Source organism: Schistocerca nitens, chromosome 6 (genome assembly GCF_023898315.1).
Source record: "Schistocerca nitens isolate TAMUIC-IGC-003100 chromosome 6, iqSchNite1.1, whole genome shotgun sequence".
In the NCBI taxonomy this organism is placed as follows: domain Eukaryota; kingdom Metazoa; phylum Arthropoda; class Insecta; order Orthoptera; family Acrididae; genus Schistocerca; species Schistocerca nitens.
In genome coordinates, this window is record NC_064619.1 from 597786702 (window position 1) to 598075059 (window position 288358).

General features: G+C 43.1%; 1 protein-coding gene across 2 annotated transcripts; it reads left to right on the plus strand.

The window, feature by feature from the left end:
* The first annotated feature begins 13368 nt into the window (after positions 1 to 13368).
* On the plus strand, positions 13369 to 130034 carry LOC126262904 (monocarboxylate transporter 1-like). Of its 2 annotated transcripts, XM_049959808.1 has the most exons (9): positions 13369 to 13465; positions 13582 to 13713; positions 47499 to 47593; positions 70933 to 71059; positions 76976 to 77119; positions 79282 to 79707; positions 95245 to 95562; positions 109179 to 109370; positions 129417 to 130034. In XM_049959808.1, the coding sequence occupies exons 3-9, from the start codon at positions 47507 to 47509 to the stop codon at positions 129539 to 129541; spliced, it is 1419 nt and encodes a 472-aa protein (XP_049815765.1). In that variant the 5' UTR covers positions 13369 to 13465; positions 13582 to 13713; positions 47499 to 47506; the 3' UTR covers positions 129542 to 130034. The 2 variants fall into 2 exon arrangements, with proteins under 2 accessions (XP_049815765.1, XP_049815764.1); XM_049959807.1 differs by lacking the exons at positions 13369 to 13465; positions 13582 to 13713 and adding an exon at positions 18032 to 18398.
* Positions 130035 to 288358: the final 158324 nt, after the last annotated feature.

Sequence of the window (288358 nt, forward strand, 5' to 3'; positions counted from 1 at the left end):
TTATGGACTTGCTATATTGTCCGCAAGACTCTTCGATGGTGATTGTGCACCTGCACAGTCGCAACAGATGGCTGCTGGCCGTCTCTACATGGACTACAGTGGGTCTGCATCTTTGATGGCCCACCAATACCATTATTTCTACAAGGACTGCAGTGGGTCTGCACCTCTGGTGGCCCACCAATACCATACTCTCTGCCAAGACTATAGTGGGTCTGCTCTGTGATGACCTACCTACCAATATTCTTCGAAACTTCGAATGACTCTGATGTGGGTTTGCTCTGTGGTGGACCATTACCTGTCTGCATGTCAAGAGTCAGCACTGTCTTTCCGTTGGAAGGACAGCACTACTTCTTCAAGACTGCATGGAAATCCACTACTTCCATGTGCATTTTCTTTTACTGCTCAGACTATGAGAAAAACACTGCAATTTTACTGTGATGAATGATCAGGACTGTCTTTATGGACTGTGAGAAATTTTAGCTTTTGACCAACATTGTCTCGATAAGTGTGTGCATTTCATTTTCAAATCTGTATTGGCCACTGCCGAAAACAATTTGTAAAAATTTTTGTGGGGAGCATGGGGGCTATGTAAGTAGGCTGTTTAGGTTTTTTATATTGGTAACGCCACGTAGCGCTCTGATGAAAATCACTGGCTGTGCTGTGTGCAGTCAGTGGCTGGTTGGCATTGTTGTAATACTCGCCATTGTAGTGTTGGGCAGCTGGATTTTGACAGCGCGTAGCGTTGTGCAGTTGGAGGTGAGCCGCCAGCAGTGGTGGATGTGGGGAGAGAGATGGCGGAGTTTGGAAATTTGTAAGACTGGATGTCATCAACTGTTATGTATATTATGATTTCTCAACACTATTAAGGTAAATACATTGTTTGTTCTCTATTAAAATCTTTCATTTGCTAACTATGCCTATCATTAGTTAGTGTCTTCCGTAGTTTGAATCTTTTATTTAGCTGGCAGTAGTGGCGCTCGCTGTATTGCAGTAGTTCGAGTAACGAAGATTTTTGTGAGGTAAGAAATTTGTGAAAGGTATAGGTTAATGTTAGTCAGGGCCATTCTTTTGTAGGGATTATTGAAAGTCAGACTGCGTTGCGCTAAAAATATTGTGTGTCACTTTAAGCACAGTCATGTAAAATTTTTCTAAGGGGACGTTTCAGTTCTGCGCCCTCGGAGTGTGTGGTCACACGTACAGTACTGTGTTGCCAATCTCCTCCTCCCCCTGTTGTACTCACAGGACTTAGATTTTTACGTGGTTGGTTATATGCACACTCCTAACTCGTTGAGAGCGGTGTTAATGAATATGTGTACTCTAACGTCTGTTGTTCCTAAAAGAGTGATAATACAGTGGGGGCCTTTGTACCTAAAAGCACTCGGATGATCTAGTTTTCCATCTATCCTGCCTGTCTTTTCACGATATCCTAATATTATGTGGTTCATGTATTCTTCTCATCGACAAGTACAAAGAGGTTGTCGATAAATTCCACGTGATGTAAACGTTTTTTGAAACGACCATGACTGAATTTCGTTCGTGAAATGGTTGTATAAAAACCTCTTGGCATCATGTGCTTCAACACCAGAGCGTTGACTCCATAACTTTCCCTTTGTCGTCGATTCGTATGCACCACTCCTCATCCCACCACATTCGCATCATTCTTTTAAACATTGTATGATGTCGATGATGAAGAGATAGAGAATGTATATTGAAGAGGTAATTCAGTTTGTATAGGAAGATAAGAATTTAATAGTCAAGGCGAAATAGAATGTGATTGTATGGGAAGGAGCAGAAGAAAGGGTTACAGTAGAAAATGGGCTTTGCACTAAGATTGAGAGAGGGGAAAGAGCAATTGAGTTCTGCAACAGATTTCATCTAGCAATAGAGAATACTCTGTTCAAGAATCGTGAGATGAGGAGGTATACATGGAAAATGCCGGGAAAAATGGGTAGGCCTCAGTTAGGTTACATCATGGTCAGATTGATTCCGAAATCTGACAGTGCATTGTAAGATGTACCCAGGAGCAGATATAGCCTCAGATCATAACTTAATTGTGAAGGAGAGTAGCCTCAATTTCAAGAGATCAGTTACGAAGAACCAATGCGCGAAGAAATCGGTTATGGAAGCACTAAGGAATGAAAAGATACATTCGAAGTTCTCTGATAGTATAGACCCTGCAATAAGGAATAACTCAGGAGGCAGTTCTGTTGAAAAGGAATGGACAGCCCTGTAAAGGGCAGCCACTGAAGTTGGAAAGAAAGACGTAGGTACAAAGTAGGCAACTGCAAAGAAACTGTGTGTAACGGAAGATATACTCAAGCTGAGCAATGAAAGAAGGAAGTAGAAAAATGTCCAGGGAAATTCAGGAATGCAGAAATTAAGGTCACATAGGAATTACATAAATAGCAAGTGCAGAGAAGCTAAGGCGAAATGGATGCATGAATAATGTGAAAAAATCGAAAAAAAGTCAGTGTACGGAAGAGTCAAAGCAGCGTTCTCTGATAATTAAAAGTGATAACATTAAAAGTGCAATAGGAATTCAACTGTTAAAAGCACTGCAGATTGCAGGTAGGAGACAAGAGTGCATTGACGGTCTGCATGAGGCGCGAAGAGCTGTCTGATGTATCTGAAGAAATGAGTAGATATGAAAGAGATAGGGGATCCAGTATTAGAATCATAAATGAAAAGGGCTTTGGAAGACCTAAGATTGAATAAGGCATTGGCAAGTATATGTGGCAACATTGTATTTTTGACAACAAAATCCCCACTCCTGCTCTCTCCCCTCTCTAACTTATGAATTAGTGAAAATAAGACTCAGTCTGTACTGAGCTGCTGGATAAGAAGGGTGCAATGTACAGTCTTTTTCATATACAGGGTGATCCATTGATAGTGACCGGGCTAAATATCTCACAAAATACGCATCAAACGAAAAAACTACGAAGAACGAAACTCGTCTAGCTTGAAGGGGGAAACCAGATGGCGCTATGGGGGGCCCACTAGATGGCGCTGCCATTGGTCAAGCGGATACCAATTGCGTTTTTTAAAATAGGAACCCCATTTTTATTACATATGCGTGTAGTACGTAAATAAATATGAATGTTTAGTTGGACCACTTTTTTCGCTTTGTGATAGATGGCTCTGTAATAGTCACAAACGTATAAGTACGTGTTATCACGTAACATTCCGCCAGTGCGGAAGGTATTTGCTTCGTGATACATTACCCGTGTTAAAATGGACCGTTTACCAATTGCGGAAAAAGTCGATATCGTGTTGATGTATGGCTATTGTGATCAAAATGCCCAATGGGCATGTGCTATGTATGGTGCTCGGTATCATGGACGACATCATGCAAGTGTCCGGACCGTTCGCCGGATAGTTACGTTATTTAAGGAAACAGGAACTGTTCATCCACATGTGAAACGTCAGGCACGACCTGCAACAAATGATGATGATGACCAAGTAGATGTTTTAGCTGCTGTCGCGGCTAATCCGCACATCAGTAGCAGACAAATTGCGCGAGAATAGGGAATCTCAAAAACGTCGGTGTTGAGAATGCTATATCAACATCGATTGCACCCGTACCATATTTTCATGCACCAAGAATTGCATGGCGACGACTTTGAACGTCGTGTGCAGTTCTGCCACTGGGAACAAGAGAAATTACGGGACGATGACAGATTTTTTGCACGCGTTCTATTTAGCGACGAAGCGTCATTCACCAACAGCGGTAACGTAAACCGGCATAATATGCACTATTGGGCAACGGAAAATCCACGATGGCTGCGACAAGTGGAACATCAGCGACCTTGGCGGGTTAATGTATGGTGCGGCATTATGGGAGGAAGGATAATTGGCCCCCATTTTATCGATGGCAATCTAAATGGTGCAATGTATGCTGATTTCTTATGTAATGTTCTACCGATGTTACTACAAGATGTTTCACTGCATGACAGAATGGCGATGTACTTCCTACAAGAGGCACGTCCGGCACATAGCTCGAGTGCGGTTGAAGCGGTATTGAATAGCATATTTCATGACAGGTGGATTGGTCGTCGAAGCACCATATCATGGCCCGTAAGTTCACCGGATCTGACGTCCCTGGATTTCTGTCTGTGGGAAAGTTGAAAGGTATTTGCTATCGTGATCCACCGACAACGCCTGACAATATGCGTCAGCGTAATGTCAATGCATGTGCGAACATTACGGAAGGCGAACTACTCGCTGTTGAGAGGAATGTTGTTACACGTATTGTCAAATGCATTGAGGATGACGGACATCATTTTGAGCATTTATTGCATTAATGTGGTATTTACGGTAATTGCCCTGTAACAGCATGCGTTCTCAGAAATGATAAGTTCCCAAAGGTACATGTATCACATTGGAGCAACCGAAATAAAATATTCAAACGTACCTACGTTCTGTATTTTAATTTAAGAAACTTACCTGTTACCAACCGTTCGTCTAAAATTGTGAGCCATAGGTTTGTGACTATTACAGCGCCATCTATCACAAAGCGAAAAAAGTGGTCCAACTAAAACATTAATATTTCTTTACGTACTACACGAATATGTAGTAAAAAATAGGGGTTCCTATTTAAAAAACGCAGTTGATATACGTTTGACCTATGGCAGCGCCATCTAGCGGGCAAACCATAGCGCCATCTGATTTCCCCCTTCAAGCTAGACGAATTTCGTTCTTTGTAGTTTTTTCGTTTGATGCTTATTTCGTGAGATATTTGGCCCGGTCACGATCAATGGACCACCCTGTATATGCAGACTGTCCTACAGCTACCTCTACTCCCCCACTTGTGAATTGCTGAGAAAAGTTCAGTCTGCATTGAGCTCTTGGTGAAGAAAGTACTGTGTGTGTGTGCTCAGTGTGATAATTGACGAGATGTGGGCACTGATCATATTGGCGTTTAATAACCACATTACAAGAAAACATACAGTGATCATAGCTTCACACTTGATGGTTAGAAAGATTAGGTTATGGAGGAGCATAAAAAAACACTTTTCGCTATATAATTGCTATGCAGCAGAATGGCATGAAGACGCATTTCGCAACTCACATAGGCAGTAGCTGGTGCTCGAACTGTCGTCCTCCTCCTTTGAAATGGCTACTCGACCTGCCTCTTCCACTGTGCAAGGGGCGATTGCCACCACCAGCAGGTATGTAATATTATTCTTACATGCTGATTTTTTTGTAGATGGTAGCATACCCACAGTAGTAATATGCTGCACTAATAATGGTTCTCTCTGCAACCAAAGAGATGGGTCTTCAGTAGCCTGCCCTCATCCACAGCCCGAGACCAGCTGGCCTAGTTGACAACTCAGGCGCCAGAGGGTGATCGAGATTGTTATATCATGGGTGAAAAGAAGGCGGGAACCACGACGTCGGGGATATAAGATGAGTAAGGCAGCTCACTGGTCTCATTCAGTCAGTTGAAGGACTTTGAGGTAACGACTGGGATCGTCATCAGCCTCCGCCTCACAGAAGAAGCGTAAAAGTAGAACATGTGGTTTAGTGCCATGTCTTCTTTCAACTCCAAGTCTTTGTCTGTGGATAGTTATTGTTTCTTCTTCTTCGTTCAGCGACCTCTGGCTTGTCCAGAAGGGGAGCAACCTTCAGCTTGCAAAGTCCTGCAGCTACCACCAGCATGTCCGAGCCAGCAGTAGTCACTGTTGGCTCGTCGGGACCTGTAGTAATCTCCAGTCCCTATGGGGCAGCAACGACAGCAGGACCATTCGGATCCTGTAGTGGACATGATCAGCATGTTGGAGCAGGAGAATGTGCTGATATTATCCATCCCGCTCGTAGATTTGTTTTTCCCCCGCGCTGTTCGGGAGTGGAATGGTAGGGAGATTGTATGATTGTGGTTCGATGAACCCTCTGCCAAGCACTTAAATGTGAATTGCAGAGTAATCATGTAGATGTAGATGTATATGAAGATAATCTGCCAATCCCAACTCTCAGAAGAACTGTTCAGGAGGGCCTACAAAATACAGTGCAGGTCAGTGCTAGTCTCTGACATATGCACGATCCCAGAAGATTCCAGCGTTACTGCAAGGTCAGACTGTTGATGTGGTCGATGAGAGCTGCCGGTTCTTCCCAGTGCTCCACTGTTTTTCATTTCAACTTATAATTTAGCAACTAGCGGTTCAAGTGTATAATGTTGGTATAGAAGCATCAGTGGACAGTAACTGGCATATTGTATTAGAGATTGAAAATTGCTTCCAGAAGTGTTATCAAGTTCGGCTTATGGAATTGGATGGGACGAACTGTGTCATGTAGAAAATCAATAGATGACATCTGAGTATCGTCCATTTCATTCACCACGGGACATTTACTGTACTGGCCGGACACTATCTGTAACACCACTATACGATGGCATCGCACTCTTGATGAGATATGGAGGTCGATCAACTTATCTGCAACACTCGACGGTTACAAACCTGTTTGGGCTGTAAATTGTGCTATCCGTTGTGTCAGAAAGACGGAACAGATGGCTGCCTTGTGTTCAAACTTTGTATAAAGACACTGTGAACTACCTCTGTACATATAGTGTACACGCAAATGCTTTCGAACACTGCATAAATATGATGTCAAAAGAAGAGGCTACAGGAACACCCATCAGTTTGAGGGAAATACGCGCTTAATTCTGTGCAGAGAAGAAAGCATTTGCTAAAGGCTGTACAGGTGTGAAGATAAATAAACAACCAATTGATTATTTGGATGTAGTGACCCAAGTGTATGGTTGTTGAATAAAAATATTGTGTATTACTGCACACAGTGTTTTATTTTATTCGTATCTCTTATAATAATGTTACCGCTACCAGTATTTTCACTGCAACTTCTACAATACCACAGCAGCACTAAGCTATCTCCATCACCTCACCAGTTTCAGCGTCTTCAGTCTTCGTTAAACTGAGTAACTGACAAACTTTCATGTGTGTGTGTATTCCCTGCGACCATTGCAGCTCAGAGCTCAGTTGGTGACACACACACACACGCACACACACGCACGCGCGCGCGGATGGAGTCCACTTTAACCATGTATGTGCATTTTCAGAAACGCTGTTCCTGCTGCAAACAATACTGCAAAGAGTTGATGGTGTAACATACACGACATTGTCAGAGCCGTGAAATACCCCTGCCAGAAAAAGTAATGCCAAACATCGTGTTCATACTTGACGATGTTGCTGTGGAAAACTAGATCAGTTTCTATGATATCTCTGTTTCAGTCGTCATAGGGATGTCGACGTACTGTATTTGACTCAAACATATAAACATATTCCAGAATCCTGAACCAGTTGCTGAGGGATAATGGAAACCTCACTATAGCCTCCCAACAAGACAATTTGAATTCAAAGCACATTCACCAAGCTCATATAGGAACTGATATCAGATTCAACGAATTTGTAATGAAACTTGGACATTAATAAAGTGAATATATATCGCGATGTGGCGCACTTCGCCTAAGCGAATGAAATATTTATTCTGTGACTTAGAGTTGCTCCATGGCGAGCGAAGAAATGTAAGAAAATCGGATTGTCACTGGACTTTGTTACGAGACAGGATAACGAGAGGACGTGCAGGAAGTTTGTGCAATGAAACAGTTATTGTTAGCCCCCATATTGTATAAAGGACTTCTAACATTTGGTGGTCGATGTTTGCTGTACAACCAGCTTCAATAGTCCGCAGCTCGTGGTCGTGCGGCAGCGTTCTCGCTTCCCGCGCCCGGGTTCCCGGGTTCGATTCCCGGCGGGGTCAGGGATTTTCTCTGCCTCGTGATGACTGGATGTTGTGTGATGTCCTTAGGTTAGCTAGGTTTAAGTAGTTCTAAGTTCTAGGGGACTGATGACCATAGATGTTAAGTCCCATAGTGCTCAGAGCCATTTTGAACCAGCTTCAATAACATGGTCAAAAGCATAGAGAAAGTTTTCTCTGCTAAGACAAACTCATTTCATTCGCAGACAATCATCAAATGACGAAATGCGAATGGCAGTGTTACAATTCGGAAAGTTCCTATAGAAGTTTTCTTTCTCTTACATTTCAAGAATTTTATAGGCAACCATCGAAGTCGGCAGGTGCTTCTCAACCACGAGAGTAACTTGTCTAAGTACACGAAATTACGTACGTTAAGGGGATCGTCGACGCCCCACGGAATACTGTACTCGACTGACATACAAACAGAGACACTACACATACTAGTTTAATAACAACTAGTTTAATATTACCAGCTTCAAAAACATTAATTTATTCTTTTGAGCAGCATCCCTTATTTCACCCCCGTATGGGAGGAATTTCCGACAATCCTTTCTTGATCAATGCCTACTGTATAAGATCCACACACTATCCAAATTTCAGATTTCTATCCTTAGCGGCTAGAGCTGGGCGATAATGAGCCAATGCATCAGGCTGACCCTATTTCACTCCCTCAGGGGTGAAGAACACATTTTTTTTAAAAAATTTATAACTCAGAGGCCAAATTTAAGCTTTCACAGACTTAACTTTAAAAATGATTTCATATAAAAACACTTTCACAAAAAGTCTCTATCCCTTAGGGATTCAGTTTCCGGAAATGTTGAAACAAGTATTTGTTTATTTCTGACCAAGACACCAAATACCAATTATCGTAAGTCTAGCTTCAAAACTACACTAGTGCCGACACTTTTAAAAAAACGTTTATCCTCTATTTCAGTCCTTTATGGTTGGAAATTCGAAAAATCCTTTCTTAAACGACGCCTACAGTATAAGATCCACACCTTCACAAGATTTCAAGTTTCTATCCTTAGCAGTTTGGGCTGAGCGATGAGTCAGCCAGTCACTACATTGCCTTTTATATACGGAGTTTTAAGATGCTCGTTGATACTCTAAATTCTCATGTGCATTTCCCGTTAAAATGAAAATGGTGTGAGATATCTCAGACATGTTTGAGCATTTGTTGCAGACAGAGGCGAATCGATGCCCACACAACCTCCAAACCAATCACGGTCGAGAGTTTTACAATAGATATTTCAAGAACATGATGTGGCTGCGTGGAATACAGCACTAAGCAACATTCACCCATCTGAAGGTTAATATCATGCAACGTCTGAACAGAGCAATAAAAACTCAAATGTGACTGCATTTTAATCTTCGTGGTTCATACAAATGGATGGATACTCTCCCACAAATTGTTGCACAGCATAATCGAACCAAACATAGCACAATAAAAATGAGACCAGTCAATGTGCATGATAACGGACTCATTGTTATGGTATTAAAATATTTGTTCAACATAAACAGTAATTTTGTGACCGATTTGGTGCGTATCTCAAAACACAAGATGGAATTTGAGAAGTCATACCTCACAAATTGGTTTAGTGAGATATTCACAGTTTCTAGAGTGCAGAGAACAAGTCCCAGAACCTACATCATAAAGGATAGCAGTGGCACTGAAATTTCAGGACGATTTTACACAGAGAAATTGCAGAGGAGCTCCTAACCACATGTGTTGTTCATAGAGCGCATCGTAAGACGTCGAGGGAATAGAGCACTTGTTAAATGGCTTGGTTTTGCTGCAGCGCAAAACAACTGGATTGACGCTGACGATTTGCTATATAATGGAATGCACAGAGCACAACCAGCACAGTGGCATAACATGCACGATAGGAGATACATTGTAGGAGGTGATGGTATTCTCGACAAATTTCCAGGTGAATTGCACAAATGGCTCTGAGCACTACGCGACTTAACTTCTGAGGTCATCAGTCGCCTAGAACTTAGAACTAATTAAACCTAACTAACCTAAGGACATCACACACATCCATGCCCGAGGCGGGATTCGAACCTGCGACCGTAGCGGTCACGCGGTTCCAGACTGAAGCGCCTTTAACCGCACGGCCACACCGGCCGGCGAATTGCACATTCCATGGTTTAATTACCGCAGACCTGATAGAAAGCTTCAGAAACTATTTTGGCTCGTGTTGATAAGGGGATTATGCTGCTTGATGAGGCGCGTTTGCAACACGACATTGCATACGCAAAACCTAAAGATCTCCCAGGACGTCACGCTGCCAATCGATTTTGACAAAGCCAAGGGAACATGTTCAAGGAAGGATACTGATATCGGGCTGAGCACTGCAGCATTTATAGTTGATAAAACCATGAATGCTAAAATTAAGTTGGGCTTGGGTGTTAATTTCAAGCAAGTTACAAATGCCCCACGTCGCGCACTGAAGAAGAAAAATAAGGAGCCATGGCAGAGGTGTTTAAAAATCTATATCCTGACAGCGATATATGCAGCTAAAAGCGCCCAGAAGCACGAAGGACTGGTTAAAGCACCTCAGGTTCTGCCAATGTCCAAGACGTTAGGTGGAATCATCACCTTCCTCATTCCCGCCTCGTAGGTCTCTCAGCGATGGGCTCAGTGGGTGGTGGTGCATCGACTATTGCCGGATCAGTCAAGGGCACACAAAAATCCCTGGAGCAACTTCAGAGGGCAGGAAGACATAACTACATTGCTCTCCAGTATCAAAATTCCTTGGAGACAACGGGACTCAAAATTAAGTGGCTTAATGATTTACACAAGAGCTAAATATAAATTTCGTTGTATTATAGCCTCTAATACAATAAGCACGTGCTTAATACTCTTAATTTTTTTCGGAGAGAATGTTCAATATAATTTCATATCCTTCTAAACTACTTTACCGCGCATTGTTCTCCATGTAGTTGTTATTATGTCCCACAGTCCTTCATATTTCCGATAAATGACAAAAAATTTTGATATTGCTTGCCTGACTCTTGCACACATTTCATTCCTGGTTTTTCATCATGACGACAAGGATACACAAACAAAACAAAACAAATGAAAAGATCAAAAAATTGTGCACCAAGCCTAATGAGACGAAAGCGGCTAGCGCTTTTGCTGTCACACAAGGCGACAACAGCGCTGCGTAGCGGTGGCAATGTCATATCACCGTTACACGCGGCTACTAGAACTCAACGTGCTCAAATCAGTCGCCGCCAGTGGCACATTTAAAATTTTTGCGCCTCTGTGTACGCCACAATATAAGTTTTAAACAATGACTGCATAGTTTTTAAATCACAATGTATGCGCTCTAAGATGTTAAAAAAATCACTTTATAACGTGAAATTTTTAAAACAAATGTAAGCAATAAACAAAACACACACAGTCAGCAATGTTTGTGTCCGGCTTTGATGGCGGTAGAGTCGTTACTCATATATTCATTGTTGATACGATCATCTATCAGGAGGTCAGCTTCGCTGTGAAAACTGGAAAAGGCATCACTTAACATGTTCTGTGTCCGACAGCAGGAAAATGCTGCTAGTATCTGTGTCGCTGGAACTTTCAGATGACTTCCCGATGGCATTAATTAATTCGTAAAAACTATCTTCCAATACGTATTCGTTCTTCCTTGCTTCCTGAATAAAACTTTTTGTACTTGCCGCAACACTGCTCTAATTTTCCACAGTTACTTCAGAAACAGCGTAATATAAAGGCCTTTCCAATCCTGAAAGCGTGAATTTCTTGTTTTCTAGTGCTATGTACGCCTTTATTTTGGCCCATATCAGCTCGGTAGCATCGAAGTGACAACGATAGGGCGATAATCTAATTACAGAATGTCCGTGCCTGTTAGAAACTTCGTCTACAACTTATGTGAAGTGTTGTGGTTATGTTGTGACACAAGTTCTAATAGTTCCATTTTCCTCATTCCGTCAACGAATTTTATATCATTTTGTCTTAACCACTGTGTCATTTCTTCGTTTCTAGAAGATACCGTTGGGGCTTTGTCCTTTACAACAGTGTGGTACGACGCATTATTCAGTTTTTCATTTAGTTCATGTTTGCTCTTAATGCGGCCACAGTCCTCCCAACTACCTTATTAACTGAAATAACAGGCCCTCCATTCTCCCTTTCCATCTCAGAATATTGTCTTATGCTGCAGACGTATTGACGTGATCATCCTCGCAATAGTATGATTTGTTCGAGATGGTTCTGAACTTGGTCCCACAGTGGCTATTTCGTTTATCACCATCTGTGGAGTGTGTGTTTTAAGTGGTTTTCATGCAAATTTGAACTTGTCTTAGGACATATTGACCGCTTTGGGACTGGTTGCGGTTGTGTACGCGCGCGGCAGCCGCAGAGTTAATGGTTTAATCATTAGTTACGGTAGGATTTGGTATGTTTATTTAATGTTGAAAGTGCCTTAAGGCAACTGGAAGTAATCTCTAAGTTTCCTACTAATTTACTGGGAGACGGGTAATGTTAGAGTATTGCTCCATAAGAATTTGGGGATATGCTTATTATATATTTCAGTGTGGCTGTGATTTGACTTTGTTTTCATTGCGCCGGCCGGAGTGGCCGTGCGGTTCTAGGCGCTACAGTCTGGAGCCGAGCGACCGCTACGGTCGCAGGTTCGAATCCTGCCTCGGGCATGGATGTGTGTGATGTCCTCAGGTTAGTTAGGTTTAATTAGTTCTACGCTCTAGGCGACTGATGACCTCAGAAGTCGCATAGTGCTCAGAGCCATTTGAACCATTTTTTTTTCATTGCAATCTATTTGTGCTGCAGGCCATTTGTTAAGTCAGCTCGTTTCCTGGCGTCGGTGTATGAAATAGCCGCCAATAGTAGCACTGACCATCCAGATATACGCTGTTGGTGTACAATAACGATTGTCATTGTTGAATCATCAAATACAACTTTTCCCTTTATTGCCACACTACATTTTATCACAAATTGAAACATACGTCTTTATCATTGTTAGCTACTTTAAATTATTGATCGTACACGGCCAGTATTGTGATGTAATTGGACATTTATGTTTCAGTCCGTTAATAATATAGTACTACCACCTGCTAAAAAAATCAAATGGTTCAAATGGCTCTGAGCACTATGTGACTTAACATCTGAGGTCATCAGTCCCCTAGAACTTAGAACTACTTAAACCTAACTAACCTAAGGACATCACACACATCCATGCCCGAGGCAGGATTCGAACCTGCGACCGTAGCGGTCGTGCGGTTCCACACTGAAGCGCCTAGAACCGCTCGGCCACTCCGGCCGGCTGCCACCTGCTAAAACAAGAAGTGAAAGTAGGAGAATTATTTCGTAATTACTTGCAAGTACGTAAATCAGTTAAAAGGCTTGACAATATTGCTTGGACAATACATGAATGTAGTTAGTCTCGTGAAATCTAAGTGTTACGGACTTTTCCACTTAACTCTAATGTCCTTCGAATGAATTACGTTATCATCTCAAAAGAACCCATTTCTGTTATCAGGTGACTACCAAGTTTGTTCGTTCACTTATCACAAAAGTAAGAATAAAGTTATCAGAAGCAGCGCACTGAGATCCGAGATGTATGACAGAGTTCAATGTATTTGTTTTCAGGCATGTGCACGTACAGGACAGACTTTAAGAAGTGTTTCCTGAAATCTATAGCAGAACACAGTGTTTCAGGTAGGATGCAACACATTGCAATAGACACGTATGTACTGTTCTCTCCATGTTGTGCTTGTGAACAGCAGTTCACAAAGGTTTTGCTGTGATTAGTATGGGTTCCAATACGTTTTCAGCTCATAAATCGATAGGAAAACCATCAAAACAGCCACAAAGGGTTGGTTTTTCCGAAGGTAGTACTGTGTCCGTCCGGATAGTGCGTAACATCTGCATAACGTGAGGAGACGCTTACTTCAGCAACAAAACAGGTATCGCCATCTTAATCCTGTGTGGAAATACAGGTTGATCTTGGGCTTTTTAATAGCAAGTCACTTCATAGTTGACAGTTTAACAGTCTGTGGTTGCAGCATGTCTTCGACACAATTCTCTGCCTATAACACAGCGGCTACTTTAGACGTTTTGTAAACACAAAACAGCTCTAGTTGCAATTTTGTTTATTTTCACGGCAATTTTTGAGCAGCGACTGTTTGTCAACAAATTTATTGAAAATTGTGCCTACTGAAAATACAGAACAATTGCTTATACATGTGTGACCTGTGAATCTAAAACCTAACTATTGCGTTTAGTGAAATACATTTCCTCATGGACTGCTTTTATTTAAATATTGTTTTTTTGTTGTTATGGTGATGTATGTGCTATTTATGTTTTGTGTTATACGTATGATTATTTTAAAAGATATGGATGCGCAGCTGTTAGTATCCTGCAGCCTTACAGGGAATCTGCAAGTTGTGGGAAGTAGTTAAATTACGTCTTTGGTCGTTATTGCTTTGTTTCAGCGATATTAACTGTTGCGCCAAATGTGGTTAGCAATTAAGATTATCCCAAATTGTCGACGTATAAAATCAGCAGTTGTGAAGGCACTGTTGATATTGAGTTGTATTACTTTTTTTCTTTTCTTTTCTCATTTTACATCACAGAAATATAGGTACATTACACTTTTCTTAGCCGGTTTACGTGTTCGTTTTGTAATAAAGAGTACTATAACCATTCATCACTTTTATTATGTTAGGCCATATATTGATTATTAACATGTTTACTTTTGGCTGGGCAATATTTTGATTGCATTAAATATTTGTGGTATCTATATTAATTGCAATGAATAAAATGAACTGTCATAGGAGATGGAGAGAGCGAGTACTAAATCGACAGTCGGAGAGTTGAACAGTAAGTGTATGTGTGAGAGAGAGGGTTCGCGTGAACGCGCAGAGACAGTAGCATGTCGAAGTCGTGTCGGAATGAACCGTACGCCAAGTAGAGCCCAACATCTACATTCTGAATACAGGATGGACTTAATATTGCCATGAACATTGTATGAAGAAAATGTCAGATAGCTTCAAATCGTATGAAAGGCTAAAAGCTAAGCTAACAATCTATATGCGGGGTTGCATTCGCTCTTGTGACGTAAGTGGCGAAATACTGATGTTATGTATTTTTCATTTACAAGCTAATGCGGTTTCGCTCGCTTAAGACCATAAAAGTAGTTATTTAAAGGGTGTTCTCAATGTGAGTTCACGGATGTGACTTGTGAGGCAAAACGAGACGCAATACATTTTCATATCCGGCAACTTGCCGTGATTCTGCATACTTTAAAAACTGTAAACCTGACATGTGGCGGACGAATCTATATCCTTCGTACATCCATAGTTGAAATGGAGGACAGTGGGACGTCAGCTGGTATAAATTTATATTAAAAAATGAAGAAATTCCTCCAGCTGTATTTAAGGTGTCGATTTTATTTTGGCAACCAGTTTCAACGTTGTAACAACGTCATCTTCAGGCCCATACACTTGTTGACGTCAACTGCGTCCGGCTGATACTAGAAGTCAGTGGTGAGAATTCGGACGTGCTCCGTGTGGAAGGTGGTTAGTAACTAGTATGAAGTTTCACTTCACTGACTTCTAGTATCAGCCGCACGCTGTTGACGTCAACAAATGTATGGGCCTGAAGATGACGGTGTTACAATGCTGAAACTAGTTGCCAAAATAAAATCGACACCTTAAATACAGCTGGAGGAATTTCTTCATTTTTAATATGAATCTATATCCAGCGGGAGTCAGAGGAGGAATATTATATCCACCGTATGGATTATGCATACGTCAAGGTGCACATATATATTTTCATATTAATGAACCATTTACAACTTCGCCAAATGGCCTAGCTCAGACGACGCAGGAAGGCATCATCCAGCAAGCACAAATAAGCAACATTATATTTTCGCGTCACTATAAAGCTCTCTCTCCGCAAAAGCTCTGCAAACCGGCCAAGTAACTGTTAACGTAATTTTAATTACACTGACTTCATCAAATACGTGCCGTTCAATAAATGTAGTTACATGCTAACTAAGTTCAAGTATTTGTCTTCACTTAAAACTTCCGGGCTGATAGGCCGTGGTCGAAGTATAAAACTCTCCCCTGACGTTTCGTCTCCGACTGCGGGAGACATCTTCGGAGATACAGCAGCGAACTGTTAGCCACATAGTTCCCTACCACTACTATTTCTAATCTTTGCCTGTTTTTCATTTGTTCGGCATTATATGTGCCTCTACGTGTTTTTCTGGGGTATGTGCACCGGTATGTACGTGTTGGATAATGAGGGACAATTTTACGTGTTTGCAAGTTGATTTTTATGAAACTTGGCGAGTTGTGGGTCCGCCATTAGGTTTCTGGCTCCGATCAATCAGTACAAAGTACGTTATTTCTAACTGATGTAATTGATAACGTTACGATGGTAGGAACTTACGTTTACGTTCTGATCCTCGTTTTATTGCAACATTCCCCAAGGCATGAGTTTACTTAGATTTTGAATTATCTAGGGGCTATGTTACGATCTACTTAACTTATTTTATCAAAGGATTACGATTGCAATATTTTTTGGATTTTGCTTATTACTTGTGAACATAACTTTTACAGTATCTGGTATCAAAACGGGATTTTCCTGTTCTCCAGTGCTCAAATGTTACTTCATTACAGTTCTGAGATAAATACTTTGGCTTACTCATGCTATAAATTCGGTAGTTTACTCACCATAAAGTTTCTTTACATAAGACTCTGGAATAACCAGGTTTGAAGTTTAATATCGTCAGAGCCACTTCCGTTACACAGTATTACAATGAATGACAATAAGAAGTAATACAATAACCACTGGTATAAACTATTAATTAGGTATTATGATATTCTGAGATTACCTTTTTTAGCAAAAATCTATCTGAATTGTTTTACTTGAGCTTTTGCCATCAGTTCAAGAACCTTTGCGTCCATAATTCTAACCACATCGCAAGTGGGATTGATTCTGTCGACTGAAGGAAACAAGAGTTAAAATTTTAAGCCGAGCCTCGAAGGGTTTCAGTTCTAATGCGGAGACAACTTTTATACGATGATTACTCACTAGTCGAACTGCTTCTGGAAATAAACCAAACTGAAAGTCCTAAAATAATCGTCCACCAAACAACTACAGTGTTATTTAACGTTTAAAGGCCATCTTCACGGCCTCTGCCACAGTTAGCTGCAGCAAGAAACGAAACGGAAGGCTGAAAACAACGCCAACAACGCCCGCAATAAGTCACGAGGAAAGTAAATATAGGTCACGAAAGCTCACAATATTACTAATTATTAGCTTTATTTATCTCTTTTAATAAGCAAATTGTTGCCTGTCACTTTCAGTCTCCTGCGCTGATTTTTACCTAATGTCTATAAAAATGGAGTCATTTTGTAAGAAAATACGAAAAACTTTCTTCAGTTACAGGCACATCTTATACACACTCCGCGTCGAAGTTAATAGACCGTTTATACGTTCTGAGAACGAATAAAGTTACGTAACTCTCTCCTGTTTTGTGTAGAGTTGCGATATAAATGGTTTTCTACTCTTAAATGCATAGTTTCCTTTGTTAGTTGTTTATTTATCCAGTTATCATTTTACATTAGTAGTAGGCGTGTCAGCTGAACACAGTAATGAAATGTAATTAACAAGTTGCACATACCGTTGCAGTTATCTATTGAAATTAATGTTAAACTATTTACCGACAACTCACCAAGAGTTGCCATCATTGCACACTTTAGACTCTTGATTTGGGACTGACAGCCGGCCGCGGTGGTCTAGCGGTTGTAGGCGCTCAGTCCGGAACCGCGCGACTGCTACGGTCGCAGGTTCGAATCCTGCCTCGGGCATGGATGTGTGTGATGTCCTTAGGTTAGTTAGGTTTAACTAGTTCTAAGTTCTAGGGGACTAATTACCTCAGAAGTTGAGTCCCATAGTGCTCAGAGCCATTTTGAACCATTTTTTTTTTTGGGACTGACATAAGGTCCACAATAATATTCCTGCCTCACCATTTAAATATTTTTGTATTCAAACTTGTCTGAAGAACTGAGGCACCATTGCTCTATATCGAACAAGTTTTTAATAGATCGATCTTAACTGCAATCGACAATTTGCACTTTCGTGTACCTGTTGCATACAATGCGTAATCTTAAGTGAGTTTCACAATTGGAAGGCACTGAAATGTAATTTTAAACGCGTGAATACTTACTTTCACACGCACGTAATTATTAAGAACGAACTTCTGTCAACAGCAATCATCTGAGGCCACATTCCGTGTCGGTGGACGCTACTGTTATCGCGCGAAATGGCTCCCAAGCACTCACGAGTGCGTTGCATATGGCGGCTAGCGCATGGCGTTGTTTACTTCACCTCGCAAGATTTCGTCGGAATTCATGGTGTTTTAAAAGAGTGCCGCATTTCCCTACGAGTGTCAAGTACCTTTAGAGCGTTGTTGCTTCTCGTGTAACACAGTGACCGTGCTCTACCGTCGTCTACAGCGCAAAACTGTCTAAAAACAGCTGTGTGGCCAGCTGGCAACGCGCCGGAATCGCAGCAGACCTTGGATGACGTCACTAGCTGTGGCAACGGTTCCCGCCACAGCGGACGCGCCGGGATCTGGGTAAGTGCGGCGGTATGAGATCCGCAAATGTCTGCGTAACCCTCTGAGTACTAATGATTACTACAGTTGTTTCCGCCTGAAACCACCATTTTATTACTTTGTAGTTTGAAGTACCAGTGCCTTTCGCATGAAACCGCCGATGCTATTGCAAGACAGAGACATCTAACGGTACCCTGATACACTTCTGCGAATACAGTGCATTGTAGCAGCAACTTTACAATGTTGTGCTACGTCATTACAGGAAACTGTGACGTGTTTTTTTTTTCTTTTTGTAGTGATCATATTAAGGAGATGATTAGTATATCTAAAGTTATACAGTGAGTCCAAAAAGTATTCGAGTAGCTGCATATCTTTTAGAAAACAAAGTCTGTGTAACATGAAAATAAATGTATACAAAATCTAAAGAGCCAGTCATGTAAGAAGTACCTCAGTAAGTCACTTTTGTTGAAAAGCAACGAAAGAAATACTTCTAAATCGACAGTAAGGTTAACAAATTAGAAATGTAATACAAGAGCTAGTTCATAAAGTATTCGTCCACCATCTGGACATGCCGAAATTCTACGCGCACTGATTAAACTATAACGCTGAACCACGGCACACACTAGAGTCAACCGTGCTCGGCCCCATTTTATCGCCTGTGTGGCTCTGAAAGGCGCCGATACAGCAATTACCGCTATGGGACGTAAGGGTAGTGAGACAACGCTGATCGAAGGGAAACTTATTCTGCGCTTACATAATGAGTTTGAATCTTCTTACCAGATTGGTAAAGTAGTCTATAAACCTAGGTCGACGGTTCAGTCGATAATAGGTCGATTTTACGCAAATCATTAAGAAACCAACCACGTACCGGACGCCCTCACACTTTGACTGATGCAGACGTGAGATTTATCGTGAGGGAAATGAAGAAGAAATCTAAAATCAGCGTTCCTAAGTTAGCTAGGACGTTAGAGGCTAGGGAAAGAAGGTATGTGCCAACGCAATCAGAAATATCAGGGTCGGGTTGCGCGCAGGAAACTTTGGGTTAGAGAACAGAATCGAAAGAAATTTCATTTTGCGGTGGAACATAGAGTCTAAAAGGAAGACTTCTGGAATAGAGTAATATTTTCTGATGAGAGTAAATATAACGTATTCGGGTCGGATGGCAGGCGAATGGTGTGGCATAAGAAAAATGTGCCAACGCTTCAACACAGTGGTGGCTCCCTGATGGCGTGGGGCTGTATGAGTGCTGCAGGTGTTGGAAAATTACATTTCGTAGAAGGTAAAATGAATCAACATTTTAGTCAAAATTCCAGCCTCTCTGACGGCAGACTAGATCAAGTCGATGCCCAGACGACTACAAGCAGTAATAGCTGCATGGGGAAACTCCACTAAATATTAATTTTCGTAATTGAAATCATATTTTCAGATTGTAAAATTTTAATAAATATGAATGAGCGATTACTTTTTGTAGTAGCCTTTGAATAAATTTTCCATTTTGTCGAATTTGTTATCGCTATGGGTGTTCAAATGGTTCAAATGGCTCTGAGCACTATGGGGCTTAACATCTGAGGTCATCAGTCCCCTAGAACTTAGAACTACTTAAACCTAACTAACTTAAGGACATCACACACATCCATGCCCGAGGCAGGATTCGAACCTGCGACCGTAGCGGTCTCGCGGTTCCAGACTGAAGCGCCTATAACCACTCGGCCACTCCGGCCGGCGCTATGGATGTATTTATTTCGTTGTCCATCAATAAAAATGACTTACTAAGGTTCGTTGCATAAGACTGGATGTTCACATTTTAAGTTCCCGTCCTTTCACGTGACTATATAGTTTTTTTAAAAAAAAATTACATAGAAATGAATAGTTTTTGGACTCACTGTAAGTCCTGGAAGGCTTTCGTGATGTCATGCTCTAGTTAAATCTTCTTGGTTTACAAGCCGCGTCGCTTCAAATAAAGCGCTCTAGCTTCCGATAGCTGTCTATGCCATTGTCTTCTCAATGACTGCCACGGCTGGCAGGGTGTTCTGCTTATATAGATGCAATGTCAATGTCGGGACCTTCCAGAGAGGATCCGGAGTCATACGTGCGTAGAAGGCAAGTTGGACAGTTAGTAGCGGATCAGTCCCGTCGCGGCACCGACTGACGTCACATGCCGCGAGGGGCCGGCGACACGTTTGAAACTTCCGCTCCTGCCTCCCTACAAGCGTCAAGCCTACGTCTTTGCTTTCGCTCAATGTCCAGAGCCCGTCCCCATGGCCTGCTAAGTGCGTACTCCTGGTATCTGTTAAAACAGTTGCTGTTGATTCTTATTCGGACCGCTTCTTTTGTAACAGAATCCAAATATAACGGTGTTGTTTGGACAAAAACTCTCGGTTTTCGAGTAGTATTTTAGCCCAGTTTCTAGACAATGTTCAACCGTGGCCGACTTGTCAAGTTCCCTTTGTCTGATATGTCACGAATGTTCTGCACAACGCTCAGGAACAGTGCGAATAGTTTTAACGTATGTAAATGCTACCACATTCACGGGGGCACTATACAGGGTGTAAATTTTAATTTGACAAATCAAATAACTCGAAAAATAAGCTTCTCACGAAAAGTTGATTACTTTCGAGTGGGACATCTGCTGGTGCTAAGATTAGCCCGCCACGCCAGCCCCCTGGGGGTGGGGCTGCAGGCAACTTTAAACTTACAAATGGGAACCCCCATTTTTTTATTGCAGAATATGCCAGGAACTCGAAAACCTATGTTGTCTTTAACGGGATGTAACATACCTCTTATCTTGGAGACGGGTCCGAACACTGGTCTCTGCACGTGTCTCTTCAGCACGTATCCTGTCTTGCTAGCAGTTCCTCCGCAGTATGGAGGGAATGCAGCTAGCTTGGTCCCTTCCGCCGATTCAAGAGATGTCTTTCGGCAGTGGCACCTGAAAACTCGGTTGTTTCGTTCGAAGTGACGCGGCTTGTAAACCGATAAGAATTTATTATATCTAAAGTTATTGTAACATAAATCTGAGTGTGTACTGCAGCTTTTGTGAGTGGTTTCGAAATGAAATCATTGGAACAACACGTACTTTTGATACAGATTTATTAAATTTTAGGTAAAATTTTTGCTTATTATTTACAACTGCAATTTGTTTTATGAATTATAAGTTCATGGAAGTTTCGAGATGGGGATTGTGTCTAGGACTAATCCGAAATTACTTTCAAATATATCTCATGAAATGATGGGTGGTTGAAAACTGTAAATGCCAAATGTATCAAAGTGAAACCACCTTGTTAAAAACATTAATTGTTAATTTTTTGCCAGTTTCTTCTTGAATCGGTTAATTTTGTGAAAAATTTTTATATTAGCTTGTAAGTAGGCTGTTTAGGTTTTTTTATTGGTAACGCCACCTCTGTATGAAAATCACTGGCTGTGCTGTGTGCAGTCTGTGGCTAGTTTGCATTGTTGTCTGCCATTGTAGTGTTGGGCAGCGGCAGCTGGATGTGAACAGCGCGTAGCGTTGCGCAGTTGGAGGTGAGCCGCCAGCAGTGGTGGATGTGGGGAGAGAAGTGGCGGAGTTTTGCTATTTGTAAGAATTTGTTATGAACTCCTATATATATTATGACTTTTGATGATTATTAAGGTAAATACATTGTTTGTTCTCTATTAAAATCTTTCATTTGCTAACTATGCCTATCAGTAGTTAGTGCCTTCAGTAGTTTGAATCTTTTATTTAGCTGCCAGTAGTGGCGCTCGCTGTATTGCAGTAGTTCGAGTAACCAAGATTTTTGTGAGGTAAGTGATTTGTGAAAGGTATAGTTTAATGTTAGTCAGGGCCATTCTTTTGTAGGGAATTTTGAAAGTCAGATTGCGTTGCGCTAAATAATATTGTGTGTCAGTTTAAGCACAGAAAATCTTGGTTACTCGAACTACTGCCATACAGCGAGCATACAGGTTAAATAAATAAATAAAATAAAAAATAAAAACTACTGGCAGCTAAATAAAAGATTCAAACTACTGAAGGCACTAACTACTGATAGGCATAGTTAGCAAATGAAAGATTTTAATAGAGAACAAACAATGTATTTACCTTAATAATCATCAAAAGTCATAATATATATAGGAGTTCATAACAAATTCTTACAAATAGCAAAACTCCGCCATTTCTCTCCCCACATCCACCACCGCTGGCGGCTCACCTCCAACTGCGCAACGCTACGCGCTGTTCACATCCAGCTGCCGCTGCCCAACACTACAATGGCAGACAGCATGCAAACTAGCCACAGACTGCACACAGCACAGCCAGTGATTTTCATACAGAGATGGCGTTACCAATAAAAAAACCTAAACAGCCCACTTACAAGCTATTTTTTTGTTTATTAGTGGGGCTCGAAGGGTTAACATCTGCAGGAACACTCTGACCCACATAGGGTTCACGTCACATTATTTTATAGTTCACTTTATTGTCTCCAGGATATTGCCAGGAAAAACATTGCACGTTATCCTGTGTGCAGAGGCCTTCAAATACACAGAAACAAATTTCGCGTGTGCCTTAGCGGTGATCGATAGTGCAACAATCTTCCATGATCCGCAGCACATGGTAGCACATCTAACATTTTAGCCTCGTATATCCTTTCACCCCGTCCGAAGACTGGTTTGATGCATCTCTCCACGCTAATTTGTTCAAGGGCCTCCCACTCTGTATAGCTGTTGCAGCCTGCATCCGTTTGAACATAGTAACAAGAATATTTTGAAATAACGACAAACAAGTATCCGTAATCTTATCAACCACTCAGATTAAGACGACAGTACTGTGTCAGCAAAGGTACGTATTAATTATCTTGTTGACAGTAGCAATTCTCATGCACGATTTTCGGCAAAACACATTTTTTTTTTCATTCATTCTCTTATGTAGACACGATCCCACGCCATCTATCTTTTATTTCTCGAAGTGCAAGAGTTAAAAAAATTGCATGTTGTTCTGAAGTACATAGACTGACAGCATGTTATCTTGCTTCGTTAGTTTGTTTTGTTTGATGTGCTCTTATAAGGAGATCCCACCATAAGTCGTTCTCTGATGCAATCGGAACTTAGCAGGGCGGAAGAAGGATGAAAATAACGACACAACTATTTTGACTTCGGGGCCAACACTCCAGACTTTCCGAGAAAATGACGGTGAAAGTTTCTTTGCCAATGCATCAGCCATTTTGCGCTGCGTAAGTAAAAGTGAGCTCGTTGGACAGTGGCTAGGAGCGTAGCTGTGAATTGTTGCGCCGCCAGTTCAAATACAATCTTATGTTAATTATTCTCGCATTTCTTGTCGCAGAGGTATGACGTCAATATTTTTATGACATAGCAAATACAGTGGAATTTTGACAAAAGAGCTAAGCATTTCAAATGTTATTAAAAATACCTTCTATAATCCGAATTCACGCTGATTAACAGTTTAAAGAAAACTCTTACCAACTGTGCTTGTTTCTCTCTAATAAGGTCCTCGAGAAGCAGCCGCAAAGTCAGGGGAGCTCACAAAATAAACTTAAATAATTTTGGAGAAAATTATCCGACATGACCTGAAAATGCTGCGGTTTCTCTTCATAATTGGCTAGTGGGAGGGGCAAAGCGATTATTTCTTATACGCTGTGCTATATGTCAGTGAAACTGGAACACCGACATCTTCATTAAATGTAATCCCGCCAATGTGTATGTCTTTTATGTCAACCCTGCGGCGTACACTTTTAATGACACGTGATGAATAACAGGTACCGATTACAGAAGTGCCCTATATTTGTCGCACAACAAAGGGAACTCACAAGTGGAAGCGACGCAATTAACATGAACAGCTAGGTCCATAATCAGCTGCAGGCTGCGGCTTTCGAGAAAGTGCTTCGATACGCGTAATTTGCCGCGAAATTAGCGCCAGATCGCGAGACGTTTAGCTACACCGTCGAGGATATTTTCCTAATATTCAAAAAATATGACAGTGCCTTATGTGACTTAGCACTTTGCTCGTGGTGGTCCGAATTTTTATGCTTTTTGAGTGGCAGCACTGGTTCTCTTGAAGCGTAAAAGTAAAATTCAAAGGAAAGAAAATGAAACATTTAACTTTTTATCGTTAATTATGTAAGATGATATAACTTATGTGATAAGAATATCTATTCGTATAATGATTTGAAGAGATCATTGTTTCTGTCATTTCACGATATCACGGCTTGGTCCATAATTCTTTTGTCATTTCACGATATAAAAAAACATTGATTTTACCTACATCCGGGACAGCACAAGAGAAAATAAAAAAAATAAAAAACCAACTTCAGACTTGATTTGAATGTGTACTCCTAGGCATTTTTGTGCACAAAGAGCACTCTACGGCTTTGACCCCTTATCTAGCTTGCATTTATCTTGAATCTCTCGCCCAGCTCAAAGTCCCAAGCGACTGGAAAAAAGCGTTGGTGACTCCAGTATATAAGAAAGTAAAAGAACGGACCCGCAAAATTACAGACTAATACCCATAACTTCTGTTTGCTGCAGGATCCTTGAACATAATCTCAGTTCGAATATAATAAACTGTTTTGAGAACGAGAAGCTTATGTCCACGAATCAGCGTGTCTTTAGACAGCATCGCTCGTGCAAAACTCAGCTTGCCCTTTTCTCCCATGATGTACTGAGAACCATGGATGAAGGGCAACAGGCAGATTAAATATTTCTAGATCTCCGGAAAGCATTTGGCATGGTGACCATTGCAGGCTCCTAACGAAGATACGAGCATAGGGAATAAGTTTGCAGATAAGTGAGTGTCTCTAAGACCTCTTAAATAATACAACCCAGTATGTTGTCCTCGACGGCGACTGGTCATCAGAGACAAGGGTGTCGTCATGAGTGCCCCAGGGAAGTGTGATAGGACCGCTGTTGTTCTCTGTATACTGAAACACGTATGTTCTGTAGCAGCGATGGCGAGGCATGACAGAATCTCTGACCAGAGAGTTATTTATCGTTGCTAGTCTGCGCTTGACCGCGCGAGTTGTTCAGTTGGAGTGTATTAGCGCGCGAGAGACAGTCGCAGTTGCATGTAGGGAGTCGGCAGTTGCGGTCGAGTTGCGAGAGAGTTCAGTTGTACGTAGCGAGTCGCGAGAGCATGTAGTAGCGCGCGAGAGACAGTCGCAGTTGTGTGTGAGGAGTCGGCGGGCGTCGACATGGCCCTGTGGTCAAGATTCAGGACGAGGTGTATTTTTTAAATAAGGTAATGAAGCAGCATTGCGCACATCTGAGAATGTAATGTATCTTAACTGTAATTAAGAATTCAAGAATAATAATTTTGTTTTCAAATCAAGCATTTTAACAAATCAAACATTTTATTGAAAGAAAATTTCCCATGCATTTCCTTAAAGAAAAAATTTACTTAAGTTCAAAGAATTTTTGCGATGCATTTCCTCCAAGCTATGGCGAAAATAAGAGCAGATGCAGTTTTACTGAGGTAAGAATTTGAGTTTAATTAGGGCCTAAGATCGACATTTCGGTCTATTTGCGTTTTCATTGTCACTGAGATTTCATTTTTTATTGAATTGACATTCATTTTTGTGGGGAGGTTACAATACATAAATGATTTGGAGGACAGGGTGGACAGCAATCTGCAGTTATTTGCTGATGCCGCTGTGGTGTGCGGTAAGGTGTCGAAGTTGAGTGACTGCAGGAAGGTACGAGACGACTCAGACAAAATTTCCAATTGATGTGATGAATGGCAGCTAGCCCTAAATGTGAAAAAATCTGTTAATGCGGATGAGTAGGAAGATCAAACCTGTAATGTTCGGATACAGTATTACTAGTGCCCTGCTTGACACAGTCAAGTCGTTTAAATATCTGGGCGGAACGCTGCAAAGCGATATGACATGGAACAAGCACGTGAGAACTGTGGCACGGAAGGCGAATGGTCGACTTCGGTTTATTGGGAGAACTTTAGGAAAGAGTGGTTCACCTGTAAAGGACGCTGGTGCGACCTGTTCGTAAGTATTGCTCCAATGTTTGGGATTCGTGAACGGTCGGCTTGAAGGAAGACATTGAAGCAATTCAGAGGTGGGCTGCTACATTTGTTACTGGTAGGTTCGAACAACATGTACGTGTTACGGAGATGCTTCGGGAACTGAAATGGGAATCCCTGGACAGAGGGCGACGGACTGTTTGAGAAACAGTATTGTGAAATTTTAGAGATCCGGTATTTGAAACTGACTTACTAACGATTCCACTGCCGCCAACATACATTGCGCGTAAGGACCACGAAGATACGAAAAATTACGCCTCATACGGAGGCATACAGACAATCGTTTTTTCCTATTTTCGACTGGAACAGAAAATAAAATGACAAGTAGTAATATAGGGTACCCTCCACCAAGCACCGTACGTGGCTTGCGGAGTACCGGTGTAGATGTAGATATAGAACCTCCCAAAGTTTAATCTGTCGTTGGGCGCGGAGCCAGGACCCGGTCCATTTCGATTATTAGACAAAGATACTACTGCGAGACCACGGGCTCGTGCATTCACGCCAGTATCAACTCACGCGGACAGACGCTGGGCCAGAGGACTGATCAAGTAGCGAAACTTTATCATTTTCTGGTAAACTACTGAGCCAGAATAGGTGAACCTTTATTTTCATCTTTCTTTCGTCCTGCCAAGTTTCGATCGTATCAGAGAGCGACCTATGACTGGATCCCATTGTTAAACTCTTGTTTTCACCACACACAAATTCAACAAAGGCTTTGCAGCTTATTTTGGCCGTTTTTGTCTCTTTTGTTAAAATTAAGGCAAGAACACCATTTTACAGTAGTATGCAAGACGTAAATTGTAGTAATTCGATCCAAACCATATACTTCCGTGCGTCTCGCAGATTTTCTCAGCTTGATTGATTAATAGTATGTTTCCGGTTTTCTTTTTTTTTTACTGAGTTCGTGATTCCATTTTATCCACAAAATTTCGACGACAGACTACGCTGTCTTTTTCACGTGCTGCGAGTTTTGCTGTTATGCGCAGTCGTTGCCTGGGCTCCTTAAACAGAACATATGATTTATGGAAACTCTGAAAGAGTTTATTTTTTGTTCACCTCTTCTCTAAATTAACGATGCCAGTAAAAAGAGAATTCAAATTCATCTACTTTCATTGTGTTCCAAGTGAGAGTACCTATTATGAATAACTGTCAGAAAAACACATTCTCTAAGTTTCATTAAGTGAGTTATCTGGAATTTGATATCATTCATTGCAAAACACTGCCGCATGTGAAAAAATGACTGTTACTGGTAAAACCGAAGAAATGTAAACTAGCAAACATTCAACGGGTAGATAGCAATTGCTGACATGTGCTGTATTTTTAATTTTTTGTGCTACATCTGTGTGTCAATGAATTAATTGTATCATTATTAATGCGTCGCAACGACACAGCACATTCTATGACTTCACTGTTTGTCGAAAATCATGTTGTACCGCCGTTTGCTGATATGAAAATCTCTACAACTGATGCCAGTTTTTGTTGTTAGTAATCGTCAACAGACACGAGAAGTTTTTTTTTATCACAGTATCTGTGTCGATACATAAGTACCCATCGTTAAATCCTTCTCTACATAATGTAAAAACCAAGAAAATACTCAATACACAGATGTTGTAAGGTGGTCAGAAGAGCCATTATGCTAGTCGTATAACAGAACTACGCATCAAATATATAGAAAGGTGTAACGCGATGGAATATCAGTTAGACATCAGAACATCCTCCAGTGTTACATTGTACAGTTAGGTCTCACAATCAGAGACAAATGGACAGAGGAGGAGTTTGAGAGAAACACTCAAAGAGAGCTGTGGCGCCTGTCGTCTTCGATCATTCATTTTCTTGTTCTTCCTTTGCTTCATCAGTGCAGAACCTGATACTGCTTCATAGATGAACTGCTGGCTCATTGGTTCAGAGACCTGATACGTAAAAGTAGCGTAGAAAAAGATGTGCAAAGATTGTATTTTGTGGAACTCTACAGACAAATGTCAAAACACTATTTTATGGTACGAGGTGAGATGTACCTTAATATACGCAGATTCAGACGCTAGTGAAGAGAATAAATCTTCTGTTGAGGTGAGACATACAACACAGCTGAACGTGAGAAGCTCTGGCATAATGAGTGTTGCACAATTGCACACACTTTGCACTCAAACATTCGCGGTCAGTTCACGTTATCGGCAACTCTCATTACTCTTTCCTATAACATATTTAACTGATTTTTCCAAGCGTTGCACGATTACGTTACAATCACACTGCTATATTAGGTACGAAACGGAAAGAAATCAGCCTATGGTGTAAAACCAAACTCACTCCATTTACGTGTTTTTGAAAGTAGTAATACGTTATAGCAGTACCTTTCGACTGGAAGGGGCCTGCTCGTATAGATACGAGAAACAGGGAGGTGCAGCCGACCCGGATTGAATCCGCAAGATGGATTAAAAACCGTAGTGCGGTGCACCGGCCAATACGAATGTGGTTTTTTGGTTGTTTCTTACGCTCCTTTAGGCAAATACTAGGCCGTTCCCCGGATTCCGCCTAACTGAATACGGGTACACAAACAATTAAAATGCGATAAGATTCAGAATAACGTTTAGGAAATTCAAGGAGAGATGCCGCACACGACTTCTTTGCCTTAAGTTACCTTAATGACAGCGGCGGGAGGGATGGCAACACTATATAAACAACAAAATAAAATTTGCCATATCTTGAAAACATGGTCCCCGTACTTCGAGGGCGTACTGTAAAGTTATGCCTCCGAATTTTTTATTCTTTTCTCATTATCGGTTGAGGGATCACACGTCATACATATTACTCAGTGGACTTCACGCTTCTTTGAGCCAAGCTGCAGACCTCTACGGAAATGTAGCGTGTAACATGACAATGTGTGACGTAACTATGTCGGTGCGGGAAAGATAGCGAGCTGTAATTGAGATTCCGACCGGAGAAGAGTTCGTTCACGCATGGAGCACTCTCTCTTTCAGCTTGACAATTCCAGAACACACACGGACGCTTTGACATCTGCAACGATCCAACGCCCTGAGTCGAGTCATCAGTCAACCTCTGTACAGACCTGACTTGGCTTCTTACGATTTTCATCTCCTTCCAGAAAAAAAACCTTGTAGGACTTCATTTTGATAGTGCAAGGCGAGGGTGTGGCTCCGTCAACAAAGTCAAACATTCTACAATGACGGCATCGGCAAAGGTGATCCTGACGAGGGGGAAATGCGTTCGTGTCCGTGTTGACTATGTTGAGAAATAAATATGTAGACATGAAGAACAAAGACTTAAAATGTTAATGGCGTGTGTTTTATTTTAAAAAAAAGTTAAGGGTTACCGCATAAAAAATTCAGTAGGCCTCCGTAGGCGGGATAAACGCTAGGGAAAAGAAAGAAAGAAACGTATAGAGAGGGACGGGATACCACCGTAAAGGCAAGGAAAGGAGAGCCTTTATCGCCATTCTCGTTCACCCTCTGTATTGAAAATGCCAGAAAAAACCTTTGAATCAGGAACACCAGAAATACGAGTGAACAGAAGCATCATACAGTCCATCATGTTAACGGGTGATAGTGCAATAGTTGATGGGAGCGAAAATAACATGCATGAAATGGTGAGTACATTGTCAAATATTGTAGAAGAATATGCGCAGAGATTGTGGTGTCACCGCCAGACACCACACTTGCTAGGTGGTAGCTTTAAATCGGCCGCGGTCCATTAGTACATGTCGGACCCGCGTGTCGCCACTGGCAGTGATCGCAGACCGAGCGCCACCACACGGCAGGTCTCGAGAGACGTACGAGCACTCGCCCCAGTTGTACGACGACGTTGCTAGCGACTACACTGACGAAGCCTTTCTCTCAGTTGCCGAGAGACAGTTAAAATAGCCTTCAGCTAAGTCCATGGCTACGACCTAGCAAGGCGCCATTAGCCTTAGATAGCTTGTATCTAAAGAGTCTCACTTGTATCGCCACAATCTCCAGATGTCTCATCAAGAACGATGTATAAAAAGGATGGATTAAAGTTAAGTATTCAAGAAGCTACGTACTTTTCTTTATAGCATTCATTACGTATCCTATTTCAGACCTCACTCCATCCTTCGTGAGTTAGCGCGTGCATCTTGGCCGCCTCTTTCAATTAGTGTGCGTAGTGTTGGCAAGTCTGCCGACACTACAGAGATTATAAAAAGAACTGCTTTGGCTAAAAGAGCATTTGCAGACAAGAGATAGCTTTCAACAAATAAATTTTTAAGCAAGGAGAAAAAGATCTTTGTCAAAATGTATATCTGAGTTACGTTATTGAATGGCTGCGAAAGTTGATTCCTTGTAGAGATTGATATAAACGTCTAGAAATAATGGATATATGCTCATGGACGAGGACTAGCCAAACTAGTTTTATACAGTATTAATAGGGTAAATGTACAGAAAAACCACACGAAAACAATCGGAAGAGGAGAATAATTTCCGCTGTCCTGGCGTTTACTCAGCATTCTTGCCAAATGACCGCCACTGTGATGTGGTTAAAACTGACACAAACAGCGGGACAGCTTGGGCTACGCATAAATGCTTGCGTCAGATAAGCCAGTAGTATCCGGTTTCCTAGTGATATCAATTACTCTTAGGCTCAATGAGAATGAATGTGAAGAGAAAAACAAGGAGAAGCGCGCACCGTACCTTCTGTACTCATTCCTCTATTCGCAGGCTGTTTAGTTCCTATCACTACATACAAGATATGTTAACATTATTGTAATGCAAGGCACACATTCGATGACGGTGGCTGACGCCAGACGTGGCCTGTAGCCAGATAACATCGGGAAGCGGTGGCTAGTGTTTGTCAACAGGTACTCTTGCCTAGGGGATGTCCCTTTAATTGAAGAAATTAGTTCAGTAAATGGGCAAAGAAGGTCCGGAGGTCCATTGACGGAAAGTAGATAAACTGCTGGCAGAGCTGCTGGCTGGCTTTGACTCTGAGATCTAATACACGTATACTAAATAGCGATGCTTGTTTACAATGCACTTGTTTGGTTATTTACACATGGGAAGCTTTATACAGATAAAAGGAGTAGTCATTTGTCCCAGATAAAGTACAGGGTGATTCAAAAAGAATACCACAACTTTTAGGAATTTAAAACTCTGCAACGACAAAAGGCAGAGCTAAGCACTATCTGTCGGCGAATTAAGGGAGCTATAAAGTTTCATCTAGTTGTACATTTGTTCGCTTGAATCGCTGTTGACTAGGCGTCAGCGTCAGTTGATGCTAAGATGGCGACCGCTCAACAGAAAGCTTTTTGTGTTATTGAGTACGGCAGAAGTGAATCGACGACAGTTGTTCAGCGTGCATTTCGAACGAAGTATGGTGTTAAACCTCCTGATAGGTGGTGTATTAAACGTTGGTATAAACAGTTTACAGAGAAAATGGGCGTTTGTGCAAAGGGAAAAGTTCTGGACGGCCGAGAACGAGTGATGAAAATGTAGCACGCATCCAGCAAGCATTTGTTCGCAGCCCAGGAAAATCGACTCGCAGAGCTAGCAGAGAGCTGCAAATTCCACAATCAACTGTATGGAGAGTCCTACGGAAAAGGTTAGTTATGAAACCTGAACGTCAACAACCCGAGGCGATGGATCGGCCGCCAGGCAGCCCGTGACAGAGCACTTCATCACTGGCCTCCAAGAAGCCCTGATCTTACCCCCTGCGATTTTTTCTTATGGGGGTATGTTAAGGATATGGTGTTTCGGCCACCTCTCCCAGCCACCATTGATGATTTGAAACGAGAAATAACAGCAGCTATCCAAACTGTTACGCCTGATATGCTACAGAGAGTGTGGAACGAGTTGGAGTATCGGGTTGATATTGCTCGTGTGTCTGGAGGGGGCCATATTGAACATCTCTGAACTTGTTTTTGAGTGAAAAAAAAACCTTTTTAAATACTCTTTGTAATGATGTATAACAGAAGGTTATATTATGTTTCTTTCATTAAATACACATTTTTAAAGTTGTGGTATTCTTTTTGAATCACCCTGTATTTCGTGCAAGAGTATTGATATTCTGAAATTTGGTTTGGATGAATATTTAAAGGCATTGTAATATTCTTCGAATTTTTGAAAGATGAAACTTCAGTTACGTTCCTCTACAGCTGTGCCAGATCATTCTATAATTTCTCTAGGTTTCACTTTGCGCTTAGCCCAGACTTTAAGAAAGTCATTGTAAGTTGTCCCTTCAGTTGAAGTCACATTTTATTTCCGTATTTTCCATCTTCACAATTTCGTATCGCTTTTGCAGATATCGTGTAGCATTCAATTAATAAAGCGGTACTGCAGAATGCACGCAGTCGGGACTAACATTTCGCCTCCAACGCTGGGTGAAGGAGCTGTGGGACCAGAAGGCATTGCCAGTGGACAGTTGTGTGAGGCTGTGGCTGGACATGAGAACTCCCGTTACGTCAGCAGCGAGGTACGCGGGAAAAGCACAGTTATTCTGGTGCGAAGCAATTAATCGTGCATAATAAATATTTGCTAATAAAAGTCACTTTTTTCAATACAAATATTAGACGAAGCTACTGGTGATAACTATTTTCTTGCAACAATGTTAGAACAATAAATCAATATTGTTGACGTTAACGAGAATGAACGATCGGGTGCGAAATTACACGAGTGTAAGCTGCACGCCATCGCTGCCAGTCGCCGACACGATGCCTTCCGATCTAGCTCTAAAAAGCCATACTCTCAGAAAATTGTTAGTTTTCAGTTACTCATTATTAATAGTGACGAAATTTGTCAGTGTATGATGTTTAGTTAATCAATACATCATAATTGCATCACTTTCGAACGTTATTCCGGATAATAAAGCTACACAGAAAGTAGAACTGCAGTTTGCAGAGAACCGAGATTCTGCGAGGGACATAACGTAGAAAACACAGAAAGAATCTTACACGGCTGCTCATTAAGATAGTGTAAGAACGGATTGTCTTAACCTCCGCAAAACTCGGCTGGAAAAGCTCGGCCAGTCATAGTGTATGCCTCTTGTACCATCCTTTACGCACTCACTAGCTGAACTGAGACATTTCTGGAGGTTTAGTGCAAGTGGGGGTTCTTGCAAAATCAAGTTAACTTTGTGTAGGGACTTCTTTTCAACTTTTTTACTAATTCTCGTGGAGAAAGGTAGTTACTGAATCAAGCTGAGACGTACAGTGCTATACAAAATTTCAATTCCGATCTTACAGACAGAAAGCAGTAGCACTAAAATGACAGGTAGCATACCTTTGGGAATGGCAAGGAGCTGTAGTCAAGATATTCAGAATGAAGACAGATTTCTTTTACGTTTATTCGCTTCAGCTGCTATCCCTCCGTTGCTCGCACGTATGACACTCGTCATCCACATGACTTTCCCGCTCCATTTTGTCTGACAGGGCTGGACTGAGTTTGCGCCATTTTCAGCACCCATCTTTAACTCTCCGGCTGTTAGCTCCAGTCATTATTGGCATTCAGTTACGAAAGATACATTGTTTCTGAAACATTATTACAGTCTGGAGGACACTGGTCATCCGTGCAATCTCCGCTGCCACCATCTCAAACAAAGTAAGCCTATTGCCTTCCTACACTCAATCGATATTTCATGTGCGTAAATTTAGGCCTATTGAAACTGCTGGCAGTTACCTTCCGTGTTGCTTAGTACTCTCTTTATTTTTAGATTGTAGAAGACACGTCAAAGGCAAAAAAAATTCTGACAGTGTTTAGTAGAGATCCTAATGTATGGCAGGAATGGTTCAATGAGCTGAGTGATAAAGGTGCACTAAGTGATAGCGCTGACACAGAGATGAGAACTGTGTTCATGAAAGCGGTCATGATTCAGGAACAGTACAAGAAGTGTCAGAAAATGATGAATATGAGTCACAGGAAGAAGTAGCTCAAGAGGATGCACGTTTTAGGGAAAGATGGAATAACTAAATGGAGGAAAAATAAATATCCCATCAATGTTAGAAGCAGATTTTGTAATATTATTACGCATTTGTCTGCACGAAAAAATCGAGATCTTATAAAAAGAGACAGATATAGAAATTCTGAATTTGTTCTGGGATGAAAACATAATACGCATTATCACAACATGCACTAATATATACATGAATGAAGTTCGTGGTAACTTTTCTAGGGAAAGGGATGCTAAAGAAACAGATACGATAGAGATCAGAGCTTTCATTGGTTTATTATATCTGTGTGGATCTTTGAGATGATCTAGGAAGAGTACATCGAAATTGTGGGATAACTCAAAGGGAAACGGACTTGAATCGTGTTATTTATGAATGAGTGAAAACCGCTTCAGGTTTCTGTTGAGATGTCTGAGGTTTGACAAAATCCGTGACAGAAGTGTTCGCAGAGAGATTGACAAGTTGGCTGGTATCAAAGAGGTACTTCAACTATTCAAGAACAATTACCAAAAGTATTTTTCACCTAGTGAATATATTACTGTCGCCGGATAGCTTTAGGCATTTAGAGGAAACTGCCCATTCAGGCAATATATTGCTAACAAACCTGCAACGTATGGGTTAAAAGTGTTTCCTTTGGTTGATGTATAAACAGCGTACACTTTGAATTTAGAACCGTACGTTGGTAAGCAAGTAGAGGGACCATATAATGCCAGTAATTCAGCCGAAGATATTGTTCTTCGAATGGTCGAACCAATACAAGGTACAAGCAGAAATATTACTGGTGACAACTGGTTTGCCAGTCAAGAAACTTCAGGCATACGTTGGAACGGTACGAAAAAACAAGATAGAAGTGCCGAAAGAATTTCTACCAAAAAGAGAAAGGGAGCCAAAATCATCTATCTTTGGATTTCAATAGGATTGTACATTGGTCTCATACTGTCCAAAGAAAAATAGAACAGAGTTGATGGTGTCAAGCAAGCATTTCGATGACGCTAAAGATCGTTCAACAGGGGATCAAAATAAACCTGAAATTATTACTTTCTGTAACATGTCAAAAGTGGGGGTAGTTCTTTTAGATCGGCTTTGTGAGAAGAACAATGTTTCACGTAATACAAGAGGGTGGCCTTTGGTAATGTCTTACAATATTTGGAACATTACATGCAAAAACGCTTTATGCATACATAAATACCACTGCATGGCTTCACATCAGGTTGTAAAAAAATTGATTTAATAGAAAAAATCAGCTGGAAACTAATAAAGCCTCAAATAGAGCAATGTTCCCTTATTGAAAGCCTTCCATGCGACGTACTGTTAGGCACTCAAGAAATTGTGGAACAGCCAGAAAAATCAACTGGATCACGTGGAAGGTGTTACATATGTGGAAGAGGACGAAATAAAACAACTTGTAGATGGTGCATTACATGCAACAACTGGACATGTGTAGATCATCTGAAAGACATATGTGTAAACTGTGTTGTCTAATAATGTGTTCTCTATTTCAATTTTGTTTGAACTTTGTCACTAAATTACTGTTTGCGGATGCTTATTAGTTAGGTCGTTGTTTTGAAATAGACGTTTTCATGTTCTTTTGGTAAGTAGTTGCATTGTTACACACACCTCAGTGCTTACATGGGAAACAGATGTAAATTTGTTATTTTGAAATGTAGCCTTATTAAATTATTCTTCAAACTGTTTCAAAGAATATTTTATACTGTGTAGGAATATTAAATGTATTATACTTAGATTTAATTTTTAAAAATCATAAAATCAGACATAAAGGCCATTCAAAGTATACAAATAGACCACGTGCTTTGTGGATGACACCTGTCATCCGCGAGAGTGACAATGTCACGAATTTTCGCGCGACTAACGGAGGGTTTTTGCAGTATTGACAAAAAAGGATAACAGAATTATGCGAAGATAATTAAAGAGCGATGATGAAGTTACTAATGAACCTTTCAAAAGTATTACAGATAAATAGCGTGAGAGTTGAAATTAACAGAATTTACAAGTATCACAAAATTTTCCTTTTTTCTATAGTTGAGTTAATTACCAGTGTTAAATCACAATTCAAAGATATGAAAACAAATGCATTTGGTTAATAATCAGGCACTGACATTAGATTGTGGCAATTATGCAACATACCTTTCACGTTTATTACATTTTTGTTGTTATATTTTTAATGCACATTATAGGAAAATTTTGTTACGGGAAGCTAGCGAGCACAGAGGATCACAAGGCAGACTCACAGAACAACGCGCCAAATGGTCACAGAGCGTGGGAACGATCGGGCTGGGAAAAGCCGTATCGCACTGGAGCAGAGGTAGTGGGTGGGAACCCACATACAACGCTGGGCCCCGAGTAGCGAATACTAATATACAGCTACAGCCGTTCCGATAACGCTACTTGCACTGAGAACTTGTTAATAATAATTTAAATATCACTCAGTTCATCAGGAAACGCCAATTACTAATCTCAGTTACCGTAAGTGCTTATTGATGAAAAGGATGGAGCAATGACAAATGCGCCGTGGTTTGCTGAAAAATTGTGTCTGATGAAGTACTTGTGTGATGTGTTGATCCAAGGTATCTACGACCGGTTTTCGAGGAGGCGACGCGTGAACTAGTGCGTGAAGTGCAACTCCGCCTAAAGACGGAATTAATTGTTAAAGTTGCCTCGGAAAACATATTTGTGCGATCTCATTTTGATTCTAAGATAGTGTGGAGATCTGTACAGTGCCGCTTGCGGTGCTCTAGGAATGATTATGACCCGGAAAATTTGTCATGAGTATTGATAGACGGTGTCTCAGAATCTTTTCCTTGATTTTTTGCTTCAGTAAGTAGAAATCCATTTACTGCATGCGCGTCAGAGCATGCGGCCAGCGGAGAGAAACCAAGTGGGACGATAGTTACATCTTTACGAGACGAGAGGTAAGCAATTTGCCTGCAGTTCTGTTATGGACAGTGCGTGAGGACATTATTTACTGTAATCACCGTGTTTGTTAATCCTGGCATAGCTTTTTTTGTGGGAAGTGTTATTTGCATCTATATGGATACTCTGCAAATCACACTAAGTGCCTGGCAGAGGGTTCATCGAACCACCTTCACAATAATTCCCTATTATTCGACTTTCGAACAGCGCACGGAAAACACAGACGTCTATATCTTCCCATGCGAGCTCTGATTTCCTTATTTTATTATGATGATCGTTCCTTCCTATGTCGGCCAGGTTCAACAAAATATTTTCGCATTCGGAGGAGAAAGCTGGTGATTGAAATTTCGTGAGAAGATTCCGTCGCAACAAAAAACGGTTTTGTTTTAATGGTGTCCATCCCAAATTCTGTATCATGTCTGTTTCACTCTCTCCCCTATTTCGCGATGAGACAAATGACGCTGCTCTTCTTTGAACTTTCTTAATGTACTTCGTTAATCCTCTCTAGTAATGATCACAGACCGTAAAGCAGTACTCCAAAAGATGAAGCGTAAGCTTTGTGTAGGCAGTCTCTGTAGTAGATCTGTTACATTTTCTAAGCGTCCTGCGAATAAAATGCTGTCTTTGGTTTGCCTTCCCCACAACATTGTAATTCCTAGGTATTTAGTTCAATTTACGACTTTTAGATTATACTGATTTATCGTGTAACCAAAGTTTAATGGATTCCTTTTAGTACTCATGTAGACGATCTCACACTTTTCATTATTTGGGGTCGATTGCCAATTTTCGCACGATTCATATATCTTTTCTAAATCGTTTTGCAATTTGTTTTGATCTCCTAATGAGTTTACTAGAGGATAAACGACAGCATCATCTAAAAATAATGTAAGACGGCTGCTCAGATTGTCCCATAAATCGTTTATATCAATAAGGAATAGCAGTCGGCCTTTAACTCTACCTTGGAGAACGCTAGAAATCATTTCTGTTTCACTCGATGACTTTCCGTCAATTGCTACGAACTGTGACCTCTTGGACAGGAAATCTCGAATCCAGTCACACAACTGAGACGATATTCAATAAGCACGTCATTTCACTACAAGCCGCTTGTGTAGTACAGTGTCTAATGCATTTTCGATTTCTAGAAATACGGAATCAATTGGAAACCCCTTGTCAATAGCACTCAACACATCGTGTGTGTAAAGAGCCAGTAGTGTTTCACAAGAATGATGTTTTCTAAATTCATATTGACTGTATGTCAGTAGACTGTTCTCATCGAGGTAATTTGTAATGTTCTAACACAGTACATGTTCCAAAATCCTGCTGAATATCGTCGTTATTGATATGGGCCGGTAATTTGTTGGATGACTCCTACTACTTTTCGTGAATACTGGTGTGATCTGTGCAACTTTCCAGTCTTTGGGTACGGATCTTTCGTAGAGCGAACGGTTGTATATGATTGTTAAGTATCGAGCTATTGCTTCAGCGTACTCTGAAAGGAACCTAATTGGCATACAGCCTGGACCAGAAAACGTAATTTTAGCAAGTGATTTAAGTTGTTTCATTACTCCAAGGGTATCATAAGTTACTCATGTTGGAAGCTGTTCTTGATTCTGATTTTGGAATATTTACTTCGTCTTCTTTGCTGAAGGAATTTCGAATGCTCTGTTTAGTAACTGTGCTTTCGCATCGCTGTCGTCGATAGTACTTCCATTGCTATCGCACAGAGAATGCAATGACTATGCCTTGCCGCTAGCATACTTGACTTGCGACCAGAGTCTCTTTGTATTTTCTGCGAGGTTTCGAGACAAAGTTTCGTTGTATAAACTACACACATTAAAAAAATGTTTCATCACCCCGGTACCCAGAACTCCTGAAGACGTTGACTGTGGATATTGTATCACAGACACAGTCCCTTTGACTCCTCAGAGATGTCACAAAACCCGCCCAAAGATGTAAACAAACATGCATGAGCAGCGCCTATTAGACGGAGGGGATCCGACAGCCGATCAGTTACAGTTATTTCACCAGGAAGGAGGTACGCGGTTCGTGTTGTCTGTAGTTTAACCGTGCCTAGACGAAAATACAGCGGTTTGATCGCTTCCGCTGTGCGTTACTTTGTGCGAGGAAGGGCTCTCAATAAGTGGAGTGTTAAGGCGCCTCAGAGTGAGCCAAATACGGTGTTGTTCGGACATGGAGATGAGACAGGAACTGTCGATGACATGCCTCTCTCAGGTCGCCCAAGGGCTTCTACTGCAGTGGATGACCGCTACCTGCAGATTACAGCTCGGAGGAACCCTGACAGCAACGCCACAATGTTGAATAATGCTTTTCGTGCAGCCACACGATGTGGTGTTACGACTCAAACTGTGCGCAATAGGCTGCATGATGCGCAACTTCACTCCCGACGTCCATGGCGAGGTCCATCTCTGCAACCACGACACGATTCAGCACGGTACAGATGGGCCCAACAACATGTGGAATGGACCGCTCAGGATTGGCATCGCGTTCTCTTCACCGATGAGTGTTGCATATGCCTTCAACCAGACAATCGTCGGAGACGTGTTTGGAGGCAGCCCGGCCTGGCTGAACGCCTTGGACACACTGTCCAGCGAATGCAGCAAGGTGGAGGTTCCCTGCTGTTTTGGGATGGCATTATGTGGGGCTACGTACACCGCTGGTGGTCATGGAAGGCGCCGTAACGGCTGTACGATACGTGTATACCATCCTCCGACCGATAGTGCAACCATATCGGCAGAATATTGGCGGTGCCTCCGTCTTAATGGACGACAGTTCGCGCCCCCATCGTGCACATCTTGTGAATGACTTCTTTCAGGATAACGACATCGCTCGACTAGAGTAGCCAGAATGTGCTCCAGACATGAACCCTATCGAACGTACCTGGGATAGACTGAAAATGGCTGTTTATGGGCGACGTGACCCACCTACCACTGTGAGGGATATACACCGAATCGCCGTTGAGGAGTTGGACAATCTGGACCAACAGTGCATTGATGAACTTGTGGATAGTATGCCACGACGAATACAGGCTTCTGTCAATGCAAGAGGACATGCTGAAAATGGCTGTATTAGAGGTGCCAGTGTGTAAAGCAGTCTGGACCACCACCTATGAAGGTCTCACTGTATGGTGGTACAACATGCAATGTGTGCATTCCATGAGCAATAAAAAGGGTGGAAGTGATGTTTATGATGATCTCTATTCCTATTTTCTGTACAGGTTCCGGATTTCTCGGAACCGAGGTGTTGCAAACCTATTTGCGATGTGTCTATTGTAAGCATCACGCATTCATTTCCGCTTTAAATTTCGAGCTTCTGTAAAAGATCGCCAATCTTGGAGATTTTGCTCTCGTTTAAATTTGAACCCAGTGTGTAGTATTTTAGGGTGACAATTTACATCTTTTGGAAATTATAGCTGACGTAAGGTGAGCAGCATGAGCCTAGCCCAGACATCGCTTAGTCCCATCATTCAGCTCAGAGTACGTATTCTCAAACATGCAGAGTGTAATATTTAAAATTACGTAGCCACAAGGTAACAGCAACAGAAACTAACTGCAAATTGCTCGCCGAAAGATTCATAAGGTCCTCTCCGATTTTAACTGTTAACAACATAAGATTTTAGGTGTCACCTCAGTAATCTTGAAAATAATTGTTCCAGTTTAGCGCACAACTGTTTAAAACGAATAAAACACTTAAAATCAGTTTTAACACATGGATCATTAAAAGGAGACACGCAATTTAAAAACATGTTTGGGACAGCAGCGACATAAAGTAATTGGGTCAGCCCAGAGACAGGAGCACGCCCGCTGGAATTATCTCGGTGGTCATGCCAACACTATGTTTATAAGATCTGCTGGCACACATATAACGCTGTAGAGGTCATAGCTTCTCAGTGTACTTGTAGTGTAGATTAGTAGCAAATACTAACCTTGTCCATAGTATTAGCCATTAAGAAAATATGCAGCTGCAATTGTTAATGTGGTAATTACTTTCTTCCTATCTTCTTTCTTTCACTTACGCCATAGTCCCGCAGCGATCGCAGGGTCGGCGTGGTTACAACGGGTTTGGCAGTGTTAGTGTTAGGGATGGCCGGATGCCCTTCCTGCCGCCACCGTGTACCCCCCGGGACGGAATCAGTGTACCCCAACTGTCTGCGTCCAGTGTAAATCGTGAAATAGTGTGGACGTGTTTCAAATGTCTGCGACGCGTTTAACTGAGGCGGAACGTGGGGACCAGCCCGGTATTCACCTAGCGGAATGTGGAAAACCGCCTAAAAACCACATCCAGGCTGGCCGGCACACCGACCATCGTTTCGATCTGGGGCCGCCTACCCGAGTCCAGGAAGCAACGCTTTAGCGCGCTCGGCTACCCTGGCGGGTTGTTAATGTAGTAATTTAAGACCCACTAACTAGCTTAGGCAGTAGGTTATGCTGTATGATTATTATATTTGGAATTTCAATTTAACTTCAACAAAACTCATTGGGAATGTCTGGCTCGGGAGTGTGAAATTCCTCCATTGACACAGGGTGACGTAAACGAGGCCCTATACGTCGAGTAGCCGGTGGGATCAGTAGTTAGAGCGGTGAACGCTGCTGCACCAACCAGGAGGAGAGCCATGGCGGCCCCTCTATCCCCATGGTCTGCCGAACTTGGACGTGTGTATCAGGCTGTAGGAAGGGCGAGGAGATACTACCAGCGAAATGTCATCTGGCGTGAAAAACAGTACTCGCCACAAAGGTACCGAGATGCCAAGGAATTGTTCCTGAAGGAACTAAAGGCAGTGAGAATGAAGAGCTGGGAAAAGTAGGTGGTGCACCAGCTAGACACTGAGCCCTGGGGAGTTCCTTACAAGCTAGTAAGGGAAAAGATAAGATCTCCCATGGTTTTGTCGACTATCACGGACGGCGGCCGCGTGACAGAGCTCTGGCAGGAGACTGCTGAGGTCCTCCTTCGGACCCTGCTGCCAAATGACGACGAGCTCGAGGACACAGAGGTGCAGCGCCTCATCCGCAGGGGCAATCTTGTTGAGTACACAAAGAACACCGTGATGTACTGATCCTCTGTGGAGGAGATGGCGATTCATATAAAATCCATGAAAAGAGGGAAAGCGCTGTAGCGAAGATCGTGCAGTTCCTCGCCCCCTCAGCTAATCGCCCCTGTTACTGAGCTGTATAAGGAATGCCTGAGACTTGGCAAGTTTCTTAAGTTTGGAAGCAGGTAAATGTTGTGCATTTTCAACTTGTCGCGGCGTAATGAATAATCCATTAAATTTCGGGCATGCAGCCGCGCAAATAAAATTTCTTCTACTGATATTTCGGCCGCGTATCGTCCGGCCATCTTCAGAGCGAGTCACAAGACTGACGACAAGGTGCCAAGCGCGGCCTTACATGCTCCACCGCGGCGGTACTGCGCATGCGGGCCACAGATGCTGGTCGGCGGCAGAGACATACGCTTACACATGCGCCGCCTGTGGCGAAGGCGTACGGACATTCGATGTGCTTATCGATGTTTGATCGGCGGCGGTGACACGATGACGACTTCTCTGCAATTTAATTACTCCAAGAGCCGGATTCCATGCTTTGTCCAAATTAAAACCATTATCTCTGTTTATTAAATTGTTGGCTAATCGAATTTCTATAGCTTCCTTGAATACAGATTCCCAAAAAGAAGAGGTGGATGTTAAAATCTTCACATCACTGTAATTCATGGAATGACCCGTATCAATACAATGTTCGGCCACAGCTGACTTGTCCGGTTGTAATAAGCGTGTGTATCGTCGGTGCTCCACACACCTCTCATGAACGGTGCGTGTTGTTTGACCTATGTATGACTGCTCACAATTTCCGCAAGGAATCTGGTACACACCCGCTTTACGAAGGAGTAAATCGTCCTTCACAGAGCCGAGTGAAGCCGCAATCTTCGTGGGGGGCCAGAAGATCACCTTAACACAGTGTTTCTCAAGAATACGGCCTATCTTTGAAGAAAGAGCACCCACATAGGGCAGAAACGCCCTAGATCTGAAGAAATTACTATCTTCTTCCCCATCACATACCTGCTTTTTAGGTTTCGCATCGAATGCTCTACGAATTTGTTGCGGAGAATATCCATTCGATTTAAAGATACTCTTGTGGTATGTTAGCTCTCCTTGTAAATTGTCTTCATCGGATATACAGTGCGACCGATGCACTAAGGTCTTAAGGACACCCATGCTCTGAGAAGGGTGATGGCAGCTACTGGCATGAAGGTATAGATTTGTGTGCGTTGGTTTCGGATATACGGCATGTCCTAATGTGCCATCACTTTTACGGCGAACGACAACATCCAGAAAGGGGACGCAGCCGTCTTTTTCTATTTCCATAGTAAATTTAATGCTAGCATGGATGGAATTCAAATGCTCAAGAAATCGATGTAATTCATCCATACCATGGGGCCATACCACGAATGTGTCGTCCACATGTTATGGATGAATTACATCGATTTCTTGAGCATTTGAATTCCATCCATGCTAGCATTAAATTTACTATGGAAATAGAAAAAGACGGCTGCGTCCCCTTTCTGGATGTTGTCGTTCGCCGTAAAAGTGATGGCACATTAGGACATGCCGTATATCCGAAACCAACGCACACAAATCTATACCTTCATGCCAGTAGCTGCCATCACCCTTCTCAGAGCATGGGTGTCCTTAAGACCTTAGTGCATCGGTCGCACTGTATATCCGATGAAGACAATTTACAAGGAGAGATAACATACCCCAAGAGTATCTTTAAATCGAATGGATATTCTCAGCAACAAATTCGTAGAGCATTCGATGCGAAACCTAAAAAGCAGGTATGTGATGGGGAAGAAGATAGTAATTTCTTCAGATCTAGGGCGTTTCTGCCCTATGTGGGTGCTCTTTCTTCAAAGATAGGCCGTATTCTTGAGAAACACTGTGTTAAGGTGATCTTCTGGCCCCCCACGAAGATTGCGGCTTCACTCGGCTCTGTGAAGGACGATTTACTCCTTCGTAAAGCGGGTGTGTACCAGATTCCTTGCGGAAATTGTGAGCAGTCATACATAGGTCAAACAACACGCACCGTTCATGAGAGGTGTGTGGAGCACCGACGATACACACGCTTATTACAACCGGACAAGTCAGCTGTGGCCGAACATTGTATTGATACGGGTCATTCCATGAATTACAGTGATGTGAAGATTTTAACATCCACCTCTTCTTTTTGGGAATCTGTATTCAAGGAAGCTATAGAAATTCGATTAGCCAACAATTTAATAAACAGAGATAATGGTTTTAATTTGGACAAAGCATGGAATCCGGCTCTTGGAGTAATTAAATTGCAGAGAAGTCGTCATCGTGTCACCGCCGCCGATCAAACATCGATAAGCACATCGAATGTCCGTACGCCTTCGCCACTGGCGGCGCATGTGTAAGCGTATGTCTCTGCCGCCGACCAGCATCTGTGGCCCGCATGCGCAGTACCGCCGCGGTGGAGCATATAAGGCCGCGCTTGGCACCTTGTCGTCAGTCTTGTGACTCGCTCTGAAGATGGCCGGACGATACGCGGCCGAAATATCAGTAGAAGAAATTTTATTTGCGCGGCTGCATGCCCGAAATTTAATGGATCAGGTAAATGTTGTTATCATAAAGAAAGGCAAAGACCGAATGGAAGCCGAGTCCTGTAGGCCTATATATATTTTTAGACGTTTTGGGGAAAATATGCCAGAGGCTATTGGCTGACAGACTGGGGGCACACAAGGTGCTGTATGGGATGACTGACAGGCAGTTTGGCTTTAGGCCTGGGCGATCGGCGACTGACGCAATCGCCCTGGCGGTAGAGTTCTGCAGCTCAAACCCGAAGACGTATGTGGTGGGCATCATGGTGAACATCACTGGCGCCTTTGACAACCTGTGGTGGCCTTTCGCTCTCCTCCTGCTTGCGGGAGAAGCAATGTCCAGGGCTGCTATACGGCTGCCGGAGGAGCTATTGTGTTGAATGGGAGGTCTGGTTATCATCGTCTGGCGGAAAACAAAAGAATCAATGGTACCTTCCGCTGTACACCAAAAAGTGGCTTGCGGACTATGTATGTAGATGTACAGTTGGGACTTGCAAGTGGACATATGCCTTCTGCCTTTTGTTGACAGTGATCAATGATTTGCCGTTAAATACACAAATTTAAATCCTTTTTCTATTTCCAGATGCCACAAATAATACGGATTGCAATGTAAACTATATGGGAAGAAGGTATAGTGTCACATGACTGCATTGATGTTTCACTAATAAGACACGTTCAGATAGTCGGTGGAGGAAAACCTTTTACATTTTTGTGACTGTAGATAAATCGAAAGCTTCTTGTAAATTCCACGTTAAGAGTCGTGCGCAGAAATTAATTTCTGTTCTCTTGATCTCAAGGATAAGGTCCAATGACACTGAAACGCCTTCGTGTTGTGCTTTGACACCTCTATTGTTTTGTAACCTATGGGTTTTTTTTTGTAAGACACACTACATCCAAAGACCGATTGGTAAAAAATAATCTCCGATAACAATTCTGGAAATTCATGTTGGTCGTCTTTTAGGTATCTCTGCGAAGCACAGTGGTTACGACAGTGGACACCTTTTAGAGAGACGCAGGGATCAAGTCTCAGTAATTTGCCATCCTGATATACGTTTGCCTAAATCGATGAACGCTGAGAGGATTCTTCCAAAGGACGCAGTCGATTCCTTCCCCATCATTGCCCAATTCAAGCTTCTTCTCTAATGATCTCGGACATGACCTGCACATTTATAATTAAGACGATGACGGCTAATGAGCCCTTCAGTGGAGATACACAGTGCCGCAAGTAATGAAGCTACTGAGCAGAAGCACTAGGTCAGTGGTGTGTGGTATAAGTTGAGAATTTGGGTCTGACCGGAGGCGTGCTAGGGCAGCCCATGCTGTTGTGTGGACCACTGTGTCCGGATGGCGTAGTGGTCACAGCATCTGCCTAATATCAAATCCCAGTTTGGCACAACTTTTCTACTTGCTCCACTGATATGAATCAATGTCATCTGTTAATTCCTTTGTGTCTTACTTTTAATTTTCCAAGTTGAAGCACATTGAATATAAATCAGGTATGAAATTGAGGACTGTTGCTTATGGGTGTACTGATGGACTATACAAGCACACATAATCTCTTAATATCCCTCTACTCCATGAGAGGGCATACGTCACTGGTAGGGCTCCAATAACGACAAAAAAGTGAATAATCTGAAAAACACGAATCATTCCTCCAGGATGCAGCGAGTTTTAGGAGACACTTTTCAAACGACCCGCTCGTAAACAGAAGAAGAGGACGGTGAATGATAAGGAAAGGTGTCTGTAATCATTCTACATCTGTTTTTCTGAAGATTGGTTCAAATGGCTCTGAGCACTATGGGACTTAACATCTATGGTCATCAGTCCCCTAGAACTTAGAACTACTTAAACCTAACTGACCTAAGAACATCACACAACACCCAGTCATCACGAGGCAGAGAAAATCCCTGACCCCTTTCTGAAGATTGTTGACGGTTTTGCTCACTTATTAATTTTGTGTCGTGTGAAATATAGATAAAAAAGTTTTTCTGGCAATTTATTTCATTACAGTTTCTAAACTTCTCGTGACTGGAAAATTCATGCTTTGCGAGAAGGGCATATGTACCAGTTTCCTTATATGTCACATGTCGGAGCAGTTTTCCTTTCACTACTAACACAGAAGATGATTGCAAAGCTCCAGAAACTTTTCCTGTTCAAACTTTGTGTTTGAAACGGTTTATGAATTTTTTTTGTGTCTACTGAACATTTTAATTTTTGTTATGTATGTGCTTTGTGCATCGTGGAGTTCATGTGGGAAATACTTTAGCAGAATGAAGGGAATGCTGAATTCGTCGAACTCAGGTAAACATAGAGAATTAACGTTAGTGAAAGAATGTGTAACTACATAACAGCTTCATCAGTATACATCGCGTAGTGTTATTGAGATTTTCTGTCTCTTAAGGAACCGTACATACAGCAATTATTCCCTCGCTCCATGCATGCGGTGGGTAATGCTTGTACAAAGTAACCTACCCCGTGTGCTGCACAGTGGTTGTCGCACTATACATGTACACGTAAATGTTCTGTCAACTCAGTTCCATTAATTTGTGTTCATTTTTTACGATCATAGGGAGTATTTTGTATGAGAATCATAGCACTTGTGTTCTAGAAGTGGCAACTTATTTTCCTTTTTCAGACGCAAAGATGGCGCCAAGAGATGCAGAATATGAACTTATTCCACCAGATGGAGGATGGGGCTGGATGGTCGTCTTAGGAGTAGCACTCAGTAATGTAAGTATAAATACAGCGTCCAGTACCACTGAGCAATATTTTTTAGTGACAAATACGGCATTGGCTCTTGTAATCTGGAACTATTTTGGCCTGTGGATGGCATTTGTGACAGAGAATCTTAAAGGGCATAGAGCGAAGGAGTAAGAAATCTGAGTCCTACTTCACAAGATGAGATCCCCAAGTGACAGGCCATCTCGCCTGCCATTCTTCCCGTCAGACACACCAAAGTACGGTGGCATGGTACATTAACGGTCACCCGAAACCGACTCTTGTGTACAGCATACACTGATGAGCCAAAGCATTACGACCACCTGCTTAATATCAAACTTCCTGGCAGATTAAAACTGTGTGTCGGACCGAGACTCGAACTCTGGACATTTGCCTTTAGCGGACAAGAACTCTGCCGGCTGATCTACCCAATCACGACTCGTGACCCGTCCTCAAAGCTCCAATTCCGCCAGTATCTCGTCTCCTACCTTCCAAACTTCACAGAAGCTCTTCAGCGAACTTGCAGAACTAGCACTCCTGGAAGAAAGGATGTGGTGGACACATGGCTTAGCCACATCCTAGGGGATGTTTCCAGATTGAAATTTTCACTCCGCAGCACGGTCCTGCGTGTTCGTCGAACAAGGACTGTATGTGTAAAGACGGGCTGTGTATAGACTAGTCATAATCACAATGTGCAGGAGATCTTTTTTCTTGAAGCTCCTATCGGTCGCCAAATCGAAACCACAGGGAAAAGCAAAAATGTTGGCAGCATTTAACTACAGCATCCAGTTGATTCTCTGTGTAGTCACCGCTCAGTTTTAGACGTTTATCGTAACACAGTACTAACTTTCCAGTACCCTCGTCATAACAGACAGTCGCCTATGCCTTCCAGCAAATCCCTATGCTGGTCTGCAGCTAGCTGTTTGTACGAAAATGCTGTCATAGCCTGCGGTTCATGCGAGCAAAGAGATGAAAATCTCAGGGAACCAAGTCCCGGATGCATGGTGGGTGATTCAGACCCTCCCCTTCGAAATCACATCTGTGGTCATCAGTCCCCTAGAACTTAGAACTACTTAAACCTAACTAACCTAAGGACTTCACACACATCCATGCCCGAGACAGGATTCGAACCTGCGACCGTAGCGGTCACGCGGTTCCAGACTGTAGCGCCTAGAACCGCTGGCCACACCGGCCGGCCGGTTTCGAGAGGGTGCGTTTCTGGATGAGGTATCGAATATATTTCTTCCCGCTACTTATACCTCCCGAGGAGATCACGAATGTAAAATTAGAGAGATTCGAGCGCGCACGGAGGTTTTCCGGCAGTCGTTCTTGCCGCGAACCATACGCGTGTGGAACAGGAAAGGGATGTACTGACAGTGACACGTAAAGTGCCCTCCGCCACACACCATTGGGTGGCTTGCGGAGTATAAATGTAGATGTAGATGTAGATGTAGAAAATCCCCATTAATGTACGAGTACAAAATAAATGCCCAGTCTTCGGAAGCGGTAACGTCCGTCAAGTATCTGGGTGTGACTACGCGAAATGATCTCAAATGGAATGATCAGATTACACAAGTAAGGCGAACTCTAGATTGCGGTTTATTGGTAGAATCCTCAAGCGATGCAGTCCTTCAACAAAGGAAATAGCTTAAAATACGTTAGTTCGTCCAGTCTTGGAGTATTTTGTTCGTCTGTGTGGGACCCTTACCAGTTGTGTCTGATTCAAGAGATTGAGAAGGTTCAAAGAAGAGCGGCAAGATTCGTGACTGGTACATTTAGCCCTCGCGAGGGCGTTACAAATCTCATGGAAAGTTTGAAGTGGGACACACTTGGCAGATAGACGGCGCGCTAAACAGAAGGGGCTGCTCACTAAATTCCGAAATCCAATCTTCACCGAGGATGTAGAGCATATACGATTACCACCAATGATCACCATTGAAAGATAAGGGAAATAAGAGCTCGTACTGAGGCGTTCAGACCGCCCTCCGCCACACACCGCTTGGTGGCTAGCGGAGTATATGTGTAAATGTAGAGGGAGTCGGAATTGACTCTAAACATAAGTAAGTGTAACGTATTCCGAATACATAAAAGAAAGATCCTTTATTGTAAGGTTACACAATAGCAGGTCAATGACTGAGAGCATTTAGTTTCATAAAGTACCTAGGACTATGCGTCAGAAGCAACGGCCATATAAAAGTAATTGCGAGTAAGGCAGGTGCTGGACAAATCCATTGAAAGAATCCTCTGAGAATGTAATCCATCGACAAAGGAAGTAGATTGCAAAACACTCGTTCGTCCAATACTTGAATACTGGTTGTCAGTATGGGAACCGTACCAGATGGGACTCATAGAGGAAAGAGAAGCTCCAAAGAAGAGCAGCGCCCTGTGTTACAGTTTCATTTAGTGAGCACGTCACGTAGATGATCAAACAGCTCCAGTGGCAGACGCTTCGAGAGAGGTGTACTGCATCAGTGTCATTTACTGTTACAGTTCCGACAGCGTATGCTCCTAGAAGAGCCAGCCAATACACTGCTTGCTCCTACGTACATCTCGTGGAGAGACAATCAAGATAAAATTAGAGAGATTCGAGTCGACACTGAGGCTTATCTCCACTTTTTCCAGCGAACCATACGCGACTGGAACAGGAAGGGTGGATGAGACACTGAAACGCAAAGGATGATGATGATGATTATTAGTGTTTTAGGACGCACAACAGCGAGGTTATCAGCGCCCGTTCCCAAAAGTTCAATTCAGAGCCGATCTTTGCGAGAATTGTAAATGCTAAAATTTCAAGATTGGACAAAGCACATCACAACAGGTAGATAAAACTAAAAATAAAATACCAGTACAAACAGGTAAAAATAATTAACGGTGGCTGAGTGACCACTTACAAATAATGGGTGACCAAACCACTGGACAGCACATTAAGACTTCAATCCCAATATTTTGGGAAGAAGGCCAGACATCACACAAAAACGTAAAACTCTAGCGACACTCGCCTCATTATTAGTTAAAAGAGAGGGTAGGTCTGGTGGGAAACTGAAATCTTCCCTCAAACCCGCATATAAAACACACTCAGTTAAAATATGTCGTATCGACAGCTGTGTCCCACATGTCTGACATGCTGGTGGCTCCTCACGACGTAACAGAAAACCATGTGTCAAAGGACAATGTCCTATCCTAAGCCGTGTAAGGGCTACTTCCTCAGCGCGTCGTTGTCGGAAGGAGGTGAGCCACGGTCGGACAGAATCCTTCACCGCTCGCAACTTATTATCCCTCACGTCCAGCCACTGAGCCTCCCACCAACGCATGACCTTCCGAGTCACGAAAGACGTAATGGCCTGCAGGGGGACGGAACAGCGAGCAGGAGGTGGGATGGAGCAAAGGATCCTCCGTCACACATCGTAAAGTGGCTGTAGATGTTCGGGGCACCCACGCACTTTCGTGACATCGTGTTAATGAGGAGGGTAGAAGATAGCTGTTAAAATCTATGGTAACGTCATTTAGGAATTCTCACGAGGGTAATACTACCTTGTTACGAAATTTTATATTTTAGGCAAAACATGTACGTGTTTCTAATCCACAGACGTTCCTGACTCTTTCTCAATATTGTCTGCATTTTCTTGGAAACATGTTTTCCAATGCCTGAAAACATTAGCGCATTTTTGCGGGTGTCTAGCAGTGCCTCGTAGTGTTAAAGGCTATGCTGTTCTTTCACAGAACCGAAAAGATGGAAAGGTGCTAAGTCGAAACTGTAGAATAAACTTCGAGATGCAGGATGATTCACTTCCCTGGGGCGTTAACTGTGTAATACGCGATGGAGCTTCGAATGTAGGTTTAAAGGACGGCACTTACGTAGTGTCAAGGTACAAAAAATGTCCATCGGAGTGCTATCATCTTCATCCAGAAAGACGTAGTCTCCAACTTTGCAAGCGTACTGTCGTCTTATAATTTGGTATTTTGTTTGACGAGCATAATGATGAACTATCGCTAGTCTCAATACTCATCCAAAAAATGCGTCCTTCATTCTGAAGTAGGCCTTAGATGATGGTTCTTCTCAGAACTTTGTTGCCTTTGGGCTATAAACTTACGATACAATAGGCACAATTTTATCTACAAACCAAGCTTCGAACACGTCCTGCAATAACCTGTGTCCTATTGCAAGTTTAGTAGCGTTTTTATTCATAGTGACACGTCTGTTGTCTCCAGTAAACTCGTCAACTCTTGCGTACCGAGCAGACAGTTCGAGGATGGCTGTTGCGAGCCTCAGCTTGCACACTCGTTTTCACGCCTTTGAGATGTTGTACCATCTCGTCTGGCGCCTATGCACACATGTCCATATTCAATCAGAAACCTGAATTGAATGTCATCAGCACAGTTTTCCTCATTAACAGGATATTCAATGATTTCGCGCTGTCGAAACGAAATACCAATTTCGGTAGGTCTGTGTGTTAGTAGGCTATAATGTAGTGATTTTTATTACATTGTTGGAATTGCTATTGTAGTCAAGAGTTGCTCATGATTTTCAGTATTTTTGTGCTATTTACAAAAACAAATGTCTACCAAACAATGGCTCTGAGCACTATGGGACTTAACATCTATGGTCATCAGTCCCCTAGAACTTAGAACTACTTAAACCTAACTAACCTAAGGACATCACACAACACCCAGCCATCACGAGGCAGAGAAAATCCCTGACCCCGCCGGGAATCGAACCCGGGAACCCGGGCGTGGGAAGCGAGAACGCTACCGCACGACCACGAGATGCGGGCAAATGTCTACCATCAGAGTAAACTACGCTGTACAATCATAAGAGGTTTACACTGCAGTGTTACTTAATTCATTATTTCGCTGAGCAAAGAACATCATCGTATCAAAACTGTCGTAAATTGTGTTTTACACTTTTGTGTTTCAGACATGTTCCACATTCTCGAAGAACTCATCACCAGATTGCAGAACGGAATATATCTAATGTCAATTAATATATGGACTAGTGTTAAGTACTTTATTATACCGGTTGATTCAAAAAGAAAGAATACAGACGGACTGTAAAAGACTGGAAACAGGAAGGTTCAAGATTTTGACACAGCTATGCTGTCAGTAGCAACATGGCGACCACACCACAAGAGAAATAATTTCGTGTATTTGAATTTGTGTGATGTCAATCCATTGTTGAACCGCAACGTGCATTCTGTCGTCGATTCAGCAAGAAGCTGCCGCTGTTCAAGCAGATTTGTGACAGACGTAAAAAAATCTTGGAAATTTGTTTATGTGCAAAGGAAAGAGCACTGATCGAGTACGCACATCGGATGAAAACTGCGAGTATATCCGAGATACTTTCACACGGAGCCCTCAGAAATCCACAACACGGGCAGACCAGGAACATCAACTTCCTCAAACAACGAAGTGATGTGTTCTGAAGCTATGCCTGCTTATGAAGCCCTTTTTCTTTTTTCATCAGTCTACTGACTGGTTTGATGCGGCCCGCCACGAATTCCTTTCCTGTGCTAACCTCTTCATCTCAGAGTAGCACTTGCAACCTACGTCCTCAATTATTTGCTTGACGTATTCCAATCTCTGTCTTCCTATACAGTTTTTGCCCTCTACAGCTCCCTCTAGTACCATGGAAGTCATTCCCCCACGTCTTAGCAGATGTCCTATCATCCTGTCCCTTCTCCTTATCAGTGTTTTCCACATATTCCTTTCCTCTCCGATTCTGCGTAGAACCTCCTCATTCCTTACCTTATCAGTCCACCTAAATTTTAACATTCGTCTATAGCACCACATCTCAAATGCTTCGATTCTCTTCTGTTGCGGTTTTCCCACAGTCCATGTTTCACTACCATACAATGCTGTACTCCAGACGTACATCCTCAGAAATTTCTTCCTCAAATTAAGGCCGGTATTTGATATTAGTAGACTTCTGTTGGCCAGAAATGCCTTTTTTGCCATAGCGAGTCTGCTTTTGATGTCCTCCTTGCTCCGTCCGTCATTGGTTATTTTACTGCCTAGGTAGCAGAATTCCTTAACTTCATTGACTTCGTGTCCATCAATCCTGATGTTAAGTTTCTCGCTGTTCTCATTTCTACTACTTCTCATTACCTTCGTCTTTCTCCGATTTACTCCCAAACCATACTGTTTACTCATTAGACTGTTCATTCCGTTCAGCAGATCATTTAATTCTTCTTCACTTTCACTCAGGATAGCAATGTCATCAGCGAATCGTATCATTAATATCCTTTCACCTTGTATTTTAATTCCACTCTTGAACCTTTCTTTTATTTCCATCATTACTTCCTCGATGTACAAATTGAAGAGTAGGGGCGAAAGGCTACAGCCTTGTCTTACACCCTTCTTAATACGAGCACTTCGTTCTTGATCGTCCACTCTTATTATTCCCTCTTGGTTGTTGTACATGTTGTATATGACCCGTCACTCCATATAACTTACCCCTACTTTTTTCAGAATCTCGAACAGCTTGCACCATTTTATATTGTCGAACGCTTTTTCCAGGTCGACAAATCCTATGAAAGTGTCTTGATTTTTCTTTAGCCTTGCTTCCATTATTAGCCGTAACGTCAGAATTGCCTCTCTCGTCCCTTTGCTTTTCCTAAAGCCAAACTGATCTTCACCTAGCGCATTCTCAATTTTCTTTTCCCTTCTTCTGTATATTATTCTTGTAAGCACCTTCGATGCATGAGCTGTTAAGCTGATTGTGCGATAATTCTCGCACTTGTCAGCTCTTGCCGTCTTCGGAATTGTGTGGATGATGCTTTTCCGAAAGTCAGATGGTATGTCGCCAGACTCATATATTCTACACACCAACGTGAATAGTCGTTTTGTTGCCACTTCCCCCAATGATTTTAGAAATTCTGATGGAATGTTATCTATCCCTTATGGCTTATTTGACCGTAAGTGCTCCAAAGCTCTTTTAAATTCCGATTCTAATACTGGATCCCCTATCTCTTCTAAATCGACTCCTGTTTCTTCTTCTATCACATCAGACAAATCTTCACCCTCATAGTGGCTTTCAATGTATTCTTTCCACCTATCTGCTCTCTCCTTTGCATTTAACAATGGAATTCCCGTTGCACTCTTAATGTTACCACCGTTGCTTTTAATGTCACCAAAGGTTGTTTTGACTTTCCTGTATGCTGAGTCTGTCCTTCCGACATTCATATCTTTTTCGATGCCTTCACATTTTTCCTGCAGCCATTTCGTCTTAGCTTCCCTGCACTTCCTATTTATTTCATTCCTCAGCGACTTGTATTTCTGTATTCCTGATTTTCCCGGAACATGTTTGTACTTCCTCCTTTCATCAATCAACTGAAGTATTTCTTCTGTTATCCATGGTTTCTTCACAGCTATCTTCTTTGTACCTATGTTTTCCTTCCCAACTTCTGTGATGGCCCTTTTTAGAGATGTCCATTCCTCTTCAACTGTACTGCCTACTGCGCTATTCCTTACTGCTGCATCTCAAGTGTTAGAGAACTTCAAACGTATCTCGTCGTTCCTTAGTACTTCCGTATCCCACTTCTTTGCATATTGATTCTTCCTGACTAATGTCTTGAACTTCAGCCTACTCTTCATCACTACTATATTGTGATCTGAGTCTGTATCTGCTCCTGGGTACGCCTTACAATCCAGTATCTGATTTCGGAATCTCTGTCTGACCATGATGTAATCTAATTGAAATCTTCCTGTATCTCCCGGCCTTTTCCAAGTATACCTCCTCCTCTTGTGATTCTTGAACAGGGTATTCGCTATTACTAGCTGAAACTTGTTACAGAACTCAATTAGTCTTTCTCCTCTTTCATTCCTAGTCCCAAGCCCATCTTCTCCTGTAACCTTTTCTTCTACTCCTTCCCATACAACTGCATTCCAGTCGCCCATGACTATTAGATTTTCGTCCCCCTTTACATACTGCATTACCCTTTCAATATCCTCATACACTGTCTCTATCTGTTCATCTTCAGCTTGCGACGTCGGCATGTATCCCTGAACTATCGTTGTCGGTGTTGGTCTGCTGTCGATTCTGATTAGAACAACTCGGTCACTGAACTGTTCACAGTAACACATCCTCTGCCCTACCTTCCTATTCATAACGAATCCTACACCTGTTATACCATTTTCTGCTGCTGTTGATATTACTCGATACTCATCTGACCAGAAATCCTTGTCTTCCTTCCACTTCACTTCACTGACCCCTACTATATCTAGATTGAGCCTTTGCATTTCCCTTTTCAGATTTTCTAGTTTCCCTACCACGTTCAAGCTTCTTACATTCCACGCCCCGACTCGTAGAACGTTATCCTTTCGTTGATTATTCAATCTTTTTCTCATGGTAACCTCCCCCTTGGCAGTCCCCTCCCGGAGATCCGAATGGGGGACTATTTCGGAATCTTTTGCCAATGGAGAGATCATCATGACACTTCTTCAATTACAGGCCACATGCCCTGTGGATACACGTTACGTGTCTTTAATGCAGTGGTTTCCATTGCCTTCTGCATCCTCATGTCGTTGATCATTGCTGATTCTTCCGCCTTTAGGGACAATTTCCCACCCCTAGGACAAGAGAGTGCCCCGAACCTCTATCCGCTCCTCCGCCCTATTTGACAAGGCCGTTGGCAGAATGAGGCTGACTTCTTATGCCGGAAGTCTTCGGCCGCCAATGCTGATGATTTATCAAAATTTAGGCAGTGGCGGGGATCGAACCCGGGACCGAAGACGTTTTGATTATGAATCAAAGACGCTACCCCTAGACCACGGGTACAATCCCTTACAAGCTTTACAAGTTGCAATTACTGTAGCAACTGCTTTTCGCCGACCATAATATAAGGTACGAATTTTGCATTTCAGTTCTCCAGGATATGGTAGAGGACACTTTTTCTGAACGACTCATCCTTTTCAGACGAATCGTCGTTCCATCTCTTGGGTAAAGTAAACCGCCATAAACATAGACAGAAAGACTACATAATATCAGGGGAATGACTGTGAGCATTTAGTTTAGTGCCATGTGGACCTTTTTTGTGGAGGAAACTGTGACTGGAATGCCATAAATGGACATGCTGCAAAATGGGTTGTTTCATGAACTTCGCCAAGATTCCAGTGATTTCAGATTTATACCTAACGGCATCCTGAAACCGGCCGTTGCGGCCAAGCGGTTCTAGGGGCTTCAGTCCGGAACCGCGCTGCTGCTACGGTCGCAGGTTCCAATTCTGCCTCGGGCATGGATGTGTGTGATGCCCTTAGTTAGATTTAGGTCCCCTAAGTCTAGAGGACTGATGACCTCAGATGTTAAGTCCCATAGTGCTTAGAGACATTTGAACCATTTCTAACACTGAGGAGCAGCGTTTCATTAACAATCCCACAATGCTGGATTGGAAGAGATGGACAACGAGCTCTTGTTCACTGCTTCCGGCCTCGCAGGTCACCAGACCTCACACCTTGCTTTCTTTTTTATGGGGTATGTAAAGGACAGAGTCTTTGTCCCACCTGTGGCATCTACTCTTCTAGAGCTGAGTAATCGAAATGTTGCAGCTGTCGATGCAATAAACAGGGACCTGTTGATTCGTGTGAGGAATGAAACGGAGTACTGTATCGATTTATCGATGTTTCTACAGCAACACATGGGTCTCATGCTGAGAGTATGATATACGAACATAAAAGGTTAAACCTTCTTCTACCCGGTGACATGTGCAATGTGTTTCTACAGGGTGTCCGAAAATTCTTTCCCTGATTACATAAATTGATAACTCAGGCTAGAAGTAAGATACAAATATGAAACTGGTGTCTAATTGTTTACAGACTATCAAAGTTTTTTTCACACATCAGTAAACTTCCACATGAGCACCCTTGGTAGTACGTAGCACATCTAGGCGATATTCAATTTCCGTCCACACTTTAGCCAACTTGGGCATTGCACCTCATCCACTACTTACATACTGCGAACCTAAAACAGAAAAAAAACTTTGATAGTTGTAAACAATTCGACACAAGTTTCATATTTGTATCTTACTTCTAGCCTGAGTTATCAATTTATGTAATCAGGGAAAGACTTTTCGGACACCCTGTATCTTTCATAGTTTGTCTGCAATAAACATTTCAATTATTTTCTTTCTTTTTAAAATCACCCTGTACTTCTAAATTATTTAAATAGAGACTATGATGGACGGTTGCTTATCACCGAGATCGGTCGACAGTAAATGAGAGCACCTTAGCCACCAGTGAAAGAAGCAATTATTGTTGACAATATTATAACGGGAAGAGAAATCTTTGTCACAAAGGCACTGCAAACATCCAAGCACAAGTCGACTGTAACCGCTAGCAGTTATTGGTCAGATTTAAACTACAAGCCACTGGTGCGCTGCACTGAAGGCATCATACGGAATAGAGGAAAGAAACAAGTGTCACAGAAGGAGCACTGTTTCTTGGTTCACGAGGCGCTTCAACTATTGTGATATAAAGTTTGTTTTCCACTCTATGTTTAGGCTGAGAGAACACGTGGCCTTAGGGCCTACTCTTGGTCGGTACTGTGCTTAAACAACCATATGTATTTGTTAGTTTTAGTTCGTATTGAAGTATCGTCCTATCCTCTACTACAGATTTGTGATACATGTGGTTTCAAAGGTTTTAGTTTTCCTTTTCTGTGTGTTGTGCCCACGTGCAAAGCAGGACTAACTTAGAGACAAAATGAGTTCGTAGAGCATTGAGTGAAATGTTTTAATCACTTAACATGCCTCACACACTCTCTGATTACCAACAGCTCACGTATTGATACTTCATAAAACCTCCCAACTCTTCCACGTGGGTTAAGATTGTCAGCATACAGCTAAGTGCATGGTACAGGGCACTAGACTTCACGACCTCGTAACAGCATTACATGCAATGTGTAAAGTACCTGTAGACAAAAATGATGTTTAATTTCATACTGTAGTGTCGCTTTTATGTTATTGATGATGGAAGAGAGGGGAGAGAGTGAAACCAGGTGCCGCCGCATAGTGCCACCATTAGAAGGTACTTTGCAGTTTGTATCACACATCCGCCACAGTAAAATTGAGACACTGTAACCTCTCGACAGAAAAAAAATATAAACATACTTATAACATTCACATTTATTGTAACCTCCCAACAGTCTATAATTCTGTAACCTCGTAATAATAGCGTGACTAACCTCCCAATAAAAAGTGTGACTCATATATAACCTTTCAATAATTAACTGACTGTAATTCTGAACAGGTAAATTTGGACGTCAGCAGTGCTGCGTCATGGCCCTGAATGATAATTCTGAGTAAACTGAAAATTCTTATCTCAATGAAGTCGCCAGATAACGCGTATATATCTGCTCCTATAAGAAATTTTTCTGGCACAGCCCAGTGCAACGTAGACCACTAGATTTGTCATGTACAAAAAGAAACAGCTGATTTTTCGTTACAATAATTGGGATGACCATGGATTGGAGAAATCAGTAAATTCTTTAAATTCAGATGAATGATTGTCAAAAGTTAATTTTTGTAAGAAAGATTATTATTAAAATATTTTTCAAAACATTTGCATGGAACTTGATATGACAATAGTAAAAATTTAGTTGTAACAAATTAGATATGCGTGCGGCTGCTTTTACCTTATACTACATCGCTCAGGCACGACCGGCCCAACCGCCCGACTGCGAGCTACCACCACTGCTGCCCACACTGCTCCTACTGCAGCCGACACTGCTCTCTGGCCTGTGATTCTCTTATAGCTTACATATCGCAGGCAGCGCGTGAGCAATCCATCGAAATAACATCTGCTCGAGTGCACTAGCAATAAATTTCTTAGTCATGGACCTCTTACAACATGTACATCACATATGGTTAAACGTCCATATTTGATAAATCTGGTCATTATTGTCTTCGCAACAAGAAATGAACTGACAGCGTAACACAATAGTAACTATGTATAGGTTACTATACTGCTGCAAAACCTACATATTATTATTTTTCTTATTGGTTGAAGAGCTCAGACACAAAACATATGCGCATCCATTACCAGTGCCACATGCCCTCATTGCGAGGGACAGTGCGAAAAGGTTTGGAATGTAATCCATGGCATTGACATCAACGTCTGGTGGGGCAAAGTTGTGTAAGAGTATGCAGTGTCCAAGAGTACATATGTTTATAACCGGTTAGGATATTTCATTGTTACTATTAGCAATTGTTGGCGGAACTGTCCGTACGCTGATGGCAGCTACAAGAGTACGAATGATTATAACCGGTTAGGATATTTCATTGTCACTATTAGCAATTGTTGGCGGAACTGTCCGTACGCTGACGGCAGCTACAAGACTACGAATGCTTATAACCGGTTTGGATATTTCATTGTCACTATTAGCAATTGTTGGCGGAACTGTCTGTACGCTGATGGCAGCTGCAAGACTACGAATGATTATAACTGGTTAGGATATTTCATTGACACTATTAGCAATTGTTGGCGGAACTGTCCGTACGCTGACGGCAGCTACAAGACTACGAATGCTTATAGCCGGTTTGGATATTTCATTGTCACTATTAGCAATTGTTGGCGGAACTGTCCGTACGCTGATGGCAGCTACAAGAGTACGAATGATTATAACCAGTTAGGATATTTCATTGTCACTATTAGCAATTGTTGGCGGAACTGTCCGTACGCTGATGGCAGCTACAAGAGTACGAATGATTATAACCAGTTAGGATATTTCATTGTCACTATTAGCAATTGTTGGCGGAACTGTCCGTACGCTGATGGCAGCTACAAGAGTACGAATGATTATAACCGGTTAGGATATTTCATTGTTACTATTAGCAATTGTTGGCGGAACTGTCCGTACACTGATGGCAGCTACAAGAGTACGAATGATTATAACCGGTTAGGATATTTCATTGTCACTATTAGCAATTGTTGGCGGAACTGTCCGTACGCTGACGGCAGCTACAAGACTACGAATGCTTATAACCGGTTTCGATATTTCATTGTCACTATTAGCAATTGTTGGGGGAACTGTCCGTACGCTGACGGCAGCTACAAGACTATGAATGCTTATAACCGGTTTGGATATTTCATTGTCACTATTAGCAATTGTTGGGGGAAGTGTCTGTACGCTGTTGGCAGCTACAAGAAGGGAAAAGACGCATTACTAATGCTCTGCTCCTATCATTTTAGTTATTAAGGGAATAAATGCATAGTTGGTTGTTTGATTTCTTTCTTTCAGTGTTATTCAGATTTAACAACGAGTGGATGTGAACAACTGTTATATCCTTTCTACGTAGCAGGAAGAGGAATTTCTTCTGAACACCACTACATAATCTTCAAAAACATGCATTGTAAGGAGGGCTTATGGTATTGCGAACTGCTAAAATTTACACTCGATGCAAGGAGTATGCCCCCAAGAGTTCGAATGTATAGTGTTGGACACGTGCGCCTTGTCACACATCATGAGAATTCCTGTTCGTAAATACTGTAAGAAATGTGAGAGGTTACGTACGTTATGGCATTCATACACTTAAATAAAATAAGGAACAATTTTTGTAGACCTTTTAAATATCAATTATTTACAAAAATTGTTTGCTCCTTTGCACACAAAGAAATCACTGCAGACATATGTGATAGATATTTACAAAGTCTATTAGAAAGCTAGGAGTTATTCATTGTGTAGCTTGCATGTTCAGAGTTTTTTTGTATATCAGTGCACTCTTCAATATGGAAAGGTACAAAAGAAAATATGATAGGAATCTGGTATTTCCAGAGAATATGATGGCAGAAATTAAGGATAGGTTGCTGTTGAGTGAAAGTAAATCAACTGTCCATTTGTGTGGGATGAATAAGGCTACGCTCAGGAAGAGATTGAAAGCTGTTGCTGTTGTTGGTTAACTAGGCAGCTGCAAATCAGTGTTTCCTGAGGAAATGAAAGAGGAAGTAGCTAAATATTGTGTTGAACTACAGCAACCACGGTATGGATTAGTACTTAAATATATATGTGAGCTTGCATAAACCTGTACAGAAGGAAATAGTGTTGAACACGGGTTTAATAGGCATGTACAAATAGCTGGGAAGAACTGGGCTAGGGAATTCTGCTAACACAGAAATCTTTCCCTACGGCAGCCGGGAACAAAATCATCTTGCAAGAACCTAAGGATTCAGTAAAATCAAGTTGGAAGATGTTTCAAGAACCTGGAGAAACGATTACCTGTCATCGTCGGTGGAAGCAGGGGGTGATCTCCTGTCTAATATCCTTTTAGAGCACTTTATTGCATAGATCGCAAGTTTGTTACGTAGATAACGAGTTTCAGTCATTTCAGATCTTCAACAGTCTACAACGAGATGTAGGTCAATACATTTTACCCAAACCAAAAATGTCCTAATACAGTCAAGTAGAGTATATAACATACACGGTAATATTAGTGATATTAAGTAACTAATCGTATGTTTGCGTGCAACACGCTAAAATGGTAATTTACGGAACTGATCCGATGTCATCACAGACACTACATTATTGTCCTATATGTACATTACTTACTCACCCCATAATCACAGAACTTGCAACATATTATACACCATATATAGTGCTGAGCACTCTCACTTGCCGAAAGAGAAATCCGGCGCGGGATTCCATGTGTTTGATGGTCTTACACTTTCTGAGATAATAACCATAAGCAATATAACACGCAATCCTTCTTGACATGGGAAACAGTTGAAGTAGTCTCGCCGATGGAAACAGGCAAAATAACTTCCTCAGATCATTAAACCTTAACTCAAAGCTATTCTCACGAGGTGGCATTACAGTATGACACATCTAACATATGAAGTTACACCAGTGCATTTTCATTTATGGATTAAATAAAATGCACCAGTTACCTAAAATCTATTAGTAGCCATTAGAGGAGGAGGAAATTAGTGTTTAACGTCCCGTCGACAACGAGGTCATTAGAGACGGAGCGCAAGCTCGGGTGAGGGAAGGACGGGGAAGGAAATCGGCCGTGCCCTTTCAAAGGAACCATCCCGGCATTTGCCTGAAGCGATTTAGGGAAATCACGGAAAACCTAAATCAGGATGGCAGGAGACGGGATTGAATCGTCGTCCTCCCGAATGCGAGTCCAGTGTGCTAACCATTGCGCCACCTCGCTCGGTAGTAGTCATTAGATTGCATGTCAAACATAACAGTACATAATAGAACATAATGGATCTTGTTAGAAAAGTTTAAATATTTAACGCACAAAGCTGCAGGGATATTTAAGGTACGAGTTTCCAACTACTTTATCAATTTTTGTTATATAAAAACGCCATGGGACAGTGTAATGTAAAAAATGTATACTAATAATCTGACATCCAATAATACATTAAAATACTTAAGTGGCTGGCACACTGTACAATGTGTAATATGTTGCAAGTTCTGATTTATGATCATTTCCATAAATTATTATTTTTTTTTACGTGTTGTACACACACAAAATGCTGTTATTTACTTAACAGCATTGATATTACCATGTATGTTATATACTCTACTTAACTGTGTTACAATAATGTTGGTTTTGGTAAGATGTATTGACCTGTATTTCATTGTAAACCTCTGCAGATCTGAAGATAGCCATTCAACTGACTGTAACTGGTTATCTGTGTAGCAATACTTTCGATCTGGGAAACAATATGTTCTAAAAGGATAATAAACTCACAGCCAGTAGAAAATTTATAAAGATAACAATTTCCCTGTTAAGTAGCTAATCGCATGTCTGTGACAACATGTAAAAAATAATAATTTATGGAAATGATCAGAAATCAGAACTCGCAACATATTACACATTGTATAGAGTGCAAGTTATGCATCTGACTCACCCCCTAACCATCTGCAACACTTGAATTAAATTACCCGATTTGTCGGTGTATCAGCACAGACTGTCTGAAGGGTCTACAACGAATGGTATACCACTCAGACCCATTTAAGACCACTTAAGAACAGTGGTAAAAATATCCTGCAAGTTCTGCATCTGATTCACCCCCTTACCATCTGCAACACTTGGATTAAGTTACCCGATTTGTCGGTGTATCAACATAGACTGTCCGAAGGGTCTAAAACGAATGGTATATCACTCGGACCCATTTAAGACTGCTTAAGAATTGTGGTTGTAAAAATATCCCACCCGACGTGAGACGATGTCACACCTCGTCAATGACAAAAATTTCAAAGTCGTCGGGAATTGGTGCAGTGACTGAATGTAGGTCCATCTCAACCACTTTCAGACGAAACGAGGGGAGCTGAATGCAACGTCTGTAGGTGGTCCGACTCTCGCAAAAGCCCGTTGGTGACAGCGCCTCATAGAGCCGCACATCTTGAATGGGGCTGTAACTGACTGGAGGCATGTTGTGTTATTGGATGGGTCGCAATTTCGCCTCAAATGATGCAAGGCGCCGAGGGTGTCTATGGCTCATTGAAGTATTTACCACGCATTGTGCGCGGCAGTAGTTCCAAACCTTCCTGAAACCATTACCACTGAGTGGCATCAAATATTAGCTGCAGTCGGCGACAGCGTTAATGGCCTGTGGCCACGTAGCTGACAAGCAATGCTGTGTTGCCACCTGGGGTGGAAGTGCACAGACAGCAACTACGTTACGTTCCTGCACCTTGGCAACGTCGCAGACCGGCTCGCCTGAATGTGCCTCATGTTTGACGAACGAGTACACTTTAGCCCATTGCTTCCCATGTCGTTTTTTTCTCACACTGCGTCCGAGATGCGGTCTGACTGATCGCTATGGTTAAACAGACATAAAAATTGCGTTTGGTGTTTCAGTGTAACAGTTCAATCTTTTATGTAAAACGTTACATTAATACCGCATGAAAACATATATTTAAATAAATTTTAAAGTTTATTTTTCTGCTAAAAACTGAACAAAATGTAGATAATACTACACGATAATGGTAATGCTATGAAAACTCAAATACCCTGTACTCTATATTTTACTTTTTGCTGTATTTTTATAGTTCATTATTCATGTAATAATAAAAACATAGAAACCCCAATAAAACATTCAAAAAACTGCACTACACTAGTAGTTTCCAGGTTTTTTTCTTCTCAGAGGTTTTTTCCACTCACTGGAAATTTTTGTAGAGAAATCAAGCTAGATTGGTTCCTTGCATCAATGAAAAATGTTAGAAGGCTTTCTCTTCTTTTTTTGGGTCACAGGTGGAGCATGTTTCGCTTTTCTCCAATCGTTCTACAACGACTCCTACTCTTGGTTGTGAATGGATGCACGGAGTTCTCGGGCTGTTTGACAACTGTTGACTCGCTTTTTATCTGTGGCGTCACGATCGAGTTTGCAAACTTCTTCAAAAAATTAAAGCAGCTCATCAGAGTATCGCTTTTGTAGGAATCGTGAAGGATAAACGGATTCACCCCACTTGGTCCAATAGGCGGAAAAATAATGCCATTGGCCATTGTTGGAAGAGCCTTCGACGACCAGCGATATTTATTTCAACGGAATGTATTTGTAGCAGAACCTTTAGCTAAAGATTCAGTCTCTACAAGTCTGTTTTCATCACTTACACTACATATTTCATTCAAGAATCTCACAGGTGGCAAAACAAATTCGTCTGCACTTTCGCATTGTTCCTGTTCTGAACCACGTTCGCTTTCAATTCGGCTGTCACTATCTAATCCAGTATCACTTCTTGAACAGTCCTCAAACCATTTTGAAACAGTATCCTAAAAGTGAGGGTCTGTGACATGAACAGCAGATGAAGACTTGGCTACTGTATCCATAACGCAAAGTCCCAGGTGCGTTGTCAGAGACCGCTACCACGAAAAAAGCAGTATTAGTACAGGTTCGCGTCTCGTTACAGTGGCTGCTGACAAAGGAAATCACTGCAGCTTCGGGAATCAACAACTAGATAACGCTGTAGTCCTCTACCCCATCCCTATGCATTAGCAACAGAGTAACAATAAACGGTAGCCGTCTGGGACGTTAGCTCTTTGCCTATTTGAAAAATACCTGGTGTCTTCTAGGTGTTTCAGCCATATGAGCTTACAGAACATACATAATTCCACAGAGATCAGTCCATCGTCGTTTCGCCCGACAGAATGTTCAAGTATGGCAGAAGTTTACACAGTAAGGTACGCGGAGACAGAAAGAGCGCTGATTGGCTTGCAAGCTGCGCAGCAGTCTACTGCGCACCCCTTGCACATCCCTGCACCTACGCCACGCTGCCCCGTCCCTCCCAATCATAGCTCTAACTAAACTTCAGACGATAAAAAACAGTTTTCTTTGTACACTTTTATTTTTTGAATGACGAAAAATAAACTGAATGTAATTTTTGTAGGTGTTTTGTTAAACCACAAACTAATGAGTCAGTGACACAATTGGTACTGCTTGTTTGTAATAGTCTTTTATTATAAGATGATGAAATAATTTCCGGAGCATCGAGAGTGCTACCTACAGTTCTTTCTCAGAAAAGAAAGCTAATTGTCCACATCGAGGGTAGCCGCTTGCTGCAAGACGTGCTGCCTCTGCACCACTCGTCTCGCTAGATATGCGAGTTGCTTCAGCCACGCCCTGCACCCCCATTTAAGTTCAGCCATATTAAAATGCCTGTACTGTACTTAATGCTTGTTCATGTGACTGCTGGCCTGCTTACTTCTGATCTGGCAGTAAGTGGAACACTTCAGGCTAACAACGATTTGTGTCTAATGACTGCTACCAATAATAATAATATGTAGGCCCTGCACCATTCTAATAACATTTACATAGTCACTGTTGTGGTGTGCTGTCACTTAGTTCATTTATCGTTGCAGAGTGAATAGACCAATTTATAGTCTATTGTAGTAACTGTTTACAACTCGGAGAAGACTTTTTTCAGGAGCTTTTTAACAATATGTGATGTACATGTATCAATGTTTCTGTTGCAGATGCGTGACACCATGTATAATGGCTGGGGCTAGGCGTAGCATTTTTGATTCATAATCGTCTTCGGCCCCGGGTTCGAATCCCGCCGCTGCTTAAATTTTAATTAATAATCAGCACTGGCGGCCGAAGACTTCCGGCATAAGAAGTCACCTTCATTCTCCCAACGGCCTTGTCAAAGACGGTGGAGGAGAGGACAGAGGTTCAGGGCACTCTCTTGTGCTAGGGGTGGGAAAATGCCCCTAACGGCAGAAGAATCACCAATGATCAACGGCATGAGGATGCAGAAGGCAATGGAAACCACTGCATTAAAGACACGTAACGTGTATCCACAGGACATGTGGCCTGTAACTGAAGAATTGTCATGGTGATCTCTCCATTGGCAAAAGATTCCGGAATAGTCCACCATTCGGATCTCCGGTAGTGGACTGCCTAGGGGGAGGCTACCATGGGAAATAGAGTGAATAATCAACGAAAGTATAGCGTTCTATGAGTCGGGGCGCAGAGTGTCAGAAGCTTGAACATGGTAAGGAAACTAGAAAATCTGAGAAGGGAAATGCAAAGGCTCAGTCTAGATATAATAGGGGTCAGTGAAGTGAACTGCAAAGAAGACAAGCATTTCTGGCCAGATGAGTATGGGGTAATATCAACAGCAGGAGAAAATGGTATAACGGGAGAAGGATTCGTTATGAATAGGAAGGTGGGACAGAGAGTATGTTACTGTGAACAGTTCAATGACAGGGTTGTTCTTATTAGAATCGATAACAAACCAACACCGACAATGATAGTTCAGGTATACATGCCTACGTCGAAAGCTGAAGATGAAGAGATAGAACAAGTGTGTGACGATATTGAAAGGGTAATACAGTATGTAAAGGGGGATGAAAATCTAATAGTCAAGGGGAACTGGTTCAAATGGTTCAAATGGCTCTGAGCACTATGGGACTTAAGATCTGAGGTCATCAGTCCCCTAGAACTTAGAACTACTTAAACCTAATTAACCTAAGGACATCACACACATCCATGCTCGAAGCAGCATTCGAACCTGCGACCGTAGCGGTCGTGCGGTTCCAGACTGAAGCGCCTAAAACAGCCAATTAAAATTCAAGGTGACAATGTTACGATTTGCTGATGACATAGTTATCCTGAGTGAAACCGAGGAACTTAACATCAGGATTGATGGTCACGAAGTAGATGAGGTTAAGGAATTCTGCTACCTAGGCAGTAAAATAACCAATGACGGACGGAGCAAGGAGGACATCAAAAGCAGACTAGCTATGGCAAAAAAGGCATTCCTGGCCAATAGAAGTCTACTAATATCAAAGATCGGCCTTAATCTGAGGAAGAAATTTTTGAGAATGTACATGTGGACTACAGCATTGTATGGTAGTGAAACATGGACTGCGGGAAAACCGGAATAGAGGACAATCGAAGCATTTGAGATGTGGTGCTGTAGACTAATGTTGAAAATTAGGTGGACTGATAAGGTAAGGAATGAGGAGGTTCTGTGCAGAATCGGAGAGGAAAGGAATATGTGGAAAACAGTGATAAGGAGAAGGGACGGGATGTTAGGACATCTGTTAAGACATGAGGGAATGACTTCCATGGTACTAGAGGGAACCGTAGTGGGCAATAACTGTTGAGGAAGATAGAGCTTGGAATACATCCAGCAAGTAATTGAGAATGTAAGTTGCTAATGCTACTCTGAGATGAAGAGGTTAGTACAGGAGAGGAATTCGTGGCGGGCCGCATCAAACCAGTCAGAAGACTGATGATAAAAAAAAAAAATAAAAATAAAAAAAATAAAAAATAAATAAAAAAAATGTGAGGAAGATGATGTTCGTGGACTCGTTTCATAATCTGTATCCTCCACCACATTGTATCAGGCGTAAATTATAGTACTAGAAAAAAAAGCCATTATTAGTGTCACCGTTATCAGAACCCAACAGTAAAACTGAACATGAACAGTGACAACTGCAAATATCTTCTTTTTTTATGAAGTTACGGGTTTCGGTCTGTTTTAGGCTTTCTTCAGACCTACGACCACGAGGGTGGACGGTGATGGGTGATGGTAAACGACTCCACAAACCTTAACTGCGTGTAGTCGTAACGCCTGCTCTATTCACCACCACCGTCTACTATCATGGTGGTAGGTCCGAAGATGGTCTAAAACAGACCGAAAGCGGTAATCTCATAAAAAAGAAGTTTCTTGCTGTTGTGACTGTTCATGTTTATTTTTAAGCGAAATAAACCGCAGGACTCCAAGAGAAATGTTGTTAGAATCATAACAGGAAAGAATTTTTAAGAAGTGATTTAGTTCCTTGAACGAATCACCATCGAAAGCTCTTGTTTTTACCCGTCGTAAAATTTAATTTTACCTCTCAGCGGGTATTAAGCCCCACAATGGGGCTCCTAGAGGTGGTATTGTCGTGTTTGGCGGGGGGGGGGGGGGGGGGGGGTGTTTCTTAGCACGACGTGTGAACACTCATGCAAGTTACCGTGAAAAAGTTTCAGAATGTTTACTTCAGCTTTCTCTGTGATCTGGAACACGATCGTGAAGAGTATGCTGTGGAGCTTTCCGTCTAACACGATGGCAATAGCCGTGCTTGCTGTCCTGCGCCTATACGTTCCTGGTTTGGTGGCGCCTCGGATATCCTGTCGCTTCTACACTGCCCGGTAATTTAGACGATCGTCATCCCTTAGAAAGTCTCTGGGATTATTAGGAATTGCGGGTGAAACGTAACAAATAGCATAGGCGAAAACACCGAGGGGAGGCTTCAGTTGCATATTGCATACATGAAGAAAGCTCCAACTCTCTTCGTTGGCGGGTTCAGTCCATCATCAATGTTAGAGGCGTTGTTGCATGGTATTAGCTCGGCGTCTCCTATGGGCGATTAAATTTTTGTCCTACGAGCTTATAACATGCTCCTTATATCTGGTTGAAAAAGAACATTGTTGTGCAGACTGAAGGTTTATCACGTGTTTTTTTAGATTTGGTCCCCTAGAAGATCAGTCAAACAGGAGTAATGCTTGATTCCAAATGCAGTTATTTCTGTTTTTGCTTTCTGGGATAAAAGTCGGTGTGAATAAAAGCAACCTGACTGTGTGCAGCTCTCACGTCTGGTGAACGTTCTGTATTTTCAATTTTGGTCGCATCAGTAAAATGTACGAATGAAAGAAATTGCTCTAGATAAGGTTTGGAGAACAGCGTTAATAAACCAGAGAAATACATTGTGCAGACATGGTTCACTAGTGCAAGAGCGATCCTGATAATTGTTGGTATCATGGATCGTTATGGAAAGTGACACTTTTAACACTATAGTCAACACTAACGCCCCCCCCCCCCCCCCTCGCCGGAGGTTCGAGTCCTCCTGCGGGCATCGGTGTGTGTTTGTTCTTAGCATAGGTTAGTTTAAGTTGTGTGTAAGTCTAGAGGACGATGACCTAAGCAGTTTGGTCCCATAGGAATTCACACACATTTGAACATTTCTGAACACTAACGTCGACTACACAGTTAAAGAAAATAGTCAGCAACCTTACTTAGGGAATCTCTGAACACTGATATTTCGCTTACTCTTTAGATGTCGGAATCAATAACGCAGTTTGGCAAACAGTTACAGTGAAAGTTACACATTACATTTTTTCACAGTGAAGACAATGGGGAAACCAGAAAAATGACAAACTCCGAAAGAAAATAAATGCAATAAAAACTATAAAACCCACAGCACATGGTAACAAGAAAGAAAATAAAAGCCCACTTATGATGCGGAAATTTCAGCGAAACATGTCTCGGAAATAGAAGAAAAGATACAACTGTTTTGTTCAAGGCGGACACCCCCAAAAAACATAGTGTGTATTGCTTTTGTAACTGAAAAAGATTTTTTTATTGACAATAGATACTCTTGTATTGCACAAGGCTACGCATGTACACTGCATCTGTATTCCATAGAATATCGCGCTGTGTGCAATACAACATTATCATTTCTATGCTTCCCATTACTATGAAACGTGCGTACAGATTAACAACTGTCATTACACTCAGGAATACTGTTTTAATTCTTTAATTTCATCATCATGGATATCACGTGAAACTACGAGAGGAAGTAATATTTTGTATCGTTTTCAGCTTCTGATTTCGAAAGTTATTGACCTAGTCTTGCAATGATACCTACAGCGCCACCTGCTAGATATTGTGTAGTCCTTCAGCGATCAAACTTCGGATACAAGAGCTCTGCAATTAACCTGCTTTTCTTTTTAGTTAGAAATTATGTCAAACTGCAACGTGAATCTGTTAATTCTACTCCAATTTGTCACATCCCGTAAAAAGTTTTGTGATTTAATTGTTATTGCTTTTTCGTGTTTCACGCCTTTTTGTCCCGCTATGCGTAGTGGGTAATGAAGTCTCAGTAGTTACCCTCAACTGGCATTTCTTGTTTTTACGACAGATGACCAACCAGTGCCTCAACACGATATTCAGCATGCTGTTTGGCGACAAGTTGCTGTCCTTGGGTCTGGAGACAACAAGCGCAGCCGTCATCATGAATTCGATGCAGGCAGTGATGCAGTTCTCCGGTGAGTACAGCAAAATCGATGTAAACACACAGTTATACCTAAGTGATTAAGCGACAGTTAGGGTAGAGGCAGGGACCAGGTAGTCAATCTACTCAAGGGTCACTACCTAGAGGAATGAAAATAAAATAAAGATATTTGGTCAAACAAATTTGATGGTAATATCGACGGCGGCAGAAAATGGCAGAAAGTGAGCTACTGTAAAGGGCGCACTGACAGGATTCTTCACATCAGAATTGACAGTAAACGAACGTAAACAAGAGTAATGCAGGTATAAATGCCCACATCACAAGCAAAACATGAAGTGTGTGTTTATGTGTGTATGTGTGTGTGTGTGTGTGTGTGTGTGTGTGTGTGCGAGAGAGAGAGAGAGAGAGAGAGAGAGAGAGAGAGAGAGAGATAACATATAAGAGTATCTGAACAGATTACTGAGTACGTACAAGAAGATGGAAATGTAACATCCATGGGGATTTGAATGCTACAGTAGAGGAAAACATGGGATTGTAAGAAGTATCCAGAAATATATGTAGACTCATATCAAAATTTACTAATGATGAAGAGAATGTTGAAATTTAAGAGAATCGTGAGGAGCCCAATGTGTGAATAACAGAGATGTTGAGGTATTGGGGAATTGCGCATTCCAAGTTCTCTGTGACTGTAAATTTTGCAGTTCAGTTGAAAAGATCAGTCATACAAGCTGGACACTCAAATATATTTATTTATTTATTGGTTATCTAGCCTAACCAGGGTAGGGCCTTAAGGTCCTCTCTTACATCCGACCAGGAACAACACATACAAAAAACATTACATTACAATCACAATACTAATAATAATAACACTAATAGTGATGATCAGTCAAGGTAGAAATTAAGAATGATATTGCTTGGTTATTATGTAGCAAACGCAATAATAATGACTTGTATTATTAATGAAGTAATAACTGGTGATAATAATAATAATAATAGCAGTAACATTAATAATAATACTAAAACAGTAGAAGAATTAGGAATGATACTGATTAGTTCAGCACTTCTGAAGCCTTGTTTGGTATTAGAAAAACTAGCAGGGTTAATAAAAGATGGTAAGACTGAAATGAAAGTGACAATAGCTACTAGTAAAAAAGAGAATTTAGACAGAGAAGTCCGTTGAGAAGGGGAGGGAATGGCTGTGGGGGTGGGAGGGTTGACGAGAGTGAGCTACAGAGAAGACAGCTATTGTGATAGGAAGTGGGCCATTAGCTGTCTTTTGAAGTTTCGAACGACTTTAATTTGCGTAATATTTTGAGGAAGATTGTTCCAAAGTCGAGGACGATAGGGCAAATGCTTATAATCGCTACGCTTTCGGCAGGTAGCCCTGATAGTTATTAATAGCCAGGAGCGATATGGTCGAAGTAGAGTACATCACAAATGTATCATACACGAGCATTCATTGCCAGTTCCAGCCGACGTTCTCATACAAAAGTCTTTGGAAAATGAGATTAAAGTAGTCAAGGATGGGGAGTAGCCGGCCAGTGGTGTACGGCCAGTGTAGGAGATCGCTCCCCACACCATGATGCCGGGTGTTGGCCCTGTGTGCCTCGGTCGTATGCAGTCCTGATTGTGGTGCTCACCTGCACGGCGCCAAACACGCATACGACCATCATTGGCACCAAGGCAGAAGCGACTCTCATCGCTGAAGACGACACGTCTCCATTCGTCCCTCCATTCACGCCTGTCGCGACACCACTGGAGGCGGGCTGCACGATGTTGGGGCGTGAGCGGAAGACGGCCTAACGGTATGCGGGACCGTAGCCCAGCTTCATGGAGACGGTTGTGAATGGTCCTCGCCGATACCCCAGGAGCAACAGTGTCCCTAATTTGCTGGGAAGTGGCGGTTCAGTCCCCTACGGCACTGCGTAGGATCCTACGGTCTTGGCGTGCATCCGTGCGTCGCTGCGGTCCGGTCCCAGGTCGACGGGCACGTGCACCTTCCGCCGACCACTGGCGACAACATCGATGTACTGTGGAGACCTCACGCCCCACGTGTTGAGCAATTCGGCGGTACGTCCACCCGGCCTCCCGCATGCCCACTATACGCCCTCGCTCAAAGTCCGTCAACTGCACATACGGTTCACGTCCACGCTGTCGCGGCATGCTACCAGTGTTAAAGACTGCGATGGAGCTCCGTATGCCACGGCAAACTGGCTGACACTGACGGCGGCGGTGCACAAATGCTGCGCAGCTAGCGCCATTCGACGGCCAACACCGCGGTTCCTGGTGTGTCCGCTGTGCCGTGCGTGTGATCATTGCTTGTACAGCCCTCTCGCAGTGTCCGGAGCAAGTATGGTGGTTCTGACACACCGGTGTCAATGTGTTCTTTTTTCCATTTCCAGGAGTGTAGAACTGAAGACCAAGAGAGAACTGCTCTGATTAAAAATAGCATTAAGAAAAGATGCATTCTTCCTAGTCTACTCTTATACAGCTGTACATCGAAGAAACAACCGCGAAAACAAGAGAAAGTTTTAGGACTGGAATGAAAATTCAGTTTAAATGGTTCTCATGGACGGAATGCTCTCGTCAGTGTATGAGGAAGCTTCACTGGATCTGTTTAATGGAATGAAGAGTCTGGTGAAAACTGAATTTGGTCTGAGAGTAAACCAAAGGAAGACGAAAGTAATGAGGAGTAGCAATAAGAGCTTAACCATAAACTTAACATCAAAATCGGAGGCAACGTAGTGGAAGTGAAGGAATTCTTACATTGCAAGCAAAGTGAGACAAAGAGAGCACTCTCCACTGCAAGAAGTCTATTTGTTTAAAAAATATAGCTTAATATGAGGAAGAGATTACTCAGAATGTTCGTGTGGAGCACAGAATTGGATGTAAGCGGATCATGGACTGTGGGAAAACGAAAAAGAAGTGAATCGCAGGTTTGACATGCGGTGTTATGGAAATATGTTGAAAATTATGTGACTGATAAAATAAGAATGGAGAGCTTCTCTGCAGAATCGGCGAGAGAGGAAGAGAGATTGAAATATATCCAACAAATAAATGAGGACGTTGTGCGACTCTGTTGTGATGCAGTAAGAACAAAAAAGGAAGTTGTGACTAGTTAGTCAGAATACTGATGACCTAAATAAAGAGGACAACAAATTATAAATCTGGTACGTTCTTTATTTCTACTTTTTCTGCCCTTTATCTTACGCCTTATTTTACTGAAAGTGACATAGTTGTCAAGGAACTGGTTTGGTATACAGTAGCACAGGATTGAAATGTCGAGTTGCGCATCCCAGATTACTTCTTCTGTGTTTTCCGCCACTGATTTATATTGGTGGTGGCTACACTCGGCACACCGCAGAACCATAAGAAGGAATCTATATATGAAACGTCTGTGCTACTGCCTCTAAACTGTAGTCCGAGCAGTCCACAGTGAGTAGGCGTCAGGTCGTCGAGCATTTAGTGCGACACTGTGGCATGCCAGTGCACTGCAGAAAATGTGATGGCCAGCATCTCAGAAAAGCTGTGTATGAGAGGGGAAGCCAAAAGTGCCAACTGTCGTCAGGAGCGCTTTGCGAACTACACTGTTGCGCCGAAACATTCATCTTTGAAACGCAATATGGCAGCGACTCTTCGTTGCGTCGATTCGATTAGGCATTCGTAGGTTTACTTAGATGTCTACGCAAAAGCCACGTAACTCGCGTAAATTAAAGCCGGTGGTTTACAGGTGCGCAACAGGCGCCGATAGCATCCAGGCTATATGCCGGGTTCACGTCAAGAACATTTGGTGGCCAAGGCATCAACGTGAGTTCAATACCATCCTCTTGAAACCACTGTAGCACTGCACTGAAAAAAAATTGGAAATTTGTGGTAAGATCTTATGGGACCAAACTGCTGAGGTCATCGGTTCCTAAATTACACTTTATCTAACTTAAACTAACTTACGCTAAGGACAACACATACACCCAAACCCAAGGAAGGACTCGAACCTCTTACGGGGGGAGCAGCGCGAACCGTGACAGGACGCCCAAGACCGCGCGGATACCTCGCGCTGCACTGCTCTTTCCTTGAGACGCAATTGTCCCACTGGGTGACACCATCACCGTCGGGGAAGCCATCAAGCGCGCAGGTGTGCAAGTAGTGCCGAATAATAACCACGTCGGCCGTGGTGTCTTCAATTACTATACTACCACATGTCAAATGGAAACCCAGGCGAATGTCGCTCAGAGTCTAATACTGTTGCTCCGCCGTTATCCGTGGAGCGATGCCTATTTCGAGGAGCTTGAATGACGGCGTATCTGATTCACCCAATCAGGCGACCAGTTTCCATTGATCTGCGGTTCAACGACGGTGGCTCACTGCCAGCCGCAATTGTAACTGATGATGTCATTAGGTCAACATGAGAATACGCAGGGGTCGATTACTGCAGAGCCGCACGTTCAACAAGTGCGTTGAACGGCCTGCTCGAAACACTTGTGCCTGCATCTGCATTGTCCTGTGTGGTCACAGCTGCCTTCAAACACTTTCCACAGATACGACAGTAGCACGCGGGCAGTGACGAGCATCGCCGTTTCCCAGATACTCGTTCTACGTGCGGACCCTTAACAATCTCTCGTTTACCAGAGTCGCATATGACAGTGTATTTCCTCAGTTGAAGCCTACTTCGTCGCTAAAATGATTCCTCATTCGACTCGGCTCCGCTTGTATACTATATATGTGCCCACAACGTCACCAGGCCCGGGTGGCATTCAGTCTCGCTGTGGTCAATGGTATGTATACAGGGTGGCCCATCTGAAGTTTCGGATGGGATTATCTCGAAAACTGTACATCGGGTAAAAATAGTGGGTAAAACAGGTTCATAAGCTCAAAGGGGGACCTCAAATAATACTATACATGACCTGCAGCCCCCGCTCTCTTGGGTGGGGCGGAGGGAAACTATGAAATATTAACACCAATTTTTTATTGCAGATTCGGATTCTCCATAAAAAAGTAATGAAGTTTTGTCTGAAACATTTTTAAACCATTGACAGATGGCGCTGAAATCGAGAAAAAAGTAAAATTGGGGAAGAACTCTGATTTATTTAGAATTATCGGAGAAAGACGCATCAAAACTATAAAAAAAATGTGCACCAATTCTCTCTTTACGCCAAATTAGTGTATTTTTGAACGAAATGTACTGTATCCTACTTTTTGCGTTACCCAAGAACAACGACATGGACGTAGTAGAATGATGTTCCCATGGGGTGCTTCATTAGTGTGAGTCCTCTTGCCTCTCACATGTTGGGGTGCTTCATTAGTGTGAGTCCTCTTGCCTCTCACATGTTGGGGTGCTTCATTAGTGTGAGTCCCCTTGCCTCTCACATGTTGGGGTGCTTCATTAGTGTGAGTCCTCTTGCCTCTCACATGTTGGGGTGCTTCATTAGTGTGAGTCCCCTTGCCTCTCACATGTTGGGGTGCTTCATTAGTGTGAGTCCCCTTGCCTCTTAGATGTTGGGGTGCTTCATTAGTGTGAGTCCCCTTGCCTCTCACATGTTGGGGTGCTTCATTAGTGTGAGTCCTCTTGCCTCTCACATGTTGGGGTGCTTCATTAGTGTGAGTCCCCTTGCCTCTCACATGTTGGGGTGCTTCATTAGTGTGAGTCCCCTTGCCTCTTAGATGTTGGGGTGCCTCATTAGTGTTTAGGGTGCTTAATTAATGAAATTAGACATGAAGAAATTGTTCAAAATTATCCCCATTTGCTTCAATGCATAAAGTCAATCGTCTGCGAAAGTTGTCCACAGTTTGAGCAGCAAATCCTGTGATATGGCTGTAGATACGACAGTAATTTGCCTCAGGAAGAAAACTGCATTACTGTATTTACGTGTTATTAATATCTTAAAGCTAAACGCCATTTCTGTGTGACAGCGTATGTTGCTTAACTTGATTACTATTTCTACTGTTTTCACAGGTCTCCTCACCGGGCCGTTGCTGAAGAAGTTCTCCATTCGTCAAGTCTCTATCGTCGGCAGTCTGTTTACTGCGGGAGGCATGTTCCTCACGAGTTTCGCCAACTCATTCACCCACATAATCATTACGTACAGCATGTTAATAGGTCAGTTAATTGTTTCAGTTTGTGAGTATACTTTATGAAGTTTTTTCTTGCGCCTTTTCTTTCCCTCTCCCTCGCCAATTTCTCTCTCTCCCTGTCTCCCCTTTGCGATTCCAGACTCTCCGGGACTGCCCATGAGCTTTTCTCCAAACTCCCTTACATTCTTTCTCCACTTTTACTATGTCTTGTATCTCATTTCGTTTGTGTGTCTCTTCGAATGTATGCAGCGTGGATCTGCACAATCAGTTCATGTTAGTGATATAACTACAGATTATAAACATTCACGCTGCTTCCAACATAGCTCTGAGATAGACTCTGGACAGGCCTCTCCTTGTGTCCAGGCCCGTCTGCAGCTCATTGTCGCTGCAATTGATGCCGGTTTGATCATTGATCTCCCGTCGGGTACCAGCGCTCTACCAGTGTGGCACCAGCCAGCCTGTGGCCAACATGACGTCGAAAAGGAAACTGTTGCTTGGCTAACCCAGTTTCTCGGTCTTGCGTTTCCCCATTGGTTTGAGTACTGGAATCCCGTCAGTAGCCAGCGCTCTGCTAATCTGCCACGAGCCAGCATGCACATCGACTGAGGGGGACTCTGTTAGGACATCGTTAGGACTGACCAATGATGCCAAGCTGGTACTCCAGTTGAGAAACTTTATCAATGCCCCTGAAGTGACTACTGTTCTCTTTTTCACATCATAACTGTGAATTGTTTATTATGTGTTCAAAAATGGTTGAAATGGCTCTGAGCACTATGCGACTCAACTTCTGAGGTCATTAGTCGCCTAGAACTTAGAACTAATTAAACCTAACTAACCTAAGGACATCACACACATCCATGCCCGAGGCAGGATTCGAGCCTGCGATCGTAGCGGTCCCTCGGTTCCAGACTGTAGCGCCCAGAACCGCACGGCCACTCCGGCTGGCTATTATGTGTTCACCAAGAAATTTGTTTCTTTCATTATATCCTGAAGCCGAGTTGATTACATACTGTCCTTGCCACCACTTAGGGACAAAAGACATAAATTTGAAATTGAATCTAATAGATGTAGTCCAATAGTAGTCCCATGTTTTATTCATTCAAAAAAGAAATTTGTTTCAGTTACGCATAATACTCGTTTAGAGGACCGATAAATATTTTATTCGACGAAAGTTTCTTCTCACCGTGCCTTTTGTTTAGGCTAAAAAGAAACAAAAGCATCCTATCAGGCTATATGTGGCAAACAGGGTGAATGAAGCAATATTTGGATGCTGATTTCCAGCACCTTTTAGGTCAGAATACGTCATTTCTGAGAAGGCGACGTTTCTCCATGCAAGAATAATCCTTACGCACTGAACCGTGTCCAGATGCATCAGTAACGCTGCTTAATGAGAGAAAATCACTGTTTTTCTCTTTTTTTTCACTCTGGATGAGACCATGTAAATCGCAAAACACAGTCACGATTTTTCCGCAAACACGACGATATTCATGTTTTTCAGTGCCTAATTCCCTTCGCTCTCCGACTGATAGAGGATACAGTTATTTTTCTACTGTCGTGCACCGACATCACAGACCCATCGTATTATGCTCCACCTTTTAAAAACACAAAACTTTGTCTTCTCCTCCTTGGAGCCTTTTATTAAGTAGCCAACGAGCATGGCACTTGCTTTGCAGTAAGTGTTTTCATCTGGAGCACTTCATGCAGCGTTTCACGTACTTGTGTACATTACATTCCTACCTCCTTTTCATTTATGTCTCTTTTCGTCTTCCAAATATTCGGTACAGACTTTCGCTGACTGAGGTGAGAGCGCCTAGTGAAGATTATCCAGCTGGGCTTTTGGCATGGGAACAGTTGACATGGAAACAGTTGGCTCACTGTATGAAAGACAAATTTTTAGCATTAAACATTGTTGCTACGGCATGGAAATGGTGAGTCTCTGAACACGAATTCATATTCAAAACATTCTCTGTACACTGGCCTCTACATGCTAGAGAAGTTTGCAATGGAAGCACATCAACCTGCCCCACCCTTCCCCTCCTCCCTGCTTGCCTTATAATAATGATCCTTACTACCAAGGCCCAATACATGCCCATTCCTTCTCGAAACATTTTCATTAAGCAAAGTTTCTTTTGTAGGCGAACAATAAGCCACATTTTAGCGCATCTGATTCGCCTGTACGATGCACAGGTCTCGGTAGCGGCCTCGTCGAACCGTCCGGTTTCCTGGCCGTCAAGAACTACTTTCTCAAGAAACGGGGCAGCGCCGTCGGCATGTCTACAGCGGGCGGCAACGTGAGCCTGATGGTGATGCCGTACCTGGTCTGGGTGCTGCTGGAGACCTACGGCTTCGGCGGCGCCATGCTGATCATGAGTGGCGTGTCAGCGCACGGGCTGGTGGGCAGCCTGCTCTTCCATCCGCTCGAGTGGCACGCCGCGCGCCGACCAGTCGCCAGCGAGCTGAAGCCGCTCAAGGGCGAAGCCGAGGGTGGCGCTCTCCGCTCCCCAGCTGAAGTTGGAAGACCTCAGGAAAAGCGATCGAGACAGGGCGCCTCTGACCCATCGCTAGCTACCTGTGAACTAAGCAACACAAATGCTGCTGCACCCAGCCATCTTGGTAAGTGGTGATTCTACTAACAGTACATCCACCAGAGAAAGTTATGATGCTATGTTATACAGCTGTGACCTGGTTATCAATAGAGTCTTGCTTTCTGTGCTTAAGTGTCATATATGCATATCCCTTTCCTCCAGACCGCACCCGCCCCTACAGGGATGAAATACGCACAAGTATTAATCTTTGAAATATAATGATGAACAATTGAACCAGAGGTAGATAGGATTTTTGCCACTTTAGCAAATGAAATAGTTAGGAAGAATACACGATGTAGGCACTTAGCTGCCTGTTCAGTTGCCACATTCGACTGAGGGATTTGGGATTGTTGCCTTCTTAGACTAGTGTGTGCATCAGTAGTATTGGCATGTAGGTAACTGCAGTCAATGGCACCTAGTCAGAGCAGCAATTGACGTTGTATCATCTGATCGCCTCTGTTTTGCAAGATTGAAATGCAAGATTTGTGTGTGCTTGTGTCATGTGAAATACATAATAAGTTCTGAATCTGTGAATTGTCATGATCTGTTACTACTGCTGTTTCACTTGTTACCAGTCCATGAAAAAAAGGTAACACATTTTAGTCTTCAGACGTAAACACTGCCTGTATTTGTAGCAGGTACTTACAGGATAGACATCATATGACATACTTTCACAATTGATCTGAGCGAGTTCAAAATGGTTCAAATGGCTCTGAGCACTATGGGACTTAACATCTATGGTCATCAGTCCCCTAGAACTTAGAAGTACTTAAACCTAACTAACCTAAGGACATCACACAACACCCAGTCATCACGAGGCAGAGAAAATCCCTGACCACGCCGGGAATCGAACCCGGGAACCCGTGCGATCTGAGCGAGTTCATAGGGATCACATGACCTTTTAAGTTGTACATACTTTGGGTCTTTCACAGCCCATTCTGACTGGGACCTACTGAGAGTATCTGACACTAATAAATTAGACATTCTCATGTTTAGTGCTCATGTTAAAAAATGTGCAGCTCCCAACTGTCACTATCAGTGAGCTCAAATGGTAAAAATGAATCGAGTGCTCACACATGTTCATATTATTTAGCTTAAGAGTAGTGCAATAATGGTTTATTAGCAAATTACTGTCCTATCCCACGTTATCAATTTGAAATACAGAGAAGTTTGCCTATGTAGACCTCAAGACCTAAGCTAAATATCAGATTTTGCTGAGCAATAAAACTGCTACCCTCTGGACTCCTGACCACGAGTAGGAGCACCTACCTTGGACCACCGACATCAACACTGAAGCATAGCGAACATACAGGGTGTTTCAAAAATGACCGGTATATTTGAAACGGCAAAACAAACTAAACGAGCAGCGATAGAAATACACCGTTTGTTGCAATATGCTTGGGACAACAGCACATTTTCAGGCAGACAAACTTTCGAAATTACAGTAGTTACAATTGTCAACAACAGATGGCGCTGCGGTCTGGGAAACTCTATAGTACTATATTTTCCACATATCCACCATGCGTAGCAATAATATGGCGTAGTCTCTGAATAAAATTACCCGAAACCTTTGACAACATGTCTGGCGGAATGGCTTCACATGCAGATGAGGTGTACGGCTTCAGCTGTTCAATTGTTTCTGGATTCTGGCGGTACACCTGGTCTTTCAAGTGTCCCCACAGAAAGAAGTCACAGGGGTTCATGTCTGGCGAATAGGGAGGCCAATCCACGCCGCCTCCTGTATGTTTCGGATAGCCCAAAGCAATCACACGATCATCGAAATATTCATTCAGGAAATTAAAGACGTCGGCCGTGCGATGTGGCCGGGCACCATCTTGCATAAACTACGAGGTGTTCGCAGTGTCGTCTAAGGCAGTTTGTACCGCCACAAATTCACGAAGAATGTCCAGATAGCGTGATGCAGTGATCGTTTCGGATCTGAAAAATGGGCCAATGATTCCTTTGGAAGACATGGCGGCCCAGACCAGTACTTTTTGAGGATGCAGGGACGATGGGACTGCAACATGGGGCTTTTCGGTTCCCCATATGCGCCAGTTCTGTTTATTGACGAAGCCGTCCAGGTAAAAATAAGCTTCGTCAGTAAACCAAATGCTGCCCACATGCATATCGCCGTCATCAATCCTGTGCACTATATCGTTAGCGAATGTCTCTCGTGCACCAATGGTAGCGGCGCTGAGGGGTTGCCGCGTTTGAATTTTGTATGGATAGAGGTGTAAACTCTGGCGCATGAGACGATACGTGGACGTTGGCGTCATTTGGACCACAGCTGCAACACGGCGAACGGAAACCCGAGGCCGCTGTTGGATCACCTGCTGCACTAGCTGCGCGTTGCCCTCTGTGGTTGCCGTACGCGGTCGCCCTACCTTTCCAACACGTTCATCCGTCACGTTCCCAGTCCGTTGAAATTTTGCAAACAGATCCTTTATTGTATCGCTTTTCGGTCCTTTGGTTACATTAAACCTCCGCTGAAAACTTCGTCTTGTTGCAACAACACTGTGTTCTAGGCGGTGGAATTCCAACACCAGAAAAATCCTCTGTTCTAAGGAATAAACCATGTTGTCCACAGCACACTTGCACGTTGTGAACAGCACACGCTTACAGCAGAAAGATGACGTACAGAATGGCGCACCCACAGACTGCGTTGTCTTCTATATCTTTCACATCACTTGCAGCGCCATCTGTTGTTGAAAATTGTAACTACTGTAATTTCGAAAGTTTGTCCGCCTGAAAATGTACTGTTGTCCCAAGCATATTGCAACAAACGGTGTATTTCTATCGCTGCTCGTTTAGTTTTTATTGCCGTTTCAAATATATCGGTCATTTTTGAAACACCCTGTATTTGGTCCAATATAAAGGGCAGTTCTTCTGTGAAGACATTGAAAGGACTTGAATACATAATCTTCTAGTGTCAAGATTATGCACATGTTACCTAGAGTCCGCAATTCGTGGTCTTGCCACGGGGTCCCGGCTTCGACTCCCGGTGGGTCAGGGATTTTTTCTGCCTCGAGATGAGTGGGTGTTGTTTTGTCGTCTTCATCATCGTCATTCATCTCCATTACGGTTGGAGGAAGGCAATGGCAAACCACCTCCGCTGGGACCTTGCCTAGTACAACGGTGCGGGTCTCCTGCATCGTCCCCTACGCTCCTCGGAGAATGGGACCTCATCGTCATCATCACCTATGAGAGGCACCTTCTTTGTCGTATTTGAACACAATAATTAAAGATCAGATTCAGAGGAATATACTTGAGAGACTTGTGGAAAATTTGACAAGGAGAACTCAAAAAGAGTACTAAGAACAGAAAGTACAAAATGTATGATACGTTAATAGATGCTAATATGGCATGAAATACGTGGAGAAATACAATCTGGAAACGTGTTGGTTATTAGGTTCAACATTATAGTTTAGGTGTCGCAAAGCCCTGTCTAATTCCGATGGATGAAATGTCAGAGAATACCAGAATTCTCTGTTTACTTCCCGGCATTTCAATCAGTTTATTGTCTGTCTGATAAACACAGACTCAGCTCTCCTAGAAAATTCATCTCCAGGAAATTACTACTTAACTATTTGTGTATTCGATTATTCCAAGCCGGCCGGGTTGCCTGAGCGATTCTAGGCAGTACAGTCCGGAACCGCGCGACCGCTATAGTCGCAGGTTCGAATCCTGCCTCGGCCATGGATGTGTGTGATGTCCTTAGGTTAGTTAGGCTTAATTAGTTCTAAGTTCTAGGTGACTGATGACCTCAGATGTTAAGTCGCATAGTGCTCAGAGCCATTTGAACCATTGTTCCAGAAATATTGCAGATTGTTATTTAGTATTTGCTATTCACTTATCGGCGAAAGAGAGAAAGCAACTGCTATGAGACAGCCATTGCAGAAATGAAAGCTGGATCAAGCTCAGTGCTTATTGTCAGATTGTGAGAAGTGCGAGGCTTAGGACAGACGACGATGACACGAGCTTCGGTATTGGACAATCCCAACTTCCGATTGAAGGTGAAGATGTAACACTGTATTTCACCTGCAACCCTCTTGCAGGGTTTTGTTCTGGTCCTTACATATAGGTACCATTAGTTGCACTAAATTTAATGGAACGTATTGATGCTACCGAAGTAACGATGTTGTTTATTTTATTTACGATTATTTTTGTTATTTTTTAAATTATCGTACCCCATTAGTCCTGAAGGCAGTGTGGCCATCGCAGAGTGAGCTAGGCACTCGCCTTTGTTGCCCAGGTTTCGGATGTGTATGTTTCAGAACTGCCTTACAATTTCTCGATATCGTACTTTCAGTCACAGCACATCAGCCAATCTGTGCAGTTCTCGCAAAGGACAGTCCCACGGAAAGTGAAGAGCCAGTCGCTGTATCCTGTCCTGAATTTGTTGCAGTAATCGGATGTGGGCGTCGGCAGCATTGGCCCAAGCAACTGCTGTATGTCTAACGAGAGCTTGTATGAGGCACTTATACAGGGTGTTACAAAAAGGTACGACCAAACTTTCAGGAAACATTCCTCACACACAAATAAAGAAAAGATGTTATATGGACATGTGTCCGAAAACGCTTAATTTCCATGTTAGAGCTCATTTTAGTTTCGTCAGTATGTACTGTACTTCCTCGATTCACGGCCAGTTGGCCCAATTGAAGGAAGGTAATGTTGACTTCGGTGCTTGTGTTGACATGCGACTCATTGCTCTACAGTACTAGCATCAAGCACATCAGTACGTAGCATCAACAGGCTAGTGTTCATCACGAACGTGGTATTGCAGTCAGTGCAATGTTTACAAATGCGGAGTTGGCAGATGCCCATTTGATGTATATATTAACACGGACCAATAGCCGTTGCTGTTGGTGGGGAGGCTTGCGTGCCTCAGCGATACAGATGGCCGTACCGTAGGTGCAACCACAACGAAGGGGTATCTGTTGAGAGGCCAGACAAACATGTGGTTCCTGAAGAGGGGCAGCAGCCTTTTCAGTAGTTGCAGGGGCAATAGTCTGGATGATTGACTGATCTGGCCTTGTAACATTAACCAAAACGGCCTTGCTGTGCTGGTACTGCGAACGGCTGAAAGCAAGGGGAAACTACAGCCGTAATTTTTCCCGAGGACATGCAGCTTTACTGTATGATTAAATGATGATGGCGTCCTCTTGGGTAAAATATTCCGGAGGTAAAATAGTCCCCCATTCGGATCTCCGGGCGGGGACTACTCAAGAGGACGTCGTTATCAGGAGAAAGAAAACTGGCATTCTACGGATCGGAGCGTGGAATATCAGATCCCTTAATCGGGCAGGTAGGTTAGAAAATTTAAAAAGGGAAATGGATAGGTTAAAGTTAGATATAGTGGGAATTAGTGAAGTTCGGTGGCAGGAGGAACAAGACTTTTGGTCTGGTGATTACAGGGTTATAAATACAAAATCAAATAGGGGTAATGCAGGAGTAGGTTTAATAATGAATAAAAAAAATAGGAGTGCGGGTTAGCTACTACAAACAGCATAGTGATCGCATTATTGTGGCCAAGATAGACACAAAGCCCATGCCTACTACAGTAGTACAAGTTTATATGCCAACTAGCTCTGCAGACGATGAAGAAATTGATGAAATGTATGACGAGATAAAAGAAATTATTCAGGTAGTGAAGGGAGACGAAAATTTAATAGTCATGGGTGACTGGAATTCGTCAGTAGGAAAAGGGAGAGAAGGAAACATAGTAGGTGAATATGGATTGGGGGGAAGAAATGAAAGAGGAAGCCGCCTTGTAGAATTTTGCACAGAGCATAACTTAATCATAGCTAACACTTGGTTCAAGAATCATAAAAGAAGGTTGTATACCTGGAAGAATCCTGGAGATACTAATAGGTATCAGATAGATTACATAATGGTAAGACAGAGATTTAGGAACCAGGTTTTAAATTGTAAGACATTTCCAGGGGCAGATGTGGATTCTGACCACAATCTATTGGTTATGAACTGCAGATTGAAACTGAAGAAACTGCAAAAAGGTGGGAATTTAAGGAGATGGGACCTGGATAAACTGAAAGAACCAGAGGTTGTAGAGAGTTTCAGGGAGAGCATAAGGGAACAATTGACAGGAATGGGGGAAAGAAATACAGTAGAAGAAAAATGGGTAGCTCTGAGGGATGAAGTAGTGAAGGCACCAGACGATCAAGTAGGTAAAAAGACGAGGGCTAATAGAAATCCTTGGGTAACTGAAGAAATATTGAATTTAATAGATGAAAGAAGAAAATATAAAAATGCAGTAAATGAAGCAGGCAAAAGGGAATACAAACGTCTCAAAAATGAGATCGACAGAAAGTGCAGAATGGCTAAGCAGGGATGGCTAGAGGACAAATGTAAGGATGTAGAGGCTTGTCATCAAGAGCTCAGATGGCAACCCAGTTTTAAGCAAAGAAGGGAAGGCAGAAAGGTGGAAGGAGTATATAGAGGGTTTATACAAGGGCGATGTACTTGAGGACAGTATTATGGAAATGGAAGAGGATGTAGATGAAGATGAAATGGGAGATAAGATACTGCGTGAAGAGTTTGACAGAGCACTGAAAGACCGGAGTCGAAACAAGGCCCCGGGAGCCTTGGGGGAGCCAGTCCTGACAAAACTCTACCATTTGGTGAGCAAGATGTATGAGACAGGCGAAATACCCACAGACTTCAAGAAGAATATAATAATTCCAATCCCAAAGAAAGCAGGTGTTGACAGATGTGAAAATTACCGAACTATCAGTTTAATAAGTCACAGCTGCAAAATACTAACGCGAATTCTTTACAGACGAATGGAAAAACTGGTAGAAGCGGACCTCGGGGAGGATCAGTTTGGATTCCGTAGAAATGTTGGAACACGTGAGGCAATACTAACCTTACGACTTATCTTAGAAGAAAGATTAAGAAAAGGCAAACCTACGTTTCTAGCATTTGTAGACTAAGAGAAAGCTTTTGACAATGTTAACTGGAATATTCTCTTTCATATTCTGAAGGTGGCAGGGGTAAAATACACAGAGCGAAAGGCTATTTAATATTTGTACAGAAACCAGATGGTAGTTATAAGAGTCGAGGGGCATGAAAGGGAAGCAGTGGTTGGGAAAGGAGTGAGACAGGGTTGTAGCCTCTCCCCGATGTTATTCAATCTGTATATTGAGCAAGCAGTAAAGGAAACAAAAGAAAAATTCGGAGTAGGTATTAAAATTCATGGAGAAGAAGTAAAAACTTTGAGGTTCGCCGATGACATTGTAATTCTGTCAGAGACAGCAAAGGACTTGGAAGAGCAGTTGAACGGAATGGACAGTGTCTTGAAAGGAGGATATAAGATGAACATCAACAAAAACAAAACGAGGATAATGGAATGTAGTCAAATTAAATCGGGTGATGCTGAGGGAATTAGATTAGGAAATGAGACACTTAAAGTAGTAAAGGAGTTTTGCTATTTAGGGAGTAAAATAACTGATAATGGACGAAGTAGAGAGGATATAAAATGTAGACTGGCAATGGCAAGGAAAGCGTTTCTGAAGAAGAGAAATTTGTTAACATCGATTATAGATTTAAGTGTCAGGAAGTCGTTTCTGAAAGTATTTGTATGGAGTGTAGCCATGTATGGAAGTGAAACATGGACGATAACCAGTTTGGACAAGAAGAGAATAGAAGCTTTCGAAATGTGGTGCTACAGAAGAATGCTGAAGATAAGGTGGGTAGATCACGTAACTAATGAGGAGGTATTGAATAGGATTGGGGAGAAGAGAAGTTTGTGGCACAACTTGACTAGAAGAAGGGATCGGTTGGTAGGACATGTTTTGAGGCATCAAGGGATCACAAATTTAGCATGGAGGGCAGCGTGGAGGGTAAAAATCCTAGAGGGAGACCAAGAGATCAATACACTAAGCAGATTCAGAAGGATGTAGGTTGCAGTAGGTACTGGGAGATGAAGAAGCTTGCACAGGATAGAGTAGCATGGAGAGCTGCATCAAACCAGTCTCAGGACTGAAGACCACAACAAACAACAATAGCCGTGGCGCGGTACGTTTGTATCGAGACAGATTTCCAGAACGAAGGTGCCCCGACAGGAAGACGTTCGAAGCAATTGATCGGCGTCTTAGGGAGCACGGAACATTCCAGCCTATGACTCGCGACTGGGGAAAACCTAGAACGACGAGGACACCTGCAATGGACGAGGCAATTCTTCGTGCAGTTGACGATAACCCTAATGTCAGCGTCACAGAAGTTGCTGCTGTACAAGGTAACGTTGACCACGTCACTGTATGGAGAGTGCTACGGGAGAACCAGTTGTTTCCGTACCATGTACAGCGTGTGCAGGCACTATCAGCAGCTGATTGGCCTCCACAGGTACACTTATGCGAATGGTTCATCCAACAATGTGTCAATCCTCATTTCAGTGCAAATGTTCTCTTTACGGATGAGGCTTCATTCCAACGTGATCAAAATGTAAATTTTCACAATCAACATGTGTCGGCTGACGAGAATCCGACGCAATTGTGCAATCACGTCATCAACACAGATTTTCTGTGAACGTTTGAGCAGGCATCGTTGGTGATGTCTTGATTGGGCCCCATGTTCTTCCACCTACGCTCAATGGAGCACGTCATCGTGATTTCATACGGGATACTCTACCTGTGCTGCTAGAACATGTGCCTTTGCAAGTACGACACAACATGTGATTTATGCACGATGGAGCTCCTGCACATTTCAGTCGAAGTGTTCGTACGCTTCTCAACAACAGATTCGCTGACCGATGGATTGGTAGAGGCGGACCAATTCCACGGCCTCCACGCTCTCCTGACCTCAACCCTCTTGACTTTCATTTAGGGGGGCGTTTGAAAGCTCTTGTCTACGCAACCCCGGTACCAAATGTAGAGACTCTTCGTGCTCGTATTGTGGACGGCTGTGATACAATACGCCATTCTCCAGGGCTGCATCAGCGCATCAGGAATTCTATGCGACGGAGGGTGGATGCATGTATCCTCGCTAACGGAGGACATTTTGAACATTTCCTGTAACAATGTGTTTCAAGTCACGCTGGTACGTTCTGTTGCTGTGTGTTTCCATTCCATGATTAATGTGATTTGAAGAGAAGTAATAAAATGAGCTCTAACATGGAAAGTAAGCGTTTCCGGACACATGTCCACACGACATATTTTCTTTCTTTGTGTGTGAGGAATGTTTCCTGAAAGTTTGGCCGTACCTTTTTGTAACACCCTGCAGATAGCGAGTACGGTGTGGGTTGGGAGCGTAGAGTGTGAGTTGAGGACTGGATATAGATCCCTGAGTCGTGAAAGGACCCTGCCACGGCTGTTTCCTTCACGATGACGGATGGCAGAACTGCTGGCACTATCCTCTTCGTTATGCTGATGGCCTGAGTCTTGTTTAGGTAGAAAGTTAGCCGCAGTTTTGTCTCCCAGTGGCCAAGTTGACTATCGCTGTCAGAAGTCTCTGCTGTAGTATCCGTGCAATAAGGCTTTTGGTGTACAACGCTCTCCATCGGCTTCACACATTATGCATGTAGGAGCAATCCAAACACCAACCTCTAATGTACCCTGGTGGCGATGGATGACGTGATGACACTGTCGACTGCGCATACATCGAAGTTACATCCATCCAAGTAGTTGCACAGTAGTAGCACGTGCAGTGCTGGGACTCAATGTGTTAGCGTCTTATACAGTTGACCCTCATCCCAAGGAGTCGAAAGCCATGGTGACAGAGAGCAGCAGGGCTCCAGAGAACTAGTGACGGTTAGCGGACTCCATTGCATCCTCCACCAAAAGCAGAAATTTGTGAGTTGTAGAATGACCAATTCGGAATTCGAGCTGGATATCAGGTAAAAGGTTTTTTGACATCTACATGGTCCAGCAGACGTCGCAGGAAGAGACGCTCAAACATCTTTGGTCCTCCCGAGAGTAGACTTATCATTTGATAGCTTGTCGTGCAATTGGCATTTTTCCCAGGCTTGTGGATGGCCACGAGTGCATAAATCTGTACTGCAGGAAAGTTTCCAGCCCTAATTTCTGCGTTAAAAAGGGCCACCAAGTGATCAACAGTTGGCGATGGCAGGTGTAGTAGGATGCTGTCGGAGATATGATCCATCCTTCCAGCCTTCCTTGCTGATAGGCAGTGAATCTGACAGTGGATCTCTTTAGCAGCAGCTGGTTCTAATGCTACAATTACCTGTGAACCAGATTTCCATCTGCTTTGTCCATCAGTTCGTCTATTGGCTGGAAATTGGCTGCAAAGGCGTCCGTCAAGACTCGCTGACTACCGCATTTCCAACTTGAAATGGAGGAATCCCTGTTGTTTAGCGTAGGAAGCACCGTGCCACCTTCTAGGCGGAACCATCACTGAGTCTTAGAGTGGCCACTCGGTTCTCTGACATTTGGTTCTTGTGCTCGTCGATCGTCTTATGTATTTTTCGCCTATGTGGTTGAGCAGACGCTTCGTTGAAGGGTTTCTAGTAAGCTAGCAGTCCAAAAAAAACCTATTCTTTTCGTAACTGCGACACACAGCTGTGGTGGTAGTCGATGACTACATAGTTGCTGTCTTGCCCCTTCCAGTGGTGAGTCCTCTCTGGCTGCGTCCACGACACTGCTTCAAAAATGTTACAGTGCAGTACCAATTCCTTCCCGTGATGGGCCAGGAAAATTTACGACACCCGCCGGAGACGTTCTGGAAAAATGTCCCAGACGGTTTTGTTCGTGGAAGTGCCCCTGCTTGGGATGAACATGGCCTCAGCGTCGAGCGTGAGGTGGACAACTCTGCTATTAGCTGCGGACATATGCTTGCTGCCGGAACTTCCAACCCGCTGCTAAGTAGTTGAATGTAGTACGACATGTTCTCACCTATACGATTTACGAATGGCCACTAATGCAGAAATTGGAAAATCGTACGAACGAAATGCCATAAAGAAGGGTAACCAACAACCGAGGTAGAACCATTACATTGTCCTTTCTAATTAAACGAGGGCCGTTCATTAAGTAATGCACTTCTCGGCCACTTTCGGTAGAAAAAATGGGGAATTTGTTCTGAGACGCCGTGGAATATTCTCGCTTCCGCCACTATACTTTCGTGAAGTTCTGAAAGGCAGCGACGCTATACGTACCTTCAAAATGGCGTATGTAACGAAGGTGGATTCCAAGCAGAGAGCTGTCATTGAATTTTTTTGCGGTAAACCAGAGCGTTTCAGATATTCCTAGGCGCTTGCAGAACATCTACAGAGACCTGGCAGTGGACAAAAGCACGGTGAGTCGTTGGGTGAAGCATCAGTCATCATCGCAACAAGGTCTCTCAGACATGTCTGATTTCCCACGTGCCAGCCGGCCGCACACAGCTAAGACTCCTAAAGTACACTCCTGGAAATTTAAATAAGAACACCGTGAATTCATTGTCCCAGGAAGGGGAAACTTTATTGACACATTCCTGGGGTCAGATACATCACATGATCACACTGACAGAACCACAGGCACATAGACACAAGCAACAGAGCATGCACAATGTCGACACTAGTACAGTGTATATCCACCTTTCGCAGCAATGCAGGCTGCTATTCTCCCATGGAGACGATCGTAGAGATGCTGGATGTAGTCCTGTGGAACGGCTTGCCATGCCATTTCCACCTGGCGCCTCAGTTGGACCAGCGTTCGTGCTGGACGTGCAGACCGCGTGAGACGACGCTTCATCCAGTCCCAAACATGCTCAATGGGGGACAGATCCGGAAATCTTACTGGCCAGGGTAGTTGACTTACACCTTCTAGAGCACGTTGGGTGGCACGGGATACATGCGGACGTGCATTTTCCTGTTGGAACAGCAAGTTCCCTTGCCGGTCTAGGAATGGTAGAACGATGGGTTCGATGACGGTTTGGATGTACCGTGCACTATTCAGTGTCCCCTCGACGATCACCAGTGGTGTACGGCCAGTGTAGGAGATCGCTCCCCACACCATGATGCCGGGTGTTGGCCCTGTGTGCCGCGGTCGTATGCAGTCCTGATTGTGGCGCTCACCTGCACGGCGCCAAACACGCATACGACCATCATTGGCACCAAGGCAGAAGCGACTCTCATCGCTGAAGACGACACGTCTCCATTCGTCCCTCCATTCACGCCTGTCGCGACACCACTGGAGGCGGGCTGCACGATGTTGGGGCGTGAGCGGAAGACGGCCTAACGGTGTGCGGGACCGTAGCCCAGCTTCATGGAGACGGCTGCGAATGGTCCTCGCCGATACCCCAGGAGCAACAGTATCCCTAATTTGCTGGGAAGTGGCGGTGCGGTCCCCTACGGCACTGCGTAGGATCCTACGGTCTTGGCGTGCATCCGTGCGTCGCTGCGGTCCGGTCCCAGGTTGACGGGCACGTGCACCTTCCGCCGACCACTGGCGACAACATCGATGTACTGTGGAGACCTCACGCCCCACGTGTTGAGCAATTCGGCGGTACGTCCACCCGGCCTCCCGCATGCCCACTATACGCCCTCGCTCAAAGTCCGTCAACTGCACATACGGTTCACGTCCACGCTGTCGCGGCATGCTACCAGTGTTAAAGACTGCGATGGAGCTCCGTATGCCACGGCAAACTGGCTGACACTGATGGTGGCGGTGCACAAATGCTGCGCAGCTAGCGCCATTCGACGGCCAACACCGCGGTTCCTGGTGTGTCCGCTGTGCCGTGCGTGTGATCATTGCTTGTACAGCCCTCTCGCAGTGTCCGGAGCAAGTATGGTGGGTCTGACACACCGGTGTCAATGTGTTCTTTTTTCCATTTCCAGGAGTGTATTAGAACGCGTACATATTCTCATTGGAGGTAACGGACGGATCACCATCAGATATCTCGCTGCATAACAGGGCGTATCTATTGGTCCACCAGCTGGGGTACTGAAAGGTGTATGCCACTGTGTTTCTCGCCGCTTAATGTAAGACCACAAAGAGCAACGAAGGACCATCTGTGCCGAATTGCGTGCGCGTCGCGAGGCTGATGTTTTGTCTAACATCGTCACAAGTGATGAAACGTTGGTTCATCACTTCGAACAAGAAACAAAACGGCAGTCAGTGGAGTGCTGCCACACCACACCACATTACGCTCGGGAAACTGAAGAAACGACGTCAGTGTGTTCGTCTCCACATAAATGTAAACAAACTTCTTCATGACAATGTAAGACCTCACACAAGTCTGCGCACCCGAGAAGAGCACACAGAACTTCATTGGGCTGTTCTTCCTCATCCGCATCTCGCACCTTCCGACACCCATCTGTTTGGTCCAATTAGTATGCACACTGTGGGAAGCAGTACGTGTATGATGGAGAGGTTATTGTTGCAACAAGGCGTTGTTCCGACATCGATTAGTAGAGTGGTACCACGCAAGTATATAGGGCAGTGAGGTTGTGGAAGGGGTCGCATTGAATGGAGATGTGGACAAATGACTAGGGCATAAAATGATTTAGTGCAATCCTGAGTAAAACCAAAGACATATTGAACGCCACTTGTATTATTGTAAAACTTGTTTCACTATTATCCAAAAGTGGCGCCCATTGGTTTATTTACCTATAGAGCCCGGTAGTCGCAAATTTTATATTCACAAAGACTGTGAGAGCACATATTGGGTGACAAAAAAGTGTGTCACCTAGAAGTTATGGTCGGATTGCAATGAAACTTCACATACATGTACAACAACTGCGGATAAAGAGACGATTATACTTCTAATTATGTGTCACAAATAGAACGACCGCCAGAGTGCATTAGTGTTGTTCGTGTTCAGAGCTTCTCACCAGGTCTGGAAGGATATGTAAGGGGCGAGAACATCCTCAACATCGTCGTCTGAGTATAGTGCATGAAAGGCTGCTGATGCTGTTTAGCTTTCTCACCCAGAAATCATCATCAGCAGCAGCGGCACAGTCAGATGTAGAGTGATCATTGTGAACGACACAAAGGTGCCGTGTACTTGTGTTAGTCCTGTCGGAGTTTTAAAGATAATTAATTGTAGGTCTCCATTCGGTCGTCTTGTAGAACTTTGCAATATCCTGATTTGTGGGGAATTTGGATATGAATGGAGGCCTGTTGTTGGACGGCATGGAAACGTCAGGGCAGTATACTCGTCGACAAGGTTCTGGTCAACTACAAATGACCATCACAATGGAGGATCGAGGTGTTGTGCACCAAGCATATAGTAATTTCTTCATATCTGCCATACTATAACAAGTAACGGATCTCTGCTACATTATGGGTCATCCCGCACCAATGGTCAGAGACCATTAGTAGCCAGACTAGCGAATTATTGTCCCTTCTGTCGTTACACCACAATACAGCTGCACTGGGAATGGCGCCATGGCCAGGACGCAGGGACTGCTGATGAATGCTGTCATATTGCGTTCAGCTGGATTATCATCGTCAGCGAGTACGGCAACGAACTTGGGACAATCCCCATTTCTCCACGACTTTGGAGAGACCTAGCGGTGTTACTCCTGGTATCAAGGTTTGAAGAGGCACCGGTATGACTTCAAGTTGTGGCTGGTAGTGCCTCTGATGGCACAACAGTACATCATTCACAGGCTATGTCCTTTTTGAACAGAATAACATCCTTCCACACATAGCATGTATGTCCATGGTTTGCATGATGGTGAAGTACTCTCATGGGCAGCGATTTCCCCAGATATGTCTCTGATAGGAAAGGTGTGGGACCAACTCGGATGTTAACTTCGTCTCGGTGCCTATATCCAGAATAACGAGGATTAGTTCGTCCAATAACTTTTGTATCTGGGGATCAGAACATCCTGATGAAGCTCCACAATATCAAATAGATTCTCCAAGATTAAACATCTTCTGGACTGTGTCCCAAAGTCAAGTGCATGACCCACTATATTTCACTGACACTACGGTAACAGTTGTGGGCCACCATGCCACAGGAGAGGATACAACTGCTTCATATACCCTTCCCAACAGAATCAATACTTATTTTCAGGCCAACATATTTTCAGGCCAACGTCATACCGATAAGAGGCCTCATGCAGCCAAGTCATGCGTAAATATGACTCGATTTTGTAAGCGCTGAAATTACATCGCATACCCTCTCATCCCGTGGTGTTTCATATCGTTTCCAATTCGCCTTCTGGGCGCTTCATTTATCAGGCGGTCTATATCTCTCGAATACCTGGACGGAGGAGTACATTCCTATATATAAGCAATTGTTTAGAAATTCACATTGTTTTTAATGATTTATGTTTTGTTAGTGGACGTTTGGAAGCAAAGTGAAGAAGACTTATAGTGTGGATGATGAATAAGAATAGCATGTCTCCTAACGGCAGTGACATTTTGAACTCACTGGGACTGTTACAATGAGGACAGCTTGCTCTTAGTTTTAATTAAATGAGATTTTTCTATTGATTTTGAATGTTACTGGAAATGTGGGGAAGCGGTGGACTGGTCCAGTTTAATTGATTCATACCGAACCATACGGTAAAAACAGATTAAAACGTAAGTTTTCAGCATTATGTGTAATGTAACCAAATTCCGCTACTTACCAGAGCAACTGAGGGGCGATTTGTTTGTGTCAGATGCAGAGAAACGGCCCCTTTGGCGTCGCGCCGTAGCCTTCATGGACCTGGACCTGCTGCGGAGTGGCGCCTACCTGAACGTTACTGTGGGGACGGCAGCCATGGTGACCGGCACCATCAACTACGGCATGCTGCTGCCCTTCTACCTGCAGCGGCACGTCGGCCTGACGCTTTCAGACACGGCGCTCGTCCTCACCATGAGGGCGGTCGGCGACTGCCTGGCGCGCTTCGGCGTCAACTACTTCACGGACCGGTTCCACGTCCGGCCGCGTGTCACCTTCCTCGTGGGTTCCGTCCTCAGTAGCCTCTGTCGCTCAGGTGAGTCACTCCTCCTTACTCGCCGTAGTGGGTCAACTGCTTGCATGACTGTTAAGGGTGCCTGTGCTTACCGTCTTCTGATAGCACTCTGCTCTCAGTTCAAGAGACACTGTTGAGAAACTGTGGATTTAGTCTAAAAAATGGTTCTAATGGCTCTCAGCACTATGGGACTTAACTTCTAAGGTCATCAGTCCCCTAGAACTTAGAACTACTTAAACCTAACTAACCTAAGGACATCACACACATCCATGCCCGAGGCAGGATTCGAACCTGTGACCGCAGCGGTCTCGCGGATCCAGACTGTAGCGACTAGAACCGCTCGGCCACCCTGGCCAGCCGATTTAGTCTACTCGTTTGAAGAACTATAGACTACCAACTCGGTTTACATACAATGCTATGAAAATCCTGGTATTCAATCATTGAGGATATACATTATCGAAAAAAAAATAGTGCGCCCTTTAAGAGGTTTCCAATCCACTCAAGATGAATGTATATGAAATGATTACGTTTAGAGTTCAGTTGCACAAGTGGTTCTGAGGTTCCAGATATCGACCGATGCTGAGATACCAATATTAGCCCGTGGTGTTGCCTCTATGGGCGACAATGCAGATGCTGACTTTGGCATCCAGTCGATCTTATAGATGGTGAATACTGTCCTGGGATACGTTATTGCATGCTTGTTCGACCTGTTCACGTTATACTGTACGAGTTGGTTGACGAGTTGCACGAGTCACTTCTCGTCCCTTTATATCCCACACGTGCTCGACTGGAGACAAGTGCGGAGATTGTGCTGACTGGGGAAGGTTCTGCCCGTCTTTCAGAGCACATTGAGTTCCACGGGCAGTGCGTGGAAGAGCATTATCCTGTTGGAACAACACATTGCCGTCTTGTTGCAACAATTGCGAAGCAATGGGTCTAACAACATTTTGCACCTAACGAATGGTGATTAGTGTCTCTTTCAGGAACACCAGAATGAGCGAGAGTTGTAGCTTATCGCATCCCAGACCATAAGATCTAGGACGGGGACAGTGTCTCTAGGACGAATGCTCTCTACGAGACATTGCTTACTAGGTCAACGTCGTACATGTAAACGACCACCGCGTCCGTGCAGGCAAAATTTATTTTAATCGCTGAAGACCATGGCGCGCCGTTCCATCTTCCAAGTGCGCCACGGACGGCACTAGTCGAGCCGGGCATTTTTGTGCTGTGGCGTGAGTAGGAAACGGACTAGAAGTGTGCGGCCCCGTAGTCCTGCTGGTAGCAACCGATGCGCAACAGTCGTGTTTCACGTCTGGGCCCACACTCCCTCTTATCTGTTCTGTGGAAGCTGTACGGTCTGCCACTGCTGCCCTTGCAATACGACAATCCAAGCGGGCGGCTGTTCGGCGTTGACATTTGGAACCTCTTCTGCGTGCGTAAGAATCTTCGCGTGAACACTGATACCAGCATCGTTGCACAACTGACGCAGCACGTCTAACCTGTGTGGCAGTTCGCCGAAAGGACCATCTCGCCACTTCGAAGGTCACAATTCAACTCCTTTCATCCCGCTCAAATGGCCGCAGGAAGCACGTATGTGTCTCCGTGGCACAGTTGCCTGCTTGTCTCACACGTCTGAACTGCACTGAGCCTTCTGGCTGTGAACATTCCCTATTGAAGGTTAGACACAGATGGCGCTCTGGTAACTACACCACTATGCTGTCTGTTGACGGACGACATTGAAACCACTGTCATTACATCTACTATTCCCCAGGTGGCATATGTCGCCATCATATCAAAATCGTGTACTTATCTTCTAGCAGTGTATAAATATTTCTTTTATTTACAATATGGTTCACAGCCATCAAACTTGGATGGAAAGGAAACTGATTTCCATATGTGCTGAGCAGCATTTTTGATAGTGTGTCCGAGAGTCAATGGCACATTACAATGATTTCATTTAGACTTCTTACAACAAATCAAACTGAAGGTAAACTGACCTAGTTTTTCTTACAAGGGGAGGCCGCCAATTGTGAAATTCAGATTCGATTCATACTGCGCATAATAAAAGCTCATGGCCGGAGGTGTAATGTGGCAAAGCACCAAGATGCACTTCTCAGCCGTTGTCGAGAAAATCGACAGTTAAAAGAAGCCGTTGCGGTGAAATACTCTCTACCATTAATTATTTTCCACAGCGTCGTGGCGCAGCGGTAAGCGCTCGTTTTCGTAATCCGAAGGTCGCCGGATCGAATCTCGCGCCATGCAATTTTTTTAATTATTAGTTTTTTGTAATTCATATATATATATATATATATATATATATATATATATATATATATATATATATATAACTATTAATGAATTGCTTATGCATGTTGGTAAAGGTGGATCGCTCTCCTATTGTACCGCCTCCATTTTTCCGTTTTTTTAACAGGGTGTACCAAAGCTCTCCCGTCCGCACTAATTTTCGACGATGTTATAAGTTGCGCTAGGGACCGCATCTACCTTCTTTCAAAGTTAGCAGGCAACTACGCTGTTATGCGGCGGCTCGTTTCGGCCCATGCAACATCTGTCCTTAAAGTGTAACGAGCGAGTAACGGAGTTTATATTTCATACCTGCCACAGCGAATTTGTGTTCGTGGGGTCTCTATTCCAATTCGAACGTTTGACTTACGCTATACGTATTCGTTTCGGAATATCGTTTCTACGTCTTCCGTTAACTATAAGTGGTTAACATTATGAAGACGATTAATAACATTTGTGAAATACAACTTCGTTTGCGGAAAACATAATGATGATCGAAGTCGCCAGTTTTTCCACGACGAACGACTTTCTACAACTTATTATATGCATAATTGTTGCAACTGATTGCCGGGAATTATATATAGGTGTGTGTGTGTGTGTGTGTGTGCGTATACACATTTGAATTACAAAAAACAAATACTAAAAAAAAAGTTGCATGGTGCGAGATTCGATCCGGCGACCTTTGTATTACACACCCGAGCGCTTACCGCTGCGCCACGACGCTGAGGAAAATCATTAATCATAGAGAGTATTTCACCGCAACGGTTTCTTTTAACTGTCGATTTTCTCGACAGCGGCTGAGAAGTGCATCTTGGTGCTTTGCCACATTACACCTCTGGTCATGAGCTTTTATTATGCGCAGTATGAATCGAATCTGAATTTCACAATTGGCGGCCTCCCCTTGTTAGATATATTTTATGGCTCATGTACAGCCTAAACTCCAAATCTTCTCATACTTTAGCCCGTAAGTATGGAGTAATGGAAGCAACAGCCTCTTAAATTCCGTATCACTGGCAAATAATTGGGTAGAGGTGGAACGTAGGCAAAATCTTTTATATATCCAAAATGGGAAAAAATCGCACAGCGTTATGTCAGGTGAACGTGGTGGCCATCGGAATAGCGCTCTGCCATACTAGGAATTACGACCAGTCCAACGGTCACGGACGTCGATGATGAATCACTCTCGTACACAGAGATGCCATTGGGGAGGGGTACCATTTTGTTACCCCTCCCCCATTTTGTTCCCCCCCATGAACCATGGACCTTGCCGTTGGTGGGGAGGCTTGCGTGCCTCAGCGATACAGATAGCCGTACCGTAGGTACAACCACAACGGAGGGGTATCTGTTGAGAGGCCAGACAAACGTGTGGTTCCTGAAGAGGGGCAGCAGCCTTTTCAGTAGTTGCAAGGGCAACAGTCTGGATGATTGACTGATCTGGCCTTGTAACAATAACCAAAACGGCCTTGCTGTGCTGGTACTGCGAACGGCTGAAAGCAAGGGGAAACTACGGCCGTAATTTTTCCCGAGGGCATGCAGCTTTACTGTATGATTAAATGATGATGGCGTCCTCTTGGGTAAAATATTCCGGAGGTAAAATAGTCCCCCATTCGGATCTCCGGGCGGGGACTACTCAAGAGGATGTCGTTATCAGGAGAGAGAAAACTGGCGTTCTACGGATCGGAGCGTGGAATGTCAGGTCCCTTAATCGGGCAGGTAGGTTAGAAAATTTGAAAAGGGAAATGGATAGGTTAAAGTTAGATATAGTGGGAATTAGTGAAGTTCGGTGGCAGGAGGAACAAGACTTCTGGTCAGGTGACTACAGGGTTATAAACACAAAGTCAAATAGGGGTAATGCAGGAGTAGGTTTAATAATGAATAGGAAAATAGGAACGCGGGTAAGCTACTACAAACAGCTTAGTGAACGCATTATTGTGGCCAAGATAGATACGAAGCCCACACCTACTACAGTAGTACAAGTTTATATGCCAACTAGCTCTGCAGATGACGAAGAAATTGAAGATATGTATGATGAAATAAAAGAAATTATTCAGATTGTGAAGGGAGACGAAAATTTAATAGTTATGGGTGACTGGAATTCGAGTGTAGGAAAAGGGAGAGAAGGAAACATAGTAGGTGAATATGGATTGGGGCTAAGAAATGAAAGAGGAAGCCGCCTGGTAGAATTTTGCACAGAGCACAATTTAATCATAGCTAACACTTGGTTTAAGAATCATGATAGAAGGTTGTATACATGGAAGAACCCTGGAGATACTAAAAGGTATCAGATTGATTATATAATGGTAAGACAGAGATTTAGGAACCAGGTTTTAAATTGTAAGACATTTCCAGGGGCAGATGTGGACTCTGACCACAATCTATTGGTTATGACCTGTAGATTAAAACTGAAGAAACTGCAAAAAGGTGGGAATTTAAGGAGATGGGACCTGGATAAACTGAAAGAACCAGAGGTTGTAGAGAGTTTCAGGGAGAGCATAAGGGAACAATTGACAGGAATGGGGGAAAGAAATACAGTAGAAGAAGAATGGGTAGCTTTGAGGGATGAAGTAGTGAAGGCAGCAGAGGATCAAGTAGGTAAAAAGACGAGGGCTAGTAGAAATCCTTGGGTAACAGAAGAAATATTGAATTTAATTGATGAAAGGAGAAAATATAAAAATGCAGTAAATGAAGCAGGCAAAAAGGAATACAAACGTCTCAAAAATGAGATCGACAGGAAGTGCAAAATGGCTAAGCAGGGATGGCTAGAGGACAAATGTAAGGATGTAGAGGCTTATCTTACTAGGGGTAAGATAGATACTGCCTACAGGAAAATTAAAGAGACCTTTGGAGATAAGAGAACCACTTGTATGAACATCAAGAGCTCAGATGGAAACCCAGTTCTAAGCAAAGAAGGGAAAGCAGAAAGGTGGAAAGAGTATATAGAGGGTCTATACAAGGGCGATGTACTTGAGGACAATATTATGGAAATGGAAGAGGATGTAGATGAAGATGAAATGGGAGATACGATACTGCGTGAAGAGTTTGACAGAGCACTGAAAGACCTGAGTCGAAACAAGGCCCCCGGAGTAGACAACATTCCATTGGAACTACTGACGGCCTTGGGAGAGCCAGTCCTGACAAAACTCTACCATCTGGTGAGCAAGATGTATGAAACAGGCGAAATACCCTCAGACTTCAAGAAGAATATAATAATTCCAATCCCAAAGAAAGCAGGTGTTGACAGATGTGAGAATTACCGAACAATCAGTTTAATAAGCCACAGCTGCAAAATACTAACACGAATTCTTTACAGACGAATGGAAAAACTAGTAGAAGCCGACCTCGGGGAAGATCAGTTTGGATTCCGTAGAAATACTGGGACACGTGAGGCAATACTGACCTTACGACTTATCTTAGAAGAAAGATTAAGGAAAGGCAAACCTACGTTTCTAGCATTTGTAGACTTAGAGAAAGCTTTTGACAATGTTGACTGGAATACTCTCTTTCAAATTCTAAAGGTGGCAGGGCTAAAATACAGGGAGCGAAAGGCTATTTACAATTTGTACAGAAACCAGATGGCAGTTATAAGAGTCGAGGGACATGAAAGGGAAGCAGTGGTTGGGAAGGGAGTAAGACAGGGTTGTAGCCTCTCCCCGATGTTATTCAATCTGTATATTGAGCAAGCAGTAAAGGAAACAAAAGAAAAATTCGGAGTAGGTATTAAAATCCATGGAGAAGAAATAAAAACTTTGAGGTTCGCCGATGACATTGTAATTCTGTCAGAGACAGCAAAGGACTTGGAAGAGCAGTTGAATGGAATGGATGGTGTCTTGAAGGGAGGATATAAGATGAACGTCAACAAAAGCAAAACGAGGATAATGGAATGTAGTCGAATTAAGTCGGGTGATGTTGAGGGTATTAGATTAGGAAATGAGACACTTAAAGTAGTAAAGGAGTTTTGCTATTTGGGGAGCAAAATAACTGATGATGGTCGAAGTAGAGAGGATATAAAATGTAGACTGGCAATGGCAAGGAAGGCGTTTCTGAAGAAGAGAAATTTGTTAACATCGAGTATAAATTTAAGTGTCAGGAAGTCTTTTCTGAAAGTATTTGTATGGAGTGTAGCCATGTATGGAAGTGAAACATGGACGATAAATAGTTTGGACAAGAAGAGAATAGAAGCTTTCGAAATGTGGTGCTACAGAAGAATGCTGAAGATTAGATGGGTAGATCACATAACTAATGAGGAGGTACTGAACAGGATTGGGGAGAAGAGGAGTTTGTGGCACAACTTGACCAGAAGAAGGGATCGGTTGGTAGGACATGTTCTGAGGCATCAAGGGATCACCAATTTAGTATTGGAGGGCAGCGTGGAGGGTAAAAATCGTAGGGGGAGACCAAGAGATGCATACACTAAGCAGATTCAGAAGGATGTAGGTTGCAGTAGGTACTGGGAGATGAAGAAGCTTGCACAGGATAGAGTAGCATGGAGAGCTGCATCAAACCAGTCTCAGGACTGAAGACCACAACAACAACAACCATTTTGTTGCGAAATAAAGTTTACAGGTTCACTTCGAATTGGGGAGGGCACTTTTCTGCAACATATGTAGCTGAGCTACCCCTGTTACCGTAACTTCAGCTAAATAAAATGGCCCACACATATACTGTCGGGACACAGCGCGGAAAATGTTTAATTTTGGAGAATGTCTTTGATATTGTGCACGTTCATAAGGATGATGTGAACACCACATACGAACACTATGGATGTTTACCTTCCCACTTAGATGAAAAGGTGTTTCATCACATGACACCACATGATCAAGAACGTCATCCTCCCGCCTCAACACTTCACTTGTAATGTTATAACATACATTATAGTCATCTGGCTTTAAAGCATATACCAACTGTAACCTGGTATGAACTGATGCTTGAAAGTTTTCTTGGAACTTTCCACACTGTTGTCTTTGGCAGCTGAAGTTCACGACCTGATTTCCGAACCGACGTTTTAGGACTATGGAGGTAAGATGCTTTGACGCGGTCAACATACTCTTCAGACACTTTTGGTCATGCCGTGCTGTCTCTTTACAAGCATACGATCGTTTAGAAACCACTGCACCATAGACGGATGTTTTAGTCACATGTGGGACCATAATTAAGCTTTAAACGAAACGTGCGTTGAACCGAAATTATATATTCACCCTTAGAAAACTGCAGAACGCCAAACGCTTTAAGCCCAGGTGTCGCCATTTTGCGTATATGGCGTTGCAAGCTGGATAATACAATATTCGCGCATGCTATTATTTAAAACTGTTTGAGTTCCTCCCTAATTGTGACCAGGAACCAACACTCTACAGTGCTTACAGTTGATACTGTTTACGGATACCTTGTATTTCAGACAGTGTTAAGCATATGGGTAAGGTAGATACCTGATTTTATGTCTTTTATGTTGATCTAAAACTAGAAGACGTCTTCATGAACACAGAGTACTCTTAAGGACAAAATTTTTGAAGACATATATTCCTACAACCTCGTGGTTTTCTGGCTGTCTGAAACAAGCTGCACACGAGCTGCCAATTGCGGCCAGTGAATTATGTGTTTTGTACTAGGCGCCAGATGTCCACACATTAGAATTATGATAAGTACTCTTGGTCGAAGCGGTGCAGTCAGTAAATACAAATGACTGTCTGACCGTTAGGGCTACACTGCAAAAGAAAAGTATCATGTTTTCGAAACTGCGTAAATGTCTTCCATTGCGACGCATAAGCTTGAACGTGATCCGAAGTAGCAGAGGGGTTTTTGGTTTTTCAGCCATCTTATTTCACAGAGGGCTGCAACATTGACACATGTTTAAATAAAACGGCAAAATGTCTAAGACACTACAGTTCGGCAAAAGCCTCGGTGCCACTCAAGCACTTTTGTTATTCACGTTAAAACAGTGCTGGTCAGAGACTTCAAGCCCATTTAACTGATGCTCAAGCACCTGAGGGCAGACAACACCAACGACATTTCTTAGGTGGGGTTGCCTGCCCTCAGGCGCTAGAGCAGCAGTGAAGAAGCAGCACTCAGCTAAATGGATCTTGAAGTCTCGGACATGCACGTTTTTCATGTGGTCAACAAACTTGCGCGGCATGCACTGTGGGTGTCGCCGAGCTGTTTATGGGCCTCTTCGCTGTTTTATTCACACATATGTCAATGTTGCCTCCATCCCCCTTCCCCCATGATCACTCCACAGAAGGGCGCGAAACAGGAGGGCTGAAATAGCATAAACACCCTTTGCCCCTTCGGACCACATTCAAATTCCTTCGAAGGGGTTTGGTCTGTAGTGGTTCCACCTTGTTTACCAGAGCAAAATTGCTGTCTCAGTACACTCCAGTGGGTTGAGATCACGTTCAGTGGAGTTGCAGCACCATGATGTCCTTAGAGTGGGGTTGGATCGTCCTAGAGGTGGCAGTGGCAGCAGCGTCGAACGTTGGCAAAAGCTTCGTCCTGCTGCTCGTTGCTCTACGAACTGTCGTTTTCGACCGCAGAATGTGTGGGAATGACTGCCCTAAGCGAAGGAGTTGTTTGATTGACGCTCTTTATAGGTCCACCTGAAGATATTTTATGTCGATCCTGAGCGACTGTGTATCTGAAATGATTTCCACGGCCACCCACAGAAGAACTGCGTGATTTGAATGTTGGTGTCGCGGTTCTGACCTACGTCGCAGAGGCGTCGAAGGAAGGGGTGCAATGTGGATAAGAGGGAGTGCGACGACCTTCCCATCATGTGACACGTCGACGGTGGAAGTGAGCAGAATTGTGATGAAATTTGGTGCCATTGTGATATCATTAACCAACCTTACACCCCTCATGAACTTCTAGGTTGTGGTGCTCTTTTTTATATTTTTTAATTTTTTTTCGTGTGTCAACACCTTTCGGTGTAAAGCATCGTCGAACCCAAAGTGATGTCGCAGGGCGCCACTCTTCTACTCTTCTGTACTAATACAGAGGAAGGTAGTGTCAAATTTCAAATTTATTCGTCGAAAAAGGTGACTACTGAGTTTCGAAAATGTGATATTTTATTTTGCTTCGTGTGTGTGTTTCTCCTAGAGAAAAGTGTGGTGAGATATAGGAAGTAAGCAAATACGTTCCATAATTCACTGTACGTGTCCATATTAAACACCTATCTGTTTATTCGTATTCACAAATAAAAAATTACATTACGTACTAGAGGTGCAGTTCTTTCGACGGAATTGGAGAGCGACGTGGCAAAATTTTCAATCGGTGTAATGAATGGCAGTTTCTTGAAAATGTGGATACATGTGAAGTCTGTAAAAAAGAGAACCCAGTTGGATCTGATTACTAGATTAGAGGTGAACATCTACAGCGCGGCCGCGCAAAGAGGCCGCGCGGTTAGAGGCGCCGTGTCATGGATTGCGCGGTCCTTCCCGCCGAGGTTGGAGTCCTCCCTCGGACATGGGTGTGTGTGTTGTCCTTATTGCAAGGCAGTTTAAGTAGTGTCTAAGTCTAGCGAGCGACGACCTCAGCTATTTGATCCCTTAGGAATTCACACATATTTTCTTCAGCGCGCCACATCATCTACGTACTTACTACTAAATCCAAGCAAGGGCCTGAAATGTTGCGGTCACTTAAAAATATTGACAGGAAGGACTAACGGAGGGCTTACGTTTCTTGGAATTGGTTGGGGAAAGTGCAGTGTTTCTGTAAAGGAAATAGTATGCAAGACGCTAGTCAAATCAACTCTGGAGTGTTGTTCCAGTATATGGCGGGCCTCATGAAGCAGGCAAGAACACAGACATGATGCGAATTCAGAGACTCGCTGATAGGGTCCTAATGGTGGTTACAGCCATTCGCAACTGTAACAAAAGTACTCAGAGAAGCTAAATAGAAATCTCTGTAAGATAAATGATGTAGTTCTCTTCGTGTATGTCACGTAGCGATCAGCAGAATAATTATGGCGCGGAATTGGAGCAAATAGACTATCATTTTTGCCTCGCTCAATTATTGAATAGATTATGAAAGAAAAGTCACAGTACTGGTACGATGTACATTCCACCATTCTCTGTACAATAACTGGCGGAATGTACTGGGTACAGCCTGTAAAAGTGCAGATTTTTTTGTTGTACTGATGACTGAGATCATTGTACCGAACAACAATATATCAGTATTCACTTCATTTGCAGATTAATATTTGTAGCTATCAGGAGTGATATTCTTTTAGGTTGGTTAGTACCTCAAAGTATATGTGGCAGGAACAAGACATTAATGCATATCTTCTTTTGAGCAGCAGGTCAGGTGTTGAAGTGTGGACGCGTGGACGCAAACCGGTTAGCCTATTCTGACAGCTATAGACCACATAGCGGTGCAGTTACGACCGTGCAGAGGACATGAGGTAGTACATTATTTTATGCGTTTGCGGAAAGACTGTTTGACGCAGACAAAATAGAACCAACGCACTGATGTGTCTACATAAAGGAACCACATCTAACAATACACTCATGTTCAGAAAAAAACAGAACACCTTCACTGACTAGAGACAGGACGTTCATATTCATAGGACATGTACATAAATATAGTCCAGAGAAATAATTAGCATTTGAACGATGACGGCTCCCGTGTTCAGGATCAACATCGATACTGCGGCGCAACACCATCGACCGGTGAAGTGTGCCCGCGGCTCTCGTTGTCGCTTTAAACCCAAGATAAGGACCAATGTGACTGGAGCAGACCTGCAGGCTGCGACGCCGTATGTGCGAACCGTAACGTCAAGTCAGTGAGTCCGAGAGAGGCCGCCTTGTAATTTAATGGTTGCTCCTTGCTACTGTAGTGTTATGTTGACGCTATGAGAAAGGAGGACAGGCGCTCCAAGGCGCGGAAGCAGAGATGATGCTGAGGGCAGACGAAACTAGGTGAGATATTGTTACGTGAAGTAAACGGTAAGGGGAGAGCCTTGTGAAAATGCAGACGCCCCCAGACGCGGTCACAGGGTGCTAGTTACTCTTCAAGGGATTAACATGTAACTTCATATGTCGTCTAGACGCTGTGGTAGGTTGCCACCATAGAACTTTGTAACCAACAGGCACGTACTAGCGTATAAAGCCAGCTTGATACCAGCCCTGAGAACAGCAACGTCAGCAGGCTCACAAGGGTTAGAAAGAGAGCGAAAACGCCAAAAACTGTTGACCTAGCAGTCCCTGCTCTGGGGAGCCCCAGGGGCGGGGCTAAATGACGTATAAAAATAATGTTGCAAGCCTTATTTGGCAGAGCAGTTACGTTTAGCTCTCTGCTGAACAATGTTGATACCAAATACGGATTTACTTAGTTCAACTGCATTAACATCCCCGCCGTAGGAGCAGTAGCGAGGACCTAACTAAACCGTGATTGGCAGGCACCTGCAAGGGAACTGAGGGATTTGCTGGGTGGCTTTATGTGGGAAAAAAGTTCCCTCGCGTGGCTCTTTAAAACCCCTAGATTCCGCATTTTGGCGGAGTTCTTAGTCAGACGATCTGGGCGCCGAATCCGCGTCCGCCTACAGCCTCGGTCCAGCTCCGCGTAGGCACGCTCTCTCACTTGGAGTGCCTCAGTGAACAGTGTCACATTCAGTATGTTTTGTTTTGCAACTAAGTTGTTGCTTTAAGATGCTGCTAGTGTTTGCTACTCTGCTTAGCATCCACTCCTGGGAATTCTGCACTGCCTTCTGTTGTAGCAGTGTTATTCGTGGCCTCTCTAACCCTAGAACTAGCCTCCAGTGTATGAGTTGATCCTGTCTGGAATAAACAACTATTTCAAATTCCTGTTTGTCCAAGAGTCTCCACAACGAGTTCCCTACCAAGTCTCACCACCTACATTTCTAGTAAATGCCTGTACCAGTGTTGGCTCAGATGGAAGAAAACAATCAAATGCCTTCACTGTGAACTGTCCTTCTGCCTTGTGCTCTGTACCGCTCGGGAGTGCAGACTGACCAGTAACCCCTTTTCTCCCTCTCCCACCTATGTCAGGACACGACAAAATTATTGGCATGAAAGAATGTAATACATCCATGTGGGAAATAGCTGCTCGTGTGGGACGAAGTGTTTCAGCATTGCAAAGGATTTGTCCAGAACGGTTCACCAAAGGCCGTAGAAGACGACGGGATGGGTCACGTCGAACCACCTAGAACATCCCTAGTAAGATCAACACCTCATCCGAATGGCACTGCAGGACAGGTCTGCGTCCTCCTCGGCTCTGGCGCAACGGTGAAACACTGCAATACTTCATACACTATTAGGGGTTATAGTCCTTCACCGTTAACTACGCTATGTGTAACGTGCACGTCGTCCATTTTTCTGCCTACCTTTGACGAATATCCTGAAACGTGCTGGACGGCAATGGCGTATGGAACGACGTCACTGTGGACAGGAATGGCATCAGATAGTGTCTTTGGACGAATCCAGGTTCTGCTTGTCTCAATATGGTGGCCGCATTTTGATTCGCCGCAGATAGGGGGAGCTGCATCACAGTGACTGCATTATCGGAAGACATACAGCATCAACGCAAGGCCTTATAGTGTGGGGTGCTATTGTTTACAACCACAAATCACAGATGGTTTGTGTCTAGGGCACTGTGACTAGTGTGACCTATGTGAATGAACCGTAGCCATAACCTTTCTGCAAAACATCCCAGAAGCCATTTTTCAGCAAGACAATGGGCGACCACATGTTGCTGGACGAACAAGTGCCTTCTTGGTGTCATAAGATGTCAGCCTTTTGCCCTGGCCCGCCAGATCACCCGATTCGTCGCCAATCCAGAAAGTGTGGGATATGGTGAAATGACGTTTGCATCATTGTGACCCAATGCCAACCACCACAGATGAACTTTGGAACCATGTGAATATCAGCGTCCTATTTTCAGTCGTTCAAGGCATTCTGCTATTTCTGAAAATGAATGTATCTGCAGTTATACCAGTTACATCCTGTATGTGTGACTGTAGAATTAATTGTGATTTAGTGTCACTAGCAGCCAGAAAAGAGGTCACGTGAGTAGGTTTATAGCCCATTAAGCGCCAACTGTTATGTTACATTGATACTCAGGGAACTAACTGTTGAGACAGCCATTGCCGGCCGCTGTGACCGAGCGGTTCTAGCGCTTCAGTCTGGAACCGCGCGACCGCTACGGTTTCAGGTTCGAATCCTGCCTCGGGCATGGATGTGTGTGATGTCCTTAGGTTAGTTAGTTTAAGAAGTTCTAAGTTCTAGGTGACTGATGACCTCAGATGTTAAGTCGCATAGTGCTCAGGGCCATTTTTTGGACAGCCATTCACAAGCACTAATAATTTTCATTGGGTTTAACCGTATTTCCAGCGGTGGCCATGTCTTCTGGATTGGTGGCGCTGTGCGTGTGCAGTGGCTTGTGCGGCTTCTTTCGGGGCGCCGCCGTCGTCAACATAAACCTGTGCGTCGCCGAGGTCTGTCCCGAGCACAAGCTGCCAGGCGGTGTTGGCCTCAACATGGTCACATGCGGCATCATGCTTCTAGCAGTTGGCCCCATCATAGGTAAGCAGCTCAGTCGCTTATTACTTCGAATCAAAATTGGTCTTGCACTCATTGTATACCTCTACTCTTATCCCAGTTAATCTATGTATGCAAAGGAGATAGTGGACTGGTGTTTGCGCCATGATGCAAAACACTTTGTTTGTTTTACTGAAATATGTTTCAGCGAGATTTCGCTGTTATCAGGGGGATATCAATTCTGAAAGGACACATGAAATACAGCACTCCGTCTTCAGGCCACGAGTGGCCTACCAAGACCATCCGACCGCCGTGTCATCCTCAGTGGAAGATGCGGATAGGAAGGGGGGGGGGCGTGGAGTCAGCACACCGCTCTCCCGGCCGTTACGATGGTATTCTTGACCGAAGCCGCTACTATTGAGTCGAGTAGCTCCTCAATTGGCATCACGAGGCTGAGTGCACCCCGAAAAATTGCAACAGCGCATGGTGGCCTGACATCGTTTTCGAAGTTATTTGTTACTAATTTCTGCATTTGAAACAGTTTGGTGACACATAAGAAAATAAACAGGAAAGGCATTTTTAATATGCCCGCCAGTGGACAATACTGATAGCGACTCGGAGGCGTGAACAGTTTAGGAGTGAAGAGCGTCACCAGAAGCGTGAAAGGTTTGTCACGTGGGCTCAGCCGCTCACAGCAGCAGGCTAGGCAAGCAGCTGTAGCTGAGTCTTAAGCAGTCTGCTATATGATCTCTTTGAGATGTCGTCTAGCTCCTATTTGGAAATTGAGCTTCCTGTGAACCTGGATATTCTGGTTATCATTATTGGCATTCCTTCCGTGTTCTGCTCACAACTGTCTTTCGTTGTTCTTCGATTACACGTTTATATCAGGAGCGGACACAAAAGCGCTGAAATAATTCACCAGACAATAAATGAGCAAAAACTGTAAATGTGAAATAAATTTCAGTTTACATTCCTCAGTATTCGATTTCAGTTTTAAAAAAGAATTAATAATGCTTCAACAATAGTGAAATCTCTGCAAAATGGTGCAAATGGCTCTGAGCACTATGGGACTTAACGTCTGAGGTCATCAGTCCCCTAGAACTTAGAACTACTTAAACCTAACTAACCTAACGACATCACACACATCCATGCCCGAGGCAGGATTCGAACCTGCGACCGTAGCGGTCACGCGGTTTCAAACTGAAGCGCCTAGAACCGCACGGCCACAATGGCCGGCGAAATCTCTGCAATACTTTTGTTAAGGCAACAAGTTTTTACACATAAAAGGTGAGCAACTAATCCCAGAATTCATTAAATGCACTATCAAGAGTTGAGAAATTCAAACTAGTGTTCCGTATCATGCTTCGATAGACTAAAACAGAAATTCAACGGACGTCTAAAATCAGATGGTATACATTAATCAATGGACGGGTAGACGTCAATTATTCAACAAAGAATGTGTACTGAATGCGAAGTGACTGTGACGCTGTAACCTTTGCCGGTGTTTTTATATTCCACATTATTTCTTACGTAGCCCTCCGTTGCTTCGCATAATGACCGAAGCTGACTGAACGTACTGCATCGTGGGCTACCTGATGATCCAGCAAGAACTGTCCTCCTATACCACACGGATACTACAGCCACAGTGGAAATATCAACGACGCAGCAGGAAATCGGATCTATTGCAGCTACGATGGCCCAGTTATTTCACATCTGAGCCACGGACTTGTTATGACTTATGTGAGCAGAACTGATGCAATATCAAAACAAGTACGCACCAAGCCGATGTAAATATCATTCATTTTCAGTCAAAAGTATAGCAGTCTGCTGACCATCATTCTCTTGTAGGGATCTATGTTCGTCCCACGAGTCTACTGGTCTACAGTTCCACATGGCTCAACCAGTCACCTTCTTCTGATGCTGTGGTCTTAGTGTTCTCGAACCGGGAGGTTCCCTGGAGGGCCTACTACAGCATTTGCCGTCTTCCATACTGGAGGTCGCTGGTTACCATCTGTGGATGTGCAGCCACTCATCCATCGCCAGTATGGACAAAATTCTTGCTGCTTCCTCTTCCATAGGCAGAATCTGCTGTTACGAGCTGTCACTTACTGGCTTTCGTGACATGCTCACACAGCAACTTCAGCAGTGGAGTGTCTACAATGACGATACGAACGGGAGCACAACATAACATCCAAACCTCGAGCGGAGGCACTAGTGTGATTATACACGCCTTGGCCGTATTCACCCTGCGCTGCTAACGGCCCTTAACCAGCGTGGTTGATGCAGAGTTCCTCTCCTGCTGGATCAGTTGACTTGCCATACCACACTGCTGCGTGGTGAGCGCCGTACGCACCTCGAGTGGACTTGCACTTCTAATGTCCAGTGGCCGCTGGCATTCTCGGACAACGACACAGTGGATGTACTCTGAGTAACATTCGAATGGTTCTCCAATGTTGTTCTCTGACGTCTGCTTCGGCGTGTAAGAGGTACCCAGTCACCATACCACTGCAGGCCACTTCTGGGGTTGTGGTATTCTATCATCCTGACCACAACCCACCTAGACCACCATCCGCCATAGCGGTCAATCAAGCCCACCTTTACAACGCAATGAAATTTTTAACACTAATTTGAAGACACCTTGAAACAAGAACAACTGGTAGTCGTGAGCATAGTAGGAGATAATGGGGAACATTGGTGGTAGAAGGGTCTGGCTTATGTTCTCCAAATATCCACTCAAACAGCCCAACGGATGTGAAATGCTGAAAAAGTGGCTTATATAAATGTTCACTTGCTATCCACGACACCTGACCAGCCGTATACACTGAGGCGACGAAAATCATGGGATAGCAACATGCACATATACATATTAAGGTAGTTTCGCGTACACAAGCTATAAAAGTGCAGTGCGTTGGCGGAGATGTCATTTGTACTCTGGTGATTTATATGAAAAGTTTCCAGACGTGATTATGGCCGCGCCGGCCTTGGGGCCGAGCGGTTCTAGGCGCTTCAGTTTGGAACCGCGCTGCTACTACGGTTACAGGTTCGAATCCTGCCTCGGGCATGGATGTGTGTGATGTCCTTAGGTTAGTTAGGTGTAAGTAGTTCTAAGTTCTAGGGGACTGACGACCTCAGATGTTAAGTCCCATAGTGCTCAGAGCCATTTGAATCTTTTGATTGTGGCCGCACGACGTGAATTAACAGACTTTCAACACGGGATGGTAGTTGGAGCTAAACGCATGGGACAGTTGTAGGTATTTTACTTTTGAATACATTATGGGAGTGACAGTGATCAATATGTTAGAAATATTTACTATTAAAAACAGTCTTGATCACTATTTATTTAGTACGGTGACCGGTATCGACCACTACTGAGGTCATCTTCAGACCAATGAGCAAGAACCTCCTTCTGCTAGAGATCACTGCTGATCACTACTCATTCTCTAGCAGATGGAGGTTGTTCCTCATTGGTCTGAAGATGACAACAGTAGAGGTCGAAACCGGTCACCGTACTAAATAAATTGTGATCAAGACTGTTTCTAATAGTAAATAGTTGTAGGTAACTCAATATGTCGAATTCCGCAGTGTCAAGAGCCTGACGAGAATACAAATTTCAGGCATCACCTCTCATCACGGACAACGTAGTGGCCGACGGCCTTCACTTGACAATCGGGACCAGAGGCGTTTGCGTATAGTTGTCAGTGCTAACAGACAAGCAACGCTGTATTAATAAATCCAGAAGGCAATGTGGGACGTACGACGAATGTATCTGTATCCCTTAGGACAGTGCAGTGAAATCTGGAGTCAATCGCCTATGGCAGCAGACGACCGACGCGAGTGCGTTTGCCAACACCACGACTTCGCCTGCAGCGCCTGGCCTGGGCTGCATGGACAGATCAGATGAGTACAGATTTCAGTCGGTAAGAGCTGATGAAAGCATTCGTTGTCTAGGCGTAGCGTCTTTGGGTAGTAATCAAAAAACGATCTCGGTACCGCATTCGAACGTGGTAGGGATGTTAGAAACTCTCAAAAGGAAAATGCAAAGGCCCAATCTAGACATAGTGGGGATCAATGAAGTGAAATAGAAAGAAGACAAGAATTTCTGGTCAGATGAGTATAGGGTAATATCAACAGCAGCAGAATATTTCAAAACGGGTGCAGGTTTCGTTACGAATAGGAAGGTAGGGCAGAAGTGTTTTACTGTGAACAGTTCAGTGACAAAGTTGTTCTCATCAGAAACGACAGCAAACCAATACCAACAACGATAGTTCAGGTATACATCCCGACATTACAAGCTGAAGATGAAGAGACAGAGATAGTACACGAGGATAGTGAACGGGAAATTCAGTACAAAAGAAGGGATGAAAATCTACAATAGTTATTGGGGAGGGGAGCTGGAATGCGGTTGTAAGGGAAGGAGTAGAAGAAAGGATTACGCCAGAATATGGGCTTGGCAGAATGAATGAGAGAGGAGAAAGACTAATTGAGTTCTGCAGTAAATTTCAACTAGTAATAGCGAATACTGTGTTCAAGAGGAGGAGGTATACTTGGAAAAGACCGGGACATACAGGAAGATTTTATTTAGATTACTTCATGATTAGATACTGCATTGTAAGGCGCACCAAGGAGCAGATGTAGACACAGACAGACTGATGAAGAGTGGGCTGAAGTTTAAGAGATTGGTCAGGAAGAATTAATATGCAAAGAAATGGGATACAGAAGTACTAAGGAATGACGAGATACGCAAGAAGTTATCTACGGCTATAGATACTGCAGTAAATAATAGCTCAGAAGGCAGTACAGTTGAAGAGAAAGGACAAGCTCTAAAAGGGCAATCACAGAGGCTGAAAACAAAGACATAAGTACAAGAAGTTAAATGCGAAGAAATAAAGTGTAACACGAGAAATACTTCATGTGATCGATGAAAGGAGGAAGTACAAAAATGTTCGGGGTAATTCAGGAATACAATACACAAATCGCTGAGGAATGAAATAAATAGGAATCACAGGGAAGCTAAGACGAAATGGCTACATGAAAAATGTGAAGAAATGGAAAAAGAATTGACTGTCGGAGGGACTAACTCAGTATGTAGGAAAGTCACAGCAACCTTCGATGAAATTAAAAGCAAGCGTAGTGACATAAAGCGTGCAATAGGATTTCACTGTTAAATACAGAGGAGAGAGTGCATAGGTGGAAAAAGTACATTGAAGGCCTCAGTGAGGAGAAAGATTTGACAGAAGAAGAAACAGGGGTCGAAATTGAACAGATATGGGATCCAGTAATAGAATTAGAATTTAAAAGAGCTTTATATGACTTAAGGTCAAATAAGGCAAAAGGGATAGATAACGTTCATTCAGAATTCCAAAAATCATTGGGGGAAATGGCAACAAAACGATTATTCATTCCGGTGTTTATATTTGTGAGTCTGGCGATGTACTATCTAACTTCCGGAAAAATATCATTCACACAACTTTGAAGATTGCAAGAGCTGACAAGTGCGAGAATTATCGCACACTCAGCTTGACAGGTTGCTGACAAGAATAACGTACAGAAGAATGGAAAAGAAAATTGAGAATGCGTTAGATGATGATCGGGTAAAGTTACCAGAGAGGCGGTTCTGATGTTGCGGTTGATAGGGGAAAGCTGTAGGGAAAGACATGAAATATACAATATGTACAAGAACCAAGAGGCAACAATAAGACTAGGATACCAAGAAAGAAGTGATCGAACGAAAAAGACAGGGATTTAGTCTGTTTGATCTATACATAGAAAAAAATGATGGAAATAAAATAACGGTTCAACAAAGGAATTAAAATTCAAGGTGAAAGGATATCAATGATAACTCGCTGATGGCATTGCTATCTTCAGTGAAGATAAGGAATTACAGCATCTGCTGAATGGAATGAATATTCTTATGACTAAGGAATGTGGATTAAGAGTAAATCGAAGAAAGACGAAAGTAATGAGAAGTAGCAGAAACGAGAACAGCGAGAAACTTAATATCAGCATTGATGGTCACGATATAGATGAGGTTATGGAATTCCACTACCTACCCACCAAAATAACCAATGACAGATGGAGCAAGGAGGACATATCAAAAGCAGACTAGCACTGCCAAAATGGACATTCCTGGCCAGGGGAAGTCTATTAGTATCAATCATAGTGCTTAATTTGAAGAAGAAAAATTTCTGATAACATACGTTTGGAGTACGGCACTGTATGTTAGTGAAACATGGACTGTGGGAAAACCGGAATACAAGAGAATCGAAGCATTTGAGACGTGGTGCTACAAACGAATGTTGATAATTAGGAGGACTGCAAGGTAAGGAGTGAGGAGGTTCTGTGCAGAACCGAAGAGGAAAGGAATATACAGAAAACACTGACAAAAAGAAGGAACATTTTGACATCAGGGAATAACTTCCATGGTACTAGAGGGATCTGTAGGGGGCAAAAACTGTAGGGTAGGACATAGATTAGAATACATCCAGCATATAATTGAGGTCATAGGTTGCAAGTGCTACTCTGAGATGAAGAGATTTGCACAGGAGAGGAATTCGTGATGGGCCGCATCAAACCAGTCATAAGACTGATCTGATGACAAAAAAAAAAAGTTATAGCGTGAGCACTACGGAACAAATATACGCACCAGCTATTTTCAAACTTTTGACAGTTGGAGGCTTGAGCAGTGGCAGGTGGAGGCCACACCCCTCTAACGTCACAATCCAACATGGCCACAACCACACATCTATCACATGACAATTCACACACACCATTATCTGTGTGTGTGTGTGTTTGCGTGTGTGTGAGTGCGTTGATGGGTTTTTGTGTGTGAGTGAGAAATGACAGTGTTGTACTTCATTTAAACATTATACTTTGTATGTTGCTGACGTATTCTGGAAGACATGCTCCTCCATCCAGTAACGTCATTAACGTTCCAAGAAGGCACACTTAATTCGTTTTAGTGGTGGTAGCTATTACTACGAAATAGCAAACCGCATACCAGTACTTTCCAGGACATTAAAATGATACAATTTATCATACTGAAGCTCTGAGCAGACGTCTTGACTTGTGCTCAAAAGTATCCAGATGAGCTCATTGTTGAATGTTTGTAAGTTTTTGTATTTAAAATTACCTAATGGATATGAAGTGCAGTACTTCTACGATTAAAGTACCTTGGTAACACACATACATATACATACACACACGCACAGACACACTCACTCTGCCCCGTCCTCTCTCTCTCTCTCTCTCTCTCTCTCTCTCTCTCTTTCTCTCTGCCTTTCACACACACACACACACACACACACACACACACACACACATACACACAAACACACTTGAAAAAAATACGTAGCCTTCCACTGAATTGTGTAGAAGGCACCACATTACAAAAAACTGGTAAGGTCAAATACTGTTCCATCTATCCAGTAAATGTCCATCTCACATCCGCAAATTTCGTTGGAGGCTACATAGCATTCAATGTGACATAAGAGAACGAGTATAAATGGTACTCACCATAAATAGTTAAAAACCAACATTCGCTTTTGTATTGTAAGTAAAGAATTACAAAAACATTGTTACTAAAAATTAGTTTTACTTTAACTACTATTCCTCAAAACTTGAAACTGCGAAATAAACTCAACTGTTGTTTAATGTTCTGTAGCTTGTCATTGCCAACAGCATTCATATTTTGATGATTTACTTTCCACATATACGTTGTTGTGGGACGATTGTCAAGTGTCAGAACGTCCTTTGTACATCCAAAGTGTCTGCAAGAATACAATACTACAAAAATACAATTTTTGCATCAAGTACAAAACAGTCGTTTCCCACATATATACAAAAACTCATCACACACACACACACATCCGTGAAATAGGTGCATAAAGTATGATTGAGAACTCTAAACTAAGTGCCTTAGTGCTATTTCTGTGCTTATATAATTACAAATAACATACTTCTCACACAGTTAGCATTTCAAGTTTGACATAAAAGGGTAATGTACTGAACCTAACCTGTCCAGGTTTGTAACTGCAGAAAATATACGTCAGCTTACATACAACGCTAAGCAAGCGAACACATCAACCAACACTGTCTAAAAACTGCCAGGTTCTGGAAGAATGTAATTAATTACATTATTTGGGTCCACTTTGGTGCAAGTCACATGATACACCCTCAGATTAAATATTTTCATATCTGGAATGTTCCATGATGCTTTTCAAATGTTACAATAGTAACATATCTAAAATACATAATGATTGTTGTCACTTCCGGCTGTAGAAATGTTACTAGTGGTTTGTAGTATGTACTGACGTCGTCCGTGGTTTTTACAAGTTTTTCGTTAATCCTTCATCTCCACAAGCACCATTTTAGGTGGGACTAAGATGATGCATCATGCTTTACGTTACAAAATATGATCCATGTTATTTATAGCATAATAATGCCTTTTACATGGTATAGTCAAGGTTATGTACAATAACAGCTTTCGACGAAGACAGGAATATTTAGTAACCAACTGTGGTGACAAAGTACTATGAAACGTTTACAGACTGTATTTCTTAAAGTAAAGAACTAAGTAATACCAAAGCCGAATCAAAATACGTTCTATAAAACACACACTCACAGACAACATAGCCAAGTGAAAGAACAGGAACTACACGGACACCATTGTAGGAAGGAAGGAAGAAAGTGTTTTGGCGAGATTTTGTTTATGTGTCACTTTAAACTGCTAATTCCGTAATACCCAAAAAGAACTTCTGCTGTATTTACGTATTTCAAAACATGGCCAAACACAGTGCTAGAAGAAGACAGACATGACGCATAGCCAGAGATGATGGTGCATACAGACAGAGATGGAGGTCAATATCCCAAAAATAAATACTTTACCATCAAACTAAAATATTGTTTATTAAGTATAAAACACTTTCAGGTTGCTTATCATAACATGCAAATTCCCTTACTGATATGAAAATTCTAACTTTGCACCAAACCATAATGGTGTCCAATTTTGAACATACTGTGAACAGCAACTGTGAGTACCTCCATGCGATAAAATAAACAGCTAGCCAGGGCCAGAAGTTTATTTACTTAAACTTGACCTAGCTTTCGATAATAACATGAGTATCTTCTTCAAGAGTACATGATTCTACCTAAAACATTTATCACAAAACCAAACAAGAATTTCTAGAACTCAGTTATGATGTAAAGTAACTAAAATCGCCAACTGGAAAATGAAACCGTTACTTAGATTGGTTGAAATAAAACATGTTACATGAAGCATGAGCTAACCAGCTCAAGTTACATACCGTGACTGAAATCAAAATAACCTTTGAAACTGTGTACCTGGGATATTACATATGGCAGTTGAACAGAGGCAAAAGTCGAACTGTACATGTAGCTTCAGATACAATGCGCAGATTAACTACTGTGGGTTGTGCCACGTGCCACATGTTGTCAGCTGATGTTGCAATGAAAAGCTCACTTATGTACAATCTATTGTTTTTGCACTGACCTGCCATAATACAAACAAATAGTAAAATATTTCGCTATCAGAGTAAAACAGTGTAACAGTGCTGTTGCAGTGCCAGGCAATTAAAATCTCAGAAATGTCAAGAAATCCAAAAGTGCACTAGCTGCTACATTTTTTCACAGTACACACGTGTTTAAATCTTCATTACATGAAATAATACATTATCTACTTCTCTAATGAAGAAATGGTAGGAGAAATTAAAACTCTGAATAAAACATAGCAAAAAAAATACATAGGCGTGCAGCTCTGTAAAAGTACATAGCAGTGCCCTATTTTAATAAACAAAGCTATCAAAGAGTAAGCCCATCTAGTGAGCTAATGAAAATATTACGTCACTTTGTGTGAGGATAGTAACGCTTTCTGACAGGAAGTTCTGTTGACAACAATTTACCCTGGCAATATACACTCCTGGAAATGGAAAAAAGAACACATTGACACCGGTGTGTCAGACCCACCATACTTGCTCCGGACACTGCGAGAGGGCTGTACAAGCAATGATCACACGCACGGCACAGCGGACACACCAGGAACCGCGGTGTTGGCCGTCGAATGGCGCTAGCTGCGCAGCATTTGTGCACCGCCGCCGTCAGTGTCAGCCAGTTTGCCGTGGCATACGGAGCTCCATCGCAGTCTTTAACACTGGTAGCATGCCGCGACAGCGTGTACGTGAACCGTATGTGCAGTTGACGGACTTTGAACGAGGGCGTATAGTGGGCATGCGGGAGGCCGGGTGGACGTACCGCCGAATTGCTCAACACGTGGGGCGTGAGGTCTCCACAGTACATCGATGTTGTCGCCAGTGGTCGGCGGAAGGTGCACGTGCCCGTCGACCTGGGACCGGACCGCAGCGACGCACGGATGCACGCCAAGACCGTAGGATCCTACGCAGTGCCGTAGGGGACCGCACCGCCACTTCCCAGCAAATTAGGGACACTGTTGCTCCTGGGGTATCGGCGAGGACCATTCGCAACCGTCTCCATGAAGCTGGTCTACGGTCCCGCACACCGTTAGGCCGTCTTCCGCTCACGCCCCAACATCGTGCAGCCCGCCTCCAGTGGTGTCGCGACAGGCGTGAATGGAGGGACGAATGGAGACGTGTCGTCTTCAGCGATGAGAGTCGCTTCTGCCTTGGTGCCAATGATGGTCGTATGCGTGTTTGGCGCCGTGCAGGTGAGCGCCACAATCAGGACTGCATACGACCGAGGCACACAGGGCCAACACCCGGCATCATGGTGTGGGGAGCGATCTCCTACACTGGCCGTACACCACTGGTGATCGTCGAGGGGACACTGAATAGTGCACGGTACATCCAAACCGTCATCGAACCCATCGTTCTACCATTCCTAGACCGGCAAGGGAACTTGCTGTTCCAACAGGACAATACACGTCCGCATGTATCCCGTGCCACCCAACGTGCTCTAGAAGGTGTAAGTCAACTACCCTGGCCAGCAAGATCTCCGGATCTGTCCCCCATTGAGCATGTTTGGGACTGGATGAAGCGTCGTCTCACGCGGTCTGCACGTCCAGCACGAACGCTGGTCCAACTGAGGCGCCAGGTGGAAATGGCATGGCAAGCCGTTCCACAGGACTACATCCAGCATCTCTACGATCGTCTCCATGGGAGAATAGCAGCCTGCATTGCTGCGAAATTTGGATATACACTGTACTAGTGCCGACATTGTGCACGCTCTGTTGCCTGTGCCTATGTGCCTTTGGTTCTGTCAGTGTGATCATGTGATGTATCTGACCCCAGGAATGTGTCAATAAAGTTTCCCCTTCCTGGGACAATGAATTCACGGTGTTCTTATTTCAATTTCCAGGAGTGTATTTATGCAGTCATTACTACTGGCTTGAAACGTTTAAAGAAACCTTTTTTTCCTCACTTGAACTACTCATTTAAAAACAGGCCATTGATATTCATTGTGTGTCTAAAAATCTCTAGTACCTCTACAACATATAATCATCACTATTTCTTTGCTTTTTGGGCGATCTCTATTTCTTTGGTTCTTTTCAGATTATGAACTGACATTAGCAAGTGGCCTGTGAATGTAGCATTATGCACAGTAGTATCTTTTCACCTAAACGATGTCCTTTATACCAAGTATTTAATGCCCTTTCAGTTTCACCGTTGTAAAATATTGAAAATCCGTTGCATGTGATCTTATTAACACCTCAACTTCATCAACGGTCATTTGTGGCTTTAATATTATGAATTAAATTTTTCTTTGGACAATTGTCGGTGGAGAATACTACTTCGCAACCATATATTTTAACAAACAATCGTTTAATCGTACGTGATATATCGCCTGTAAAAGGCATTGAAGTTTACCTTTCTTTTCCACTATTCCTGGTTTTAAAGTCTAAGGTGGTGCCTCCATTTCTTCTCAAAAATTTTGTTTACTGTAGACTGTCTTTATCCATTAATATGAGCTACAGTTTTCATTAAATACACCTCTTTCTCTATTTTTATCTTGAGTTAAAGATGCTACTACTGTACAATGCATGGTTGATAGATAAAAGCCATCTTTTGGCATTAAGGGTGCATTAAGTCAAACGGTAAAGTATAATCTGTGTAAGTTGCAGTACGAAAAAAAATCAAAACTTATTATGCCACCTGTAATGACATCTTTCTATATAAAAAGCTTAGTTCCTGGTTTTATTTTGTATCTGAATCGTTAATTTAATTTTTTCATGAAGACTGTCAAATATCTTCAACAGCTGATCAGTTTCATCTATTGTCCCATTAAAAACGATCGAAGTTTAAGAGAGGCTGTGTTAAGACGTGTATTTATGGTTACCTGAGGTTGTAGAATATAATTCAGTTCAGAATGCTTATTTGTTAGTGTCAGCCACCACTGCTTTGCGTGCTTAGTATTACCAGCATAACATGACAAATGTTTTCCACTGCTTTATAAAATTAATACCCTAGCATGAAGTTGTTATAATGTTGGGGTGACATTGAAGGCACAGGAACATTTGTTTCTTCACTACAAGAATGTGTGGCTCTGAGCACTATGGTACTTAACTTCTGAGGTCATCAGTCCCCTAGAACTTAGAACTACTTAAACCTAACTAACCTAAGCACATCACACACATCCATGCCCGAGGCAGGATTCGATCCTGCGACCGTAGCAGTCGCGTGGTTCCAGACTGTAGCGCCTAGAACGCTCGGCCACTCCGGCCGGCCCAAGAATGTGTATCACTACTACCGCTCAGCATTCTATTTCATCCAAGTGTCATGTATCTTCCACATTGTAATATCAGACAATGATGGCATTTTAATTACAAGATGAAGTTAGTACCCTAGCACAGGGTCACTATAATGTTTGACTGACTTTGATAACAGATGAGTTTTTGGCGTGGGGAGAATATTGTTTTCTTTGCTGATTCTCGTCGACAAGTGCACTTCAGGCTGTAAGTTGGATCAGCCAGTAGTGGTCATGTGTGTTCTCCGATGTTATAGAACCATTTTTTAAGGATTTTGATAAACTTAATGCCTGGTACTTAGCTTGACCAACACTCCTCGAGTAATTTGTTATTCCAGTAGTGATGTCACAGAGTGATGTACTTCGGGCAAGTGAGAGACTGTTTACTCTTAGGACAATGTATCTTTGACTTGTTGTATTGTATGTTCTGTGACTATGTAATAAAATGTTGTTAGACTGTTAATCGCTGCTCTACTGTGATTCACGACATAAAAATTTGGTGCAGAAACCCGGGATAGACTTTGCCCGAAACAATTTCCACGATTGCCGTCGTGGAACCACGATTTCTGGACGCACGTCACGCGGCAATACTACGAGGGGGTCTTACTGCAGCGATTTGTCACACCACGCAAGCTCTTCGACGGCAACCGCCTGCATACACAGCTAAGTTCAACTGAATTATCACGCAACATGTTTTGTAGTGCCATTTGTAAAGGCAACTGATTACATTATTGCCGCTGTGTACTGCTATTGTAGCTGTTCGATTAGCGCTTTAACGAATTATCAGATCCTACGCTACGCCTGTAGATTGTTTATGACTAGTGCTGCCATCTAGCGACCATCAATTGAATTACTTCGACTAGCGATCCAAAGATAACGCCTTACTACGACCAGCTGATCGCTAGCCGACACTGCTTTAAACCTTGGAGTAATCGGACCGAATGGACATGCCAGACCACAGATCAGACGCACAGTTACACTCTCTAAAGAGAAAACGCATGAGAGAAAGAGCAAACATTACGCGACTCGTAGCGGAAGTTTGCAAGGTTGTCAGACACATCGGAAATCGCGGATTATAAATATTACAATGACAGATTGGGAAGCGTTCTGAACCGCCTCATTAAATTAGATGAGGATATTCACGAGTTGTTAGACGATGACGAATACGAAGAAGATGTTCTTAAATGCGAAGATTACAAAGACACTGCGAAACTGACAATTTCTCGATTGTCTCACGAAATAGAGAAACAGCTTGCAAAATCGGTAGCAGACATAAATATTCCCAACAAGTGACAATAAGGCAGCAGCAAGATTTTAATAAGTTTTTCAGACAATTTAGATGTGGAGGTGTTTACTTTTAAGGTCTGTTGTGCTTCCAAAGTTTGGTACAGCAGTCGATCTTTCGTTCTTAGCAAGTGCTGCTTAACGTGTAAGTTTCATCAATAGTGCCAATGTGCAGTATGTGTATATCATTTTTAATCTTACAGAACAACTGATTTATGACAGTAGTGTCACATGCATTATGTTCTCAAAGCCTTATATATTTAGAGAAGTAACAGATTTTATATTAGTGAAAAGTTTGAGTTTCCGTATTTGCAGTTTTACTTGTGTATTATGATAAGCAGCATGCATGTGTCTTGTACTCGGTAAATGATAAACAGAACTTTTTTGGTGGCAGATTATTTACTTTCCAAATATTGGCCTTCCATCTCTGCCTTGTTGCACCATCACTGTTGACGATATTTCATCTCTGTCTTTTTCCAGCACTGTGCTTTTCAGTATGTAAATGTAACAGAAGTTCTCTTTGCGTATTACGAAAAAAAGCTGGATGAGTGATGTATTTCAATAACATTTCATCAAAACACCTCCTTCCTTCCTAAAGTTTTATTCAGTTGTTTGGTTATGTTGTGTGCGAGTGTGTTTTACATTACATATTTTCATTAGATTTTGATGTTATTTAGTAGTTTATTGTAGGAAATGTTGTCTGTAATCGTTTTAGAGAGCCTTGCTACCATAGTTCCATTTGGTAAATATTGCAGCCTGTGTCGAAATTGTTGTTAGTAGAAGGTATGATGTAGACTATTGCTAGGTGTGTCCCAATTTTCGTTATATTCCAGAAGTACAGAATGATCCACACAATCAAATGACTACATTGTTCTGTATCGTATAGCTGATGGTAAAACAGTTGCTTGTCTTTTACTTTTCACTTCAGAGCTTTGACATGTCTGTACAATGTTGCTTTCACGGTAGACTAGCAAATCTGGCGATGATCAACAGTTACTAAATACGTGGGGGAAGTGGATATACAAGGTGCGATTCAGAAGTTTCAAGACGGATTCATTTCTGAGTATAAGTGAGCGCGCGGACCAGTTCCGCCGGGTGGGGGAAGTAGTGGGGGTTCTCAGCGAATGAAGTGATACTGCGGCAGTTGCCTCCGGAACCCAGGAGAGTGCGCATCGCTTGCAGCGTGAGTGCATGTCATTGACCTCGGTCGGAAAGTGGGAGAGGTGGAAATGGAGCAGCACTTGGAGCAGCGTTAGGCGATTAAGTTTTGCGTGCGACTGAACAAAACCGCCACGGAGACTCTCGGTACGGTTCAAGAGGCCTTTAAGGAAGAAGCCATGTCCCATGCAATGGTTTTCATGTAGCACAAACGTGTTTCAAAGATGGTCGCGGGGCTCTTGAAGACGACGACCGCTCTGGGAGGCCATCATCAAGCCGAACGGACCAAAATGTGGAGAGAGTGAGGGAACTTTTAAATAGTGTCCGTCGTCTTAGTGTGAGTGCTGCTTGAGGGATCGAGTTGGCCGCGTCCGAATGGCGATCAAGGGCGATTGGATTCTCCACCACGACAACGCGCCCGTTCACATGTTGCGGCAGTCGCCGAAGTTTTGGTCATGTTCAACGCGACAACACTGCCGCAGCCACCCTACAGCCCTGACTTGACTCCAAGTGGCTTTTTCCTCTTCCAACGAATCGAGACAGGCCTAAAAGGGAAGCGATTCGACTCCATCGACGCCATCCAGCAGGCTTCGACGAGAGCCCTTGACAGCATGACCCACTAGGCCTTCCAGAAGGACTACGAACAGTGGAAGACGTAATGGCAGCTCTGTGTTAATGCTCACGGTTCATATTCTGAAGAATTTTAGTCCGCTGTACTTAAATGTCCAATAAATTTCTAGTTCTAAGTCTTGAAACCTTTGAATCACACTCTGTAGTTCTCCATATTCTTTGTCCATTTCCTCCTCCCCCTGGCCGGCCAGTGTGGCCACGCGGTTAAAGGCGCTTCAGTCTGGAACCGAGCGACCGCTACGGTCGCAGGTTCGAATCCTGCTTCGGGCATGGATGTGTGTGATGTCCTTAGGTTAGTTAGGTTTAAGTAGTTCTAAGTTCTAGGGGACTGATGACCTCAGATGTTAAGTCCCATAGTGCTCAGAGCCATTTGAACCATTTTGAACCTCCCCCTGTCTTTGTCCGTCACCTCCTCCTCCTTCCTCACTCTGTCCATCTCCTCATCTGCTTCTCTATTTCCACTTAACCTTCTCTCTGTCTGTCTCTTCCTCTCCCTCTCTCTCCATCTCCTCGTGTCTTCTCTTCCTGTCCATTTCCTCTCCCCTCTCCGACTGCCTCCTCTTTGTCTCTGACCTTGAGACTTACTGTTATTGCGAACGAAACCTTGATTGGAAACTAAAGGCTCTTAAAATGGTAGGGGAAAATCTGTTGGGATTATTGTTATATGGGGTATGAGAGAGACGTTTCCAGCTGCTGGATTTGTGAGAACAGTCGCTTCAATGACAGTATTTCTAGAAGTATTAATCTGTGAATGGGGAGGCTTACAAAGTTTCGGTCGATTCAGATTCTGTAGTAGTATCCTAATGATAAGCTGTTAAGCCATAAGTACAAGTTTCCTGTTTTCTGTTAAAACCAGCAGTGAGGGGAAAAAACTGCACATTTTTGTGCACACAGCTTTTGTTTGAAACTACGTACAAGAAGAAAGACTATCTATAGAAGAAACAGTTTTTCTAATGTTTTCAATGTCCTGCTATCATAGTTAAAACTGACTACAGAGAAAGGAAACTACACATTTTCACAGTGCAGCACAGCTTCTTCTTTTTCACGTTTGATTTTAACAGATAACCATAACACTGTTAGCTAAAAAACACATAAACCTTATGCGCATATGAAGGCAGAGGCCCTGCCGCAGTGGTTACACCGGTTCCTGTGAGATCACCGAAGTTAAGCGCTGTCGGGCGTGGTCGGCACTTGGATGGGTGACCATCCAGGCCGCCATGCGCTGTTGCCATTTTTTGGGGTGCACTCAGCCTCGTGATGCCACTTGAGGAGCTACTCGACCGAATAGTAGCGGCTTCGGTCAAGAATACCATCATAACGGCCGGGAGAGCCGTGTGCTGACCCCACGCCCCTCCTATCCGCATCCTCCACTGAGGATGACACGGCGGTCGGATGGCCTCGTAGGCCACTCGTGGCCTGAAGACGAAGTGCTTTTTTTATGTACATCTGAATGTTTGTTGGGGCATCAGGTAAAAGTTGAAGTAAATGAGTCATGAACTGTTCGAGATTTTTGCTAACAAAGTTTGCGTAGCAGAGTTGTCTTCAGTGATGATTGTCACCTCGAACTGAAGCCTCATGATCGGTGAAGACGTGTCAGGAGACGCTCTGGACAGCGGTGGGATACCAACCTGAATGTCGCCCGTCTTATGGCACGACTACCACCAGTGATGGTGTGGGATGCCATTTATTTTCATAGGAGGACTCCTTTGGTTGGCAGCCACAGCAAAGTATAGCGGTACGTCTACGGTATTCAACAGGCTGTTTCATTCTCTTTCGTGGTAGGAAGTCCTGGGTTTACATTTCACCAAGATAATGCCTACCAGTACACGGCGAGAGTTTCCCCTATTTGTCTCTATCTTAAATTTTCGCTGTGACATTGCAGTTTCTAACTTATCTACGATAACGTTGGAAGCTGAAGAAGTGAATTAAAATTGGTATTGTGGCTGGGACTCGAACCCTGCTCTTCTTTCTTAGTAGACAGGTATGCTGACCATTACACCACCGCAACATTGTGGTCAACACAGCTGCATGAACTACTCAAGTCAAGTACCCTCCCCAACACAAACTCCAGTTCACATCTCCCCTTATATTTTCACTATTACCAGGGCTCTCCAACATTGGACAACAGCTATGTTGACCATAATGGTGTAATGGTCAGCACATAACAAGTTGTCTTTATGCTTGTCAAACCCTACCTTAGCCAGAAAAGTCACCACGTATCCCCGTGAATGAGACCCATTGGAGCATTGTGGGCAAGGCCCTCCAGTCAGCTCGGGATTTTCACGATATAACGTACCAATTAGGGTTTGGTACGATAACCCTCAGGAGGACATCCAGCACTCTATCACCCAATGTCAAGGCGAGTAGCAGCGTAGGTAGTGGCCAGAGGTGGACGAACGTGTACTGGCTTCCTCAGTTTCAGAAGCACATTCTCTTCTGTAAATCATCCATTTTTTCGGAAATCGTAATGATTTGTTTGCCTTTCCACATACATCACATTTACTGGTTTCCATCCCATTCGAATAATTCCTTTGTTTTTTTTTGTCTCATGGAAAAAAGAACACATTGACACCGGTGTGTCAGACCCACCATACTTGCTCCGGACACTGCGAGAGGGCTGTACAAGCAATGATCACACGCACGGCACAGCGGACACACCAGGAACCGCGGTGTTGGCCGTCGAATGGCGCTAGCTGCGCAGCATTTGTGCACCGCCGCCGTCAGTGTCAGCCAGTTTGCCGTGGCATACGGAGCTCCATCGCAGTCTTTAACACTGGTAGCATGCCGCGACAGCGTGTACGTGAACCGTATGTGCAGTTGACGGACTTTGAGCGAGGGCGTATAGTGGGCATGCGGGAGGCCGGGTGGACGTACCGCCGAATTGCTCAACACGTGGGGCGTGAGGTCTCCACAGTACATCGATGTTGTCGCCAGTGGTCGGCGGAAGGTGCACGTGCCCGTCGACCTGGGACCGGACCGCAGCGACGCACGGATGCACGCCAAGACCGTAGGATCCTACGCAGTGCCGTAGGGGACCGCACCGCCACTTCCCAGCAAATTAGGGACACTGTTGCTCCTGGGGTATCGGCGAGGACCATTCGCAACCGTCTCCATGAAGCTGGGCTACGGTCCCGCACACCGTTAGGCCGTCTTCCGCTCACGCCCCAACATCGTGCAGCCCGCCTCCAGTGGTGTCGCGACAGGCGTGAATGGAGGGACGAATGGAGACGTGTCGTCTTCAGCGATGAGAGTCGCTTCTGCCTTGGTGCCAATGATGGTCGTATGCGTGTTTGGCGCCGTGCAGGTGAGCGCCACAATCAGGACTGCATACGACCGAGGTACACAGGGCCAACACCCGGCATCATGGTGTGGGGAGCGATCTCATACACCGGCCGTACACCACTGGTGATCGTCGAGGGGACACTGAATAGTGCACGGTACGTCCAAACCGTCATCGAACCCATCGTTCTACCATTCCTAGACCGGCAAGGGAACTTACTGTTCCAACAGGACAATGCACGTCTGCATGTATCCCGTGCCACCCAACGTGCTCTAGAAGGTGTAAGTCAACTACCCTGGCCAGCAAGATCTCCGGATCTGTCCCCCATTGAGCATGTTTGGGACTGGATGAAGCGTCGTCTCACGCGGTCTGCACGTCCAGCACGAACGCTGGTCCAACTGAGGCGCCAGGTGGAAATGGCATGGCAAGCCGTTCCACAGGACTACATCCAGCATCTCTACGATCGTCTCCATGGGAGAATAGCAGCCTGCATTGCTGCGAAAGGTGGATATACACTGTACTAGTGCCGACATTGTGCATGTTCTGTTGCCTGTGTCTATGTGCCTGTGGTTCTGTCAGTGTGATCATGTGATGTATCTGACCCCAGGAATGTGTCAATAAAGTTTCCCCTTCCTGGGACAATGAATTCACGGTGTTCTTATTTCAATTTCCAAGAGTGTGTATATAATTCCATTGTTTTTTGTCTTAGAGTATCGCGCACCAAATTTGAAGGTAATCGATCAAGAACTTTTGCACTTTTTTCCTAACAAAGTTTCCCTATATATATATATATTCTGTGTCCGTCTGTAACACGATAGTTGTTTGATGTTGTTGAATGTAAATCCTAAATCTTGACTAATCACGTTATTTGTTGTATAAACAGCACTTGCTGGTCATTATTTAATTTCCTGCAGTTGAAACTAAGATTCGTCTAATTTAATCATTCACAAAAATGTCCAAAATAGGTTAGGACAAGTTACAGATCGGAATTTCTATCTGTGTTTCAGGCTACGTCCGTGACGAGACGGGAGACTACCCGTTGTGTATACACCTCCTCACCGGACTGGTGGCTTTCTGTATGCTGATGTGGCTTGCTGAGGGCATCTGGCGATGGTACCGTCAGAAGAAATGACTTTTCGCCTTCCGTCAACCACCGAGTGTGAATGAAACATTCAGCGTGGAATCTCCGTTCGCATTGTGGTCATTGAAAAATCTGGCAGAGTTATTTTCCGTTGGAATCACTTTGCACAGCGAAGGCATCCGGTTGCTATTTGCTGCCATCACCATAAATGTCTCTGGATACAGTCGCTGTTTATGGTTTATGAGTACTGTTCATTCGCAAGATTTCAATTGTGGTATCACAAAGATAAGGTACGAACACTACGAACTTTGTAATGTGTATAATTGTGACGAAAGAATACCATGCACAGCTAACTGCTGGAGACAGAAAGCCTGTGAAAATTCTTCAAGGTTCATTCAGTTACTATATTTTCTGTGTAGCCGAAAATGGAAAAAAGACCTATTTCTCACATTCACACGATATGTGAGTTTGGATAGAGAAGATAGAACTTAATTCTACGACTTATAATTTTTCTGTTTATAACTATAACGAATATATACATTTTAAGACGACATTTTGTACAAATGCATGAATATAATATGTAGAACAATTTAAAAGAAGTAACATTATTTGACTAACTGCCTATTGGCTTCTGGCTATTGGCGTCAGAAAAATCATTATATGAACGTCGGCCGAAGAACCCGAGACAGAAGCCAATAGGCAGTTTGTCAACAAGTGGCCACCAAAGCCTTCACAATTTTGTAACATTATTTGAACACACAATCTCTAATTGTCATCTAGGAGATGGCAGGATTTTCACACGAACTCCCCTCGGGTAAAACCCTTACTACCAAAAGTAATACCTTTCATAGAATAAGTATTTTACACCCACACATTTTCAGAAAATTTGTAGGAGTGTTGACGCCACAATAAGCTTGAAGTACTAGGATGAAATCAAATACAACGTATCTCATAGGTTTAGAATCAAAATTTTGATGATGGTATGGATCCTGTAAGTAGTAAACCGTTTATCAAACACACATAATTCAGACATTGAGAACTCTTGGTTTAGCAATGCGAGTAAGTCACTTGTTTATTTTTCTAAAAAAAGACACTTCCTGCCACATAGTGGTCGGTGGGGCTAGCATGGAAAATGAAGCGCTACCGACTGTAATGTGACCACGATGGAGTTTAATGCTGTTTTCTCCTTTCCAACAACTTTTTTACGGAGATGTGGCGAAGTCAGTGGGTATAATGAAGTACAGCGAAACTGAGTGATATTTGACACACGAATTATGTCGTTTAAACTTTAGCACAGTGATTAGCAAAGTATAAGCGAAACCGGGTGATATTTGATACAAAAACTACGTGAGTTAAGCTCGCGCTCGAATAACTATAATGTACTTAACACATAAGTAAGGCTTGCTTCCACTTGTCTTACACCAGATGCATGAGCTATTCAGAAACTGTTGGAGAAGAAATGTTTGTTTACACGAAGTTACATCTTAGATGAACATAATATAGCTGCCTGCAGGATGTCCCAGGAGAAATGCTCAGCATTCACTAATGTGACAGGAAGGATTAGGTGTATCAGAAAAGTCCAGTATACATGGGTTCTAAAATACGTACTTTAAGAGCTATGAGCATTTCTTCATGTTTTGTACTACAAGCTCTTTGCTTTCCATATTCTGAGAGGTGGTAGTAAGGACCAGAAGATGAAAAAAAGTCCAGTTCACATGGGCTATATTGTGCATACCTTAGGAACAATGAGTGCTTGCACATCCTCGATAACGTGAAAGACGTCTGTGCTACTGAACAAGTGCTCGCAGTTGGTAAGGCATGTATCTGAGAGTCCATGTTTACCAGACCTTTTTGCTTCGAATGGTCGTTTCCGCCATGTCTCTGAGTATTTACCATTCCTCCTGGGCCACGCTATAAAAGCACATCCATTAACAACTCCAACAATATTATCAATCAGCCACAGAAGCTTACTCTGGAACTGGTGTTTCTTAGCGCAGCAGATCACATCTACGGAAACTTCAAAGCAGCAAAGGTACTGGCTCGAATGGGAAATAGATATATATCCCTTCACTTTTTCTTGTTCCTTGCTCGAAGATCACGTATCGCTTTTCCTCAGGAGGCAGAATTCGGCAAAAACAGGCCTTCGGTCAAATTGCACATTACTTTTAGCACCCGCGCGCCGACCTCCGAGACCCTACAATTGCGTAGCGAAACGGCACGAAGAACTGCATTGTTGTCATGGGCAACCTGTGTGGGACGTGCAGATGTGTGAACAGAATGCACTGTTCCCATACAAACCATTTTGAGGAGCCTACGACGTGCGACAATAAAGTAATGAGACTGATTTACTTTGCAAGATGTGGCAACCCTGCAGGCTTGCGTAGGGACAATATCTTTGACCTTGGTCTATAAGCTGCTTTTAGTCCAAGCGGCACATCGATGCAACTGCTTAGTCGTGAGTTGCGCTGTGATAAGTTAACATGTGTTTGTGTCTCTCGTCACGGAAATGGAACCGCATAATATTGCGCAAAGGTACGCCATTTCTTTTTGAGTTAAATTGGGTGAAAACGCGACAACCTATGGTAAGCTTCAGAAGACTTTTGGAGAGGAGGTTATGTCAAGAGCTCAAGTTTTTCATTGGCATAAAATGATTTGTGATGGCAGAACGCATGTTGAAGAAGACCGCAGTGGACGACCATTAACCTCACAGACCACACCTCAACTTGGCCAGGGTGCCTCCTAGACAAACAGTTAACCAATATTACTACAAAGAAATTTTAGAAAGACTTCGTAAAAGAGTTCTTCGTGTCTGTGCCAACATTGCTGATAATTGGATTCTGCATTACGATAATGCGCCATCACATACTGTTCTGTCTGTACAGCAATTTTTAAGCTCAAAACTAATTTCAGTACTACCGCAGCCACCTTATTCACCAGATATCGGTCTGTGCGACTTTTTTATATTTCCAAGAGTCAAAACGGCGGTCAAGGGGCACCTTTTCCAAACAACACAAGATGTTCAAAAAGCTGTGGCGAGGGTCTTGGAGGATATTAGAGAAGATGAGTTCCAGAAATGTTACCATCATTGACAGAAGCGCTGGAAAAATTGTGTACAATCAGAAGGGAACTACGTCAAAGGAGACAACACTTAACTTGACTAAAACGGTAAGCAAATTTTTTTCCCATCAGTCTCATTACTTTATTGTCGCACATCGTATATCATAACATGTCGAGTTATTTAAAATCATTCCTAACAGCTAAGAGTGCCTTTAATCACAGTAACTATGTTGCAGTTACATATGGTTTCGCCGAGGTAGAAGTTTAAAGTAATCGCCGCCCACTGACAATGTTTTGAAAAAAGTCTGAGTGCTATTGCTGAGTGCCAGTGCTGGGCAGCTGTTGGCAGTCTGCAGTCAGCAGGCAGTTTGGTGTCGCGTGAGGAATGTAGCCGGGTTGAGAGTACTTACGGGCCGGCGATGTTTGGTTACAGTCGCTGATTTGTTTGGTCTATGACTTTTCTCGCTGCCTTATTTCAGTTTGAAATAATAGAAATCGTATCGTGGCACGCAGAATATTAATTAATTGTAGTTTCAAAGTACACTGAGGTGACAAAACTCATTGGATGCTTCCTGACATCATGTCGGACCTTCTCTTGCCTGGCGTAGTGCAGCAATTCGACGTGGTATAGACTCAGCAGGTCGGTTGAAGTCCCATGCAGAAATACTGAACCATCCTTAATTGCGAATGTCTTGCTGGTACAGGATTATGGCAAGAAACTTAATTCTCAATTATGTCCCATAAATGTTCGATAGGATTCTTGTCGGGCAGTCATTCGCTTGAATTGTCCGGTATGTTCTTCAAACCAGTCACGAACAATTGTGGCCCGTTGACATGGCGCACTGTCATCCATAAAAATTGCATCGTTGTTCAGGACCATGATGTCTATGAGTGGCTGAAAATGGTCTCCAAGTAACTGAACATCCAAGAGTACACAGTCCATTCCATGTAAACGAAGCACAGACCATTATGGAACCACCACTAGCTTGTACAGTAGCTTATCGACAACTTGGGTCCATGATATCGTGGGATCTGCGCCCTACCATCAGCTCTTACCAACTGAAATCGGGGCTTATCTATTTGTCTACGGTCCAACCGATGTGGGCGCGAGTCCTGGATGTCATAGCCCAATAACGCCAAATTTCACTGCACTGTCCTAACGGGTAAGTGCGTCGTATGCCCCACATTTATTTCTGCTGTTATTTAACGCAGTGTTTCTTGGCCGTTAGCACTGCCAACTCTACGCAAATGCCGCTGCTCTCGGTGGTTAAGTGAAGGCCGTCTGCCATTGCGTTGTCCGTGGTGAGAGGCAACGCGTGAAATTTGGTATTCTCAAACACTCTTGACACTATGGACCTCGGAATATTGAATTCTGTTTCTCAAAAGAGAGGAACGTGAAGGGTGGAAGAACAGACGTACCTCTCTCGGTTAATTTTCAACACAACTTTCATTCACGTTTTCTTTGTTCAGCCAGTTTTTGCGCCCTCTCCACCTTTGAAGATTGGCTATCTCTCCACCCCTTGGTTCAGCAATGCGTCCAAAATGAAAGACATTTATCGCCGAGACAGTTTGTCATTCAGGACACAGAGATTTTCGACAGAGAATTCTTTCCGCAGTAGAAATTGCTGAGTGTTGGGTCTCGTGGGTGAGGGTTTATCAAATAGCATCCGTCAATATAAGTGAACTTCCAGTTCAAAACCACACTTAGAGAGTCAAAAGAGAAGAGTACAGGAGCACCATTTACATCCTCGTCTTAAACTAGTTGTGCAACCATTGAGGCCAAATGATTTCGAATCCAGAGCACAGTTCTGTTGATGAACTGTGTTTTGATAAGACTCGGCGTCGTCGCTTTTGACGAGTTGCTGCGAGTCGAAGTTGTTGCAATACCCTATAAGTACTTGAAGTAAACAAAAAACCGAAATATTAGAATCGAGTTATTAGTTTCTCATCTCGAAGTACGCAGCCTAGGATTCTCTACCATCGGTTTAATTTTGACCAGAGGCCTTTTGGGGCTGCATGTATGTTTTTATACGAGGGTCGGTCAAAAAGTAATGCCTCCCATTTTTTTTCTACTTAAAGAAATTAAGTTAAGTGAAAAATTTGAATTTGGCGCCATTCCTCAAACCTTCTTCTGCAATCCACTGCAGTAGTAACTTTCTGTGTCAACAGGTGGCAGCACAGCAGAAGTTTGTAAGATGGCCGACATCGATGTTCGTTTGAGACAGCGTTGTGTGATTGAATTCTTGAATGCAGAATGTGAAACGCCCATACGCATTCATGAAAGACTGAAGAAGGTGTATGGTGTTGTGACAGTGGATGTCAGCACTGTTAGACGATGGGTTCGTCGTTGTAAGGAAGCTGAAGGGCAAACACCGTTGACTGACGAAAAGCGGAGTGGCAGGCCGGTGAGTGCAGTGACTCCACACAACATTCAGCAAGTTGATGACATCATTCGTGGTGACCGTCGGGTGACTGCAGATGAAGTGTGTCGCATTATTTCTCTTAGTAAAGGCAGTGTGATCACGATTATTAAACAATTGGGGTACTCAAAAGTTTGTGCACGGTGGGTTCCAAGAATGTTAACCGATCAGAATAAAGAGGCAAGGAAAACAATAGCCTCCCAACACTTGCAGCGCTTCCGTTTGGAGGGAGATGAGTTTCTGAAAAAAATTGTGACCGGGGACGAAACATGGGTGCATTTTTTTGAACCCGAATCAAAGAGGCAGTCAATGGAGTGGCGTCACACAAGCTCGCCGAGGAAGAAAAAATTCAAAACTGTGCGATCGGCAGGGAAAGTTATGACAACAGTTTTCTGGGATACAGAGGGTGTGATTCTGGTTGATTTTTTGGAGCAGGGATGCACAATAAATTCTGTTCAATACGTCACAACCCTCAAAAAACTTAAAGCACGTCTTCAGCGAGTTCGCCCAACAAAATCAATGGCAGATGTTCTTCTTTTGCATGACAACGCAAGACCACACACCAGTCGTCACACCTCTGACGAGATTGTCAAAATTGGATGGGAAGTTTTGCCTCATCCCCCATACAGCCCTGACCTGGCACCATCAGACTTCCATCTGTTCGGGCCACTAAAAGAAGCTGATCGTGGGATTCATTTTGAAGATGAGGAGGCCGTCAAAACATCCGTGCGTCAATGGCTTAGGAAGCAGAGCTGTGATTTTTACCGTGCTGGGATACATGCCCTTGTTCAAAGATGGACCAAAACTGTAGAGATGGGCGGAGATTACATTGAAAAATTGAAACGTCCCCTTTTATCAATTTTACACGACTGTGCTTAACCTGACACACAATACTTTTTTAGCGCAACGCTATCTGACTTTCCACACACAATATTTTGTTAACGCAACGCAATCTGACTTTCAAAATTCTCTACAAGAGAATGGCCCTGACTAACATTAACCTGTACTTTTCAGAAATCACTTACCTCACAAAAATCTTGGTTACTCCCACTACTGCAATACAGCAAGCGCCACTAATGCCAGCTAAATAAAAGATTCAAACTATGGAAGGCACTAACTACTGATAGGGATAGTTAGCAAATGAAAGATATTAATAGAGAACAAACAATGTATTTACCTTGATATCATGACAAATTACAAAACTCCACCATCTCTCTCCCCACCTCCACCACTGCTGGCGGCTCACCTCCAACTGCCCAGCGCTACGCGCTGTTCACAGCCAGCTGCCTAACACTCCAATGGTTGAGTATTACAACAATGCAAAGCAGCCACAGACTGCACACGGCACAGCCGGTGATTTTCATACTGAGGTGGCGTTATCAATAAAAAAACCTAAACAGCCTACTTACATAGCCCCCATGCTCCCCACAAAAAATTTTACAAATTGGGTTGGGCAGTGCCCAATACAGATTTGAAAAAATTTTTCATAATTACAATAACTAAGAAATCAAATGCACACACTTATTGATACAATGTTGGTCAAAAGCTAAAATTTTCTCACAGTCCATAAAGACAGTCCTGATCATTCATCACATTGCAGTGTTTTTCTCAAAGTCTGAGCAGTAAAAGAAAATGCACATAGACGTAGTGGATTTCCATGCAGTCTTGAAGAAGTATCGTTGTCCTTCCAACGGAAAGACAGTGCTGACTCTTGACATGCTGACACGTAATGGGCCACAACAGAGCAAACCCACAGCGTAGTCTATCGAAGTTTTGAAGAATATCGTTTGGTAGGTCATCACAGAGCAGACCCACTGTAGTCCTGGTAGAGATTATGGTATTGGTGGGCCACCAGAGGCGCAGACCCACTGCAGTCCTTGTAGAAATAATGGTATTGATGGATCATCAAAGATGTAGACCCACTGTAGTCCTTGTAGAAATAATGGTATTGGTGGGCCACCAGAGGTGCAGACCCACTGTAGTCCTTGTAGAGATGGCCAGCAACCATCTGTTGTGACTGTGCAGGTGCACAATCACCATCGAAGAGTCTTGCGGATAATGTAGCAAGTCCATAACCACCACTTGTGCACTCACAAAGTTTTTGGAATTGTCCTCAGAACAAGCAATGCTGTTATCCAGTCCCTTGCTGAATCATTAAATCACATGCAAACACTATCACTCCCTACTTCTCACATATTGTCCATATACTATGACCAACAAAAACGTGTGCAGTGAAATGTAACTTACAAGTTGCTTAATTTGATGACCTGGTGTCAATTACAATTTTATAACATAAGAACACAATAACAAAGATACAAAACACATCATTCAAGAACATAACAATACAAATAACAGTTGCGGTAATAGGGGCTTTACAAAAGAATAGAAATAAACATATACATCAGTGTTACAAAAATAATGACATAAGTACATACATAAAGATCAGAATAACTTTTGGAACATCAACATCACACATGAGCATTAAAACAGAACAGATAAATGTCTAAACATCTTTACAAAGTAAATAACATAGTATTTGAAAAATTATACAACATAAATCTTATTAGCTAAACACATAAAGACAGGAAAAACACAAATATAAAAGAGTACACAAACACATAGTGAGATAACACAAAAGGAAAGGACAGGGTTCGTTTTCAGTGTAACTTTTGGTACTGCAGTATTTTGCGAACAAAACCTTTTTTGTTCTTGGAGATCTCCCTTCGTTCATCATTATTCCCAAAAAGTCCTATCTGTACCTCTTTTCTGTGTTCCAACCATATTTCTTTCAAAATAGTTAGTTCTTAGTGCACAATACTCATTTTTGCCAAATCTGTTTCTTATATAGTCTACCCCTCTTACGCTAACTTAAATCTACTGAGCTCAGATGCTAAACTAAGGGACGAGGCAATGCAGCATCACATAAAACAATTAATATAAACAGCAATGAAAAAAAACGCAGATTTGCGAAGCAAGCAGCATTAAGAAATTAGCAAAGCAATTGTAATATTACAACTAATCTAAGGCAATGTGCAACAAATAATAACAAGAAATCATTAGTAAAACTGGCTTAACAGAATAATACAAAGTCAAATTCAATAACACTATGCCTGGCAAACAGCAGCAACTTATATCTAAACATGACATAGCTCAAGCAGAAAAAATATTACAGTAAAAATGGCCATGTTTAAAACTTACGTCACATCTTAACACTAGAGTGATGCATCACAAAAACTTACTCTACGAAAAAAATTAACAAGTAGTTGAAAAGAAAGTTATGTATGCAGTTCCTGTTATTAGTCCCTTCTTATTGGTCTTTCCATTCCAAGAGCTCCTTTTTCGAAGAATGTGGGTCATAAAATAATTATTTAATAGATCTGTTGACAGAAAGTGTCCACATTAGCAAATGAATTTTTTTTTTTATAAAACCTATGCTGCAACACAGCTGGAAACTAGATATCAAATGAAATAAGCAACTATGAAAGGCAAAGCATAAAAATATCATTCAATAGTCATGTGACATTTCATAAGTTAGTGGAAAAATCTCTCAACTAGAGAGACAGTAGTCATAATCAGGTGTATAGACATAAAAATATTTCTCGTCATTTCATTAGGCATCCAGTGTAATCATATGTTTTCAAGTTCGACGGTGTCGTTTTTGCGATGCTTTCTACAAAAGAATGTCAGAAGCGAGGTTAATGGCCTCCCTTTTTGTTTTTCTACCTGTGCCGCTTGAAGGCTAATGGCCCCTTTTTTTTTTTTTTATTTTTTCGGGCGGCTGTCGCCCAGGTGGGTGCCCGCGACGCATTACGTGCAGGTGGTCACTTAACTTTCGTACGGAAATATTTACGACAGCAGTTTTCGCTACAATGGCAGTCTTATATAAAAATTTCATAGGTCAAGCATTTGTGTTACAAATCTGTAGAAACAAAATCCTATAAATATAAGTGTCCAAAAAAAAATATTCGTCAGCATTGTGATACATTCACGCATTTACACACATTTCATAATTCTAAAAGTACGATTCTCGGTTTCCAACATCCTTTTCCACAAAGCAGAGTTCCTATCCACTATTCATTACTCCTTACCTTATTATACATATACATATTCGTCGACACTTCAATATTTCATCGTAACATACGTATCATAATCAGATTCCTCATATAGCATCATCTCATTGATAATAAACATACCTCAACAACATAATACACATCGTCGCCGTAAAAATAACATCATAACACCTCAGTCAACTCTCAAAATCGTCGTAGCTTTCTAATTTCAAAACCTAAAAAAAATTCTCTGCTCATGTCAAAAGTGTCATCTGCCTCAAACGTACTTTAAAAATCATGATTCCATACCAAACACATCATTCAAAGCTCACATAGTATCACAATGGTTCCAAAAAAATATGAACAGTTTACAAAGTACAAACAAAATACAATTTCATAAGTGTGAAGTTATTCAACTGTGTAATTACGTAAGCATCTGTCACTAATGTAGTAAAAAAAATGTTTGTCTCTCTCAGTTAAATGATCAGATAGCTGTGTAATTTGTGTGTTAGAGAAATATGGTACCGATGTGTAAAGTTGTATAAGCAAATACCATATTAGCTAGGGTTCCTTGTGGTTGCCACACACATGGTACACAAAGTAGGCGTGTACCCCCCTGAGGATTAATGTAATTATACCCTCAGGTGTTACAGATTACAGCAATGGAATGAAATGTATCACGGAAAACTTTCTTTGTAAAAAAAAAATCTTTAAAATAAATGTTTTAAGTATAAAATTAATCACTCAAATACGTGTCCTGTAGCGCTAAACTGTGCGTCATGTTGTAAGATAATTCTATGAAACTGTCGTAGTTATCGTCCTCTGTAAGCAAAGTTCTGCTAAAGTCAATGTACTTACCTCATGATACACAAAAGTGAAATGCTTTGTGTATAGATATCGTAGTTATTACGCTTATTGTTGTGATGAAGAAAGTACTGTACTGTAACGTATTGTTGTGCTACGAAAAAGGCTGTCTCATTGTAGCTATACCACAAAAGTTACTACTAAAACATGTTTTTCTTTCCAGAAGAATTCAGAAAACTGTGCAGATATAAAACAGATACACCACAAAAGTAACATTGTAAATTGTCACTCATTAGTAGCATCGTGATAAAATCGTGTAGCTGTCACATAAACTAACCTCTGTGTCATCTGGTATCTCTCAGAAAGCACTTTAATTTCAGAATGTATTTTCAAGTAAACCAAAATGTTGCATTAAAATCTCATTAGCAGTACTGGTAAATGTTCTAAGTATGTAAGCCTTACAGTCGTTACATAATCGTGGAACTAACAAGCAAGAATGTACACACACAATAACACTGTGACGTCTGTTCACTATAACAATGCATTCGTAATTTCTGTTTCAATAAGTTCTCTTGGTTCTTGACTGGATATTTAACTTCAAATATTGTTGCATGTTAACAGATTCTAAGTCTGACCAAGCATACTAGCAATGTAAAGTGAAAAGTTATATGGCAAAGACAAAGTTAAAAAGCAGATTATCTCTCAATAAATGGTTTTACAAGTGAAATGTGGTGTAAACCTTTACTCTTCCTAGTACTCAGAGTTTCAGCTTCAACGCAATTATCATGCGGTATACGTCGGTAAAGAATGCTAAAATTTTTCTCAAGGCTAGCGTCTTATGTTATTTTTCTCGGAGCCAGCGGGCGCACGCGACTGCCTGCTGTGCGAGTCATTGTCTGTCTCTTTGTTGGGGCGCGCCGTTATTGGGATTAGGAGACCTAACTTCTACAAATTCACTCTGACGAGAAGGCCCTGCCCTGTTTAAATCCCGCCAGTTCTGATGCAATTCAGGTCTGTCGTTACGAATATATCGTCTGTCGTCATGTCGGTAGGTTCCGTAGTTTCTTCCTTGTCCGTCACGTGGTGGAGAATTTCTCCCTGAATGGTAACTGTGCGCCGCACTGTTGCGTCTGAAGTTATTCTGTCTCCCTTGATAATAATTGTTTTGGTTCCCATATTGTCTGTTTCTATGGTAATCTCTGTCATATTCATTACTACGGAAATGCGATCTTTCTCTGTAACTATTATTCTGCCAACGGTTGTCATACGGGTGATGTCTGTTTTGGTCACGATTTGCGTTGTAAGAATAGCCTTGTGGTGTCCAGTTATTGTTTCTGTCGTCACGGAATTGTGACGTATGTGACCTGTAGTGTTTGTTTTCCTGTTTTCGCATTCGGCGACTGTCTGTGTCAATTTCTAATTCTTGTAGGAGTCCCTGAAAAGCTTCAATGTCGTCTTTGCAACGCCCTGCCAAAATAATATTTCTCAAATGTTCAGGCAATTTCATTAAGCAAATGCGGATGAGTTCTGAGGGGCTGTATGGGTTTGACAGGTACTGATTCTTGTGCAACATGTCTTCAAAATATTTCACAAGACTGGAGAATTCAGATTGTTCGAAATGTTTCATCATTATGATGCCATGTTTTACTCGGTCTTGTGTGGCTTGAGACCAATATGCTGAGAGGAAGGCATGGAAAAATTCTCCTTCACTATGGCAATCGTGAATGACCGATCGCATTCTTACAGCTGGTTCATTCTCTAAATAGCCACACATAAATTCTAACCTGTGCTCCAATGACCAGTTGGGAGGAAAACAATGAGAGAATTGATGGAGCCACGCTTGTGGATGAATGTCACTGCCAGAATTCTTAAATGTTTTAAATTTACGTGTAGTAATGAACAGCTTATAGTCAAAGTCATCATGTCGGCGAGTCGCATATCGGTCATTGTTAGGTCGTGTCGGCCGTTCCATCTCAAAATTCGATGCACATTGCCAGTTTCTTTCATAACTTCCGAAATGCCCTGTGTTATTATTTTGCGGCTTTTCCGTATTTCTAAGTCCCTCTTCCCGTATTGGGGCGCGAGTGTCCTCTGAAATACGTAATTCTTGTATTACCTGTGTCAGCTGATCTTGTACTTCCCGGATTTCTCTTTGGTGTTGATTCAGATTTTGTTTCAGTTTCCTAATTTGTTCGCTCTCTTCTGTGTCATTAAAGACTACCGGTTTTGTGTCATTCAGATTTTCATCTACCTTCGTAGATAAATTAGTGAACTGATCCGAAAGTTCGGCTACTTTCTCTGATAGTGTACTTATTTCCTCAGTGTATTTTTCTGAACCAAGTTTCAGAGTATCTACTGTGTCCTTTAAATTTTCTTGAGTTTTTGCAAGTTGCGTAACCGAATCGGTAAATGCAACTGAGTCAATTTTAGCCGACAAGGTCTCATGATTTTCATGAACAATGGTTTGCAGTTCTTTTATAGCTGCTTCGTGATTCTGTAATGCATTTTCATGCCGCGAAAAAATAGGTTGAAAATGCTCACAAATTTGTGTTTTTACGTCATTACAGACTTTTTGACATTTCGATTCAATGTGATGTAACTCAGTAGTTAAATCTTCACGTGTTTGTTCAACCGTGGAGTCTAACTTTTGAAGCTGTTGCTGTGTTTGACTCTGATTTTGTTCCATTTGTTTCTGATTTTGTTCGATTGTGTCTAATTTTTCAAGCTTTTGTTGTGTTTGTCTCTGATGTTGTTCCATTTGTTGCATTAGCTGTAATAACAATGCATTAGTGTCTGGAATCTGTTCCTCTACGCTTTTCGGCAGTGCATTTGCACCGGCAACATTCACATTTTGACAAGCAGAAAATGTGTCTTGACTTATTTGAGAAAACGGTGAGGATCCAAAACCTGAATCTACAGTATTTGTGAGATCGTCTCGTGTCATTTCGGATTCCTGAGCCGCGCTATTGCCGACCGATCGATCGATAATGCTTCCCTGTTCTCTAATTGTTTCGCTGTCTACACCATTGTTTGCAACCCGCTCCATTTCCCTATGCACAATTACCAAATTACTACTTTGAACGTCTGTTAATTCATTACACAGTGGTGCTGGCAAAATACGCTCGTCGTCACTATTATTTCTCAGTTTGCTTTGGAGCCTAGTGTTACGTTTTTCACACGCCATTATTGTCACAGTATTTCACACGACAACACAGAAAAACACAATTTCAAGAGCAAAAATAAGAGAACACATTAACATAACACTGAAAATAATATCTAGTTAATTGCAGCTGCGAAATACTTGGTGCAAATCTACATGCATACCACAACTGTTTTATTGTACAACAATGAAAAACTACAACTACAAAGGAGATTTTCTCTAAAATTACGCGCTAGCAATAAACAAAAGCTACACTAATTACACAAACTACAAGAAAAAATCAGAAGATTCCAGTGAGGTATCCTAGGCTATGGGTCGACATATGAAACGTCCCCTTTTAACAATTTTACACGACTGTGCTTAACCTGACACACAATATTTTTTTAGCGCAACGCTATCTGACTTTCCACACACAATATTTTGTTAACGCAACGCAATCTGACTTTCAAAATTCTCTACAAGAGAATGGCCCTGACTAACATTAACCTGTACTTTTCAGAAATCACTTACCTCACAAAAATCTTGGTTACTCCCACTACTGCAATACAGCAAGCGCCACTAATGCCAGCTAAATAAAAGATTCAAACTATGGAAGGCACTAACTACTGATAGGGATAGTTAGCAAATGAAAGATATTAATAGAGAACAAACAATGTATTTACCTTGATATCATGACAAATTACAAAACTCCGCCATCTCTCTCCCCACCTCCACCACTGCTGGCGGCTCACCTCCAACTGCCCAGCGCTACGCGCTGTTCACAGCCAGCTGCCTAACACTACAATGGTTGAGTATTACAACAATGCAAAGCAGCCACAGACTGCACACGGCACAGCCGGTGATTTTCATACTGAGGTGGCGTTATCAATAAAAAAACCTAAACAGCCTACTTACAAAATGACAAAATGATCCTCAATGTTGTGGTTTTCAACCTATGTAATTGCATTCAAATTTCCTAACAATTAAACGTAGAAAAAAAAAATAGGAGGCATTACTTTTTGACTGACCCTCGTAGTAAGCTGTTAACATACCTGTACGACGTGTGCCCGGACACGTCTGGTTTTCTGCTCCAGCGGCTCTGGCTGGCTCTGAGCACTATGGGACTCAACTGCTGAGGTCATTAGTCCCCTAGAACTTAGAACTAGTTAAACCTAACTAACCTAAGGACATCACAAATATCCATGCCCGAGGCAGGATTCGAACCTGCGACCGTAGCGGTCTTGCGGTTCCAGACTGCAGCGCCTTTAACCGCACGGCCACTTCGGCCGGCCAGCGGCTCTGGGAATGCAGTGAATAGATGGGGATGGCGCACTTAACAGCAATTATATGTTATTGATTCGATATGTTATTCATTCAAAAAGAAACGAGACGGAGGCATAATTACAGAAACCAGCACCTGTATGTTAGAAGTATTGACCTTGGCTGTTGAGACACTTATCCCACTGTGACACAAGGCGGTGAATGGCAGTCTCATAAAATTACCGGGGCTGCGATGTTAACCAGTTCGGCACATGCAGCTGGACGTCGTCGTCCTAGATGAATCGTTTACCCTCAGAGCCTTTTTAAGGGGACCAAAAATGGCGTAATCACAAGTAGAGAGGTCGGGACTGTATGGAGGGTGGCCGAGAACCTCCCATTTGAATTTCTGCAAGAGTTCCGCCAACGTGTCGGACGTATGACGCTTGGCATTGTCGTGGAGCAGAATGACGCTACGGGTGGGATTGCCTGGTCGTTTTGATTTGATGGCTTGGCGAAGGGTGATCAAGGTTTGCAAGTAGCGCTGGGCCTTCACTGTTGTCCCGTGCTGCAGGGAGTGAATAAGAAGGGGGCTATCTGGGCCAAAGAAGAACGTTAGCATAACCTTTTCTGCACTTGTGTGGATGGCCTTGGCTTTTTTTGGTGGTGGTGGTGGCCCTGGATGCTTCCACTGGAGACTTTGTTGTTCTGATTCTGGTTCGAAGTGATGATACCATAACTCATATCCAGCCACCACTTGTGCCAGGAACGCATTCCTTTCCCGAGCATAGCGCTGCAGGTGAGCAAGACAGTGGACTATTCTACATGCTTTCTGGTGTGGTTGAAGACTGTGGGTTACCCATTGGTCACCCACTTTGCGCATGTGCAGTCGTTCCTTCATGATGGTGTGAATACTTGTGACATTCAGTCGGACAGCGGCGGCTATGGCTTTCACTGTCACTCGGCGGTCCGGGGTAATGAGTGCTTCTACCAGTTGGACGATGTCATCAGTAATGCAGTGTGGTGCTGCAGACCGTGCATTATCGGCTAACGACACCTGTCCTTCCCTGAAGCGCTTATGCCATGCCTTGACCCTTGCAAGGGACATGCAATGTTTGCTGTACACTTGTGACATTCGTCGACGAATATTCGTTCCTCCTACTCCTTCTGCTGTCAGAAAACGAACAACACCTTTTTCTCTTCTGTTGACACCTCCATTATACTGTTTGCAATGCCACTGGCAGCGTTGGACAATTGATGCAGGCTGCTGCTAGCTCTGTATAGTCACGAGTGCCCTCTAGCGGCGGGCTGTGAACTTCCACGCTATGGTCGGAACCACACCTCGTTTCACAAGCCACGATTTTGCCCTCCTGACACCGGTTTGCGCATTACAGACTCAGGCTCGTTTCTTTTTGAACGCCCCTTATATTTCCACTCACGATCGTCATTTAATGTGTTATTGGTCATTTTGACAAAATATTATGTGACACAGTTTCAACCGAAAAATGCATCACAAGAGCAAAAATTTGTCATGCACGTTGTGGTGAATCCTTGTGACATGTTACAATTGTGTGCGGGACTGGGACTCGAATTCAGATTCCAGTTTTCTAACAGCCTGTCACTACCAATTGCGCTATCTGAGGAACATCGTGATTGACACAAGATTTGAAGCTGTAACTTCTTTCTCTCCGTGCTGTACAAGCTGTGGAGAGTCTCTCCTGCTAGGCTGCAGGAATGGAACCTCAGAGAGAAAAGATACAGTGAGCGTGTTACACAGATGACATTTCCTGGAGATACTTATTCTACTTCACGTCTTCTGTTTTCTTTTTCTTTGCCGATTAAGTCGTACATATTGTTTTCTTCTTTTAATGCTGCCGACTTCAAGGCCAAATTGCTGCAGATTCATGCTCATTACAAGAGTACAGAAATCCTTCTACAATAGCAGCATATGTCATCAACTGACAGAGAGCTTGAGGAAAATGCTATCCATTTACCAAGAAGCTGGTGAACGTGGAAAACAGTTTGTTGAAGCTGTCTACCAGAAGGTGATATATCGTGGACGTAGATTACTGCATCTATGTAAGGCGTCGGTAACAAGTAGCGCTGAAAAAAAAGAAAAAGAAATAAACGCTGGTTGTTGCCTTGCAAACGTCCGTATCTGTTCACTCAGGTACCGAGACGTGGCTGCACGATCCGTTACAGCCATGCGGATAAGATGTCTGTCATGTCGACTGGTAGTGATACGAGGCTGTTGGGATCCAGCACGGCGTTCCGTATTACCCTCCTGAACCCACCGATCTCATATTCTGCTAACAGTCATTGGATCTCGAGCAACGCGAGCAGCAATGTCGCGATACAATAAACCGCAATCGCGATAGGCTGCAATCCGACCTTTATCAAAGTCGGAAACGTGATGGTACGCATTTCTTCTCCTTACACGAGGCATCACAACAACTTTTCACCAGGCAACGCCGGTCAACTGCTGTTTGTGTATGAGAAATCGGCTGGAAACTTTCCTCATGTCAGCACGTTGTAGGTGTCGCCACCGGCGCCAACCTTGTGTGAATGCTCTGAAAAGCTAATCATTTGCATAACATAGCATCCTCTTCCTGTCGGTAAATTTTCGCGTCTGTAGCACGTCATCTTCGAAGACTGACAAAGCGAGATCTCTTGTTGAAGGTTATCGTAATTCACGTACGTTGTGGGAGATAAATGTTATGAGTACAAAGACATTAGATTAAGAAACAATAAGCTGGACCATCTTGCCGGAATTTATGGCTGTAGTGTTTTGGAAGCAAAGAAGAAAAAAGAATTTAGCGAGAACATTCCATCGCGAACGTGGAAAACTGCAAAAGTCAAAGAAACGTGGTACGAGGGATGATCAGCAACTAAGGATACAAGGCCGATATACCTGGAGTTTCGTCTGATACGCAGAAATTATTGGGCCGTGGTAATTCCGCTGCTGCAACTGCTGTTGACAGGTGTGCAGAGTTTCACCTGTCCGCCACTTACAGCAATGATTGTAGGTAAACACAAAGGGCGGCTCGTTCGGAAAAGTAGCGGGTAAAAGGCCGATGATTCGCTTCAGACGAGGAGGTGAAACGCTTAGCGACAACGTAGCAGAACAGGCCAGCTTAGGATTTTTACCAGGAGGGTATATTCATACTCATCGCACCAAGCGACAAGTATCTAAACCAACATGGAGCCTATGTCGAAAAATAACCTAATGTATGTAATATCAGTTGGCTGAGTTAGTTGTATGAAATAAAATGTACACGTTTCAATGCAGGCTTTGTAATTTTAATTTCTGATTATCCCTCGAACATCACCTAAGCAAGAAGAAAAATGCGGAACAGTCCATCTGCAGACCATAGATACCATTGCAGTATTCGTAATATGTGAAAACCGCATGGCTCCATGTACATAGAGGCAAGTGTTTTGAGTTCTGCAGTTTCTACTTATGACAAAGCAGCCTCCGGACTGAAGCACACAACGGCAACACCAGTATGAATACTGTAATGATATTCATGGTCTGCAGATGTGTTATGGCTAAAATCAGTTGCCTGGAATTACGAAAGAGAGATTATGGCAGCAATAAACAAATAAGAAAACAGAAATGAAGTACGCCATTCTTCATTGCTCAGTATGATGTCTCTACTCACACGGCAGAAGAACTTGAAGAGAATTCTGCTCTTGGAGAGCTGACTGATTTTTTTTTAAAATTTGAGACAGCGTCATCATCAATTTAATAAATTCAAATATGCTACAATGTAATTTGAATAATATAAAAATTAGAAACTATACATGTACTGCATTTCAGAATGAACACTTGCTCTGTTCGTGATGTTTCGATATCAGAAGTTTATTATCTGCAAGCAACGATTTCGAACGACCGTACTGTCTTAGTAATCCGTACTAAACTATGCTGAGCACATATTACAGTGGTTTGTAGTTGTGGGATAATTCGCGAGATACTTGGTTCCGGAAATCCGGAACATCTTCAGCAATGAAGGATGGCTATCATGTGTAGGTAAATAACTCAAAGTCGTTAACGGTCTCACATCGGCCGGTGTTGGCTCATGATACTTGGTGTCCGATTTGCTTGTCATTGGCATGATTTTATGCAACAAGCATGTCTTCTAAACTCATTCATGTTTCATTGCCGCTCACCAACTTCCTAAAAAAATAATTGAGAGATTCTTGGTCATCAAGAAGTAGTTATATTCTACACCACGTTGGTTTCCTTATTTTTCTTCAAGCTTACGACCAAGAACAAAACTGATGGTACTGTCTGTATTGTTTTGGTGGCGCTTCTATAGAATTGACCGAGGGGCGTGCTTGAAACACAGGTAACTCGCAGCATACGGCACCAGACAGGAGAAACTTCTTAGTATGGTTTCATGTCGCGCACTGAAAGTTGCAACATCAGGCTCCATGTAGCATGCAACTTGAGGCAATGTATCGCCTGGTGTTGCCTTGGTGGAATTCAGCCTTAAGGCACTAATTATACCGACATGACCAAGCGATATCACTGAACCACTGAACGAAATCATCCACTGCTCTTCTTCAGTGCAGGGCTTATTTTTTATATGAACAGCGCAACGAATAAACATCGTGCCAATGTCGTCCTCACAACACAGTAGTGAGAGAACAGGCAGGACGCAACTGTTAATAGACAACCTTGACTCGGTGTTCGAAGTTCTTAATTTAGCGTTCAGTTTAGCGAGACGGCATGAGAAGTGCGCCATGCGTATGTAAATTGCCCGTCTTACGCTTGTTTGGCGAGCAATTTATAACTCCGTGTCTGAGAGCGACTAATTTACAGTGGCGGACTGAGCCTCGCGAAGTACCACGCAGCGCCATGACGAAGAAAGTTCCACCATAGCGTTCAGAAACATTCGCACAAAATTAAAGCAATGTGTGGTCATATGCGGTAGCAAATGTAAGAATGAAATGTGAAATTATAATTTAATGTGTGACAGACCAATGGATACGAACTTGGAAAGAGAGAGAGATTACATAGACTGTAAGTACTAAAAGTAAAGAAGCCTACACGGAAAGAAGGGCTTAACTCAAAATTTGACAAAACTGAGTTATTCGTATAACTGTAAAACTCGTAAGACAGACTGTCAGTTGCGTCAAGTGACCTGAATGTAATGGTTTAATCTCAGAGTTATAGCTAGATAAAAAAATGGTATACAGTGAGAAAACGGGTCAAGACCATCCAAAACACGGACAGACCGACTGATGTCCTGCAAGGTGTGAATTTCTCAGCTTCATTGATTATTTTATCGGGTTTTATAGAAATCTCGGAGTTGACGTTATTAAATGCAATACTATTGTCGATATTTTTTTGTGCGGTCGAAGAGGGTGATTTTTCCAACCATACAGCAGACTTGAGCTTACCTTTTTTGCTTTGCGGTGTGGTGGAATTGAATTTTGTATATAGGTCAGTTGCGGTCTATTTTTCGATTCATTCCGGAATATCTTGAATTAACCAGCAGTGGTAAGTCTAGAAAAAGACAAAGCTGTGGTAGACAATCTGAGTATCTAAAAAACTAAGGACTATGTCAACTAAATAAGAGGGTACTGTAAATGCGAGAAGAATTACATTGATATGCTAATTGATGCAGAGAAATCTAAGCCCATATCTCATTTCAGTCTACTGAAGGACTGGAATGAGCGAAGTTGTCACCGAACAGAACTGATCTCTACTGATAACATTCAACGCTGGAGGCGTCGCCGAGATGAGACAGTAGCTACTTTTCAGGATTGTGCATTTCATTGTAAGGTAAGGGTAATGAGCGGTAATGCTGTGGCAGAAATGACTACTTGTCAAAAGGCATTTATATGGCTTTTCAAGGAAATATTAGAAACTATTAAGGCTCCTTAAAAATGAAGGCACGACTCCAGTTGACAAACGAGGGAAACACAGAAACAAAGCTCATAAAGTTTCAGCAGTCACACAGCAATACATCTGCAGTTACGTCATTAATAAAACACAGAAAATGTATTTCCTTTAAGAATTAACCATAAATAAAATGTTTAAGATGTTTCAAGAGACATCTCCTACCCATTCGGCATTATTTGATACCTACAGCAAAATATTTAACACAAAATTTACTCACTCTTTCGGTTTCCCTCAAATTGATACACGCAGTACTTGCGTTTCAAAGCTCTAGAGGCACAACTCACATATGCAGTAGATGGAAGTGAAAGATCAGAAATTCAAAATAATATTAAGAAGATTAAATATGAATTGTATCGCCGAAAAGCTGATCCATCCTATCAGCAAAAACGATACTCTCGAGAGAGAAGCAGAAATTTTACAACACTGAATTCATATTTATGGATACCCAATGGAATATTCCATGTCCAAACATCAGCACCATCTGTTATCAGCGTCATCTTTCTCTGTATATACATCGATTCTTAGACAAAGATGCAGTATTTTATGTTTATCCTGAAGCAATAGGGAAGAAAGGTTCAAATGAAGTAGTTTCTTTGCTGCATCATTATGTCACTACTAGCCTGAATCCAGACGTTAAAAAGTTGGAAACCGCACAAAGTGGCCGCGTGTTTTCAGGCGTCATGTCACGGACTGCGCGGCCCCTCCCACCGGAGGTTCGAGTCCTCCCTCGGGCATGGATGTGTGTGTTGTTCTTAGCATAACATACACTCCTGGAAATGGAAAAAAGAACACATTGACACCGGTGTGTCAGACCCACCATACTTGCTCCGGACACTGCGAGAGGGCTGTACAAGCAATGATCACACGCACGGCACAGCGGACACACCAGGAACCGCGGTGTTGGCCGTCGAATGGCGCTAGCTGCGCAGCATTTGTGCACCGCCGCCGTCAGTGTCAGCCAGTTTGCCGTGGCATACGGAGCTCCATCGCAGTCTTTAACACTGGTAGCATGCCGCGACAGCGTGGACGTGAACCGTATGTGCAGTTGACGGACTTTGAGCGAGGGCGTATAGTGGGCATGCGGGAGGCCGGGTGGACGTACCGCCGAATTGCTCAACACGTGGGGCGTGAGGTCTCCACAGTACATCGATGTTGTCGCCAGTGGTCGGCGGAAGGTGCACGTGCCCGTCGACCTGGGACCAGACCGCAGCGACGCACGGATGCACGCCAAGACCGTAGGATCCTACGCAGTGCCGTAGGGGACCGCACCGCCACTTCCCAGCAAATTAGGGACACTGTTGCTCCTGGGGTATCGGCGAGGACCATTCGCAACCGTCTCCATGAAGCTGGGCTACGGTCCCGCACACCGTTAGGCCGTCTTCCGCTCACGCCCCAACATCGTGCAGCCCGCCTCCAGTGGTGTCGCGACAGGCGTGAATGGAGGGACGAATGGAGACGTGTCGTCTTCAGCGATGAGAGTCGCTTCTGCCTTGGTGCCAATGATGGTCGTATGCGTGTTTGGCGCCGTGCAGGTGAGCGCCACAATCAGGACTGCATACGACCGAGGCACACAGGGCCAACACCCGGCATCATGGTGTGGGGAGCGATCTCCTACACTGGCCGTACACCACTGGTGATCGTCGAGGGGACACTGAATAGTGCACGGTACATCCAAACCGTCATCGAACCCATCGTTCTACCATTCCTAGACCGGCAAGGGAACTTGCTGTTCCAACAGGACAATGCACGTCCGCATGTATCCCGTGCCACCCAACGCGCTCTAGAAGGTGTAAGTCAACTACCCTGGCCAGCAAGATCTCCGGATCTGTCCCCCATTGAGCATGTTTGGGACTGGATGAAGCGTCGTCTCACTCTGTCTGCACGTCCAGCACGAACGCTGGTCCAACTGAGGCGCCAGGTGGAAATGGCATGGCAAGCCGTTCCACAGGACTACATCCTGCATCTCTACGATCGTCTCCATGGGAGAATAGCAGCCTGCATTGCTGCGAAAGGTGGATATACACTGTACTAGTGCCGACATTGTGCATGCTCTGTTGCCTGTGTCTATGTGCCTGTGGTTCTGTCAGTGTGATCATGTGATGTATCTGACCCCAGGAATGTGTCAATAAAGTTTCCCCTTCCTGGGACAATGAATTCACGGTGTTCTTATTTCAATTTCCAGGAGTGTAGTTTATGTAGTGTGTAAGTCTAGGGACCGATGAGCTAAGCAGTTTGGTCCTTTAGAAATTCACACACATTTGAACATTTTTGAAAAGTTGGAAATCTTTTGCGGATCATGTGGGGGTCAAAAAAAAACTACAGCCTTTTGAGGTTCAATACCAACTGGACCATCATGCAAAGCATTTTGAATCTACAAGTATTTGTATGACATTCCCAGTTACAAAACATTTATATTTAGAAAGCGACAGAGGTTTGACCCTAAGCAGACGTAAAACACAAGCTGAGTTTCCGAAGGACTGAATGGACATAATTAAAGATGCACATGTGAAACCCACTCTTTTAACATTGTTAAAGTTGATGGTTCAATGATAGGTGAGAGGACTCATTTCTTGCAACCAAGATACCGACTAAAATGCCCATTTTCATCTCGAATTATTTAGGTAGGACGTTATCATCGAAGGCTTAACACATATCGTGACACTTATAATGGAACATGGATCACATTAGTTATAACTGCTCCTGCAGTACGAATAGTAGAGAAACCAGAACTTGCAGACATGGAGCTTTCCTTCCCAACATCCTGTGATGAGGATAATCTGTTAAAGAATTTAGTCACAGATAATTTAATTAAAATAGGTCGTATCACTTTCTGAAACAGCAGTTCCTGTTTTCTAATAACAAACCTCTTGAGATACCATGCTGGGAGTCATGTGTCCAATGTTTCAGGACCTATACCCATTGCCAAAGAAAAGTATCGTGATCTGCAGGAACTGAAGGGGTTCTGTTATGTAGAGGTTGAAGAGTACTTTACGAACATCCTTTTCTGGCAGTGAATCTATTGCTTTACCAATCCCATTATTAATTACGTGTTTTGTTATAAGCGGAAAGTAAAACATGAAGACTGCGGTGTATAAAAGCCGTGATTTATCCTGAATTACTGAACTTCTGTTGCATTAACTATATTTTTATTGTATGTGTTGTAATCACAGACTGAAAGATTATTGGAAGTAATACACAAGCTTATTTAATAAGTATACAAAAGTTGACCCACCAAAGTGTCACATTTACTTATTAATCATTATAATATGCTCAAGTTGATTAACAAAAAGAAACAAGAAAATTTACAAACAATATTATTATAAAAACCCAGTTATTCATGAACACCCATTATGATAGGTGACTATACTCACACATGAATAGATTTTTATTGTGCGAGTTGCATGGAGGTTATAAAATGAAATATGTTCTCAGTATTAAATTAGATTCCGAATCTCATTGCCTGATTTGAGCGTCGTACTAAGAAACTGAAAAATAGACATTCAGACAGATAGATACATAGGGCCAAATTAAAAAAAATGTTTTTAATACTTTTAAGTAATACTAAAGAATGATCATTCAATGCACTGAATAAATTACAGGAGGATATTTCAATAAACACTGAAACTGTAACGTTTCAAACTTTAAAATTAATCCCTGAAAATGTATAAAATGGACTTAGCCCTTTGTTCCCGTGTATTATTGTTGTCTTTAGTGTCTTCTCGCAACATGAAGGGAGAGAACTGAACTTAGGCACAGTCGTTAGTGATATGAGGGTGCTAACTCGTCGGCCTTCATATTTAATCATCCAACAGAAGGACTAAACTTATAAGTTCAGTCTTTGCTAACCTCTCTGCTGAGCTAAGCGGTGATGAATTTCTTGTAGTAAGAAATATAATACAGTATAAATATAAAAAAAAAGCCGAAAGTAGGAAATAATCTCCACCGATACTGGGATAAACTGAATGACTGATAGTCAAGGGATCAATTGTTCCTGTTGAGGATGCGCCATTTACGAAGCTCGAATCTTGCGGGTAGAGTGGCGCAGAGTGTAGACATTGTATCCAAACAGTCTTTTAGTCAATATAACAACACGTTGGGAGCTATGGACCATAGGATACATTGCATAATATCGGAGACTGCTTAAGAGTTCCGAGGGCAACAGTGCCAAGGATGGATCTCCAACATCTCAGAGCCAATATTCCCAACGGTTTTGACTATTGAACGTCACATCGTCTCTGTAGAGCTTGCCGGAGCGATAGATGATATACTGTGATCGTCGTCGATTGGAACGTGGCGTGTCAGGAACCTGTTTCTACAGGACGCTACGCAGAAAACACATAACAGGCTAGAGGAGCCGACTACTGACTGGGGTCCAACGGTCAATCTCTCAGTGTGTGACAATAAGATCCATGTGGGAGGAACGTGTAATTATTTAGTAGCGCTCCTTTGAATCCTTCCTGTTGGCTCTGCTATGTGGATGACACATTTGTTATTTGGCCATAGAGTCAGTTTTGTAAATGGTATTCACCCCAATATCAACTTTACCTTGGAGGTTGGGAGTAAGGTCGGTCTCCCTTCCCAAATGTGTTAATACATAGAAAATCTGACAACACTCTAGGACACAGGGTGTGTAGAAAGCCCACTAACATAAATAGCTCTTTGGATGCCTCTTCGCACCATCACTCAACCTGGAAGCAAACAATGCTCAACACTGTTTTCACGTGCCTTCTGTATCAGCGATGACAAATGTTTGTAATCAGAGTTAAATTTTTAAAGAGGCAATTGAAGGCCAATCACTCTGATAGCTGCGCTATAGACAGGGCTATTAATCGAAATATAAATTATGATAATAGAAACGACAAGGAACCGCCTTCTCAGTCTCTTAAGTTACCGTTTGTTTCTGGGGTAACTGACCACATGGGCAACATTCTAAGTAAAAGTGGTATTCAGAGCACTTTATTTAGTGACAACAAAGTGAAAGACTTTTTGCGATGGAAAACTGATGCAGGACGAAATAGGAATGACTATTAAAGAACGTATTAAGGAACACGAAATCCACATGCGGCTGAAACGAAGTACGAGATCTACAGTAGTGGAACGTAGCTAGAACTTTGGCTGTGTCGTCAGTTACAATAAAGTACATGTGCTGGCTAAGGAAACCAAAATTAATTGAGGAAAAGTCCGAGAACCGATAGAAATTTCTAAGAATACATGTAACTTTAACAGAGAGGACGACTGTAGCTCTCGGCATCGTGGCTTTCCGCCATCAAGTGAATACGCGGCCGCGGCGTGCGAGCAATAAAAACAACTCCCTGGAAGCCACCTCTGCGGACAATAATACACACATAAAAAAAGTTTTGAACCACCCCGGTTTCCGAACTCCTGAAGATAGAGGTTGACTGTGGATATTGTATCACAGACAGTCCCTTTGACTCTTCAGAGATGTCGCTAAACCCGCCCAAACATGTAACAAAACCATGCATGATCAGTGCCTATTAGAGGGAGGGGTCCGACAGCCGATCAGTTGCAGTCATTCCACCATGAACGAGATACACGACTCGTGTTGTCTCTAGTTCAACCAAGCCTATACGGTCAATACTGCGGTTCGATCGAGTCCACATTGTTACTTTGTGCCAGGAAGGGCTCTCAACAAGGGAGGTGTGCAGTCGTCTCGGAGTGAACCAAAGCGATGTTGTTCCGACAGGAACTGTCGATGAAATGCCTCGCTCAGGCCGCCCAAGGGCTACTACCACAGTGTATGACCGCTACCTACGCATTATGGCTCGGAGGAACCCACCATATTGAATAATGCTAAAACCTTGCGCAGTATGCTCCATGATGCGCAATTTCACTCTCGACGCCCAAGGCGAGGTCCATCTGTGCAACCACTACAGAATGCAGCGCGGTACAGATGGGACCAACAACTTGCCGAATGGACCGCACAGGCTTGGCATCACGTTCTCTTCACCGTTGAGTGTCGCATATGCCTTCAACCAGATAATCATCGGAGTCGTGTTTCGATGCAGGCTGAACGTCTTTAACACACTGTCCAGCGAGTGCAGCAAGGTGGAGGTTCCTCGCTATTTTGGGGTGGCAATATGTGGGGCCTACATACGCCACTGGTGGTCATGGAAGGCGCCGTAAAGGCTGTACGATAAGTCAATGCCATCCTCCGACCGATTGTGCAGCATACTGGCGAGGCATTCGTCTTCATGGACGACAATTCGCGCCCCCATCGTGCACATCTTGTGAATGACTTCCTTCAGGATAACGACATCGCTCGACTAGAGTAACCAGCATGTTCTCCAGACATGAACCCTATCGAGTATGCCTGGAAGAGAATGAAAAGGGCTGTTTATGGACGACATGACCCACATACCACTCTCAGTGATCTACGCCGAATCGCAGTTGAGGAGTGGGATAACCTGGACCAACAGTGATTTGATCAACTTATGGATAGTATGCCAAGACGAATACAGGCATATTAGACGGGTGGGGTAAGACAGCCGATCAGTTGCAGTCATTCCACCAGGAACAAGTTCCATGTCATGTTGTCTGTAGTTCAACCATGGTTCACTCCGAGATGCCTGGACACTTCCCCTGTTGAGAGCACTTCCTGGCACAAAGTGACAATGAGGCAATGTAAGAGGAAGTGCTACTGGGTATTAGAGGTACCGGTGTGCACAGCAGTCTGGACCACCACCTCTGAAGGTCTCGCTGTATGATGGTACAACATGCAATGTGTGGTTTTCATGAGCAATAAAAAGGGCGGAAATGATGTTTATGTTCATCTCTATTCCAATTTTCTGTACAGGTTTCGGAACTCATGGAACCGATGTGATGCAAAACTTTTTTTGATTTGTGTATATCCGTTAAACATTCATCCTCTTATGCTCTGCCCGTTTCGCTAGTAGCCAATGATAAAGGCCCTCCAGCAACCACAGGAACAAGTTTAACCAATACCTCTTCTTCTGGATAAGAACGGGAAAATTCCTACGATGACGTAGGCCCACCGAAGAAAGCCACAGATGTTTTATCCAACAACCCCCCTATTCTTCATTAGCGCGGAAAAATTTCTCTCAATATTCAATGACGAAGGCCCAAAAATTGTGGCCCTAGGTATTTTTAATCCAATAACCACACTTCTCCAGCGGGAAAGCTTCCCTTGGACTTCACAGGATCCTGAGGAAAATCCCAACAGACGTGTCGGAAAGTTTGAAAAAAATGTGACGTGGTCTAACAACCCGGAAGATTTTACCTTCAGTGACAGTGGTTCACGAACGCCTGCAGACTTAACGTGAATTATGGTTCTTTATCTAGGGCATGGTACAGCAAAAATGTAGATGAAGTGCAATGATGAGCCAAAACATCATGACCACCTGTTTGATATTACACTACTGGCCATTAAAATTGCTACACCACGAAGATGACGTGCTACAGACGCGAAATTTAACCGACAGGAAGAAGATGCTACGATATTCAAATGATTAGCTTTTCAGAGCATTCACACAAGGCTGGCGTCGGTGGCGACACATACAACGTGCTGACATGAGGAAAGTTTCCATCCGATTTCTCATACACAAACAGCAGTTGACCGGCGTTGCCTGGTGAAACGTTGTTGTGATGCCTCGTGTAAGGAGGAGAAATGCGTACCATCACGTTCCCGACTTTGATGAAGGTCGGATTGTAGCCTATCGCGATTGCGATTTATCGTATCGCGACATTGATGCTTGTGTTGGTCGAGATCCAATGACTGTTAGCAGAATATGGAATCGGTGGGTTCAGGAGGGTAATACGGAACGTCGTGCTGGATCCCAACGGCTTCGTCGCAGTCGAGATGACAGGCATCTTATCCGCATGGCTGTAACGGATCGTGCAGCCACGTCTCGATCCATGAGTCAACAGATGGGGACGTTTGCAAGACAACAACCATCTGCACGCACAGTTCGACGCCGTTTGCAGCAGCATGGACTATCAGCTCGGAGACCATGGCAGCCGTTACCCTTGACGCTGCATCACAGACAAGAGTGCATGCGATGGTGTACTCAACGACGAACCTGGGTGCACGAATGGCAAAACGTCATTTTTTCAGATGAATCCGGGCTCTGTTTACAGCTTCATGATGGTCGCAACCGTGTTTGGCGACATCGCGGTGAACGCACATTGGAAGCGTGTATTCGTCATCGCCATACTGGCGTATCACCCGGCATGATGGTATGGGGTGCCATTGGTTACACGTCTCGGTCACCTCTTGTTGGCATTGACTGCACTTTGAACAGCGAACGTTACATTTCAGATGTGTTAAGACCCATAGCTCTACCCTTCATTCGATCCCTGGGAAACACTACATTGAAGCAGGATAATGCACGACCACATGTTGCAGGTCCTGTACGGGCCTTTCTGGATACAGAAAATGTTCGACTGCTGCCCTGGCCAGCACATTCTCCACATCTCTCACCAACTGAAAACGTCTGGTCAATGGTGGCCGAGCAACTGGCTCTTCACAATACGCCAGTCACTACTCTTGATGAGCTGTGGTATCGTGTTGAATCTGCATAGGCCACTGTACCTGTACACGCCATCCAAGCTCTGTCTGACTCAATGCCAGGCGTATCAAGGCCGTCATTACGGCCACATATGGTTTTTCTGGGTACTGATTTCTCAGGATCTATGCACCCAAATTGCGTGAAAATGTAATCACATGTCAGTTAGAGTATAATATATTTCTCCACTGAATACCCGTTTATCGTCTGCATTTCTCCCTGGTGTAACAATTTAAATGGCCAGTAGTGTAGTTCTACGAGGGTTGGATCTGTTATGTCCTTGGTACGTTTCAGTAAGTAGTGTCACCAAAGACCAATTCACAGGTCACGCAATTCCCGTAAGTTCGCCAGAAGATGATGGGTACGAAACTCGTCGAAACGTTGCGACAAGACGACGCCACCACTCGGCTGATAACCCGAGAAGAATTCATCAGCTGGAGTATGTCATCGCCATCGGGGAAGACATTAAGCATGAAGCAGATGGTCTTCAGTAAACCGCAGGTAGTTCATAGCAGTCACTTTGCCTTCGATTACTGCTACAAGCTTCTTGGAAGCTCAGGTCAGTGTCCATCACAGCATAATCCTGCTCCCACCGACTTGTACCTGCGACGAGTTGCAAGATTAGTGACAAGGATAAGTGATTCATCCGATCAGGCGATACTTTTCCATTGACTCTCTGTCCAATCTAGATGATCCCGTGCCCTCTGCAATCACAACTGACGATGTCGTCCGCGACGGAGGTCCAAGTTCAACAATGTGCGCTGAACGCTGTGCTCCAAAACAGTTGTGCCTGCTCCTGCCTTGTACTCTGACGTCAGTTGTGACATAGATCTTGGCCTAAGCTACTATACAAAACGCCCAAGCCTCCGATCTCCACGTTCTCTGATGAGGCATGGACCCCCAACATATTGTCGCCTACTCGTTGATTCACCGTTCTTCAGCCACCTTCCGCGACTTTCTTTTTATTTCGTATGGCATCAAGGATACATTACTCAGATTGAGGAGCAATGATGTTAATGGTAATACAATAAATTACATTCATCCTGATTAGGAAAGTTTTAAATTAATCGATAAGACAATATTATCCATGCGAACACAAAAAATTAAAAATCACTTGGATTAATGACATATGACAGAAACAAAGGAAATTTTTATAATCAGACTAGAAATCCCTAGTTTAAGATTGTAATACATAAGAAAGTTGTTTAAATACTTGTAAGCTATTGGTTATTGGTGGATACATAAAGTTTCCATCAAGGAGATTACATCCTCAGATACCTCGTGTATGTTGGGCAGAGTTCCAGCATATTTCTGCAGAGGACATTCGGTGACTATGTGGTGTGTTGTTTTTTGCACAGTGATTCCCTACTTGTGTTTAAAGTTCTGGCATCTTGCGTACTAGGTGCGTATGCGGTTTAGGGTGGTCCGCAACCTCCTAGGAAAGTGGAATCCAGGAGGGGCTTGTTTAGGATCGACAATGAAACCTTCAGTGTCAGGGTGGCTGCGAACCACTCATCCCTCCGTGCTCTTCCTGGCTGGAATCCTTCAGAAGCGAGCTTTCTGCCAAGTCTCCATGTCGGTTTCTCAGACTTAAGTCATTGCCTTTGAGTGGCATCTCAGTTCTGGAATAGCGGCAGGTCGGAATTTCTGGAAAGATTTTGCTACTCCCTTCTCATCGCAGCTTGACGTTGCATCTTCAGTGGTTCGATATTAGGCAGAACTGGCAGCAATTTGGTGGGCGTGAATTTTATTGTGCCAAATATACCTCTCATGGTCACATTCGGGCTGCGTATCATTCATGTCTGTATGTGCACTTCCTCGACTATGGAAAGTGGTTTTCCGGCCGCGGTAGCCGTGCGGTTCTAGGCGCTGCTGTCCGGAACCGCGGGACTGCTACGGTCGCAGGTTCGAATCGTGCCTCGGGTACGGATGTGTGTGATGTCCTTAGGTTAGTTAGGTTTAAGTAGTTCTAAGTTCTAGGGGACTGATGACCTAAGATATTAAGTCCCATAGTGCTCAGAGCCATTTGAACCATTTTTGAAAGTGGTTGGAAGCCCTGCGAAACCAGGAATGGGTGGTAAGGTGTTGAATCTGAAGTCGGAGGCTTGCTTGCTCGCTCTGTGGCAGATCATACGAGTACAGTGCGGGTCAAGTATTTTGGAATACACCATTCAGCGAATATTGTCAAGCATGAGAGTCCGCAGCAGACGACCCCTTAGTGTTTCCACGCGGTGGGCACAGGAGACTGAACGTGGGAGGAATGGAAACGTGTCGCTTGGTTGAATGAATCACGTTTCTTGTTACATCAGGCAGATGGTTGGGCCCAAATGTTCCGTCATCCAGGTGAATCGTTGCTCAAAACAGTTGGTAATGCAGGAGGGTGGCGCAGGTTATCATCAATCAGAAAGATTGCCAACAATCAAGAATTAAATTATATTTATTAAATATGAATAAATAGTCAACTTAAATGATGCTTCTTTTTGTGAAACATCTAGCAAAATTAGATGTTTTAAATTATTACAAGTCCTCTAAAATATTAAAGTCAGTTCACTGCGCCTCTGACAAGGGAACCTCCCCATCGCACCCCCCTCAGATTTAGTTATAACTCGGCACAGTGGATAGGCCTTGATAAACTGAACACAGATCAATTGAGAAAACAGGAAGAAGTTGTGTGGAACTGTGAAAAAATAAGCAAAATATACAAACTGAGTAGTCCATGGGCCACATATGCAACATCAAGGAGAACGTGAGCTCAGGAGCGCCGTGGTCCCGTGGTAGCGTGAGCAGCTGCAGAAGGAGAGGTCCTTGGTTCAAGTCTTCCCTCGGGTGAAAATTTTACTTTCTTTATTTATGCATAGTTATTATCTGCCCGTTCGTTCATTGACGTCTCTGTTCACTGTAATAAGTTTAGTGTCTGTGTTTTGCGACCGCATCGCAAAACCGTGCGATTAGTAGGCGAAAAGACGTGCCTCTCCAATCGGAACCGAAAACATTTGATCGCACGGTCATAGGTCAACCGATTCCTCCACAGGAAAACACATCTGATATATTCTATACGACACTGGTGACGGCATGTGCGTCACATGACAGGAATATGTTGTCGACCCACCTAACTTGTACACTTGGCGAATGGGTAAAAAGATTCTTCTACCTTGCCCGATTTAGGTTTTCTTGTGGATGTGATAATCACTCCCAAAAAAGTGATGAAAACATAAGAGTTTGTCACATAAACTGAAAATAAAAAAATTAACTTTTCACTCGATGGAGTATTTGAACCAAGGACCTTTCGTTCCGCAGCTGCTCACGTTACCACGAGACCACGGCGCTCCTGCATTTCCAGTGTCCTTGATGTTGCTTATCTTGCCATGAACTACTCAGTTTGTATATTTTGCTTATTTTTTCACAGTTTCACACAACTTCTTCCTGTTTTCTCAAGTAGTGTTCAGTTTTTCAAGGCCTATCCACTGTACCAACCTATAACCAAATATGAAGGGGGTGCGATGGGGAGGTTCCCTTGTGAGTGATGCCTACGTAGAGTCCTGAGCTGGCCTACGATGCCTACGGAGGCTGTCTCGGAGACGATGAACGAACACTGCACCTTGTAGACTCGACGGTAACTGGAGACTGTACACGACTCAGCTCCCTGAAGAGAACTGTCCACCGTAGATCAGCGCTCTGGTATATAACGAGGCATCAACTAGTCGCTATCCACACGCATGATACCCGTCGATTGGCATCTGTGGCCGCTGGCGGACGTCGGTACACTTCGTACTGCCAACCTATACACCTACTGCGCTACGAGTGTTTCGAGCGCGGCTTGTCGACTGTGGTGACGTACTCGCTGGAGTCGTGAGTGCCGTCACCCCGAAAACGTTCACCGTGACACGGACGCAGGCTAGTTTTATGCTATGGGAGACATTAAACGAGGTTCCCGTGGGACCTGTGGCACTTATCGAGGGTACCGTCACAACTGTGGACAATGTGAACGTTATTGTGAACCATCTGCATCCCTTCATGCTTGATGCCTTCCTCACTGCCGATGGCATCTTCCAGCAGGATAATTTTCCGTGTCACAAGGCTAGAAATGTGTAATAGTGATTTGAGAAGCATAACGATGAACTGACAGTAATATCTTGACCGTATGGTTCACGTAATCTGAACCCAGTGAAACACATTTGGCACCAGCTCCACGCCTATAAACCACCGGCCAGGAATTAAAGGGAATTGCGTGACGTGTGCATTGTCACGGGCTGATTAGTACAGGTATTCACAAACCATATACGCACCTGGTTGCTGTTCCGCCACTTGAGTACAAGTGTCAGGTATGTAATACCTATTCCGAAGTCGTATACATTGATGACTTTACCATTCTTATCTGTGAATGACATATGATAGCTGTTTTCTAATGCTCACAAGGACGACGTACCCGTATACACTTTGCACTTAAAAATGACCACTCGTAGGAAATTGACTAGTTATGCTGAGTAAACTACTAATGTAAAATATCAGCCAGGTGGATACAATGTCATTCTTTAAATTTGTCCAGGTGCCCTCCCAGATGAAGTCAAAGTGGTACGATGTTTAAAATTATTCGGAATACAAAACTTGGCTGTTAGTCACATCCTCTTACATCGCATGCTAGGTGGTTTTCACCGTATCCATACTTGCTGAAATTATACAACCTGGAGTTCTTGAGTCATTCCTCTTTTCTTAAGTCACTACCCTTCCTTGGATCTCATTAAACAGCCCAGCACCAAATCAGGCTGATATCTGTAATGGTCGACGGAATTTTGATACATTTAACTGCCAAATTCGCCTTCAGCTCCCATAAATCTGCAGGTGTCATTAGTAAAATTTTAATAAGATAATGTCGTGCGTTTTCCTACCGTGGGCCACGGGACCCGTAACTTAAACTTACTGTTTCCTACAACAAAAATTTTAGCCATGGCTTTTCCAGCCGCCATGGGCAGCAGACTCAGTGGGGCAGGCTCTGCCGACCGTTTTATAATAAGAACGTACCTTTATATTTTATCTAGGCTGCGGACTGGCTATGCACATTTGTACAACATTTGCACATTCAAGTGGTTTTTATTTTTACCTTGTTATCTTCCTACGACATTAATTCAGCAAGTGGTTAATCTTTCTGTCTCATTTTGTGAATTTTAATTTCTCACTCAGTTTTTTGTAAGAAAGCCAGACATGTTTAATATCTTCTTCAGTCTTCCGAGTCGTTGTACGTGCTTATAATGTCTTTTAATCTTTGGCAAGATCTGTGTATCTTTTCCTCATTTTTGAAGAGCCGGGCCAATTGAATCTTTTATGATTTCAAATATAGTACTTTCTGCTTTCTCGTTCAGCTTATTCATCAAAAAGTATGCGTTCGGAAATTTTTTATTTATTGGGGAGTTTAGCTTCCTTTGCCGACCTTTCGACAGCACTCGTAATCCTGAGCCATTGGTTAAAAACATTGAACATTGCAACTGGTGTACTGGGATTTTCCGTTCACTGCTTGATCATATAGTCAGCGAATTTCATGACCTTACATCTCCATTCAGCATTCCATCTATTATTGCCAGCGACGCTTTAACACTGTTTGGCTGAAGCTAAGGTACTGCTGCACACATGTGGCACAACAGTCGTACTTCTTCTGCATTCCTGTGTTCCTCCGTTAATACCACTGATTGTATTTACTTCGACAGGCATAGGTCGGCGTGAAAATTGCAACCAGAAAGGTATATTTTCGGAAACACTTTAATTACAGCTGTTTCAAACCCTAGCACTGCAATTTTCGGTGACCACACAGGACACTTCTTTTTCAATCCATAAGAAAGCCTTTCATACATATTTTGACTTTTGTCTGGGAACAAAGCATGTAAAACAGAAAATACTCTCGTCTGTTCTCCTGTGCTTCCACTGTCAACGTGTATGGTCTACAGTTGCTTTAATTGTTTATAATAACTGTGAAGTGTCCCATCCACAAGAACAGTTCCATTTTCACACAGGATTTTCTCCGTCTCTTCACAACTGAACTCCAGGATCCTTTTGCTAGAAAAAGGCCCATCGTCAGTTTTAAAAGAACTATTATGTTCACTTAATTTTAAAAGTCTTCGCCAAGCAGAATCTCTGATCTGCCAAGATTCTGGGTCATCCATCTACCTTTCCTTCTTGCTTTACACGGTGAAGCAGCCTTGGAGTTCTCATAATCAGGAATATTTGGGAACAAATATAAACCTTTAGCTTTCAGATCTTGAAATTCCTCTTTAAAAATTTGTAAAACAGACTCTTATACTACAGTTATGCATTATTTTCTTAACATGCACATCTGCTTCATCAGGTGGGCAAGAATATTGCTGTTCAGACAAAATTCTGTCATTTGTAATTTTTAAATTGCCTCTACACTTACTCCGTTACGAGTTCACACACAAGAAGTTACTCATCACATTTCCCTTGCACACGGTAGCGATGACCACTCTTGAGGAGACAAGGCTTCCCTTTCGTTGTAATTATTTTCATTGCTCACAGTGTATAGAAGTCAAGCAGCTTGTATCAATGAAACTACAACATGGAAACTGAGGCTGTCAGCGAGGTCACTGACTGACCGATGGCGACAACACGTCAGCTGCCGGTGAGCGAATGGCGTAAGTCAGCGGTGGAGGAGGCTTTGGTCGGAAAACCCAAGGTGTAGAACTGCTTGAAGTCTGACGATACGTGGAGCACTAGCAAAAGGGTCGGATAGATCACAGTCGGAAAGCCAACGTAACCGCTCAGAGAGTGATCCACTGGCGTACGCCTGGACCTCTAAGTCCGAAGGCGAACAACAGAGTTATTAAAGAAAAAAAGAAGATTTCTCCGGCTTCACATTATATCTTCAACGATAATGAAGATGGAAACTTGGGCAAACCTGAGTTTCACTTAAGAATAAAAAATTGTTATTTTCAAAAGAACCATCCGACTTCAAAGGGTGCGTCTTTTACATGTGTGTATATACAGCCACAGGATACGTTTTAAAATAAGTTAAGGTTCAAAAATTTTATTTGACTTTCACAGATGTTCCGTCGAACGACAACCGTGCAAACGATACTCAAACTCTTCCCATAACTCTGCGAGCATTTCTGGAGTTACCCCACTGCCGTGCACTGCAGTTAACGAAAAGTTGTTGGAAAGAGAAGAGGCGACTAGCAGGCTAGTTGGTGCCAACACCCGTCCGCTCCTTCCGGCCGACCCATCGTTGGGATACCTCATCGAATCACATACTCCCACATCTCCAACATACGTAGGTACGTAATACCTAGAACCGCTTTTTCCGTAAGACTGCATTGGCTCAACATCTTTTGTCGGGAAACGGGCTTAAAGCATAACAGACATTGTAGAGTGTTTGTCGTGTTATACTACAGTATGTGCCCAATACCCCGGCGCTGTGGCGTTTCGTTTTCTCACATAAATGGAACGTAGCCTCATCACTGAATACTAAAAGCGAAAGGAAAATGTTGTCTTCAGTGTCCATTCCCGAAAAAGGATGCACAAAACTCTACACGTTGTAGGTTTTCTGTCAATAGTTTGTAACTACTGAAACGTGTATGGTTGGAAATACGAATTTCGCAGCAGAACACGTTAGACAGACACATGTGAAATGACTAATAATCGGCTAGCACGTCGAGTTTATGAACAACGTGAAGAAGCTCAGTCGAACACACTCTACGCCTTTAACGAGTTCTCAGGGACGATTTATGGATTATATAATGAAGGCTTTCACGACCGGATGTTTCAGTTGCTGAGAATTGTTCCGGGTTGTATGGCCGTGCTCCATGGAACTCTTCAATCCCTGACGTTTCGTCCGAGGCTACGTTGTACATCTTCGGACTCAGCACAACCAGGAGCACCTCCGAAGATGTCAAATGTAGCCTTGGACGAAACGTCAGGGATTGAAGAGTTCCATGGACCACGGCCATACAACCCGGAAAAATTCTCAGCAGCTGATATATGGATTCTCTCTTACACAAACAAATAGTGCCTTGAAGCTGCTGACGCTGTCATGGAATAGTGACGTGAAGCTCAGAACTCACAACGAAAATCACGCTGCGCAGTTGTATACAAGAGTGTACCTGTTGAAAAGCAGAACACAAAACGTCGTTTGCTGCTGTGTTATCGCCATCTCGACTCTTCCACATGAGCCGAGTGACTGAGCGAGTTAGCTGCACCATGGACACGCGTACGGGCAAAAAAAAAAAAAAAAAAAAAAAAATGGCTCTGAGCACTATGGGACTTAACTGCCGAGGTCATCAGTCCCCTAGAACTTAGAACTACTTAAACCTAACTAACCTAAGGACATCACACACATCCATGCCCGAGGCAGGATTCGAACCTGCGACCGTAGCGGTCGCGCGGATCCAGACTGTGGCGCCTAGAACCGCTCGGCCACTCTGTCCGGCGCGTACGGGCAGCAGGAAGACTCATCAACTCATTAATACGCCAGCGTGAACTTTTAGTTTCGATGTGTAAGTTATAAACTTACACCTACTTTCAAACCCTTTTGAAACAACTTTACTTCCACACCGATCAATGTTGCCATCATATGCAACTTGTAAGCTACGCCATGGAGACCCCTACAGGCAGCAAGAATACTCGGAAATTACAATTGGCGTCAGGGTGAACCTTTAGTTTCGATGCGTAAGTCAGAAACTTACCACAGGTTTCAGCCATTTTTGTAAGAGCATATAATTCGGCAAGGATTCATGTTGCTGTCAAATGGATCGCCGATGAACTGACTGCCGGCAGGTGCTTTCGGGGACTTCGTCTGGGATTCCTTTCCCCATCCACCTACCTCCAGTCGTCTATGGTGAATTCTCTGCCGTCCTGCCTGAAGTTCTCCTCGAGGGATGCGTCCATAGCGTGGCGATACCATGCATTACAACCGCAGAAAGGATTTGGTGCAGACTTCAAACTATCGCAAATGTGTGAACGAAGAATCGTTCTCTGAATGCGCAAGGGGATATTTAATCTACTAAGGTAGACTCCAATACCCACTTTGCAATAATTTGTCCTTTGTGAACTGAAGATTAAAACTGAAGAAATTATAAAATATTGGAAATTAAAGACGTAGGACCTGGATACAGTGAAAGAAACAGTCAGCTGAGAGGTTCACGCGGAGCATTAGGCGAAGATTGATTGTAAGAGGGGGAAGTAATAAAACAGAAGACGTAGCTTTGAGACATAAAATGATGAAGGCAACAGAGGACGTTCTGTAGAAATCCTTGGACAAGACAGTAGACAATGAATTTACCTAACGGAGGAAGATAATATAAAAATTCAGCGAATGAAACAAACGAAAGCAAATACAGACCCTTAGAAAATGAGATTGCCAGAAAGTGCCAAATGTCTAAGCAGGAATAGTTAGAGGCAAAAAATACTAGGCTGCTGAAGCATGCATAAGTAGGACAAAGATAGATGGTGTCTGTAAGGAAATTAAAGAGCCCACTGAAAAAAATGGAAGCAGTTGTATGAATATCAAGAGCTCACAAGGCAAGCCAGTTCTAAACAAAGAAAAGAAAGACGAAAGATGATAGGAATATACAGAAGGGCTATAGCCCTACAAGGGAAATGAAGACAATGTTATGGAAAGTCCCGAGAAAGTGTATATTCAGAATGTATGAGACGGGCGAAATGCCCACAGACTTTGTGAGTAACTTAATAATTAATATTCCAAGGAAGGCAGGCGTTGACAGTGTGAATATTACCGAACTGCCAAATAAGCAAAGATTCCAAAAGGCTGGCACGAATTATGTACAGGAGAATGTTAAAACTGGTAGAAGTTGGCCATGTGGAAGGTTAGTCTCTGTTATTCAGAAATGTTGGAATACGGGTACTGACCCTACGACTTACCTTTGAAGAGAGCTTAAAGAAAGGCAAAACTACGTTTACAGCACAAGTGGATTTACCAGAAGATTTAAGAGTGTTGGCTAGAATACTCTCTTCGAAATTATAAAGCTGACAGGAATAAAATACATGCGGAAAAAGTTTATTTAAAATTTATACAGTGAGCAGACTGAAATTAGAGAGTTGAATGACATGAAAGGGAAGCCGCAGCTACAAAGGAAGTGAGACATTGTTACAGACTGTCCTCAGCGTTATTCGATCTGTGCATCGATTAAGCAGTAAGGTAAAGCAAGGAAGACAAATAAAAAATTTTCGAGATTTGCCAACTATATTATAATTATGACAGAGGCAGCAAAGGACTTGGAAGAGTATCTGAATGGAACAGACAGTATCTTAAAAGGAGAATATGAGACAAAGAAGAGCAATATAACGTAGCGGAATTAAAACAGGCGATGCTGAGAGACTTAGATTAGGAAACGAGTCACTAAAAGTAACTGGTGAGTTTGCTATTTGGTGGTGAGAGAAGTACAGAGGATATAAAATGGAGACAGGCAACAGCAAGAAATGAATTTCTGAAAAACAGAAATTTCTTAACTTCAGTTCATTATGGAGCATAGTAACTGATGATGTGCGAAGTAGAGAGGATATAAACAGCAGATAGACAACAACAAGAAAGAATATCTGAAAAAGAGGCATTTTTAAACATCAGTACACATTATAAAGTCCCCACCATGTTTCTCTGTCTGTATGTATAGCTAATCGAAAGATCTTCTGTAGAAATTACGATACGGTTTTACTAATGAATAGAGGAATTCACAAGATGTGTTAGTGCATACAATTAGTAATTATAGGAATAACGAGAGTAATATATGTAGTGGTACGTTTTATGTATTTGGACATTTTTTGAAGACGATTTCCAACTGCTGTAAAATTCTTCGAAACGAGTGGCATGCAGTAGTTTTAATTGTCTTATATTTAGAACTATCGATTTCCGTATGAAACTATCATCCTGATATAAAAGATGAATTAGCAGTAGCATATCACTGCATCTGTCAATATGGGAACCTCTGTCTCTTCTGCATTGCTGAACACACACAATAGTTCAACAGGTATCTGTGCGTAAAAGGTTACGTGACCCACTGGAAATCACTGTTACTACTCAACAACTGATCTTTTATACTGAAGTTACAAAAGTCGTGAGATACTTCCTAACATCGTGTCGTATCTCTCTTTGCCCGGCGTATTGCAGCAACTCGACGTGCTGTTAGCAAAGGCACTAGCGTTCGTCGTCTGCGCCAAATTTCGTTGCACTATCCTAACGGATACGTTTGTCGTACGTCCCACATTGATTGCTCTGGTTCTTGTCTACATAAGCCGTGCTGGTCTGGGTCATTAAGTGAAGGCCGTCGGCCACTGCGTTGCCGGTGGTGAGAGGTAATGCCTGCAATTTGGTATTCTCGGAACGCTATTCACATTGCGGATATCGGAATATTGAATTCCGTCACGATTCGCGAAATGGAATGTTCCATGTGTTTAGCTTCAACTACCATTACACGTGTTAAGTCTGTTAATTTCCGCAGTACAGCCATGATCACGTAGGTAACCTTTTTACATGAATCACCTGTGAACAGCCCGAGAGAGGTGGCGCAGTGGTTAGCACACAGGACTCGCATTCGAGAGGGCAACGGTTCAATCCCGCGCCCGGCCATCCTGATTTAGGCTTTCAGTCAAAGAGAGATAGGGCCCCTCCACGCCTGCACCAACGTGGTGACCAAACCAAAAGTTATACTGTCACCTCCGTCAACCTGTTAGTTATCTAGTAAGTGGATCAAAGGATGCTGGGCTGTGATGTTATCCATGCGTCTGGGTAAGAGTACGCATTAACACGGTCCATCAGGTGATAGATAGTGGACGAAACGCGAGTGAGGGTAGCGATTTGAAGAGCAGAGGGAAAATGCCAAGGCTCGTGCCGTGAGAAAAAAACCTCTGCGACAGTCTGATGGGAAGTAAGAGCAATAGTGGCTTACTAGCTGCGATAGTTTATGCAAGGTTGGATTTGTTAGTATGGGTATCATGCATCATTACCGGGGCAAGCGATGGCGATGTATCCCAGTTGCTGCAGCCGCTACATTCCTGGAACAATCAAGATCGTTATATAATAGTGGGAGATCGGCCATAGATCATCTCACTGGGTGGGGATGTGTGGAGTTTGTCTGCATGCAGTGTACGGTACGGCTTCCCTTCGTGGTGCCAGTTATTCGGCAGTGTATTCCAGCTGGATATCCAGTAATGGCGTCTGATTAACAGGAGCTCACCTGTAGTGATTTTTCTAAATCGCTTCAGGCAAATGCTGGGATGGTTCCTTTGAAAGGGCACGGCCGACTTCCTTCCCCACCCTTCACCAATCCAATGAGACCGATGACCTCGCAGTTTGGTCTCCTCCCCAAATCAACCCATCCTGACAACATATGACAGCTCCGCCAATGCACTGACTTTCTTACGCGATACTGCGGCCTTCTGTACATGTGCATACCGTTGTCACATGACTTTTGTCATCTCGGTGTATACCGAAACAGGTAGTTGTAAATAAAAGATTAGGAAAACAGCTGTGTGTCACGTACTGCAAATGGAAGTTCCATGCTTGATTAGCATTTGGAGTGTCATCTCGTGACAATGGCGGGAGCTACGAGCTTGTAAGCTACAGAAGAGGCGCTATCTGACGGGAAAAAGCAGTAAACTTTGACCACAACTCGAGAGAGCAGCGAATCTTAACCAGAAACTGTATATATGTAATCATAGGTGTTATAAACTGAAGTGCCCAGCTGCGTGCTTCTGTCCGTTTGTGACAGCTAATCTCAGGAATACTGTAGGGATTTTGATACAGTTTTCTCTAACAGATTGATTCATGGGGAAGACTTGTGTTTACAGTGTGTCCCAGGAAGAACGGTGAATATCAGCAGTAGGACAGGAATCATATTTGAAAAGAAAAAGGTGCAGTAAACATGGTCTCTAAAGTGAATACTTTAGGAGCTATAAGCAGCTCTTCATATTTGATACTGCTTTCCGTATCTTGAGAAGAGGTAGTATGGACGAAAAAGAAGAAAAAATGTGAAATAGACGTGGGCTCTAAAGTGCATACCTTAAGAGCTGAGAGCACTTGTTCAAAAAAAACTTGTCCGGCCGTAGACACATGGTGATATCCGTGTGAAGCCGGATGGTCGCTAATGTAATACAAATTTAAATGTTAGGAAATTGTTTTCCGAGTGTAGCCGTGTACAGAAGTAAAACATGAACTACAGGAAGAGTAAAGAAGTTGTACTGCTGAAGAACACCAATGTTTGAGTGTTTGATTGTGTAACTAATGGGGAGATACTGCATCAAACTGAGAGAAAATAAAATTTGTGGCACAGAAGGGGTCGACTGATAGAACACATCCTGAGGCATTAAGGAATCGGCACTTAAGTAATGGTGGGCAGTGAACTGGGTAGGGGAGGTTAAAAATGTAGAAGGAACTGAGGGGTGAATACGATAAGGAGATTCTAATGGATGTATGTTGCAGTGGCTACGCAGAGGTGAAGAGAGTTACACAGGATCGTTTAGCGTGGCGTTCAGCATCAAACCAGTCTTCAGATTGAAGACCGAAACAGGAACAGACTACCAACCCCAGACGGACTCTGAGCGGACCCGCCACTGAGCACCTGTGACTGGCAGGTGGAACGATGGGTGAAGGGGGGGAGCGGGGGAGCAGGAGGGCACGTGGAAACAAAAACTCCGATCTCACCTGTTTCCAGTGAGTGCATCAGCATACCTGATGCTGGCAATATAGTGGGCCTTGCTAAAATACTGTTCCCGTTGGTCAGAGGGACATGACCATTTTCCTTCATCAACGTCGGGGGAAGCTGCAGAGCCATTAACAAGTATACCATATGGTAACTCGCGTAGATGATATGTTGACTGATAATGAGCAGCCGGCCGGGGTGGCCGAACGGTTCTAGGCGCTACGGTGTGGATCCGCGCGACCGCTACGGTCGCAGGTTCGAATGCTCCCTCGGGCATGGACGTGTGTGATGTTAGCTAGTTTTAAGTAGTTCTAAGTTCTAACCTCAGAAGTTAAGTCCCATAGTTCTCAGAGCCATTTCAACCATTTTTGACAATGAGCACAGGCCAGAGGTAGCGTTATTTTCGCTTCTCTTTGACCACAGAGTGTGTCTCAACAATAGTAATCAAATTAAACTTTAATTTTTACAGCTTATGGTAAGTTGTGTGTGCTGGTTTAATTGATACAGTTGGCTGCTGCATATACTTCCTCAGGTGGTGTATCAACCAAAGCTTTAAATACTTAGTCACCGACAGCTAATCACTGTTGTACTTGTTTAAAAAGCGGGTATTAACGAGTCATGGCCTGATAATGAAGCATGAACATGTCAAATGCTCGTGTAGATTGTGGATGGCCGCAGCTTACCGCTCTCTATACTGCACGATAAGTGACTTTACCTGTACGTCTGATACGGCATTGTATTGGAAAACATTGTTTTTCACAGTTGTTAGAAACTACATAACATTTTAAGGCTGCAATATTCTGCGGCCGGCTGCTGTGGCCGAGCGGCTCTAGGCGCTTCAGTCCGGAACCGCGCTGCTGCTACGGTCGCAGATTCGAATCCTGCCTCAGGCATGGATGTGTGTGATACCCTTAGGTTAGTTAGGTTTAAGTAGTTCTAAGTCTATGGGGCTGAAGACCTCAGATGTTAAGTCCCATAGTGCGTAGAGCCATTTGAACCAATATTCTGCCATTTGAACATACGTATTCCACATTTCATTTACGGTTTCGACATTTTTTCATTTTGAAACATACTGAAAGGAAGCATTGCCACCAAATTATGTATGCTTCAGTTAAAAACAAGGTAAGAGAAGTCTAACAGTGAAAACACAAGGCTACCTATGTGGGACAATGTAAACCTACTACTTAAAGTCGTGAAATGCTAGAACATAGTTCACAGCAGTCTTAATTCACATACATATGGTGGTATAAGTACACATTACCTGCGCTTTCACACACCGTGTGAGGACTGCCATGTGGCAAGGATAATAACGGCAATCAGTTTGCATATAAAACTCTGTCATTTATTCCAAACAAAAGCACAATCTTTAACAGACACACATCTGCAAATCAGAGCGTTAGACATAGTGCAGATAAGTAACAAATCATAGTGCACATCGGTGATGTATAATTCTCTGACTGGTTGAGGAACGTTAAGGCAATATTCGGTAAATTGGATTGGCTGTTCAGTTATTCTTCCGACTACGTTTGCACTAAGCCAGTCAGTTACATGTAAGTTCATTTCCATTTATTCAACTTTTGTTTGATATTTTTACGAACTTTTCATTCACCGCACTAGTTAACAGGACGGTTTGTTTGAGATCTCGGTCCACTGTAGAGATCGAATTTTTCCAACCACATTCCAGTACACTACGACTGGGGCAGTGGGATTCCTAAGATGGAAAAGATTTATAGTTTCACTGTTTGTCTTAGTACAAAGGAAACACACTCTAAAACTTGTTTTAACCATCAGATTGCAACTATTTTAATTTATTTCTATGGTAGTATTGCCTCAGTCGAAAATACGTAAGCCTTTTCTGTGTTCGCGTAGTTGTACTAAATCCTAAGTCGATCACTTATTCAATATGTATCGAAGCATACTCACCAGATAATGTGATAATTTCAGTTCTTCAAAGTACGTTTCATTTTCTATCCGACTGCATGAGACTGGTGTTTAGGCTCGACCCATTATTGGGAGGAATTCCATTTCTGGAAGTTAGCTGCTTCCTGTTTCACAACAGTCCGTTATATCACCGAAGACTTGAGTTTTACATTTTAATTTAATGAAATTTCTTCAGGTAGAGGAATGATTCATTATTCTGACATTTTAGTCTCCATTCTTAAGAGCGTTTGAAGCTGTTCTTCTTGAAACTGCTCATTCTGCTAGCTAAATTATTTTACTGCATTCAAGTCTCGCTCTTCCTGTACGTCCACCTGGTTAGCTAAGTGGTGACGTATTTGCATACCATGCAGCGGGCCCGGGTTTGATTCACGAAGGGGTTGGAGATTTATCCACTCGTGGACTAGATCTTGTGTCGCCTCTCATCGTCAGCGACTCACAGGTCGCCCAATGTGGCGTCACCTGGATGAAGACTTGCAACCTGGCTGCCGAACTTCCCTGGATGGGGCCTCACGGCCATCAATGCCACACGATCATTTCGTTTCTCCCCACACTTCTCTCAATTACTTATTTACCTTTTTAATGAGGCCTCAGGACGTATATAACCAACGTATCCCTTCTTTCAGTCAAATTGAGCCAAGAAGCCTTATCTTCCGGATCTGATTTAATGCCTCTTCAAACGGTTCAAATGGCTCTGAGCACTATTGGACTTAACATCTGTCATCAGTCCCCTAGAACGTAGAACCACTTAAAACTTAACTAACCTAAGGACATCACACACATCCATGCCCGAGGGTGGATTCGAACCTGCAACCGTAGCGGTCGCGCGGTTCCAGACTGAAGCGCCTAGAACCGCTCGGCCACACTTGCCGGCAATGCCTCTTCAATAGTTGCATCTTCCCTCTGATGTTTTGCATACTTCACTGTCACCATATTTCAAAAGTTTCCATTTTCTCGTTTCTAAGCTGTTTATGTTCTAAGTATCACTTTCATGTAAGTCTACAAAATAGTTTCAGAACAGACTAATACTTACATGTACACTGTGAAAGGAAATAACGACGCTCCACGAAGGAATAATACGAATGGAACGGAAATCGCTAGATGTGATGTACATGTACAAACAAATGATTACAATTACAGAAAATTTTGAAGATATATTCAAGTGAAAGAGCTTCACAAACTTAGCAACGATTGATTGGTACATCTCTGACCTTTGTTCAAACAGTTACTTGGGTTGGCATTGACTGATAGAGATTCTGGATGTTTTCCCGAGGGATATCGGGCCACATTGTGTGCAACTGGCGCGTTACATCGTCAAAATCTCGAGCTAGTTTTAGGGTTATGGTCATAATGCTCCAAACGTTCTCAATTGGGGAGAGGTCCGGCGACCTTGCTGACCAACATAGTGTTTGATACACACAAAGACAAGCCATAGAAACCCTTACATGTGCGGGCGGGCATTATCTTGCTGAGATGCAAGCCCAGAATTGTTTGCCAGGAGGGGCAACAAAACTGGGCGTCTTATCGTCGAGGTACCTCTGTGCTGTAGAGATGCCGCGGATGACAACCAAAGGGTTTCTGCTACGAAAAGAAGCGGGACTCAAGTCAATCACTCCTGGTTGTCGCATCATATGGTGGGCGACAGCCACGTTGGTATCCTACCACTGACTGGGGCGTCCCCAGACAGATCCTCGGCCTGAATTCTCATTCACTGGAGTACAATAGTCTTCAGCGATCAATGCCTCTTCGAAATGAGCCCTGATGACCAACGAAAACGAGGATAGGAAAACCTGGCTTAAGCAGGTGTTGGCAAAGCTTTAGGTGGTGTCTCGCTGAGGGCGCGGGAATCATCAAAGGAGCCCGCTGCTAGCGCCACCGGTGTCGACGAGCTAGTAACCGAGACAAATGTGGGCAGGAGGGGCGGAACAAGTGCTATAGTTGGAGCAATGACAGAGAGAGGCGCTTGCCGGCTAGAAGCTTAGCGGGAGAGCGACACGGAGGTAACTGTGCCGACTGCACGAAAGACGGACCGGTCGGGTTGTCCAGTTGCTTCACGAATGTGACTGGAATGCACGGGCAGTGTCGGTGCCTTGTGTTGTGCACGCCGGACTCAAAGACTCGCCAAGTGAAACTCTCAGATTTGACAGTCCTCTGCTTTATTGCTTTGACATTGAATTGCGTGAATGTTTCACCCGGAATTGTATGTACAATGCTGTGAACCATATGTAGTGTATTGCAGTGCATTTGTAGTCCAGTGCAGGTTCCTGTTCAAGTTACTGCTTCCACCATTTTTGTTTGAGGGTTTCTTTGCCTGTCGGCATACCTTGTCAATTTATTGTTGTTAGTTATTTATTTGTATTGCTGTTTATTATTTCATTGTTCTTTTATTGTCTTCCAGCAGCATTTCCTGAGCTACAGATAAGTTTTTTATATTTAGAGTTCTTGCTCCGCTATAGCCAATAGCCACTTACATTCCGCAGCTATTGCTAGTTCAAAATTTAGCGTTTCAGTAAGTGACCATGAAAATCAAACAGAAGATACTGCGCATCCTCCAAGTGTCTCCGCAGCGGCGAGCTTCATCTGTCTCGCCTTGTAGGACGCGTAAGTTTGGCAGCACATTCAAGTCTCGCCAGTACGTGTTCCGTGGACCTGCAGTTGTAGGGCGGGGGTAGTTGTGATGCTTGTGCGTTGCAGCTGTTACTTGTGTTATTGTCTAGTTCTTGTGTACGCTGAGTATATTGAGAATGCTTATTATTGCAGAGAGAGCGTCTCTAGCGGAAGAGGTTTTACGTGCAGGTGGCTGTGAGGTGGGAATTTAGATTGAGTTTTCCTGCTTACAGTTGTCCACATCGTGATGCTGTATGTGATTTAATTAGCAAATTCCAGATAACAGGTTCAGTTCATGATGCACTTCGAACTGGTAGGATCACAATTTCAACAGAACAGAAGCTTGGCGACATTTCTGACATCATATTGCAGAGTCTAACAAAACCAGTGAGGAGATTATCAAAAGAGGCTGAAGTCCCTCGTACGGCAGCACATAATGAAGTGATCAAATAACTGGGGATGTATCCGTATAAAATCACTGCTGTGCCACAGTTACATTCTACACTGACCTTGCGAAATGAATAACGTATTGTGAATGGTTTCAGCAGTATGTTAACCGACATGGAGTTGGTGTTTTAGAGCGAATCTTTTTCAGTGATAAGGCTTGGTTTCACCTGTCTGGCTACATTAATTCCCAAAATTCACGAATTTGGTCATCAGAAAATCCACGCGCCGTAAAAGAAACGCCATTGTACATAGAGAAAAATCGGAGTGTGGATTGCAATAATGCGAGTGCGAGTTATAGGACCAATCTTTTTCGATACTACTGTCACTTCTAATGTCTATTGTTCCCACCAAGTAATTTATCCATTTATTGCCAAACTGAATCAAAATGAGATCAGTCATTCATTTTTACAGAAAGATAATCCTACTATTCATACGACATACCAGCCCCTACGGTTTTTAAATTAAATCTTCGGAGACAGTCTAATTACATAAGGTCTCTGGCCCCCACACCCACCGGATCTGTCTGCGCCCGACTATTTCCTTTAGAGTGCGGCTACAATACATTTATGTATCAAAATAACCCAAAGACAATAGATCAGCTGAAGAGACCGGCAATTGATTATCTGCATATCTTATACAGTGACATTTCTGCCAACCTTACACACCCCAAGGTACGACACGCGGAGCTCGCCGCTGGGGACTTCGCGGACGCACTTTTCTTTAACCACTGATTTTGCATGAACGAGCTTTTTGCTTAACCTCAACACATTATTGTTCATTGTAAAACTTTATTTGTATTTGTTGGAAGATGATGTAACTCTCAGAGTATCGCAAGTGTTATAACTGGTCGCAGAAAGAACCCTTATTTTCCACATTGATGGTAGCTACGGCAGATACTGATTACAAAGCGTGCTTCCTCAGCACAGTTCCTCTTCTTACTGACACTTGCTTCAGTCACACCCTGTAACCCTTGTATTACAACAACAAAAGATAAAATTTAGATATAAAGGCACGTACCTACTTATACACACATCAAAAAAAGGTTTGCATCACCTCGGTTCTGAGAGTTCCGAATCCTGTACAGAAAATTGGAATAGAGTTCAACATAAACGTCATTTCCTCCCTTTTTATTATTCATGAAAACCACACATACAGCGAGACCTTCAGATGTGGTGGTCCAGATTGCTGTACACACCGGTGCTTCTAATACCCAGTAGCACGTCCTCTTGGATTGATGCATGCCTGTATTCATCGTGGCATACTATCCACAAGTTCATCAAGGCACTGTTGGTCCAGGTTGTCCCACTACTCAACGGCGATTCGGCGTAGATCCCTCAGAGTGATTGGTGGGTCACGTTGTCCACAAACATCCCTTTTAGTTCTAGCCCAGGCATGTTCGATAGGGTTCATGTCTGGAGAACATGCTGGCCACTCTAGTCGAGCGATGTCATTATCCTGAAGGAAGTCATTCACAATATGTGCACGATGGGGTCGCGAATTGTCGTCCATGAAGACGAATGACTCGCCAATATGCTGCTTCACCGCGGGAATAAGGCACATGTGAAATCAATTACATTTCAAATTAAATTCTGGTTATTGTGTTTCTTTGCAGACCACAGCACAGAAACTTTGTCACACATTTTTAAAAATTTTCTTCGCTGTAGCTAATGCTTTCTTAAGTGCAATAAAGTCTGTATCGTTAGAGAGAATCTATTTCAGTTTGTCTTCCACTAGTCTTTCCGTGTAGGTTCCAACTGACTTTGTTTATGTTCCATTTCCGGTTGACTGCGTTTTTCAGTCTCCCTAGGTTATTCGTTTATTATAATTTGCATTGGAAAATCATCCAGAGCTAAAGTATCCAGTATCACTTCCCATGTAGTTCCGGTAGACAGTGCTGAGGATGTTATGCTCAAATCTACTGTCTACTGTCGTTGGGACTTCACTTGGTGGGACTATTCGTATTGGTGACCCATCATTTGGTACTAGAAGTTTTTCGGATCTAGTATATTAACTAGTATTTTTCCCATTGTGTTGACATTTCTGCAGCCCGACAATGTAAGGTGTCCGTTAACAGCTGAAGAGTGGATATCTTGTTTTACCACCAGAGCTGCACCTCCGAAGCCATCATCTCTGTCTTCTCTAATGACAGAGTATACCAGGAATGTGAACAGTTCGTTCCGTTTTAACTATGTTTCGGTGATGGCACAGATTAGTTTCCAGCAGAAAGTGTCGCAGGTTTTCTTTGTTGACCTTGAACGATCTTGCATTCCATTCGACGATTTTATACGCCATTTTGGGCTGTAAGGAGTGGGCGAAACATATTTTGGATTTACATCCAAATCGAATCGGTTTGTAGTACTGAAGTGGGCGCATTTGTATCCCGCTGGTACGATATTTAATTCACCACAGCTATTATAATACTTGAAATGTAATTCATGAGGTAGTTCCCAACATTGTTATTTCAGTCTGTGAAATTGTGGTGGATGAACGTTGCGACCTATTGGAGCAAGAAGAAGGCAGAGTTCTGGTTGGTACAATTCGTACACACATGCATTTTTACATACACGTCCTCTGGACGGCAAACTCCGTGAATATAAACAAACTGTGGGAGCCGATGAGATCTAACACGGCGTTGTTACCATTTGTCCGTTCAGAATTATGATTTTGTTAAATCTCCTGATGGTAATAAAGTCGCAGCAACACGCCAATTCTGTTAGCAATTCATCTTCTGTGAAGGATATTGCAGCTTTGTTGGTGACGCCTTGTTTAGTGCTGAATAACTTCGGAACATAGGCCTCCAAATTTGAATTCTCTAATTCAAGGCATTGGCCATTAATAATGGCACAGTCTTAATTTTCACACAGTTTTACCCTGCCGCCGTAACATTTTTCTTATGTTTGAATGATGACTCATATTCCCGTCTAATCAGTTTGCCTAGCGCCATAGGACGAAGCCCGCCTATGTTTCTGGCTCAAATTTCAACAGATAACTTGAAGGCATTGCAGCTTACATGTTGGTAGGCAATGATTCCTTCTCGGGTGGCGTCCATGCGTAACACTTTCTCCATTTTGTTTCGTTGGTCGTCGTGTCCTTTCTACTCCGTGCGGTCCTGTGGACGTTCGTGCATGGGCTGCAGCTGCTTTGACAGGAGGAACATAATAGTGTGTGTCTGCGTTGTGGAGAACGATATTTGCGTCACTAATCGCTTCGCTGATTGATACGTGACGTGCATCAGTATCCACTGCGACAATGTGCAGCTGGATTGACGAAGTTTGTGGAGCAAGGGGGCTGGGAGCTGCAATCCCCACCGTCCATGATGATGACCGCAGTTTTAACGATATGGTAGTGCTTATGGAAGTATACCAAATATAGGTTCGAACTATGACTGTTTACACTACTCGAACACTAGCAGAAAAGGAATTGTTTACACTGTCGTAGCTTGCTAATGTTTTCCCCTTCATCTCTTGGAAAGAACTGATGAAGAATGGTTGCCAAGTTTCGACGGAGTCCTATCCAGAGAGATTCACCCTATGATACACGAATTGCAAAGCATCCACATCACTTCCTGTAGAGTGATTGTCTGCGATTAAAGGTATCCATTTCCTTTTCAGAAGGTACAGGCACATTCGGAGTTGGACTTTTCCAGCATGTGGAATTTTTGTAGGTGTTGCATTAGTGTTATACCACGAAAACGTGTTACTATTTGTTTGTACCTCTGACGGACCAGACATTCTCGAACCGTGAAGGTTTGTCCAACTATCGTACGTAAGTTGACGCAAAACGCCACGCCACCTACGAACAATGTGATAAGGATATATGGACAGCAAATTTATAGAATGTCATGGGGCGGTTCATAAAGAGAAAGGACACGCCAGCGTCAGTGAAAGTAAAGAAGTATTAAAGGACCTGCTGCCTAAAAGCACTCTGTAGTTCATGTGAACCTAACCTACATTACCTTTATGTAAGAGGACAACCGCATTCCGTCGCGTTATCGGTTGTCTCATTGATCAAAGATAATTACCAAATGAGGCATTTCAAAGCACATCCCGTGTGATAACAACGAATTTTGCTTCTGGCGACAAAGTGAGCAGAGTCGTCGGAGTGGAGTGGCGTCTCGAGGGTCCAGGCTGATTTAGTCCACCTGAACATTTACTTCTAGGTAAGTCAGTAAGAATTAATCGTGGTAACTATCATGTTCCTGCTGTTCCGTTCGTGTGGCACTATACGGTCTTCTCTTGAGGTATGTGGGTCACGGGTTAGAGGTCAGAAATGATACTGGTAGGCAGGAAATTTTCTAGTCTTCTCTAAAAAACTTTGAGTCAGTCGTTAACCAGACCGCGGTTCCCTACATAAAATTTTTACATTTTCTCAGCATCCCGAAATGTTTATAACATGCAGCACATGACGCATCCCATGTACTGCTTTTGAGGGGTTCTGTTCAAATACCTGCTGTAACATTATGATTAAAATATCACTTAATTTCTCGCAACCACTACAACCGAATGCTGGAATGGTTTCTTCAACGTCATGACCAGTTTTGTTGCCTCCTTCTATGTCCAAAAGACCTGTGGCACCTTGTGTAAGGATTTGGATTGAATTCAGTTTTTTTCTTGACGTCTAAATAGTTCTTGCTAATTGAGAGTACGCATGCTTTAGAACGGTATAGCCAAATTTAGTGTCTAATGCTTATCAATTTCAATCTGTTTTTTATTACTCACTATCGAATCGTCACGAAGAAAGGTTCCCATTGTGCTATGAAACTAGAGCTATTGCAGTGTTCTAAGAAAGCGAGACTAAATATACTATCAACATGAAGCACATTGTCGGACGTTCATTGGCTCTGTTCATCGGTGATGTACGCAGGGAAGTCGCGAAGCGTACATAGGGTGTGCTCTATCGGACGTATCTGAAAGACCAGGCATAATTTTGATCCTGCAGTCACCATGAATGAAGGTTCACCGTGACGACTGGGTTCTAATGCTGTCTATTTTTTCAAACATATCCGAAAGAACAAACTGCACTTACATAATTAAGGCGATGACTATCAATGATCCCTTCACCGGAGATGCACACCAAGTTCCAGCTCTTAAGGGAATCGCCGAGAAGCAGCGTGTAGCGAGGCTAATGAGGAGGGACACTACATCAGTAATGTGTGCCGGAAGTTGAGAATGTTGGTCTGCCTGGGGTGTGCTAGGCTACTCTGCGCGGTTGTGGGGACCAGTGTGGTCGGTTGGCGTAGTGATCAGCGCATCTGCCTAGTAAGCAGGGGACCTGGCTTCGAATCACCATCTTGCATAAATTTTGAACTTGCCCCCCTGATATATACTGAGGTAACGAAAGTCATCGGATACCTTCTTTGGGCGGTAGTAGTGCAGCAACTCGACGTGGCATGGACTCTAAAAGACTGTGAGAGTCCACTGTAAAAAAAATAATGAGTCATGCTGCCTCTATAGCCGCCCATAAATGGTTCAAATGGCTCTGAGCACTATGGGACTTAACAGCTATGGTCATCAGTCCCCTAGAACTTAGAACTACTGAAACCTAACTAACCTAAGGACATCACACAACACCCAGCCATCACGAGGCAGAGAAAATCCCTGACCCCGCCGGGAATCGAACCCGGGAACCCGGGTGTGGGAAGCGAGAACGCTACCGCACGAGTCCATAAATGGAAACGTATTGCCGGCGCAGGATGTTGCGCAGGAACTGACATCTAAATTATGTCTAATGAATGTTCTATGGGATTCATGTCAGCGATTGTTGTTGTTGTGGTCTTCAGTCTTGAGACTGGTTTGATGCAGCTCTCCACGCTACTCTATCCTGTGCAAGCTTCTTCATCTCCCAGTACCTACTGCAACCTACATCCTTCTGAATCTGCTTAGTGTATTCTTCTCTTGGTCTCCCCCTATGATTTTTACCCTCCACGCTGCCCTCCAATACTAAATTGGTGATCCCTTGATGCCTCAGAACATGTCCTACCAACCGATCCCTTCTTCTGGTCAAGTTGTGCCACAAACTCCTCTTCTCCCCAATCCTACTCAGTACCTCCTCATTAGTTATGTGATCTACCCATCTAATCTTCAGCATTCTTCTGTAGCACCACACTTCGAAAGCTTCTATTCTCTTCTTGTCCAAACTATTTACCGTCCATGTTTCACTTCCATAAATGGCTACACTCCATACAAATACTTTCACAAACGACTTCCTGACACTTAAATCTATACTCGATGTTAACAAATTTCTCTTCTTCAGAAACGCTTTCCTTGCCATTGCCAGTCTACATTTTATATCCTCTCTACTTCGACCATCATCAGTTATTTTGCTCCCCAAATAGCAAAACTCCTTTACTACTTTAAGTGTCTCATTTCCTAATCTAATTCCCTCATCATCACCCGACTTATTTCGACTACATTCCATTATCCTCGTTTTGCTTTTGTTGATGTTCATCTTATAACCTCCCTTCAAGACACCATCCATTCCGTTCAACTGCTCTTCCAAGTCCTTTACTGTCTCTGACAGAATTACAATGTCATCGGCGAACCTCGAAGTTTTTATTTCTTCTCCATGGATTTTAATACCTACTCCGAATTTTTCTTTTGTTTCCTTTACTGCTTGCTCAATATACAGATTGAATAACATCGGGGAGAGGCTACGCATGTCAGCGATATGGGTCGCCAAATCATTCGTCCGAATTGTCCAGGATGTTCTGCAATTGTGGTCCAGTGACATGACACTGGGGAACATGAAGTCGACGAATCGCGGCAAATGGTCTCCAAGTAGCCAAACGTAACTATTTCCAGTCAATGATGGGTTCAGCTGGACCAGAGGGACCAGTCCATTCCATGTAAACACCACCACAACAGAACCACCATCATCGCGCACAGCGCCTTGTTGATAACCTGGGTCCATGGCTTCGTGGTGTCAGCGCCACACTCGAAACCTACCATCAGCTCTTACCAATTGAAAGTGGCCAGGCAACGGATTTCCAGTTCTCTAGGGTCCAACCGATACGGTCACGAGCCTACAAAGGCTGTCGTGTTGGTCGTCTGGTGCCTTAGCCCATTAACGTCAGATTTCGCCGCTCTGTCCTAACGGATACGCTCGTAGTAAGTCCCACATTGATTGCTGTCGTTATTTCACGCAGTGTTGCTGACAACTCCACACCAAAGCCGCTGGTCTTGGTCGATAAGGGGACATTTCATGTCCTAAGCCGCCAATGTTAAATTATCGAATTTTGTGACCCATTACTTTTCAAGATAGGAACTTACAATTTTCCATAATTATTGAATGCACCTTTCTAGATACATTGAACTAGAATTATTACTAAAATTGTATTGTGAGGCATGTTATCTTTCTTTTTCAAACAATTTTTGACAGAATTTTGTAAATAAGTGAACATAAAAACAAACCAACTCCGGATATTTTAATTATTCTGGTTCCATATGTGTTGAATCTCACTCTTGGCATGCTGTGAACATTTCATTTATCTACCATCAGTACTTTTTTAGAAAACGGATCATTTATTGCAAGAAATTTAGTTCAGAGATATTGAGGTTGAAAATATTTTTATTACAAATTCTTATACAGACTTACATATTTGCATCTTTTATGCACTAGAATTGCCCTGGCCCATTGTCTGCGTCTTCTTCAGCGTCACAACAGCCCAGTGCTTGCCTCTTCCTTTACTTTCTTGCTCCTTTTGTCATTTGCTGAGTAGCTAACTCCGCTTGACATACGCGAAGCTTATTCGGTTCCCACAGTCCTTTAGCTGTGTTCCGTCAAAATCTTACCCCTTACTTCTTCATAACCTTAAGTCTTTGATAGTTCCCACCATTAAAAGCTTTTACAGCATCAGACAATGCTAACTTTAGAGACATAAGGCCAACACATATTTATCCACATGGCACCACAGAACATTATTGAAGGACTCATTCACGCCGGCCGAAGTGGCCGTGCGGTTAAAGGCGCTGCAGTCTGGAACCGCAAGACCGCTACGGTCGCAGGTTCGAATCCTGCCTCGGGCATGGATGTTTGTGATGTCCTTAGGTTAGTTAGGTTTAACTATTTCTAAGTTCTAGGGGACTAATGACCTCAGCAGTTGAGTCCCATAGTGCTCAGAGCCATTTGAACCATTTGACTCATTCACTTCCTGGGTCTTCCCATGTAAACAATTCTTTAGCAGCTGAGAATTTGCCTAATCTCGGTAAATACATTGCCTCCATTACTGCCAAAGGATGAGAATTTTTATGTGTTATTTCATGAAGGGTGCCAGAAAAATCAGCTTCCCTATATTTACACCAAGTGATGGTGGACACAATGCATGCCCTGGCTTTTCATCGGTTGATGTTCGATGAAAGAAAGTGCTGCACACAGCTCTTCTCCTCTTCTCTAAATTGTCACAGTTATCTCTAAAGGACTTCCCATAATATTCCTGTAATTCAATTACTTTGTGTGGTGTCACCGCCAGACACCACACTTGCTAGGTGGTAGCTTAAATCGGCCGCAGTCCATTAGTACATGTCGGACCCGCGTGTCGCCACTGTGTGATCGCAGACCGAGCGCCACCACACGGCAGGTCTCGAGAGACGTACGAGAACTCGACCCAGTTGTACGACGACGTTGCTAGCGACTATACGGACGAAGCCTTTGCTCTCATTTGCCGAGAGACAGAATAGCCTTCCGCTAAGTCCATGTCTACGACCTAGCAAGGCGCCATTAGCCTTATATAGCTTGTATCTAAAGAGTCTCACTTGTATCGCCACAATATCCAGATGTCTCATCAAGAACGATGTATACAAAGGATGGATTAAAAGATAAGTACCAAAGGAGCTACGTACTTTTCTTTATAGCATTCATTAAGTCTCCTGTTTCAGACCTCACTCCATCCTTCGTGAGTTAGCGCGTGCATCTTGGCCGCCTATTTCAATTAGTGTGCGTAGTGTTGGCAAGTCTGCCGACACAACACTTTGTCCGTTAGTCTTCCAGCACATTTTATTGTCTTTCTGTCAGACAGTTTTGTGTTGCCTAGCTTGGTTTTGCGGATCAATAATGACGTTGTCCATAATATTATTACTTTTCCCACTGTCACTGCACTAGGGGCTAGTCGCTTCTGAAATACACTCCTGGAAATTGAAATAAGAACACCGTGAATTCATTGTCCCAGGAAGGGGAAACTTTATTGACACATTCCTGGGGTCAGATACATCACATGATCACACTGACAGAACCACAGGCACATAGACACAGGCAACAGAGCATGCACAATGTCGGCACTAGTACAGTGTATATCCACCTTTCGCAGCAATGCAGGCTGCTATTCTCCCATGGAGACGATCGTAGAGATGCTGGATGTAGTCCTGTGGAACGGCTTGCCATGCCATTTCCACCTGGCGCCTCAGTTGGACCAGCGTTCGTGCTGGACGTGCAGACCGCGTGAGACGACGCTTCATCCAGTCCCAAACATGCTCAATGGGGGACAGATCCGGAGATCTTGCTGGCCAGGTTAGTTGACTTACACCTTCTAGAGCACGTTGGGTGGCACGGGATACATGCGGACGTGCATTGTCCTGTTGGAACAGCAAGTTCCCTTGCCGTTCTAGGAATGGTAGAACGATGGGTTCGATGACGGTTTGGATGTACCGTGCACTATTCAGTGTCCCCTCGACGATCACCAGTGGTGTACGGCCAGTGTAGGAGATCGCTCCCTACACCATGATGCCGGGTGTTGGCCCTGTGTGCCTCGGTCGTATGCAGTCCAGATTGTGGCGCTCACCTGCACGGCGCCAAACACGCATACGACCATCATTGGCACCAAGGCAGAAGCGACTCTCATCGCTGAAGACGACACGTCTCCATTCGTCCCTCCATTCACGCCTGTCACGACACCACTGGAGGCGGGCTGCACGATGTTGGGGCGTGAGCGGAAGACGGCCTAACGGTGTGCGGGACCGTAGCCCAGCTTCATGGAGACGGTTGCGAATGGTCCTCGCCGATACCCCAGGAGCAACAGTGTCCCTAATTTGCTGGGAAGTGGCGGTGCGGTCCCCTACGGCACTGTGTAGGATCCTACGGTCTTGGCGTGCATCCGTGCGTCGCTGCGGTCCGGTCCCAGGTCGACGGGCACGTGCACCTTCCGCCGATCACTGGCGACAACATCGATGTACTGTGGAGACCTCACGCCCCACGTGTTGAGCAGTTCGGCGGTACGTCCACCCGGCCTCCCGCATGCCCACTATACGCCCTCGCTCAAAGTCCGTCAACTGCACATACGGTTCACGTCCACGCTGTCGCGGCATGCTACCAGTGTTAAAGACTGCGATGGAGCTCCGTATGCCACGGCAAACTGGCTGACACTGACGGCGGCGGTGCACAAATGCTGCGCAGCTAGCGCCATTCGACGGCCAACACCGCGGGTCCTGGTGTGTCCGCTGTGCCGTGCGTGTGATCATTGCTTGTACAGCCCTCTCGCAGTGTCCGGAGCAAGTATGGTGGGTCTGACACACCGGTGTCAATGTGTTCTTTTTTCCATTTTCAGGAGTGTATTATCGTGGTTTCCTTCACTGCTAGCACACGTATTTCAAGTACTTTAGAAGAAAATACAGGTCTCACATATCTGTTACCCGCAAATTTACGATTCTTGAAGTTACTTTTCGCTTAGTCATTTTATTTATGTATAAAAAGCATTAGAAGTTAGCTTACTACAAAAGTAGCCAGCAATCACTCTACTTTCAACCACAACTAGTTTCAGAAACAAAGGACTGATTTGTTTATTCGTAATTCCAACTTCTGAGACGTAGCAGTCGGCTCAAAACAAAGCAATTCACAGCCTTCTAGACTGTGTAGTTACAAGATATGACTGCTCATCTGTCGCGTAGCCGCGAAATTTGAGTCACACATCATCATTCAAAATATTATTTGAAGGTCTCACAATTGTATGTTTTTAATGTATTCCAAAATGTTCAGGAAAGTCCAAAGTACATTATGGAGTAGAAAACAGAAAATGTCAAATTTCAACGAACTTCACTTATAATTAGATTAGTGTTTCGTTCCATAGATCCGTTCTGTGGAGATCCTCGTGGATTTGGAACATGTCAATTTTTTTAAAGCTGAAATAACAGTACTAATAGTATGAATATATACAGTACATCATTTGATTCTATTAAAAAATTCGTCAATGGAGTAAAAGGAGTTGGCCACTAGTAAGTCTTTCAGGCTCCTTTTAAACTGATCTTTATTTGTAACTAAATTTTTTATGTTTCCTGGCAAATGATTGAAGATGAGTGTTCCTGAGTAGTGGACCCCTTTTTGAACTAAAGTAAGTGCTTTTAAGTCCTTGTGCGGATAATTTTTGTTCCTGGTATCGTATGTATGGACTGAGCTGTTTGTTGGAAAAAGAGATATATTATTTAGGACAAATTTCATTAAGGAGTAAATATACTGAGAGGCAGTATTTAGTATACCCAGTTCTTTGAAGAGATTTCTACAGGACGTTTGTGAAATTAGTCCACAAATAATACGTATTACACGCTTTTGGACTCTGAAAAGTTTTGTTTGACTTGAAGAGTTACCCCAAAATATTATACCATATGATATAGAATGAAAGTAGGCAAAGCATGCAAACTTCTTCATTTTTATGTCGCCTATGTCTGCTAACACTCGAATTGCAAATACAGATTTGTTAAGGCATTTCTGCTCCTCCCAACTGAATTTATTATCAAGTTGTAATCCCAGGAATTTAAGACTGTCAGCCTCTTCTACCTGCTGTTCTTCATACTTTATGCATATGCTGGGTGGAAACCTCTTACAGGTTCTGAATTGCATATAGTGAGTCTTTTCAAAGTTTAATATCAGTGAGTTGGCTTTAAACCATATCTTAATATCCATGAAAATATCATTAGGAGAGCTTTCTAGAACTACACTCGATGTACTATTTATTGCAATACTTGTTTCATCTGCAAACAAAACGAACTCTGCTTCTGGCAGTGTAACTGATGAGAGATCATTAATGTACAAAAGAAAAAGCAATGGTCCTAAGATGGATCCTTGTGGGACACCAAAATGTAATTTCTTCCCATTCTGATAATGACTGATGACTTAATTCACTAGTCCCTTGCACTGAAACCCTTTGTTTCCTGTTACTGAGGTATGACTTGAACCATTTTGCAGCACTGCCCATGACACCATAGAATTCCAATTTATTTAAAAGGATGTTGTGGTTCACACAATCGAATGCCTTTGACAAATCACAGAAAATACCTGCTGCTTGTAACTTGTTATTTAATGAATTAAGTACATTTTCACTGTAGGTGTAAAGAGCCTTCTCGATATCAGAACCCTTCAGAAATCCCAACTGTGTTATTGATAATATGTAATTTGTGGTCAGATGGTTGAGAAGCTGCCTGTACATTACTTTTTCTAAACTTTTTGAGAATGCTGGCAAAAGTGAAATCGGTCTGCTGTTTGATGGCATCTCTTTATCCCCCTTTCTTGAATAGGGGCTTAACATCTGTATATTTTAGCCAGTCGGGAAATGTCCCAGTTATAATTGACTGGTTACACAAGTAAGTTAGAATTGTACTAAACTCACAAGAGCATGCTTTAATTAACTTTGTTGATATTTCATCATAACCACTAGAATGCTTTGTTTTTAAAGATTTTATTATGGAAGTTATTTCTTTAGGTGAAGTGAGTGACATATTCATGTACATGAAGCTATTTGTAAAGGCTAGTTTCAGATATTCAAGGGCATTATTTACTGATCCTGACAATCCCATTCTATCAGTAACGAATATAAAGTACCTGTTAAATAGATTTGCCACACTGCTTTGTCTGTGGGAGATAATGTCTGAAATTCGGTATTCTTGGCACACTGTTGACATTGTGGATCTCGGAAATAGAGTTCCATAATGATTTCCGAAATGGACTGTCCCGTACATGTAGCTCCAACTTCCATTCCGCTTTCAAAGTCTGTTAAGTCCCGTAATGCGGCCATAATCGTTTCGGAAAACTTTCGACATGAGTGATCTGAGTAGAAATGACAGCTCCGCCAATGCGCTGCCCTTTTACGCATCACATTGTATACACGATACTACCGCCAACTGCGTATCGCGAGTCCATGACTTTTGTTACCTCAGTGTAAATCAGTGCCCACTGGCCGATAATGTCTTTAATTCCTTTGTGTCTCTATATAATCGTGTTGAATTATAGGAAACCCTAACAGGATCGGCGCTTAATTCAGGGGAATTGACCATCGGTCTATACATATGTGACACATTGTGCATAAAACGCTAGAAAGCTCATTATTATTGTAGTAATTATACAGGGTGATTCAAAAAGAATACCACAACTTTAAAAATGTGTATTTAATGAAAGAAACATACTATAACCTTCTGTTATACATCATTACAAAGAGTATTTAAAAAGGTTTTTTTTCACTCAAAAACAAGTTCAGAGATGTTCAATATGGCCCCCTCCAGACACACGAGCAATATCAACCCGATACTCCAACTCGTTCCACACTCTCTGTAGCATATCAGGCGTAACAGTTTGGATAGCTGCTGTTATTTCTCGTTTCAAATCATCAATGGTGGCTGGGAGAGGTGGCCGAAACACCATATCCTTAACATACCCCCATAATAAAAAATCGCAAGGGGTAAGATCAGGGCTTCTTGGAGGCCAGTGATGAAGTGCTCTGTCACGGGCTGCCTGGCGGCCGATCCATCGCCTCGGGTAGTTGACGTTCAGGTACCAGACAGTGCTTGAACCAATTTCAGACGATAAGGTTTCATAACTAACCTTTTTCGTAGGACTCTCCATACAGTTGATTGTGGAATTTGCAGCTCTCTGCTAGCTCTGCGAGTCGATTTTCCTGGGCTGCAAACAAATGCTTGCTGGATGCGTGCTACATTTTCATCACTCGTTCTCAGCCGTCCAGAACTTTTCCCTTTGCACAAACACCCATTCTCTGTAAACTGTTTATACCAACGTTTAATACACCACCTATCAGGAGGTTTAACCATACTTCGTTCGAAATGCACGCTGAACAACTGTCGTCGATTCACTTCTGCCGTACTCAATAACACAAAAAGCTTTCTGTTGAGCGGTCGCCATCTTAGCATCAACTGACGCTGACGCCTAGTCAACAGCGCCTCAAGCGAACAAATGTACAACTAAAATAAACTTTATAGTTCCCTTAATTCGCCGACAGATAGTGCTTAGCTCTGCCTTTTGTCGTTGCAGAGTTTTAAATTCCTAAAGTTGTGGTATTATTTTTGAATAACCCTGTATTACTACTGTTTACTACTGTTCGTTTCCAGATACCATGAGCTGTGTAGAAGTATGCATAGGAAGTGAGCGGTACAACAACATATAGTTATGGGAAAGGCAGATGCCTGACTGAGCTAATATCTCAATTTATTTATTTATTTACGCGTCTAGTTCCGTAGGACCAAATGAAGGTGCAAATATCCAAGGTCATGGAACGTGTCAGTACATGAGATTACAACATGAAAGTAATAACGGGTAAAATAAATTGTTTGTGAACCTAAAAAATTTCAAGCCATAAGTTTAAGTAAACGCTATCAACGACATAAGACAGGAATCAGCTTAATGTTTCAAAGAAGGAGTGACCCATGAGGAAATTCTTCATTTTCGAATTGAAAGCGCGTGGATTAACGTTAAGATTTTTGAATTCTTGTGGTAGCTTATTGAAAATGGATGCAGCGGTATACCGCACACCTTTCTGCACAAGAGTTAAGGAAGAGCGATCCAAATGCATTTTGGATTGCTGCCTGGTGTAACTGAGTGAAAGCTGCTAATTCTTGGGAATAAACTGATATTGACATCAAGAAACGACAGTAAAGAATATACGAGGGTCGTTCAATAATTAATGCCCCACATTTGTTTCTCAGAACATATTTATTGTTAAGAGTCAGAATTTGGTGACAATATATATCAACATTTACGTTCATGCTCTATTTTTGTACGTAGTATCCATCACGTTCTATGGCCATACGCCAACGTTGTGGAAGAGCATATATTCGCTGCTGGTAAAAGCTCTTGTCCTGTAGGAGTAGCCATGTTTTCATTGCATGGTTGATACTCTTCTCATCTTCAAAGTGAGTTCCCCGTTGAGAATGTTTAAGCGGCCCAGAGAGATGGAAGTACGGAGGTGCCAGGTCTGGACTGTAGGGTGGATGAAGCATTGATGTCAAACCCAATTTGGCGATGTGTTCCCGGGCTCTCAGACTTGTGTGTGGGTGTGCATTACCATGTTGGAGCAAGATTTCTGCTGCCGGCCGCGGTGGTCTCGCGGTTCTAGGCGCGCAGTCAGGAACCGTGCGACTGCTACGGTCGCAGGTTCGAATCCTGCCTCGGGCATGGATGTGTGTGATGTCCTTAGGTTAGTTAGGTTTAAGTAGTTCTAAGTTCTAGGGGACTGATGACCACAGCAGTTGAGTCCCATAGTGCTCAGAGCCATTTGAACCAAGATTTCTGCTGGCTACTTGTCCGAACGAACACGTCGGAAACAGTTCTAGAGTTTTCACGTATGCCTCTGAATTGACAGTTGGTTCTCTTGGCATCACATCCGCGAGGCTGACGCCATCACAATCCCAGAAGATTGTCACCATGACTTTTCAGACAGGGGCGGTTGTCTTGAATTTCTTCTTTTGTGGTGAATGAGGAAGATGCCACTCTATGGATTGCCTATTTGTTTTCGGGGCAAAGTAGTGCACTCAGCTTTCATCCTCCTGTACGTACCATGACAGAAAGGTCTCAAAACGCTCCAACAATTCAGATGAAATGGCCTTTCTTTGAGTCTTGGGCCCGCTGTGAGCATTCATCGAATCCATCGTGAGCACCTTTTGGATTATCCGAGAGTCTCGATCATTGCAGACACACTTCCAATGCTGAATGACAACTGAAGAGCCGATTGTCCAGTTGTGATGCGCCGGTCGGCACGAATAATGGCATCCGCACGATTCAGCGTGTCTGGAGCAGTGGCTGTGACTGGATGTCCCGAGCGTGGCTGATCATGGAGCTCTGTTTCTGCATTTCCTGAGTCTGTAACTTACTTTATCGATCGCCGAACTGTGCTCTCATCAAGTGCAGCATCGCCATACACTACACACAAACGTTTATGGATGTTCACAACGGTTTCTTTTTCTGCACACAAGAACTCGATAACAGAACGCTGATTGTAACGTGAGTCGTATGTAGACGCCATTTTGACGCTGTATTACGGCTCTGCGATCAGCCAGAAAATTTCGAAACTTTACCAGCGCACACAAGAAACATCAAATGTGGGGCACCAACAAGGACGTTTGTCTATGTATATTGACAGCTTCTTAAAAAAAATGCGGGGCATTACTTATTGAACGACCCTCATATACACTCCTGGAAATGGAAAAAAGAACACATTGACACCGGTGTGTCAGACCCACCATACTTGCTCCGGACACTGCGAGAGGGCTGTACAAGCAATGATCACACGCACGGCACAGCGGACACACCAGGAACCGCGGTGTTGGCCGTCGAATGGCGCTAGCTGCGCAGCATTTGTGCACCGCCGCCGTCAGTGTCAGCCAGTTTGCCGTGGCATACGGAGCTCCATCGCAGTCTTTAACACGGGTAGCATGCCGCGACAGCGTGGACGTGAACCGTATGTGCAGTTGACGGACTTTGAGCGAGGGCGTATAGTGGGCATGCGGGAGGCCGGGTGGACGTACCGCCGAATTGCTCAACACGTGGGGCGTGAGGTCTCCACAGTACATCGATGTTGTCGCCAGTGGTCGGCGGAAGGTGCACGTGCCCGTCGACCTGGGACCGGACCGCAGCGACGCACGGATGCACGCCAAGACCGTAGGATCCTACGCAGTGCCGTAGGGGACCGCACCGCCACTTCCCAGCAAATTAGGGACACTGTTGCTCCTGGGGTATCGGCGAGGACCATTCGCAACCGTCTCCATGAAGCTGGGCTATGGTCCCGCACACCGTTAGGCCGTCTTCCGCTCACGCCCCAACATCGTGCAGCCCGCCTCCAGTGGTGTCGCGATAGGCGTGAATGGAGGGACGAATGGAGACGTGTCGTCTTCAGCGATGAGAGTCGCTTCTGCCTTGGTGCCAATGATGGTCGTATGCGTGTTTGGCGCCGTGCAGGTGAGCGCCACAATCAGGACTGCATACGACCGAGGCACACAGGGCCAACACCCGGCATCATGGTGTGGGGAGCGATCTCCTACACTGGCCGTACACAACTGGTGATCGTCGAGGGGACACTGAATAGTGCACGGTACATCTAAACCGTCATCGAACCCATCGTTCTACCATTCCTAGACCGGCAAGGGAACTTGCTGTTCCAACAGGACAATGCACGTCCGCATGTATCCCGTGCCACCCAACGTGCTCTAGAAGGTGTAAGTCAACTACCCTGGCCAGCAAGATCTCCGGATCTGTCCCCCATTGAGCATGTTTGGGACTGGATGAAGCGTCGTCTCACGCGGTCTGCACGTCCAGCACGAACGCTGGTCCAACTGAGGCGCCAGGTGGAAATGGCATGGCAAGCCGTTCCACAGGACTACATCCAGCATCTCTACGATCGTCTCCATGGGAGAATAGCAGCCTGCATTGCTGCGAAAGGTGGATATACACTGTACTAGTGCCGACATTGTGCATGCTCTGTTGCCTGTGTCTATGTGCCTGTGGTTCTGTCAGTGTGATCATGTGATGTATCTGACCCCAGTAATGTGTCAATAAAGTTTCCCCTTCCTGGGACAATGAATTCACGGTGTTCTTATTTCAATTTCCAGGAGTGTATATTGAGAGGCCAATGTCAGAATATCCAGACTAGTGAACAGGAGTCAACACGAGGGTCGCTAAATTACACCACTTATTGCCCCAACTTTCCGTTTCTGAGCCAAAAATATCCTTTGAGAGTGGGAAGAGTTACCGCAAAATATAATACCAAACGACGTAAGCAAATGAAAATAAGGAAAGCAAAATAATTATCGTGTCGAACGATCACTTACTTCAGACACCGTTGTGTGTTAGAAGCTGCCTAAACTGAGTCTTACTGTGATTTGGCGTTAGTTTATTTTTATGTCACAAACTGCACTATTTGAAACAGAGCCAGTGTTGCACAGAACATAGTTTACTACCTAGCTAGTGTCATCAGCAAACAGAAGGAATTGTAATGCACCGATGAAGCAGGTAACTTCCTTCTACCGACCCTGGTCTGCTATTTGGGATTCTTACCAAACTGGATTAACGCAAAGTTCACAAAAGATCACAGGCGAGGTTTCTCGTGCTTACGACTTTCACTTCAATTTGAACATTGCTTCTGGCTAGCCACCCACTTTGTGAACTCTACCATCAGGCGTCAAATCGGAAGACTTACACCCTTGTGAACGGTCTACCTGACGGGAAGCCTAGTCACACGACATTTACATTTACACATGAATCACCTATTTGTTCCAGCGGTCTCTATGCCGTTTAGGGAAGACAAATGGACCCAATCAAAGGATTAAACTGTGACGGGATCAAGGTACTGACCAACAGTTAATATTTCTTGAACATATTAACAGGCATTAATACATGTTCCTTGCTGTGTATTATGATACATCTGGTGTAGAACAACACTGTATAAATACCACACCTTAGAAGAACAATTCAAATGGATGAAAACTTAGCGTGTAGAACATTTGTCCGCAATAGTTCATTAAAATTATTGATAGAAGGCATACATACATTCCTTGCAGCAGCTTCTCTTGGATGATCGCATAGGAAATAATAAGATCCAAATAACAACAGCATATTTTGTCAGTGTTTGGTTTAGTAAGAGAGGAGGCGCAATTGTCATCCAATTCACTTTTCCGACACTGGAGAGCTGTATTGCTCGAAACGGAGTTGTTTATTGTTACGATTCTGAGACAGTACGTTCCAATAAGAAAAGCAACATGTTACACCCTTACACGCAGCTTGTGAAATGACCACGACAGGAAAATCGGACAGTGCGAGCTTATTCGGAGCCTTATAACACTTCCGTCTCATTAGTAAATTTGACAGGACAGTGGCCCGGTCATAGCAGCAGACGAAGCACTCTCAGTAACACATACTATGCCAGCTTGTGGTCTAGGTCAGCATTCATTGCTGGGCTCTGTGACCTTATACATGTAATATTGCTGACATAATACTGCGTCAGAAATGTAGGAGGCAAGCACGCATTTACTCATACCAGATAAATACAACAGAAAAGTCACATATAGTTAGTAAAAATGCTAGCGGTGTAGTGTTTATTCGACAAATGACGGAGACCACCAGTGTGTAGACCTCGCTGCAGACAAATTATCTGAAACTGGAAGGTATTACGAATTTATCAACGTCCGTAATCGTGAGTAAAGTAAACTGCTACTTATTTCTGATCACCTTAAGATAGGATCTTCGACGGCCTTCGACAGCGCATCAGCGATATTTCTGAGAGCACGCGTAACAGGAAGCCTGACGTAACAGTACGCACCGAGATCTAGTTATCATATAATGCGACTTTCTGATTGAAATTTCCGCCGTTTGTCTATAAATATTATATCCATAAAATCGCGATTTCTACTTTCTAGCCATTTTCAAGTGCAAGATGAAATATCGCAAAATGTCTGCCATGCCGGCATGACATACCATCGTCGAAATCACGTATATGGTCTTATAAACCAGTGGTCGTATTACAAGATAACAGAACTGACATAATGCACAGCCGTATTATGTATTTTTTATCAATACTCATATGTAATAGGACTGTTGGTTTGTAGCACCAGATATGTTGTTTAGACGACTCTGTGTCATGCACGCATATCAGATATTTTTAATGTTTTGCCTTGCACTTCAAAAGTGCTATAAAGACGGAATCGCGATTGTGTGAAGTATATGAATAGTAATTTACAGTCAAATAGCGAAAATTTAATTCAAAAAGCCCTAAATGACTGTGGCCCTTAAGTAAGGGATAAATCATTATTATGCTACTATTTGCAGCACAGTAGCCTTCATCAGCAGTCATTTCAAAATCTACTATTGAATAATGGACTGCTCAAGACTTCCCAGGATGCTTTTCAGTGTCATCCACTCATCTTCCACCACACTTTTTTCTCATCTCTTGGAACCCATCAAAGAACCTTTGTACATTATGAACCATCAATTGTCTTGGTTACATATCCCTCAGACTTCATATTATTTTCATGATGACATTTCACCATACTCTTTTCTCATCTCTAGGAACTCATCAAAGAACGTTTGTACGTACCATCAATTATCTTTGTTACATATCCCTAGCACCTCCGTATTATTTTCGTTACATTCATAATGACGTAGCCCAACACGATATGTTCTATGAGGCACTTGTTTGTTTTCCCATTGCTGTTAGTATTTTCGAATATGCAACGCTGCATTGCACAGTTTTAATGGTTTTTGTGTAAAACATTTATGCTTAACTTACTTGACTCAAAACTGATAATACACATTGTTTATAAATTTTTCGTTTCAGATATATCGTAAACTTCCATTAATAATGTATTTTGTTGAGCGAAACCTTCCAGACCAATTGTACTCTTATGTTTATGTCTCTTGCATGTCAGTCCTCTGGTTGTCTTCAGCTGAAAAGGAAATTTTATGTCTACTCTGAAATCATTTCCTCTGGTCACCTTCTGACCTACATAAATATTCGATTTTACATTTTTAAATTCTGGCTTCTGCAAAACACAATAGATTCCTGTTTTTGTTTACACAAACTTGTTTTAACTCTTCTGTGTCATTTTTCGAAATTACATTACATCTGAAAGCCCATTTATAAGCGTCAGCTTGCATTTATGCCTTTTTATTGTTTTGCGGCATGTCATATTTTCCGTCCTGTTGTGATCATTGATGCCTTTTGTTGACTGATTTAAGTACACACACTTATTCACACCTTCAGGGATTCAGACTCACCTGTAATCACATTTTCCATACATAGAACGAGATGATACACCGAATGATTTCTTGAAGCAACGTGCTTAGATCCCCATTGGAATGTTGTATACATGGTGGTCGAGACGTTGACACTCAGACCTGTCCCACTCTTTGACGATTGCTCTCCGTAGTTAATTCATTGTGTATAAAGGATTCCCTTTGTGCACTTAAAGTGTCAACCAACATTAGAAATGGTAAGTCCGGTGCATAGCTACTGCAGTTGTAGGCTGTTCCATTCATCTTATTCCTGCCTCCTGGATGAATGTGTTTGCTATTTGGACACCTAGCGTTTGCGGATTTTCGTTTTGAAAGACGAGCCTTTTTCCAAAACGTTGAGTGTAGAGCTGAACAGTCGGTTGAATTTAATCTCGATAGACGATATGAGACACTGGGCATAAATAAATAATGCTGCTGAACCTATTCTCTGCCTCGTGATGACTGGGTGTTGTGCGATGTCCTTAGGTTAGTTAGGTTTAAGTAGTTCTAGGTTCTAGGGGACTGATGACCATAGATGTCAAGTTCCATAGTGCTCAGAGCCATTTGAACCATTTTTGAACCTGCTGAACCTATGAGACTGGATGCCTGAAACATGCATTGGTATGTGGTCGTCATCACACCCTTCTACGACGATCATCAAAAGGAAGGTACACCTTGCATTCGTCACTAATCCAGATTTTCCATTCAATACTTTTCCTTACCAACATTTTTCATGCAGAGCAGAGTAACGGATTAATCCCATGGTTCGTAATAGACGCTTAGGTGTCAAACTGATCGCGTGGAAACTATTGTGTGTTATCTAGTTCAACACAACTCCAGTTGTCTCACCACAAACTAGCTCTTCAGTGTGTTGAGTCTCACGGTACCAGTCGCTATAATTTTTCGTGCTGACAACCCTTCCTGTAAAGTGACAATGCATTCATGACCTAAGCTTGGAATGACCCTTGAAGGCATGTTGACAGACTGAACAGTGTACACAAGGAAAGTTGGCCCGTTCATACATGGTGGGAAAGATATTCACGATAGTAAAAATACATATTTTCCAAGTCGTGGGGTTGGTGCAAAACTCTTTTCAACAGACGAAATCTTCAATCCGAATGACTTTATTCAAATTTCTTGACGTTCCAATGAGTGTCACTCTCATTATCATTTTGTGAAGCGTCGACATTACGCGGGCATCCCATATATATATATACCAAATCGACGACAGCCTCTACCTCCCCCTTCCCCCTGGTGTAGGATCGGAGCCCCGTGGTGGAGGACGGATCGCCATTCATCGAGAGTGTAACGGCAGAACACGTCCCAACCACGGGGCTCCGACAACGCACCAGGGGGAAGCCATCAGTATGTGGATTCCATGTATTCGCACGTGGAGTGTTTACTTTGAAGACTTGATAAGACTGTTGCGAAGTCTTGAAAGTAAACATTCCAAGAACGAATTCACGGAATCGAGATACGGATGCTCTACTTATCTAACGATATATCTGATTGTCTATACATGGCAAGTACAAGGGCCTGAAGACGGTAGTAATGAGATGCCGAAACTAGTCGTCTAAATAAAACAAGTTCTGAAAACATGTGGCTGTTTGGCAATTTTTCTGTGAAAAATATTTGACTGGCTTCCGTCCCTGTCTGATTGGTATATAATTACTAGACATAATGTGAAGATGTGTTGAATGTACAAGAAACGTTCAATAGGTAATGCAACACTTTTTTCCTCGGGAAATTTCCGTTAAAAAAATGCAGACTTTTTTGTGCAACGTTTTGGAATATTCCCGCTTCAGCCCCGACAATTTCATGAAGTTCTGATACCTGGCGGAGCTAAGCGTAGAAGAAATATATTAATATGTTGTTTGTAATGGAGATGCACTCCAAGCACAGATCTGTTTTTGAGTTTATTTTGGCGGAAAATCAGAGCATTGCAGATATTCACAGGCGCTTGCAGAATACCTATGGAGACCTGGCTGTGACCAGAAGCATAGTGAGTTGCAACAAATACAGTCAAATGGCGGTTTGTTCATTTTATAATTGTTGTACGACTGTTGCCCAGCATCATCAAAAACACTGAGAAGTGTCATCGAGAAATGCTCTATATGTGATGCAGCACCTGTTATTTTGTACACTTTGTTGCACTCTTCCTGTAAGGGTTGAATAATTAAGCACATGGTAATGTAGTAATAATGCATATGCTGCAGTTTCCTCGGCAAATTTTCTCACGATTCAGGATCTATTCAGACGCCTATCGACCTTAATTACACAGTTACATTCTGCTTTGAGCTGGCTATCACGATAATGGGCACAAATCACTTGAATTTTGTGGGTTGAACATGCATCATACTCATAGCAAAAAGAGTCAACACTGGTACACATGTCAAACAACGGATTCGAGACGTTATTGCCCCAGTCCACCTGTAAACTATCATAGGGCTAAAACTCTGAGTTAAGATAAACTTTAGCACTGACTAATGGACTGTTAATAACTGTGTAATATGCTCAAATTCCTTTTCAGGTTCCCCTTCCCATCAGTTTACTGTGCCAATACAGTGGATCAAGGCATTTTTGATTGACCAGTTGTTTTAATAGCCCATGTCTGCTGGTACGTAGTCGGTAGCATAGGACATTCAGACAGTTCCCATGAGCAGAGAGTTAATGGCAGTTGAATACTAGCATTCAGTACCTTAAAAAAATTTTAAATACTCCTCATCAGTTACAGAAATATGAGGCATATTCATTACTAATTTCTCAATCACAGTTTAATTCTCTTCGGATGCACCTCCTTTAGCTGGATGTATGTGACACTATCCATTACACTTGGTATCAGAATTAGTTCTTGCTTTGCATACATGATGATGTGTTTTATGTCTTTTAATTATCCCATCAGAACCTTGAGCAATATACAAGCACTAAACTGATAGTAGTCACTTATTGATCTATCTACTAAACGATCTTCATTAACTAAACCATTCAAGTCTGAAGTTGATGCAGCAACATATGTTTTAAGGGTTAACATGCTTCCAAGATTTCTAGTATGGTTAATCTCAATCACATTCATTACATATCTTATTTCCTGGAACAATAAAATGAAAACATTGTGTGTAAATTTCAATGTCATTGCAGGGCCTCCATCTATTATTACAAATTTTCCTTTAAGTATAGGACGCTGTTGCTAGGAATTGTTAAAGCATTTTGGTTTTGAACGAGAATCCTTATCTCATGATTAACATCAAATGTCACCAAAGCAAAAGGTCTGAGGGAGGAATATGCCTGATACGTACATGCCTTCATATTGATCTGGGGCTAATTATCAAGTTACATTGTTGTACAGTTTCAAGCCGATTGATTTATACCTTGTTAATTTCCCATGTTATCACATTCTCCTTCCACTGCAAAGTGTTGTACCGATGGCTGCTTTCATTGCTTTCATTCCTTACAACCACACTGCTGCTGCTGTTCTTGTTTCAAGTGTAAACCTATTATGATTGTTTTTTCTTGAAAGTTAACTAGATATCTGTCTTGTTATAATATATGTAAGCCAAGTTGGTGTAATATCTGGACAGTCACTGGAATGAATATTGCTTTGGAAGACACATCAACGTGTTTATATGCTGGATCCACTGTAGTGTGGAATCCATAGATGGTGTGGATCAACCAGTCTTTTAAATATTAATTCATTGCAATAGTGCACTCAACAGAAATTGGGCTAACTAGTAGTAGCACCACTGGTTGTGCTGACCTGTAAAATTTATCAGAATTCTTCTCCAAAACTTGACTCCTTGAGAAAGTTAGTGTTTCATCCATGGAACCTATTTGGCTAAAAGCTATAGTCTGTCCTGCCATTTTCATTTTCATTCTAATAAATTTATTTAAATTGTCAGTATCATATCAGGCAGGAAGTTTTCCACAATTTTTTACAATTTCCCAGATGTAGTTTACTGTGAAGTTTGCGACACATGGAATGTTGTTCCAATCCACTCAATACAATGCTCAATTCGATCTTTGCTTAAGTCACTTGGCGGACAGTAATTTACATGTACAGCTGACATCCATCCTTTTAAAGAGAGAGAGAGTGACATCACATCTAAACTGAAACTGATACAATAACATGCATACTGGTTATTTTTAACGTCGGCGCCATGAGGAATATGAGGCAAAAATGTCTACCCAGATATGTGTCAAAGTCATGCTAAGGTCAAAAACTGGAAAACATGCTGTTATTACACTTCTGAAACATGTAGAGTTACAGTCCCACACTCATTAGATGACTGCTTTGTTTTTTACATCATATTCCACATAAACACACCACGAAATTTGGGGAGAGGGGAGGGGGGAGGAGTGGCGGTGAGCGCTGGCCCCACTTCCCCTTAAAAACATTGATACGATAATTACGCGACAGATTCCATCATTCAATTGTGTTTTCGGCTGATCAAGCTGTTCTTGAGCATTTTTTTTTTAATTTTTCGCTGTTCCAGTAATGGATAATGCTCCTCTATCTAACAGTCTAATAGCTGGAAATCCCTCCCACGGAGGATTTAGGAATGATGTAATTTCAACCCATTGTCTTAGGTAATGGTAGGTGTTTTCACCAGTTCTCTCCTTCTTCTGCTTTCTCCTTTGAGCTTCAGGACACTTTTAGATGCTGACAGCAATGATTGGATGCAATTTTTTAAACATCATGCAGATTTCTTGTTCTTCATTGGGTGACAAGAGGTACTCATAACTTGCTGGAAATGTATCCCAGCAATCCATTAAAATTTGGAATACGTTTCTTTATCAACTGCAAATGCTGCAATATGTTACCATATACCAGCGTCCCTTCTTGTACATAGTTGCTTGGCTTTATCAGCTAAAATTCGATCTGCAAGGTGACATTCTGCCAAACCCTTACATACGGCATATGTGATGTCGAGATCTTGGCAAGCCTCATCCAGCGAATTGACTATCTTATCACTGCACACTAGCAAGTTTTCCGGTTTTGTTGATGCCCACAATAGATATATGTGAAATGCCTAATTGTACTGGTGGCTTCTCGAGAATGCTGCCATTACCAAATGCAATGTATACCCTAGCATGCATGTTATGCTACTGCATAGTTGGAAGGTTTGCTCACCTTAATATACACCACATCTTTAACACCCACCCAGCTATTTCGCTATGAAGCCAAACAATTTTGCCAAAACCTTATTCCTCCGCCATCTTATGACATGCTGTAAGAATAACATGTCTGGTGGTTCTCCCTTTCTCTGTAATTCTTCTGTGAAGAAACTGCGATGGCTATTCGGAAAGCAAGGAACGATTGGTCGCGAAATGGAAACCACAGTGCAAATCAAAACTGTTTCATTTGCAACTTTTAGATCCTTCTTCCAGCTACTTTTCTATATACACTCCTGGAAATGGAAAAAAAGAACACATTGACACCGGTGTGTCAGACCCACCATACTTGCTCCGGACACTGCGAGAGGGCTGTACAAGCAATGATCACACGCACGGCACAGCGGACACACCAGGAACCGCGGTGTTGGCCGTCGAATGGCGCTAGCTGCGCAGCATTTGTGCACCGCCGCCGTCAGTGTCAGCCAGTTTGCCGTGGCATACGGAGCTCCATCGCAGTCTTTAACACTGGTAGCATGCCGCGACAGCGTGGACGTGAACCGTATGTGCAGTTGACGGACTTTGAGCGAGGGCGTATAGTGGGCATGCGGGAGGCCGGGTGGACGTACCGCCGAATTGCTCAACACGTGGGGCGTGAGGTCTCCACAGTACATCGATGTTGTCGCCAGTGGTCGGCGGAAGGTGCACGTGCCCGTCGACCTGGGACCGGACCGCAGCGACGCACGGATGCACGCCAAGACCGTAGGATCCTACGCAGTGCCGTAGGGGACCGCACCGCCACTTCCCAGCAAATTAGGGACACTGTTGCTCCTGGGGTATCGGCGAGGACCATTCGCAACCATCTCCATGAAGCTGGGCTACGGTCCCGCACACCGTTAGGCCGTCTTCCGCTCACGCCCCAACATCGTGCAGCCCGCCTCCAGTGGTGTCGCGACAGGCGTGAATGGAGGGACGAATGGAGACGCGTCGTCTTCAGCGATGAGAGTCGCTTCTGCCTTGGTGCCAATGATGGTCGTATGCGTGTTTGGCGCCGTGCAGGTGAGCGCCACAATCAGGACTGCATACGACCGAGGCACACAGGGCCAACACCCGGCATCATGGTGTGGGGAGCGATCTCCTACACTGGCCGTACACCACTGGTGATCGTCGAGGGGACACTGAATAGTGCACGGTACATCCAAACCGTCATCGAACCCATCGTTCTACCATTCCTAGACCGGCAAGGGAACTTGCTGTTCCAACAGGACAATGCACGTCCGCATGTATCCCGTGCCACCCAACGTGCTCTAGAAGGTGTAAGTCAACTACCCTGGCCAGCAAGATCTCCGGATCTGTCCCCCATTGAGCATGTTTGGGACTGGATGAAGCGTCGTCTCACGCGGTCTGCACGTCCAGCACGAACGCTGGTCCAACTGAGGCGCCAGGTGGAAATGGCATGGCAAGCCGTTCCACAGGACTACATCCAGCATCTCTACGATCGTCTCCATGGGAGAATAGCAGCCTGCATTGCTGCGAAAGGTGGATATACACTGTACTAGTGCCGACATTGTGCATGCTCTGTTGCCTGTGTCTATGTGCCTGTGGTTCTGTCAGTGTGATCATGTGATGTATCTGACCCCAGGAATGTGTCAATAAAGTTTCCCCTTCCTGGGACAATGAATTCACGGTGTTCTTATTTCAATTTCCAGGAGTGTAGTCACCGCTCTGACTTGGACATCTGTCGTAGCGTTGTAATAACTTTTCCAACAGCCTCATCATAGAAGGAAACCTCCTGTGATTTCTTAGAACTTTCTACGCTGGACTGCAGGTTGTTGTCTGTACCAAGATGTTGTCTTCATAGCCAGCGGTTCACTGTATCAGAGAAGAATATCAAAGGGAGACAAGTGCAGGCAGTACAGCAGACGAACGAGAACTTCCATCGAAACAAACGCTGAAAGAGTGTCTTCTGCCCCTGCAGTGTGTGGCAGAGAACTGTCACGGAGAAGGAAATGCACGACAGTTTTATTATGGGGGATTGTATGAATTCAGGCGAAATCTCTCGGCAGGCACCCACACTTGGCGGGAGATACTGTTTTCTAGGCATCTTTACATGCTCACTGTGAGCTCAGAACTGAGAAGAGCGATGTGACGCTCCCTATGGGAATATTAGAGACACTGCCGAACACATTGGTGCAAAGTTTCATCGGATTTTCACTGTGATTTTCATTTCACTACTGTTTGTTCCTTACTTTCCCAATAGCCCTCGCACTAGCTCTTTCACTACCATTATCGTCCTTCAAGACGTGAGTTCTAGGGTTTGTTCATTGCAGTTTGGAAACTGTAAATATCTCCAGTGACCCGTTTGGTAGGAATGATTTCCCCAATGCAGTTTTGCATTTTGAAATACGTACTAGATAATCTACACTCCTGGAAATTGAAATAAGAACACCGTGAATTCATTGTCCCAGGAAGGGGAAACTTTATTGACACATTCCTGGGGTCAGATACATCACATGATCACACTGACAGAACCACAGGCACATAGACACAGGCAACAGAGCATGCACAATGTCGGCACTAGTACAGTGTATATCCACCTTTCGCAGCAATGCAGGCTGCTATTCTCCCATGGAGACGATCGTAGAGATGCTGGATGTAGTCCTGTGGAACGGCTTGCCATGCCATTTCCACCTGGCGCCTCAGTTGGACCAGCGTTCGTGCTGGACGTGCAGACCGCGTGAGGCGACGCTTCATCCAGTCCCAAACATGCTCAATGGGGGACAGATCCGGAGATCTTGCTGGCCAGGGTAGTTGACTTACACCTTCTAGAGCACGTTGGGTGGCACGGGATACATGCGGACGTGCATTGTCCTGTTGGAACAGCAAGTTCCCTTGCCGGTCTAGGAATGGTAGAACGATGGGTTCGATGACGGTTTGGATGTACCGTGCACTATTCAGTGTCCCCTCGACGATCACCAGTGGTGTACGGCCAGTGTAGGAGATCGCTCCCCACACCATGATGCCGGGTGTTGGCCCTGTGTGCCTTGGTCGTATGCAGTCCTGATTGTGGCGCTCACCTGCACGGCGCCAAACACGCATACGACCATCATTGGCACCAAGGCAGAAGCGACTCTCATCGCTGAAGACGACGCGTCTCCATTCGTCCCTCCATTCACGCCTGTCGCGACACCACTGGAGGCGGGCTGCACGATGTTGGGGCGTGAGCGGAAGACGGCCTAACGGTGTGCGGGACCGTAGCCCAGCTTCATGGAGACGGTTGCGAATGGTCCTCGCCGATACCCCAGGAGCAACAGTGTCCCTAATTTGCTGGGAAGTGGCGGTGCGGTCCCCTACGGCACTGCGTAGGATCCTACGGTCTTGGCGTGCATCCGTGCGTCGCTGCGGTCCGGTCCCAGGTCGACGGGCACGTGCACCTTCCGCCGACCACTGGCGACAACATCGATGTACTGTGGAGACCTCACGCCCCACGTGTTGAGCAATTCGGCGGTACGTCCACCCGGCCTCCCGCATGCCCACTATACGCCCTTGCTCAAAGTCCGTCAACTGCACATACGGTTCACGTCCACGCTGTCGCGGCATGCTACCAGTGTTAAAGACTGCGATGGAGCTCCGTATGCCGCGGCAAACTGGCTGACACTGACGGCGGCGGTGCACAAATGCTGCGCAGCTAGCGCCATTCGACGGCCAACACCGCGGTTCCTGGTGTGTCCGCTGTGCCGTGCGTGTGATCATTGCTTGTACAGCCCTCTCGCAGTGTCTGGAGTAAGTATGGTGGGTCTGACACACCGGTGTCAATGTGTTCTTTTTTCCATTTCCAGGAGTGTACATTAAATTCCTGCTTGCATGGATCTAGCATTTTAATATAATTGTGTACCATATTTGGAGCTACATTATAATGAACATAAGTTGCTTCCATTATTATTATTGTTTAATGTATGATACTTTTTTATGGTTCTGTTCAAATCTTCCACAATACTTGCTTCCAATTGGGAGAAGGTTGAGTAGTGGCGTACACCATACCAGTCCATTTGTGTCCTGAAAGTTCTGTTATCAAATTCACCAACATTATCAGTTTGAAGGTTTACAGGATAGCGATTCATCCCCGTTCGCAAAAATTTTTCAGACACCTGTGTAACTCTCTTCCCAGTCTTTGCTTCCACTTGCAGGACCCAGATAAATTTTGAGTATGTATCAGTGACCATTAAAATATAGTTAAACCTTTATTTGCTCTTGAATGTTGTCTCATGTCTACGAGATCTGGCTGCCACAAGTAATCCAAACCTTGAATTATAATGCGTGTGCAGGAAAATGTTTTGCATGCAGGTTTGTAGAGGGCTTGAACTACTATCTCCGTTATTACTATTCTGTAATGCGTCTTTCTCAAACTGCTAATATGGATGATATGATTTAATTCATGAAGCCATACTCCGAGCAGTGGCTGATGCCAGGAACATTCGGATCACCATAACGTATATATAGCTGAGAAACTGTCCATTCTTTTGTGCTGAATGTCGATACCATTTTCACAACTATCTATACTGGCTAACATGGGGTTAATAATAATTCTGTTCAATTTCCACAACTATCTATACTGGCTAACATGGGGTTAATAATAGTTCTGTTCAATTTCCACAACTTTCTATACTGGCTAACATGGGGTTAATCATAGTTCTGTTCATTTTTTTTATTTTTCCATCCGAGGTGCTGTCTTTCCTATGACTTTAGCACATATTAGTATTTCTTTCCCAAAATACTTGTGGAGTTTTGAAGTTTTTAAGGTTACTGGATCCACTAAACCAGGTAGTCTTTCAAATTCTCTATTCCAAACCTCTATTGCATTATGTATTAAACTTATATGTTGTGTAGCCTGCATATACTCTGTTGTTTCCTGCTAACCCCATGTGTTTCATCTATGTCACTATCTCTGTCATAGTTAAGAAAGTCAATAATAGCACATTTTTCTTCTTCTTCTTCTTCTTCTTCTTCTTCTTCTTCTCCTCTTCTGCCTTAACCCATCTCATCAAGTATTTGTGGAAACCATTTAATACTATCAGACAGTTATGTATAGGTAAACTATGTTTTAAAAAGAAACTCGTGAAAATTTATCTATAATGCCCATCATTCAGTTTTTTTGTTTTACTCTGTAACCAGAAACCTGTACTAAATGTTTTTCCAGCAGTCTTCGCATATGGTTATAAATTCACTAAATGTCATGTCAGTTCCTGTGCTTGATAAATATTTTTTAAATTCATATTGTCTTGTTTGAAAGCTAATCAAGGTTTGCATTAGCCTATACCAACTGCTTTGGAAACCTAGATTGCGTTTGGCTTGGGTAAAAGGAAACAAAAAAGAGCACAAAAAAATTATATCACACCAAAATACACACAAACGCACACACAAATGCATAAATGCATACACGAACAGATCTCAGATACTTCAAGAATTACACTAGAAAGTTCGGCAATAACATTCGATCTTTGGCAAAAATATTTGACAGTCGGCAACAGAAACCAATACATTGCATTGAAACAAGTGTTCAGTTCATAGTGCTGTGGAATGTGGGAAAAACCGCAAATTGGCCTTCATAAGAAGAAGAACAACACAGAAAGGCAACAGGAGCGTAATATGTAAGAAACTGTCCACGCAACCTGAAAGTACAGTTCAAAACATTACTACTTAATAGGAAATACCAAACCACCAGAACTGTTTATAACATATAGGTACAGTGACAAAAATGTAAATTAAATAGCAAACATATGTTCATATTCTAGGCCACTGGTGACGCCTTGCAGAAAATAAAGGCGAAATGCGTATGGCACTAAAATTGTGTTTTATTCAGTTGGTGTCAGACGGTCCATAAGTAAAAATTGTCAATATGCCCTAATATTACACGCAAGTGAGGAAGACAGGACAACAAATGTTGAAGATGAAAAGAGATCAACCTCCATATGCTACATGAAACAGAAATGTGTCCTTATTTGATCCTGATTTTCATACCAATAATGTCAAATATAAACAATGTGTTCAGCTTTACTCTTTCTACTTACAGTATGTCACTGCTTTTGCTGAATGACATGTACAACACACTATCAGTGCCAGACAGTATCTCCTGTAACATCTGGTATTCTGGTTGAAGTAATGGAAGTAATGTTTTTGAGAATACATGACCCTGTTTAGAATGTGCTCCATCACAATGTGTTAGCAATGGCAAAATAACAGGCATCTTGCTGCAATCTGATGGACCGACACTTATCGCTCATATATTATTGGGAAGTAGTGATCGATTCTTCTTCTTCTTCTTCTGGTGTTCGGTTTCATTGCAGGACCAGCTGATTACTACTCGTACAAAGTCCTCAAGATGCGGCTGTTTTGTCCCGTCAGCCATAGTGATGAATATATGTTTACATTAACATACAGGGAATTTTATAGAGAACAAAAAAACTTATATTTGTGGTTCTTACACTTTTTTATTTATAAAATCTTACATTTAGTTGGATTTATGTACATGCTTAAATAATATAATAGTTCACTGTCCACACCAGGAATATCCAGTTCATACATATTTCCGTGTATGAATGCACAGCATGTGTGATAAAGCTGAGTGATGGTTCCTCCTGCTGGATGCTGTGTGTGAAGTACTAACTTCTTCAGATTGGTGCATATTTCCCCATAGAATCTTTCCACACATGGCTGCCACTTAGCCAGTTATTTAGAGCATGTCAAATCATGTGCTTTGTATAAATTAAATTTTTAAGTGTGTGCTTCTACAGAAGAGTACACTCTCTCTTGTTAAAAAGTTTAACTGTTCATGGAAAGTCCCCTGTAGATCACCCATTCCCACGCTAATGTGTTTACTGTCATTGCTTTTCAAATATGTTGAATTCAACAAAGCTTTTTCATGTCAAGTACCTATGCTAGCTTTTCCACACCTGCACAAAAATTCCACTAATAAGTTACATATATATGGATGACTACAATCTACTACCGCCATCCTCACTACTAATAATTAGTTGCTGTCTGCATAGAGGAAGGGAGATGCACTGCACATTTAGATGTGTTCACACTGAAAGTTCTTTCATGACTGGGAGAACGCTTGTTCAGCTGCTGTTAATATATAACGTATACAACTTTAAAAAACAAAAAAGTGTATCATCTCCGATTTCATGAATAAAAGAAGCACACACTGGATTCTGCAGCCAGTACACGACTATTTCTCTGCTAGCAATGTTGATAGGGTTTAAAAAATGAATAAGCTTATGGTATTCAATGCTAAATGTATTAAATACAGAATGATAGTGTTATTTGTTATAGGGATAGTGGTAAGTGTATACTGCAAGATCTGGGCACTGAAGCACTTTTCAGGACTTTGAACTTTTGCACTAAGTCTGCCTAAAAGTGAATGATGAATCCTAGACTTTTTTGTTTTCAAGAAATGTGCTAAGCTCAGTCATCGTAAATAATATGGAAAAATTTTTTCCCCAAAATGTCACTATGCAGAAACTGGAAGATTGCAGATATGATGAGAGGGAGTGGAGAGATTCAATGCTAGTTAAAAGTTGAAATGGCTTAAATCCAAAAATGTTTGTAAGCTGCTTCTTGAAATTGATAAGAAACATAGACGAATACGATAATTGGAACATATTTGACTATTATTTGTTTCTCTAACAGCTAATGCCTTTTTATATGTAATATTTCATAGAGATTTCACTACTGCATTAAATGTTTCAAAGTGATACATTTATTTTTAAGTGTCATTATTGTGATAAGCATTTACAGTTGTATGGAGAATGTCAATCTGATGGACCTTCTCCTATTAAACTCCACTATGAGGGTTGTAAAAGGAAATACATAATATAATTTTTTCTAACTCAGTTGTTTTGTTTTCTCTCTAAGAATTGCATCATCATATAGTTGGGGATGTAATAGCAATGTGATAGCTCTGCTTTTAGTGCAAGTACCGTACTTACTGACCTACAATGACTGCACATCTTTACCTATTATGGATGGTCTACATTTGTAGATGTTTGAGTGAACATGTACAGATATTTTAGTTGCAGTTTGGCTTCTGCTTATATGAAACACAATTCAGACAGATCGACATTTATTTTTCACTTTCTCAGAATTTGAGCTAACATTGCAATGTGTACAATTAAGTACAAATACACACGTAATTCTCATGCCTATACTCCCACTATCGAAGATGCTCGTACACTGCAAAGTGGATACTGAATATAGATTCTTGAAAGTTAGTACACTGTGTGGTATTTTTGTTGTTGAACATTTTAACTGTTCTATTTTCAAGCCATTGAGTTGAGGATTTTGAAATATTACCTTTATGTAGAACTCATGACGCGAGGACATACAGCCACAAATTTATTACAACTTACTTTTAGCTTGTACTTTACAGAGAATAACATCACTTTCATAGGTGAGCTGTACGATGGTAAAGGTTTTTTGACAATCAGTGCTGACAATGGTACCAGTGGAAAGTCACAGCTTGGGAGCAGTTGTTGTTAGTCGTGCTGCTGCACTGGTATATCAAGTAGGCAGCCGATGTGCTGCTGCAGTAGTGTAGACAATGGATACTCAAAGAGTTGCAGAGTGTCCTGCAATACTGCGTCAGGAATTCGTTGGAGTGAGGGAGAAATAATAATTATAAATAATTTTAATTTTTATTCATTTATTGTTTTTGGTGGTGACTGGTGTCTGCTGATGCTTCATGATGAAGTTGATCGACCAACATACAGAGCAAAAATGATTAGTCCATCTCAAAATGATGGTTAGTATGTCTGTACAGGGTGTTACAAAAAGGACGGCCAAACTTTCAGGAAACATTCCTTACACACAAATAAACAAAAGATGTCATGTGGACATGTGTCCGGAAACGCTTAATTTCCATGTCAGAGCTCATTTTAGTTTCTTCCACCTACGCTCAATGGAGCACGTTATCATGATTTCATACAGGATACTCTGCCTGTGCTGTTAGAACATGTGCCTTCACAAGTACGACACAACATATGGTTCATGCACGATGGAGCTCCTGCACATTTTAGTAGAAGTATTCGTACGCTTCTCAACAACAGATTCGGTGACCGATGGATTGGTAGAGGCGGACCAATTCCATGGACTCCACGCTCTCCTGACCTCAACCCTCTTGACTTTCATTTATGGGGGCATTTGAAAGCTCTTGTATACGCAACACCGGTACCAAATGTAGAGACTCTTCTTGCTCGTATTGTGGACGGCTGTGATACAATACGCCATTCTCCAGGGCTGCATCAGCGCATCAGGGATTCCATGCGACGGAGGGTGGATGCATGTATCCTCGCCAACGGAGGGCATTTTGAACATTTCCTGTAACAAAGTGTTTGAAGTCACGCTGGTACGTTCTGTTGCTGTGTGTTTCCATTCCATGATTAATGTGATTTGAAGAGAAGTAATAAAATGAGCTCTAACATGGAAAGTAAGCGTTTCCGGACACATGTCCACATAACATATTTTCTTTCTTTGTGTGTGAGGAATGTTTCCTGAAAGTTTGGCCGTACCTTTTTGTAACACCCTGTTAAGTAGTGAGAATAGGCGACTGCAATGCCACAACTACTCATTTGGACTAAGCGTGGAGCATAATATTTGGCCGCCATGATTGATGGTGATTTCGTATTGGGGTCATAATTTACACTAATGAAGATAAAGCAACGATGCAGAACTCACTACTATACCTCGGACCATAGGACAATGCCTCTTTGAATTTCCCATCATTTATGCCTCATCCAGTTGGTGTAGGGGAGAGGGGAATGGGGTGCTTTTAAAGTGAGTGGGGAAGGGAAGAAACGGCCTTTACGGGTCATAAATTATATAGTTATTAATATAAGGCTACATACACAGGTGGTAATTTTGTTACCATAAATTAAAACCGTTAAGATAAGGGCGAGGCAGCCATGTTATGATAGTAGATCATAAATCATAACCATTATGATAAATGGATTATAAATGTGGCTTAAATAAGTAATGGATCAGAGCATCAGTGATACGTAAGGGTCACAAATTAGGCTGCTGATAAACAGGTCAACTGGCTGGTCTGCTTGCATACCAGAACAAGTGGCTCTGCTCCACTATTATCGTGTTCTGCAAGTTGTAAAGCCTCGAATGATATTATATGTTATAGTTGCACATGTACCTATCAGTGTAGGTAAAACGTAACAGGCAAAATTATCATGATGAACTTAGAAAACAGTTCTCACTCCATAAAGCATGGAAATTCAGATAGACAGCTGTTAATCAAAACATGCTTAGCTACTAGAAGGAAAATGCGGGAAGACTCTAGGTAACTATTTGCAAAACACTGGCATGGCCCACGGTGGTATTCTGATCAGGTTTGTGGAATCCATATCACGTCTGTTTAACAGAGAGGTCGAGTGTGTATACAGGCGATCTGCGCAACATTGCTTGCAGACATGTTGAAAACACCGACGCATTATCGAATATACCTTTAAAATTTACGAAGTGTTTTTACGAAGGAATCTGTGGTTATTTTCAACTATCTGTTTGTCGGTCTCGTAGACAGTAGTAACGAAAAATTTGTGCAATAACTTTCAGCACAGCCACATGCGAAAATACTTGTTAATTTCGATAACGATTTCAAAATTACAGAGCTTTCTATAATAATTTTATAAATGACTTGCAGTACCATATAATGCAGCATGATCAGTAGATATGAAAGGGGTAACTGAATAAAAAAGAAGGGGAAAATACCAGTTGGAGGTAGCTGAGGTTAAACTTGTTAATCATTTTTTTGTCTTTCTGTTTTGTTTTTGCATTTCTGAAACGTGAAAACGAATTAAATGTCAAACTATGGACTGTTCTGGCAGATGAATGTAAGTGTTCTTTCCCCCACTATTTCCCCGAATTGAATGGTAAGAAATTTTAAAAGATGATTTAATGAAATACACCTTCTACCACTTACTTCGTAATAATCAACGGATCATGGCTGTAGGTTTATACAACAAATGTTTCTGCAATTCGAACTTGGAGCTGAAGGGTATATGGAGTACCTTAGGGAGTCCGTTTAACTTGGTACTGCAGTGACGGACTAACTGTTTCTGTTCTTATTTTCAGATGCAGAGATGGCGGGAGCAGAGACTGTGGAGTATGAATTAGTTCCACCTGATGGAGGGTGGGGCTGGATGATTGTATTAGGGGTCGCGCTCGGAAATGTAAGTCGGAAGACAATGTGTTGCATACATCGAAAATCTTTCAGAGCAATCAGATTTACTGTTAAGCTGTGTGAGAAGGTCTATAAAACGAGTTATGAAATATTCCACACACAAGCTCGTAAACCAACCATTGTACCGAAGGAAGGCTAACACTTCATCCTCTAGATTTCCAACTTGACCTATTGACCAATAATCAACCATTAATTCCACTTTAAGTTTCCTGAGTACTTTGGTTATTGTTACGTATCGAGCAAACCAAGACGCTCTGAATTCGCTTTAGTCACTTTCACTACAATAGATCACAAGAAAAAGTACAAGCGTCTTGTCAGTTTTAATAAAGGATGGGGCCCCTCCACGCCCGCACCAACGTGGTGACCAAACCAAAAGTTCTACTGTCACCTCCGTAAACATGTTAGTTTTTGAATCAGGCGTCACAGGATGCAGGCTGTGATGTTGTCCATGCGTCTGGGTAAGACTACTCATTAACATGGTCCATCAGGAGATAGAAGTGGTCGAAAACGATCGAAGGGTAGCGGTTTTTAAGAGCAGAGGAAAAAAAGTGCCAAGGCCAGCGCCAAGGGAAAAAAACCTCTGCGACAGTAGGTCGGGTAATAAGGGCAGTAGCGGCTTGCTAGCTGCGACAGAGCATGCAAGGTGTGGGAAGGTTAGCGTGAGGTATCGTGCATCGTTACCTATGTGCTGCGTGGTCGTTAGCGGGGTCAGTCCGGTGCTGCGGCGGGGCTCTCTTGTAGTCTCCTGGGCCGGCCGCAGTGGCTTCCTCCCTGTAACATAAAAGTTCGGCGCGGCAACGGATGCGTTGCTGTTAGGCCCTCTGCTGCACCTTGTCGTCAGTGACTTGGTGCAGCTTCATCAGGCCGGTGCGGAACGACGGCGATTGGCTACCGTTCAGCGTCCTCCTCTACTGCACGGCGCAGGACTTCTGCACAGCAGCTTCGAGCAGCTCCGCTGGTTCAATGAGCTGCGCCGCTTCAGCGTCGGAGAAATGCAGGCCGTTCGCTCTCGCTGTCGCGATGAGGGTCGCTCCCGCGGTCGACGGCGTCGCCACCGGTTCCGCTGGGGCGGCGGTTGTCCTCTTTGCGCCTCTCACCTGCTGTGCTGCTGGAACAAAAGCAGGGATAGGCGCGCGAACGTCCTTCTGCGAGGTCGCAGGAGTGTTCGCAGGTACGACTGCGCTGAGGCCTTGGGCGAAAACTGCTCGCAGTTGCCTCAAGGCCTCTTCCTTCTCTGCAGCCACGGCGGCTGCGAAGGCAGCCCTCTCCGCCGCCATGACGGCTTTGAGGGCCGCTGTGGCCTCCTTCACGGCGGTGCCGAGTTCGAGGTCACATCTCTTCGCGGGAAGGCGAGCTGCGTCCTGGCTGCCCGTTTCCGAGCGGCCGTCCCTGCCCCTGGCAGGTGGATCTGCTGCTGCGCCGTCCCTCAGCTGCGCCGGGCTGTTCTGCGCCCTACGCCGTTTCCGACGTCGTCTTCTCTTCTGCTGCTGCGTCGGTGCGGCCGCTGCCGCTTCGCCGCCCCCGGCACGGCTGCGGCTTGAGAAAGCCGCACAGCCGCGCCAACTGGCGACGTGCGGGCCGCCGCACCGGACACAAGTCGGCAGAGCGTTGCTGCCGCGGTCGCAGGCGCGGCTGTCGTGCTCACCTGAGCACTTGACGCACCGCGCCGCGTAGCGGCAATACTTCGCAACATGGCCCTCGCCCTGGCACCTGAAGCACTGGGGCTGAGGATCCATGGCGGTCGGGAGAGCCTCCGTCGTAACCGGGAAGCCCAGCAACTTCCGCAAGTCGAAGATGTCACTCCCGCCGTCGACCGTTTGCACGGTCACGGCATAGAGCGGCGCCCTCTTCTTGTTGGTTCGGTTGTGCAACCTTGCGGCTGCACTACCAAACCCGGCTCGCAGCAGCCCTTCCCGGACCGCTGCCTCATCACAGCACCAAGGCAACCCCCTGAGGAGTGCCTTAGTCGTCTTCGTCCTTCCGACGGAAGATGCCTTCTCTCGCGCCGGCGGCGCGTCGACGATGTGGTCGGCCACTGCGACCTTGATCGCCCTGTGGTCGGCCACGTTTGCGGCTCGAACGCAGATCAGCGAGTCTGTATCGACAGACTCGTAGACCACCTCGTTCCGAGCGCAGCTCGTCATGGTGTCGAACAGCGCCGTCCACCCACCTTTGCACTTGACGTACAAAGGGGGGACAGGCCGCGACTCGTCTTCTCTGGAGTTCCTTGCACGGTCGGCAGACTCAGTGAGTTGCACAACCGAAGGACCCCTCGTAGCGGCAGGTTTCCCTTGCGCACGCTTCTTTCCCATGCTGCGAGGCGCGGAACACGACAATTTGCACGCGTCGTCAAAACAACGCACGACAATTTGCTATCCGCGGCGCCCACAGCACGGAAAAACCTCTTCACGAGCTCTCAACGGCCGAGTAAGCGAACCGTCTTGTCAGTGATCTATTCAGTAAATACACTGCACTTGCGTTATCCTCCTACCAAAAGCCTTTCATTCGCAAACAACTTTACGTCGCTTTGCAACGTGACTACCGCACGCACACACACACACACACACACACACACACACACTGCGTGATCTACGCCTTTGTACACAACACTGAAGGCGAAGTGTATTTCGCTACAATATGAACTCGATTATGACAGTTCAGGCAGAAGACACTGATTTACACCACTGGCCATTAAAATTGCTACACCACGACGTGATAGAGACGCGAAATTTAACCGACAGGAAGAAGATGCTGTGATATGCAAATGATTAGCTTTTCAGAGCATTCACACAAGGTTGGCGCCGGTGGCGACACCTACAACGTGCTGACATGAGGAAAGTTTCCAACCGATTTTTCAAACACAAACAGTAGTTGACCGGCGTTGCCTGGTGAAACGTTGTTATGATGCCTCGTGTAAGGAGGATAAATGTATACCATCGCGTTTCCGACTTTGATAAAGGTCGGAGTGTAGCCTATCACGATTGCGGTTTATCGCATCGCGACATTGCTGGTCGTGTTGGTCGAGATCCAATGACTGTTAGCAGAATACGGAATCGGTGGGTTCAGGAGGGTAATACGGAACGCCGTGCAGGCCTCGTATCACTAGCAGTCGAAATGGCAGGCATCTTATCCGCATGGCTGTAACGGATCGTCCAGCGACGTCTCAATCCCTGAGTCAGCAGATGGGGAGGTTTGCAAGAAAACAACCATCTGCACGAACAGTTCGACGACGTTTGCAGCACCATGGACTATCAGCTCGGAGACCACGTCTGCGGTTACCCTTGACGCTGCATCACTGAAAGGAGCGCCTGCTATGGTGTACTCAACGACGAACCTGGGTGCACGAATGGCAAAATGTAATTTTTTCGGATGAATCCAGGTTCTGTTTACAGCATCATGATGGTGGCCGAGCAACTGGCTCGTCACTATAAGCCAGTCACTACTCTTGATGAACTGTGGTATCGTGTTGAAGCTGTATAGGCAGCTGCACCTGTACACGCCATCCAAGCTCTGTTTGACTCAATGCCCGGCGTATCAAGGCCGTTATTACGGCCAGAGGTGGTTGTTCTGGGTACTGTTGTCTCAGGATCTATGCACCCAAATTGCGTGAAAATGCAATCACATGTCAGTTCTAGTATAATATATTTGTCCAATGAATACCCGTTTATCATCTGCATTTCTTCTTGGTGTAGCAATTTAATGGCCAGTAGTGTAGAAATGTTAACCGTCACAATTAGTGAACTGATTTTAAAAAAACGTTAAGACTATGTTATCTCTAGCTTTACTTCTTCACTGAAATGTGTAGCCAGATTGGTATCACGTTAAATGATGTTATATTGCAGCGCAATATTCAACTATTCCGACACTCCAAATGGTGTTAATGTAAGCCGTTTCCGTTCGTTTTCGGTGTATCTGTACGATTTTCGAATCTAGTTTAAATTTTACCAGGACTTACAGTGTATCTGTAGAATGTGTCAAAGCCAATGTGGACCACTATGCTCCAGGCTATACCATTGGCAGAAGGGGGATCCCCGAAGCGGGTTAGAGAAGTACCGAAAACTATTCAAAATCAGATACAGACGTACAATGAGAAGAGGCCAGAAGAATCCGTTTAGGGATATATTAAAATGAGCATTGGCTTCCCTCTGTCGCCTATTTTATTTAGATGCAGAGATGACGGGAGCAGGGACTGTGTAGTATGACGGAGGGTGGGTCCGGTCGAGTTAGGAGTCCCGCACGGCTACGAAAGTCGAAAGAAAACGTGCTGAATCTATGGAACATCTTTCAAATTAATCAGATTTACTCTTAGACTCCATAACCGATAGAAGCAATCACCTTTCGGGAGCTTGTACCCTAATTCTGTCCTTTCTAGTTGTATCCCGACCTTCAGATCCATATAAGCGTGCGTACAGCGTGATAGTCAAGAATGACATCAGCATTGTTTTGTTCCTCACATTCTTTCATAGCGTTTCACATATTGTACTATACCTGCAATTTTATTTTCAAAAAGTTTTCCAATATTAAACTCTCCAAACGGTGAGAGTGCTACCAAGGTACGTAAATTAAGTAATCTGTTTGATGAATTTGTTAGTAATCAAATTTCAACGGACGTGACATGGACCTTAAGACGCTACTAATTAAAAATGCAAAATTACTTTGGCGTGTTACATTATTCAGTTCAAGAAGAACTGAGTTTGGAACTATTACCTTATATTCGGAAAAAACAGCACCAGTATAAAGATATTCCTATTTATGTCGTAGTTGAAATCTAACTATCAAATATTTATTGAATGATCGCAAAAACACCCAAAAAGGACTTGAAGTGTTTTGTGATGTGTTTGGCGTCTGTGAGTACTTATTTTGGTACAGCCGTGCTGCCTCACAACCGTTTCCATCTGCTTGGCCGTATACAAACACCGTCTCGGCTTGTTCCAGTCATGAATACCGGACCAGTTTGATGCTTAAAGTAAGCTGCATCAATCACGCAGCCTCCAACATACAAGGAACACATGGCATATGGTTAGAGTAACATTCATTCGGTAGCGCCGTCTACCGTAGCAACAAAGCATTTCCGGACACATGTTCATAGGACCTTTTTTCCTCCATTTCCAGTCAAAAATCTGTTCCAGAAATTTGCCGGTTATATTAATGTTTATAGTGTATAGCATTATAATACACTCCTGGAAATGGAAAAAAGAACACATTGACACCGGTGTGTCAGACCCACCATACTTGCTCCGGACACTGCGAGAGGGCTGTACAAGCAATGATCACACGCACGGCACAGCGGACACACCAGGAACCGCGGTGTTGGCCGTCGAATGGCGCTAGCTGCGCAGCATTTGTGCACCGCCGCCGTCAGTGTCAGCCAGTTTGCCGTGGCATACGGAGCTCCATCGCAGTCTTTAACACTGGTAGCATGCCGCGACAGCGTGGACGTGAACCGTATGTGCAGTTGACGGACTTTGAGCGAGGGCGTATAGTGGGCATGCGGGAGGCCGGGTGGACGTACCGCCGAATTGCTCAACACGTGGGGCGTGAGGTCTCCACAGTACATCGATGTTGTCGCCAGTGGTCGGCGGAAGGTGCACGTGCCCGTCGACCTGGGACCGGACCGCAGCGACGCACGGATGCACGCCAAGACCGTAGGATCCTACGCAGTGCCGTAGGGGACCGCACCGCCACTTCCCAGCAAATTAGGGACACTGTTGCTCCTGGGGTATCGGCGAGGACCATTCGCAACCGTCTCCATGAAGCTGGGCTACGGTCCCGCACACCGTTAGGCCGTCTTCCGCTCACGCCCCAACATCGTGCAGCCCGCCTCCAGTGGTGTCGCGACAGGCGTGAATGGAGGGACGAATGGAGACGTGTCGTCTTCAGCGATGAGAGTCGCTTCTGCCTTGGTGCCAATGACGGTCGTATGAATGTTTGGCGCCGTGCAGGTGAGCGCCACAATCAGGACTGCATACGACCGAGGCACACAGGGCCAACACCCGGCATCATGGTGTGGGGAGCGATCTCCTACACTGGCCGTACACCACTGGTGATCGTCGAGGGGACACTGAATAGTGCACGGTACATCCAAACCGTCATCGAACCCATCGTTCTACCATTCCTAGACCGGCAAGGGAACTTGCTGTTCCAACAGGACAATGCACGTCCGCATGTATCCCGTGCCCCCCAACTTGCTCTAGAAGGTGTAAGTCAACTACCCTGGCCAGCAAGATCTCCGGATCTGTCCCCCATTGAGCATGTTTGGGACGGGATGAAGCGTCGTCTCACGCGGTCTGCACGTCCAGCACGAACGCTGGTCCAACTGAGGCGCCAGGTGGAAATGGCATGGCAAGCCGTTCCACAGGACTACATCCAGCATCTCTACGATCGTCTCCATGGGAGAATAGCAGCCTGCATTGCTGCGAAAGGTGGATATACAATGTACTAGTGCCGACATTGTGCATGCTCTGTTGCCTGTGTCTATGTGCCTGTGGTTCTGTCAGTGTGATCATGTGATGTATCTGACCCCAGGAATGTGTCAATAAAGTTTCCCCTTCCTGGGACAATGAATTCACGGTGTTCTTATTTCAATTTCCAGGAGTGTAGAAAACTAATATAAATATAAGCAAAAATATTAAATTTCAATGAACTTGAATTGAAAATGGATGGAAATAATTACAAAATCAACTAAAAGATCGAAATGAAACTGAACTTACACGTACAGATTAGTTACCGAAAGCTTTGAAGCATACGTCATTATCCGTCTGCTTTGGCCAAAAACGTCATTGAAATGGTGGAAATAAACCACGAATCAAAATCGAATAACCGTAAAACTCGTGCCACAGCAAGTAGTTATCTTATTAATACCCCAGTCCATACCTCTGCCAATTCACGACCAAAGCATCACCTTACAACCGAACGTGGATCTCGGGCTCTTCATTACATATCAGTCTGTCATCACTACTTATACTTTAAAAAATTATATCGCGAACAAATAAATACTGTCAGGATACGCTCATCACTCTGTTTACGCACCTCTGACGTCACACACCACATCCTTATGTACATTACTATTCAAATCCGACATCCATGATCGGTAGGCTCAATACACGATACTTAGCGAGTCCGTCACCACAGTCTGGGAATTTCAAGACAATATACTTGGGACATACGTGCTACATGTAGTATTTGACGTCAAATGTGAGTTATTTACGCGTCTGATCCTCCCTGCCCAAAGTTCCTCTGCCGTCCCTAAAACCTCCATGTAAAAATCTAGAAGACAGTATGTTACAGGCAGATATTTTCTTAACGTATAAAGACGGTTTCTCTTCACAAACCACTGTGGGGTTTATACAGTTTCACCTTACTATCATGCTTATGCGGTTGCAGTTATGACACGATCCTGAAACAGACTACTATTAATCAAACAATTGAGAACAAGTAACGTTAGTAGCTTAAACGACACTCATGCTCAATATGAAAATAAAAGTATTATTCCTTCAGTTATGTTGCTACAAAGCCATACCATTTCTCATTTCACCAGGCATAGGATCCTGAAACAGTCTAATATTAATCAAACAGTTGAGAACAAGTAACGTTAGTAGCTTAAACGAGACTCATGCTCGGTATAAAAATAAAAGTATGATTCCTTCAGTTATGTTGTTGCAAAGCCATATCATTTGTCATTTCACCAGGTATCAATGGCCCTTCAAAGAATAACATTACTTTATTGAAAAAAAAAGTGTAGTGTTTTGTACATCACAGTAGATAAAAAATTTCACATGTTACCTACATGAAGAAATACTTTGCGCTTTGCACGCGATCATTTGCCAAAAATTCCTTTCAATGTCTCAAACCATGTGTGTGACAGGAGAGATGTTATGATTATTTGACTTCCACTCTATCGTTTGCGCGCACCTTCTGAAGTCAGTGCAATAAATAAAGCGCGTTTCTCGAGAGTGGCGATAGATATACATCTCGTCTCAAGTTCAAAGAAAAATGCAATATGTTAGCTCCATCTCGTATGCAGCAATATGTGCTACAACATGCACCAGACGCAAAATCATGACGGTGCCTATTTTTCATTGAGAGCTATTTGAATTTCGCGCAGTAACTATGACCGCTAACAAAAGGATAGGTAGTTCATCATGAAGCTAAAAGGTGCTAAGAGATCAGTGATAATTTATTTTACCAAACAGTTTCTGTAAAATCACTAGAGAAAATTGCAGGGCAACTAGCGTGCGCACGCCTCCGTTTCCATGACGTGGCGGAGGTGGGCGGAGAATGTTTCTTTTGCAATTGACGAAGCTCACGGCTCATTGGGTGACAGGTAACCGAAATCTGACTTACCTGAGCCAATGAAGAAGCGGCTGTACCACAGAGTGCTAGCGATACCACGCCTCATTGAACTCCCCAAGACCATAAGGAAGGGGTACCTCTGAGAGCGATTGTGGACTCCATCAACTCTTACAGTTACTGACTTGCTAAATACCTAGCGACGCTGCTGAAACCCGTTGTGGGACACTGCAGCCACCATGTGAGAAACTCAGCCGAATTCGTAAAAATACTCAGACACATGGGACTACAAAGGGAGGACCTACACGTGAGCTTCGACGTGACGTCGCTTTTCACGACAGTGCCCTTTCAAGACTCCTTGGCACTTTTAAGCCAGCACTTTGAACCACAAACAGTCAGCCTCTTCGAACACGCACTAACAACCACCTACTTTGAGTACAATGGGGAATTCTTCGAGCAGATCGACGGTGTGGCCATGGGCTTCCCACTGGCTCCCGCCGTAGCACACCTCTATATGGAACATTTCGAGGAGGTGGCCCTTCAAACTGCCAGACAGAAACCAAAGCACTTCTTTCGCTATGTCGATGACACTTTTGTCGTTTGGGGACATGGCAAACAGGCGCTACATGAGTTTTTGGAATACGTCAACAGCATCCATCCGAACATCAAATTTACAATGGAAATGGAGGAAAATGGTTGCCTCCCCTTCCTAGATATTTTAATTAAGAGGAAGGCAGGTAGTTCACTAGGCCATGCAGTACATAGGAACAAGACACACACAGACCTATACCTTCATGCAACAAGCTGCCACCATCCAGCACAAAGAAAAACAGTACTGACCACCCTGGTACATAGGGCTCGCGTCGTCTGCGACAAAGACAGCCTACCACCCGAGCTGCAACACCTGAGGGAAGTCTTCCACCAAAATGGCTACAGTGAAACGCAGATCAAAAGGGCGCTTAAAAGGAAGAAGGAAGCAGTGAGAACCCCAGAAGAAGATGATGAAGAAGACAAATGACTCGCGCTCCTTCCGTACGTGGGTGCTCTCTCGGCCAAAATTGCACGACTTCTGGGCAAATACAGCATCAAAACCGTTCTCCGACTACCATCGAAGACGAGGGCGCTCCTAGATTCTCCCAAAGACACACTGAACCTTAGCACACCAGCATACCATGCGAATACGGAAAGCAATACATTGGGGAAACACAGCGTTACATATCTAAACGCTGAGAAGAACATATCACATGTGTGCGACTAGGTCACACAGAAAAATCGGCCATAGCAGAACACAGCATAAATGAAGAACACACCTTCAACTTCGAAAACACGAAGGTACTGTGCCGAGCATCTGGCTTCTGGGAAAGCGTTATCAAAGAATCCATAGAAATAAGGATTCACGACAATCTGGTCAACAGAGATGAGGGATACCAACTCAGTGCAGCATGGACCCCTGCGGCAGCGGCAATCCGTCGGGAGCGCGCCCGTCAACGTCCTCCGCCGCGGACGCAGACAGAAGGCTTACTCCGAGAACCGAACGCGGCCGCCGGGGGCGCCCGCCATCCCCACCACCGCGCGCACGCCGCTGGTCCACCGCAGCCACCCGAGGTCTAGTGGAGGGGGGTGACCGCGCATATAAATAGCCCGCTCTCCGCGAATCTCGACACTTCGCCAGAAGATGGGTAGTATGACACTTCCCGAAACGTCGCGAGATATCAACGCTACCACCCTGCTGGAGACCCGAGAAACTATTCAAGTGTTGCAAGAGGAGGAGGTATACGAAGGCTGGGAGACACAGGAAGATTTCAGTTAGATTACGGCATCGCCAGGTAGATAGACAAAGATCACTATTTAGTAACGATGAAGTGTAGGCTGAAGTTTAAGAGACTAGTCAGAAGAGTAAGTGAGCAAACACATGGGATACGTAAGTAATAAGCAATGAAGATATACATTTGAAGTTCTCAGAGGCTATGTATACTGTGACAATAAGTATCTAATTACGGAGTTCATTTGAAGAGGAATGGACATTTCTAGAAACTGCAACCACAGAAGTCGCAGAGAAAAACGTAGTTATAAGGAAAGTAGCTGCGCAGAAATCATGGGTAACATAAGAATACTTTAACTGATCGACGAAAGAAGGAAGTACAAAAATATTCAAAGAAATTCAGGAATATAGAAATACAAGTGATTTAGGAATTAAATAAATAGTTAATAAAGGGAGGCTAAGGCGAAATGGCTGCATGAGTAATATGAGTATTGTGAAGAAAAAGAAATGATTGTCCGAAGGATTGACTCAGCAAACAGAAAAGTCAAAAGAACCAACGATGATATTAGAAGCAATGACGGTAACATTAAAAGTGCAATGTGAATTTCACTGTTACATGCAAAGCAGACTACAACTCGAAAAATGGCATTTCTGGCCAGCAGAAGTCTGTTAGTATCAAACATAGGTCTTAATTTCAGGAATAAATTTATGAGAACGTACGTCTGAAGCATAGCATTGTATAGTAGTGACATATGGACTGTGGGAAAACCAGAGAATAAGTGAACAGAGGCATTTCAGATGTGTTGCTACTCAAGAATTTTGGAAATTAGGTTAACTGATAAGGTAAGTAATGAGGAGGTTCTCCGCAGAATCGAAGAATAAAGGAAAACTGACAAGAAGAAGGGACTGATGGTAGGACATCTGTTAGGACATCGGCGAATAACTATCATGGTACAAGAGAGGCCTGTAGAGTATGAAAATTGTAGTGAAAAACAGAGATCTGGATACATTGAGCAGTTAATTGGGGACGTACGTTACACGTGCTACTCTGAGATGAAAAGGTTGGCAGAGGACAGGAATTCGTGACGAACTGCAGTAAACTAGTCACGAGAGTGATGATTCAGAAGAAAAATATGAGGTATGTAAACAAATATAAAATCATATTATTTCGAAATTTTGTTTCCTATACTTAATGTCTTTAAGCATAGAATGAGTTAACAACATATAATGCCTCAGCTCATTGACATATGTATTAATTGTACATCACATGTGAAATAATGTAAAATATTTGACACCTAAAAATTGCTCATTTTACCGATGATTCATATTACCTGCACAAGATGTTACGCAAAATAAATTTTTTTAGAGAGAAAATAAAGATCTCACTGAAGATGCATAAATGATGAAACCTATTTCTATAATAATAACATCATCTTGGACAGTTTCCAGCCACTGGCTCGGTCTGTCGGGAACACAAGCCTCTCCATCGTGTTCTGTCTTTCCACCTGTGGTGTCACCGCTAGACACCACACTTACTAGGTGGTAACTTAAATCGGCCGCGGTCCTGTAGTACATGTCGGACCCGCGTGTCGCCACTGTGTGATCGCAAACCTAGCGCCACCACAAGGCAGGTCTCGAGAGACTGAGGAGACCTCGTCCCAGTTGTACGGACAACATAGCTAGCGATTGGACGTGCTAAGCCTTGCTCTCATTTGCCGAGAGATAGACAGTAGAATAGCCCTCTGCTAAGTTAACTGGCGACCACCTAGCAAGGCGCCATTTGTATCAGTGCCTATAGCTTACTAATATTCAAGAGAGATGTATTCCAAGGACTAATTAAAAGTTAAGTAACAAGCATCTACGTACTTTTCTTCTTATTCATTTATAAGTCTCATGTTCCAGACTTCACGCCCGTCTGCGTTAGCATTGCGTGCCCTATCGGCTACAGCATTGTGTCTAGGCTGTATGGTCTAGACACAACACCACCATTCCCCCTCTTCCACCTTCGTCCAGTTCTCTCCTCTTCTCGTCACACATTCCTTCACTCCCTTCACCCATCTATCTCTTGGTCTTCCTCTGGGCCTCTTCCCCTCCAGTTGCAGTTCTGTAATAATAAATCTATAAAATGATGTTTTGCATAAGGCCACACATTTCATGGACCTAGGTATCCATTTCGGATTGATGTCGTCTCCAAAGCTCCTTTCTGGGACTTTAATATGAAAAAGAGCTACACATTTCGTCTTTGTTGCCTGTTACTGGTCCTTGTTCACCTTGAATGGTTGACTTCGGTCTCAGTGTGCACTATTCCCGTCCATCTTCTAGCACTTCTTTGTAACTGTAGGTTGCCTGGTACGATCATCGTAGGTTCGCCTTGGTTCCTGTGTTGTTGCTACCCGTCTTGCTGTGATTTTTTTCATGTTTTCCACTGCCCCTCCAATATTTTACGTTTGTTGTCAGCCATACTTCACCCATTTCATGACGATCTGTTTCGTATTTGTGCATATATCGCTTTGAAATTTAATCAGACAATAGTTCATATACATCTATTAGTTTTAAAGTCTTTGATTTAACGTTGATATTTTCTCATTGCTATACCGAAATTTGGATTTAAAATACTTCAGAACCTTATGTTCACGCATTCCCTTCTAGCCTTCTACCCACAACCACACTCATTTGTGAGAGCTGTAATACCAAAGACCTCAGGTTGATATGTTTCTTGACTTCCAGAAAGCTTTCGGTACAGTCGTGCTCAAAAGTATCCGAACGACCTGAATTGCATTTCGCCTGATTCGCATGCAACCGGCATAACGCAGTTGTCTAGTAGGTCCTCTAATCGTTCCTTGGTACAGTCGTTTCGCTATTGAAAATGGTTCCAACAAGTCACTACTAAAAATCACTGCTCTATATCGCAATAACTCTAGATTCAAAGTAATACCACGACACTACAAATATCAGGGAGCACCTTATCACAGATAAGACTGTCCTTAAGGATTGCAAGGTCACATGTATTACAATAAATGACACACCTGAAATGTTACCACTCTCATTATTGCGTCAGATACGTAATGCACGTAGTAAGTTCGTCGTATTCATGATTTACTCTTGGAAGTAACATACCGTACTTATTATTTAACACAAAATGACATTAAAAATTTAAGTTATTCACGAGCAGCTAGTTGAGAATATGTATGAACGTAAAATGACACAACGAACCGTCGCGTTCTGCATATGGATTCAAACCCAGGTCATGCAGACTAAGCAAAGATTTCGTGACTGACGGAAACTAACAGTCATTCCTGATTAGGCCTACAAAGAGTGATATACCTCGATTTTAGACTGTATCAGTTAACAAATATCAACTTTAAATTACATAACACAGACATTTTTAACGGACGCGAATTCCTACCCAGCATCTACTGTCCCTGTTAACGAACTACGAGAGATGTTAAAATTTGCTTCTTCACAAGTAACTTACTTGAAATGCAGTGAGGTAAAGCTTTGTGTTGGACAGGGATTCGAACCCAGAATCTAATCGGATTGATATCGAAGCTCAATCAACTGTGACAAATCGGATTTTCTCGGCAGTAGCTAGATGTTTTAACTGAAATGACGAGACGAAACATTAATTTTTTCCTTCCCAGGACTCCAACCCGGCGCCTATAGCTGTTACATTCTAGAGAAAACGAACGTTAAATATGGGTTTGTTGCAACAACAGCGACATGTGTGCATGTTTGAACTGGAAATCGTATGACGAAGAGTTCAGTGCTGACTGGGAATAGAGCCCCACACATATCGTTGTGGACTACACACAAAGAGACGTCAGATACCGAATTTATCTCCACCAGCAGCTCGGAATACATGTTGAGCTTACAGTGATCTCGCAAATAGTTCTGTGTCTCACTGGGAGTCGAAAACGTCAAATAACGTTAGTGTTGACAACGAATGAAAATACATTAATCATCAAAATTATCATCCACCAGCAGATAGGTGTTCTCATGCTAGAGCTTGATAATACATAATGAAATCTTTAGTGCCGGACCAGGATTCTAACCCATTCAGGCGCAACATGTGGAGATGTTGAGGAATCTGCAGTTTTGAACAAACAACAAATTGTAGCCAAGCTGTATTGTCAGGAAGGGACCAAATTCCGCGTTAAGGGCGGTCTGAGTTGCATTCCCAGTTCAGAACCAATTTTATCGACATACAGAAGCTCAAATAAAAGATGGAATAAGTGTCCTGTGACCCTACATAACGGTTGTTTCGTCACTAGAAATAAATAACTAGTGTAAGAAAGGCTACTGGTGACAGAGTTTCTACATGTCGCTACTCCAGACTTTATTGTGGTTCAAACTAACGTCTGATTGGTAGAGAAGGAACGTCATGTTTAACGTGAATTTCAGACCACAGTGCCATTATATCTTCTTCACTTGGGGTAGCCGGAAGAGAATAGAATCTGTCTCTCCCTATATAAAATCATTGACAGATGTTGGAATCGAACCCAGACCGTAGGTATAAGAACCTATCATCAGTCCAACAGACTACCAAATCCTTTCTCCGTGACTCGTTTTTCTATCATAGCGTCGTTGCGCCACACTGGATGAGAATTCTGACACACAGGCTCCCTGTAGTAATTTGCAGCATGCAAAGAAAATTCATTACTTGGTTGACCGAATCACCATGAACTAGCTGCCTCGGCTACCCAGTGCATACATTCGTCTCTATTTTGTAATCACCAAAATAAAATCACGTAACTGCCACCTACAGAGAACAGCCAACAGTGTAGGATGCAGAAATTTTAATTGGAAGTGTTCCTTTCCACTTGAGCTACTCTGTTGCGCTTTCAGTTTCTTGAAAACGTCGTGCAGTGCAAAACAAAAGGTGTAACTGTTTGTCTCTCAGAAGTCTAGACCCCGCCATAAGCATTACCTCACAGCACAGTGGAATGCGGAATTTCTGGAGGAATTGTTGAGTTCATGCTAAGTGTCGCGCACTGTAGATAAGATGTCCGAGTTCGAATCCATTCGCTGCGACGTTTTTTAAAACGCAATTGTGCTGTCTGCTAAAGTTATCAATCTAATGGAACTTTGAACATAATTCCCTTCCTTCTCAACCCAAAATAGTTGCATGTCAAGAAAGGGCTAACTTCTGCGACATTCTGTTCTTTTCAGGTTTAATAGACAGCCAGGCAGCAGATGCATCTCGAAAGTTTTGTATTATGTATGGGGAGAGCGCATCGTGCCAAAATACGTCAGAAAAGTATTTTCTACATTAGCTGTCGTGTGGTAGTGGCGTTTTATTCTTCTTCAAACCTTGTTTGACAGCTTTAACTCAGAACAAGTTTTCTACATGCATGTAATCAATAAACTGCAGGTGCATTGTCAGACTGTTATAGATAACATATATCCTTGATGATTAATATCTCTCTCATGTTTACTATTGTTTTAACAACACTAAAGGAAAACTTACGAAAATTGTGCACTGTATTATAAGAAATGAAATAAAACTACCCACGATAACCTTACGATGAAAGTCTGTTTTAATAAAACTGAGTATCTGTACACAAGCGTGCCTCTATGGACACGAATTCGTAAAATACTACTCATTTAGATTTTGATTGGGTCTGTGTTTAATTGGTATGCTGTGACATACTCAAGGGGTATACAATTGTGGCATTTCATAAATAAAGTTACATATTCCTATAACCCAAAATTTGCTTGCCAGCAGCATTGTAAGTTTTTCACCATTGCACTATGAGCCGAAAGTATTTTCTTGCGATTTCCATTTCGATGTTTGATCTGACTGCTTACAGCTCTTCCCCAGAAGGGATAAAAACTTTAGAGTTAGTGAGACTGGAACTGCAAACCATACCAGAGGCTTTTTCAGAGGTCAGCACGTTACCAAAGAGCTGGCGAACAGGTATGTGTCTGAGCTTCGTCTTACGAGGCCAATGGTTGCTAGAATTCGTAAACCGCTATTTAAAGGACGAGATTAGTTGCGATTTCCACGTGTAACGACTTTGCTGGGCCGAAAACCGTAAATTTTCAATCTTTTATTACACCTCAAGCGATAATAACTCAGATAATTCAATGGAAATGACAGGTAACATAAAGTGAACTTTGAGGCTTATTTCCGTGCACACCAGGAAGTAACTCGTCGGTCACAGAGTTGCCAAACATACCCTGCCTTCTTGCCAAATCTCAGTTACAGTACCAGCAGGAAGAAGACGAATCGATGTGACCCCACTGCGGGCCGGGAAGTGACCATAGCTGGCGTCTCCAAGTCGCGGCTGCTATGGCCTGGAATACGTAATGCGTCTGATTCGCATTTCTGTAACTAGGTTTAGGGGCTGGAGCGTAGTTACTAATAATACTCAGAACTGACTGCAAACTAAGCATCATAAATCAGTAACTGTCATAGATGTTTTTATATTTTTTTCGTAAGTGTACTCAAAATCAAGAACTCATTCACGAAAATTTTCGTGCCTCGCTGATAGTCGAGCACAACAAACAAGTAAAATAAAAAAAGAATATGTTCGTGTGTGTGTGTGTGTGTGTGTGTGTGTGTGTGTGTGTGTGTGTGTGTGTGACAGAGAGAGAGAGACGGAGAGGGAGAGAGAGATAAAAATCAGAAATCTTTAGAACATTGTTGTAAAGAATTTGAATCACTGTATGTAAAGAAATCTTTCATTAATGTAACACATTCCACATCATTACAAAATGTCGTATTCACGATCTATGGAACAAGAATTAATCTAATCATGTCATATTGAGAAATAGCAATGAAGAGTCATGAGTTACCGAAACTTTTGCCAATTCCAGTAACCAAATCTAAACTTGACAATAAAAGAAGATAATTTTTGTAATAAACTGGGACTCCTATCATGATCCTTTCGTCCCTGTTAACTAACCACGAAAGATGTCTGATATACCTCCATTCTGAAGTAACAAAGTGTTCATGCATTTAAAGATGAAGTCCATGATGTGGAGCTCTGTGACGGAGATATGAACCCAACACTTAATTGGATTGTTAACTAAGTAAAATCAAATGTTACGTATCGGTTTTTCTTACCAGCTGCTAGGTGTTTGAATCTAAAATAAGGATACAAACTTTCGTGCCTAAGCGACAATCGAACTGCACACCTACTGTGAATCCACGAATATAACTTAAGTATCAGCTGCTTACTTACCAACAGTAAGATGTGTGCGTGTTTGACCAGAAATAACGGCACCTAATGCGATTGTTGGCAACACATGAACAAACATTAAAAATGCACGTTAATTTTCACTAGCAGGCCGGTAAGCACATGATAGGGCTTGAAATGATATTATGAATATTTTTCTATTGGATCAGTATTCGACCCACATACTTACCTTTGGAAGAGGCTTAAAGAAGATTGCAGTCTTGGGAAAGGAACGAAATGATTGAACTATAGTGTTCCGAGAGATTGAGATCCTCGAAAGAGGTGATACGAATTCGAATCACAGTCCAGCACCAAATGTTCAACGTCTCTAGTTCAATCAAGTATCAGTAAAATAAGAGCCCTGTTCCTTTAAATCACTATCGGTTCAACAAATAAAATTAAATTTTCTAATGTTTACTGGCGACTGTATTTCTGTTTACCATGACTTCCGCTGTATCATTTCCCAACGTAAACCGGCTCTGCCCAGTTGGTAACGAAGGAACATGAATTTTAATGCGGATTCTGGATTATAACGTCTTTCTCTTGAGGTTACCAGAGGTAAAGCATATCTATTTGTGCCTCTTAAAAGTAAATGCCTGAACCCACGCATGGCACCTGTGATAATTCGTTCCACCAGACCATTGCGGCCACATTTCTCAGCCCCAGGAGTGTGCTGTAACGGATGATGTGCTTAGCTTACAAAATTAGTCATGATGTAAAAAATGCGAGTCTATTCAATGGTTAAGTAGAAGCAAGCTACTGACGTGGAGATTATGCTATTCTCATGTCAGCAGGATGTAAAGACTCTTCTAGGCATCATAGGCTAGCCATTTTGAATCATCATCATCATCATCATCATTTAAGACTGTTATGCCTTTCAGCGTTCAGTCTGGAGCATAGTCCCCCTTATAAAATTCCTCCACGATCCCCTATTCAGTGCAAACATTGGTGCCTCTTTGGATGTTAAACCTATTACTTCAAAATCATTCTTAACCGAATCCAGGTACCTTCTCCTTGGTCTGCCCCGACTCCTCCTACCCTCTACTGCTGAACACATGAGTCTCTTGGGTAATCTTGCTTCTCCCATGCGTGTAACATGACCCCACCATCTAAGCCTGTTCACCCTGACTGCTACATCTATAGAGTTCATTCCCAGTTTTTCTTTGATTTCCTCATTGTGGACACCCTCCTGCCATTGTTCCCATCTACTAGTGCCTGCAATCATCCTAGCTACTTTCATATCCGTAACTTCAACCTTGTTCATAAGGTAACCTGAATCCACCCAGCTTTCGCTCCCATACAACAAAGTTGGTAGAAAGATTGAACGGTGCACGGATAACTTAGTCTTGGTACTGACTTCCTTCTTGCAGAAGAGAGTAGATCGTAGCTGAGCACTCACTGCATTAGCTTTGCTACACCTCGCGTCCAGTTCTTTCACTATGTTGCCATCCTGTGAGAATATGCATCCTAAGTACTTGAAACCGTCCACCTGTTCTAACTTTGTTCCGCCTATTTGGCACTCAATCCGTTTAAATTTCTTTTCCACTGGCATTACTTTCGTTTTGGAGATACTAATCCAGCTGATATAGCGGAAGTCATGGTAAACAGAAATACAGTCGCCAGTAACCTTGCTTACATTAGAAAATTTAATTTTATTTGTTGAACCGATAGTGATTTAAAGGAACAGGGCTCTTATTTTACTGATACTTGATTGAACAAGAGACGTTGAACATTTGGTGCTGGACTGTGATTCGAATTCGTATCTCCTCTTTCGAGGATCTGAATCTCTCGGAACAGTATAGTTCAATCATTTAGTTCCTTTCCCAAGACTGCAATCTTCTCTAGGCCTCCTCCAAAGGTAAGTATGTGGGGCGAATACTGATCCAATAGAAAAATATTCATAATACCATTTCAAGCCCTATCATGTGCTTACCGGCCTGCTAGTGAAAATTAACGTGCTTTTTTAATGTTTGTTCATGTGTTGCCAACAATCGCATTAGGTGCCGTTATTTCTGGTCAAACACGCACACATGTTACTGTTGGTGAGTAAGCAGCTGATACTTAAGTTATATTCGTGGATGCACGGTAGGTGTTCAGTTCGATTGTCGCTTAGGCACGAAAGTTTGTATCCTTATTTTAAATTCAAACACCTAGCAGCTGGTAAGAAAAACCGATACGTAACATTTGATTTTACTTAGTTAACAATCCGATTATGTGTTGGGTTCGTATCTCAGTCACAGAGCTCCACATCATGGACTTCATCTTTAAATGCATGAACACTTTGTTACTTCAGAATGGAGGTATATCAGACATCTTTCGTGGTTAGTTAACAGGGACGAAAGGGTCTTGATAGGAGTTCCAGTTTATTACAAAAATTATCTTCCTTTATTGTCAAGTTTAGATTTGGTTACTGGAATTGGCAATAGTTTCGGTAATTCATGACTCTTCATTGCTATTTCTCAATATGACATGATTAGATTAATTCTTGTTCCACAGATCATGAATACGACGTTTCGTAATGATGTGGAATGTGTTATATTACTGTAAGATTTCTTTACACACAGTTATTCAATTTCTTTACAACAATGTTTTACGCTCTCTCTCATTCTTTTCGATTTTTATCTCTCTCTCTCTCTCTCTCCCTCTCCGTCTCTCTCTCTCTCTCTCTCTGTCACACACACACACACACACACACACACACACACACACACACACACACACACGAACGTATTCTTTTTTTATTTTTATTTGTTTGTTGTGCTCGACTATCAGCGAGGCACGAAAATTTTTGTGAATGAGTTCTTGATTTTGAGTACACTTACGAAAAATATATAAAAACATCTATGACAGTTACTGATTTATGATGCTTAGTTTGCAGTCAGTTCTGAGTATTATTAGTAACTACGCTCCAGCCCCTAAACCTAGTTACAGAAATGCGAATCAGACGCATTACGTATTCCAGGCCATAGCAGCCGCGACTTGGAGACGCCAGTTATGGTCACTTCCCGGCCCGCAGTGGGGTCACATCGATTCGTCTTCTTCCTGCTGGTACTGTAACTGAGATTTGGCAAGAAGGCAGGGTATGTTTGGCAACTCTGTGACCGACGAGTTACTTCCTGGTGTGCACGGAAATAAGCCTCAAAGTTCACTTTATGTTACCTGTCATTTCCATTGAATTATCTGAGTTATTATCGCTTGAGGTGTAATAAAAGATTGAAAATTTACGGTTTTCGGCCCAGCAAAGTCGTTACACGTGGAAATCGCAACTAATCTCGTCCTTTAAATAGCGGTTTACGAATTCTAGCAACCATTGGCCTCGTAAGACGAAGCTCAGACACATACCTGTTCGCCAGCTCTTTGGTAACGTGCTGACCTCTGAAAAAGCCTCTGGTATGGTTTGCAGATCCAGTCTCACTAACTCTAAAGTTTTTATCCCTTCTGGGGAAGAGCTATAAGCAGTCAGATCAAACATCGATATGGAAATCGCAAGAAAATACTTTCGGCTCATAGTGCAATGGTGAAAAACTTACAATGCTGCTGGCAAGCAAATTTTGGGTTATAGGAACATGTAACTTTATTTATGAAATGCCACATTTGTATACCCCTTGAGTATGTCACAGCATACCAATTAAACACAGACCCAATCAAAATCTAAATGAGTAGTATTTTACGAATTCGTGTCCATAGAGGCACGCTTGTGTACAGATACTCAGTTTTATTAAAACAGACTTTCATCGTAAGGTTATCGTGGGTAGTTTTATTTCATTTCTTATAATACAGTGCACAATTTTCGTAAGTTTTCCTTTAGTGTTGTTAAAACAATAGTAAACATGAAAGAGATATTAATCATCAAGGATATATGTTATCTATAACAGTCTGACAATGCACCTGCAGTTTATTGATTACATGCATGTAGAAAACTTGTTCTGAGTTAAAGCTGTCAAACAAGGTTTGAAGAAGAATAAAACGCCACTACCACACGACAGCTAATGTAGAAAATACTTTTCTGACGTATTTTGGCACGATGCGCTCTCCCCATACATAATACAAAACTTTCGAGATGCATCTGCTGCCTGGCTGTCTATTAAACCTGAAAAGAACAGAATGTCGCAGAAGTTAGCCCTTTCTTGACATGCAACTATTTTGGGTTGAGAAGGAAGGGAATTATGTTCAAAGTTCCATTAGATTGATAACTTTAGCAGACAGCACAATTGCGTTTTAAAAAACGTCGCAGCGAATGGATTCGAACTCGGACATCTTATCTACAGTGCGCGACACTTAGCATGAACTCAACAATTCCTCCAGCAATTCCGCATTCCACTGTGCTGTGAGGTAACGCAGATGGCGGGGTCTAGACCTCTGAGAGCCAAACAGTTACACCTTTTGTTTTGCACTGCACGACGTTTTCAACAAACAGAAAGCGCAACAGAGTAGCTCAAGAGGTAAGGAACACATCCAATTTAAATTTCTGCATCCTACACTGTTGGCTGTTCTCTGTAGGTGGCAGTTACGTGATTTTATTTTGGTGATTACAAAATAGAGTCGAATGTATGCACTGGGTAGCCGAGGCAGCTAGTTCATGGTGATTCGGTCAACCAAGTAATGAATTTTCTTTGCATGCTGCAAATTACTACAGGGAGCCTGTGTGTCAGAATTCTCATCCAGTGTGGCATAACGACGCTATGATAGAAAAACGAGTCACGGAGAAAGGATTTGGTGGTCTGTTGCACTGATGATAGGTTTATATACCTACGGTCTGGGTTCGATTCCTACTTCTGTCAGTGAACTTGTAAAGGGAGAGTCAGGTTCCATTCTCTTCTGGCTACACGAAGTGAAGAAGATATAATGGCACTGTGGTCTGAAATTCACGTTAAACATGACGTTCCTTCTCTACCAATCAGACGTTAGTTTGAACCACAATAAAGTCTGGAGTGGCGACATGTAGAAACTCTATCACCAGTAACCTTTCTTATACTAATTATTTATTTCTAGTGACGAAACAACCGTTATGTAGGGTCACAGGACACTTATTCCATCTTTTATTTGAGCTTCTGTATGTCGATAAAATTGGTTCTGAACTGGGAATGCAACTCAGACCGCCCTTAACGCGGAATTTGGTCCCTTCCTGACAATACAGCTTGGCTACAATTTGTTATTTGTTCAAAACTGCAGATTCCTCAACATCTCCACATGTTGCGCGTGATTGGGTTAGAATCCTGGTACGGCACTAAAGATTTCATTATGTATTATCAAGCTCTAGCATGAGAACACCTATCTGCTGGTGGATAATAATTTTGATGTTTAATGTATTTTCATTCGTCGTCAACACTAACGATATTTGACGTTTTCGACTCCCAGTGAGACACAGAACATTTTCGAGATTACTGTAAGTTCAAGATGTTATTCCGAGCTGCTGGTGGAGAAAAATTCGGTATCTGACGTCTCTTTGTGTGTAGTCAACAACGATATGTGTGGGGCTCTATTCCCAGTCAGCACTGAACTCTTCGTCATATTATTTCTAGTTCAAACACGCACGCATGTCGCTGTTGTTGCAACAAACCCATATTTAACGTTCGTTTTCTCTAGAATGTAACAGCTATAGGCGCCGGGTTGGAGTCCTGGAAAGGAAAAAATTAATGTTTCGTCTCGTCATTTCAGTTAAAACATCTAGCTACTGCCGAGAAAATCCGATATGTCACAGTTGATTGAGCTTCGATACCAATCCGATTAGATTCTGGGTTCGAATCCCTGTCCAACACAAAGCTTTACCTCACTGCATTTCAAGTAAGTTACTTGTGAAGAAGCAAATTTTAACATCTCTCGTAGTTCGTTAACAGGGACAGTAGATGCTGGGTAGGAATTCGCGTCCGTTAAAAATGTCTGTGTTATGTAATTTAAAGTTGATATTTGTTAACTGATACAGTCTAAAATCGAGGTATATCACTCTTTGTAGGCCTAATCAGGAATGACTGTTAGTTTCCGTCAGTCACGAAATCTTTGCTTAGTCTGCATGACCTGGGTTTGAATCCATATGCAGAACGCGACAGTTCGTTGTGTCATTTTACGTTCATACATATTCTCAACTAGCTGCTCGTGAATAACTTAAATTTTTAATGTGATTTTGTGTTAAATAATAAGTACGGTATGTTACTTCCAAGAGTAAATCATGAATACGACGAACTTACTACGTGCATTACGTATCTGACGCAATAATGAGAGTGGTAACATTTCAGGTGTGTCATTTATTGTAATACATGTGACCTTGCAATCCTTAAGGACAGTCTTATCTGTGATAAGGTGCTCCCTGATATTTGTAGTGTCGTGGTATTACTTTGAATCTAGAGTTATTGCGATATAGAGCAGTGATTTTTAGTAGTGACTTGTTGGAACCATTTTCAATAGTGAAACGTCTGTACCAATGTGTGATTAGAGGACCTGCTAGACAGCTGCGTTATGCCGGTTGCATGCGAATCAGGCGAAATGCAAATCAGGTCGTTCGGATACTTGTGAGCACGACTGTACGTCGTCTAGAAAAACACAACATATGCATACAGAATAACGTAATGCTAATAAAAAGAGCCAGGCACTGGACTCAGTCATAACATTCGAATAAGAGCAAGTTGAGGCAGAGCGACAGCCTAAATCTATCAATACTGAATCCAGATTTATTGGAAGAATCCCAATGAAGAGTAATTCTTGCATGAAAGAGATCACTTACATTACCATCGATCGATCAATTTATAAATTTTGTTCGACGGCCTGTGTAACTTTCTAAATTGTATCAATATAAATGACCGAGCATATTCTAAGAAGAGCTGTGAGTTCAATTACGCGTTCGCTTAGTGTACCGTAAGCAGGAAGGGATACGAGAAAGATCTTATGCATCACAGAGAAGCTTAAAAAATCGGGTAACTCATGTTCTAACACGGGAATCATTTTATTTCTAACATTCGTCCCGCTTAATCCCACTGAAACTAAAATTAATTGCATTTCGATTTACACATAGCGACTCTTCCTTTGCGAGCACCAGCCGCGAAAAAGCAGGAAAGAGCTAGTGGAAGAGATGATTCGGATACACCGTTACAATACATACCCTTCTCCACTCACCATATGTACAGTGGCTTCCCAAGAACGGACGTAGATTTAAATATCGATCCTCTCCTTATATTCAATAAGAAACTCGTATGTTGCCTACAACCCGTTCAACAGTTCTGTTGACGGACTGGTATTTCGGGAACCAAGGAGTTATCACTGCTTGTGATACTACACCGAAGTACTTTCGGTTGTATAAAACAGAATACATAGTGAGTTATAAAATGTGCAGGAACAGAGCATAGAGAGAACTATTAGGATGTGTTAATTTTTAGTTAAATGCACGTCTGAAAGGAGAAATAGTGGTGAAGATCCACAGCCGGCCGATGTGGCCGAGCGGTTCTAGGCGCATCAGTCCGGAACCGCGCTGCTGCTACGGTCGCAGGTTCGAATCCTGCCTCGGGCATGGATGTGTATGATGTCCTTAGGTTAGTTAGGTTTAAGTAGTTCTAAGTCTAGAGGACTGATGACCTCAGATGTTAACTCCCATACTGCTTAGAGCCATTTTTTGAAGATCCACAGCCGTACGAAACACTTCCAAATTAATTCCCTGTATGTGAATTTCTTGACATTAGCAGTATTGGGTATAGATCTACTACCTACTAGTGACATATGGAATTCAGTGGACTACAATGCAGTGATGTAGACACTGAGACGTACGGTCCAGAGAGCGTGCACAGATAGCCGAAGTTGTTACGGTGACTGCTTGAAATAAGTGGGAAATCCAGGACCGGGTCACGCTCCAGCACAAAAATTTCATATGTCTCTGTTGGGTAGTAGATACAATATATACCTAACACAGATGGTGCCAAGAACATCGTGTTCAGCTAATTAATTTCGAATTAATGTTTTATCTTATTCAAGTTGTTGTATAGTAATACATAAGTTATGTTTGAGTTTTCATAATGCCAATGCATAGATAACCAGAAATGAGCATTACGCAAGAGACTAAACTCTGCTGCTAGTTGTCAATTGTCCCAGTCAGGTTGTTTTCATTTTTATAGTCCCAGCCTGGCTACCCTTACCTATCTCACTTTTTGTAATGTACATCATTGTCACTCTCAGCATCACCGTGATTTCTGTGTCACACACCAGATGACCGGCCAGTGCCTCGTCTCCATATTCAGCCTGCTCTTTGGTGACAAGATGCTGTCTCTGGGCCTTAACACGACCAGCGCTGCCGTCGTCATGAACACCATGATGGCTGTCATGCAGTTCTCTGGTGAGTGTCTTATGAGCTTCAAACGCTGCTGAAAATCGTACTTACCGACTACGTCTGCAGACTATCCATCCTAAAAAAGGTACCTAAATACAAAATTCTTGAAATTACAAATTATCAAATCTATGATCTTCAAAATTCTGCTGTTATAGATGTGAATTTCTTTAGACAGTTTGTTTAGAATAATTCTCACTCCTTACACAGCCGGCCGCGGTGGTCTAGCGGTTCTAGGCGCTCAGTCCGGAACCGCGCGACTGCTACGGTCGCAGGTTCGAATCCTGCCTCGGGCATGGATGTATGTGATGTCCTTAGATTAGTTAGGTTTAAGTAGTTCTAAGTTCTAGGGGACTGATGACCACAGATGTTGAGTCCCATAGTGCTCAGAGCCATTTGAACCATTTGAATCACCCCTTACTGGTGAATATTTGGCTTTTTTGAACAATTAATGCTTTGTCATTGGGTTCTTGCTGAATAAGCATGGTAAGCTGCCCAACATCACGTGTTTTGTGATGTAGCCATTAAAAGAGGAATGTACACTGAAGATATTTACTGGTAGGGTATTCCAGAAATGAAGAAGTGTAGCGCAGTGGAACATTTTCGGCTGCAACCACTGACAGGAACAGCCAGCAAGTGTATAAGTTTATTCGTGGCTGCAGCCATGTCAAATACCGTGAGCTTGATGCAAAACCAAGAATTTTCTCTCTGTCATGTAGAAAATAATGGAACATTGGAATTAGGTCAGCGTTTGAGACGTAGCCTGAATGGGACAATGGGACGGACAGAAAGACATGTGAAAACCTGCCTAAGGTTTTCAAAGCCCTTAAAGACTCGTCTGCATCGGATATCGTGACCGGAGATAACATGCATGGTATCTTTGACGTCTGGAAACAAAGAATCGATCCGTAGAATGGCGTTGCTTGTTTTCTACGAGGCTTATCACCACTGAAAACCGTGACAAATACTTTTCAGGATGACGAAGAGGCTATTCTGTGCGGTTTTGTGGAACTGTACCATACCGTCAATAGAGAGCGATTCACTAAAGCATTGCAGAACCCAGAGAAGCTATCAGGGGAAAGAGGCAGCACTATTTATATGCGTTCTTGCGGTTCATATCTGAATTATTATGAGGATACTTACGAATATGTACAGTGATTGATAAGAATAGTAGTTTCCAGAATAGTAGTAATTGCAGACGTTAAGAAACCAATATAGTAAATAAGGTACATGATGGACACTTTTGTGTGATCCAGCAGAATACTATGATCTCACTCAGCTACTACCAGTTTGTACTTGTGACCATCAAGCAACATAATCAATGTTGTCTCTGCATACTTATTGTCATCGCTTTCTAATCCCAACACATATAATTAACAACGAAAACATACAGGGCAGTCACCATTCAGATTACATACATTAGTGGAGGGCCGATGTACTTCTTAGTTACACCATAACATCTCCAGTTACACTATTTTCTGATGGTTTCAGATAAATAATGGCAGTCATACTTCTACGGCCCTTTCTCGCGACAGCATCCTATGCAACACTTTAAGTCCTGCTGACCTCATCAAACGTTCAAATGAAACTCGTTGTTAATAAACTGTTTCTGTATAACCACAAATAATGGACAGACAAGTGAATCATATATGGCTGACGATTATCAGAAGTATGTAATGGCAAAAGCGAGGAACATGTACGTTTCAAGCAAGAACGGATCCTAATGTTACATATATTAAATATTTTTCTATAAACAATTAATTTATCACAGCCAGAAACAACTTGGTGAAACATTTTTGTATAATACCTTTTCGGCCGTAAGTACAGAGGCATTATTCAATATTTAAATAATACCATTTTTACTCGTTTCATTGTACTGCGGAGGCAAAAATCGGAATCTGTCCTTTCTTAAGCTTATGTAAATTCGTACCAGCGCACAACTTAACTTACGTATATTGTGAACAGTCAAAATCAGATGATGTGTAACATTTACATTGATGGGATGGCTGTAAGGGTACGTTGCGCAAGCTAGGAAAAAATTACCATGTCATGTACTTCAGCTATTTTAAGTATGTTCTGTTTAAGAGAGCGTATGGAGTACATGAAATGATTACATTTACAGATCAAAAGCACAAGCAGTTCGGAAGTACCAGGTATCGATCCATGCAGAAACACCCATTTTAGTATGCGGTGTAGCTTCCACAGGTGGTAATGCAGGTGCAGACTCTGGTATGAAGTACACTACTGGCCATTAAGGGGCTCCGGAACGCCCTATACTTGCAATGTTAAAATAACGCTTATAAATTACATCTTTCCTCACAAAGTATTTGAGGCAGGAAGTTGAACTTTTTACAGATTATTTATTGGAATATGGGCTACAACTTAACACAGGCATTTTACAAAATTTTAGTTCAGTTATTAAAGATGATTTTTTTTCAATTGTAATGAAAATTCACAACATTTTTTTGCAATTTTTTATTTATATATTCAAAAATATACAGTTTTTTGGAAAAAGGCTGTGTTAAATTATGCAGAAGGTACTGTGTAACATTTACTGAAAGTTTGAAACAAATATGTTTGGAAGATCCTTAGAAAACATGTAATTAGTATGAGAAAATAAAAGTTTTGGGAATCGAGCGACAAAGATTGGATTAACTTTTTAGTGCATTCCAGGTCCATAGGATGGATTATGTTCATCCTCTGCAAACTCCTCGTCCAGCTTCCTCTTGTTCCTCCTCCAGTTTACTCTTGCTTGTATTTCTAGACTCTTTACAGCCCTGTCTGCAGCCCGAAGGCGTTCCTTGTCTAAAGCAAGCATCGCTCGTACCATGTTAGAACCTATCTTCATTCCCATAATTCTAAATACCTTGCACCTTACAATGTTGCCATCATTGAAAGTCGCAACAGCATCATACACACCAAAGTGAAGTGTTTCTATTCCAACAAATACAGTCTTGGGGATTCTCGACCATATAACACTATTTACACTTTCATTGGGGTTTTGAGTTTTTCCGTGAATACACTTTTTCAACAGTTCAGGTGCTGCTAAGTCTCTGAAAATAGGTTTTATCACCTTCATTATTGCATGAGGCAGACTATTCTTATGAGTGTACACTTCACCAGTTAGCAATCCTTTGTTATATTTACACCAACTGTCTTCTTCTTTGGGACACAAGCTATGTTGGGGATTTTCATCGGTTGAAGAAGTATGAAAAAAAGAGCCCAAACAGCCTTCTTCATTTCGTCGACATTTTGTGTATTTTGCCTAATAGCCATTCCACAATAGTTCTGTATTTTGTCAATTACACTGTCAGTTAACCTTCCCTTCCCATCCAACCCTTTACCATCACTGAGTTTTTGTTTTTTGTACGAAGCTTTCAGTCGCCGAAGTCTTGTTCCCATTCGCTTCTGTACGTGTCCAATACACTCAAATTTCTGCACTACAACATCATCACCATAGGGCTTCAGTCCCTGAACATGTTTGAAACTTTTAGAATCACCGTCACCAAGGTAATTAACATATCGCACTTTATCACACGCCTCAGAACGCTGGAATATACTGGCAACACCAGCCACTTCCATTCCTCCACTACTGCCACTATAGTTAGCTTTGCAATTATTTTCATGTGTACCTTTATATCTTTGTGGACATCTACAATACTTTGATATTACTGCTACATCTAAAACTTTCCCTGTATACATACTGGTGGCAGATACTACACCATGAAGAGATGTGTGTCCCCGTTTATGCCAGGTACCATCGAACGCTGCAGTCAAATCTCGTTACCACTATTTTCCATTACTGCCTCTTCCACAGCGTTCTTCATAGATTCTATACAGACATCTTCTACTTTAGACCCTATTAATTTATTATAGGTCGTAAACTTGGTAGGGAGATTTGGAAGATTCATGATGCCACAGAAAATTGCACCTGCAGTAGCACCTTTACCAACTGAACGCAAGGAATGAACAAATCTAATGTTGTGTTCGTAGATTTTGCTACAATTTTCTTCAGTTGCAGTTACTGCAACACTGTTCCAAAAGGTGGTCATGTATGAACACTTATCACATTTCAGTTGTATTTCACTAGCAAGTCCTACGTGCTTTATTATGGAGAGTTCCAGACCAACTTCACTACAATGAATACATCTTACACAGTTTGAAAAAATTTCTTTGAGAACCGACATATCAAATATTTCATTCACATCCGATTCGCCCATAAAACATTCATAGTTTTCACTCATTGAACCAAGCTTCTTCTGTGAAGTATTTTCTTTCCCACTTTGACTGCTATGGGCAGGTGTACTTGAGAGGTTAGGTTCACTCACTTGGTTATCGTCTTTATTGTTTACAGTAATAACACATACCTTTGGCTTTCCAACATTTCTCCTTTTCTTAAAAGCCTTCAGAGGATTTCTAATAACTTTACTTTTATTCATTATTATACTTCAACAAAACAGAGACTCAAGAAACAGAATTAATTACGAATATTTTCGAGATAACGACAGAGTAAATAAACATGAAACAATCGACAATCACACCAGCGATATATATTGAACCATCACAGGTTAGCCACAACACATACTTTATCTCACATCACTAAAATGTACCTGATGAACGCGGACGTTAATAATAACACCATTTGACAGCAGTTTAACAGCGCCACAGTGGGTCACGCCCATGTAGAACACATTTCAAAAAAAATTTAAAAATAGTTGTAGTCTTCGGAATTGAATAAATTATATATCTATTACAAGGTAATAGTCTGCAGATTCAGAAAACACAAAAAAGTAAAAATTGAACTATTCATGATTTTGAGCTTTTCCGGATTAAAATTGCTACATCACGAAGATGACGTGCTACAGACGCGAAATTTAACCGACAGGAAGAAGATGCTGTGATTAGCTTTTCAGAGCATTCACACAAACAGCACTTGACCGGCGTTGCCTGGTGAAACGTTGTTGTGATGCCTCGTGTAAGGAGGAGAAATGCGTACCATCACGTTTCCGACTTTGATAAAGGTCGGATTGTAGCCTATCGCGATTACGGTTTATCGTATCACGACATTGCTGCTCGCGTTGGTCGAGATCCAATGACTGTTAGCAGAATATGGAATCGGTGGGTTCAGCAGGGTAGTACGGAACGCCGTGCTGGATCCCAACGGCCTCGTATCACTAGCAGTCGAGATGACAGGCATCTTATCCGCATGTCTGTAACGGATCGTGCAGCCATGTCTCGATCGCTGAGTCAACAGATGGGGACGTTTGCAAGAGAACAACCATCTGCACGAACATTTCGACGACGTTTATAGCAGCATGGACTATCAGCTCAGAGACCATGGCTGCGGTTACCCTTGACGCTGCATCACAGATGCCTGCGATGGTGTACTCAGCGTCGAACCTGGGTGCACGAATGGCAAAACGTTATTTTTTCGGATGAATTCAGGTTCTGTTTCCAGCGTCATAATGGTCGCATCCGTGTCTGGCGACATCGCGGTGAACTCACATTGGAGGCGTGTATTCGTCATCGCCATACTGGCTTATCACCCGGCGTGATGGTATGGGGTGCCATTGGTTACACGTCTCGGTCACCTCTTGTTCGCATTGACGATACTTTGAACAGTGGACGTTACAGCTCAGATGTGTTACGATCCGTGGCTCTACCCTTCATTCGATCGCTGCGAAACCTTACATTTCAGCAGGATAATGCACGACCGCATGTTGCAGGTCCTGTACGGGCCTTTCTGGGTACTGAAAATGTTCGACTGCTGCCCTGGCCAGCACATTCTCCAGATCTATCACCAACTGAAAACGTCTGGTCAATGGTGGCCGAGCAACTGGCTCGTCACAATACGCCAATCATTACTCTTGATGAACTGTGGTATCATGTTGAAGCTGCATGGGCAGCTGTACCTGTACATGCCATCCAAGCTCTATTTGACTCAATGCCCAGGCGTATCAAGGCCGTTATTACGGCCAGAGGATGTTGTTCTCAGTACTGATTTCTCAGGATCTATGCACCCAAACTGCGTGAAAACGTAATCACATGTCAGTTCTAGTATGATATATTTGTCCAATGAATACCCGTATATCATCTGCATTTCTTCTTGGTGTAGCAATTTTAATGGCCAGTAGAGTAGATCGTGCAGACTGTGAATACTGTCCTGGGTTACTTTATTCCACACCTGATCGACCGGCTCAAATAGTTCAGTTAGAGTTGTTGGTTGACGAGTCGCACGAGTAACTTCTCGTCCCATCATATCCCACATGTGCTGGTTGGAGACAAGTCCGGAGACGTTCATGGCGAGAGAAGTTGCCGCACATCCTGAAAAGCACGTTTAGTTTCATGAACAGTGTGTGGGTAAGCATTATCCTGGTGGAACAACATATTACCTTCTTGTTGCAAGAACGGCTAAAGAACTGGTCTAATAACATTCTGCACCTACCGAAAGCCCATCCAGAAACGCCAAAGGTGAACGAGAGCTGTAACTTATCACACCCCAGACCATAAGACCTGGGTTGGGACCAGTGTGTCTTGGAAAAGTGCCCTTTAAGAGATATCGCTCACTAGGCTTCTTGTGGTACATGCAAGGGGTCATCAGTTGCGCGTAACAGTCTGCTTTCATCGGTGAACACCATGGCACGCCAATACAGCCTTGCACGTCGATGCTGTGGCGTGAGTGGAAGACTGGCTAGAGGTGTCTGTGCCCATTGTCCCACTGCTAATAACCGGTTTCTAACAGCTCGTGTTGACACGTCTGGGCTCACAAGCCCTCTTATCTGTGCTGTGGCAGCTGTACCATCTGCCACCGCTGACTTTACAATACGACGATCCTGGCGGCGTCTGTGGTACGTGGACGTCCAGAACCTTGTCTATGGGTGTCAGAATGTTCACGTGACCACTGATCATTGCATCGTCGCACAACTGACGCAGCACGTCCACCTTGTGTGGAAGTTCTCCGAATGGACCATCCTGCCACTCGGACAGCCACAATTTGACACCTTTCAAACTCTCTCAGTTGTCTGTAGGAGGCACGAGAGCGTCTCTGTGACATGGTTGCCCGCTTGCTTCACATTTGCAGCACGCTGATTCTTGTGGCTATGAGCATTCCTTATTATAGGTTACACACAGGCGGTACTCTGGTAGCTTTTCCACTACGCTATCTGTTGGTGGACTGCATTGAAACCATTATCAGTACATCTGCTATCTCCCAGGTGGCGCATGCTGTCATTGGATCAAAATCGACGTCATCTTTCCAGGTGTACTAATTTTTTTCCGGCACTGTGTATCTGAAGATGAGGTACGAATCTCGAAATAAGCTGTATGAACCTTTTTGAAATTGACTGGTAGTGGAATATAGTTGCCTTTTCTTAAAACTGTTTATTCTGCAGGTATGGCAAACCTAATCCTAAACATTTCATATTCTTGGCAACACAGAAGACATTTCGAAAGCGAAAAAATAGTTGAAGCGTTGGACTCTATTTAGCTCCAAGAAACTTAACTGACGCTTAAAGTCATTCACTGAAATAATGAATTCATGAAATTTTATCACCACATACGTTTATGAGCGTTGAATTGTTCGAGTTGCTTAGAAATTCGTTTCTTATTTGTGGTATTCCCGCATCCCTCATGAAGCCCAAAATTAAGGCTGGTGTTTCGTTTTGGATTATCATATTTCAGGTTTCTTTAAATATAGCCCTCCGAAGTGTTGTCCTCTGCGTCTCGTGTGTCACTTACTGATAATAAGTAAAAAAACTGAGACCGTGATATAATCTAAAAATTCAGATCTAATTTTTAGCAGAATGGCAAATGAGAACATCATGAAAGCACTGCGTAACACAATTTTGATTGTTTTATGGGAGGAGAGTTAATCGTCTCATTTGTTCAAGGAAATTTTCCTGCCAACAGTCACGAGAGCCAGGTCCAAGAAGCAAAATGAGTCGATATTTCAGCGGTCCACCTGTTCACCATTTTCAGGAGAAAGCTGCTGCTGAGTCACGCTGGAAACTGATGCTAAGGCTGAAAATCGACGTCCCATATATTGTCGTCCATACCGTACACGGCACATGCATCGCCCATCACAATTACGCCACAAAACTGGTCTGCTGGCGCCACCCCTAGCAGAACACCGGCGCCGACGTTGTGTTTTGATGCGAGATACTACAGGTTTCCACGCCATACTAGAAGGAAAACCCTTGCCTTTATTAACCAGAGTTCCTCACAACCTAATTTTAATTGCTTCTTCATAATCATTGTTGTAAAAATCGGAATTACAACAACTATTAGAGCGACATCAAATTTTATCCTCTATCTCTTGTTTAAACAATTTTTCAGCCTCGTATGACGGCGATGTTTCACATCCCTGTCCCAAACTTTGCGAATGTGACGGTTATGTAAATATTCCCACAATGACACTGAATGTCGTAAATGTCAGGCTTCCTAAGTTCCAAACTATCTTTCACAGATACATTCAGTTCTGTAGTGACTTTTGCAGCTGTCGTCACAATCCTCTTCAATGACCGTCATTCACAACCATTTCACACAGTTTCGTTTGAGTTGTGACTCAGCATATGACGTTTCTCTGCTTTCCTTCTACGTGGTTTTAATCTTCGGTATGGTGCCTCTTGAAATATCAGATACTTCGGCTACCTTGGTAACGGAAACACCCATCATTCGAGCACCAACTATTTGGTCACGTTCGAATTCAAGTAGCTCTGATATAACGCATTGGAAACTACACAGAACGCTCTTCTAACACTGACGATTGGCACTTGGAACGTATTGAGGACTTTTGACAGGAGCAGTCCGTGATCAAATACTACAGCGCGACCTGCAGGCTCGGCTAGCATTTATATTTATGTATTTCTCGCCGAATTTGCAATTTTTTGTCCACCATCTGCAAGCTCCTCCGCATGCACCTCCGGGAATAGATCGCGAAAATTCCGAAACGTGTTGAACTTAGGATCCTGCAGCAACCCGAGAAGACGACCAACAATGTTTGTGATAGTTTTAGACATTGTGTTTGCCTGTTACAAAATAAATTTTGTTGCTGCTTGTCACCTGTAACGATTTTCTTTTATTTATTTCCTAGAAGACGCGTTTTGGGAAGTGATTCTCATTTCAAGTGCGTTCCTCGTGTTTTATGCATTTATGCATGATGATGTGTGAGCTGCTGCATTAATCTGTTCATAAATAATTATAGATCTTTACTAATAACTAATGACGAATTTGGAAAACAAACAGTTCTTACCTACTGTTTTCTTGCAGTTGTGGTAAGCAGAAACTCACATATTTTAAACATCAGTCACACATTTTGCGGTGCACTGTACACGTTGCAAAACAGAACAGTGCGATAACCATTACAAAGATATTTTATACATAGCCAATGCAGATAATGGTGTCAGCAAGGCATACGGCCACCACCTACAAATGGCAATGCCACAACTCATATAAAAATTCTGACGACATACAACAATGGGTAAAGGAGAGGAAGAACAACAGTCAACAGAGATGATGCTACATATCGTCTACAGAACCCTACAATAGGTCTTAACAGATACCAGTGATTCGCCATATTGTCCTGTTTCCTTCTCTTTGCTTTTTCCTTCCCTCCTGTTGATTCATAATATCTCCTCCCACCCTCCCCCGACCCCCAAGCTCATGCCCCTTCCACGGAAAGGTTGGGTCACATGAGGCGACTTGTTCACGTCCCCCTTAAATGTCCGAATTTGGCTTATGTGGGTTATCGATGGGTGGGTGGGGTGCTGCAATTTAACATTAACTGGCGATTTCATCTCTATTACCTGGTAAGAGCCATTATACCGCGACAAAAACTTCTTCGTTTTCCCCTTCGGCACATAAGGAGTCGCTAACATAGCCCATTAACCCTTTTTCTCTAAAGCCTTCATATTCATTTTTTGTACTTGCCTCGAGGTAAGTTTCACTCACCTAGCGAAATCCTTTAATGATGGGATGTCTACTTGTGGTGGGGATTTGCAAAATTCAAAGGGCGACTGCATCTTGAGTTCAAGAATTACTTCATCCAAGGATAATCCTTGGTCAATAACGGGTAATACGTAACGATTCCCTACTGATGTTTGTGTCAGGGTTCTAGGATGTGCAACCCTACCATTTGGGAGGGTTTATCAGCTTCTGGTAACGTCTGTAGTTTAACTTTCTGGTGGTTAAGATCTGCTCACAGAACACTTTTTTTGTGTAACGGTCCACTTCCTGTCTATGCGTCATCACCAATGATTCTGTGCTATGCTTCTATCCATTCCCTTTGATTCAAATGTCCCACTAAAATCGAATCATGTGCTTGCAACAACATTTCATTACTCAAGCTCTGCTGTACCACTAACTGTGGTACTATTCTTGTCGTTCGATACAATACTCCATCCTCTGTAGAGAACTGCTGTTGTTTAGCAATGCGCTGACAGTCCAGTCAACACTTTGTGTTGCCCTCCATTCACTTACACTGTGCATTCCAAACCATATATCTTACGGCTGAGTCCATCTGCATTACTGTGCGACATTCCCATTTGATGTACTACCTCGTAATCAAACTTTCTTAACCACACAGCCCATCTCGACAATCTACTCGTTGGGTCCTAAAGTTCTAAAAACCGCTTAAGACTGCGTGATCAGTTATCATGTTAAATCCTCTGCTATACAGATTAGAACGAAAGTACCCAATTCCAAAAATCACTGTGAGCATTTCCTTCTCTGTAATGGTGTAATTTCGTTCAGCATTACTGAGCTGCCATGAAGTGTAGCCAGTAGTGTGTTCCTATGCATCTACGTCCTGACTCAAAAGAACTCCTAGCGTAAAATCGCTCGAATCACGAGAAAGAATAATTTTTACAAAATCGAGATAGAACAAAACGGGACGAGATGTTAATAGATCTTTCCACTTCCGGAACTCCGCCTCACACTCTGCTGTCCAATGAAACCTCACACGTTTCCGTAGCAACTGAGTGAGAGGTCTTATAATATCTGCAAAAATTTGCTAGTACCAAATAAGATTGCAATTCGTTTACCTTGATGGGTGTTGGAAAATTTTGAATGGCCTCAAGTAGCTTTGTATCGGTACGAATTCCGTCCTGCCCTATATTTCTTTCATTGCAGAATGACATTCCTCTAAACTTGAAACGTCCCCTTTTAATAATAGTACACGACTGTGCTTAACCTGACACACAATATTTTTAGCGCAACGCAATCTGACTTTCAAAATTCCCTACAAAAGAATGGCCCTGACCAACATTAAACTATACCTTTCACAAATCACTTACCTCACAAAAATCTTCGCTGCTCAAGCTACTGCAATACAGCGAGCGCCACTACTGCCAGCTAAATAAAAGATTCAAACTATGGAAGGCACTAACTACTGATAGGGATAGTTAGCAAATGAAAGATATTAATAGAGAACAAAGAATATATTTACCTTGATATCATCATATATATATAGCAGTTCATGACAAATTACAAAACTCCGCCATCTCTCTCCCCACATCCACCACTGCTGGCGGCTCACCTCCAACTGCGCAACGCTATGTGCTGTTCGCAGCCAGCTGCCTAACACTACAATGCCGAGTATTACAACAATGCAAAGCAGCCACAGGCTGCACACAGCACAGCCAGTGATTTTCAAACAGCGGTGGCGTTACCAAAAAAAAACCTAAACAGCCTACTTACATAGCCCCCATGCTCCCCACAAAAAAATTTACAAATTTATTTGGGCACTGGCCAATACATATTTGTTAAAATTTTTCATAATCGTAATTACAATAACAAAGAAATCAAATGCACACACTTATTGATACAATGTTGGTCAAAAGCTAAAATTTTCTCACAGTCCATAAAGACAGTCCTGATCATTCATCACATTGCAGTGTTTTTCTCAAAGTCTGAGCAGTAAAAGAAAATGCATACGGAAGTAGTGGATTTCCATGCAGTCTTGACGAAGTAGTGTTGTCCTTCCAACGGAAAGACAGTGCTGACTCTTGACATGCTGACAGGTAATGGGCCACAACAGAGCAAACCCACAGCAGAGTCATTCGACGTTTTGAAGAATATTGGTAGGTAGGTCATCACAGAGCAGACCCACTGTAGTCCTGGTAGAGAGTATGGTATTGGTGGGCCACCATAGGTGCACACCCACTGCAGTCCTTTAGAAATAATGGTACTGGTGAGTCAGCAAAGGTGTAGACCCACTGTAGTCCTTGTAGAAATAATGGTATTGGTGGGTCATCAAAGATGCAGACCCACTGTAGTCCTTGTAGAGATGGCCAGCAGCCATCTGTTGTGACTATGCAGGTGCACAATCACCATTGAAGAGTCTTGCGGATAATAGAGCAAGTGCATAACCACCACTTGTGCACTCACAAAGTTTTTGGAATTGTCCTTAGAACCAGCAATGCTGTTATCCAGTCCCTTGCTGAATTATTAACACACGTGCAAACACTAACAGTCCCTACTTCTCACATATTGTCCATATGCTATGACCAACAGAACCGTGTGCAGTGAAATATAACTTACAAGTTAATAATATGATGAACTGGTGACAAGTACAATTTTATAACATAAGAACACAATAACAAAGGTACAAAACACATCATTCAAGAACATAACAATACAGATAACATTTGTAGTAATAGGGGCTTTACAAAAGAATAGAAATAAACATATACATCAGGTTTACAGGAATTATGAGATAAGTAGATACATAAAAGTTCAGAATAACTTTCGAAACATCAACTTCACACATGAGCATTAAAACAAAACAGGATAAATAATATCTAAGCATATTTACAAGTTAAATGAGATATTATTAATACCAATTATATTTGAGGATAACAGTATTCCTCATCATAGTGAATAGTATTAGAAAAAAAATTCTATGAAACTACACAGAGACAGGAAGAAAACAAATACACAAGGGTACACAAACACATAGGGGGATAACACAATGGAAAGGACAGGGTTCGTTTTCAGTGTAACTTTTGTTACTGCAGTATTTTGCGAACAAAACCTTTTTTGTTCTTGGAGATCTCCCTTCGTTCATCATTATTACCAAGAAGTCCTATCTGTACCTCTTTTCTGTATTCTAACCATATTTCCTTCAAAAATAAATATGGCTCATTGTACAATACTCATTTTTGCCATATCTGTTTCTTATATCTTCTCAATGCATTTCTTCCAATTCATCATAGTTAGTTTCTTATATAGTCTACCCCCTCTTAAGCTAACAAATCTACTGAGCTCAGATATATATACCAAGGGACGAGGCAATGCAGCATCACATAAAACAATTAATATAAACAGGAATGAAAAAAAACGCAGATTTGCGAAGCAAGCAGCATTAAGAAATTAGCAAAGCAATTGTAATACTACAGCTAATCTAAGGCAATGTGCAGCAAACAATAAAATAAATCATTAGTAAAACTGGCTTAACAGAATAATACAAAGTCAAATTCAATAACACTATGCCTGGCAAACAGCAGCAACTTATACCTAAACATAACATAGCTCAAGCTGAAAAAATATTACACTAAAAATGGCCATGTCTAATACCTATGTCACATCTTAACACTAGAGTGATGCATCACAAAAACTTATTCTACGAAAAAAAAATTACCAAGTAGTTGAAAAGAAAATTATGTATGCAGTTCCTGTTATTAGTCCCTTCTTATTGTTCTTTCCATTCCAACTCCTTTTTCGAAGAATGTGGGTCATAAAATAATTATTTAATAGATCTGTTGACAGAAAGTGTTCACATTAGCAAATGATTTTTTTTATAGAACCCATGCTGCAACACAGCTGGAAACTAGATATCAAATGAAATAAGCAACTATGAAAGGCAAAGCATAAAATATCATTCAATAGTCATGTGACATTTCATAAGTTAGTAGAAATTCTCACAACTCTCGTAGAAAGACGCTTGTCAGAATCAGGTGTGCAGATGTAAAAATGTTTCCAAGTTATTATTAGCGTGTCGTATTTACGATGCTTTCTACAAAGGAATGTCAGAAGCGAGGTTAATGGCCCCTTTTTTTTCTCCACCTAATGGCTTTTTCTCCAGGTGGCTGGCACAGGTGGCCGCTCAAGATGCATTACGTCAAGGTCACTTACCTTTCTTACCGAAATATTTACGACAACCGTTTCCGCTACAGTGGCAGTCTCGTATAAAAATATTTCACAGGTCAAGAATTTGCGTTACAAATCTGTAGAAACAAAATCCTATTGATATAACAGTGTCCAAAAAGTTTTCATCGGCATTGTAATACATTCACGCATTTACATACATTTCATAACTCTTAAAGTACGATTCTTGGTTTCCAACCAGAGTCCCTAACTTCTATTGATTATTCATATACATATAAACACGTAATCACATTCCTTATATAGCATCAGCTTATTGATCATAAACATACCTCAACAGCATAATACACATCGTCGTCGTAAAAATAACATCATAACACCTCAGTCAACTCTCAAAATCGTCGTAGCTTCCTCCAATAATATCAAAACTTAAAAAAAATTCTCTGCTCATGTCAAAAGTGTTATCTACCTCAAACGTACTTTAAAAATTATGATCCCATACCAAATATATCATTCAAAGCTCTCATAATATCACAATGGGTCCGCAAAAATATGAACAGTTCACAAAGTACAGACAAAATACAATTTCATAAGTGTGAAGTTACCCAACTGTGTAATTGCATAAACATGTGTCACTGATGTAGTAAAAAAATGTTTATCTCTGTCAAATAATCAGATAGCTGTGTAATTATGTGTTAGAGAAATATGGTACCGATGTGTAAAGTTGTGTAAGCAAATACCATATTAGCTAGGGCTCCTTGTGCGTGCCAAACACATGGTACACAAAGTAGGCGTGTACCCCCCTGAGGATTAATGTAATTATACCCTCAGGTGTTACAGATTATTGCAATGGAATGAAATGTATCACGGAAAAACTTCGTATCATTGTACTTCAAATATCTTTAAAAATAAATGTTTTGAGTACCAAATTAATCACTCAAATGCGTGTCCTGTAGCGCTAAATGTGCGTCTTGCTGTAAGATAATTCTGTGGAAGTGTAGTAATTATCGTCCTCCGAAAGCTAAGTTCTGCAGAAGTCAATGTACTTACCTCATGATAAACAAAAGTGAAGTGCTTTGCGTATAGATATCTTAGTTATTACGCTTATTGTTGTGATGAAGAAAGTACTGTGCTGTGACGTATTGTTGTGCCACGGAAAAGGCTGTCTCATTGTAGCTATACCACAAAAGTTAAATACTAAAACATGTTTTACTTTCCAGAAGAATTCAGAAAGCTTGTGCAGATATAAAACAGATACACCGCAAAAGCAACATTGTAAATTGTCACTCATTAGTAGCGTCGTGATATAGTCGTGTAGCTGTCAAATAAACTAACCACTATGTCATCTGGTATCCCACAGAAAGTACTTTAAATCCAGAATGTATTTTCAAGTAAACCAAAATGTTGCATTAAAATCTCAAGTTAAAAAAGCACATTATCTCTCAATAAACGGTTTTACATGTGAAATGTGGTGCAGAATGCAGTGTAAGTCGGTAAAGAATACTGGAATTTTTCTCAAGGTTAGCGTCTATGTTATTTTTCTCCCAGCCAGCCGGCGCACGCGGCTGCCTGCTGTGCGAGTCACTGTCTGTCTCTTTGTTAGCGCACGTCGTTATTGGGATTTGGAGACCTAACTTCTACAAATTCACCGTGACGAGAGGGCCCTGCCCTGTTTAAATCCCGCCAGTTCTGATGCAATTCAGGTCTGTCGTTACGATCACATCGTCTGTCGTCATGTTGGTAGTTCCTGTAGTTTCTTTCTTGTCGGTTAAGTGGTGGAGAATTTCTCCCTGAATCGTAACTGCGCGCTGGACCGTTGCGTCTAAAGTTATTCTGTCTCCCGTAATAATAATTATTTTGGTTCCCATATTGTCTATGGTAATCTCTATCATGTTCATTACTATGGAAGTGCGATCTTTCTCTGTACCTATTATTCTGCCAACGGTTGTCATATGGATGGTGTCTTTTTTGGTCACGATTTGTGTTGTGAGAATAGCCTTGTCGTGTCCAGTTATTACTTCTTTCATCGCGGAATTGCGACGGATGTGACCTGTAATCGTTGTGTTCCTGGTTTCGCGTTCCGCGATTGTCAGTGTCAATTTCCAGTTCTTGTAACAGTCCCTGAAAGGCTTCAATGTCGTCTTTGCAACGTCCTGCTAAAATAATATGTCGTAAATGTTCAGGCAGTTTGATTAAGCAAATGCGGATGAGTTCTGAGGGGCTGTATGGGTTTGAAAGATACTGATTCTTGTGTAACATGTCTTCAAAATATTTCACAAGACTGGAGAATTCAGATTGTTCGAAATGTTTCATCATTATGATGCCATGTTTTACTCGGTCTTGTGTGGCTTGAGACCAATATGCTGAGAGGAAGGCATGGTAAAATTCTCCTTCACTATGACAATCGTGAATGACCGAACGCATTCTTACAGCTGGTTCATTCCCTAAATAGCCACACATAAATTCTAATCTGTGTTCTAACGACCAGTTGGGAGGAAAACAATGAGAGAATTGATGAAGCCACGCTTGTGGATGAATGTCGTTGGCAGAATTCTTAAACGTTTTGAATTTACGTGTAGTAATGAACAGCTTATAGTCAAAATCATCGTGTCGGCGAGTAGCATATCGGTCATTGTTACGTCGTGTCGGCGGTTCCATCTCAAAATTCGGTGCACATTGCCAAATTCTTTCATAATTTCCGAACTGCCCTGTGTTATTATTTTGTGGATTTTCCGTATTTCTAAGTTCCTCTTCCCGTGTTGGAGCGCGAGTGTCCTCTGAAATACGTAATTCTTGTACTACTTGTGCCAACTGATCTTGCACTTCCCGGATTTCTCTTTTGTACTGTGTATTGATTTGATTTTGATTTTGTTTGAATTTTCTAATTTGTTCGTACTCTTCAGTGTCAGTGAAGGCTACAGGTGTTGTGTCATTCAGATCATCATCTACCTTTGTAGATAAGTTAGTGACCTGATCAGAAAGTTCGGCTACTTTCTCCGATAGTGAGCACATTTCCTCAGTGTGTTTTTCTGAACCAAGTTTCAGAGTGTCCATTTGTGTTGAAATCGAATCTACTGTGTCCTTCAAGTTTTCCTGAGTTTTTGCAAGTTGCGTAACCGAATCGGTAGATGCAACTGAGTCAATTTTAGCCCACAAGGTCTCATGATTTTCATGAACAATGGTTTGCAGTTCTTTTATGGCTGCTTCGTGATTCTGTAATGCATTTTCATGACGCGAAAAAATAGGTTGAAAATGCTCACAAATTTGAGTTTTTACGTCATTACAGGCTTTTTGACATTTCGATTCAACGTTATGTAACTCAGTAGTTAAATCTTCACGTGTTTGTTCAAGTGTGGTGTCTAACTTTTTAAGATTTTGTTCCACTGTGTCTAACTTTTGAAGATTTTGTTCCATTGTGTCTAACTGTTGCTGTGTTTGTCTCTGGTATTGTTCCATTGTGTCTAATTTTTCAAGCTTTTGCTGTGTTTGTCTCTGGTATTGTTCCATTGTGTCTAACTTTTGAAGCTTTTGTTGTGTTTGTCCCATTTGTTGTATTAATTGTAATAACAATGCACTGGTGTCTGGAACATGTTCCTCAGTGCTTTTCGGCATTGAATTTGCACCGGAAACATTCACATTTTGACAAGCAGAAAATGTGTCTTGACTTATTTGAGAAAACGGTGAGGATCCAAAACCTGAATCTACAGTATTTGCGAGATCGTGTCGTGTCATTTCGGATTCCTGAGCCGAGCTATTGCCGACCGATAGATCGATAATGCTTCCCTGCTCACTAATTGTTTCACTGCCTACGCCATTGTTTGCAGCCCGCTCCATTTCCCTATGCACAGTTACCAAATTACTACTTTGAACGTCTGTTAATTCATTACACAGTGGTGCTGGCAAGCTACGCTCGTCGTCACTATTATTTCTCAGTTTGCTTTGGAGCCTAGTGTTACGTTTTTCACACGCCATTATTGTCACAATATTTCACACGATAACACAGAAAAGCACAATTTGAAGAGCAAAAATAAGAGAACACATTAACATAACACTGAAAATAATATCTAGTTAATTGCAGCTGCGAAATACTTGGTGCAAATCTACATGCATGCCACAACTGTTTTACTGTACAGCAATGAAAGACTGCAACTACAAAGGAGATTCTCTCTACAATTACGCGCTAGCAATAAACAAAATCTACACTAATTACACAAACTACAAGAAAAAATCAGAAGATTCCAGTGAGGTATCCTAGGCTAAGGGTCGACATATGAAACGTCCCCTTAGAAAAATTTATACAATGACTGTGCTTAAACTGACACACAATATTTATAGCGCAACGCAATCTGACTTTCAAAATTCCCTACAAAAGAATGGCCCTGACTAACATTAAACTATACCTTTCACAAATCACTTACCTCACAAAAATCTTCGCTGCTCAAGCTACTGCAATACAGCGAGCGCCACTACTGCCAGCTAAATAAAAGATTCAAACTATGGAAGGCACTAACTACTGATAGGGATAGTTAGCAAATGAAAGATATTAATAGAGAACAAAGAATGTATTTACCTTGATATCATCATATATATAGCAGTTCATGACAAATTACAAAACTCCGCCATCTCTCTCCCCACATCCACCACTGCTGGCGGCTCACCTCCAACTGCGCAACGCTACGTGCTGTTCGCAGCCAGCTGCCTAACACTACAATGCCGAGTATTACAACAATGCAAAGCAGCCACAGGCTGCACACAGCACAGCCAGTGATTTTCAAACAGCGGTGGCGTTACCAAAAAAAACCTAAACAGCCTACTTACAAACTCTACCGTAATCGTACTGTGTGCACACGATCAAACACTTCATGCAACATCTCCACAACTTCTGGAATATTCTTTGAATACACAATTAAGTGGTCCAGGTACAAAATGGACTGTTTTGGTTTTAATCCGTGCAAAACATCATCTAAAATACGCTGAAAGTTTACCAGAGCTTGTTAAGTCCAAGAGGCTTGCAGCAAAACTAAAAGTGTCCAGTCGGCGCTGAGATTGCAGTTTTCGATCGGCCCTCCGGCATTTCTTCTAACTGGTGGTAACCACTACTGGAATCCAGTGTTGCGAAATACCAATGCTGGCTCAAGTTGTCCAATCTGACTCTTATACTAGGCATGGGATACATTTCTGACAACACTTTCTGGTTCTGAAACCTGTAGTCACAACAGAAACGATATGCTTTTCTACCATCTGGTGACTTTTTCTTACAATTACCATGGGAACAGGCTGGGGACTACAGCTAGATTGTATGATACCATTCTCAACAGCTGACCTATGAACTCTTTCATAATCAGCCGTAAATGCCTTGGAACTCAGTACGGTCGTTTGCACTCAGGTGCCTCACTTCCAGAAGGAATTTCATGCTGAACAAGCGGTGTTGTCGGCAATGGACGCGACAGATTAAATAATACCACATACTCACTCAATAGTTTTTCCTCTAATGCTCTATCCTGGGCTTCAACATGCGCTATCTTGCTCCTTAGCATTGACTAGTCGACAGACCCTCCCGGCACTGTGTAATTTGCTGTAAGATTTGTTCTCATGTAACACACCTAAATTCGCAGCCAGGTTACCCTGTGGCAACTTTCTTTCCTCACGGCCAATATTGTCAATACTGCCAGGCACAGCCCTCATACCGTCTACCTCCCGAACGTAGGATGTGCTACATCACAGAAAACAACTGCCTGCATCTAGTACTTCGTTGTCCACCAAAGGTTCAACGATACACACCGAGTTCACTGGCAGGTCAATACCAAAATCAACCCGGACTACCTTTCCTGTACCTTTCGGCATGCTATTCCACGAACTGACCTTAAGGGAACCTGTACGCAGTTTAATTGGTTTTTCCTGGCCATCGGGCGTACTTTGCGACAGTGAAGGTATTCCGAATGCAGAGCCTAGCTGAAACAAAGTTCCACCCAGTTCTACCGTATGCCGCTCCATGTCAATTACGACGCGATGTGCAGCCAGGAATAACGTCATATCTACAGCAAACCACGGGGAGAACTTCTGCATCCATCTGGAGGTTAACCTCCCCCACTCGGAACTTCAGCACTACAGAACTGAATGAAATTACGCGCCCTCCACCTACGGCTCTTAACGTCCGGCGTGGTGCACCTAACCTATTTGCCGAAAATGCTTGCTTCCTTGCAACCATACCTGACAACTGGTATCCAACATCATTTTACTTAATTTATCCCCCACATAGCCGGTCAGAAGAAACGTCTGACACAGCTTTCTTTCATGCGTGGTGCAGTGAACACCCTGCTCCCTGCCGCGTTTAACTGCTACCCATGATATACCCTGTGACTGAAACTTCCATTGTTGCTCCGTTGTTGCCAGTCCGAGTGACCAAATTTCTTACAACACCTGCAATGTTGCTGTTTGTAATTTCTTTGTATACGACCCCTTAGTCCACACCGAAAACAATTTATGTCCATACTAAACACTGCCCAATGTTCATGTGATCTAGTCAATGACTCAGTTTTCTCTAATGATAATGCAGTATGCATTGCTTCAATACTTAAGAAATGCCAACCGAACCTTTCTTGGTATTTCTGGTTGTAACCCCATCTGCTCTGCTCTGCGTTTCACAAAATTACCTAGCTAACTCTATTATCATCCACGAGCTCATTGGTACCTACATTGATTTTACGAATATGGTCAGCAGAACATGCGATCGAAACATCCTGCTTACGAAAAACTCTAGTAAGTTGATCTCGACAAAACTTACCAAGTTCTTGTTCCGATATCTCTCTGTTACCCCTTCCTGAAAATCCTCAAATGGTTTTGCATCCCTCAGATTCTCACTACACATAACATTTGCTCTAACATCTCGTATTAACTTCAGTCTAGCAACACGTAATAATTGCTCCTTACTCCATCCCCCCAATTTGGCCGCTGTAGCCAAATTGTCAAATGGTTCAAATGGCTCTGAGCACTATGGGACTCAACATCAGAGGTCATCAGTCCCCTAGAACATAGAACTACTGAAACCTAACTAACCTAAAGACATCACACACATCCATGCCCGAGGCAGGATTCGAAGCTGCGACCGTAGCAGTCACGCGGTTCCGGACTGAAGTGCCTAGAACCGCACGGCCACCGCGGCGGGCGCCAAATTGTCAAAAAACGTAAAATCATCTTGTCCCTGTTTCCCCGAGAATGGGATAACCAGTTCCACAGCAGCACCATCCAGATTGGGTGACTATTCCCTCTCTGCTAATCTGAGTTCATTTACGTCTATCTGTAATTTACCTGCCTGAATCCTAAGTTGATCAATATCGCCGGTGGTTAAAAGTTCCTTTGCCTCGACTACAATTTAATCAAGAGAAAAGAGTACCCAAGAAATGCAAAAATGATCGAGGCGAAAGACTGAAAACGGACAACCCAACTGGCTCGAAATCAAAACAATTGAAATGGGCAGTTACTTTCTGTGTTGCGTGGCGCACGGTCGCTGTAAGTGTTCCACCCTGCTGGCTCCTAACAGGACTAGAGAGTAGGTCGGTCCTCCACGATGCCTCAGCAGACTTCCTGACACCTACGTAAACAGGCAGAGGATTCCAGTGCCAGCCGCCAGATTCTAACATACGAGGGCAGTTCAATAAGTAATGCAACACTTTCTTTTCTGAAACAGGGGTTGTTTTATTCAGCATTGAAATACACCAGGTTATTCCCCAATCTTTTAGCTACACAACACTATTTTTCAACGTAATCTCCATTCAATGCTACGGCCTTACGCCACCTTGAAATGAGGGCCTGTATGCCTGCACGGTACCATTCCACTGGTCGATGTCGGAGCCAACGTCGTACTGCATCAATAACTTCTTCATCATCCGCGTAGTGCGTCCCACAGATTGCGTCCTTCATTGGGCCAAACATATGGAAATCCGACGGTGCGAGATCGGGGCTGTAGGGTGCATGAGGAAGAACAGTCCACTGAAGTTTTATGAGCTCCTCTCGGGTGCGAAGACTTGTGTGAGGTCTTGCGTTGTCATGAAGAAGGAGAAGTTCGTTCAGATTTTTGCGCCTACGAACACGCTGAAGTCGTTTCTTCAATTTCTGAAGAGCAGCACAATACGCTTCAGAGTTGATCGTTTGACCATGGGGAAGGACATCGAACAGAATAACCCCTTCAGCGTCCCAGAAGACTGTTACCGTGACTTTACCGGCTGAGGGTATGGCTTTAAACTTTTTCTTGGTAGGGGAGTGGGTGTGGCGCCACTCCATTGATTGCCGTTTTGTTTCATGTTCGAAGTGATGAACCCATGTTTCATCGCCTGTAACAATCTTTGACAAGAAATTGTCACCCTCAGCCACATGACGAGCAAGCAATTCCGCACAGATGGTTCTCCTTTGCTCTTTATGGTGTTCGGTTAGACAACGAGGGACCCAGCGGGAACAAACCTTTGAATATCCCAACTGGTGAACAATTGTGACAGCACTACCAACAGAGATGTCAAGTTGAGCACTGAGTTGTTTGATGGTGATCCGTCGATCATCTCGAACGAGTGTGTTCGCACGCTCCGCCATTGTAGGAGTCACAGCTGTGCACGGCCGGCCCGCACGCGGGAGATCAGACAGTCTTGCTTGACCTTGCGGCGATGATGACACACGCTTTGCCCAACGACTCACCGTGCTTTTGTCCACTGCCAGATCACCGTAGACATTCTGCAAGCGCCTATGAATATCTGAGATGCCCTGGTTTTCCGCCAAAAGAAACTCGATCACTGCCCGTTGTTTGCAACGCACATCCGTTACAGACGCCATTTTAACAGCTCCGTACAGGGCTGCCACCTGTCGGAAGTCAATGAAACTATACGAGACGCAGCGGGAATGTTTGAAAATATTCCACAAGGAATTTCCGGTTTTTCCAACCAAAATTGGCCGAGAAAAAAAATGTGTTGCATTACTTATTGAACTGCCCTCGTAGGTTCTCTGCTGGGCGTGAGGAAGGGGATAGCGGGGCTGCGTCCACGGATGGCCCTTGATGACAGAATAACAGCATTTATTGACCAGCTGCAATACGTTAGTTGTTTTCCCACTGGGAGAGGTACACTTCTGTTCGTAATAATCTCGGCAGTGACGAAGGTGGCCGGCGGAGACTCACTTGTGGACTCGTTGCTGAGATTGTAGCTGCGCTGCCGTAGCTTTTTTAAAGGATGGGGCCCCTCCACGCCCACACCAACGTGGTGACCAAACCAAACGTTCTACTGTCACCTCCGTATAACATGTCAGTTTTTGAATCAGGAGTCACAGGATGCGGGCTGTGATGTTGTCCATGCGTCTGGGTAAGATTACTCATTAACATGGTCCATCAGGAGACAGAGAGTGGACGAAAGCGAAGGAAGGGTAGCGGCTGTAAGGGCAGAGGAAAAAAAGTGCCAAGGCAAGTGCCGAGGGGAAAAAAAATCTGCGACAGTAGGACGGGTAGTAAGGGCAGTAGCGGCTTGCTATCTGCGGCAGTGCATGCAAGGTGTGGTTATGTTAGTTCGAGGTATCGTGCATCGTTACCTTTGTCGTTGTTGGAGCTTGTTGCGGCGCTTGCTGCAGTTACTGCGTCCCTGCAACAGTTCAAGATCGTTGTAGATTAGTGGGCGATCGGTCATAGATCGGCTCACAGACGATGTAGGGGGTGTGTGTAGCTGGTTTGCGTGCTGTGTACAGTACAGCTTCCCTGTGGTTGCCTGTTTTTCGGCTGGTCGAACATCTGGGTTTCCAGTAATAACTGTGTTGCAGGGGCTCGCCAGTACTGTCGTGTTAGCGTTCTATGGACCATAGATGTTTAGTTCCTAGCCAGTAATGTCTTTGGTCTGTTATGCTTCCATCTATGGTTGTGGTCGTAGTTTTTCCCAGAGAAAGGATAAACGGGTTGCGCGAGTGTCTCGTGTTATTGTACAGTCGTGTGGAGAGTTTTTGGAATACGTGCAAGATAGTATCTAGCCGGTATTCCCGGTGAAGGTCCGCGATGCGTGTGTAGCGCGGAGCGTTGCTTATGATTTTGAGTACTTTGTTCTGTATGAGCTGCAGACGGCGCAGGCGAGTTGGCGCTGCGTATCCCCAGACAGGGGCTGCGTACGTCATCAGGGGTCTAATAAGTGTCATGTACATTCGCTGCCGTAGCTGTAATCTGCCGCTTCCCCAGCTACGGCTTCCGTGGGTCGTACTGCGGCGGCTGGAACCACGCGCCAAGAACTTCTGCTGTAATCGCGGAAGGGGGGCTGGGCGGCGGCGGCAGTGGGGGAGCTATACGCCATGTGTCAGCGACCATCCCCGGCGTCGGTTGTCAGGCGTCGGTGGACCAGGGTCCCCGGCTCCAGCCCCAGTTGTGGAGGCACCGTTCCAGGATGATGGCGACAGAGTGTTACCACAACGCACCCCAGACGATGACTCCTATTGCAGGTGGCTGCCTGCTGACGGCATCCGACGATAGTGACGGTGATGACTGCAGCGGCGGCGTCACTCTAGAAATGTTATACACATATACAGTTTTCGGCCAGAGGCGTTCGAGAGCCTGAAAGCCCCCAAACTGGTCAGGCTAAATTATACAATAACTAAAAGTGACACCTTGATCACGCACAAGAGCCCCCTGTGTTGTCGCTGACGAATAAGTAAAGGGATTAACTTGAGCACCGGAACAAAACTGAAGTGATAAGTCACAACTGTCGATTGCCAAAATAACACAGTCTAAATAGCAGTTCATAAAAAGCCCGAGTACCAGCAAGGTCGTAATCGGTTAATAGTTACACAGCTTCCTGTAATGTGAACAGACGCCAGCTGTACGGCCGCGGCTCGACCGCTGACAACGTCTATTGGATAGCGACGCTTCTGTGCACCTCTTTGTTCGAGGCCAGGGACGATACTGAATAAGCACTGTCAACAAAATTGCTTGTGGAGTTTAATCAGAATTCTTCACTGTTTCAACATACTTGTTGATGAATACCGCCACAAACTGAGTAGTATGTACACTTCTTTCGTAAATATTTTTAAATGTATCTTCATCTTTTTCAGGTCTTATGATGGGGCCATTATTGAAGAAATTCAGCACGCGTCGAGTAGCTTTCAGCGGGGGCTGCCTTATAGTGGCTGGAGTCCTTCTCACCAGTTTCGCCAACTCTTTCATCCACATCATTATCACCTACAGCATCTTCATAGGTCAGTGACTCCTTCTGCGTAGTTCGTCAAAGCTCGTCCTGTACTATTATCCTCATTCTTTGCAGTCATCTCTGTCCGTTCATCTTTGCTTGTCTCCCTTTCTCTTTGACTGTTTAATTTCTTATTTCCTGTTTTGTATTCCATCCCTCTATCTTTTTTGTGAGTCGCCACTAATTTTTCAGTGTTTGCCTGTAATGTCCTGAAGTCACTGTTAAACTCTCCATTTAAAATATGACTAGCAAATCAAAACCAGAAGAACAAAATACTTAGTGTGTTGGACTAATTTTAATCTTTCATATGTAAAACAGCCTTTAGTCAGCCGATTGTTTCATATTCACTTACCGGAGGGACTCGTTAACAGATGCACAGAAGAGCCAAAGAAACTGGTATAGGCAACCGTACTCAAGTACAGAGATACGTAAACAGGTAGAATACGGCGCTGCGGTCGGCAACGACAATATAAGACAACATGTTTCCGGCGCAGTTGTTCGATAGGTTACTGCTATTACAATGCCAGGTTATCAAGATTTAAGTGAGTTTGAAGGTGAGCTATAATAAGAGCACAAGTGAAGGGACACAGCCGGCCGGGGTGGCCGATTGGTTCTAGGCGCTACAGTCTGGAACCGCGCGACCGCTACGGTCGCAGGTTCGAATCCTGCCTCGGGCATGGCCTTGTGTGATGTCCTTAGGTTAGTTAGGTTTAAGTAGTTCTAAGTTATAGGGGACTGATGACCTCAGAAGTTAAGTTCAAAATGGTTCAAATGGCTCTGAGCACTATGGGACTCAACTGCTGAGGTCATTAGTCCCCTAGAACTTAGAACTAGTTAAACCTAACTAACCTAAGGACATCACAAACATCCATGCCCGAGGCAGGATTCGAACCTGCGACCGTAGCGGTCTTGCGGTTCCAGACTGCAGCGCCTTTAACCACACGGCCACAGAAGTTAAGTCCCATAGTGCTCAGAGCCATTTGAACCAAGTGAAGGGACATAGCATCTCCAAGGTAGCGATGGAGATTTTCCAGTACGACCATTTCACGAGTGTACCGTGAATATTAGAAATCCGATAAAACATCAAATCTCCGGCGTCACTGTGGCCCGAAAAAGATCCTGAAAAAACGGGACTAACGACGACTGAAGAGAATCGTTCAACGTAACAGAGGTGCAACCCTTTCGCTAAATGCTGCATGTTTCAATGCAGGGCCATCAACAACTGTCAGTGTGCGACCCATTCAACGAAACATCGGCGATATGGGCTTTCAGAGTCGATGGCCAACTCGTGTACCCTTGATGACTGCAGGACACAAAGCTTTACGCCTCGCCTAGGCCAGCCAACACCGACATTGGATTGTTGATGTCTAGAAACATATTGCCTGGTCGGACGAGTCTCGTTGCTAATTGTATCGAAAGGATGGACGTGTACCCATAGACCCTGATTGTCAGTAGGGGACTGTTCGAGCTGGTGGAGCCTGGCTAATGGTGTGGAGAGTGTGCAGTTGGTGTGACGTGGGACCCCTGATACGTCTAGATACGGTTGTGACAGGTGATACCTACGTAACCATCCTGTATGGTTCGCAGGAGAGCTTCTGTGAAGTTTGGGAAGTAGGAGACGAGGTATTGGCGGAAGTAAAGCTGTGAGGACGGGGCGTAAGTCGTACTTGGGTAGCTGAGATGGTAGAGCACTTGCCCGCGAAAGGCAAGGGTCCCGAGTTCGAGTCTCGGTCCGGCACACAGTTTTAAACTGCCAGGAAGTTTCATATCAGCGCACGCTCCGCTGCAGAGTGAAAATCTCATGCATCCTGTCTGATCACCTGCATCCATTCATGTCCATTGTGCATTCCGACGGACTTGGGCAATTCCAGCAGGACAATGCGACACCCCACACGTCCGGAATTGCTACAAAGTGGCTCCAGGAACACTCTTCTTAATCGTTTCCGGTGGCCAGCAGACTAACCAGACCTGACTATTATTGAGCATATCTGGAATGCCTTGCAGTGTGCTGTTCAGAAGAGATCTCCAACCCCTTGTACTCTTACGGATTTAGGGACATCCTCCAGAAGTCATTGTGTAAATTCCCTCCAGCACTACTTCAGTCATTATTCGAGTCCATGCCACGTCGTGTTGCGGCACTTTTGCGTGCTCGCGGGGGCCCTACACGATATTAGGCAGGTGTTTCTTTGGCTCTTTAATGTATTTTGCGTAATTCGTCAATCACTTGACGTAAATGTCTAAAAAGAAATCGCTGGTCATCGATGATGATCCGTCCTGTGGCTGACGGGTCAGGGACAGTGTTTAAAGTTTTCGCTGCTACGCATGAGCTCTCTGCATGACGTGCTGAAGGTGACTTTTGTTATGGCTACTCGCCAAATTCTTGCGCCTATGCTGAGAGACGGCAATCAGGTCGACATGAAATACTTATTAACTGGTTATTCGAAATCTGTTGGGCGATAAAAATTGATTTTTGCTATTCTTACAGGGCAATATTTTCGCTCGATAAAGGACTGAATTTATTTTCGTTATGTACCACGGTTACTGCGCTGCATTAAATTAAGTAAAACACCGTGCGAAATTTTAGAGCTGTTGCAGAGGTAAAAACACATTGCAAAAGCTTCGCTTACGGTTGGTTATAGCTGGTACAATGCAGTGAATGAAATGTAGATAAGATATCGAAATTTCGTTTAAAACAGAGCAGAACGATATGTTATTTCATCCTCGAGCTATTGGGTTTTATATCCGACAGATGGTCGGTCGCGACGCGCCTGTTAACGTCCTTGCGCCTCGCGAATCTTGCGGTCACAGCAATCATCATATCTCATAAACGATTCAAGCTATTGAAATGCAGTTCCTGAAACTGGTGGCAAGCAATGAGGCGCATATGTTGCGATAAATACACGAAACTTTATTATTCAGAGAGATATGGAAGTAACTCGTCGGAAGCTGTGAGAGGTCGGCACCTCAAATCGCTTGCAGACGTCCGTAGCACTGTAGGAAAACCCAAGCGGGGCGCGTTACACACAAGAGTACCTTGTGAATCGTGCAGCAGCATGTGTACATATGGCCACAGCAGCGAACGGTAAACTACTGCTGTGTGTTACCAGTGTGAGATTCGATACCACCTGTTTGGAAGACCACGTTCGTCCTGAGAAACTTCTTACATATCGTATGATGCAAATAGACAAGTAGCAGTCGACAACAGTAATATTATTTCCTGGAAGTCTGACTACACAGAACACAGTTATAGACTACTGGCAGCCAACACAATCAAATTGAAATTAAATAGCAACCTCTTTTATCTGCATAAACTATTACATACCTTTAGATGACTATGTATCCACACGATTCCTGCAGTACCCTAATTCAACCGATCCCGTACCATTAACCTCTGGCTCTCACCATTACATTGCCAACCCTATATTCTGGTTGTCTGCAACACATTTGCCCCAGTTTCTGTTGGAAATAGGGTGAACTGTTATCCGCAGAGCCAGTTACTATATTCTTATCATTGCTGACCTAGGCTGCACTTCCTCGGCATCATTCGCTTTCTATTAACACGTTCTTGATAGTGATTTGAGGTTCTCAGACTGACATGAGTCTGTAGATTTTCAGCTTTCCAAGCTCAGAAGGCACTATAACAGACATTACGTTTTACATACATTTGTGTTAGTATTGATTAACTCAGTATGACATGAAATCAGGTGGCTCCAGCCTATATGAATTCAATCTGTATTCGACTCAGAGCAAGTCTGGAAGGTTGGAGACAGGTACTGGCGTAAGTGAAACTGTGAAGGTTGGTCATAAGGCGTGCCTGGGTAGCTCAGTTGGTCAGCATTTGTCTGCAAAATGCAAAGGCCGTGGCTATGATTCCCGGTCCAGCATACAGTTTCGGCCTGGGAGAATATTTCGATGTGCTAGCTGTTTGGTTCCAAAACCGAACTGTGGAGGGGCTGCTACATTATCTCCCATTTGAACCGTCAGAGAAACTGAGCTGAAGCAGCAGTATGGGATTGAGCGCAGTGGCACTGTAGAACGACAGATGAGGACACAATAGAATATCATTTGCCTAGAATCAACTTCTGTAGCGTTCTCAGTATTCCTTAGATTCAGCCGGATTGGTTGTTGTCCACCACCAGCGTCATGTGATCTGGCGGCTTCTTAAAATCTTATCTCTGCCATGTTATTTCCACTCATATGTTGGTGTTGTGATTTTCACGGATATTAATATAACTCTGTGTCTTCAGATCAGCTTTAGTTCTCCTGGTGGAACTGCAGTGCCTGTGTGCTAGTCTTCCTGCTTTTTATTCGTATTCTACGACAAAAGGAAGAGAAAGGGTTGTGTAGTTCACATTCGTGTGCTCAGAGCTCATTACCTATGAGAATCTGTGTACAGATATGTAATACACTCTCAGACACAAAAAAGGAAAGAATAAAAGGAAAAAGCGATGCGACTCATGATGAAGGAATTATCTGAACGGGGCGGGAATTGATAGATGCGATATACATGTACGGACGAACAAGTAATTACAGTTTCAGAATAGCTGGATGACTTATTCAAGAGAAAAAGTTTCACAAACTCAGCAAATCAATAACGTCTTGGACCTCCTCTGATCCTTAGGCAAGCAGTTATTCGCCTGGGTATTGATTGACAGGGTTATTGGATGTCCTCCTGAGGGATATCGTGCCAAATTCTGTCCACTGGGCGCGCTAGATCGTCGAAATTCCGAGCTGGTTAAGGGCCCAGCCCATAATTCTCCAAAGGATCTCAGTTGAGGATAGATTCAGCACCTTTCCTGCCGAAGATAGGGCTTAGAAAGAACGAAGACAAGCAGTAGAAGTTCTCGCGAAGGGTATGCGGGCATTATCTTGCTGAAATGTAAGCCCGGGATGGCTTACCATGAAGAGCAACAAAACGGGACGTAGAAGAATTTCGTCGTCGTACAGCTGTGCTGTTATGGTGGCGCGGATAGCAACCGTAAGGGTCCTGCTATGAAAAGAAGTGGCACCCCAGACGATCACTTCTGGCTGTCGGGCCATATGACGGGTGACTGTCAGGTTGATTGGGGGGTGGGGTGGGGGTTGTTTGGGGGAAGAGACCGAACAGCGAGGTCATCAGTCTCATCGGATTAGAGAAGGACGGGGAAGGAAGTCGGCCGTGCCCTTTCAGAGGAACCATCCCGGCATTTGCCTTGAGCGATTTAGGGAAATCACGGAAAAAATAAATCAGGATGGCCGGACGCGGGATTGAACCGTCGTCCTCCCGAATGCGAGTCCAGTGTGCTAACCACTGCGTCACCTCGCTCGGTGTCAGGTTGATATCCCTCCGCTGTCTCGGTCGTCTCCAGACACATCTACCCTGGTCATTGGGGCTCAGTTCGTTGTCGGACTGGTCAGTGAAGACAATTCTACTCCACTGATTAAGGGTCCAGGCACCGACGATCAGCGAAGACGTGTCTGGCGACGCCGCCGGCTGTGGTGGGATACCAACCTGCCTGTCACCCGCCGAACAGCCTAGCGAACAGGAGTGGCGGACAGGAGTGTCATTTCATTTCGTATCAGGAACATATGGTTGTCATCAGCAACATCCTTAGAGCTTAACTGTACGTCGACGATATTCTACGCTCATAGTCAGCTTAAATTTCAGCAAGATAATGCTCCCTCGCACACGGCGAGAGCTTCTACTGCATGTGTTCGTGCTTGCCAAACTCTGTGTTGGCCAGCAAGGTCGCCGTATCTCTCGCCAACTGAGGGCCTTTCGAAGGCCCTCCATCTAGCTGAGGATTTTGACGATATAACTTTCCAGTTGGATATACAGGGTTATTACAAATGATTGAAGCGATTTCACAGCTCTACAATAACTTTATTATTTGAGATATTTTCACAATGCTTTGCACACACATATAAAAACTCAAAAAGTTTTTTTAGGCATTCACAAATGTTCGATATGTGCCCCTTTAGTGGTTCGGCAGACATCAAGCCGATAATCAAGTTCCTCCCACACTCGGCGCAGCACGTCCCCATCAATGACTTCGAAAGCATCGTTGATGCGAGCTCGCAGTTCTGGCACGTTTCTTGGTAGAGGAGGTTTAAACACTGAATCTTTCACATAAATCGCACGGGGTTAAGTCGGGAGAGCATGGAGGCCATGACACGAATTCCTGATCATGATCTCCACCACGACCGATCCATCGGTTTTCCAATCTCCTGTTTAAGAAATGCCGAACATCATGATGGAAGTGCGGTGGAGCACCATCCTGTTGAAAGATGAAGTCGGCGCTGTCGGTCTCCAGTTGTGGCATGAGCCAATTTTCCAGCATGTCCAGATACACGTGGCCTGTAACGTTTTTTTCGCAGAAGAAAAAGGGGCCGTAAACTTTAAACCGTGAGATTGCACAAAACACGTTAACTTTTGGTGAATTGCGAATTTGCTGCACGAATGCGTGAGGATTCTCTACCGCCCAGATTCGCACATTGTGTCTGTTCACTTCACCATTAAGAAAAAATGTTGCTTCATCACTGAAAACAAGTTTCGCACTGAACGCATCCTCTTCCATGAGCTGTTGCAACCGCGCCGAAAATTCAAAGCGTTTGACTTTGTCATCGGGTGTCAGGGCTTGTAGCAATTGTAAACGGTAAGGCTTCTGCTTTAGCCTTTTCCGTAAGATTTTCCAAACCGTCGGCTGTGGTACGTTTAGCTCCCTGCTTGCTTTATTCGTCGACTTCCGCGGGCTACGCGTGAAACTTGCCCGCACGTGTTCAACCGTTTCTTCGCTCACTGCAGGCCGACTCGTTGATTTCCCCTTACAGAGGCATCCAGAAGCTTTAAACTGCGCATACCATCGCCGAATGGAGTTAGCAGTTGGTGGATCTTTGTTGATCTTCGTCCTGAAGTGTCGTTGCACTGTTATGACTGACTGATGTGAGTGCATTTCAAGCACGGCATACGCTTTCTCGGCTCCTGTCGCCATTTTGTCTCACTGCGCTCTCGAGCGCTCTGGCAGCAGAAACCTGAAGTGCGGCTTCAGCCGAACAAAACTTTATGAGTTTTTCTACGTATCTGTAGTGTGTCGTGACCATATGTCAATGAATGGAGCTACAGTGAATTTATGAAATCGCTTCAATCATTTGTAATAGCCCTGTATTTTGGCACGATATCCCTCACGAGGAAATCCACCAACTCTTGTCAAATAACGTCAAACCGAATAGCTTCCTGCACAAGGACTGGAGGTGGACCAAAGTCTACTGACTTGCTCAATTTTTAAAGCTCTTTCTCTTTAAGAAATAATCAGATTTTTCTGAAATTATAATAATTTATTTTTCTTTACATGTAAGTCACATATACCAATTTCTGTCCCATTCGGATAATTCCTTTCTTGTGTGTCGTTGTTACCTTTTTTTTTTTTTTGAAAATGTGCTTTGTTCACCTACAAGTCGCGTGAGCACAACAGAGCAACGTAAAACCATCAAATCCATTCTTGCTACAAGACTGTATCCTCCATTTCACATATCTAACGCTGGGCTTGGTATACTGTTCTTTTGTACGTGTGCGTGATTTCCACCGATCTTGCAAGTCTTTTACTCACATAAAAAAATGGTACGTAAATCTTTGTTCTTGGTAGTGGCATGTTTGTCTAGTGTGTACGGTACTTTTCCGGTATTTTACATTCATGAACAATGTGAGAGTGTGTTGAAGAGTTTGCCAGGATAGTTTCTTTGAAAGGGCACGGCTGATATCCTTCCCCATCCCTCCGTAATCCGAGCTTGTGTTCCGTCTCTAATGACCTCGTTCTCGACGGGACGTGAAACACAAATCTCCTCCTTCTTCCTTCAATAGTGAGCATTTTTATTCCAAAGGTGAATCGATTAATTCATTTTTTCAGGTGACTGGGATATTGACACGACGTACTGTACGTCAAGGTTACAGTTGACTGCAGGAACGGCGAGTTGCGCGATAAGAGTAGGTTTGAACGCGGCCATATCGCGATGCTTGGCGTACGGGTACTATTTATCTTGTAGCTTCCTGGATTTTCACGTGCTTCCCAATCAAGGGTATGCCTGTATGACGAGTACGTCAATACAGAGGAAACAATCGCCTCGAGTTTCAAGTGCCTTGAGGAACAGGTTCTTCATCTCCATCTCCATCTACATCTACATGCACACTCCGCAAGCCACTATACATTGCGTGAGCACTACTAGCTTTCCTGTTCCATTCGGCAAAAATAGCGAAGAAAAACAAGCTGTGTATATGCCTCGGAATGAGCCCTAATTTTTCTTATGTACTGTACATTGGCAGCAGTAGAATCGTTCTGTAGTCAGTCACAGATACCATATCTCCAAATTTTCTTAACAGTTGTTCTTGAAAAGAACGTTGTCTTTCTTCCAGGGATTCCCATTTGAGTTCAGGGAGCATTTCCGTTATACTCACGTGTTGATCGAATTTACCTCTGACAACTTTAGCATCACGCCTTTAAACTGCTTTGTTGTCCTCCTGTAATCCCATGTGTCTGGCTGCGAAACACTCGAGAAGTACTCAAGAATGCGTCACGCTAGTGTCCTATTGCGGTCTTCTTGATGGACTTTCCTAGAAGACTTAACTAACATGGGTTTGCAACAGATCATAAAAGGGTCGCTCTGCAGAAATACTCGCCAACCAATGCTAATCAACTAAAATTCGTGAAAGGACTGCTTTATTATCCAGAAACAACTCATAACTACACTTCTGGAAATTGAAATAAGAACACCGTGAATTCATTGTCCCAGGAAGGGGAAACTTTATTGACACATTCCTGGGGTCAGATACATCACATGATCACACTGACAGAACCACAGGCACATAGACACAGGCAACTGAGCATGCACAATGTCGGCACTAGTACAGTGTATATCCACCTTTCGCAGCAATGCAGGCTGCTATTCTCCCATGGAGACGATCGTAGAGATGCTGGATGTAGTCCTGTGGAACGGCTTGCCATGCCATTTCCACCTGGCGCCTCAGTTGGACCAGCGTTCGTGCTGGACGTGCAGACCGCGTGAGACGACGCTTCATCCAGTCCCAAACATGCTCAATGGGGGACAGATCCGGAGATCTTGCTGGCCAGGGTAGTTGACTTACACCTTCTAGAGCACGTTGGGTGGCACGGGATACATGCGGACGTGCATTGTCCTGTTGGAACAGCAAGTTCCCTTGCCGGTCTAGGAATGGTAGAACGATGGGTTCGATGACGGTTTGGATGTACCGTGCACTATTCAGTGTCCCCTCGACGATCACCAGTGGTGTACGGCCAGTGTAGGAGATCGCTCCCCACACCATGATGCCGGGTGTTGGCCCTGTGTGCCTCGGTCGTATGCAGTCCTGATTGTGGCGCTCACCTGCATGGCGCCAAACACGCATACGACCATCATTGGCACCAAGGCAGAAGCGACTCTCATCGCTGAAGACGACACGTCTCCATTCGTCCCTCCATTCACGCCTGTCGCGACACCACTGGAGGCGGGCTGCACGATGTTGGGGCGTGAGCGGAAGACGGCCTAACGGTGTGCGGGACCGTAGCCCAGCTTCATGGAGACGGTTGCGAATGGTCCTCGCCGATACCCCAGGAGCAACAGTGTCCCTAATTTGCTGGGAAGTGGCGGTGCGGTCCCCTACGGCACTGCGTAGGATCCTACGGTCTTGGCGTGCATCCGTGCGTCACTGCAGTCCGGTCCCAGGTCGACGGGCACGTGCACCTTCCGCCGACCACTGGCGACAACATCGATGTACTGTGGAGACCTCACGCCCCACGTGTTGAGGAATTCGGCGGTACGTCCACCCGGCCTCCCGCATGCCCACTATACGCCTTCGCTCAAAGTCCGTCAACTGCACATACGGTTCACGTCCACGCTGTCGCGGCATGCTACCAGTGTTAAAAACTGCGATGGAGCTCCGTATGCCACGGCAAACTGGCTCACACTGACGGCGGCGGTGCACAAATGATGCGCAGCTAGCGCCATTCGACGGCCAACACCGCGGTTCCTGGTGTGTCCGCTGTGCCGTGCGTGTGATCATTGCTTGTACAGCCCTCTCGCAATGTCCGGAGCAAGTATGGTGGGTCTGACACACCGGTGTGAATGTGTTCTTTTTTCCATTTCCAGGAGTGTATACAGAGCTAAGGAACTAAGACAGGAAACTCAAAATACACTATATGATCAAAATATACCCAGACACAAATTAGTGCACATTAATATGTAATTATTATTATACGAGAGTCAGAAACATACACAGAAGCTCAATTACCATGTAATACAGTCTTTGACCAAATTTGGGCCATTTCCAGTCTATTTTGTGTCGCTTGATGGAGGTCTTCTGCGTACAGGAGGCTGCACACAGTCGACTCTGAAGCATGTGCTGGACAGTCTGGACTTCTCCAGAATCACACTTAATATTGTTTTGTGTACTGTTGCCCCATCTTGCCAAATTAATACCCACGCCTGATCTCGGCCTATTCAAAGATCATCGGAGCATTCATTCCTTGTCATGTCCTGGAGGCAGAATTTCAGAAACGTTTTTCCAACGAGAGGAAAGGGAAGTCTTATCACTCCAAACTTCCACCCTGAGATTTTTCATGTTCTAAGGAAGCCCTTCCTTGACTTCAATAGCTGTGAATGCGGTTTATGTCCATAAAGGGAATAGGTTTGTTCTTGTTCCACTTTCTTTCGTTTCTTATTCGCAGCAGTTTCTCTTTGAATGGGAGGTGGTGCTATTCCTGCAAGGTGGTAAATCTATTCTACAGGAGTAGATTTCAGACAACCTGCTACGATTCTGTAGGTATCGTTGAGACTTACGTCTGACTGTTTGGCATGTCATGAATTACACGAAACAGGACAAGCGTACTCTGCTGCAGAATAGGCTAATGTAAGTGAAAGGTTGATTGCCCCACTGTGATCTGGCCAATTTTCTTAGCAAACTGTTATGGTGAAAACTTTCAATTTGCTATTCATGCAGCGTGTCTTTAAAGTACGATTTCTGCCTAGTGTCACTCCTAGGTATGTTGTATTGTAGCAGTGTTGTAAATCAACTCCTGACCATACTATATCAATTGGAGCCAACAAGCTTCCTTGATGAAGACCGTTTATCTGTAGTCTCCATCGACTGCACTGCCCTTGAAAGTCAACGAAGAACCTACGGTTTTGCACAATTGCTGCGATGAGCCTATTTGGGCTAGAACCCTTTATCATATTCTATACCTTGAGTAGCAGTAGCTGGTGGTTGACAGTGTCATAGGCCGCTGATAACTCGATAAATACCACACCTATCATCTTATGAGCTTCAAACCCATCTTCATTGAACTGCGTAGGATTCAGCAGTTGTCCAGCTTATTGAGGCATTAGCAGGGGCTCAAATACCGATAGGAAGTAATTTAAGATCATTCTTTCCAGCAGTTTGTATAGTTGTCAGAGTAATGAAACTGGTCTAAAATTCTTTGGATTGTTTCCTTCTTCGCCAGGTTTCAGCAAAGCAATATGGAATGTGTGCACCCATCACCTTTATGACGGATTGAAATCTGTGTGGGACACTTTCAGTGAGACGTCTCAATGTGAACTGCAACCAAATCTTTTTCAAGAGCCTAAACGAGAGAAGATAGTGATGTTGGATGCTAGGATATGCTGGAGTGAAGTTGAGGATATCACTGTTTCGAAGGATTATCATTGGGTGCAAATTAGGATTATTGGCAGGCCAGTCAGTTTCAGGAATGTTGTTTCCACATACTATTGCCTCACAGATGCTGCTTTATGACAGGGTGCACTGTCATGCCGACAAAGACCATCATCGTCTCTGAACTGTTCCTATACTTTAGTCAATACACAACGCTATTAAATGTACACATATCTTTCTTCAATTAGCATTTTCTTACGAGCAATAAGGGACCACATATTTACTACTAAAATCATCCCCATTGCGTAACGCCTCCTCCTACATTCACCATTGTTAGTACACGACAGGGACTAACGCTATCCAGGCATTCTCCAAAGCCAAATCATTCCACTGGAAAGCGACAGGGTATAGCGTGATTCATTACTTAAAATCACTAGTTTCCAGTCATTCACTGTCCAAACGACCGTTCTTAGAGCACCTCAGCTTTTCTTAGCACTGAGTATATAAATGTTGGCTTATGAGGAGCTACTTGACCATTCTTACCCATTTTTTAAACTCCCTACAAATAGTCATTGTGCTAGCTATACTACTGGTAGCGCTTCGGAACTCACGAGTGATGACTTCGACTAATTCATGCGCTTTTCTACAACCGTCTTTCGTAGTGCTTGATGCTTCCTGTACGTCAGTAAATGAGGTCTTCCTGGTCTTTGGTTAACTATAGTTTACCCAGCGCGTGCCCACTTGACAATCACGTCATGAACAGTCGACTTTGAGAACTTCACTTGGGGACCGTTCCAAGTGTAGAAATGTCCATGATGGATTTGTTACTTAGGTGATATCGAATAACAAGTCCACATTCGAATTCCCTGTGCTTATCTGCAAACCCACTCTGACCTTACTGCTTCTACGTTGACAACATAATACTCCCGCCCCTCTTACATTGGCGGGTCATCCTCTCGTGACACCTAGTGGTCAATTCCCCATTACGTAGAGGAGTCCGAATATTATTATCAGATAGTGTACACTTAGGTGACAAAATTCTTGCTATACCTCCTCATATCGTGTCGGCCCTCCTTTCGCTGGGCGTAGTGCATAAACTCGACTTGGTATGTGCTCAACAAGTCGTTGGAAGTCCCCTGCAGAAATACGGAGCCGTGTTGCCTCTATGGCGGTTCTTAATTGCGGAAGTGTTGCCGGTGCAGGATTTTGTTCACGAACTACCTTTCGATTACGTCTGATATATGTTCGATGGGGTTCGTGTCGGACGGTTTGGGCAGCCAAATCATTCGCTCGAATTGTCCAGAATGTTCTTCAAACTAATCTTGAACATCTGTGGCGCAGTGACATGGCGCATTGTCACTCATAAAAATTACATCGTTGTTTCGGAACGTGACGTCCACGAATGGCTGCATAAGGTCTGCAAGCAGCGGAACATAACCATTTCCTGGCAATGATCGATTCACTGGGACCAGAGGCCCAAATTCATTCTGTCTAGACACAGCCTGAACCATTACGCAGCTACCACCAGCTCGTATAGTGCCTTGTTGACAGGTCCATGGCTTCATGGGGTCTGCACCATATTCTAACCCTACCATTAGCTCTTACCAACAGAACTCTGGACTCATTTGTTCAGGCCACTGTTTCCGAGACGTCTAGGGTCCAACAGATATGGTCAGGAGCCCAGGAGAGGCGCAGCAGGTGATGTCACACTGTTAGCACAGTCGGTGGTCTGCTGCCATAGGGCATCACTGCCAAATTGCGCTCCATTGTCCGAAAGGATACGTTCGTGGTACGTTCCACATTGATTTCTGCCGTTATTTCACAGTGTTGCTTGAATGTTAGCACTGACAACTGTGCGCAAAAACCGCTGCTCTCAGTCGTTAAGTGAAGACCGTCAGCCACTGCATTGTCCATGGTGAGAAGTAATGCCTGAAATTTGCTAATCTCGACACACTCTTGACACCGTGGATCTCTGACTACTGAATTACCTAACAATTTCCCAAATGGAATGTCCCACGTGTTAGCTCCAACTACCATTCCAACTCTGTTAATTCTCGTCGTGTGGCCATAATCGCTTCTGAAGCCTTTTCACATGGATCAATGACAGTTCTACTAATGCACTGCCCACTTATACCCTGCGTACCGCCATCTGTATTTGTCCATATCGCTATCCCATGACATAATAGTTTTGCATGAATCGTTAGTGTTCAATCCCATCTTCTGTGTGTTGGTCAACAAGTAATTGTGCTGGTATATAATAATAGTTGTGTCCAGCAGTTGCTAATGTGGCAACAGCGCTGCGAATCCTTTGGTATGTTAGCGAGTTTGTGTACTACCGCTCCTTTCTACGCTGGTGGAGTTCACTTGTGCCCAGCAAGACTCAAGTGGCGAGATAACTGTTACAGAGGTAGTGATGGAGACTAGCGACTTGAGTCACCTAGCATACGGAGATTGTGAGCTAGGAAATTACGTCATAGGAGCCTCTGGCGAGATGGAAGCGAGTATATGGAGCTAATTTCTTATCTGTTTGTGTACGTCGGAAAATTCGACACACTGAGCGATATGAGTTCGTGAAAACCGCACCACTCGGTCTTGTACTATTTTTGGCAGCCTATTCTAGCTCTAGAGCCTACGGAGTACACTAGTAGCCGCCTAGCAATTGCACCTTTAACCACAATGCGTCAGAGGGCAGCAATATTGTCAGGGGCGCAGTAACACAGGGATGTCTTTCGCAGCATGGGAAAAGCCTCCTTGAACAGGTGAGTCGTGGTATATTTGGTACATACTACAAGACCCAAGAGGCAACTGGCTTGCCAATAGACCATCATTCAGACAGAGGAAGATTGTTGTGTGTAAGAGTTGTTAACGTGTGATGAAATGGAGTTCCTGGAATGTCTGCCATTTGATGTCACGAGCTAACGATACAGGAAACTATTGTCCTATAATGATTCTCTGTTGCTTCATCTATAGCACACCATAGGAGTCCTGTTGCTTCAGCAAGACTCAGCGTCAGGCTTCTGACCCCGCTCCCTCCCCCGTCCCCCAAGTATTTTAGAACACGCCATGGCTCCTGAGACAGTTCATAATACTTTGTACAAGGCTCCATCGACTCACGGTAATTATACGGTCTCACAGATCGAGTGATTTGAGTCGCATTGATACATATTGTTTATGTCATAGAGGGTATATTCATGCCTTGGACCCAGACTCGATTGGAGCTACTATTGATGCTTGAGTGGTCGTGGATCAGAATCTTTCTCCAACACCTGTCATTGTACAGAAGACATTAGATGCTGTATTTGTACAGTCGGGTGTCTGCAAATTTTTCTTTTCTTCCCAATGGTTGAAGATTTCATCAGTCCTCTGAATAGTCTGATATGGGCTGATACGACTTACTGCCTAATGTCAATCACTCAGAATACTACACAATGTCCTTAGTTATGTGCTGGATATATTCCAGTCACTGGCTTTTCTGTAACTTTTGCGTCTGTAGCTCCCACTGATGCAATGGATCTTACTCCTGAGATCTAAACAGATGTCCACCCATCCCATCCCTTTCACGATTCAAGATTCCCATATGATTTTTACCGCATCAATTTTGGATTGGGCTTCCTCTTTCCACGACCAATCAGTCCACCTAAATATTAATGTCCTTCTGAGACATCTTAAATGTTTCAAATTTCTTCGTTTCCTTTTTTCTGACAGTCACTGGTTCACTTCTGTACAATGCTGTGCTCCAGGCGTACATTCTCAGAATCTTATTCATTAAATTAAGGCCTGTGCCCGACAGCAGTAAACATTTTCAGCGATAAAGTTCCTCGTTCTCTACGCTAGCCTGCTTCATTTGTCCACCTTTCTCCTTGCAAGGGCCACGCGGGATTAGCCGAGCGGTCTAGGGCGCTGCAGTCATGGACTGTGCGGCTGGTCCCGGCGGAGGTTCGAGTCCTCCTTCGGGCATGGGTGTGTGTGTTTGTCCGTAGGATAATTTAGGTTAAGTAGTGTGTAAGCTTAGGGACTGATGACCTTAGCAGGCATGGGTGTGTTTGTGTGTAGGATAATTTAGATTAAGTAGTGTGTAAGCTTAGGGACTAATGACCTTAGCAGTTAAGTCCCATAAGATTTCACACACCTCCTTGCGAGCAACTGAAAATGTACCATGACTAATTAACCGAACTGTTAGTGTTTAATCCTAAGAACTACGTAACTGTCTTTCTAGTTGCAGGTTTTCAATAAAAGTGTCGTAGAAACTAATACGAAACGATAATGATTGCTTCCATCTCCGGATGCGTGGAGATTGTATGTTGAAGACACACTTAGTTCAGCGTGACTTATCCTCATCTCACTTTGGACAGGTCTGGGCAGTGGGCTAGTCTCGCCCTCTGGCTTCATTGCAGTCAAATCGTACTTCTTGAAGGCACGAGGGCGCGCTGTCGGCATATCCATGGCGGGCGGCAACCTGGGTCAGATGGCGATGCCGCACCTGGTGCGTTTCCTGCTGGAGAACTACGGCTTCAGCGGCGCCATGCTAGTTCTAGGAGGTGTGGCCATGCACGGACCCATGGGCAGCCTCCTCTTCCACCCGCTGGAATGGCACGCCGAGCGCCGACCCGTCGCCAGTGAACTGCAGCCGCTCAAGGGTGATGGCGCTGGGGCAGATGGGCAACCGACCAAGGTTGGAAAGCCGAGGCGCTTCGCGTCCGTTACGTCACTAGCCACCTCCGAGCTAGGCGACATGAGCGAAGCCATACCTGTCGATCACAGAAAGCGTCTGCCGCCCACTAGCGAGGAGGACCCAAGCCCTGTTCAACAGAATGTTGTCGTTCTTACAGAGAATGGATTCCAGCCGCCGCGTTCTTTACGTGACCCCTCCGTCCATGTGGTGACAGGATTGTGATGTAATGCAATTATTTATCCATTTTCGAAAGTGTGATACGCCATAGCTGATTTCTCTGTATATTCTGGTCCAAATCCTGTTCGTGTTCTTTCCAGTGTTGTTCTATCTGAAGTAGTAGTAACAACTCTCACAAGTAGTGTAATGCATGTAGGACAATCTGAGTCCTATATCATCTTTCACAGACCTCATCAGTTACTGCATTTTACATGTCTCCCTGACGATTAACTTTGGCTCCCTTCTGCAGCCAGCTATGCTGCCCTTTCAGACCGTAGGACAAGCATATACACAGTGAACTACAAAAAGTAGCAGTTTAGGTGTTACCCACTATAACACATGTTTTCTAATTAGAAAAACTATTGTATAGGAAAATCCATACTGACAAATACATAATCAAATATTTGGTTACCATCACTATTAAGATTCATTTCTTACGATGTGATGGAATCCAGATTTGTAATTATATATTTGTAACCATGGAATTGGTTGCGTAAGCACTGGTTAGAAAGACTACGTGTATCTGCCAGACAATAACCAAAAGACATAGAGAACGGAAATTTTTGTATATCTGCTAGGTTTCGGCAATTGATGATGACATTTCTTATATGGAATTACTATTTTAGTTTATCTTGTGGACCTGCTTTTATTAATTACGAATAACTCTTTACAGTCAGGCTTTCTTAACCTTGAAAGATCGTAAAATTATTATTTTTTATTTCATGTGAACGTCATGTATGTTTTAATCTTAAACTACTAATATTTTTGTATAAAATTATTTCTCGTATTTAATCCATCTTAGCTAATCTGAAAATATCGTGTTTCTACCGGTTCCTTGATCGTTTCATTACTTTCATCAACTAGATCATCATCTTGGGAGTCATTTCCCAGAGAGACAATTTGCAATGGGGCTATAGGTACGAAACATACTTCATTTTGAGAAAACTTCACCTCCAGAAACCTAATGATAAAGGAACTGTACGTTGTGAATCATCTTGTATGTGACTTATACTGAAACTAACTTGTAAAAATATAAATTCATAAGCCTCAAACATTCAATATTTCTCGTAAAACGTGCTTCTTCTGTATCTTTTATATATCTAATAGTGGTTCCTAGAGTATGAAGTGGTAACATTCATCACAATTTCTTGCATCTGCAAATTATTTATTTATTTATTTATTTATTTATTGTACATCAACAACAGCGAACATTGACAGGTACATAATGTTTAATTTTACATGTATATCTTGTGTAGTATTTACATATGGTTTAGTTTTACTTTCTGGCACAAATTTTATACACACTTTTAAATTGTGAAAATTGCTAACTTAATATTACTGACTGCTTTTACTGATATAATTGCAAGCTAATCATAATTGAATATGCATCTGTAAATAATATAAATAATTAGATTAGCTCATTAGCACTTCCTGTGCAAGTCTGGCGAAATTCGTGTGCACCAGTGATACAACTGACTTCTTGCAGGTTCACACATTGAAAATCTGAGTTATTGGTTTATAAAGCCAAAATATAACAGCGTATGTTGCAAGTTGCAAGTCTCATAGATCGTGTAATAAAGGTGTATTAACTGTGAGATAATAAATTAAAATTTGGAGGAGTATCATCCTTGCACGTAAGGTTCTATGATAGGACTATATTCAATAATAAGAAACTATGAGGTCAAGGAATTTCTCTAACTGAAAATATTACTTGCAGAACAGTCTTTTGCACATAGATGGTTAATGAAGTAGGAACCTCATTAAAGATGTATTTTATCAGAACAATTAAATGAAACATTTATATTGAGATCAAAGGTAGAGCCTAAAATTCATAACCCTGAAAGCCTATTAAGTCCTACTATAAAAACTACAAAAAGTTTATTATATGAAATCAGTAAGAGAACAATGGCATAATTTAAGTCGTCACATTCCCATAATATTTCCGTCACTAATAGTTATATATAATGACCAACATTAAACATTTACTTGTTAGAAATTGTCAACGGAGTAGCATTGGTTTTCTTTGAAACAATAAAACTTCATACACACTGGAACTAGAAGGAATATTACTCCATAGATCTCTATGTTGTAAATAATGTTTCAAAAATTGGTGGACATGCTTTAATTTTCTATATTAAGTAGGCAGTACTTTTCAAAATGGGTCCACTCACTATCCTTGAAAAACTGAAACATTATGCGTTTTGCTTCTGTGAAAGCAGTTCATAATAAGTGATATAATCTACCTAAATAATTCAGTTTACCCTAGTATCAGATCACTTGTGTTTCCACAGTCATCCATTGTTGTTGTTGCAGCTGTTGTGGTCTTCAGTCTGAAGATTGGTCTGATACAGCTCTCCAGGTCATCCAATACACCTGCTGTCCATATAGTATGGCTATCTGTTTCATAATGCAGATTTTATTTGTAGCCAATATCCAACAGCAGTTATCTCTTTTACGATGTGTATGACACAGAACTGTCTTAATATGTCCATATTATTGCCATGAATTTCTGTGGTATAGCCTCTCATAGGTACCTGTATCAACCAAAAGAGAGCAAAACCAGGTGTACGAGTAGATAAATACAGACATAAAATGTTTGGTTAATGGCTGTACATAAAGTGATTCTCATGAAAAAGATTTATATTGCTTATATGTCACCCAACTTTCTGACTTGAAAAACCACATATTACATATAAACTATTAACAACTGTGCATATATAGAAAGTCAATAAGTGCTTTATCACAAAAGAGGGCGTGAGCCATTACAGCAGCAGGTGATAACTGCCATCACATAATAAACAGTTGAACAAATTAGATACCACAGATACCTGATCAAGGTAGTCAATGAAACAGATCTGTGAGTCAGTTACTCCACATTATCTATTTAATCAATATTCTTTGATTATATAATTACAGAATATCAATTGTTACTATGATACTTCAAAGTCAATTGTGGAACATACAAACCGAGTCAGCTGTAAATCAAACAAAGGAAACAAAACAGAACATATCCAAGTTAAGTGGAACATAATTTTTCCACTAAATAGAGATATGTACATCACAAGTAAGGTATAACAATACAATCATATTATAGCAGGCTGAAACATTGTGGACATATACTATTTATTTACATATCAACTCAAAAAAATTAACCACATATGAATCACCAGAAACAACTGCCAAAATATGTCAAAAAGTAATAAGTAACATCGTGGATGTATGAGCTAAGAAACATAAAACCATGAGCAAGTTGTTCAAATGTTGGAGAAATAAATTTATCTTAAGGAAAACTAATTATATTATGTAATTTCCAAACAATGAGAAATAGGTAATTCTATGTGAAACTGCCTGCCTTATGTACCAGCTAATATGTAAGTACTAATGTCTTATCATATTTTATGGCTCAATCAGCACAGTTGCAAAAAACACCTAAGATATCACAGATTTCTTTCTGAAAACATGACAATTATAACACATAGAAAAATCTATAGACTTGTTTTCAATAACCATCAATGGGATACAAAACAGACCTCGATCAAAGAAACTAATAATGACCAAAGCAACAGTTGCATGACCTAAAGACCTCAATGTCAAGGCAACAAAAGTTTGTAATATGAGGAATGACAATTGTGCACATGTTACACAGAAAGGATGTACCTATTCTGTATTCACTGTTATATAAAATAGGTGGTTTGGCAAAGAATTATCTATTCATCCATGCCTGGAAATTACATAATATAACTAGCTCCTCTTAAACCTAGCACTGGCATGCTGTTGTATTTTATACACCAGACTCACATTTTGCCTCTGCTGGGAAAATGCCAAGCCTTATAGCCATATAACTGCTGATACCTTTCTAGTCATTGTTTAGCTTTTGCTTAGTTATGTCAGAGTGACTACAGCATTAACTCGTCAAGGGCAACGACAAGTTATTCCCGAAACTGCAGCAGTGGTTTGCTGCATATCTGACTTGCCTGCTCAAATAAGTACTATTGCATAACGTCCACACTATCTCTTGTATAGAGATAGAGAGGCGAAGTAACATTACTGAATGATCATGATAGTGGCTCTGTAAGTGAATGTGATGAAAGATCTTCCTTTGATACTGAAGAAGACATTTATTGCTAGGGCCAAATAAACAAAAATGGATGGAAACTGATATGCATGAAAATACATCATGTGTACCGACAAAGTATATTATCGATGTCTTTCCAGTCCCTAAAACTGCAGCACAAGGCATTGTGGGGAAAACTGAATCGTTCTATAAAACCAAGTGTATTGGTATGATGGGTGAAACTGTGCATTTTACAATCATATACATTTCCAGTAAACCGCAGGAGAAAAATTATTCTAGGGATAGGGATGCTAAATTAAGAGTTCGTAATGAAATTTATTAGGCAGTCTTAATTTGACTAGCCTCAAAGGTGGAACCCCACAAGTGTTTTGGAACTTTTGTCAAGTGATGGAATGGGAATGATGATTTTGAGATCCTGCGGAGTTGCAGGAGGTATTTATTATTTTTCAGGTGTATTAGATATGGTAATAAGGAAACTACGTGTATGAGAAGTGAAACAGATCAGTTAGCAGCTAGGTTAGGAGCTTCCTTGATGCATTTGTGAAAACCAGCATGAATATTCACAATCTTGAAGAATTTGTTACTATTGACAAGAAACTAGAAGCAGTAGTTGTCGTTACCAATTCGTGCAATACATTCATAACAAACCAGCTAAATTTTGCATCAGTATATCTGCTCTGTGTTATGATAAATCATTCTGCAGTGGGTTTCTGGAAGTAAAGTGTGGCATGCAGTCATAAGGACGGTTTTGTGTTTCTAGTAAGCCATTCGATATTGTGTGTAAACTAACTGAGGCGACAAAAGGGACAAATGGAAATGTAACAAAAGGTAGCTGGTATATTAGCTATCTGCTGGTTCTCTCTCTCAGCTGCAGAACAAAGTCATTTGAATAGCAACCCCAAGATAGGATAAAAGCAAATCTGATCTGGGTATTTGTCCAATAAAAATAGAGAAATCAGTCTGGCAGTTTTTGGGTACCAGGAAGATATTAATATGGTATTGCATGTACCTAAAATTAACAAATCTGTTGCACTCATTCCCATGATGCACAATGAGGTAACAGTAGATGAGACCACTACGATACCTCACTTTATACTACATTATGATAACACAAACAGTGTGATTGACACTGTTAACCAAAAGCGCAATAAATATTAAGTAATGCAAATGACAAGAAGAGGGACAATGGCTATTTGGTACATAGTGTTGACAGTTGCTGATATAAATATACAGGTGCTATTTCAAGTGAATATAAAGAACTAGAAACATCCACATCGAGTTTTTCTAAAGGACCTTTCGTTTCAACTAATGAAACAACATCTTATCAAAATATTTTGATACCAAGTATACCACCTAATGTTGGCATGTATCTGTGTTGTTGCAAAGTGCAAAAGGAGCACATACAAGAGCAACCAATGAAGAACAAAGGTAGATATGGCACAGCTCCACAGCAGTAAGATGTAATTCTTCTAATGATTTCATCTGTGAAAGTAATTCTCAAACAACAGCTCTGTGTGAAAAATGCAGTGTTTGTTCGCCAGAGACTGAAGACACTTAATTTGCTTTTACATTACTCCAACATAACAAATTTGCATCTATAACATGTGTGGCACTATTGTTAAGGATAAGTCTATGGTAAATGTTCCTTGTAACCACTATATGATGTAATGTAAATTACTACCATAAATGACAAATCGAAGGCCACTTACCATCAATCCATACATAATGTTGAGTGGTACTTAAGATAAGTAAATAAATTAGTGAAATCAATGTGAAGTGAAGTAGAAATTAGAAGATAAATGAAAAACTTAGTTTAGTTTAGAGAGTTACATACTGGCAAACAGCGGGCAGGGCAGAAGAGACAATGACCGTGAAGTCAGCAAGTTCACATAAGTGGACGCTGTCGATTAAGCCGTCAGGGCATCGCCCGACTGGCTCACGTGTTTCTCAGTTGTCACATGTGAGCAAAGGCCCTCACCTACATTCCAAGAGCCAATGACCAACGTTAAGAAGATTCTTCGAGAAGCTTTTCAATGTGACATAAGAGGCAATGACCGTGAAGTCGTTCACCTCCAGTGAACTGAAGTGAATAAATACGTGAGACGCAGTGGGCCCGACAAGAGAGTAGCAGAAGTTTTCAGTCAGTTTTGGTGCTCCAGACCGTCATGCAAATAGAGACTACATCATACACAGACGCACCAAGTCCGCCACTGTAATGGAATAGCAAGCAGCAGCCTCGGCGCCAGAAGACAGAAGTTAAAAGGTATTTGAAGTCTGATTTATACGTACCCGGCTG

What these genes read in the sequence shown, in the direction of transcription:
- LOC126262904 (XM_049959808.1), top strand. Translation starts at nt 47,507, where the DNA reads ATGGCGCCAAGAGATGCAGAATATGAACTTATTCCACCAGATGGAGGA. An exon ending in GGCAGTGATGCAGTTCTCCG is followed by an intron (nt 71,060 to 76,975) that starts GTGAGTACAGCA and finishes CTGTTTTCACAG; the next exon opens with GTCTCCTCACCGGGCCGTTG. An exon ending in TGCTGCACCCAGCCATCTTG is followed by an intron (nt 79,708 to 95,244) that starts GTAAGTGGTGAT and finishes TGTTTGTGTCAG; the next exon opens with ATGCAGAGAAACGGCCCCTT.